General features: G+C 37.4%; 18 protein-coding genes across 31 annotated transcripts; 13 read left to right on the top strand and 5 right to left on the bottom strand.

Annotated features, from left to right (window-relative positions):
• The first annotated feature begins 6,060 nt into the window (after positions 1-6,060).
• On the top strand, positions 6,061-14,505 carry trpc6a (transient receptor potential cation channel, subfamily C, member 6a). Its single transcript, XM_067422780.1, has 12 exons — positions 6,061-6,897; positions 7,321-8,068; positions 10,757-10,936; positions 11,043-11,207; positions 11,536-11,752; positions 11,902-12,129; positions 12,212-12,476; positions 12,606-12,801; positions 13,112-13,312; positions 13,436-13,492; positions 13,577-13,652; positions 14,050-14,505. The coding sequence occupies exons 1-12, from the start codon at positions 6,755-6,757 to the stop codon at positions 14,196-14,198; spliced, it is 2,625 nt and encodes an 874-aa protein (XP_067278881.1). The 5' UTR covers positions 6,061-6,754; the 3' UTR covers positions 14,199-14,505.
• Positions 14,506-14,763: 258 nt separating this feature from the next.
• Positions 14,764-46,356, bottom strand: arhgap42a (Rho GTPase activating protein 42a). 2 transcript variants are annotated; one of them, XM_067422777.1, is made up of 25 exons: positions 45,975-46,356; positions 45,008-45,103; positions 42,550-42,611; positions 31,701-31,772; positions 29,721-29,822; positions 29,492-29,602; positions 29,103-29,207; positions 27,623-27,752; positions 27,268-27,368; positions 27,077-27,186; positions 26,876-26,935; positions 24,478-24,556; positions 23,757-23,796; positions 23,521-23,583; positions 22,762-22,836; positions 21,557-21,641; positions 21,413-21,471; positions 21,205-21,310; positions 20,919-21,078; positions 19,836-20,016; positions 19,369-19,764; positions 17,946-18,102; positions 17,775-17,834; positions 17,118-17,197; positions 14,764-16,935 (listed from the first exon to the last, which is right to left on the bottom strand). In XM_067422777.1, exons 1-25 carry the CDS (start codon positions 46,126-46,128, stop codon positions 16,847-16,849), a joined length of 2,733 nt encoding a protein of 910 aa, XP_067278878.1. In that variant the 5' UTR covers positions 46,129-46,356; the 3' UTR covers positions 14,764-16,846. The 2 variants fall into 2 exon arrangements, with proteins under 2 accessions (XP_067278878.1, XP_067278880.1); XM_067422779.1 differs by lacking the exon at positions 26,876-26,935 and having other exon boundaries at positions 45,975-46,355.
• Positions 46,357-47,739: 1,383 nt separating this feature from the next.
• fbxo40.2 (F-box protein 40, tandem duplicate 2) lies at positions 47,740-52,906 on the top strand. 4 transcript variants are annotated; one of them, XM_067424366.1, is made up of 5 exons: positions 47,740-47,824; positions 47,973-48,052; positions 48,259-48,298; positions 49,800-51,662; positions 52,355-52,906. In XM_067424366.1, the coding sequence occupies exons 3-5, from the start codon at positions 48,296-48,298 to the stop codon at positions 52,550-52,552; spliced, it is 2,064 nt and encodes a 687-aa protein (XP_067280467.1). In that variant the 5' UTR covers positions 47,740-47,824; positions 47,973-48,052; positions 48,259-48,295; the 3' UTR covers positions 52,553-52,906. The 4 variants fall into 4 exon arrangements, with proteins under 4 accessions (XP_067280467.1, XP_067280468.1, XP_067280471.1 ...); XM_067424367.1 differs by having other exon boundaries at positions 47,751-47,824; positions 47,906-48,052; XM_067424370.1 differs by having other exon boundaries at positions 47,751-47,824; positions 47,906-48,064.
• Positions 52,907-57,369: 4,463 nt separating this feature from the next.
• fbxo40.1 (F-box protein 40, tandem duplicate 1) lies at positions 57,370-63,092 on the top strand. Its single transcript, XM_067423652.1, has 3 exons — positions 57,370-57,406; positions 59,172-60,989; positions 62,783-63,092. The coding sequence occupies exons 1-3, from the start codon at positions 57,404-57,406 to the stop codon at positions 62,990-62,992; spliced, it is 2,031 nt and encodes a 676-aa protein (XP_067279753.1). The 5' UTR covers positions 57,370-57,403; the 3' UTR covers positions 62,993-63,092.
• Positions 63,093-63,780: 688 nt separating this feature from the next.
• c1qa (complement component 1, q subcomponent, A chain) lies at positions 63,781-65,034 on the top strand. Its single transcript, XM_067422902.1, has 3 exons — positions 63,781-63,859; positions 64,001-64,167; positions 64,296-65,034. Exons 2-3 carry the CDS (start codon positions 64,011-64,013, stop codon positions 64,892-64,894), a joined length of 756 nt encoding a protein of 251 aa, XP_067279003.1. The 5' UTR covers positions 63,781-63,859; positions 64,001-64,010; the 3' UTR covers positions 64,895-65,034.
• A 285-nt stretch (positions 65,035-65,319) lies between these two features.
• On the top strand, positions 65,320-66,907 carry c1qc (complement component 1, q subcomponent, C chain). Its single transcript, XM_067422904.1, has 2 exons — positions 65,320-65,561; positions 66,221-66,907. The coding sequence occupies exons 1-2, from the start codon at positions 65,393-65,395 to the stop codon at positions 66,784-66,786; spliced, it is 735 nt and encodes a 244-aa protein (XP_067279005.1). The 5' UTR covers positions 65,320-65,392; the 3' UTR covers positions 66,787-66,907.
• Positions 66,908-67,620: 713 nt separating this feature from the next.
• c1qb (complement component 1, q subcomponent, B chain) lies at positions 67,621-68,845 on the top strand. Its single transcript, XM_067423440.1, has 3 exons — positions 67,621-67,796; positions 67,914-68,091; positions 68,212-68,845. The coding sequence occupies exons 1-3, from the start codon at positions 67,632-67,634 to the stop codon at positions 68,748-68,750; spliced, it is 882 nt and encodes a 293-aa protein (XP_067279541.1). The 5' UTR covers positions 67,621-67,631; the 3' UTR covers positions 68,751-68,845.
• Positions 68,846-69,893: 1,048 nt separating this feature from the next.
• On the top strand, positions 69,894-72,385 carry si:dkeyp-69c1.9 (uncharacterized). Of its 3 annotated transcripts, none has more exons than XM_067424361.1 (5): positions 69,894-70,032; positions 70,668-70,843; positions 70,968-71,090; positions 71,934-72,156; positions 72,250-72,385. In XM_067424361.1, exons 1-5 carry the CDS (start codon positions 70,028-70,030, stop codon positions 72,359-72,361), a joined length of 639 nt encoding a protein of 212 aa, XP_067280462.1. In that variant the 5' UTR covers positions 69,894-70,027; the 3' UTR covers positions 72,362-72,385. The 3 variants fall into 3 exon arrangements, with proteins under 3 accessions (XP_067280462.1, XP_067280461.1, XP_067280460.1); XM_067424360.1 differs by having other exon boundaries at positions 69,902-70,032; positions 70,659-70,843; XM_067424359.1 differs by having other exon boundaries at positions 69,913-70,032; positions 70,647-70,843.
• Positions 72,386-74,416: 2,031 nt separating this feature from the next.
• On the bottom strand, positions 74,417-81,785 carry bud13 (BUD13 homolog). The gene is made up of 11 exons (XM_067423000.1): positions 81,604-81,785; positions 81,371-81,464; positions 81,104-81,185; positions 79,005-79,053; positions 78,648-78,928; positions 78,264-78,553; positions 77,282-77,390; positions 77,052-77,190; positions 76,766-76,956; positions 74,743-74,824; positions 74,417-74,645 (listed from the first exon to the last, which is right to left on the bottom strand). The coding sequence occupies exons 1-11, from the start codon at positions 81,744-81,746 to the stop codon at positions 74,552-74,554; spliced, it is 1,554 nt and encodes a 517-aa protein (XP_067279101.1). The 5' UTR covers positions 81,747-81,785; the 3' UTR covers positions 74,417-74,551.
• A 1,342-nt stretch (positions 81,786-83,127) lies between these two features.
• Positions 83,128-84,599, top strand: gig2d (grass carp reovirus (GCRV)-induced gene 2d). The gene is made up of 3 exons (XM_067422656.1): positions 83,128-83,142; positions 83,558-83,615; positions 83,751-84,599. Exon 3 carries the CDS (start codon positions 83,759-83,761, stop codon positions 84,215-84,217), a length of 459 nt encoding a protein of 152 aa, XP_067278757.1. The 5' UTR covers positions 83,128-83,142; positions 83,558-83,615; positions 83,751-83,758; the 3' UTR covers positions 84,218-84,599.
• A 1,329-nt stretch (positions 84,600-85,928) lies between these two features.
• gig2e (grass carp reovirus (GCRV)-induced gene 2e) lies at positions 85,929-100,743 on the top strand. Its single transcript, XM_067423080.1, is given in 6 exon segments — positions 85,929-87,285; positions 87,448-88,002; positions 88,005-88,284; positions 90,681-90,730; positions 91,454-91,876; positions 100,154-100,743. Coding segments are annotated over 5 exon segments (1,746 nt in total). The 5' UTR covers positions 85,929-87,285; positions 87,448-87,455; the 3' UTR covers positions 100,600-100,743.
• Positions 100,744-105,226: 4,483 nt separating this feature from the next.
• Positions 105,227-107,783, bottom strand: LOC137045786 (Gig2-like protein DreN). 3 transcript variants are annotated; one of them, XM_067422655.1, is made up of 2 exons: positions 107,202-107,783; positions 105,227-106,646 (listed from the first exon to the last, which is right to left on the bottom strand). In XM_067422655.1, exon 2 carries the CDS (start codon positions 106,584-106,586, stop codon positions 105,954-105,956), a length of 633 nt encoding a protein of 210 aa, XP_067278756.1. In that variant the 5' UTR covers positions 106,587-106,646; positions 107,202-107,783; the 3' UTR covers positions 105,227-105,953. The 3 variants fall into 3 exon arrangements, with proteins under 3 accessions (XP_067278756.1, XP_067278755.1, XP_067278754.1); XM_067422654.1 differs by lacking the exon at positions 107,202-107,783 and adding an exon at positions 106,887-107,191; XM_067422653.1 differs by lacking the exon at positions 107,202-107,783 and adding an exon at positions 106,950-107,190.
• A 515-nt stretch (positions 107,784-108,298) lies between these two features.
• Positions 108,299-111,371, bottom strand: LOC137046319 (thy-1 membrane glycoprotein-like). The gene is made up of 4 exons (XM_067423477.1): positions 111,227-111,371; positions 110,365-110,414; positions 108,551-108,883; positions 108,299-108,471 (listed from the first exon to the last, which is right to left on the bottom strand). Exons 1-4 carry the CDS (start codon positions 111,298-111,300, stop codon positions 108,380-108,382), a joined length of 549 nt encoding a protein of 182 aa, XP_067279578.1. The 5' UTR covers positions 111,301-111,371; the 3' UTR covers positions 108,299-108,379.
• Positions 111,372-113,963: 2,592 nt separating this feature from the next.
• nectin1a (nectin cell adhesion molecule 1a) lies at positions 113,964-150,679 on the top strand. 3 transcript variants are annotated; one of them, XM_067424222.1, is made up of 9 exons: positions 113,964-114,763; positions 134,016-134,387; positions 135,267-135,566; positions 139,078-139,195; positions 139,740-139,891; positions 148,787-148,934; positions 149,458-149,524; positions 149,979-150,202; positions 150,537-150,679. In XM_067424222.1, the coding sequence occupies exons 1-9, from the start codon at positions 114,715-114,717 to the stop codon at positions 150,652-150,654; spliced, it is 1,548 nt and encodes a 515-aa protein (XP_067280323.1). In that variant the 5' UTR covers positions 113,964-114,714; the 3' UTR covers positions 150,655-150,679. The 3 variants fall into 3 exon arrangements, with proteins under 3 accessions (XP_067280323.1, XP_067280324.1, XP_067280325.1); XM_067424224.1 differs by having other exon boundaries at positions 113,965-114,763; positions 149,979-150,672; XM_067424223.1 differs by lacking the exons at positions 148,787-148,934; positions 149,458-149,524; positions 149,979-150,202; positions 150,537-150,679 and adding an exon at positions 144,366-147,039.
• Positions 150,680-153,888: 3,209 nt separating this feature from the next.
• On the top strand, positions 153,889-159,036 carry LOC137046103 (V-set and immunoglobulin domain-containing protein 10-like 2). The gene is made up of 12 exons (XM_067423166.1): positions 153,889-154,020; positions 154,245-154,598; positions 155,020-155,298; positions 155,413-155,688; positions 156,407-156,664; positions 156,745-157,005; positions 157,075-157,365; positions 157,557-157,865; positions 158,393-158,515; positions 158,609-158,633; positions 158,714-158,811; positions 158,927-159,036. Exons 1-12 carry the CDS (start codon positions 153,951-153,953, stop codon positions 159,025-159,027), a joined length of 2,445 nt encoding a protein of 814 aa, XP_067279267.1. The 5' UTR covers positions 153,889-153,950; the 3' UTR covers positions 159,028-159,036.
• Positions 159,037-159,401: 365 nt separating this feature from the next.
• On the bottom strand, positions 159,402-163,538 carry chek1 (checkpoint kinase 1). Of its 3 annotated transcripts, none has more exons than XM_067423167.1 (13): positions 163,387-163,538; positions 163,057-163,129; positions 162,739-162,962; positions 162,538-162,602; positions 162,360-162,429; positions 161,643-161,831; positions 161,433-161,537; positions 161,232-161,327; positions 161,064-161,145; positions 160,762-160,927; positions 160,405-160,536; positions 160,184-160,285; positions 159,402-159,997 (listed from the first exon to the last, which is right to left on the bottom strand). In XM_067423167.1, exons 2-13 carry the CDS (start codon positions 163,119-163,121, stop codon positions 159,905-159,907), a joined length of 1,389 nt encoding a protein of 462 aa, XP_067279268.1. In that variant the 5' UTR covers positions 163,122-163,129; positions 163,387-163,538; the 3' UTR covers positions 159,402-159,904. The 3 variants fall into 3 exon arrangements, with proteins under 3 accessions (XP_067279268.1, XP_067279270.1, XP_067279269.1); XM_067423169.1 differs by having other exon boundaries at positions 161,064-161,142; XM_067423168.1 differs by having other exon boundaries at positions 163,403-163,538.
• Positions 163,539-164,091: 553 nt separating this feature from the next.
• On the top strand, positions 164,092-168,698 carry cfap53 (cilia and flagella associated protein 53). The gene is made up of 8 exons (XM_067423802.1): positions 164,092-164,259; positions 164,685-164,914; positions 165,027-165,200; positions 165,283-165,586; positions 167,007-167,225; positions 167,326-167,542; positions 167,806-167,908; positions 168,000-168,698. The coding sequence occupies exons 1-8, from the start codon at positions 164,197-164,199 to the stop codon at positions 168,241-168,243; spliced, it is 1,554 nt and encodes a 517-aa protein (XP_067279903.1). The 5' UTR covers positions 164,092-164,196; the 3' UTR covers positions 168,244-168,698.
• A 1,793-nt stretch (positions 168,699-170,491) lies between these two features.
• Positions 170,492-238,469, top strand: myo5b (myosin VB). Of its 2 annotated transcripts, XM_067422852.1 has the most exons (40): positions 170,492-170,952; positions 201,975-202,085; positions 203,365-203,536; positions 205,006-205,150; positions 206,870-207,026; positions 207,695-207,838; positions 207,924-208,005; positions 208,799-208,906; positions 209,021-209,130; positions 210,122-210,387; positions 210,758-210,839; positions 211,342-211,482; positions 212,253-212,375; positions 212,807-212,890; positions 214,760-214,900; positions 215,000-215,097; positions 215,958-216,044; positions 216,254-216,365; positions 217,296-217,507; positions 217,598-217,754; positions 217,844-218,083; positions 219,594-219,830; positions 221,949-222,033; positions 224,373-224,518; positions 224,592-224,711; positions 224,813-224,947; positions 225,496-225,564; positions 227,403-227,642; positions 228,226-228,311; positions 231,254-231,331; positions 231,519-231,717; positions 232,702-232,795; positions 232,879-233,010; positions 233,087-233,238; positions 234,288-234,377; positions 235,286-235,436; positions 235,520-235,814; positions 235,913-236,087; positions 236,172-236,252; positions 236,928-238,469. In XM_067422852.1, the coding sequence occupies exons 1-40, from the start codon at positions 170,926-170,928 to the stop codon at positions 237,078-237,080; spliced, it is 5,517 nt and encodes a 1,838-aa protein (XP_067278953.1). In that variant the 5' UTR covers positions 170,492-170,925; the 3' UTR covers positions 237,081-238,469. The 2 variants fall into 2 exon arrangements, with proteins under 2 accessions (XP_067278953.1, XP_067278954.1); XM_067422853.1 differs by lacking the exon at positions 231,254-231,331.
• Positions 238,470-244,966: the final 6,497 nt, after the last annotated feature.

The raw sequence follows: 244,966 nt of genomic DNA, 5'->3' as shown, positions 1-244,966 counted from the left end.
TATGTGACATGGTGTATTATCCTGCTGGAAGTAGCCATCAGAGGATGGGTACATGGTGGTCATAAAGGGATGGACATGGTCAGAAACAATACTCAGGTAGGCCATGGCATTTAAATGATTCCCAATTGGCACTAAGGCTGCTACCATCAAAGCATTTTTAGCCAGCTGAAAACGCTAGTCCCTCTGCTGAAAACGCCTCGCTGTGAGCGCTTGAGAGCGTTTTGGCAGGCAGCGTTTTTTTTTTCTTCAGTTGAGACTCTTTGCTTGTTATAATACAGAAAATCTGCGGAAGTGTTACTAATTTCACAGGTAGTTTGTTTCTGTATTGATTCTATATAAAATTGCAGATTCAATGTAAAGTATTTGCTCTGGCTCTTGTTTTAAATAATTTTGTTTCATATTATTGTTGTCATCTGTTGACGTTGTACAAGCAGAATGTGGCGGTTGGTCTGTGTTGTATTTGTGCCGCCCCTCCTCCACTGTGATTGGACGGCGGGGTGAAAAGTGACAGTGATGAGCTCATATATATATATATATATATATATATATATATATTTCCTATATATATATATATATATATATATATATATATATATATATATATTTCCTATATATATATATATATATATATATATATATATATATATATATATATATATATATATAGGAAAATAAGTATTTGAACACCCAGCTATTTTGCAAGTTCTCCCACTTGGAAATCATGGACGGGTCTGAAATTGTCATCATAGGTGCATGTCCACTGTGAAAGACATAATATAAAAAAAAATCCAGAAATCACTTTTTCAAATACATGTTTTAACTAGTTATTTGAATGATACAGCTCCAAATAAGTGTTTGAACACCTGAGAAAATCAATGTTAATATTTGGTACAGTACAGGGGCGTAGCCATCTTTTCAGAAATGAGGGGGACAGAAATGTCGTAATGACATTTTTTTTTTGGACCAATATAATTTATCGCATCTCTTGCTTTTAATTGGGCAAGATATCAAAAACACTGCTGAACAATAACCATTAATTAATATCTATAATGTTATTCTCCTATTTTTTATGCCAATTTTATGATTGGTTTATATACTACAAACACTTCTGCATTAAGACTTTACAGATTTTATGCAATGTAAAAAAAAAAAAGTATTCTAATGTAAACCATGCTGTTCTCTATGTGAAGATATAGTAAAGTGTAATTTATTCCTGTGATCAAAGCTGAATTTATCATCATTATTCCAGTCTTCAGTGTCACATGATCCTTCACTAATCATTCTCATATGAGGATCTGATGATCAACACACATTTATGATTATTATCATTTATGCTGCTCATGGTGATGCTTAATTTTTGTGGAAACCATCTAAACATTTGTGGTAAAATTAAAAAAAGAGCTAAATTAATACTTGTATTGGTCAGACATGCATTAAATTGATCACAAGTGATATTTTTAATATTACAAATTAGATAATAATTGATTTAATAAATGCAAATAAATGCTGTCCATTGAACTTTCTATTCAAAAAATTATATTCAAAAATTCTATAGAATCCTGAAAAAGAACATGTAGGCTATCATGGTTTCCACAACATTTTTAAGCAGCACAACTGTTTTTAACACAGATAATAATCATAAATGTTTCTTGATTATGAAATCCTCATATGAGAATAATTAGTGAAGGATCATGTGACACTGAAGACTGGAGTAATGATGATAAATACAGCTTTGATCACAGGAATAAATTACTATATATTCACATAGGAAAAAAACTGTTTTAATTTGTAATAATGTTTCAAAATATTACTTTTTTAACTATTTTTCATTACATAAATGCAGCCTTGGTGAGCAGAAGATACTAAACATTAATCACATGATAGCCTACTTTATTGTCAATAAGTAGCCTACATCGAGATGACTTGAAAAACACACATAAAGCATATATTGTCGCAATCGTCTGATTGTCGTCGTCACGTTTCATCTCTCATAACGATTGTTTTCCTTCAGCAGCGTGACTGGGTATTACGAATCCACTATTGGACTTTCTATGTGAGCGCCCTCCTTATATTAGGAATCGAAAAAAATTACAGGTCATGCATAGATTATTTTTTGTCTCTGAATTTAAATCTTGATGTATTCACATTGGTTTCTATGTAAATACACTTGCCCGTGACCTCAAGAAGCGCGCTATAAACCGAGGTTAGAGAAGGCTGTTTTTAGTGTCCCTGTTAACTTGGCCGTCGCCGCGCAGGGTAACGCCGGATCGAATCCCGCTCGGAGCGGGTCGACTAGGATCGGTGTGACCCAGTAAAAGTGCGGGGGACGAAAATACATTTTATTAAAAGTGAGGGGGACATGTCCCCCGCGTCCCCCGCGTAATCTACGCCCATGGTACAGTAGCCTTCGTAGGTTTGCACACACTGCAGGAGGGATTTTGGCCCACTCCTCCACACAGATCTTCTCTAGATTTCTGGCCTGTCGCTGAGAAACACGGAGTTTGAGCTCCCTCCGAAGATTCTCTATTGGGTTTAGGTCTGGAGACTGGGTAGGCAATGCCCGAACCTTGATATGATTCTTACAGAGCCACTCCTTGGTTATCCTGGCTGTGTGCTTCTGGTCATTGTCATGTAGAAAGACCCAGCCTCGATCAATCTTCAATGCTCTAACTGAGGCAGGGCTTGACATTAGGCATTTTTATGTGCTTGTCCTTCAGACAAGTAAATCCTTCATTTAGTTGTCCGAATAAAAAATTAGCTTGTCCGGAAAAAAGTTCGATATTTTTTTATTTTTTCGTCTGTGTGTGCGTTGTAAATATAATTTATTCTGAAGCAATATTCTCCCCAGTGTTCAATCAGCTTTAAACATTTTTTTAAATATATGCATATTTGTGATTTAAAAAAATGTATTGAATCATTTGAAATTTATGATATTTTTACCTTTTATAAAGGGAATTTTCCCCTTAATCTTATTAAATAAAGGCTATGCTTCAGTTTCATTTTATATTGTTAAAGGGGGGGTGAAATGCTGTTTCATGCATACTGAGCTTTTTACACCTTTAAAGACTTGGATTCCCATCCTAAACATAGACAAAGTTTCAAAAACTAATGTTGGACGTTTGATGGAGTATTTCTGTGTTAAAAATACTCCTTCCGGTTTCTCACAAGTTTCGGCGAGTTTTTTTCGAGTATGGGTCTACTTGACGTTAAATAGAGCGGAAGGTCCTTGTATGGGCTGTACGGGCTCTTCTCCCGGAAGGGTGCGCGCGCGCGTGACTAGAGGGAGAGAGAGGAAATGCACGCTGTAAACAGTCTCTCAGGTGCAGATCCAGTCGTCCGTGAACACTTATGTCGCGCCACGCTCCACTTTATTCCTATGGGTGACGTCGAGCGACTTCAACGCTTCAGCACAGCATTCCGGGAAGGCAGCGCTGCATTTGAACCGATTTGAACGCAGAAATGACGGGAAGCTTCAAGGCATCGCTTCAGTCGCGTCGCAAAGTGGATTTCCACGGTCACTGCTGTCACATGACTTCACCAAATCATACCAAAGAAGTGTGTTTTTGACAGAGCGGTCCTGCTTTGGAAGATGCCGGTGAGTAAATCAACTTCAAATGTCTTTGCTATTGGCTACCGTCGCATGAGTAAACATCAGTAAACGATACGATCGCGTGCTTCGTCATTCAAATGCGCTAACGGTTACTCCATTGTTGTTCTGTATAACGTTACACTATTCTGACTCTGACGTGCAAAACCGTTTTGCTTGCTACCTCTAAGGTCTAGTCACATACAATAGTCCATAAACCGAATCATGTCCTCATAAACTGCGCGTAAAGACACACAAAGGCCCCTAAATACAGTACATACCACAGAGACGGACATCCTGATGTTGCCATTTCTCCTGTTCAATTTATTTCAGCTTCAGATTTGATTGTGGATCATTATCTGTATTAGCTGAGATAGATGGGTTTCTCCACGCTTGAGGACGTCACCGCTTTGCGCGCTTGTCATTCTTTAGCTCCGCCCACACGATACGCCTCCAGGCGCTCGGTTTTTTCCGGAAAGACTCGGTACAGCCCATATTTCTTTTATAAATATGATAAAACTAAAGACTTTTCGGAGATATGAAGGATGCAATACTACTCTATAGGTACTCAAGATTGACATGAGATTGACTGAAACTGAGTGTTTCACCCCCCCTTTAAATTAAAATAAGACACTATAAGGGCTGTTACCAATCAAATAAAATAATTTACACTGAAAAATTACAACTGCATTAAATAATGTTTTGAGATTTGTAGTTTTGAACAGACAAATAACAAATGTTGGAAAGTATGTTTAAACATGAAACTAACCTCTAGTAGGTGGCAGCAGGTGGCCGTCTTAATGAGTGAGTCATTGAGTCGTTCATTCAAACGAGTCCTCACTGTATATATATATATATATATATATATATATATATATATATATATATATATATATATATATATATATATATATATATATATATACGAAACTCAGAACACATCTTCCCTTTTTAAGAATGATTTCAGTGCCGTTCTTTGTTATTTTCTCAAAGAAAAGCATAACTCCAAGTCTTCCAGATTCGCAGCCAAAGCCGATTCGAAAGACCGCCATTCGCCAGCTTATTTGTTTACAAGAACCATGCAACTCTGCCATCATTATGTTAAGCACCGCCCACTGACTCTAGTCTATACACGATTAGGCAGGCTAACCAGAGTTTTGTTTTTCCAGCTCACAAGTCTACTGAGAGTTGCTAGACGACACTCGGGGATGGTTAGATTTGCTGCCGCTAGGGTGCGTCTAGATTTCTAGGCTAGCAGTGTTTTGCTACAACAATTAAACACACCTGCAGGACAGTGGCCCTCCAGGACCAAATTTGGACACCTCTGCTCTAAAAAAATGTTGGGTTAAAAACAACCCAAGTTGGGTTGAAAATGGACAAACACAGCAATTGGGTTGCGTTAACCCAGTGGCCGGTTTAAATGTTTCCCAAACTGCAGGATAGTTTTATTTAATTCAACTATAGTGTTAAAAATTACTGTATTGCTATCTTAAAATTAACCCAGTATATGTTGGAAATTAGCATTTATGTATTAATATATTTAATAATCAAACATTATAAATAAGTTTAATTAATAATAATTAAATAACAAACATTTATTAAATCGCTTATTAATAGATGTTTTGATTATTATTGTTGCCTCTAGTAATTATGTCTAATTTTCAATTTCCAACTTATTTTGGGTTCCTTTTTAAGCCAGCCATATGGTAATTTTTAAACAATAATTGGGCTAAATAAAACTGTACAGCACATTGGGCAAAGTTTTAACCAAACCGTTGGGTTAAAACAACCCAATTGCTGGGTTTGTCCCATTTTCAACACAGCTTAGGTTGTTTTTAACCCATTTTAGGCCTATGTGCTGAGTACTAAAAAGCAGCCAATATCAGTAATATGTATGGTAATAATGGTAATAACTAGTTAATAGTGAGAATCAGACCCTAAACTAAAATAAATGTTACTGAAAATATTATCTAACATTAGCAAAGATTAATCAATACTGTAAAATAGTTTGTTCATTGTTAGTTAATGCAGTATAATAAAAAAAAGAAACCTAATGTAAAGCGTTACCAATATTTCATTTCTAGCATAGAAAATATCTACAAAATCGTATTGGAGTAAGCCTAGGTCTGATTGGCATTTAGTTAGCATGTCCTTGGATATAATACAAATTATGTCTAAAAATAGTCACTCTGATGGTCATCAGTATTAGGCCCTATCAACATGAGAATAGAAACAAGACGGTGGCTTCCCATGACCCACTGTGTGGGTTACCTTTTGACCCATCGGTTTGGCTCACGTACTCAGTTAGATTTTTGTGGGCAGTATACCGACCACTTCAGCACGTACACATTTAGTCTGTACAAACACACACACACACACACACACACACACACACACACACACACACACACACACACATAGATGTGAGACTGTGGGAGAAAGAATGCCAGAGAGAGGCAAAATAAAGAGAATCAAAAGTGTGATGTCGCCGCTAAATGTTGATGACGATTGGTCAGTCTGAAAATCCATTGAAGGCATTTCCCACAGTTTACAGAGAGCTGGATGTTCGTAATGAACACAGGATGTAGAGGTTTATTGGGAACGCTGAAATAGACCCAAAGGGATTCTACATCTGCACTCCGTCACTGAGTTTTGATTTTGGGAGCTGGAAGCAGATTTAATTCATGATTCCTAATACAAACTGAGAGGAATATACAGTAACAGTTATTTTGAAAGGTGAGGGATTTGCATATGGCATTTCTGCGATTTCTCATTTGATTCTACATACTGAAAATGTTACTAATCAAACAAATGAATGGATCCTGTTATCTGTCTAATGTTGAAATTAGGACTAAATGCTTTCACCTTCATTTAGTTTGACCAAATAAACCAAGCAAGCAAGAAAACATATATTTTTTAAGTTTTGTAAACCAGCATGAAGATTGTTACATTCTTCATTAATAGCCAATGTGTGGAAAACAACAGTTAGAATTCCACTGTGCTCTGTACTATCTCAAGAGTTTTAACGGGAACATAACAAAGGCTGTAGAGGATGGTGACTTGCCAGTGTGTAGCGCACTCAATCACTCACAGCTGGATGTTTGGATAACAGGATGTGTTAGCTTTGGTGTATTCACTTTTAAGACGTGAACTGCCTCAGTTGAAAGTATGAATCAAAGGAGACCTGTTCTGGAGGATAAAAACCAATCAAAGTATCACACGATTGAAAAGAGGAACAGAAGTAAAGACAATCTACTGATGAACGAAGACTTTGGTGAGGACTCTTTTGGCAGTTATGGACACTACCATGGGTGAGTTGGTCAAGGTTCTGTGTATAGTGAATGTTTAGTTGGCATTGCCTTCTGAGGTAACATGTAGTTTAATGTCATGAAGGAAACTCTCATCAAGTTTAATGTAATATTTGTGCGATGGTTTGCTCGTTTAAAATGTCAGTATTCATTAAACACGTACGTTCATCACAAACTAGTAGCACCAGTTTAAAAGTTTATCATGTAAGTCATTGGCATGAATGAAGGTAAATAACATGTTTAAGCACAGCTATGGCTAACAATGTTTGCAAATATTTGTATGAGTATACTAATGGCAGCCTAACACTGTAAACAGTATAGCCAACATACTTTTACATAGACCCAATGTGTGATTGAATGATATATTAATAAACAAAATACTAATATATACACACATTTTTGATAGCCTATGTTTTTTCATCGTAGAGAGAATCTGGCCCGACAGGCGCTACCCAAGAGCAGAAGGCAGGCGGTGCGAGGGGCAGCTTACATGTTCAATGCCCATCCAAACAGCCTAACGCCTGTGGAGGAACGTTTCCTTGATGCTGCCGAGTATGGAAACATACCTGTTGTGCGCAGAATGCTTGAGGAGATCCCCGAGCTGGATGTTAACTGTGTGGACTACATGGGTCAGAATGCATTGCAGTTGGCAGTGGCAAACGAACACTTAGAGGTGACAGAGCTACTGCTTAATAAAGACAATCTGTCGCGCATTGGGGATGCACTATTGTTAGCCATCAGCAAAGGTTACACCAGGATTGTCGAGGCCATTTTGAGCCACAAAGCTTTCGCCGACTACAACAGACTCACAGCGAGCCCCAGCCAGGCTCCGATGCACGATGACTTTTTTGCGTATGACGAAGATGGCACGCGCTTTTCTCATGACGTCACTCCAATCATTCTAGCATCTCACTGTCACGAATACGAGGTCGTGCACATTCTTTTGGGAAAGGGTGCTCGCATTGAGCAGCCACATGACTACTTTTGTGCCTGCGACACCTGCAATTACCATCAAAAGTACGATTCTTTTTCCCACTCCCGCTCGCGTATCAATGCCTACAGAGGATTGGCCAGTCCGGCGTACCTCTCTCTGTCCAATGAGGATCCTGTGCTGGCGGCTCTGGAGCTCAGCAATGAGCTCGCTTCCTTGGCCAATATTGAAAAAGAATTTAAGGTATAGCAATACAGTCCTATTGACACAACCAAAACTGTTCGTCATCTAAAGAGTTGGTTTCAAAAATGAAATATCCTGTGATTATTTACTCACCCTCATTTTGTTAACCAAAAATCGAACCTTTATGTAAAGTGAGCACATAGTATTCTGAAATCATACAAATTTGTGTGAGGAGCTCTTTTTTAAAAAAGAAGAAGAATGCCTGATTGTATGTGCACTTGTAGAGCCTACTTCAAATCTTAAAAGTATATTTTCTTAAAATAAAAATAAACCCTGTACATGAAGATAATTTAAAAATAAAGAAAAGGCCACTAAGAGTAATTAAAGAGAGTACACTTTCTTTAAAGTGCACGTTGTAATAATATCTATTTAAAAATTTTAAAGTAGCCTGCAATTTAAATAATTATGTTTTGATAATATTTGTCATGACTTTAAAGAAGTAAAGTTATTTTATGCGGGTGACTAACATACTAAAGTCAATGTAAAGTAGGCCTACTTAATTTTGACTTAACTGTAGTGTTATTTGGTATTACTCGATATTTACATCTATTTTAAATATACTAAATTGCAATTTCATCATTACAAATGTTCAATAACAAACATATTTAAAGACGTACAAGGTTCAATAGAAATGACATTAAACCATATTTTAGTTGACTATTAATTCTTGTCAGTACATTCAGCAGTACACTTTAACCATATTGCAAAGACAATATAAGTAATAATTCTAAAATTATATATAAAGATGTAATCAACTCTGCAAAAAAGCAGCCATTATTTTAGATAAATGCATTTAATATAAATGTAAACTATGATGCATTTTCATTGCAGTTAACATGCAGTTAAGTGTATGAAAATGATTCACATTTAAAGGGATAGTTCACCCAAAAATTAAAATTTGATGTTCATCTGCTTACCCCCAGTAGCCTGACAAGCCAGACCCACATCAAGATGTTTGGTCTGGAAACTCACCATTGACAGGGCTCAATCCGAGGGGCGGGATAAACGGTTATCTTTCAAAATCCCTCTGCACACCATAGGATAGCTCTACACCAACCAGAGCAACGAAGGTGAAACAGAGCTTTTTGATAGATTAAACATTCGCCGTATCCAGTCAGCAAAACCCCGAACACATCTTCCATTTTTAAGAATGACTTCAGTGCCGCTCTTTGTTCTTTTCTCAGAGAAAAGCTTAACTCCAAGTCTTCCAGAGTCACGGTCAAAGCTGATTCGAAAGACCGCCGTTCTCCAGTTTCTGTGTTTACTAGCACGCAAACGCAACTCGGCCGTCGTCATTATGGCCCCGCCCACCGACTCTATACACGATGTGATTGGCCCAGCAAGAGTTGGGCAATTACAGCTCAAAAGGGTATTGAGAGTTGCTAGACGACACTCGCGGGCAGATTAGATTTGCTGCCACTAGGGTGCGTCTAGATTTCTAGGCTATACCCCCAGGGCATCCAAGATCTAGGTGTGTTTGTTTCTTCAGTAGAACCCAAATGAAGATATTTAACTCCAACCGTTGCTCGTATAATGCATGTCAATGGGGTGTGTTTCTATGAGAGCCACTATAAGAGTAAAAAACACATAGACCTACGAATCCATATTAAACCCTGTGGCTTGTGGCTAAGCATTTATGTCTTAAGACACGAAATGATCGGTTTGTGTGAGAAACCCAACAGTATTTATATAATTTTTTACCTCAAATAATAACTATGTTAAACAGCCACGAGCGACCCATCAGTTCTGCTGGAGATGTTCTCAATGGGATACAAGCAGCAGACGTGATGTCAGACTCGTATCGTTTGCTATATAGTGTAATTTTACTTCATTCAGCGGAATTGACGGCACACTTGCGGTTGTTGGACATAGTGTTGTATTTGAGGTAAAAAATAAATAAAAAAATACTGTTCGGTTTTCGCAGAAACCGATCGTTTTGTGTCTTAAGATATCGAAGTGTTGCCACAAGCTGCTATGTTTAATATGCATTCGTATATCTATGTGTTTTTTACTCTCATAGTGGCTCTCATAGAAAAACATCCCTCAACATGCATTATACAAGCAACGGTTGGAGTTAAAAATCTTCATTTGTGTTCTACTGAAGAAACAAACACACCTACATCTTGGATGCCCTGGGGGGTAAGCAGATAAACATCAAATGTTCATTTTTGGGTGAACTATCCCTTTAAGTATATTCTTTTAAAATATTATTTCTTTAATAAGTACTCTTTTTGAAAGTATGGTAAAATGTACTGAAATTTAAGTCATTGTTAACTGAAAAAGTTAAATGTGGCAGCAGGTTTGATGACAGTGCGATGTGACCAATCAACATTGACAATTGTGTGTCACACGACCAATCACCATGCTGCGTCTTAGAATATCTAAAAGTACACATGAGATATGACAATTACAGTGGAGGGAAAGATAACCAATTAGATTTGTTCATCACATAAACATAGATTCATACGACTTGGAATGTAGAAAACAAGTTGTATGACTCCCTTTATGCTGTTTTTTTTTTGTCATTTTGTAGCTCAACGGTCATTAGCCTACATTCTTCAGCGTTTCTCTTTTTTGTTTTCCACAGAATATTTTCACAGAATTTTAATTTTGGATGAACTATTTCTTCGAAAATGTATTACATTTTCTTTATAATGATGTATCTTCATCTTCATGTATCTTCCTCAGAATGAATATAGGAAACTTTCTATGCAATGCAAAGACTTTGTTGTGGGGCTTCTGGACCTGTGTCGGAGCACAGAGGAAGTGGAAGCCATTTTAAATGGTGAAGAGGACGATACTTTAGAACTGCCTGGCCGACCAAGTCTCTTTCGCTTAAAACTTGCAATAAAGTATGAACTGAAAAAGGTAAATATATACATATACATTTTTTAAATAAAAAACACAGAATTTGTATAATCTGCATTCTAATTCTATCATAAACACTTCCTTTTAATGAATTTGTCCCAAACAGTTTGTTGCCCATCCTAACTGTCAGCAACAGCTCTTATCAATATGGTACGAAAACCTGCCCGGACTCAGGCAGCAGACCACAGCCATTAAGTTCCTAGTGGTTTTAGGGGTTGCAATGGGACTCCCCTTTCTTGCTATGGTGTATTGGGTGGCACCATGCAGCAAGGTAAGTTGTTTTAACAAAAAAAAGGTATTCTGGTTAAAAACCAGATGTATTGCATAGCAAACATACAGTGCATGTCTAAAGAATAAAGCAAAGGCTTGAATCATCCACTGAAATCTTTACTCAGTAAGATTAAGCCTGTTCCCATGGTTGTAAATTACAGCAGTGCTTAAAATATCCACCGTATCCTATGAGTCATAATATTGTTGATAAGCATATCAGGCTGATAAGCAGTAATGTACAAATATACAATATAGAAGAATGCTTTCATAGCACTTGAAGTATTTTGTTTATCACACCAAAGTCAGTAAAAAAATGCTCTTATCAACAGATGGGAAAGATCATGCGTGGTCCGTTTCTTAAGTTTGTGGCACATGCGGCCTCCTTCACTATTTTCCTTGGCCTTTTGGTCATGAACGCTGCAGATCGCTTTGATGGGACAAAGCTGCTTCCAAATATGACCATTCATGACTATCCGACGCAGCTGTTTCGTATGAAAACAACTCCCTTTACGTGGATGGAAATGCTCATCATTTTCTGGGTCATAGGTTTGTTTCAGACTGATTTTTAACTTGTCAAAAGTTACTACTCTACTGCAGTCTGTATTTAGAGAACAAAATGTACAGTTAATTTCCATGTTCTAGGACAAATGGCTTGTTGCAACATTCATTTCTATGTTTCTATGTCCTTCTCTCAGGGATGATTTGGGCAGAGTGTAAGGAGATCTGGTCCCAAGGTCCAAGAGAATACCTGCTTGAGCCTTGGAATTTGCTAGACTTTGGAATGTTGGCCATTTTTGTGGCATCCTTCATCTCAAGGATAATGGCTTTCTGGCATGCATCTGTAGCACAACGCTACGTCGATGAGCACTACACAGATTTAACCAATGTAACTTTGCCTTTTGAGGTGGGATACTTCCAGTTGGGTGAGTGACTGTCCTATCAAGTCAGGCAAAATTACAATGAAATACAACAAGCGATCTGCATAAATGATCTTTTTTATCCCAGCTCGGATCGACTGGCTCCCGTCTGATCCTCAGTTAGTTTCAGAGGGCTTGTATGCCATTGCAGTGGTCCTGAGCTTTTCTCGAATTGCGTACATCCTGCCGGCAAATGAGAGCTTTGGACCATTGCAGATATCTCTGGGACGAACTGTTAAGGACATCTTCAAGTTCATGGTTATCTTCATCCTAGTCTTTCTGGCTTTCATGATTGGGATGTTCAACCTCTACTCATATTATCGGGGAGCTAAACAGAATGAAGCTTTCACAACGTGAGTAAAAATAAGTATATCCACATATATTATATTATATATATTATATTTAAAAAGCATCTCTTGTGAAAAAAGGAAATGATCCTTAGTTTGGACTTCAATCAATACATGTCTTCTTTATTTTTGTAGTGTAGAAGAAAGCTTCAAAACACTGTTTTGGGCAATATTTGGCCTTTCTGAGGTCAAATCCGTGATCCTGAACAATGGACACAAGTTCATTGAGAACATTGGCTATGTTCTCTATGGAGTTTACAATGTCACAGTGGTCATCGTCCTACTCAACATGCTCATTGCCATGATCAACAGTTCCTTTCAGGAGATTGAGGTACTTTATGTCTTCTCAGTTATTTATTTTTAAGAGCTGCTGACATTATAAATCTTTGTGCGGCCGACCAAATGGGATCTGTAAATCTGCGTTTAAGACTATTTGCTGATGAAGCACTCCAGTGAAGAGGTTTTTGCATAATATGGAAAAAAAAACAACCTTATCTCTATTCTCTTCAGAATGGGATAATTATTTTGACTGCGTAGTTTTAATTGAATTAAACCATTTTCTTCTTACCTCTGCATATCTGAATAGATTAATTTTTCAATTTAAGCATTTCAAATTTTTGTTTTATCCTGGCGTCTTGCAGGATGATGCAGATGTGGAGTGGAAGTTTGCCCGGGCCAGACTCTGGTTCACCTACTTTGAGGAGGGCAGGACTCTCCCTGTGCCTTTTAACTTGGTTCCCAGTCCCAAGTCTGTTCTGGGTCTGGTGATGGGGACTAAGAGTCTCCTGCGGGAGCTTTTTGACAGACACAAAGCCATTATGAAGGGGTCTGAGCTCAGTGAGGTGAGACAAATCCCCTCTGATTCTGCATTAGAGTACGCAAATTAGTTAAGTCAATTTGTATCGTTCATTTACAATCACTAATCCATTTATGTTGCTCTTGTGATTTGTTGGGTCATAATTAAGTTGGGACAGAGCAAAACTTGCAGGGACAAGAACCTTCCTAGCTCCAGTCGATATCAGGCATGTTTACTTGTTGTTTTTTTATACACTGAACATTTATAATAGATCTGAATATGGTTCATATTTGCTCTTTGATCTTTACAGAAAATAATGAAGCGTCTTGTCAAACGATACATCATCAAAGCTCAAAATGACAAAGAATGTGATGAAGTCAATGAGGGTGAGTGTGTATTTAAGGTCTCATTAAAGGGATAGTTCACCCAAAAATCTTCATTTGTGTTCTACTGTAGAAACAAACACACCTTCATCTTGGATGCCCTGAGGGTAAGCAGATAAACATCAAATTTTCATTTTTGGGTGAACTTTTCGTTTAAAGAAATTATAAATTTTTTCATAACTTGTTACTTATGGTCACTATTAACTCATTAATAGCAAAAACAATGTATGCATCGCAATTAATGAATCGCTTTTGTGACCTAAAAAAAAAAGCAAAGGGGTCCGTAACAACATGAGTGTGAAGGAATAGTTTTTTTTTTTTGTGTGTGTGTGTGAAATAGGTTTGAAAATACTCATATGATTTATATATTTCATAATTCAGACTGAACACTGTGTTACAGGTGAACTAAAGGAGATTAAGCAGGACATTTCAAGCCTTCGCTATGAGCTGCTGGAAGAAAAGTCACACAACATGGAGGAGCTGGCAAAGCTTGTGAGGACACTTAAAAAAAATCTCTCTCAGGACTGCTTGATATTAAAGTCAAACTGAAGAAGTCAGACAACAGTGTCTTTTATTTAAACAGAAGCATATAATCAACTATTTATCAAGCAATACAGTTTTCTCAAGGACTATATGTGGTTTCACATGCTTCTCTGCCTTGGCCTGCTGGTTTAATAGCGCAAAGAAAAGCTATTGATTTTCCATGACTGTGAAGAAATGATTTTCTGTGTTTCTGTTTTGGTGATACATAATACATGTATCGTACATATGCATTTACTGTTAAGATGATTTCTGTTAGTAAGTACCCTTCAAACTAATTCACACACAGCAAAAAATACATTTAGTTAATTCTTCTTTACTCTGTTACATTATATATATATATATATATATATATATATATATATATATATATATATATATATATATATATATACATATACATTATATATATATATACATTATATATATATATATATATATATATATATATATATATATATATACAATTTTATATATATATATATATATATATATATATATATATAATTATATATATATACAATTATATATATATATATATATATGTAAATTAGTTTGTGTGTAATTTGTGTCTATAAAAAATGTTTCTGGAAATGACCTCGAATCGCAAATGTGATCATATATATCAACATAATTTTCCCTCAATTACATAGGCCTGGTTTCACAGATAGGGCTTAGTTCAGTTAGGACATTTAAGTACATTTTATAAAGGTGCCTTAGAAAAAGAAAAGAAAAAACACTACTGGTGTGAATTGATTTCTTTCAATTAAAACCGTTCAAACATGTCTTACATGCCTTGTCTGTGAAACCGCCCAGGAGATAAAGTTCTGTTCAAACGCAACATTTTATTTTATTTTTGTATGGGACAGCCCACTTTTTCAATCTCGTATCCCTTTTCTCAACAGGGACTCTTAATATAACTCTTTAAATCTTTATTTCTCCTTTTTGTGTAACAGGAATTACTGTTCAAAAGAGCATGAGAGGAACTCATGGACATTTACAGTATGCAAATGTTAAATATCTACAACAGTGTGTTTGTTTAATTACTGTATTGCTGTATACATGTTGTAATGTTAATAGCATTTCCATTCTGAATCATTTTGCTGGTGTCCCTTTGACTTTCAGATATTTGGACATTGTTGTTAAAGGTCCTTAAGATGATGATGTCAGATAGAAAAACCTCATATCCATCCAAAGTGCAGGAAAAATCCACTTTTTCAAGCCAATGATACCACAGGGGAAGTTTACTTACACACTTGGGGGAATTAGTCAGATTATTTAATAATGTGTAATATGTACTGTTCAGTACAAAGCCAAAGTGAAGTAATGTTTTAAAATTTTGAAATGTGGAATTTATCACTTTTCATGTTCTCTCAACAGTACACAGAATACAAAGCAGGCTTAAACTAAGAATGCCTTATAGATTTAAACGGAGGGGACAAAGACCGATGGATGGATTGAGACAGACAAGAACAGGTTGAAATGCAACAAAAGGAACAAGGAAAGTTTTCAGTAAATAAACAATTACATTTTATTAGTTAAACTGCTTTATGATAAAATCATCAAATATTAAATTACTTTGTGACTGATGTCAATATTCAGTATTATAATCTGTACAACAATTAATTTTTCCATTTAAACATATAGAAATGCTAAACCAGTGTAAAATAAAATACAGCAGAGCCATTAATTGGAGAAAAAAAAAATATTATTTTTTTGTGAACACACACTAACAAATTATGACAGACATGCTACAAAATTTAACACTGTCAGAAGTATTTTGTCTTTTTTGATTGTACTTCAAACAAAATCCACTATATTACACTCAAAAGTATAAGCTAAAATATTGAAAGAACACATTTTTGTTAAGCTGTTTTGCCAAATACCACAACCATTAGAGTATATTAGTATAAAAAAATAAAATAAGTATATAAGAAAAAATAATTGGCTCATAAAGTAAGTTCATTCATGATGTAATTTGTTGAAATTTGGAGGAAGGGGGTTAAGGACATGGAAATGTTCTTATTTAAAACAAACTATTCAAAGGTTTTCTATCTAACCTTTTGAAATTAAAATTTCAAATGAGTCAACTCATTGATTTCACCTAAAAGATTCAACAGTTACTGAAATGAAAGATGACCTGCATCTACCAAAAATGCTTGATATTTTGGTATCACTGAAAAGAAGGTCAATAAAACATAGTACTAACAATTTCACATACATCACATTAGGCAACACAGTATCTTCTGCTACTTAATTTGGTCGCTATTTAATGCATTCAGCACAGGTATAATTCTCCCTCTATATATTTCCTTCAGAGCCGTACCGCAACACTGATCAGAGTGTTATGAGCTCATGTCTACAGTTTAAAAATATTAGAGCTCATCAGCATTATGAGCTTCACATAAATACATAAATTTGTTTTAATACAGTCAACTGCATGTACCTAAAATCTACTGTACATTTAAGACAAATATGATATTTACATCCCAAATAAACATTATCAAATGCAATGGTTAATGATTTGGTTATAATACTATGCTATGCAAAAACGATTTACATACAGTAAGGCAGAAATCTACATATAAATGGTCCCTTTTTTGCAGAAATGAACACCATGGATACCATGGACTTTGCTTTTGCCTTTTCTGGCCCCATCAGAGGAACACCACATAATTCTCTGGGATGAGTCCAGTTTTGCCATTATATGTAGCTTGGAGCCAGCCAGGTTCCACTGAAGCATACACTGCATGGACGTTAAAACACACACACAATAAAAAGTTAAATGCAGCATGAGCGAGTGCACAACATTCTACACAGCCATTTATATTTCTGTTTCCTTATGAAAGTAAAGCAGAGGCTTATAGCTAGAACTGTATCCATAGCAACAGTACACAAAGTGCAGCTTTAAAGAGAGAGTACGGTTACCATTGGAGAAGAGCGCCCCCTGAGGAAAGCTGAGTTCATGACTGTGCTCCGCTTGACAGGAATACAAGGCTTTAGCATCTCTGTGAAAACACCAGAGGGAGTTAGAGACATGACTATAAAGTAAACTCCCTGACAACACTAACAACACTTAACATTTTGTAGTACAGACGATATAAAAAAATCAGTCACATCGTTATTATACATTACAAGGCATTTCACATTATTGCTGCGTAACAGTATTTTTTATCAAATAAATACAAAAACATTCAAACAATTCTTTAAGACCCCCAAACTTTTGCAAAGTAATGTATAAGGAAAAATGACAGGACAATGGCATAGAATAGACCTTAGAAATAACCTCATAAAATATAATAGAGTATAAATGATATCTGATTCTCTTAGTGCCTTGCAATTTAGCTGTTGTGACAATTTAACACACATTTGTGTAGATTTACCCCATTAAATCAGTGCAGCAGACCTGGAAATAACTAGTGCTGTTAAATTGATTAATCGTGATTCATTATATCTAACATACTTATATAAGTATATTTTAAAAATCTGCTTATATTTAATTTCAAATATATATATTTCAAAATAAATAACATTTTAACAATTTTATATATAAAACTTAATAATAAACGTAATCTGGCTCATTACCTTCCTATTGTGGGTTGGGAAATCACAGGACTCTCAAAGATTGCTGCACGGCAGGCCACACTGAGGGATAAAAGCATGGCAACATTTGATATAGTATTGATATCAACTGAGATTAGTGTAAAAACTGGTTTTACATTATGACAGAAAATCACAGAGAAGGTTTGTGCTTACATAGATCCCGGTCTCTGGTAGCCATTGCTGGCTGATGAGTCAGCTCTGTATCTCACGCTCTCTTTAGGAGGAAGATCAGGCAGATGGAGGGACTTGAGACTGTCTCTCTGACCGCGTGACACCAGGCTCTGGACGGAGCCGTGACAACTTCTGAAACCTGAGTGTTACCAAGAAACGGATGAGTGTGTGAATCAATGTCTTGGGAAAAGCATCCTTTATGTTCTTTCCTTTGTCTTATGTTTCAAATGCTTTCTGTAGCCGAATGCTGCAAGGGGGAACTAGAAAACTATGTTTATTTCCGTAGTCAAGGCCAAGACATTGAAAGAGAGTAAGGAGCAGGGTTTTATAGTTAACTAAAACTTTTTTCTTATTTAGGGCCAAACAGTTGCAAACTCATTTGGTGTAAAAAAAAAATGACTGTCAAGATTTACTAAAGACAAACAGAGAAGAGTAAGTGCTGTAAAGGTGTGAACAGGGATATTTTTGCAGCTGACCTTATTGCATATGTATTTGTAGGAGTTTCCCTTTCAGACGCAAGATTTATTGGAGGTTCATGCAAGGAAGGTGATTTACTAAGGTTTGCAGTGCACTAGTCAATTTAAAGGTATTTGCTGCCTGTTATTTACAGCCCCCCAAAAAAGCATATCTTAAACCAGACGTTTATTTGCGCTGCTCTTGGTAGATTGCGTTACTCATTATGAAAAATCATCTAGCTTGCATGTGTTTTTAATTTGTGTGTCATCAATAGATCAAGCAAATACATTTTCACTTCCATCTGCGCTTTTTTTTGGAAACGCTAATTTGCTAATTTTAGTAAATCTGGCTCATAGTTTAACTTGATGTACTAAAATAACTAAAACTGAAATAAAATGTAATACAAACTAAACAACAACTAATAAAAATGACAAAAAAGAAATAGAAAATTAAAACAAAAAAATTGAATAATAAAAACTATTCCACAACTACAAAAACTAAAATATCTATGATATTTAAATAAAACTTCTAGGGAGGAAGAGAAACTTTCATCAAGAAGTTATTTGCATTCTTGTGGTGAGAATAATGCATATTGTGGGATATTGAGAAGTGTACATGTTAACTTTACGATAATTTGTTAATTTGCTTGCCCAATTCATTTTAAAAGAGTTTGTTCGATAATAAATGAGCATGCATGACTGTACTGAATAAGTACTCTGTATTTTAGAACTAACCCTCTTAGCTCTCTCAGAGCTCGCTTAATTTTAATCACAGAGAGGCCCGACTTGATTTTACAGGTACATTTCCCCCACAAGCATTAAACTCGCAAAATTCTGCTGGATGTTGTTGTTTATTTGCAGATGCTGTTAGTGTTCTGTTAACCAGTTAGTGGATAATTTGCAGGATTTTGTGAATTCTCCTCCACAAAAGCAGCTACATTTTTTCTTACCCTCAGAAATGTGAAGTGAAGTGAGAGAAGAGCAGGTGGACAGACTGTGTCGTTCTTCCCTATGATCATCCAGTGTCTCTCCTAGGGTCCTCTGGAGGATTTCTGAAGCCGGAGAGCTTCGATCTCCAGGGCTTGTACTCAGTGCTTCCTCCCATTCTCCATCAGTCTTGTTGGCATCCTCTTTGGAGCTGGAATCGGGGCTGGCGGTGCAAGCAGGGCTTTTGGGCCCATTGGAGGATGGAGATGGAGTGGTCCAGCACAGACTTCCTGATGCCTTGTGTTTGGAACGTGATGGGGAGCCCGTCTTAGAGCAGCTGTTCTGCTCTGAAGAGTGCGAGGAGAGAGACTCCATACTGCCCATCGGAGTGCTACTTGGACTGCTGCTGAACGTGTCACCTGATGGAGAGAAGGGGTTAAATTGACTGCTCTAATAGATGGCCTAAATGCCTGTTTTTGGGGACACTCACTGTCAGCATCAGCCAGGCACAGGGTGGGATGGTACAAGCCTCTGGATTTACGGGACCCTGAGGACAGACAGATGGCTTTGCTGCGCCGGGCACTGGCACTGGCACTGGCACTGGCACGAGACTGAGTGTGAGGCTGAGGCTGAGGCAGGGGGACGTTAGGGTCTGGAGCTTGATGAAATATCTAAAAAAAAATAATAAAAAAATAAGAGTATTTTGATCTAACCAAATAACATCTGCATTAGATGAGCAAAACTATATCAAAACATGCAGGAGAAGTAGCGATGTACTGTACACAGTCTTTTATTCTCATCAAAGATGCATTTATTAGATAAAAAAATACAGTCTTTAAAACGAGAGTTTACTATTTTAGCATTTAAATTTATATTAAATTTATTTAAATAAAATGTAATTTATTCCTGTGATGGAAAAATATTTTTTTTTACTCCAGTCTTCAGTGTTACATGATCCTTCACAAATCATTCTAATATGTTGATTTGATGCTCAATAAATATCGCTTATTCTTATTAATGTGAAAAAAAGTTTAATATTGTTGTGTTTTTTTATTTGAAATCGGTTGTAAAATTATGAATGTCTTTACTGTCACTTTTATCACTTTAATGTGCCCTTGCTGAATAAAAGTAGTCACTGCTTTAAAAAAAAAAAAAATTCTTCTTCTTTTTTTAAATTGTTTTCATTATTATTTTTTACCTTTGCTGTAATCTAATGTAAAATAAAGTAAAAACAGTACTTATTTATTAACATTGTTGAATATAATCTTTATCAAACCTCAAAATGAATACCCATTTGTCCTTCCATACATTATATTTTTTTATTATTAAGCCTTTTATTTTGAGTTTATTCTGACAAAATATTATAGAATTGTTATATCGGATATTTACAGGTTATTGGCAGTAACATGAATTATTTAAATGCCAGAATTTTGTAAATATTGGTGCAACCTTGTGCAAAGCCCTTTGAGTGTAAACCTAGCAGTCAGATGATAAATTCTCATCTTTTTTAAACATTTTGTTCCTCTATCAGCATGCTGTCCATTTCAGGAGAAATGTTTGTTTAAACAGTCACCTTATCATAGTTTTCTATCAGGATCTCTACAACAATATTTTGAAATTTGATGTTCATCATGGCAGCAACTGTCTCTTCCTGAGAGCGCATGAGTGTGGGGCCAAAAATCACACCCAGGTTAGACACAGTCATCAGGTTCTTCTGACTATGTGTGGAAACCCTGTCAAAACAACAGAACATTTTTTTTTTTAAAACACCACGGTTAGCACCACCTTGTGGAATTTAAAGTGCCTCATGAACCAATAGACAGTTTCTTCTTCAATGTTCAAGAACTAGACCGACATACACATGTAGATGTTTTATCAGAATATCCAGCATCTCTTTATTCTTGTCGGGGAGCTTATGGACGAGGGCGTGAACAGCACAGACCCTGTAGTTCTGATCATCAGACTCTAAAAAAATAAAACAATCCAAAGGCATCTAATCATTAAATAAACAAGTCACAGATGGACATGATGAGGAGTTCACAAAGGAGAGAACATGCTAGAACTCACTGACTGCCATGATGAAGTCTTTGTGGAGTCTGTAGGTCATGAGAGGTTCTGCCAGACACCTGTAGGAAACATAATTACTTACCTCTTTTTCCTTGATTACAAGTCACTTTCAAAAAGTAAAGATTATGGTGACTATTTATAAACCTGAGGTAATTCTTCAGGCCACTGGTGATGGTCTTGTTATCCCAGGTGTCTGGGTCAAGGTCCATATCTGCAGGAGCTTTGGCGGCTGGAAGGGTCAAATTAACTCATGTTAAATGGAATTTGGCTTCTAAAACATCTGTTTAAGGTTACTGTAAATAGTGTATTTCTAACAATCTTTTTTTAAAACAATATTATAAAAATGGTATTATGTTAAAGTCTTCATGTATATTATAAAGGCTTCTCACAGCAGAGCAAATGGGTGGAGCCTATGCTCCTCCTCGCTAGACGTCCAGATGAGCAAATATAATTTGGACCTAATGAGTGAAGCTAGACTACCCAAACACTTCTAACCCTACCAAGCGGCAACCTCCCCCAGATTCTGTTGAAGCCAATACTGAAGTAACAAACTGCAATTAATCGACTTCCACTAGGGACAGGCTTCAGTAGGGAGCAGAATCTCATTGAGCTCCATATTAAAATTCCCAACTTTACAGCAGAAAAAAAATGTTTACAGCCTGGTAAAAATTGTGATTTTGGTCTATACTGCTAATTTTGCCCTTCATGACAACTGTGTGGGGGCGAGTTTTTGTTATAACTCATTCGTTTACATTACATAAAGCCTTAAAGGTCTGCATAATTAAGGGCGTGGTCACTTTGAGTGACAGGTGGATAGCTATTTATCTGCTGTCTGTTCTTTCCTATAGCTCAAACAGTAAAGCATGGCACTAGCAACGCCAAGATCATGAGTTTGATTCCCAGGGAAAGATAGAATTAACAAATTTTTTTAAAATGTGTACCTTGAATGCAATGAAAGTCGCTTTGGATAAAAGCGTCTGCCAAATGCATAAATGTAAATGTCTGTTAGTTATTATGTCAACTCAGCTCCGCCCACATCTTGCCTCTTTACCCATTTTCTGCTATCCGGTGTGACGCGCGCTGATAAGATGGCAACGCTATCTCGTCTCTATACTTTACGCTTCAGAACTGCTCTTCGGAATCCTATGGGTAATTTTACAGACACTACGTCCATATTTTTTTTTACAGTCTATGAACCCTACCCATAACTCTATCCCTCCACCCCATTAGATGTCCAGAGAGGTGGAGCTTCATGTCATTTGACTCTGCAGTGAGTACCACTTGAATTTATCAAGTTTCTGTGAGAGAAAAAAAGCATTCTGTACTACTGGATTTCTGGATTACTGTACCAAACACTGTGGTCATCAGTCGCTGGACTTTAGAGTTAACTCCACCTATTCTGTACAGCCCCATTGTGTTAATGCCTAGCAATAAAAGGGAAAAGACAATTGTTGCATTATAAGCCACTCAAAGCAATGAAAAAGTTTGCAAGTCAATATTCTGCAAGTTAATCAAATCAAAAACTGTAGTTAATTTAATAGCCAAATAAACTTATTAAGTTAAATAAATTATTTATCATTACTGATTTAACCTGATTACATTTAGTTGAAGCCATGAAAGTCATATTTTTGTTTAGACATTTAAAAGTTTGAGGTCAGATTAAAAAAAAAAAAAAATCGACAAGGTTGCATTTATTTGATAAAAAATACAGTAAAAACAGCAATATTGCACATTTTTATTACAGTTTATTTTTTCTATTTTAGTATATAATAATAATAATAATAATAATAAAAATTAATCAGCAATTACAGCAATTACTCTAGTGATATAGAAAATATAGTAATAGAAAAAATAGAAAATAAAAGAAATGCTGTTGTTTAAAATAGAACTGTTTTGTAACAATTTAAAAGTCTTTACTTTCAGTTTTGATCAATTTAATACATCCTTGCTGAACAAAAGCATTAATTTCTTTTAAAAAAGAAATTTTATGGGAAAAAAATGTGAACGTAGTGTAAGAACATAAACATAAATGTATATAATGCATATATTTGTAATGTAATATATGTAATGCAAAACTTAAATCAAGTGAAAAGGATGCATAGACTCACCTCTTGTTTCCACAAGCTCTATACATTTCCTTACAAAATTAAAGCCTGCTTCATTTAGGAATGCTGTGGACACAGAGTTTATAGGTTACATAAATATAAGGCCAATGCAGGGGAACTATTTTTATCTTATAATTTAACATGCATGTGGATGCAAGTTCAAATTGAACAAAGTCTATATTACAAACTGCCAAATGAACCCGTTCATCTCAAAATGACAAATTAAGAGATTAACTTACTTTCCTCTTTCTTGCTCAGAAGTGCTGGAAGGGTGTAAATCTAGAAGAAATCAGCATGTGTTTATAAAACACTAAATATAAAACACGATTTAAAGCATATACATTAATGCATTATACTGAATAATCCATAGCTCTTCACGGATATAAATTATAGGCAGAATATACAAAATACAATTTATAGTTTCGTACTTTAAACATACACCCACTAATAATCCTTTGTATATAGGAAATTCACAGACTCATCTAAATAATAGCAGTGCAACGAGGGTCAAATGAGTTGAAGCCAATCAACTACAGCTGACAGCATAAGAGTCAAAACAAAGAGTCATTAGTGAAGTGTAAATTCTCAGCTGTCATCTTTTTCCTGTCCATGTGTACACTATTCATTGCCTGGAGTTCAAAGAGCCTCTATAACAACAGTTACGTGTCCATAATGGGAAAAGGGAGTCAGTGATACATTGGGCTCAAGAAAAAAACAAAACCTCAGTAAAGTACAAAAATAATGAGTGTTTAAATGGGTTTTCTTGTCTGAAATTGGTCAGCCAAACAGATAATCCTGACTTAAATCATTGGTTGAACCGAGAATAAAAGACTGTTATCTTATCAGGGCTTGAAAAGCCTATCTTTACAATGAAGTTCTTGCACTATGAGCAGACATATGTTTATCAAACCGAGAGCAGAGTCTCATTTTGAGCAGTGTGGGCTGAACGGCTTCTCTTACCGGCTCTTTTCCATCCATGGCCTCCATCCACAGCCTTCTGTTGGATTCAGAGAGAGCCTGAAGGGTGATGATACCATGCCTGTGGGACAGATTGACGTTAACTCTCAGCTCCTGGTGTAAGGAGAGGGATTTTTCATAATTTATCGGCTTATTTATTATCTTTTTTTAATAAAGCTCTAAACATCATGCCTATGCACAATGAGAGGTTCCCATAGCAAAAATCATTTTTTTCTTCACATAAGAAATTATATTTTATCTGAGTTGTGAGGTTGCAGTCAGAATTAATTAAAACAAATTAATGAGCCGGGTACCACAAAATAAATCAAACACTTGTTTTTCTGTTGGCTTTATGCTGAAAGTCGCAGACGGAAAATAGGTTTCATTGCATCCACTTCTCAGAGAAAGTGTTAACAGCAGTATTAACTGGGGCCGACATCTATGAACTTTTAAGTCTGCTAACCTAGCTAGTTATTGTTATTTTATTAAGTTTAAATATATAAATGTGAATTAGAGGAAAAATATTTTTTTTTATAAATCAGTCTGCACAATTGCTCGCTCCTTTGAAGTTATCTTGAGTAAAACGGCTTAATATATAACAAAGCGCATGCAAAAGTCCTAAACCAGAAGTGAAGCAAACTGTTTTACAGTATACAGAAGTTTGTTGCCCATAAACTCCATTGTGTCATTCAGTCGTACATCGCTAAAAGTATAGTTTGAATCACAAACCATTCAAAATATTTTTTTAGGTTTGGTTTTGGTCAAAAAGACACAAAAATTCACTAGTTTGAAGTCTCAATCACTCAAAAACTTAACTGAATCCATCAGAGCGATTACTATATTAATATCTGATGGACTTTTTGAAGATGAACTTTTCTAAATTGAAATAAAACATAAATCAGTGAAATTAATGTTTTTTTTTGTAATTAATGATGTATTACAAAAACTAAAATATTACAAAAAAAAGACATTTTGTTTAGTATGTTTAAGGAACTGTTATATATCATTAAAAAGTAACTTAAGGTGTGTTCACACTTGGTTTACATTTGATTACCTGTTTTTTTGGCTTTCAGACCAAAAAATAAAATTATACATTTACTCCTGGTTTGCCTAGCATTTTCACTGACACTTATAACACTGAACCTAAATACAAAAAACACAAAACTACTTTTATGATGTATATTATGCAATGGACCTTATCGAACATCCAAAACAACACTGTGTGGCGGGCTAAATGCACTTATTGTACACCGATCAGGCATAACTGGAACTAAGATGTTAGCAGCAGATCCTTTAATCCTGTAAGGTGTAAGGTGGGGCCTCCATGGATGTGACTTTGTTGTTCAGCACATCCCACAGATGCTTAATTGGATTGAGATCTGGGGAATTTGGAGGACAAGTAAACACCGAAAACTCGTTGTTGTGCTCCTCAAAAAATTCCTGAAACATTTTTGCTTTGTGCCAGTGTACATTATCCTGCTGAAAGAGGCCACAGCCACCAGGGAATACCATTTCCATGAAAGGGTGTACACGGTCTGCAACAATGCTTAGGTAGGTGTAATGTGTCAAAGTAACATCCACATGATTGACAGGACCCACAGTTTCCCAGCAGAACATTGCCCAAAGCATCACATTGCCTCCGCCGGCTTGCCTTCTTCCCATAGTGCATCCTGGTGCAATGTTTTCCCCAGGTTAGCGATGCACAAATGTAAAAATTCCCCGGCCTTTCATGTGATGTAAAAAAATGTGATTCATCAGACCAGGCCACGTTCTTCCATTGCTCAGTGGTCCAGTTCTGATACTCACATGCTCACATGTCCACTTGGTGCTTTCGGTGGTGAACAGGGGTTAGCGTGGGCACCCTGACAGCAACTCTAACGATGCTCTGACCCAGTCATCCCTAGCCATCACAATTTGTCCCAAGTCAAACTCGCTCAAATCCTTACGCTTGCCTATTTTTCCTGCTTCTAAAACATCAAGTTTGAGGAAAAAATGTTCACTTGCTGCCTAATATGTCCCACCTACTAACAGGTGCTGTGATGAAGAGATAATCAGCATTATTCACTTCACCTGTCAGTGGTCATAATGTTATGCCTGACTGGAGTATGTGCTTATTTATGATGGTATTTTTACCTGAAAAGACATTTTCAGACCCCCTAAAATGTGGGTCTCAGTCTGCTTGTTTGGTGTGCACCAAGGTTCGGATGGCAGCATTCAAACTTATTTAAATGAGCTGCATTAAAAGAGCATTCGTATCAGGGTTTGTTTTAATCAAACCAAACCTTTAAAGTGTGAACACTCCCTTAAATATAGCACATATGGGGAAGGGAGCTCGTTTATATTAAAATATAAAATATATTATTAGAACACGGCAGCAGTTCAGGATAAAAGTGCAACGTACCGATGGGCTTTATAGAAACATTGCAGATAACTGAACAGAAGACTTTCACAGGGGGAACCTCTTCAGTTATGAGGGGAAAAAAGAAGAGATGAGTGAAGGAGAGAGTGTTGAAAATGACAGACTGAAGAGAGAGCATTTAACACAACACAATCTCCGGCAGCTCTCAAATTTCTCCTTTACTGTGACAAACTTTCCACACACCTTTCCACCACCTCAATGTCAAAGCAGAATCGCTTGTCAATAGAGTCAGTCCTCCGTCTGATGCAGGACTTCAGCTTAAACATCTCAGGGGGGCTCAAGATCAGTCCATTCTGTCAATAGAGGACAAAATAAATCTAAATAAAATGATGAGAAATTAAGCCAATAACATTTAAATAATAAACATTTAATACCTGTTTGCCTCCAGACTTGAATTCAGAGTTGCTCATTGTAAACATTTTGGTCCCTTTCTCATACGTGCAGTAATGTCTACTCCATGTGCACCCCAAGGGTCCTTCATCAGAAGACAGACAGACAGACAGGTTATGAATAGTGCACATAAATTATGTATTAGGTATTTATATAAACAATCTACTTGAAAATCAATATTCTACATGTTCACTGATGTTAAAAAGTTTGGAGTCAGTATGTTTATTATTACTTTTATTCAACAAGGCCACATTATATTGATCAAAAGTGACAGTAAATAACAAAAAACGTTATGTTTTCGAATGGCTCTTACATGGACATGCTCAGTTGGATACTCACGTTTTTCTTGCACATAGAGGAAGCCCTCCATGGTCCACTGTCCTGGAGCTTTAAAGTCCTGCTCTGCAGACCTTATCCTTCTCATCAAATTCTCCACTTCCTGTCTTGTGCTCTCAAAATTATTCCTTGTCTTCAGAGGGAACATTAAAACAACAATGTATTGGTTCATCACTGTAATCCAAAGTACAGTTCCTTCCATATGCAAATAAAAACGGGATAATTATATATATATACAATGTACAGTGGAGCAAAAACGTATTTAGTCAGCCACCAATTGTGGAAGTTCTCGCACTTAAAAAGATGAGAGGCCTGCAATTTTCATCTTAGGTACACTTCAACTTTGAGAGACAGAATGAGAAAAAAATCCAGAAAATCAAAGTCGGATTTTTAAAGAATTTATTAGCAAATTATGGTGGAAATGAAACATGGCTGGGTCTTTCAGCAAGTTCTCAATGATCCCAAACACACCGCATGGGCAACTAAGGAGTGGCTTCGTAAGAAGCATTTCAAGGTCCTGGAGTGGCCTAGCAAGTCTCCAGATCTCAACCCCTTAGAAAATCTTTGGAGGAAGTTGAAAATCTGTGTTGCCCAGCGACAGCCCCAAAACATCACTGTAGCAGGAGATCTGCATGGAGAAACATCACTCTAGAGGAGATCTGGATGGAGCAATGGGCCAAACTACCAGCAACAGTGTGTTAAAACCTTGTGGCGATTTACAGAAAAAATTTGACCTCTGTCATTGCCAACAAAGGGTATATGACAAAGTATTGAGATTAACTTGTGTTACTGACCAAATACTTATTTTTCCACCATAATTTGCAAATAAATTCTTTAAAAATCAGACAATGTGATTTTCTAGATTTTTTTTTCTCATTCTGTCTCTCATAGTTGAAGTGTACCTATGATGAAAATTACAGGCTTCTCTCATCTTGCAATAATAACAGTTTAAATTATTATATTTATTAAAAATATTAAATCCCTACCCCTCACCTTAATCACTGAACACTTTATTAATAAACACACTTTAGACACTTTCCATTGGTCTTAGTACACGATGTAACAATAGAAGAGTCAAGTTTTGAATAGGAAAATATTGAAAGTCTCTGATCATAATTTTTCAGCACAATGCGAATGGTCTAATCCAATTCAATGATGCATGCTAAATTATGCTAAAAGTGCTACCGGCAGATACAGAGATCGGCTGAATTGATTCAAACACGGTAAAACTCAACTGTTTAACTCTAAGGGACGTGGAAAAGTCCCTTAGTCCCTTAACTCTAAGGGACGTCAGTGGGTGGAGTTAGTGTAAATAGCCTCTGCCAACAATGCAGGCTATTTGAACCTAGTGTAAATAGAAACTATTATGTTTAACACTACACAATGGCCTTTATATAAACACAATGTGTATGCTTATGTAAAAGCACAGTTTGTTGGCTCATCATCAGATCGATATGTCAGGCCACGTCATCTGAAGTCTTACATTCTGGAGGTTGAACTGTAGCTGTTGCTTGTATGGTTCAAACTCGTGTGCCAGTTCGTAACCCTCATGGTAGAAAGTGAACAATCCCTGGAGGAAAGCCAGCAGCTGTGAAAAAGACAGAGGCGGTTTGAACAGTTGTATAAAAGCAACATCACACTTATAATCACACAGCTTTAACACATTTATAGGTTGATAGTTGTGCAGGATGTGACTTTCTGATAGACATGTGCTCCAAATCAAGAACACTGCTAATATTACAAGATGTGCAAATAGATTAAAAGCAGTGTAGCAATTTTCTAAGTAAGAGGAAGTCTAGTTCATATTTCTTATCTCCCCAAATAAACGTTTGTGCTCATAGTGCTGCAGAAATGGAAATAGGTGCATCTTACCGGCTCAACAAATTCAAATTTTTTCCTCTCTTGCACTTCTTGGATTTTGAAAACATATTCAAGGGAGGCATCATAGAAGACCTGTCTTTCCTTATTTATCTGGGTATCTGCCTATAAAAGAAATCATTTACAATCAAACCATTTGGTGTGGAAAAAGGAAATTGCTCAAAAATTGTTATAAACGGTGTACTCTAAATATTTTATAGCAATAAATGAACATTCAAGTTACCTCCTGCAAAAGGGACTCTTTCTTTCTGGATGACAAGCTTAAGTGCTTTTCCATTACCGTATAATATTTCTCTGTCTCCTTGTCAAATTTCTTCTTCCCTTCCTACAAAAAAATAAAATAATAGGTGACATGAGTTGGAATTTCCTGTACTGTAATTTTGGTGATGAATGGTCTTTGGAGAGATAAGATGTTATATAAAACGTTACATTTGTAAACAAACACCATGTAAAAGTCTCATGAAAACGCAAGGATAGTTATAATTTGTTTATTTTTATTCCATAGCTCAAAAACAATTCCTAAAAAATGTAATTACCAGTAGATGGCAGACTCATATTTGACATTTGAATCTACCAGCACAATATTCTGCTGAAAACCCTACAGATTTCCACCAAATTCAAATGGACATTATTTATTTTATTATACATTTACAATAAAAAAATGATATATGTTTATTTTACACATTATTTGTTTACTTTTATATATATTTAACTTGTATAATATATCTTTATATATTTTGTTTCATTTTATTTATTTGTATTTGTACAGCATTTTTAAGTAGAAATTATGAAGTTGAACAACTATTTATTGTGGATAATTTGACAATGTAATATGATCCAGCAAATACACTGAACGCGAAACTAAATAGCTCAACAACAGTGAATCAACAGCTCAGCTGAAAGGGAGTAAAGTGCCACTTCAGGACATGTATACACAGTAGTCACTAAGGTACCATCAGTGATGAGTGTGATAAATCTGATGACATGTAACCACAGATATAAAAAACAACAACAAACATTGTGTGGATTTTCAATTATATGGGACATCCTATGGCTCTAAATGAGGCTGAGTAAAGATGTTTACAGTAGACAAGACCCCCACTTCCTGTGTCCGCACTGACTGCATCAATTTACGTTGGACGGAGTGTTTATGCGCTGCAGACCTCTAGCAGTGAGAATCCTTTTCTTGAGACTGCAACTGAAACCAGTTTGAAGCTGTTTGTTTTTCCTGTTTGACATCAGCCCAACCTTTCCCATGACCCTCTAATGGACATGCCGTCTAAACCCCAGACTGGACTTGCCAAACAACAAACTGGAGGAATGTCATGTTTGAAATGCTTAGTCCAGTTTCTAGGCCCATCTGCTGGCTAGCAATGACATCACTCTCTCTAGGAATGTGTTTCTTTCTGTTTAACGGTTTTTAAAGACATGCAGGCACTTATCAGGGAAATATTATATCTGCATTAAAGAAACACTTCTGAAATTAATGTAGCAAAGGTGTAGCAAGGGTCTCAAACTTTTTTTCCTTTCCTTTTTAGCCTTGTTATACAGTATGCTTTAGAGCCCCTAAAGGGACACGGTTATAAGGGTAAAATAAAATACACACACATATATATATTTTCCCCATATCAACTTGTCAGCATTTTCCAATTCAGACTGAATATTTAGTTATATAAATTTGGAAACAGACTGTGGGTAAAAGTGTTTTGGATATGTCCAGGGGGTTGAACAGCCGGACTGCCATTCCCTTTGTCCTCCATCATGTCTCAATGTCTAAGTTAAGCGAGTTATTTTGCAACTCCCAAATAAGGCAAGGAGTGTTTTGGCTCTGGATCTTTGAGCTCAACAGGACCTCTCCAGCTCTTCTAATACGACTGGAGGGGTCACATTCACAGATCACCAGGGCTTCCATGCAGCGCAAGAACCTAATCTCCTAGAAAGAGTAAAGCTTTAACTAGAGTCTGGTTATAAACGTGCCCTCTAGCGCAGCACTCACAGGCCATTTCATGTTGGTCAATCTGGCATTACAGTATCTAGCTATAATTTTAGTGCTCTTGTCTTCAACAGGTGTTTGTAATTTCCCCCCTTCCCGCAGGGATTCGCGATCTATATTGACCGTATAGAATCCTGTCGCAGGCAGCCTAGGTAAAAATTACTTTCTGACATGAAAAGCATTAACTCACAATGGGGTCTAAGAACTTACTTTGGCTGCTCCAATCTGCTCTTTGCGAAACTTCTCCAGTGGTGTGATCAAGACATCATCAGCATTCTGTATCTAAATAAAAGAAAGAAAATATATAATCTTCAAATAGTTATGACATATGGCAAGCCAATACCAAGAATCATCCATCAAAAACCTTGAGGAAAATGTTTGCTCTACACACCCTTGAGAGGTCTAAAACAAGTCTTTCAATACATTTCTTAGTATGAAGATTAAAATAGGTAAAAAAGATGAGAATATTACAACACTGCATTAAAAAGTAGCTATAGGGATATTTAAACAAAAAGAGCAGATGGAAAGTGATATTGACACAAAACTTTTGATTAAATATTTTGATAAAAGAAAGGAAAAATTAAGAAAACACTTGCACTTATTTTTCTCTCTATGACATCTACTCAAAGCAAAGTAGAAAATCCACCAATTACAATTCACCCATTTTACAATCTCTACTGTAAAAACCACATTTAACAATGTGGTGCTCAATGTGTGAACTCATCGACATCAGTCCGTTTCTGCTAATAGTTAACAGCCAGCGAGCAGAGCATGAACAGTATCCAAGGGAATTACTTTTATTTACTGTAAAATAACGGCGCTATAATTAGTACCATTTTCATGTAGGCACTCCGATTGGAAAAACACACAATTACATACACTAGTTCCTTTTATACACTTTCCCAGGCACAGCACGGAGGACTTCATGTCTCGCTGGAGAATTGGTCAAAATAAGTTCCACATGCTTGCCTGCGCTCAGCCAGCGGCAGCGCTGACCATCCATCTCTACAGGCTCCTTCCACCCACACCAAAATTAATGGAATTTGCACTTACAAATAATAGGAATGTACAGACTCCCAAACGGCTCCAGATGTATGCTATAGGCTTTAAAAGGATATAAGAGACAACTTCATTTTTAAGACACGTGCATTTACTGTTAGGCTCATGGTGCACAGCTGAGTATTTCCCCTATTGTGTAAACCAACAGCATATTTATACTAAACTGCCGCTTAGTTTACAGTATATGTTATACATAAAATACTAAACTTTCATTTTAAACTATAATATTGTTATTGCAATGCACCAAGCAAGTCAATCAAGCTTGTCTAACACAAACATTTATGACAGGCTTATAAGCATTAGGTAGATGAGCTGCACGTGGGACAAATAAGAGTATCTCAGCATGAACACTCTTTATATTCATGTAGGATTTATATGGTTTTTACAAAAACGATATATATTTTTTTTTTATAAGGTGTGCGAGAAAACACTGGCCGCCTACAGAGAAGCCCGCAACAACACCAAGAGGGTTGCTCGTAGGTGCGCCAACGACTACTGGCTGAAGCTTTGCAGTGACATACAGACCTCTGCAGACTGTGGAAACACCCGTGCCATGTACGAGGGAATGAAGAAAGCACTTGGACCAAGTGTTATCAAGATCGCACCCCTCAAGTCCACCGCCGGCAACATCATCAAGGACCGTGGCGAGCAGATGGAGAGATGGGTTGAGCACTACGGGGAACTGTACTCTAGAGAAAATGTTGTCACTGTCACAGCCATGGAGAACACCACCCCATTGCCCACCATGGAAGAACTCGACTCGCCACCCACCATCGAAGAGCTCAGTAAGGCCATTGACTCGCTGTCCTGCGGGAAAGCACCAGGCAGTGACGGAATCCCACCAGAAGTTGTGAAGGCCCCAAAAGAGAGCTCCCTCATTCGACATCTCCATGAGCTTTTGCTACAGTGCTGGGAAGAGGGAATGATACCCCAAGACATGCGGGATGCGAGGATCGTCACGCTCTACAAGAATAAGGGCGACCGCAGTGACTGTAACAACTATCGTGGGATCTCTCTCCTCAGCACCGTGGGAAAAGCCTTCGCCAGGGTTGTCCTCAATCGCCTACAGGTACTCGCTGACCGTGTGTATCCCGAGTCACAGTGTGGGTTCCGGGCCAAGCGTTCAACCATCGACATGGTGTTCTCCCTCAAGCAGCTGCAGGAAAAGTGCCGCGAACAGCAACATCCCCTGTACCTTGCCTTCATCGACCTGACCAAGGCATTTGACTTGGTCAGCCGGTCTGGCCTCTTTGCCCTCCTCCATAAGATTGGATGCCCCCCCAAGCTTCTGAAGATTGTCGAGTCATTCCACGACAACATGTCTGGCACTGTTCAGTACGACGGAGCATCATCAGACCCCTTCCCAATCAAGAGCGGCGTGAAACAGGGGTGTGTCCTGGCCCCGACACTTTTCGGCATATTCTTCTCTCTGCTCCTGCGCTACGCATTCAGCGAGTCCGAAAATGGCATCTTCCTTCACACACGAACCGACGGGAACCTATTCAACCTTGCACGCCTCAGAGCGAAGACCAAGGTGCGCAAGGTCCTCATTCGGGAGATGCTCTTTGCAGATGACGCCGCCCTCACTGCTCACACGGAAGCCGCCCTTCAGCAACTCATCACTCTCTTCGCGGAGGCATGCACAGAGTTTGGCCTCACCATCAGCCTCAAGAAGACCAACATCATGGGTCAGGATGTGAGTACCACTCCCATAATTACCATCGGCGATCACACCCTGGAGGTGGTAGACAAGTTCACATACCTCGGCTCTACAATCTCCAGCAACCTATCGCTGGATGTCGAACTTAACGTGAGGATAGGCAAAGCAGCAACCACCATGGCCCGCCTAGGGAAGCGTGTGTGGGACAACCCCATGCTGACCATCAACACAAAGATGAAGGTGTACCAAGCGTGCGTGCTGAGCACCCTTCTGTACGGCAGCGAGGCTTGGAGCCTATACACGCACCAAGAACGAAGACTAAACGCTTTCCACATGCGCAACATCAGGCGACTCCTCGGCATCACCTGGCAGGATCGCGTCTCCAACGCAGACGCTTTGGCCCAGGCAGGCATGTTAAGTATGTTCGCCACCCTATCCAAGAGGCGCCTGCGCTGGCTCGGACACGTATGCAGAATGGCCGATGGCCGCATTCCAAAGGACATCCTCTATGGCGAGCTCGCCACCGGTACACGGCCAACCGGTCGACCCGCTCTGCGCTACAAGGATGTCTGTAAGAGGGATCTGAAGTCATGCAACATCAACCCAGCAGATCTCGAAACAGCAACTTCTGACCGCTCTAGCTGGCGTGCAAATGTTATAACTGGCGTCAAGCAGGCTGAGGAGAAGAGAGAGATCCAGCGCAAGGAAAGGAAGAGCCGCAAACAGCAAAGAACCAAGCCTACCACTGCTCCCCCCATAGTACCCACCACGGACTACACTTGCAGCAAGTGTGGCAGGAGCTGCAGCTCACGCATCGGCTTATTCAGCCACAGCCGGCGCTGTTGCTCCACAACTAACTAAATACTCAGGTGCAGACTCCATTGTCTCTAGAGACAGAAGGATGCCAACAACATTTTTTTATTGTTATAAAAGGCACAACATGCAATATTTCTGGATTAAAATATCCAAAAAACACTATACAACAATGTTATATTTCTTGTTGAATTGTGTGCTTACATTATCCCAAATGTTACCAATATTGTTTAAATCCCAAGAAATAAGCAAATTTTAACCAGGACACAGACTGTGTCTGTGCGTCAGCTATCAATAATGATATCATACTTGCATTATCCTCGATTTCTAATGTTTATGTTGGAAACACAAAATACACTAATATATTATGTGTTTTATTAGACAGCTGAGCAACTGTTTGGATACATTCATTAACAGAAAACTGATAATTATTATATACTTCAACACAGTTTGTCTTATTGTTTAAATCTCATTTTCTTGATTTACCGTGAGTAGCCTACCATGTTTTACCATGCCTAATATCGCTCTAGCTCACTGCTGTGTGCAACAAGTGTCTCATAGCCACCGAGTGAACACACAGCAGCATAAAAGCTCCACTGCTCTCGAGCCTTTTTTTTAAATATATATTAAAAACAACAACAACAACAACAGTAATTATAGATTATGCCTGCCAAATGGGATATTTCACCCAAAAATTTGAATTCTGTCATATAGGTATCATATAGGTATGAGTTACATTTCAAACAATAAGCCAATAATTGATACGCCTGTAGGCAAAAATTCTTTCTAGATCTGGTTGCGCACGTGTGTGCGTGCTCTCGCTCTTATATCGACCGATCGTGCGGGCCATGTAATACAGAAATAATATTCCAATCAATCGCGGGTGGATGAGAAATAAATCATTATGTTTCTTTGATAAAGACGTTCACGAGCCCTGTGGTTGATAGAATCATTGCAGTTGCCGCTTTCAAAATAATCTCTCCCTCATGTGAATTGACAGGGGGGCATAGATATGACAGAGGAGCTGAAGCTCATTAAATATGCAAATCTTATCCAATCCTAGCCGTGGGCGTTTACTTCCAAGTCTCCAGTGCGGTACGCCCATCAAAACCCAGCGTTCAGGTGAGAGCCTCAAAACCAGTGTAGAAAATAGCCTATTACTTATTAGTTATGGTGTTTTTGAATGTAAAAAACACATGAACGTCATCAGTTGACCTCAGACAACATAAAAAAATAAAAAAGGCAGTTCATGACACCTTTAACTATATATATTGTCGGATTACTTCATCAGGTTAGCTAGGTTTATATAGCAAGTCATGTTTATATGAAGTTATGCAGTATATGTACAGTATTATTTAGGATATATGTTTGTTTATTTTTATATGTTCATATGTCTATGTTTATGTACATATATTTTTACATGCAAAGCACCATGTTCCTGTGAGGCAAGACATGTCATTCCTTTATATGTCTCCACATATAGCGAAATGACAATAGAGCTCACTCGCCTTGAACTTGAACAATAAGCACTTAACTCATTAAAGCAAGGGGCCTTTCAGCACTTCAGATGCAGCAAAGTGCCGAGAACCCCACTGGGTGCAGACAGTCACTCTTTTTGCTCAAGAGTTTCTCCCGTCAAAACTTCCCATGGCCCTTTTTTGCCAGAGAGAAAACTTGTTTCTTACATCAGTCCGATCCATCATGTGGGAAAATGCCTCCCGGTTAAAGCGGAGCATGCTGGCAGTGCGCCTAAAATGAAAGTACCAGTGGATATGAGTCTGTTAATCTGGCAAAACAAAACGACAGAAGTTCAATAAAAAAAACTATAGTTGTGTTTACATAATGATTCACCGTTACGTGAGACACAGCCTCTGGACCTGACCGTCTCGCTACTATGCTCCAGTAACACAGAGCACTTCCCATCTGCACCCCTGTGGGAGGGCAAAGCATTTACTGGGAGTTATTCACCCCTTGGCTCTGTTATTGTATGTCTATGAATGAAAAGGCCCTCAGGGACTTTCTCAGCTTGACGGAGGTGTTTGTCATCCTGAGAGGCCCAGCGCAGGAGCCTGTGAGACTGAAGCGTAACACGGCCACGGTCTGCAGGAAGTAAAGAAACTGTAGGAGGCTGCTGGGTAATTCTTCCCCCGAGGCTCTTCACACAGCTCCGCTGACCCACTCTCTTTTCTCCAACAAACAATGGATGGGACTAAAACTGCAGCCTGAACGCAGACCGACTGGGGCTCTACAGGCAAATGTAACATATTTATAATCCTCTTGCGCAAATCAAGTGTTCCCATGTCAAAAATGAATAGCCTTTCTTGGGGTATTGATACATTTTGAATTGAATCCACTGTCAGGGTTATTTCTGTGATGCATGAATATGCTAGTGTTGTAATTAAGCAAGTACTTCCATAAAAAGGTTACATAACATTTTCAGAAATATGCTCTGCTGAAGCACAAAACTTTTTATTTTTTAATTATAACTTGATTATAAACAATGTAATATTAAGGGGACACGTAATAGGATGGATATAAAGAGCTAAAAATAGCCATATATTATAATATAAAATAGATTTCTGTAATTTTATCAAACCGGATGGACTATTGTAGAATAAATTAAACCAACTGAAAATGTTTTGCTGTTGTTTGACAACTGCCAAAGATTTCACTTCCTGGTAGATGATGTAATTAAAGGGGTGGTAAAACATGATTTCACTTTTCGAACTTTAGCTAGTGTGTAATATTGCTGTTTGAGCATAAACAACATCTGCAAAGTTACAACGCTCAAAATTTAAAGCAAAGGGAGATATTAAAAAATCTCTTTCCGGTAGGGAACTACAGCCTTTTCTCCAGACTCGCTGACATCAGCAGGTTCAATATTTACATAAACCCCTCCTCCAAGAATATTAAATAAGGGGGGGGGGGGGGGGGGGGGCGATGCCATTTTTTATTTCTGTGGAGAAAAGTAGGCTGGAGTGTGCTAGGCGGTTAGCGAATCAGAACACAGCTGGGCCAGCGAACCAGTCTGAATCCATTGCGTATTTTTGAGGGACTGGCTTCATGGCTACAATAAAAGTAAAATGTATGAAAAATAATGCATTTTTTTTTTAAACAAAGCATTAACACGTTACAGTGCACCCTACAAACACAATCAAGCCTTCGAAAGAATGCGTTTTACCACCCCTTTAATGAACTGGGTTTCTGGGTTAAAGGTGCACTGTGTACATTTTAGCGAAATCTAGAGGTAAGGTTGTGAATTGCATTCGCCCACCACTTCGCCCCTCCCTTTTGAAGCTACGGTGGCTAACACAGGACAAAGATGTCGTCTGAGAAAAAATCAGTTCTTCATCCCAAATAATATGAGATGCTCGAACCAAAGTAGTGAAATTATTTCAAATTCAGTCATATGTCATATGACTATCATATGTACTTCACATCATTGTGACATTGTGATTAAAGAAAACGATCCATTTACTTTACTTTTGCAGGCGGGACATGTCCCCACCTTTTATTATAGTAGTTGTAATGAAAGCATCATATAACTCATGTTCAATGTGTCGATACATTAAACTCAATGTACTGTTTAAATTTATTACTGGACATTGTATTTATTTCTGCAAATGTCATTGTAGATATCTGATATACATTATATTGCCAAAAGTATTGGGACACCCCTGCAAATCATTGAAATCAGGTGTTCCAATCACTTCCATGGCCAAATGTGTATAAAATAAATCACCTAGGCAAGCAGACTGCTTCTACAAATATTTGTAAACGAATGGGGCGCTCTCGGGAGCTCAGTGAATTCAAGCCTGCTACTGTGATACGTTGTCACCTGTGCAATAAGTCCAGTCGTGAAATTTCCTCACTACTAAATATTCCATGGTCAACTGTTAGTGGTATTATAACAAAGTGGAAGCAATTGGGAACAGCAGCAACTCAGCCACGAAGTGGTAGGCCATGTAAAAGATAAAAAAATAAAAATCACAGAGAAGGTCAGTGCACGCTGAGGAGCACAGTGTGCAGAAGTCACCAACTTTCTGCAGAGTCAATAGTTACAGACCTACAAACTTTGTGTGGCCTTCCGATTAGCTCAAGGACAGTGTGTAGACAGCTTCATGTAATGGGTTTCCATGGCCAAGCAGCTGCATCCAAGCCTTACAACACCAAGTGCAATGTAAAGCGTCAGATGCAGTGGTGTAAAGCATGCTGCCACTCGGCCGCAGTGGAGACGTGTTCTCTGGAGTGAAGAATCACACTTCTCTGTCTGGCAAGTCTAGGTCAGGAGAACAGTACTTGCCTAACTGCGTTGTATCAAGTGTAATTTTTTTTTTTTTTTTTTTTGAGAGGGATGGTCTGGCCCTGACCTCAACCCGATAGAACACCTTTGGGATGAATTAGAACGGAGACTGCGAGACCTTCTAATCCAACATGTATCTGACCTCACAAATACACTTCTAGAAGAATGGTCAAAAACTCCCATAAACACACTCCTAAACCTTGTTGAAATCTTTCCCAGAAGAGTTGACGTTGCTGTTATAGCTGCAAAGGGTCGGCCAACCTCATATTAAACACTACGAATTAAGAATGGGATGTCATTAAAGTTCATGTGCATGTAAAGGCAGGCGTCCCAAAACTTTTGGCAATAGTGTAGCATTGTATTGGCAACTCCACCAGGTCCACCCCTGGCCGCCCCCCACAGTTTCCTGTGGGTGGGACAGGCGGGAACTTTTTAAAACTAATTATACCACTGCATCTTTAAGATACAGAAATCATGAGAACATGAATATATAGAGCAGAAATGACTCACTAACATGACATATTGCGCAAGGGAGCACTACTTGGGTCTCTCACTAAGCAAGAAAACAATATTGTGATCTACAGACTGGAAAAGTAATCATCAAAAGGTATGAGCCAACACTGTGTCATGAGTGGATGACCTAAAGTTTGACCTCAGCGTTTTTATTAGACATTCAGACACAAGCCCAGAAGACACAATAGAGAAGCTTGTCTTCGTTACAATAGAGGCTGCTGTCCTACAGTCACACCATTTACAGCTAATAGCTTTGCATTTAGAAGACTTGAGTTTAAGATTTGGCCAGAAGTCAATCTGTCCAACAAAGTGATAATCAAATTAAAATCATGTTATATGAAAGAAAGAAAATTCACACGTACCACTTGAGCACTTGTCTGTTTTTACATTTCAAATATGGGAGATTACAGCTATCAATATATATATGAATTATGTACTATACCATTCAAAAGTTTGGAGTCAGTATTGTTTTAATACTTTTATTCATCAATGACGTGTTAAATAGATCAAAAGTTGGAGCAAAGACATGTTTAAATTTACAAAATATTTTTTTAATTAAATGCTGTTTTAATCTTTCTATTAATTTAATAAAATAAAACTCAACTAATATTTATCTAAAAAGACACACACACAGTTTTTAACATTGATAAGAAAGGCTTCTTGAGCATTAAATCAGCATTTTAGAATAATTTCTGAAGGATCATGTGACACTAGAATAATGGCTGCTGAAAATCACAGGAATAAATAGCATTTTGTAAACATTCAAATAAAAGTTATTTTCAATTGTAATAATATTACACAATAACAATAATTACACAATAACAATAATGACACAATCTGTTTCTACTGTATTTTTTATCAAATAAATGCAGCCTTGGTGAGCATAAGAAACCTTCAAAACCATAAAAAAATCTCACCCCATACCTTTGAATAACAGTGTCTTCAATCTATATTATCAAATATAAGAAACTTCAGTCAATGTATGGAAGTGTCTCATGAATCCCAAACAAAGCTTTATGTTAGTTAACATGTGGGTAGGGTCACCAGTGAAGCACAGAGGAGCATTGTTTGCCCGGTGAGGTCTTTCACTGCTGTACTATGACTAATGATCCACCAGCTGCATCAGTGAACGCCAGTAATATTCCTTGGCAGCACGTTGCCTTATGAATAATGCCCATAAAAGCACCTATTAGCAGCTGTAACTGATGGCAAAAGAGAGACTATGAGTGATATTTCATTGCCGTCTGCACTTGCTGATCTATGCCGTTTCCATTCCCTCCACGAAGGGTCATGACCAAGAGAAAGCATCTTTTGGTAGACGGTCTGTTTCTCATAACACTCAGACATGACTGCGGAAGCTCGCACACAGAAAAACTGACTCAGAATAGTGCACACTTATGGTGCTAAACCACTAGCCTAGAAGTGTGCTATGAAGCTTGAACCATGTGTGGACAATACCACATAAAAGGAACAATAAAGAGACAACCACTACAAAAGCAAACAATTACTATGGTTACTTCAATTTACGACTTCTGTAGTAAATTTGAAGTAAACCACATCATGTAGTGTGTTTACAGCCATCACTCCCAAAAGATATTACACCCAAATAACACCATACAAAACTGAAAATGACATCATTATTCACTCACCATTATATGATTTGGCTTCCTTTTAATGGAAAGTGATGCAAAATCAGACATTTTTCATTTTTATTCAAGGGTGCCTTAAATTGATTAAAAGCGACATTTATAATGTTACAAAAGATTTCTATTTCAAATAAATGCTGTTCTTTTGAACTTTCTATTCTTCAAAGAATCCCGAAAAATGCATCACGGTGTCCTTCAAAATATCAAAAGGTTAATTCACCCAAAAATGAAAAATCTGTCATTAATTACTCACCCTCATGTCGTTCATCTTTATAATACAAATTAAAATATTTTTGATGAAATCCGAGAGCTTTTTGACCCTTCCATAGACTGCAACACAATTTCAACTTTCAAGGCCCAGAAAGGTAGTAAAGACTTTTAAACAGTTAGTAAAAGATTGTAAGGTAGTAAAGGTAGTAAAGAATGTTAAAATAGTCCATGCGACTCCAGTGGTTCAACCTTAATTTTATGAAGCGTTGAATACTTTTTGTGCGCCATAAACAAACAAAACTAACTACTTTATTTATGTCTTCTCTAGCATGTCACTATGCTATTCACTTTGTTGGGCTAAGTACAACGTTTCCGGGTTTTGGGGCAAAACGCCGGCTCACTATCCCATGATCACATGCATGCGTTGTGGTGTTTACGTGAATCATGCAAGAGACTGGCACGGAAGAGAAGAGAATGTTGAATAAAGTCGTTATTTTCGGATTTCATCAAAAATATCTTACTTCATGTTACGAAGTTCTTATTGAATTTTGAACAACATGAGGGTGAGTAATTAATGACAGAATTTTCATTTTTGGGTGAACCCTTAAAACAACACAATGTTTTCAACATTGATAATAATAAAAATATTTCTTGAGCAAAATCAGTATAGAATGATTTCTGAGGGATAAATACATTTTTAAAATATATTTGATTAAAAAAAGTTATATAAAATAGTAATATTTCGCAAAATATTACTGTTTTTTCTTTATTTTTGATCAAATAAATGCAGCCTTGGAGGGTTAAAAAAAAATTGTACTGTCCCCAAACTTTATGAACAGAAACAAAGTGACTTACAAGTCGTCGTCTTTCCTCCTCCACTGTGTTCAGTAGCTGGGAGAATTCCTTGAATGACTGGGCTGTGATAAGAGAGAAGGAATTCCAATCATGAATGCATCGATCTGTATCTAATTACTAATTATCAGCACATCTGATTTTACCCTTTGAACTTTTGACATAAAGGAAATACAGAAAACCTGCACATAATATTAGCCAGGCAAAAAATACCATGGCCACCCACAACTGATCAATGCACAAAGGGGTATTCAAGAAACGGCAGACCACATGTTCAAGATGTAGAAATGTGAGAGGAACATAAAGCCTGTTTCCTGTATGAGTATGAAATGGTCAGTTGTAGAAAAAACTAAAATAAATAATTTCATAAGCCAAATTGCATGTTTTACAGTGATCCTTTATCCAGTGATCCAATATGCTTTGTTTTAATGTTTACAGGACACAATACTTGAAATATAATCCAGATGTGGGCTCAGCACCTAAGAAATGTGGGAGAAAATCTAAAATAAACCACGGTTGATATTATGTCACTACTAAAAGCACATGACGTTTCTGAGTATGTGCTTCTGTTTGTTTGTTTTTTTTAAACAAAGGACGCTTTGGCCACATCACTTCCTGTCCTGGGATATACAGCATTTTTCTGTCACGATAAGACAGGGTCCCACCTCACAATCCCCCTTGTCATTCTTCTGGGATTCTAACTCCCTTAGATATCCAATTAGGAACTCAGATAAGAACTACTTTCAACTTAAAATAGGAGCACACCCTCTGCCATTTAAAATTCGCGTCACAGCGAGACAAATCTGCTTTGATGCATAGCAGGAGAACCATAAATGCACTGAGATACACTTAAATGGCCTTGCCAGGCATCCATGAAACAATAACTATCTTGTTGAGATATTCATTTCACATTATAACAACCTCTACACTTTCTAGTATCTTGATTTGTTGCAAACAACAGTTTGAAGCTTAATATTTTTTTAATACTCTGTTTGACGATATATGAAATAGAAGTCTTTTTTTTAACATAGATACAATGGCTTTGCTGTCTTTTTTTTTTTTTTAACAATTTAATGTATCATTGCTGAATAAAAGTATTAATTTATTTTTTATTTTTAAGTTGGTCATCTTACTATCTCCAAACTTTTCTGTTCAATCCTGTCTCTCTAATAAATGGATGGGTTTTGTACATTGAGGATAACATAAATAATTATATACATCTTTACATTAAAATACCATTATTAAAAAGGCTTAATCTTCAAATTATCAGTCTCAGCCTTCTAAACATCTAACAATGTTATGACCAAAATGAAGAGCCAGAAAGGAACATTATGATTCCTTGAACTTTCTTGCAGACAGTTGTTTGGGTTTATGGTTTTCTAAATGCCAGGCAGCAATTGTCTCAGTCTGATAAGGAAGAACCATGACTGCTGTGTTTGACACTATAGAGCTGTGGTACTACAGCAGTGTTCTCAGCTTTATTAGACATCATTTGTTACTGTTAGCGGGTGACTGAGGACCACAGCTGCAAATAAAAAGCTTACAGAGGCATAAACATTTAAGATATTGTTTCACTACTTGCATCACTGTTTACAGCTTAAAGGGATCATTCACACACAAAAAATTATATTCTGTCATTATTTACGCATCATTACAAACCAGTTTTTCTTACTTTCTTCTGTGAAAAGAAAAAGGTTTTTAGTGAATAATGACTTAAATTTCAATCTTTTTCTCACACAAAAATGTTATATGGTTTCATAAGTCTTAGGGACTTATTTTTTTGAATATTCACTGTATAAATAATCTATTTTTGGGCTTGACTACCTCTGGTCACCATCCACTTTTATTGTATGAATGACTTAAATTTCTTCTGCGTTTGTTTTCAAATAAAGATTCAAACGGTCATGAATCAGCGGATTGATTCATGATTTGGATTGCGTGTCAAACTGCCAAACTGCTGAAGTCATGTGACATTGGCGATCCGAATCATGAATCAATAAGCTGATTCATGACCATTTTAATCTTTATTTGAGGTTTAAAAACAAACGTGGAAGAGATGACAATGCTGAATAAAGTCGTAGTTTTTGCTATTTTTGGTCCAAAATGTATTTTCGATGCAAGAGATTCTAATTAACTAACTGATGTCACATATGGACTACTTTGATGATGTTTTTATTCCCTTTCTGGACATGGACTGTATAGTGTGCATACACTTAAATACGCTGTCAGACTAAATCTAAAATATCTTAAACTGTGTTCCAAAGATGAACGGAGGTCTTACGGGTGTGGAACAACATTAAGGTGAGTCATTAATGGCATAAATTACATTTTTGGGTGAACTAACCCTTTAAGGTGAGTAATTGATGACAGAATTTTCATTGATGGACAGACCTTTTATAATTTAATAAATTAAATGATTATTCACATAATTTTGAATCTTGAACATTTGCTAGCTACTTACCAATGTTAATCTCGTCATCTGTCTCTGCGTCTCCAATGCATTCAAACTGGAAATCCTGCAGGGACTGGGAAAATTTCTGCACAGCTGCAGAAAGATCTGTCGAATAGACAATTATTTTATGGAGCTTCCTTATCATTTGAACATATTCACTTGATTTGTTCAGTCTAACAGGAAGGAGATGACATCACAAATACTTATTCATTCAGAGCATTTGTGCAAACTGCAAAGCAAGATTAAGGTCTTTTTAGGGAAACATTCACTGCCTTTTGTTTGGTACAAGAGCCCGAATGAGCCTTCTGCCAGATCGCTTTGAGGCAGAGAATAAAGAAGAAAGTTGTGAAAGAGAACATTGTTGAAAATAACAAGATATAACCAATGCTGACTGGACCTAAAGTTCAAAGACTAAAACTAGTATAAAGCCAATCCATCTAGAGGGAGGCGGGAGCCACTCATCTCCTTTCTGATATCATATCAGATCCCAGCTGAATAAACAAGCATTTGATGATGGCACACCAAGCCTGTATACTCCTTAAACCTGTTCAATATCATGGTTGGGTTATGTGTGAGAGTGACACTTGAAATTACACTTTATTAGCTCATTTATATAAAATCTTTAGACCTTTTACATTAGAAGATGAAGTTTCAAGTAGTTCGATGAAATGTCTAGGTATTCAAGGGGGCAAAAGGTCTGCTTCTTATGGAAGACTATATGAACTGCACTTTTTCAAGACAGTTCTCACCTGATTTAATGAAATAAATACAAGAAATACTTACAGTAAACAACAATTAGTTAACAACAAAAAAGAGTATTAACTTTCAACAAAAAATAAAAATAAAAATAAACTATAGGTAGGCTATGCATATGTTTTTTTTATGAAGATATATCCAATCCTGATATGTTTCACTGGGAAAACAAATTCGAGCGCGTCTCAATTACATTTAAAAAGACACACGACCTGTAACTTACTTTTAAGCGCGCTGATGAGCATATTTCCATCTTTGATTAGTTCCTTAATGAATTTATTAGTACGATCCAGCTCAATTTCGTGACATTTGAGTCGCTCTCTGAAGTCGGGACTGTCTAGAAAAGAATCACTGAATTCCAGCGCTGGGAGCCCCATTGTAAAAGTGCAGATGAATGAAAGAGTGAAACAAAACCCGACGAAGACCAGCAACCAGGAAAGCTTTAATCCTCGGGAAAGTCGATTTTTTAATAATGTAAACTTTCCACGGTTACGAGTCCCAAAACACCGTATCCCGAAACCCCACTTCCGGCATTTTGTTTCCCTGCTCAATCACTAGAGGTTCACTAGAGAGAGAAAGCGAGTGTAGCGGTGACTCCTACTGGTCTAATCCCGCTCACCTACAGTAAAACATGAGGACATGATTAGGCGACTGTGCTGTGTTTGGTATGGCTACTACACCCTCCTGAGGTGATTGTTGAAGTTGTTAAAAATATCTTGAAATCATCTTTCATTTAATAACATTCACACAAGTGTTTGATGTAGGATACGAAATGAAATGACAGGCACCAGAAAGTTTGAACAAAATAAGTATAGGCAATAATATTGGTAACTACGAGTCAACACACACAGACACACATGTTGGGTTTTCATGTTTTAGGGGGACATCCAGTCTACATGCCTATCCATCCTATCCTATGCTATCCTATCCCCTAAACCTTAAAACGTTCTGCTTTTTTTATTTAAAAAAAACCTTACTTGTTATGACGTAACAGGATATGATTTATAGGTCCCCATGAGTAAAACAGAATTTTCTGTATTTTGAAAATGTATGTTAAAAGTTTTCTGTAATTTTTATGGAAAGTCTGGGTAAACCCTGCCTGATCTACCTGAACCTGCAACTCGGTCTGGAAACTTGTACATTAATTTCTACTGCTTCTGTTTGTTACACTTTTGCAGGAACCAATCACAGACTGGCACAGATCCACCTGGCGCGCTACTGGCAGGTTTAACACGATGACCAATAGAGAAGCGATGGTCTGTTGATCATGCCTGGTGGTCTGATTGGTTGAAGTACTGTTCAATTGCGTACAGTCATTTGAATTATGATCGTTGATCACGCCTCTGTGCAGTAGAAAATACAGAGCAGACGACAAGGAAAGTCCCCATAAAACACAAAAGTGTGTGTGTGTGTGTGTGTGTGTGTGTGTGTGTGTTCCCTTATGTGGGCTAAATGTCCCCAAAATACCAGTAAATGCTGAACTTGTGGTGACATTTTTTACGTCCCCATGAGGAAACAAGCTTATAAATCATACAGAATTATGTTTTTTGAAAATTTAAAACTAAATTTTTCTGTGATGTTTAGGGGTGTGGTCTAGGTCGGAGGAAAGAATATAAGGCTGTACAGTACAAAAACAATTACGCCTATGAATGTCCCCATAATTATGAGTGTGTGTACAATAAACTCATACACATTTAGTTTTAAGCATCTATGGCATGCTATAAACATAAATATACTTTAGTACCCTTCACTCCTAGTACCCTAGTTCAGTGTTCTGTGTGGTCAGTGTGAATGTGGATGGATGTTCCTGAGCTTTCTGATAAAAACAAAGCAACTACATCAGAACGTCACACATGACAAAAACCTTATTAATGATAAATAAGGAAAGGGTGAGAATGGAGAACAACACAACATTTATTTTGTGTGCTGGTGGAGCCCAGTTCTAAACTAAAAGGAAAGACTGCCATCTGGTGACCTACTCATGAAACGTTAAACTATTAACAGGTTTAATCTCTCTCTGTTGATCTGTTCTGTCTGTTTACCCTTTGAAGGCAGTAAAGAGTTTTGATCATAGTAAGATAGACAGAAATTTATTTATTTTTATTTCATAATGTTTGTCATTTGTTCGTCAACTTTTCTACATTATCTCTACAGGTCATGTAACCTGCTACTGCCAGCCAAGAAGACTATTTTTAACATGACCCACCATCTTGTTCCTTAGAAATGTCTCTTGGAACAAGCCGGGGGAACTTCTTTAGACTTTCTCTAAACTTCTTTAGGCTTCAGACTTTGACCCTTTAGGTAAGTTGTCTGGTAAGTGGTTTTCAGTTTTTTCAGTTTTCAGTTTGGCAATTGTTGTTTTGCTGTCAGTGCTCTCTTACACTTAAGTATACGGCAAAGTCCTATAGGTTCTTTTAAAATGAAAATATGTTTCAGCACAAATATAAATGCATGAAGGTACATTTCATTTTAACAAATAAGATACTACTTTACTTTACTTTTTTCAGAAACTACTGTTGCTCATTGACGCTGATTTGGATCATAATGGTATGTTCATTTCATTTTCTCATCAGTGATATTTTGTGTGTGAAAGCATTATATAGCATCTGAGCCATGAATTACTGAATTGATCAGCATTATATATTAGGGTGCATGGAATGGATACTACAATGAATTATTAAAACTAACTGAGCAAAGAATGAGATTATATAATTTAATATAATAACTCAAGATTGGTATTTTGTGGCTTTAAGTCCACATAATTTATATTTGAGGCCCATACTATTGTACTCATAAAAGTGTACTCAAAATCAGATAGATCTAAATTCATACTTCCCTACTATACAGTAGACAAAAACCAGACAAAAGTAGTATTTCCGAAATCAAAGTACTCACAAAAGAGTAGGCAAAAAGTACCCAGGTGACCTACTTCTTCCGGTGAGATCCTGAAATGTGCATAATATGAATATGTGGGACACTTTATTATCTCATGAGGCCACAGGATAGGATTTGTGAATGGCAGTGATGCAACATTACTGGTATGTCACGTTATAATGACAACATAGCGAAATGTAGTACGTCCAGATTATTTTTATACACACATTCATACTATACAGGTCCTTCTCAAAAAATTAGCATATTGTGTTACAGTTCATTATTTTCCATAATGTAATGATAAAAATTAAACTTTCATATATTTTAGATTCATTGAACTCCAACTGAAATATTTCAGGTCTTTTACTGTTTTAATACTGATGATTTTGGCATACAGCTCATGAAAACCCCCAAAAACCCATGAAAATCTAAAAAAAATAGCATATCATGAAAAGGTTCTCTAAACGAGCTATTAACCTAATCATCTGAATCAACTAATTAACTCTAAACACCTGCAAAAGATTCCTGAGGCTTTGTAAAACTCCCAGCCTGGTTCATTACTCAAAACCGCAATCATGGGTAAGACTGCTGACCTGACTGCTGTCCAGAAGGCCATCATTGACACCCTCAAGTGAGAGGGTAAGACACAGAAAGAAATGTCTGAATGAATAGGCTGTTCCCAGAGTGCAGTCATTTCTGTAAAAGGATTCCCAACCAAGCATTGAGTGCATAACTGAACAGAATTTTTGAAGGTTGACTTTTTTTTATTAAAAACACTTTTCTTTTATTGGTCGGATGAAATATGCTAATTTTTTGAGATAAGAATTTTGGGTTTTCATGAGCTGTATGTCAAAATCATCAGTATTAAAACAATAAAAGACCTGAAATATTTCAGTTGGTGTGCAATGAATCTAAAATATATGAAAGTTTAATTTGTATCATTACATTATGGAAAATAATGAACTTTATCACAATATGCTTTTTTTTTAGAAGGATACAAGCCTATGACCTAGAAAACTATGAATCTAAACAAGACATGATAAAGAAAGTAAACATGACCGTGACACAATTTCCCCCCATCCTATTTTAATAGGAAATACATCAATATAGAATGAATACTGTGCTCGTCTTTCTGAGTCGTTTTGTTGTGCTTGTCTATTGTGTTTTCCCACAGAGCCACTATAGGAGATCTGGTCCAAGGTTGCACAGGCATTGTGAGACCTGTTACAGCCGCCGCTGTAAAGCCTCCATAGAGATCTCTGTGTCATGCATGGTCATCAACTGCCGCTTGCTCTGTGGGGCCTACTTCCACATGTGTAAAGAGGACGAGCACTCTCTGTTGTGTCCCAACGAGAAGGTACCCTGCATTAATGCTCACTATGGCTGCCCATTCACCATGCATCGCTCTCAGCTGGCCAAACACCTTGAGGTGTGTCCTGCGAGCGTCGTCTGCTGCTCGGTGGAGTGGAACCGCTGGCCTGTCGAGAACCCAGATGCACCGTTGCATACAAACCTTCTTAAAGAGCTCCATGAGCAGGAATCACTGGACCTTTCCATGGCACTGAGAGATCAGAAACATCTATGTGCCAGGTTGAAAATGAGGAACTGCTTTGTTGAGTTGATGGAGGAACAAGAAGAGGAACCTGCACCAATGGAGGAGGATGACAAGGAGGAAGCAGTAGGAAGAGAGTCTGTGTGTAATGGGATTCATGTCAATGGACATGGAGTTTCAGTTTTAGCAAACAAAGCATCTAAAGCTTGTGAGAAATATCTAAATGAAGATGTGGTCCCAAATGGTACCATTGACAAGGAGAAGTACAATCTGTTTGAAAAGATGTTTAGCATGGAAATGGGAGGTTGCAAGCAGGCAGAAGCGGAGGCCGAGGCTTCAAAAAAAGAAGAAAAGAAAGGAAAAAATATGCCTTCTCAAGGTTCTTCTGTGGAGCCTGAGAAAGACAATGTATCCCATATAGATATCTCCAAAACTGGATATGCACCTTGGCAGGATGGCGTCCTGGAGAGACTCGGGCAGGATGTGAAACCCAGAGAATTCAACATGTACATAGTGCATCACGGGCGCATGCTGATCTCCTTCGGTCAGATGGATGCTTGCACGCCCAGAGAGAGAGATTTTGTTTATGGGAGCCTGGAGCCAATACCAGTCCAAACTCTTCGTTCCTTTAAGGTTCCCAGTAGTTACAGAGAAAAACGCATTCAACATAGGGAATTCTGTCCAAGAGTATTGACTGAGCACAAGTGTGTCGACACGTCTGACCTTGATGTATCTGAAAAAAGTTGCCAGGAGATGGATGAGATGTTTGCAACCCTACTCTGTTCTGCAGAGGCTGAGGTAAGGGGCCACAAAATAAGCGCAGATGCGGCGACAGATGGACTTTACATTGATATTGGTACACAGACCTATAATTTTGCCACAGCTCCCTTCAAATACAATGCAACTCTGAGTGAAATTACAGCAGACAGAGATTTAAAACTTTACGTTGAGCTTGATACAGAAACGGTTACTCTCAGACACAACAAATCCACCTCAGCTTTCACGTTCATGTGTGGCCATTTCTTCCGGCGGGATGAGTTTGCCTCACATTTTAAGAACGTGCATTTGGATGTGCAATCCTGTCTGAGTGGCTGGTTTGAGCAGAGATGCCCTCTGGCCTACCTTGGTTGCACTTTCAGTCAGAGAAGATTACAGCCCACCACACACAGGGCCAAAGTCTCCTATAACCAAGACCTCAGTATTTTCACCCTCACACCTGAGGTTCCTACCCCTCTTATGAGTGATTTGCAGACCGTTGCACTAAAGGCACGCGTCAAATATGAAGATTCTCTTAGTAACCTTCCCTTTGAGGTGCTTCACCACATTGCTAGTTACCTGGATAGTTTCACCTTGTCCCAGCTAGCATTGGTCTCACGATTGTTCAGGGATATATGTGCCACGCTACTGCAGGAGAGAGGAATGGTGGCCTTTAAGTGGCGGAAGAAGTCATACTCTCATGGAGGAGCCCGCTGGAAACCTACCATAGTAAGGCTTTTCTGCATTTGTTTAGAACATAATTAATTGCTATTAAAAAATGATTACAAATATAAATATTTAAAACCCTGTATTTTTATAACTTATGACTTATAACCAGCCATAATAATGCATTTCAGCATTTGTTTATAATTAATTGTTATTTAAAATTTGTATATATATATATATATATATATATATATATATATATATATATATATATATATATATATATATATATATATATATGTTTGTATATTTGTACCTTGTTATGTTAAATTTAATTGCCATTTCATATATATATATATATATATATATATATATATATATATATATATATATATATATATATATATATATATATATATATATATATATATATATATAAGTATATATATATATATATGAAATGGCAATTAAATAAGCCAAGCCAATTGGTTAGTAGACCTACATTTTCTTTTTCTAAAAAAATAAAGAAAGAAAAAATATATATATTCTACCAATTCAAAATCTTTATAAAATGAAGGTAGGACTGATACAATTTGTATTCAAATCAGTAAAAGGAATAGAATTTAGGCCAATCAAAAATATTGACAGAAATTTTCATGTGACAGATTTCAAATGATCAGTTGAGCAGTTTCAAGTTCAAGGTAAAGATCTCTTATTGACTTTAACTCTATTCTCTCCCTCTAAATTTTTCTTAGGTCTGGGAGTTCAGTACTCTTTTCAGCAAAGTGGATAACTGGTGCGTCGGTAACGCACCATCAATGGCCGAGCACCTGAAACACTGTCCATTCTACCAAACGGAACTGAAAACTGAACCTTTTGCTCTGGCCAATGTGTTTGACAACAAAGGAAAGAAGAGGCATGGTTTGGTTTCTTTGTTTATGGGACGCAAATGATACTGTATTTTTTTGTATGACATTTGCTGTGTGGCTTAAATGTCAACTAGTGAAAATTATTTTGGGGTTTAAGCATATATCTACAATTTCATTTCCAGTAGGCCTATGTACATTTTTCCCGCCATTTTGAATTTAGTTGAAAACCTACTTTTGCAAACTAGTCCTAGGTTTTTTGCCCAATCAGAACCAATCCGGTACAGAAAGAGTCTGTGGAGTCTGAATATCAGTAGTTATTCAGAAAAAAGTTGAAATTTTGATCCACGGTCGTTATGGGGCATAAAAATTTACGTTCAGGGCAGAGCCAATTTTACTAAAATGGCTATAACTAAGGAAACTAAATAAAATAAAGATATAAAGATATAAAGATAAAGAATAAAGATAAAGATATCTTCACCAAACTCGGTACACATGTAGAAGAAAATTGTGACAATTGAACACTTGGTGGCGCTATAACATGAAGAAAAAACATAAAAAGAGCTATAACCACCTGAGATAGTCCAATTGACTTGAAAATTGGTATGAAGTGTCTCCAAGTGCCATGATGGTCTATAAGGACATTGACGTATCTCAAAAAACATGGCTGTCCTTGGCCAATGAAGTTGGAGCACCTATTAGACGAGGTTAACAGAGGCCAATCAGAACAAATTTTGAAATAAATTGGCCACTAGTTGGTGCTTAGGAGTTTTATGGCTCTGTAATCATGTGGTGTTTGACATATCCACATAATATGCATATCATTCATTATATGAATTATATGAAATTATATCACAATATGAGTACAGTGAGACCAAAAAATATATATTTTGGTTTTGTTTGCAATTTTAAACTAAGCAGCTTGTTAAAATATCTATATCCTAAACATAAATGTGTTTGTGTGTAAGCACATTGAAAGCAGCACTAGGTAGGTTTTGCACTAGGGATCCCCCTACTACTGTCTACCACTGTAAGTGTTAACGCTTCCTATTTACTTTGAATGAGTGACATCATCCGTTGCCAAACCGAATTGTGGGTTCTGTCATGTCGCTTCCCTTGCGTTTCAAGCGGCAGAAATTGAAGATTTCTCAACTTTTCAAGCGCCAGCGTAGGCGTCATCCAATCAGATCGTGTTAAACTCTGTCATCCTACATCAGGGGATGCACGCGTGCATTTGTTGACATGACAACCATGATAGCCCCGAACACTGCAGGAGGAGTTCACAAGCAGGTATTCTGCTTACATCGCGTGTGAAATGTCTTCATCCCAGGTACAGTGGAATATGTTTCAGCATGTCATATGAATATAATTTCATGGGTTTTATTTTTTTCAAACACCAAATGATTGCGATGCTCACGTTTACAAGCCAGCGTCATTTAGTAGCCTAGTATATTGCTTACCGTTTTACAGAATCTATATGATAATTCAATTCAATGTTTGAGTGGTAGGTAATAACCATATATCATCAATATTATAATATCAAGCTAGATGAATCAGCAAATTTGAAAAATCAATTTGCATTATAGCTTGAGGCAAGACAAATAAACAAATATCACAGCCATGTTAGGTATCCTAAAATATGATTTTGTACATCTTATGTATTTACTTGCAAGAATGTAGCCCCTACCAAACTTGTACATGCCAGGGTGGTGGTGGAAGTGACGTATATGCCATAAAGCAGTCGAATTTTGTAGTTCTTTTTGTTCTCGGGTTACTACCTGAAACCCGAAGTTTAAAAGTACGATTAAAAGCGATACTGACCTAGCCTGACAAGCCAGACCCACATCAAGATGTTTGGTCTGGAAACTCACCATTGACAGGGCTCAATCCGAGGGGCGGGATAAACGGTTGTCTTTCAAACTCCCTCTGCACAGCGTGCACGCAATTGGATAGCGCTACAACCAACCAGAGCAACAAAGGTGAAGCAGAGCTCGTTGACAGATTAAACTTTCGCCGTACTCAGTCGGCAAAACTCAGAACACATCTTCCCTTTTTAAGAATGACTTCAGTGCCCTTCTTTGTTCTTTTCTCAGAGAAAAGCTCAACTCCAAGTCTTCCAGAGTCGCGGTCATAGCTGATTTGAAAGACCGCCGTTCGCCAGTTTCTGTGTTTACTAGAAGCACGCGCACACGCAACTCGGCCGTCATTATATTAAGCCCCGCCCACCAACTCTATACACGATGTGATTGGCCCGACCAGAGTTTGGCTTTTACAGCTCAGAAGCTTGAGAGTTGCTAGACGACACTTGTGGCAAATTACATTTGCTGCGCCTAGGGTGCGTCTAGATTTCTAGGCTAATACAGACCCCGTCAGGCTATGGCTGAAGTGTCATTCAACTTATTATAAGTCGATGTATCCATCACAATAGTCTTGAAAATATATTATGAAAGTTGAAAAGTTACCTGGTGCTGTTTTAATTTAAAAAATAATATGACAATTTGTGCCTTACTTGTGGAGATTACTGTTGGAAGTGATCAATGAGTGATCATTCTGTTGCCGTATACTGTTTATAATATTCATTTTGTCATAAAACTCCCTATTATTGTTGTAGAATTCATATTTAGACATTATTAAATCACTATTAACATTTACAATCAAATTTTAAAATAATTTATTTCAAATATCTATATCTGCAATTAAATGTGTTTGCGTGTAAGCATGTTTAACGTGGATAATGTGCCTTGAAACAAAACACAGACCCTTTAGAAATGAGAGTGAGGTAACGAGTGGTTTTCTGCTGCCATCTACTGGTTAAAATAGTCATTTTGTCATTCTACTCAGTAGGTAATGTTCTATAATTCATATTTAGACATTATAATATCACTATTATAACATTTACAAATACATTTTGTAAAAATTCATCACTTATTTCCAATGAAGCATTGGTATTGACAATTATGCCAAATTATGAGTAATGTGAAACCTGAAGCAGACTTGCAGTAAACATTTAGTTACCCATCATATATTACCCATCATATAACTGCACATAAAAGCCTATAATTGTTTTTAAAATTATATTTTCCATATATGACTCAATTCGTTACATGCTTGCTAAATAAAACATAATGTATTTGTATGCATTTGTTTAAGGCCTTAAACTGCTTGAACCCTGATAAATGCTGCTTGCAGCTTTAACTATATTTATAATTCTTTCTTATTTAATTTTTTTCTTTACAAATTATACCATGAATGTAAAAATTGGTATAACAATAAACAATAATTTCAGGATGTTTAAGTAATTGTTAAGTTTTTGAACAGCAGAACAGTTTGTTTTGATTAGTGGCCTATAGAAATAATGCAGACTTGTGTTACTTTTTGGTTATTTATTAATCACTTTATATCTAGGTTTGAATAAAATTTTGGATCACAAACTTTCAGGTGTCAAAAGTACTTTTTATGTGTTTGATATCTTTGTAAAACTTCACCCAAGAATGAAAATTCTGTCATTATTTACTCACCCCCATGTTGTTCAAACCCCTTAAGTCTTTCATTCCTCTTCAGAACACAAATGAAGATCTTTTTGAAAATCTGAGAGCTTTCTGTCCCTCCATGGGCAGCTACGCAACTAACATTTTGACGCTATAAAAAGTTCATAAAGAGATCATAAAACAAATCCAAATTAATTGTGCTGTTTAGTCCAACTACTAACTTATCTGAAAGTATTTGATAAACGTATACTATATGCAGAGAGCATTTGCTCAATATCATCTATAATGTTTGACACAGTTGGCATTTACATCTCAACTCTTCATATCTCGTTGAATGTGAATAAAATGTAAATCGAATTGAATGCGAATCAGATTGAATGTGAATTTAATAAAATATGAATCATATTTAATTAAATGAATTGAATGCAAATCAAATTGAATGTGAATCAGATTGAATGTGAATTTAATCAAATATTGACCAAATTTAATTAAATGAATTGAATGCAAATCGAATTGAATGTGAATTGAATTAAAAGTGAATTGATCTGAATATAAATTGAATGTGGATTGAATGTGAATTAAATTAAATGTGAATCCAACTGAATGTGAATCAAATATTAATTGAATTGAATGTGAATTTAATTGAAATAACTGAATGTGAATTGAATGTAAATCGAATTAAATGTGAATCAAATATGAACTTAATGTAAACTGAACTGAATTTGAATCAATGTGGATTGAGTGTGAATTTAATTTAAATGAAATAACTGAATGTGAATTTAAATGAAATAACTGAATGTGAATTGACCGTGAATCATATATGAATTTAATTAAATGTGAATTGAATGTAAATTGAATTGAATGTGAATTGAATTAAAAGTGAATTGATCTGAATGTAAATTGAATGTGGATTGAATGTGAATCAAATTAAATGTGAATTAAATTAAATGTGAATTCAAATGAATGTGAATCAAATATGAATTAAAATTGAATGTGCATTTAATTTAAATACCTGAATGTGAATTGAATGTGAATTTAATTTAAATAACCGAATGTAAATTGAATTAAATGTGAATCAAATATTAACTGAATGTAAACTGAATTGAATGTGAATCAATGTGGATTGAATCTTAAGAATCTTAAGGCGCTGTGTCAATGTTTAAAACATTTAAAAACTTGACATATCGTCATCTAAATACGTGATAATTTAACAAGATGGAAATTTAAAAAATGATTAAAACGCAAAATGCGTTCTGCGAACTAGACTGAGTTTGGATACCTTGAAAACACCGGGTAAGGGTGCAGAACATGTAACTCGACTCTTGTGTGCCACAGAACAAGTCACACTGCTATGTAAAGTGTCTATTTTTAACTAATGGGCAGACACAGATATAGGCCCACTCAAACTTAAGTAAGCTGAACACCACTGTGGAGCTCACAGTAAAACACTATGGTAGGTCAACTTTTGTTTGCCTTTTTACCAAATGCAAGAAAAACATAGCAATCTAAATATGTAGTGCCTATATTGTTTGTGCAAGAAGCATTTAGGTTTTTAGCATTAGCTAAGAGTTATGGGCTATTTCTCAAAAACAGTTTTTAGCACATACAAAAAATGAACACATTTACGGTGTATAGGCCTACAACAGAGCTACAGACATACAAGAAAACTCCCATAGTGTTTGCAGAAAGATGTTTGTATTGAACATTGATGGACCAACATATTTTGTGTTAAAATAAACCATAAACATGGTTTGTTTTTGTTTAAAAATCTTACACGAATGAGGTGGCATGGGGAAAATGCAAATGTGTCATCTGGCATGGGGCAAAAGGCACACAATATTTTATTTATACAGATACTTCAGCTAAAACATTACGTTTTAATAAGTAAATACTTGGTAAAAACAAGGTTTGTACCATTTTCTGTTTATTTTGATAAACAAAGGATTATAAAATCATTCATTTTTGATTTGCTGTCAATAAAATATGTGAATATACAAATATATAATATCCCATAATAATTGAATATAGCTTCACAATAGTAACAATAAATATATTTTATTATATAATATGATTCATATACAAATCTATATATAGATTATTTTTATTTTATTTTTTATTTTTTATATGATGGTTTTATTCTAATAGTGGACACCCAACCTAATGTTAATTACCATCTGAATCTTACTATGGCTTTGTCTGAAACCTAGAAAATGCTGCCTTCAGAGGACACATTTTAAGGTAGGAAGGCATCAAGGCTGAATCTAATGTTGGCTTCACTTCCTTTGTCCTGAGATACCTTCATCTGACCGAGTACTGAAGGCAGCATACATGTATTCTTTGATATCCCACAATCCTGTGCGTTCCATTCTTTGGATGTTGAGCTGGAAAAAAAGATGGCATATGAAAGTTTTATTTTCTGGTCAGTTTGAGTATGTAAATGTACGTTATTGAGCAACATTTTCCATTTCTGATTGGATGTGACTAATGTAGTAATTAAGTTGTTTCGTTCTCAACAAAGCTCTCTCTATTTTGCTGTAGAACTGTTACAGTGCCTTAGAAGTCTGTCCGAAATTAGTTTTGTGAGGTGCATGCCTTCATGCACAAACGCTGTTACAAGTCATTGTCTGATAAGGCGGCGAGGCAACAAGTCAGCTGCCTAGGTTTTCAGACATAGACCCTGTCATGTCAACAAATAGAAAAGTCAGCCAGCTGTTTATTATCATGTTTATTAGTATGCCTTTTGCCCCAGTAACAGGTGTGTATAGGCTAATTTTACATATTCTTTCCATTATTGGAAAAACTGTTGTTTTAATTATCTTGAAAAAACCTGAAAATCATTACCAAGGCCTTTGTCTCAAAGTCTGTTCAGTCATTTTAATGATTCTCATTTATTCCTTAAATTTACAGCGTTTAAAAAAAAATCCAATATTGGATCAAATATTCTTGAATCACCTTTGCGCTACTGCCCGTGTTTGCATGAAGGATCAGCCAAATTTCCATGTGCATCTTAAAAAGTGGATGTTTTGGAAAGTGCTGCTGCAAGGTTTTGTGCCATCTAGTATTTAGAGGGAAATAAAATCAAAGTAAATTTACTTCTTAATCGTTTTACTTTTTTCAAACTTTTTTTGCAGTATTTACAGTTATGGTAAAACCACTTTCCAAACTTTCTATTCAGTCTAAAACACGGTAAAACACCATTCTTTTGCATTTCGTCACAGGGTAAACACAGGACCCAAACATCCAAGCTACATCGGCACTGTGAGAGTTGCCACAGCCGCCGCTGCAAGACGGCAGTTGAGATTTCTGTGTCATGTGCGATCATCAGTTGCCGTTTGCTGTGCGGCGCCGTGTTTCACCTGTGCAAGGAAGAAGAACACATGCTTTTGTGCCCCAATGAGAGGGTGCCTTGTCTCAATGTTGAATATGGCTGTCCATTCACAATGTGCCGCTCAAATCTAGCTAAGCACTTGACGGTGTGTCCTGCTAGCGTTGTCTCCTGCTCCATGGAGTGGAACAGATGGCCCATCGAAGAGTCTGAGACCCCTGAGTTCTATGAGAATGTTTTAAAGGAGAACTACACTCAGGAACCTCTGGATCTCTCGATGGCTTTGAGGGACCAGCAGCACCTCTTTCATTCTCTCAAAATGAAGACTATCTTCCCTGAACTTACTGAAAAGTTAGCTAATGAGCCTTCAGTTGCAGTGCCAGAGGGGGCTGTGGGAGGGGAACCATCCTCCAATAGAGTTGAGGAAGCTTTTGTGTCTTCAAGCACGGAAACTGAAGTAGGAGGTCTGACTCAGGAGGAACGAGAAGAACTGGCGAGGAATCCTAATGCGTTGAACCTCGAAGGCTATAATATTTGGGAAAGAATGTTTAGCATGGCATTGAGCGGCTGCAAGCAAACAATGAAAGTGTTGGGGGAAAATCCTGAACCCTCTCGTGGTAATGAAATAAAGCCGCAAGCAAACCCAAGCAGGCTAGAAGTCTTACAGGAAGAGCGGGAAATGCAGATTGACGGTCAAGATGCAGCTACTGACATCCCTCAATATAACCCATTTGAAATGGATGAGCATAAATTCCTCATTGCAACATCCCTGTTTGCATGTGACACAAGACCCCAAAAGAAACCCATTTACGAACATTTGGAGACCATGAAGATTAAAACAGTCCGCACTTTCCAAATCCCAACCAGCTTCAAAGCCAAACACAGTCGCATTCGAAACCCCTCGCATAACAAGAAGGTGAACACAAGCGTAGACACATCTGACTTAGGTGTTGAAATCGATGACATACCAAAATGGGATGAAGTTCAAGCTACTCTATTGTGCTCTTTAGAGAGGGAACTACGAGGGCATCTCATAGCTGAATCAGCGTGCACAGACGCCCTTCTTCTAGACGTTGGAACCCAGACATATGATTTCTACTCCGCACCTTTCAAAGCAGAGACCTCGCTGGCTGACATCACTGCTGACCGGGCTTTGAAACTTCATGTCCACATTCAGGCCGAGAGCGTCACCAGAAGGCACAACAAATCCAGCTCTGCGTTTACGTACCTATGCAACCACACATTCAGACGGGACGAGTATCCGTCACACTACAAGAATGTTCACTCTGACATCCAGAGTTGCGTCAGTGGATGGTTTGAACAGCGATGCCCTCTTGCCTACCTCGGCTGCACTTTTATTCAGAGAAGGTTTCAGCCCAGCTCTCACAGAGCCACGGTCTTCTATGACAAAGAGCTCAGCACCTTCTGCCTCAGACCAGAGGTTCCAGACACACTGTATGAAGGTGTAAAAACAGTGACCATGGAAAGAAAGCGTGCACGCAATACAGATGCTCTTAGCAGGCTTCCTTTTGAGGTTCTGGTCCACGTTGCTGGATATCTCGACAGCTTCACCCTGTCCCAGCTGGCTCTGGTGTCTCGTCTCATGAGGGAGGTATGCAGCACCTTGCTTCATGAGAGAGGGATGGTCTCATTGAAGTGGGAGAAGAAGGTCTACTCTCATGGTGGATGGTGCTGGAGAACCAGAAAAAGGGTGAGCTTCTACAGCAATTACAAATCTGATTAATAAAAAGTTGCAAACTTGTGTAGAGAATATCATAGAGTGGTGCAGGTATATGACGTCACATTGTAGGCCAACCAGAAGTTAGCATCACAGGTTCCCTCGATTAAAAACCCAACAGGATTTTTCCATAATCTTTTGGATTATCATAAAAAACAAGATACTTACTTGTGTAAAGATATTTACATGTTTTGTCCATCAAGATGATGAACACAAATTGTATTAATTTTGAAGCCTAAATGCAGTCCTCAGAAGTATTAAAGGTGGGTTATAACCAGACTACACTACAGTAGCTCGACTTTAACCATTACTAAGCTTCCAACAACTATTTCAGTTTATCTAAAAACATTTTCCTAGAAAGTTTGAGTTAGAATAGTTTAAAAAAGCACAATTATAAGCATAAAGAGGTTGTAAAAGCGGACTGAGCTCAGCGTGATGACATTTAATCTCCTCAATAGCCTCTGTAGTCCCCTTTGTTAGCCACTTGTTAGCAACCGTCTTTTTCAAGACACATAACATCTTTAAAAAAAAACAAAAAAACATGAGTGGTGTAAAACTGATGTGTTATGTCGTAAACTAAAATGTGTAAGTGTCTTGAGCTTATGTTCACCACAAACCTTATTTCAGCCATTTATACTAAATCCCATTTTTTTTTAAAAAACATTGAATTCAGGACGATGGAACCGGAATTTCTAAAATGCTAACTCACTTGGGTCAAATGGTATTGAGTGGTACGTTTCAATTAACCATTTGTGGAATAACACAATTGGATTTTTTTTTTAAATAATTAATTCAAATATTAGTACATAGTAGTTGAGGCCAACTAATATAAAGTGGGTCCATGCATTTTGTTATGACAGGCGCCTTTTATTTAACGGCACATTATGTAAGTGTCTCCACTGGAGGTTGCTTATTCAAAACAAAGGCGTAGTTTGATGACGAAGCTCAAAAGAAGCTCAAAAGAATCCGATGGGACTCAGCAGAAATAATATGCATGAAGGAGCTAATGTATTAAAGAAGTATTAACATTACTGTGGTATGAAGCAGGATGGAGTGTAATGAGGCCACTGGAGCGATTGAGTAATGAGAGATGAGCACGACACACAGCTTGAGAGCAGTGGAGCTTTTATTATGCCCCAGGCGACCGCTTTTTTTTCTTCCGGTCATGCGTATGTGGGGAAACGCAGCGTTGTTTTATCATATTAGATACATTTAAGTGTGTTGAAAGTTATGCTATACTACTCTGTGTGTTCACCCGTATGAGACACTTGTTGCACACGGTATGGTAAAACATAGTACTCGCGGTAAATCAAGAAAATGAGATTTAAACAATAAGACTGTGTTGAGCTATTTAACAATGATTAGTTTTCTGTTGATGAATGTATCCAAACAGTTGCTCGCCTGTCTAATAAGACACATAATATATTAAAGCTTTGGTGCTTTTTCCATGGTTTTTACAAAATAAAACTGTAAATCGTGAAGTATTATGTCATTGATGGACACGGTCCGTGTCCTGGTTAAAATTGCTTATTTCTCTGGATATAAACAATCTTGGAAACAAGTCAACAAAATAGATAACATTGTTCTAGTGGTTTTTAGATATTTTAATTCACAAATCTTACATATTGTGCAGATGTTCAGTGCATAAATCTGTCGAAACAACTCAGAATGATGGATCAGTTCACTTAGTTTGTTTATGTGCATGAAAAATTGTAAACAAGAATCTGACTTAATTTTACACTAATTGACTTTCAAAACGTCATCAGGTTTGGCAGTTTAGCAACCTGTTCTCCACTGTGGACAGCTGGTGCTTCGACAAATTGCCTCCAATTTCTGAACATCTAAAGGTTTGTCCATACTACCAGAGGGAGAGTAAGACGGCGCCTGTTCCTTTAACTGGTGTTCATGAGTGCCATGAGAAGGAAGCCAACAGGAATCTGAGTCTAGTCTCTATGTTTATAAATAATCTGTTGTAGAATCTGTATTACAACAAACAATGAATTAAATGCGGTGTTTGTGTGACTTATAAATGAAGTAATTTCTGTGCCACTTTATGCTATTATGTTTGTAATTTTATTTAGGTGCAATAATGAATAAAAAATATATTTAAAAAATCAGCTTTCTTATGGAATGCTTTTGTACTTTTTATTCTGGTTTCTGTAAAATGTATATTCTGTCCTTTCAGTCATGTCCACAACAAGTCATTTTGTTCCAAACATAAGAAGACATTTTGTAGAAAAAACTGTTTTGGTTACCATCAGACAAACTATCTTTTATGCTCCCCAAAATAATGAATGGCATTCCTTTTTGGAAACAATGTCAAATATTTGTTCCTCATAGGGAATTAGGGTAGGTTTGGATTTAAATAATAATTCAATTGTTTGTTGTTTGGTAATTTGATCATTGTTGACGGGGAAGATAAAAGGTTAAATCGGGTTAACATTACAGGAAGCTAAGAACAATAGCCTGCTTATGTTTTATATTTTAGATGGTTTCCTTGTGTGACTGAAGGGGTGATCATTATCTCAATTCAAATGATATTAATGCTGGTTGTTTTGCAGCAGCATGAGGATTTTTTTTATTTTATTTTATTTTTTAAGATTTTACGTAATGCAATAAATTCTTGACCTTTTGTTTTGAGGATAGGAAACAGGCTGATGGAGAATGGGGAAGAAAAAATGCATGTGTTCGCAATTTCAAGAGTTTTTTTTTTTTTTTTTGATATAGTTCAAAATTTGGAGAAATGAAACCTTACTTTTTTTTCTCAGCAGCAACTGTTTTTCCCTTTTCATTTTACTGCCTACAATCAGGAAAAGAAGTGTAAAATTTGCAGCGAGACACTGGTAAGGACCTGTCTAACTACTAAGCATTTTATGACTTCATAATCATAATTGTATCATTTAACATTGGCTTTTAGTTTATTTTATAATACATGACTTCAAAATGCCTGTGAAGTTGTAATCCTCATTTGTTATTAATCCTAGATGTTTTAGGATGCAGCTTTTGGCTTTGTTTGCTTTTCTTTGGGTGGGAGCGTTGCTTCCCTCTGCTTCCGGTCAGGATAACTGTGCGTTACATGGGAAAGATGGGGTAAAGGGAGTCAATGGTCGGGACGGATTGCCGGGAGCAAAGGGAGAGAAAGGAGTATCAGGTAAGAAGATAATGTACAATATGCATCCCATGTTCATGGTTAGTTGAAAATGACCAGTTAAAAATAGCATTCTTTACAATTGTTTAGTATGAAGGAAATGAAATGATAGTTTATGAATGTTCTCTCAGCATTGCAGGATAAGCTGAACAGTATCAACGTAGAGGAGCTCAAAGGAGAGATGGGCAGCAGAGGCCCCCCAGGAGAATTTGGTCTAAAGGGTTTCATTGGTGAACAGGGCCCAAATGGTCCCCCTGGTCCTAAGGGTCCTAGCGGATCCAGCGCAAGCATTGGTAACGTTGATGGCAACGCTGGCAGTCAGAAGCCAGCTTTCTCTGTGCTGCGAAACCGAACAGATTATGCTTCATATGGTCAACCTGTGACCTTTGATAGCGAATTTAGCAATGTCAATGATCATTTCAAACGGGACACTGGCTATTTCACTTGCAAGGTTCCGGGGGTGTATTACTTTGTGTTTCACGCATCGTCTGAAGGACGCTTATGTCTCAGACTTAAGAGTGACAGTCAATCTCCAGTCAGCCTAAGTTTCTGCGATTATAATCCACGATCACAATCCCTTGTTGTGTCAGGTGGGGTCGTACTCAAACTATCTAAAAATAATAAAGTATGGATTGAGCCTTTCACAGATGGTGGTGATAGAACTATGTCCAAAAGCATGTATGTAGTGTTCAATGGATTTTTAATCGATCACATCACAGAGCAGGCTTAATAGCCTAGCCTACGTTAAATGCATCACAAAGGATTATTGACTGACCGCAGTGTTTTACTGAAGTGATGTAAGCAACTTAAAAACATAAATGAAGCTATCTAATCTGCTTTGTTGTATTCATAAATAAAAAATAAATTTTTATTAAAATTTTTGTTTAAAAAATGCTTTGTTGTCTTTGATAATTGACTATATATTACCTTTCATTATATTTGTATTCTAAATTCTGAAATCTATTAAGAATTAGCCTATGTATTAAAAATGAAAGTCTGATGTAAAAAAAAAACCTCTAATTTGCAGTTTTTAGGAATATAATATATGAATAAGGTTTGAATTCAGTTTTGTGAAAGGTCTTTGGATGGGTGCAACTGCACGTGCAGTGCAAAAGAGGAACTGTAATTGTCATTTCATTGGCTTCTTGTGCAGGCTATATGTATAAGATTATAGAGCTCAGTCTTTCGAGACGTGTGGGTCTGGTTATCTCCTTGCGCCAGAGCAAACATGTTTGGCGGTCACATCATTTTCGGAACACTTTTAGCGGGTTCTCTCTGCCTCCATCTGGTCTCTACGGACACTTGTCCTGCTGGAGCAATGCCTGGTTTGCCAGGTATCCCTGGATTTCCTGGACGTGATGGAAGGGAGGGGGCGAAGGGAGAGAAAGGAGATCCTGGTAAGATTGACTCTTTATGGGGTTTTTTAATAAATAAATAAAAACATTCAGATTACTTTAGCAGACAAACACGCATAATAAACAAGATTAAGATATGCATTTAGTATACAATCACTAAATTGATTTAAAAGATAGATGAGATGAATATTGTGACTTAAATTTTCTTTTAACATGTAGCTTATTAATAACTTATTGTTTGAACTTCATTCAAATGCTGTTAAGGCCAACAAATGAAAACATAATCTCATTTATCATCACTGTATGCTACTGGTGTAGTCAATAAAGTCCAAAGTTTATTGGCATAATCAGGCATTTACAGTATAGGCCTATTTACAAAAAATATAGGCTACTTTAACAGTGGCCTAACACACAAAACAATAGTCTACATTACAATAAAATGGCCACTTAATAGGATACTAGCAAATCAAGTATAGCCTAATAATAATAATTATAAAAATATCAAATAAAAAAAATGATGTTCAGTGAATGGCGTGAAAAGACTGCTGGATGTGATAGATTTCCAATTACTCGAAGAGGTGGTTCTTTTAATGAAACAATCGCTGTCCAAATATACACTTTAAAAATGCTAACATGTGTCTTTAAGAGATTATGCTTGTGCTTCAAACATAATATTAAAACAAGGATGTGTGTCTTAACAGGGAAACCTCTCAAACCTGATGAAGCCATTAAAAAAGGAGAAAAAGGGGAACCTGGAATCAAAGGAATGCCTGGAAAGAGAGGTCTCCGTGGGGATTTCGGCATAAGGGGACCAGAAGGCCCCCCAGGAGAGCCAGGGGAACAAGGCACTTTTGACGTTTCCAAATCTCACCTGCTGTCTGCATTCAGTGTGTCCCGTTCCACAAGACATCCTCCTGACCCCAATGCAATAATACGCTTCACTAATATTATCACCAATGTCAATAACCATTTCAGTGCTGATGAGAGCAAATTTGTATGTAAAATTCCAGGCACTTATTATTTTGTGTTTCATGCATCGTGCAAAGAAAAAAGTCTGTGTGTAATTCTAATGCATGATGATAAGAAGCTAGCCAATTTCTGTGATCACATCCAAAAGAACAGCCAGCAGGTGAACTCTGGTGGACTGGCTGTTTATCTGAGAGAGAATGAGAAAGTCTGGCTGAAGACAGGTTACTATAATGGCCTGTATGCAGAAGGGAAGAAAGGGGACAGTGTTTTCTCAGGTTTCCTGATTCATGCCCACTGATTAATTGTTGCACTGTTTTAAACTATAACGCTGAACATTAAGACAAAAGGCTGTTTACTCATAAGAAAAATGCATTACGTCCTGAAATCTATGAAATACAATAAAATCACTACTCAGCAAATTGTTTGTCTTAAGTTTAATGAATACACATTATCACATTTGTATTAGATTTGACACGCTTAACCCAAGACCTTAGCAAATCAATACTGACAAAATACAATTATTCTATCATTTTTAACTTTGAATTTATCAGCATCATTACACAATCTTTAGTCTCACATGATCCTTTGGAAATCATTCTTTTAGTCGTTTCTTAATGTTGTTCTTAACAGTTGGTTGATATTGTTGATATTAATCCAGCTTAATTAGTTTGAGTTTGTCTGGCATCATTTTAAAAGAAGCCCACAATCCTTCCCACACTCTTAAAAATAAAGGTTCTTAAATGGTTCTTTGGAGTGGTGTGTGGTTTCATGAAGAAACTTTACTATCCAAAGAACCTTTCCATTGCACAAAAGGTTCTTTGTTGTGCAAAAAGGTTCTTTAGACTATAAAATGGTTAGAAAAAATGGCTCTTTAAAGAACCTTTCACAAAATGATTCTTTGGGGAACCAAAAATGGTTCTTCTATGGCATCACTGTGAAACCCCATTTTTTGGGGGTGGGGTGGTTCTTCCTGGCACCTTTATTTTTATTTAGGATGCACCCTGAATGTTTTGATCTGTAAACGTTCTAATTTCTCACCATCATTTCCAATTTCTCAGAAAAAGGATATGAAACTTGCAAATATTTGCAAAATAAAATGTCCATAATAATGAAAAAAGTAATCCACGCTTTATCGAGATTCTGATGAATATGTGTTTTGTCACTTCCCTTTATTGTGCAACACTGATCTTCTCCTCTGAAACTGGGAAATCAAACCAGAGCTACAGTACATGCAGAAGAAAAACATTTAATGTAACACTCTTCTTAGCCCTCATCTGTATTTCCAACACTTTCTTGGAAGAGAAAATGGTAAGATAAAACTCTTCTTGTTGGGATAAATCTGTGCTTTGCTTCTGTTTGCAAACTGAATTTTCCAATAAGGTTTAAACTATGCTGTTCATATAGGTTTTCTTTATTTTAAAACAGGCGTTTATCTTCATGTCTGCACATGTATTGCCGCAACTTACAATTTTGTTGTTGCTGGTGGGTTCCTCTGTGTCCGATACATGTGATGGGAACAGGGGTTTCCCTGGAAGACCCGGTATTCCAGGAGTTACTGGTAGCGATGGGAAGGATGGCCCAAAAGGAGAAAAAGGAGATCCAGGTGTAGTAATAGTGCTTTATTTCTATGTGGAAAAACTGCTCATTTATTTTGCTTGACTGTCCTAAATATAGGCTAAAAATCCAATAAATGAAAAAAATCTGGTTGTGTTCATGTTTGCAGGTGATGATGCAGTGCCGATGATTGGGCCAAAAGGGGATCCTGGAATTCCTGGACTCCCGGGCCGGCCTGGTCAGAAGGGGGATGTGGGACTACAAGGTCTGCCGGGGAAAATAGGGCCAAAAGGAGAGAAGGGAGTTTTTGCAGGGGTAGTTTCTCCAAACCAGAATTCAATTTTCTCTTACAAAAAATCTCCTAGTGTACAGAAAATGACTACAGACTCAGTAATTGTCTTTGACATCCCTCTGATCTCAGGGGATGTGGATAAAGAGGGTTTCACTGTGAAAATAACTGGCATGTATTACATCACCTACCACATATCATCCAGCCAGTTTGCCTGCCTAAAAATTCATGTAGGGGAGAAAGAGAAAATCAAGTTCTGTGATTCACATGGTATGGTAATGGTCACTGCAGGATCTGTGGTACTGCCATTGGCAAAGGATGAACTAGTGTTTATAAAGGCCACTCCAGGAAGCTCGATCTCAAGTAAAGATGTTGACTGCACTTTTACAGCCTTCTTGCTTTTCCCACAAAATGGATAAAACTATTTTAACAGCCGCATTCTTACTCTTCCTCAAATCATAATTTGTAACCATTGCTTATCCAATGTTACTTTTGATTAAAAATATAAACTATATTGTTGTTTCTTGATTTATTTTACTGCAAAATATAATTGCATTATATTATGATTAATTGATTTTCTTGGCAGAAAAGAATTTAAGAAAGAATTTTGGAAAGAATTTTGGGGTCAGTATGCAATAAATCAATGCTTATATCCAGCTAGGAGGCATTTAATGTATGCCAAAAAGTAAAGACATTTATAATATTAGAAATATGTATTTAAAAAAAGATTTGAACCTTCTATTCATCAAAGAACCCTGAAAAAAATGATCACGTGTTCACTAACAATGTGACATTTAAAAAAATAATAATAATAAGGATAAGAAGAAATCTTGAAAAACGAATCAACCTAAAGATTTTCTGACGGATCACGTGACACTGAAACCTGGAGTAATGATGCTGAAATTCAGCTTTGCCATCACATGAATATTATTATCAAAATTATTCCATAATATATTCAAACGGAAAACTTCTTTAAAATTGTAACAATCTTCCACTGTTTTACTGAAGCCAGACCCACATCAAGATTTGCTGCCGCTAGGGTGCGTCTAGATTTCTAGGCTACTGTTTTACTTTATTTTGATCAAATTACATGCAGCCTTCTTTCAAAATGGCTTATATGTTTTTTATATAACCTCCCGCATGGCATCGGTAAAAAAATATGTATTTTATATAACGCATAAAAATATATTTTATATATAATATATTTTAAATTAACTATACTCAGCTAACAATTTTGAGTTTCCAGAATGTTCTGAGGAATCTTAGGTCAAGGTTATTTAAAATAATACAGAAAAATACAATTTCTAGAACATTCTGTGATTGGATCCCAAGGAAATAATCAAACCAAACAAAAACATCAGGGGAACCATCTATCAAGAAATTGAGCAGTTTGTAAGCATTTGCTGACACAGAAACCAATTATTTTAAAAGGATTCAGGTTTGATTAAACTAAGTCTCCTGCTGAGCACAAGCACAGCGTCACGTCAGTCTGCGGTATTTATTGCAGAACGCTCATTGTTCTTGAGCTGAGTCCATCACCCTTCAGCTTTCGAAAGAATAGAGCACCCATGGCAACAAGCGCTAACTGAATGTAACAGCACTGTCCGAACATGCAACTGTGCTGCAAGAATGTGACAAAAACAGAAGCTACTAAACTGCTCAGAAATCAAATTTATGCAAAGAAAACGTGTCATGCATGAGGTGAGTTTCAAATCACTACTTTTAATTGTAAGAGAAGTTAGAGAACAAGGTAAAATCATTTTAAACTTCCAAATGTATTTAAATAACTCAGACAATAACTCTCTCTCTCTCTCTCTCTCTCTCTCTCTCTCTCTCTCTCTCTCTCTCTCTCTCTCTCTATATATATATATATATATATATATAGATAGATAGATAGATAGATAGATTATTTTAAACTGTGTTGTAATATTTTCTTATATTTTCTTTATTATTACCATTAATTATTATCATTTATGTTCATCTGTATTATTATGTTATTCGCTTTGGCAATATTATATTTTTACATTCAATAAAGCAATCTTGAATTGAATTGAATTGAATTAAATTGAATTAAATTGAGAGAGAGAGAGAGAGAGAGAGAGAGAGAGAGAGAGAGAGAGAGAGAGAGAGAGAGCATTCAATGTTTTCAATGTTTTTGAGAAAAGTCAGATCTGTAGACATAAAGTTTCTTATTAGCAAATATGAATAATTTAAAGGAGTCTCAAATAATTTAAAGCATGATTCAAATATATGAAACAAATGTATTAATTTATTTAAAACAACAACAAAGTAGTTTATTTTTTATTTTTTACAAGTTACATTTTCAGTCTCAATAGTAGGCCTAACTCAAAGATGACCACTCATGAGAAGACAACCGGCAACCAGCAGAGACTTCTTAGAATCCCGCTTGGTCGTCCGCATAGAACAGATTTATTGCTCCTCAAAAATAGTCAAATGGTGTCGAAACACCCACAAGCCTTTCCAATGCTGGGAGAACTTCCTTCTTTGGCAGGTAACAAATGGAACAATAATTTATTTTTTTCAATCAGGAAACGGAACATCGCATTCACATTCAGATGTTTAAACAAGCTAGTGTCACTTATAAGATGACAAATGATGTTAAATCTTCTCTTCAGGCTTGCTGCTCTACCCTGGTAAGCGGGAAAAGATGGTAACCACAACAGAAAGTGAATTTGGACCCAAAACATGTCCAAAGGTAGAGCCAAAGAAGAGCCTACAGTGCAACCTAACTCTATATGGTATGAAAATCATATAAATAATCAATTAAGTATTTATTAGAAAAGCTAAAAAAAAAAAAACATCTATTGTAAACATATCCAACCTATTTTGGAGATATGAGCCAAATATTATTTTACACAATGCGTTTCTTGACTTATTTCACTGAAATGAAGTTCATTATTAAACAACTGATTTGTTTGGCAGAACAAATTATAGGGCTGGAAAAATATAGAGAAATATAAAAAGTTTGCAGACAACAACAACAAAAAAAAACTATTTATTTGTGGTTGGTTGATTAATTAAATTAATTAATGAATGACCCAATTTATTATTGATTTATTAATTTAATTAATTTCCCAATTTATGTTACAAAAAGTTATTAATTTAATTAATATCTCAATTTATGTTACAAAAAGTTATTAATTTAATTAATATACCAATTTATGTTACTAAAATACTTTAAATCCTTTATTTAGGCATATTCCTAATATTTATATATTATATATTTCTAATTTTCAAAAGATTTCTCTTCCAAATAAATGCTGTTCTTTTGACTTTTTATTTTATTTCCTGGGGTGAAAACGTATCCGTTTAAAAAAAAGTAACAGCACCTTTCCACACTGATCAAAATAAACATTTCTTGAGCAGCAATTCAGCAGCATAGAATGATTTCTGAAGGATCGTGACACTGTAGACTTAAATGCAAATTTTAAAATATTTCAAGACCCAGTTTTGCATAATCATTGCATTTCTGGAAGATATTTAATTAGTATTGATTAGAAAATATATAAAACATCTATTGTAAACTTACCTATGAAACATATTTTGTAGCTCTATACATTATTATTGCTACATAATTGCAGGGGACAGGAGCTTCAGCACAACAAACAGGGAGGATTTCCCTTCTTACAACCTAGATGGCGCTCCAGTTGCGTGGCAGGGTAAAGTCCCAGCAAGAGACAACAAGAGTGGCCAAGCACAGAGATGTTCTCTTTACCAACAGGATTTTCCTGCCCCAAAGACAATCTATAGGAGAAATCAGGTCGTACCTCGTCCAGACAACCTGGCGATCAACACTTCAATGAGGCAAGTGTACAACAACCACTGAACTTATATTCTGTTTATTGTAAAAGTTGTAAATATTGCAAAAGTAATCAAAAATAAATCTATTTTCTATAGAGCTGAATACAGAACAGTTCAGCAAGAGGCTTTCCCAGGCTGGGATGTTTCTATGGACGCCCGTCCAGCTCCTGCCCGACTCAAAAGAACAGATGAAGGCCAAAGAGAATAATAATGGTGCATTTATACACAGTATGCACACTAGAGCTGCAACTAACGATTATTTTTTCTGTCGACTAATCTAACGATTATTTTTTCGATTAGTCGACTAATCTAACGATTAATGCATACGTTACACTAGAGGTGTAACAGTACAGACTGCTCACAGTTCGCTTTGTATCACGGTTTTAGGTTCATGTTTCAGTACAGTTCGGTATTTGCTATGTTCAGGGGAAAAAGGACTACTGTCAAATGAAAATAAAGAAAATAAGAACAGATAACTTAAATAGAAGCAGCAGCACAAATAAATACTATTGAGCAAAGATGAGAACAAAATAAACAATGTTTTTCAGGTTTTTCAGGTAGGTCTAACATTAGTTTTTAGGTAGAGAAATGGAATGAAGTAATCAAAAGTAAAATAACCACACGTTTAACTGTTTAAAATAAAAAAAAATAATCCTTATTAAACTTACAAAAGCTATTCAGTCAGGAGCAGAGTGATGTCTTTATCTTTTGTTTGACATTAGACAGCAGTGAAGGCTACTGCCCCTTTAAGACCCACGGATAGTCGTTGTATTTTCTGTATAAAGTTCACTTAAGGCATAGAGTAGGCTATGACATTTTGACATACTTTTTGAGAGTTTGTCCGTTTAAGCACAGGATTTGAAAGATAACTCAATATTTGCGCGCTTTGGGACGAGTGCACACAAAGACAGATCTTCTCATTCGAGTCTCCTGGCTACACGGGTGATGACGGTGAAAATGACTGATCATATTCGGACATACAGCAGCACTCGCATGCGTTTTATAAAGTTTACAAAGAGAGACCGTTTTGCCCACGTTTTTCTTTTATTATCGCTGTTGTAGTGTATACCTGAGGAGTCAGCACGTGTATCCATCGACAGAAACATGCATACAGCATTATTTTCAAGTTACAACCCATATTAAAGATGCGTCATCAGGTGTGAGATGATGACCCGCGGTGTAAGTGCGTCCCCGCAACTTTTGCTCGGGATCCCGGTTGGGAAACACTGGTCTGTATTGATTGACACCGCGCTGGTTTGTTTAGAATTATATGAGCGCCGTGACCGCGCGCTGCCGCGTGATGAAGGCGTGTCGCAACTCTGTTATTCAACTGTTCTGGTTTTAAAAGCTATGTCATACTAAATGCGCCAAAATGCAATAAAACTTGTTTTACGGTCGAATGCAACGCGCGTGTGTGTGTGTGAGTGAGTAAGAGACGCGCAAAAGGGCGGAGAGAGAACTTAAGGAAACGCAGCTAAACGAATATGCGTGCGTCTTTTAAATAGCGTAAAAATGAATGAATGACGAATGTGGCGGCCGTTATTGATTATGTGGCAGTCCGCCACAAATTAGTCTATGTGTGGGAAACACTGTTTGGCTCTGTTTAAAGTATTCCCATACTTTTGATATTCGCGGTCTAGGTTTTTGTGATAGAACCAGGAGCAGAAGCCAACATTACGCAAGATGAACGTCTGACACGACGCGTCGACGCATTTCACGAGCGTCGACGTATTTCCGTAGTCGACGTCATCGATGACGTCGACGCGTCGTTGCAGCACTAATGCACACAGACAAAAATGATAACTTTAAATAATGAATTTGCATTATTCAGCCTATATATATATATGCTGATATATATATATATATATATATAGGCTGAATAATGCATATATACACACACACACACACACACACACACAGTAGAGAACATTGAATTGGATGTATTAAATTAAATTAAGTGACAGTAAAGAGACTTATAATGTTATAAAAAATGTCTTTCAAATACATGTTTTTTTCATTATTCATTATTTTCATTCATATTAAGAATGTTCTATTCATTTACATTCAAATAAAATAAATTAAAAATTAATTAATTAATTAAAAAAATTTTTTAGCAAAAACTGCATTTATTTATTTTTTATTTTTAAAGTTTTAGATATAATTAATGTGGCCTGCATCTATAGCCTGTCTCTAAATTTGTTATTTAAATTTGTTGTTAATTAATACATTTTTTGCTTTAAAATGACCGACAACGTAAAACAGATTTATTAAAAAAGTAGCATTTAATAAGGAAAGTGTGTTTTTTGTACACAGTAGGGCTGATAACTGCACACAAAATGTCTTGCTTTTTGATCAAAAGTCCTGGTTTATGATGGCACATCTGGCTCTCTGTCGACATCTACATGTCTTCCACACTCCACTTGTACGCCATCTCTTGGACAGCTTTCTTATCTGCCATCCTAGAGTACCGCTTCTGCTCAAAACCGTTGGACCTAAAGAATCATAGGAAAAGTCCATTAAACCATTGTCTTAGGTTAACGTTGGGATGCTACGAGTTTAAGGTGAAATTTATCCATCTAAACCTCTTACCTGTCAACTCCATCCCAGCGATACCCTGGCATAAGGTTAAAGCGATTCGGAGGTGGGGGCGGACCTTTGTAACGAGGTTTTTCTGGTGAAAACAGGCAAATGTAAATGATTACGATTACTATTGTGATCTGACTGGGCTGGTTTTCAGATAAATCTCTGTAGTTTATACTCTTAGAGAAATGATAAACTAAAAACAAAACAAAAACACAAAAGTAATTGCAATTAGGGGTGTACCGATACACCAATGCCACGGTTCGGTTCATATCATGGTTTTGGAGGAACGATTCGGTTCGGTTCGGTTCGCTGTGGAAGCAAGGTTCATGGGCACCATTAATAATATCACTAGATTCACTTTCAACTTAATAACAACAACCCTAACTTATTAAATTGATCTTTATTAACTGGCTTCACGTTTTCTTTAGAACAGAAACACATCAATTATATGAATAATACTGATGAATAAAAAGGTAAAGCTATTAAATAGCAGTTTCTGTTAATACAATAAATTAGCCACCACACTAATCTAAAATAAAGTGCCAATTTGGGGTTATGGAAACAAACGTTACCATGGCAAATATGAAACATGAAAACTGCCCCTGGTCATCAGAATGAACATCATACCAGCATGCAAGTGCTGTATTGGTACTTTACATTTATTGAATGACTTAAGAATTGACAACATAATGTTGCATGCTCATATTCTACGTCCCAATTCGCCTACTTATACTACGTCCTAAAAGTATGTACTCTTTTTGTGAATAAAAAGTATTTACTTTTTTGAGTGTGAAGCAGAAAAGTATGCAAGCTTCGGGACTTACTATTTCGCCATCTTTAACGGACTCTGATGCTTACGTGCATCCCGTCACCGTTTATCTGCCCTGTCAATCATCGTCAGATTCGTCACAGTTCAAATCCTCCATATTCAGTTTCATTTCTTACTGTATCGGAGAGAAATGTAGCCGCACGTTGATCTGCCATTTGTGGGTCTTTAATGCAGAGACTCTCCTCGTGGTTGCAGTTTAAATATAATGATGCATTTAAAAGTTAATGGCCAAACGTGTCATTACAAAAGTTCACAATGCTGCTGCAGGTGAAATATAATGTGCATAACACTGAATAAATATATTTTTTGTCAGGTACTTTTTGTAAATATTGATAGTTGGTCACTCAAACCCCTTTATCTAAACTTCTCTACTTAACCGCCGGACTCGAACATCCGCCATGTTTGTAGTTTTTAATGCTTTTTATTCGCGTTTGTAGTTCTAATCGAATCCCCGTCCACCTCGCAGTGGGTTGTGGGCAATATCAGCCATTGGAGTGCCCATCGATTCATACTTCGAATTCGGACCGGAAATAGTAAACCATCCGGGAATCTTTGGAATACTCTTTTCAACATACTATGATTTGGGACATACTAATTCTATTTTCGAATACTATTTAGTATGGATAGTATGCGAATTGGGACGCAGGGATAGTTTCTCTTGCACTTTATATACAGTGTGCGCTACGAGCACAGTGTAACGGCTGACATGACAGGAAAGTGGTTTTTTGAGGTTTGAGAGATTTTTTATTTCGTAAAAAGCTATGAAAATCATGATTTTGCTGGGACTCCAAGGTAGCATTTTGCCTACCTGACTAAATGGGGAAACTGGCTCTTTGTCCTTCCACTATGCACTTGAGCGATCACCCAAGTCATGTGACAGGCACTTAGAAGACAAAAGTTAGTGTATATTTAATAAATAATATTATTATTATAATTATTCTTATTAAAAATACAGCTCTTAGTTGTTAAAAGTGTACCAATTACTATTTAAACAAATATCAAGGAAGAAAAAAATATTTTGTTGCACAAGGTGAAGTGAGAGCTGGGCCGGGGGCATGTTTGGTTGGTCATGAGAGTATCACGGTTCGTATCGTGAGTGGTGTATTGCAGTTTTTCGGTTCGGTTTGAATATTGTTACACCCTTAATAGCAATCATTAACAACAGGGATCACTAGCAGCAATTTGGACATTATTCCTCACCATTGATTCCTTTTAATTTAGCATTCTTGTCTTTCTTCTTGCGAAGCATAGCTGCCATCGGGTCTCCGTCTCTTTCTTGCTCCCTCAGCATGCGATCGAGGTCTTCATCGTCGATGTGTCTCGCTAGCGGCTTCTGAGCCTCCCGCATGGCATCGGTTAAGTTCTGCTGCTGCATTTCACCCTGAGCAAGCCTGAAAAAAGACAGAGCAGATGTCAAAGCGGAAATGAGCAAAAAGTCACACACTGAAAAAATAACTACATTTGAACACCACTAAATAGACCTCACCCTTTTCCCCATTGTGCATATTTCTCATCCTTCTCTGCCTTTTCTCCAGCTTTCCTGCTAAGCTCGTCTCTCTCCAACTTCAGGTTACGTATCTTACCCGACTTGTCTCGAAAAGTCGTCTCCGCATTTCTGGAAGCCTCTGAGAGAACAAAAAACATTAATGTTCAAGTGTTAAGATAATAAAACAATACTTTCTAATACACAACATTATCAATGGCTTTTCATTAAACCTTCAAGAGGCTGGTTGCGTTTTTCCTTTCTGCGAATTTCTTCTTGTTCTTTCCTCAAAATGTCGACAGACACAAGCCCTGCAGCTCCTCCAGAGAGCATTCGAGGGGCCTAAAAGCAAGAACAGTAAAAGTCTCAACATAAGGACCCATACTACAATACTTCAATCCAAAAGAAAAAGAAAAGTATTGTGTATATTTGCTTATTTAATCCACAAATTGGGTGTTTCTTAAAGGCACAGCCACAACAACAAAAAAACATTTTATTTTAAAAGGTCAGTTTCTTGAGCAATAAATCATCATATTAGAATGATTCGTAAAGGATCATGTGACACTGAAGACTGGAGTATTGATGCTCAAAATTCAGCTTTTCTATCACAGGAATAGAAGACATTTTAAAATATATTCAAATAGAAAACAGTTATTTTATATTTTAATAATATTTCACAATATTACAGCTTTTTTTGTATTTCTAATAACACAAATTCAGCCTTGGTGAGCAGAAGAGACTTCTTTAAAAACATACAAAAATCTTACAGATCTAAAACTTTTGATTTTTTTTTTTCCTTTACGAAATTGTTTAATGCAACATTCTATATGTATATAGGTGTATTTGGGTTGTTTTAAATGTTTTAAAAAATATTTAAAATATCAGAGTTGTTTGTGGTGGGGTAAATTAAACGCGATATGCGGTGACGTCACAATCGCGTTGCATTGTGGTATATGAAGCTGCCTGAAGTGTACATATAAAGTAGACTCGCTCTCTCTGTCAAAATCGAGGGAGCAAGGGTCTGTCCATATTAAACTTTGTCCACTTCATGAAGTGGAACACACTTCAAAATGGCGGCAGGCATTCCCCCGAGGGGAAGTGCTTAGAGAAGTTTGCAAGTGCGTGTCTAATAGTGGAGTGGAACGCAGCACAGGAACTGAGTTTTGCACCCCCACATTAATATAAAGAACCCTCCAATATGAACCCCAAACTTACCGCAGGTCCATCAGGAGAGCGTGTCCTCCGTGGAGGAGACAGGTCTGCGTCTGATTCGCGTCCTCCCTGAGGCTTCTTCCTGGGAGGAGAGAGATCTGAATCTGAACCTCTTCCACCCAGGCCTCTCTTTCGGGGTGGAGACAGACCAGAATCCGAGCCCCGTTGTCCGTGAGGACGTCTGCGAGGAGGCGACTGATCGGAGTCTGAGCCTTTGCCTGTCCGGGCTCGTCTCCTGGGCGGCGAAAGGTCCCCTGAAGCAGCAGCTTTTGCCTTTTTTCTGTGTGGGGAATCTGAAGATATTCATTTTAAGTTATAAAAGCCAAATAATTTTGATGATATTTATTGTGCAAATGTTGTTTCTGATTAGTGGATGGATTTTCATACCTTTATCATGCTTCCGTTGAGTTCTGGACGGTGAGCTTTTTTGGCTCTTTCTTGGAGGTGAAGGTGACGAGGAGTCATGCCATCTGTTTTTGTTGTCGGTTCTGTCTCTCTGAGGTGAAAGGTCTGGCGAATCAAGACGACCTCTTCTCAGAGGTGAGAGATCCGGCGAGTCGTGCCGAGTCCTCTTGGGCGAGAGGTCAGGGGAATCGTGCCGCACCCTCGGTATAGAAGAACTCTCCGGGGAATCATGTCGCACTCCACGACCTCTGTCAGTGTCCGAGCTAAACAAAGCAACATTACTTATACTCTCAATGCAGTAATGATCTTAATAAGAGCAAAAGGAGAAAGGACAGTTACCTTCTTTCTAAGGTGGAGTCCTGAGTTTCTTGGAGATCTTGCTCTGTTGCTAAGACACGAATTAGAAGGATTAGGGCTGGACGATATATATATATCAAAATGACACAAATGTACATATCACGATACGCATATCGCAACAGCGTATAAATCAAAAATATTTAATCGTGATTAATCGCATATTGTCATGAGTTAACTCACGATTAAGCGCAATTTAATCACACATTTTTATCAGTTCTAAATGTACCTTAAATTAATGTTTGTAAGTTTTTAATACTCTAATCAACACGAGTAGGAATATAGTGCGGCCCCTTTAAGAGCTGGAATATAGTGTGGCCCCTTTAAAGAGATGTGCGTTTTACTATTGAACTACTGGTATTTTTTGTGTGTGCCCACTGAACTGTGCCGCGATTCACATGGACAGTGTGAGGAACGCAGACTCAGAAGCGCTCTTGTTCAGAAAAGTAACCAGCGTATTCATTTGAGCCGATTGTAATGTATTTAATTCAATAAAACACATGTAACTGGTGATGGTGGTGTTAATGATTTACCTCGGATATGAGCGAGAGCGAGCTTGCAGTGCATCGTGCTCGGACTGCAGAGAATGTGTGAAAAAAGACCTGAAGTCTAATAAAAGTTAAACAGAAAATATGGTAGCGTATGTAGGCTATAACACTTGTTTCAGAGTAAAGTTATTGTTAACCCTTTTCTTTCCCTATTAATGTTTGCTGCTGCATCATTTACGTCTATGTTTGATCTCAATTTCTCCAACTACGGGCCATGTATCAAATAGAAAATGCGCACTGCGTTAATAAAATTAGTGTGGTTAAAATGAATTTGCGCTAACGCGTTATTAACGCATTAATTTTGACAGCCCTAATTAAAAAGTATTAAAATTACTTGTTTTATAAATGTTTTATATATTTACGTTATTTTATTTTTGTATGCATTGTCTCTTTCAGGTTTTTTGAAGAGACACTGCCCCTCTTTCCTCCTTCTTGACAACCTACATTTAGAATAATAGCTTTGATTAATGATAAAAAAGGTTTAAAAATCGCGCTTGTTTGGATTGCTTTTCCTGCCATGGCTCGAGCCACAGGCTGTCACTGAATGACCCATCTGGTTCGCGATTATAGATACAAACTTATTGTATTTTACATTTACAATGAGCATAATTACAACAAAAATAAAAAAGGACACAGCGTTCCAAATGATGAACAGTCAAGCAAAACATGCCACCCATAGCAGCGCGATATGGCAACGACATTTCAGACTGACAGATACAAGATAAACAGGACTTTTCCGCCATGTGTTACTTTTTTGTACACGAATATTGATTATAATTCAAATTCTGTTTTATTGGCCACAATATTAATGATTAATGATTGTCGAGAGGAGCACTATTGATTTTTTTTGTGCGCAAAAAGGGCAGAGGCTCGAAGTCGAACCTCCAAAGCCCTCCCCTCTGCAGTGCACTTGCCTGGTGTGCGTAAAGCCTTGTTTAGCCTTGTAACGTTACGTGTCCATGGTCCTGTCAGAAAATGCGGCGAAATCTCCGACACGGCGTTAATAGGCTAAATTGACAGGGTCGGTCGGGTTACGGCAAACAAGAATATTTTTAAGGATGGCCCCACCCCAACTTTCAGGTGTTTTTGGTTAAGGTTTAGGTTGATATTACTATATATTACCAAGTTGTACAAAAAGTTTTTCAAATATTGTCATTTTTTTGTTTTGTTTACATTGATATTAAAATTACATTGCCAGACTTGTGACATTACTTTTTATGTACTGCTTAAATACTGCTGCTTTTTATGTTAGTTGTAGTGATGCTTTCTTTTCCCAGAAAGAATGTGAAACATAAACATACAGTTATATAATTTTCAGTTTTTAAATACTTTAAAATATTATTTAAATTGATTTTACACACTTAAAGCAATATCATCTCATATCAGAGAAATCTGATTTCTCAATGTTAACTGGTCTCTGAATTTTTTTCTGAGCTATAAATTACTAAGTTTAGGGTCAGACGTCAGAACGAGTTTTAAAAATGCAGCCATGACTAATTAAATTGTACAAAAACTCATAAAGTATTAATGTCTTACCGCCCAAAACTTTCCACTTGCTGGTTTGAAATACCTCGAGCATTTTAATCTCATCTGGGCGTTCATCTATCACGTCTGCAATCTAAAAAAAGAAGAAGGATTTTGACCAAGACATTTAACACTGCTGCTGAGTTATACATGCAATCCATGTTCCATAGTACTTTTCTGATAGTGATGATCACTAAAGACCAGACTACAATATAGGGTTTATGATGGCTATGAAGGTGTTAATAAGACTTCACATAGATAAAACGTCCTATTACACACCACAGGCGCCTCATCGTCGTCTTCTTCTTTATTTTCTTCTTCGTTATTAGCAGCAAGTTGCCTCCAGTCAATGTCATCATCCACAATTTTCATCCTGTAGTTTATAATGAAAATTTAGCTGCTTGAGCACTATGACCAATGATTAGAAATCGAATTGCTGTGTATGCAGCAAACTCTGTAAGCATGTCATTATGTGTAGCGATTACATTGAGCTAAAATCTAAACATATTTACCCTCTCCCCGTGGGTTTCGGCCGTTTCTTCTTAACCTTCTTTTCTTTAGACTTTTTACCAGCTTCATCATTTGATAAATACCGTTTAAGGTAATCTGCCTTGGTGAACGCAGAACCTTTGCTAATGCCTGTGGATGTCGCCATCTTGTTTATGTATTACGTCACTGAACGGACGCTGCTAAGGGACAAAAATCACAACGAAATCATTTTGGAATAAAATAAAATTCTGTGACAGAATAGAAATAAGTCTGGCTTCTTCGATAAAAATCCTTGTTGTTGAAGTTGAAAGTTGTTGTTGAAGCTTCTTCACTGGCGTATTAGGCCTACTTAAAATAACAGGCTATAATATAGCTACTTTAGTTCACTTAGAATTCCAAGCACTGCAAAACCGAATAAGTTGGCAAAACGTTGAAAAAAATTGATGCAATCGGTTACAAAAAATGTTCTGTGTTAAGAAATAGTTTAAGCAGAACTTGCATATTTTTATTTTGTACTCCTACATTTTAATTGTTTTTAACTTTAAATATTTGAGAAAGCTAATTCATACATTTAAATGTAAAAAAAAATGTTACACAATGCTGTGGTCGCATTATCATAGCACTTTCTGAATGAGGACAGCAATATAATACATTTAACATAGGCTATCTGTTCTCAAACTAAGCTCATGCTCCACTCATCACCCTAATTTGAATCCCCTCCAAAAAAAGAAGAAAAAAAGAGGGGAAAAAACATATTTAACACTTAATTTTAGCATAGTAAAGCATTCCAGGGAAATAGCAATCCCAGCCCGGTTTCAGATAAATTTAAGTTTGTCTAAATTAAAAGAAAACAAGTTCATAAAACTCAAAACAATGAAACAAAACTGTCCATTTTATGAACTCAAAAGAAAACGAAAGTTCTAAATACTCATAAAAGTTAATTTGTTCAAACTAATTTGTTTAATTTGAGTTGGCTCAATTATTTTGAGCGATAGGGGTTACCGTTACAGTGACCCTCTCATAGAATATTTTGTTTATTGTCTGTTTACATTTTTGAGAGACTTTTAAACAACTTTAATTGCAAACCATTTTAAAAACAATCTTCAATCAATTAATTAGCCATCACAAAACATGAAATAAAATTACAAACACCCATAAACTTTTTTATGAACGTTATCATACATAGATTTGTAAATTACCATCACAGTCAACATTGCAAGTAGTTATTTATAGCCCACTTAAACTCTTCAATATTCTCATTCTGTCTATTCTTAACAGTGAATTCATCAAACCCTCATAAACCAGTATCACATCAGTTTGCCCCACACCACCTATTTTACTTTTACTGGACAGCCAAACAGCTAACTTTGTTTGAAAACTTCCCCTAAAGTCTGACACCATCCACCAAGAATTTCAAAAAGAGGATTTCCTACTATAGAAAATAAATAAAAAAATGGTTTCCTGTTGATCACAGAAAGGAGAGAGAGAGAGAGAGAGAGAGAGAGAGAGAGAGAGAGAGAGAGAGAGAGAGAGAGAAAGAGAGAGAGAATCACAGGTCACAGGTATTTTTTATATATATATATATATCTTTGAACTTTTATTTTTATATTTTAATACTTTTATATCGCACTTGCTATTCAATTGGGATTGTTTTGTTTGGGATTGTATTGGGTCTGACTCTAAAAAACAAACAAACAAAAAACAGCCTCTGAATTGTGAATTAAAAGATTTTTTAAGAGCAGCTGTTCTCTTTATGATCGTAAAGCTATAGTTAACTGTACAACTAATACTGTGAAAGTGATTTTAAAGATGCCAGTAAGATGATGACGATAAGAGGCATGAAGAAACTGTGAACTGTGAAATTCTAAACAAGATTTTGACTTGAATATATTCTGCTGCTCTCTGGCAGCTGTTTCTGATTATAAAGTTTTTATAAGAAACGAAACTTAAAGTTTGGGGGTTTCCAACTTGTTGAAGGTGTGGCTTTCAGATGTTCTAGCAGCTTTGAACACAGCCTGAATTTGTCATCCAAGAGGTAAGCATCATATTTCTTTCATCTTTACAACAAAAGCTATTTCGGATTTCAAAATTAAAACCTCAAAATTAAAACCTGCAGCACCTCTTGCTCTTTATACAACAGCAGATGAACCGTTGTGTTTGGTTTCTCTAGATTTAAACATGTGGGCAGAAAATGACTTGTATCCAGGTGTGCCGTGTCTCGAAAGCTACACGGAGCCTGCAAATGGTAAAATATACCTCATGTATCATGGGACCTCTCGATATGCTGCACAACAGATCATGTGCTTTGGCTTTCAGCCATCTAAAGATGGAATGCTAGGACGTGGTGTCTACCTCAGCCGAGATCTTAACAAGGCCAGTAGATACCCGCTTCATCTGTGTGAACGTGAAAGGGCTGTTATAAGAGTGCAGGTCAATGTTGGGAGAGTAAAGAAGATTGATTATCAAGGTCATCCGATGCAGAAAACCTGGCATGATCATGGGTATGACACTGCCTGGTGCCCTCCAAACTGTGGGATGGTGCCAAGTGGTCTTGAGGAAGACTGTGTTTGGGATCCAAGACGAATCACAGTCATTGATGTGATTTACCCAAATGTGCAATGTGGTCATTACTGTTAATTTTTTTTATAAATAAATAAAAATATTTAAAAAAAACATTAAATAGATGGAAATGCAAATGTACTGCAAATGTAACCTTTTTCATGTTTTTTAAGAATAAAAATGTCTTGTCAAATGCATTCAGAATTCCAACTTCTTATGTAGTTATACGTTATCTTTTTGAATATTTTGCATACTGCACTTAAATGCAAGTGTTCAAATGCAAGGCTAAAATCCAAAAGTCAAGGTTGTTACTGAAGAACAGAGGTGGTAAAAGTACTCAAAAATTATACTCGAGTGAAAGTACTAAATAAAAAAATACTACAGTAAAAGTAGAAAGTCCTCCATTCAAACATCACTTGAGTAAAAGTACAAAAGTATCAGATTTAAAACGTACTCAAGTACCAAAAGTAAAAAGTAAATATTCTAATTAACTGTAAATATCAATAAGCAGATAAAATCTTTTGGGACTCATATGCAATGCTTTAATTGAACAAATGATAAGATTAGATATGCAATTAAGAATTTGTTAGATTTGCAATTAATAGGAGACAATGAAGCACCTTAAGGCAGTATAGGGGTTACACTTAAAATAGACATATTCCATAACATTAGCTCCATAAAACAGATGAGGAGCAAGATAATATTACCTAATTCAATATTAATTCAAAAGCCATAACCACAATGACATATTACATAACAATTAGTTAATAGCATGTGCCTCAACAAGTCATAATATAATTTTGCCAATTGTTATGATTAATGATGAATTAAACACAACTGAGAGTCGGAATGCACGGCTTTGAATACATCAATTTACATTATTAGTTAATGTAATGTGTTATTAGGGAATTAATGATGTCACATTTAATTAATAGCAATTCATATATTACTTAATCTATTAATCATAGAGAATGTTCATTAGTTGCTGATGCAGTAATCATTAATAAATGGTTTAGTTCTTCATTAGTAATACATTAACTCATGATTATCTGTGCATTAGTTAGGCATGAATTATAATAGTGCACTTGTATTGTAAAATGTTACCCATGTTTTCAAAGTAAATTGTGTGCCGCAAAATAAAAAGTTGGGGAAACACTGAGCTAACGTTAGTGTGGCAAACCTGACTTGTCAGCTTTTCCAAGTCTATACCCGACTGGATCATCCATGACCGACCAGACCAGTTTGGAAATCAAGTGTAATAAATACTTAATACTTGGAGCAGGCATGGGGAAATGTATTGGAGTAAAAAGTAATTTTTGCCTTTAATATTGTAGTGGAGTAAGAGTAAAAGTAGATGCAAATAAAATATACTCAAGTAAAGTACAGATCCCCGAAAAAAATACTTAAGTAAAGTATCAAAGTATTTTTACTTGATTACTTACCACCCCTGCTGAAGAAATGACTGTGAAATATCATTAGTTCAGTTGACGTGGTTTAAAAAGGTAAGAACAATCTGATAATTTGATTCATATGCTTTTTATTCAAAACAAGGATTGTGGTCCATAGCCAATTTCAGCTCCTCATTTTGAGACACTGACACATGTCTATTCTATTTATGTCTAATCTAGTTATGTCATTAACATTTCTTGTTTAACTTAAAATAAAATAAAATAAATAATTGAATGTGTTTATCTTATCTGTTAAAATTATATAAAAATATTTATAGGAATATTTATTGTTCATTGAACTGATTAAATGTTTGGGGGTTCCAGTCCTGTAAATCAGAAATTAAAATGTAATGTACAGGAAAATTGTGTAAAATAGATTGATATAGATTGTGTTCTTATTCTCATTGCAATATTAATTAAACGTAATCTTAAATAAATCAATAACAATATAAATATGTAATATTATGAATTCAAATCATTCAGCAATTCAAGTGTTAAGCTGAGATCAATGCAGTTCCTGTTTGTTTAACAAGGCAAGGCAAGTTTATTTATATAGCACATTTCATACACAATGGCAATTCAAAGTGCTTTACATAGAAAGGAATTAAAATAGGGATAAAAAAATGCATAAGAAAAAGAATACAATGTAAAGAGAATTAAAAATAATAGAATGATGATAACCAAAGAAAAAACATTAACAGTTCCTGTAAGTTTGATAGTTTGGATGTTGGCAATAACAAAACACGTAACATGGCAAGAGCAAACATATTTTATATCCTTTAATATTATAAAGATTAAATCAAACAATCAATCAAATGCGTACCACATACACATTACAAATTTTACAGTGTTGTTGCAATCCATAATATCTTACTACGAGGAAAAGAAACTGAAACTCAAAGGAACACTTACCGTTATGGGACACACCCTGAAAATGTGCCATTTACATGCAGCAAACAATCAGCATTAGAAGCAACATCAGAGGTAAGCCACCACTTTGTCTTTGTGTTTCGGTCATTAAGCCTAAAAAAATATCCCAGAATAACCACTGAAATTATTTTATACTGTAATAGCTAGTGTTATCTAAAATGTCATCTTGGTTTTTATGAAATGAAAAAATATTTTAGTCAATATCACTGTATAATTCTGAAAGTTCTTTTTTCATGCCATGATATTCTGTCCATTTATTCCAGTTGATTCTCTTCTATTTCCTGAAATAAGATTTGTGCCTGCTAATTTGTATCATTTTGCCTGCCTCAGAATTGTTTGCATTCTATTGAATTTTACTTTTAATATGCATCGCCTGACTGTTCTGTCCACGCTTGAGTCATACAAACCTGCACAACCTGTACCTGTACTTTGAACATTACAGGATGTTCAATAACAATAACATTATCAGATCATCTGAAGACTGATAATGTTGACATACTCTTTACATGATGACAAATGTTACATTTCAGTGTTTAGTGTTTTTCATACCGGCACTAAGAAAATGTGTAAATAAATGTATGTGTTTATATTTCATAGTATAAATAAATCTGCAGAGTCAAATGAACTGTAAATATGTCATCAGAGAAACAAACAAACAAAAAACTGTACACTGTACTCATGTGCTTCTGTCTTTCTGCCTTTCCAGCTTATTGTTTTAAGGTGTGTCCAAGACGACTGATCTCTGCTCAGACTGAATTGGTTATAGAGGTAAGTAACATATACTTTTTAAGTTGAATTATTAGACAAATGTTCTAATGTAAAATGTACAATGGACATGTATTTTTGTCCTTATCGACTTCAGGCCCTCTTTCTGCTATTCTCTATCCAAACATGAAAACTGTCGATTGATTATTATCTTTTTGTCTTTAGGCTTAAACATGGCTGAGAGTGACTTGTGTCCAGGTGTGCCGTGTCTCCAAAGCAGTACAGAGCCTGTGAATGGTCAAATATATCGAATGTATCATGGTACTACTGAAAGAGCAGCAGAACAGATCAAAGTCTCTGGCTTTCAGCCATCTAAAGATGGAATGCTGGGACCTGGTGTCTACCTCAGCCGAGATCTTAACAAGGCCAGCAGATACCCGCTTGAAAAGCCACATGAGAGAGTTGTTATTAGAGTGAAGGTTAATGTTGGGAGAGTGAAGAAGATTGACCATCAAGGTCACCCACTGCAGAAAACCTGGCATGGTCATGGGTATGACACTGCCTGGTGCCCTCCAAACAGTGGGATGGTGACAAGTGGTCTTGAAGAAGACTGTGTTTGGGATCCGACGCGAATCACTATTATTGACGTGATTCCACCAAGCCTTCAAAACTCTATTCAAGCTGATCCAGTTGAGGGCAAACACTACACAATGTTTTATGGCACATCTAAGGAGGATGCAGAAAAGTTCAAGGCTCATGGTGTTTGTCAGTCTAAGGGCATACTGGACGTGGAGTCTACCTCAGCCGAGATGTAGAAAAGGCCTTCAATGTCCCTACGCATTTACCTCTGCATCAGAGAAGTGTTCTGAGAGTGAAGGTTAATGTTGGAAAAGTGAAAAAGATTGATTATCAAGGTCATCCGATGCAGAAAACCTGGCATGATCATGGGTATGACACTGCCTGGTGCCCTCCGAACTGTGGGATGGTGCCAAGTGGTCTTGAGAAAGACTGTGTTTGGGATCCAAGACGAATCACAGTCATTGATGTAATTCGTCCAAAGGAGTAGGCTATGTGAGGTTTGTTAGCTGAGCAATGTAAATCCTAACATGTTTTATCCTAAAATATTGAGAATTTGATCATTATACAGTGCTCTGACCATGCCTTACCACATTTTCTGATGCTGAAGACAAATATGCCTATACTTTAAACCATGGGCGTAGATTACGCGGGGGACGGGGGGGACGTGTCCCCCTCTCTTTTAATAAAATGTATTTTCGTCCCCCGCACTTTTACTGGGTCTCACCGATCCTAGTCGACCCGCTCCGAGCGGGATTCGAACCGGTGTTACTCTGTGTGGGGGCGGACAAGTTAACAGAGACGCTAACGACAGCCTTCTCTAAACTCGGTTGATAGCGCGCTTCTTGAGGTCACGGGCAAGTGTATTTACATAGAAACCAATGTGAATACATCAAGATTTAAATTCAGAGACAAAAAATTATCTATGCATGACCTGTAATTTTTTCCGAATCTTAATATGAGGAGTGCGCTCTCACAGAAAGTCCAAAAGTGGGTTCGTAATACCCTGTCAAGCTGGAGCTGCAGCTGAAGGAGAACAATCGTTATGAGTGATGAAACGTGACGACGACAATCAGACGAGTGCGACAATATATGCTTTATGTGTGTTTTTTAAGTCATCTCAATGTAGCCTATTTATTGACAATAAAGTATCATGAATAATGCAGCTTTTTTAATGTTTAGTATTCTGCTCACCACGGCTGCATTTATGTAATCGAAAATAGTTAAAACAGTAATATTTTGAACATTATTACAAATTAAAACCGCTTTTTTTCCCTATGTGAATATATAGTAATTTATTCCTGTGATCAAAGCTGAATTTATCATCATTACTCCAGTCTTCAGTGTCACATGATCCGTCACTAATCATTCTCATATGAGGATTTCATAATCAAGAAACATTTATGATTATTATCTGTGTTGAAAACAGTTCCCAAAATGTTGTGGAAACCATGATAGCCTACATGTTATTTTTCAGGATTCTTTAATGAATAGAAAGTTCAATGGACAGCATTTATTTGCATTTATTAAATAAATTATCTAATTTGTAATATTAAAAATATCACTTGTGATCAATTTAATGCATGTCTGATCAATAAAAGTATTAATTTCTCTCTTTTAATTTTACCACAAATGTTTAGAAAATTAAGCATCACCATGGGCAGCACAACTGATAATAATCCTAAATGTGTGTTGATCATCAGATCCTCATATGGGAATGATTAGTGAAGGATCACTGAAGACTGGAGTAATGATGATAAATTCAGCTTTGATCACAGGAATAAATTACATTTTACTATATATTCACATAGAGAACAGATGAGTTACATCAGAATATATATATATATTTTTACATTGCATAAAATCTATGGAGTCTTAATGCAGAAGTGTTTGTAGTATATAAACCAATCATAAAATTGGCACACAAAAAAAAGGAGAATAGGAGAATAATATTATAGATATTAATTATTGGTTATTGATCAGCAGTGTATTTGATATCTTGCCCAATTAAAAGCAAGAGATGCGATAAATTATATTGGTCCAAAAAAAAAAAAAAATGGTATTACGACATTTCTGTCCCCCTCACTTCTGAAAAGATGGCTACGCCCCTGCTTTAAACCCATTTTAGTTGCTTTTAAGATTTGTCATAAGCTATTGGCCTACATTCATTTTTAATTTTGACACTACTTGTTTATTCACTGCTAAAAACAAACATCCATAGAATAAGTTGAGTAATGTTTTATTTTTTTGTATTTGATTTAAATAATATTGATTTTAGAAGTGTATGCTTTAGCCTATTGTAGTTATATTTCTGAAGCAATGTAAAATCAAAATGAAAAATGTTGGTAAAAAGTAGGCTATGTTAATATATAAATCAAGATATAATAAAGAAATACATAGAAAAAAACAATGGTGTTATTTCCTTAATAATGTTGATTCACATGTCTCTTACCTGTAAATTGTGACTTTATGAATAATTATAAAATCAATTAATTTATATTGGACTAAAAGAAAAACAAACACAGAAAGGGAAGGTTACCTGTCCAGTTCAGAAGTCCACCAACAGGACACTAAACCATAGACTGTATAAAATTAGACTGTATTTTATTAAACAGTAGGCCTAGGCCCACAAAGTATTGGATGAAAATATAACTTGAAACATTTGTGTATTTGAGAAATATTGCATTTATTTAACTTCAGCTGTGATAAAGTTTGCAAACACAGCACAAGCGTCACTGCGGGAGGCAGAAAGTGTCCGACTTCACGTCTCCGTCTGCAGCTCCTCCCCGCCTGCACTCGGCTAATCTCGCCGAACGCATGCACCCAGCCGCAGCCGATGTCGAACACACCTAAAACATCTTGATGTGGGTCTGGCTTGTCAGGCTACTGATTGGCTGCAGTGGAGTGGTGAAGTCGCTTGATAGTGATGATTGTCAGCGTGGATGGCCAATGGCGATTCACTAGGAAAAGTGAAAGTAACGGCGGAAAAACACATGCAACAGCCAGAATCTGATTTTCATATTCATAAATATTTTCCTAAAGTTTGATAGCTTATGTTTAAATCCACAAATATTCACGCAGCGAATAACATTTAAAAGCGCCAGCACCATCACTATTTTCGCACGTGTAGCCTATGTTTCATAATGATCTAAGACGGAAGATTTGATTGTTTGAGAAAATCCCACATGATGTAAATATCCCGAAGGTTTTAATTAATTCTGACCGTATCAGCCGCTTGGTGACAGCACCCCGTGCGTTTAAAGTGAGTTCCTTTATCCATTTTTACTTTTATAAAGTGCTACCGTTTGAAAAGTACTAGGTTTGGTACCCTTGTGTATGCTCTGAACTAGCTACACTGTGAGACTATTGCAATGTCTACGTGCTAAACGTTTGCTAAAGTAGCCTACCCTTTATTTTTAAAAGAGGGCCGGCATTTCCCTGGAGCAAAAAGTTTGTAATTGAGTTTGAATTGGAGGATTGGTGGTAAGTTAAAAAAAAAATCTAGATTTACATTCACATAACAATATCTATAATGTATAGGTTCTTTTCAAAATAATTTATTTTCTTTTATAAACTTGATCCAGTGATCCAGTTTAAGTCTTATTTGTTTCTATGCATATTCTGAAGATATTGACGCTATTTGTAATTTGTCCAGGTGCAAACATGTGGGATGGAAATGGTTCAAACTTCCTCCAAGGCAACACAGCTCCAAGATCAGGTCAAGTCTACACAATGTATCATGGCACATCCATAGAGGCTGCAAAGAAAATTAAAAAAGATGGATTTCGTCAGTCTGATAATGGCATGCTGGGACGTGGTGTCTACCTCAGCAGAGCTCTAGAGAAGGCCTGCAGGTATCCTCTGAATCTGTCTGCATACCAGAGAGTGGTTCTGAAAGTGAAGGTCAATGTTGGGAAAGTGAAGAAGATTGACCGCCAAGGCCATCCACTCCAGAATACCTGGCATGAACAGGGGTATGACACTGCCTGGTGCCCCCCAAAATGTGGCATGGTGCCAAGCGGCCTTGAAGAAGACTGTGTTTGGGACCCACAGCGGATTCGGATCATTGAAATGATCTGCCCTTTTTTAGAAAAGGTTTTACCCTGTCTATTCTTTTTGTTGCTGATCCTAATTGAAATACTGACATAAACTTTGCTGGATGAAATTATAGAAATATCTAGCCAAAGTGTTTTTTTTTTTATTCTGCAAAGAATAATAATGCGTTATCACTTTTGTTTTGGTGTATCTTCTGTTAACGCTGTATGATCAGGAGATTTGCATTTATTTGCTTGTTTACAGAAATGATTGTCTGCAGGCACTCTGCATTTAGGGATGCATGAGAATACAATCTTTTTCTTTTCCTTAAAGGCAAAACTTTTTTGAATATTCTGCAAAGAACAATGAGCAGATCTGTTGTTCTTTTCTCATAGAACCAACCCATTTTAAGTCTTTTTTTTCAGATGGTGTTGACTTAGAATTGGAAAAACATACAAAATAATTCCTTGACAAATCAACTTTTTTTCTCTGAAAGCATTGTGTGATCTTTAGCATGATTGTTAAAAATGACCCTTGAGACGTAATGTAAAAATGCTACACTATATTTGCTACACTTTTGTTCCAAAAACAGAGGTAACTTTCAGGATATGTATAGAGCGCATATGGTTTCTGAAGGATCATGTGACACTAGAGTAATGATGCAGCGCATCTTATCCAGTAGTCCCGCCCACCGACGCGGTGATCGGCTTGTGCAAGCTATCCAACGACAATAAACATGCCGAGGAAGATAGCAAGAGATTGCGCTATTCCTGGTTGTGGGAGAACACAGTTGCTGCATAAGCTTCCTTCGGATCCTAATATTAGGAATGTGTGATTGAATGTTATTTTTAATGAAGTTCCATCTCACGTGCGGAAGACAGTGGTGTTCACTTCATTTCAATGCGGGATCGTTTGTAAACAAATCTCCTGTCGATGCTGGATTTGGATACGACAGGAATGGTGCAACACACTTATGTGAGTAAATAGTATTGCATTGTTCCCTTTCGAGAGAGGTTCCTCGTATTACGTATGGGAAAAACTCCTTTTCTCGAGAATGTGAAGCAAAACTTTTAATAAAGGTATCTATGTAAAGCGCAGTGAGCTGCACGGCCATAGCCCAGCGCGAGGAGCGCTCTGATTGGCCGGGCTGCGGCAACTGCAGGAACCTATGGTGAGGCGGCTGAGAGGAACGAACCAATGGGGGGCGTTCCAGAAGCCCGCCGAAAAAGGTGCTTATATTTGCATACAGGAGGCTATATAAGACCCTAATTCGCCATAGGTGTCAGATTTTATCTCCTTCAGCGATACCTTCGCTGGTCTCCGGAAGAAGCACCGCCGTTGAAAAGGCACCAGCGGAACCTGCAGCTGAGGACGACGGACTCCCTCTCCGCCTTCTCTGCCGTTCCAGCTACGCCATCCGGCGTTATATATCCTTTAAACTGTGTCTATGTTGAGTGTTATATGTGTTTGTGTGTGTGTTGCCGCTGCAACGCCACTTCTAGAGCTTACAGGCTTGTTCTACTCGAGGACTCTCTCGTTCCGCCGCGTCGTTAAGCGCCGCGGAAAGACGGAGCTCTTCTCACTCTCCCTCTGCTCTCGTCCCGTCGCGCTGAATAGCGCCGCGGAAAGAGAGAATGTTAGAGGACATGAGCACACTCAAGCCGAAGCTCTCTTCACTCTGCCGCCGCCGCGGCTCTTCTTCCGCCGCTGCCGCAGAGTTGTCCTCACTCTTCTCTCATTCCGTCGCGCTACAGCCGCGGACAGAGAATACTAGAGTGAATAGGCGAACTCGAGCCGAAGCTCTCGTCACTATACCGTCGCGCTGAGGAGGCGCCGCGGACAGACGGAGTTTTTCCTCAGTCTTCCTCTTCTCTCGTCCTGTCGCTCTATCGCCGCGGACAGAGAATACTAGAGTGAATAAACAAACTCGAGCCGAAGCTCTCGCCGTGCTAGAAGCGCCGCGGACAGAGTTTTACCTCACGCTTCCAATTCTCTCGTCCTGTCGCTCTATCGCCGCGGACAGAGAATACTAGAGTGAATAAACAAACTCGAGCCGAAGCTCTCGCCGTGCTAGAAGCGCCGCGGACAGAGTTTTACCTCACGCTTCCAATTCTCTCGTCCTGTCGCTCTATCGCCGCGGACAGAGAATACTAGAGTGAATAAACAAACTCGAGCCGAAGCTCTCGCCGTGCTAGAAGCGCCGCGGACAGAGTTTTACCTCACGCTTCCAATTCTCTCGTCCTGTCGCTCTATCGCCGCGGACAGAGAATACTAGAGTGAATAAACAAACTCGAGCCGAAGCTCTCGCCGTGCTAGAAGCGCCGCGGACAGAGTTTTACCTCACGCTTCCAATTCTCTCGTCCTGTCGCTCTATCGCCGCGGACAGAGAATACTAGAGTGAATAAACAAACTCGAGCCGAAGCTCTCGCCGTGCTAGAAGCGCCGCGGACAGAGTTTTACCTCACGCTTCCAATTCTCTCGTCCTGTCGCTCTATCGCCGCGGACAGAGAATACTAGAGTGAATAAACAAACTCGAGCTGAAGCTCTCGCCGTGCTAGAAGCGCCGCGGACAGAGTTTTACCTCACGCTTCCAATTCTCTCGTCCTGTCGCTCTATCGCCGCGGACAGAGAATACTAGAGTGAATAAACAAACTCGAGCCGAAGCTCTCGCCGTGCTAGAAGCGCCGCGGACAGAGTTTTACCTCACGCTTCCAATTCTCTCGTCCTGTCGCTCTATCGCCGCGGACAGAGAATACTAGAGTGAATAACGTTAAACAAACTCGAGCCGAAGCTCTCGCCGTGCTAGAAGCGCCGCGGACAGAGTTTTACCTCACGCTTCCAATTCTCTCGTCCTGTCGCTCTATCGCCGCGGACAGAGAATACTAGAGTGAATAAACAAACTCGAGCCGAAGCTCTCGCCGTGCTCATTCTACCGCCGCCGTGCTGAAGCGCTGCGGACAGAGAATACTAGAGTAAGTTTGACGAGCGAGCTCGGGCTGTTGGGTATGTCAAGAACAATGTCGCTGCAGCGCGCGCTTACTGCCAAGGAAGTTGTAATGGCTGCCTTGTCATGATAGCGCGCGCCCCTTCCACAGCGCGTTGCTGACTAGAGCGCGGCTTACGTCATAGCACGCGCTCACTGTCAGAGCATAAGGGCGTCGGAAAATGGCTGCCAAGCTAAGCCCTTTTTTCACTCTATCACTTCCAGTCCCCTTTATTCAGGCGACTGGAAAGGTTTTTACACTGTAGACAAAGTGTCCACTACACAGTGTGCACCCCTACATAAGCACTGTTAATTCAGCCTCACAAAATCACAAATAAATCCCGCCGCGGCCGGATTACACCATATAAAGTCAACTAGCCTGTGGTCAAACACGCTTGTCTGCATGCGCGCTTTCAGTCTAGACTAGAGCATAACGGCATTGTGGAATGGCTCACATACCACCCGCACTTCCTTACATTCTCCCAGTTCCCTTAAGTTAAGTGACTGGAGATGAAATATTGCAGTCAACTAGCCTGTGTTAAACACGCTCGTCTGCACACTATGCTGTGTGCGTTTACCCCTGTGGATTTGCTCACTGGTTTGCACCGTGGGTATTCTACGTAGGTTGTGCGCCACTGCACATTGTTTACACTACACACAAAAGAGCTTTCTATGTAGGAAATGTGCCCACTTTACAGTCTGCACTCCTGCACCCAAGCACTTTTCACAAAGTTCACTCTCGCACACACAATATAAATGTGAGGCGTGCGCCCACTGCAAAGCCTGCACCGCCAAAACTAACACTATCCCCACAGTGTTACAAGCAGTGTTACAGCACAAGCAACCCGGCTAACAGGCCCCTATTACTAAGCGGCCAGCCCCCGAATCTAATTCAACCCCTGGCTTTACGAGCCCAGGCCTGGCAGGCCATTCCTGGTATATAATATTGGGTGTTGAACATATAAAACGAGGTTCTCGCTACAGTTTTGCTCGCAGACCCCGCGATTCAAGCCGTGGTCGAGCCCTCTGTAAGAAGCAGTGTCAGTCACGTGCTTCTCGCTGAGGCATTGAGACTGTTAAAGGAGAGAGCGGCGAAAACAGTACACCCGACGCTAGCGAGTCAGGTTTTTACTGTCGCTAATTCCTCATGCCGAAAATGGGTGGCGGTCTCAGGCCCATTTTCCAGGCATCTGAACAAAGCACTTATGACACGCTCGTTTCAAGGTGCTGACGGTGAAACAAATCCTCGCGCACATTCGCCCCGGGGATTGGGTTTTCTCAATAGATCTGAAAAACGCATACTTCACGTTACGATAACCCCCCCACCCCCACTACAGGCCATTCTTGAGATTCGCCTTCGAGGGGCAGGCTTATCAGTACAGTCATTGTCATAGACTCAAGACTTACGGCATAAGAACCGTGCATGGCTAAGCATCTCCTTTTATGGGCAGAGCACAATCTGAGCTCCCTAAGGGCGGCTTACGTGCCAGGTATTCTGAATCAGGGTCCGGACATGTTATCCAGAGGACCCATGTCCCCAGGGGGATGGTCCCTTTACCCGCAAACAATTCAGCTCGCACAGCACACGCTGCCCAATATTTTTTCTGCAAACGCAGGGATGCCCTGGCCCATGTTGGCCCAGACTCCCTCTATATGTTCCCTCCGATCGCGATCCAGCTGCAGCCTGTGCTTTTTAATAGCCCCACTTTGGAAGAACCGCACATGGTTCTCCATACTGTTTCAGCTGTCAGACACAGCCCCATGCCTATTCTGCCAATGAAAGGGAAGGTCTGGCATCCCAATCCCGAGCTGTGGGCCCTCCACGTATGGCCCATCAACGGTATCCGGGAACCTCTCTGACAAGTTATGAACACTATTTCGGAAGCTAGAGCCCCTGCTATCTGGCAGCTCTGCTTTGAAGTGGTCAGTGGTTTTCTAACCAATGTGCTACGCGAAACATCGACGCACACTCATGCGAACTGGCGGAACCGCTCGCTTTCTCCAAGAGCTAATGGATGCGGGTCGTCCCCCCCTCCATACTCGGGGTGTGTGTCTCCGCCATAGCAGCTAGCCACGCTCCGATCGCGGCACATTCACTAGGGAAAAGTGATCTTATTGTGTGTTTTCTTAAAGGGGCCAGGAGATTCAGCCCGCCTTGCCCCTACCTCGGTCCCTATTTGGGACCTCGCCATGGTTTTGGAGGCCGTGAAGGGTTCCCCCTCCTAACCACTTCAGAACACGAGCTTGAAGCACATATCACTCAAAACCGTTTTTCTGCTGGCTGTGGCCTCGGTTAACCGAGTGGGTGGCTTACCTGCACTCTCCGTGAGCCCTTCCTGTCTTGAGTTTGGGTCCAGCAACTTCAAGGTTGTGCTCAAACCGAGGCATGGTTTTATGCTGAAAGTGCTATCAACCCCTTCAGTATGCAGGTCTTTGCACTGCTTAACCCGCGTCTCAGAGAGAATAAGACGCAAACCTATTCTGCCCAGTCAGAGCATTGAGATTGTATCTAGAGCGCTCCGCCCCCTTCAGGCAGTCGGATCAGCTCTTCATTGCTTCGGTGGCCGCACTAAAGTTTGTGCCGTCATGAAACAGTCTCTCACACTGGATAGTGGATGCAGTCCCACTAGCATATAGGTCCAGGACCTAACCTGTCCTACAGGCATTTAAGCCCACTCCTCTAGAGGCATGGCCTCATCTTGGGCTTGGTCGTGTGACATTTCTTTGGAAGATATCTGTGCGGCGGCAGGCTGGGCCTCTCCGTCCACTTTTATCAGATTCTACAAGTTGGAGGTTCCAGCTCTACAAGCAGGGCTTCTCTCCATCTAGGCTCTATCTTGACCCTGGCAAACAGATTGCCTTACATTTTGGCCTGTACACATTAGTCCTTAAGCACTATTCATTCATCATAAGATCCGACTATGTCCGATCAGCTGTTCAAACGAACCGACTCTTCCGGTTCTTCATTCCCCTTATAAGCCGCCTCTGTCGGTGTCTCGGGGGTTTATAACATGTGCTTTGGGTATACTGGGTCAGTCAGCACACACGGCGCTTTACATTGTGTTCCCATACGTAATACGAGGAACCTCTCTCGAAAGGGAACGTACTCGGTTACTTTCGTAACCTCGGTTCCCTGAGAGAGAGGAACGAGTATTACGTTCCGTGCCGTGTTTATGCTTCTCAGGTATCGCTTCAGTCGATCTTAAAACCTGACACCTATGGCGAATTAGGGTCTTATATAGCCTCCTGTATGCAAATATAAGCACCTTTTTCGGCGGGCTTCTGGAACGCCCCCCATTGGTTCGTTCCTCTCAGCCGCCTCACCATAGGTTCCTGCAGTTGCCGCAGCCCGGCCAATCAGAGCGCTCCTCGCGCTGGGCTATGGCCGTGCAGCTCACTGCGCTTTACATAGATACCTTTATTAAAAGTTTTGCTTCACATTCTCGAGAAAAGGAGTTTTTCCCATACGTAATACTCGTTCCTCTCTCTCAGGGAACCGAGGTTACGAAAGTAACCGAGTACGTTATAGATCGTTTTGCTTATGTGTACGTGTCTAACGGAGCATACCTCAGCCCGCTGGACTCGTACACATATGGACCAGGGCTCACAAATCCCGGCAGGCTGATGAATCTCATAAAATTCCGTTCTTGATCTGTGTTGTTGTCTTGAGTCTTGTGTGTGTGTGTGTGTGTGTGTGTTTGTGTTTGTGTGTGTGTGTGTGTGGCCTGTTAATCCCTACGTTATGGGGACAAAATGTCCCCACAAAGATATCCTTGTCCTTGTGGGGACATTTTTAGGTCCCCTTGAGGAAAACATCTTATAAATCACACAGAAGGAGTTTTTTTTTTTTGAGAAAGTAAAAATGCAGAATGTTTAGGATGTACAGTTTGTACAGTATGAAATCCATTACGCCTATGGAAAGTCCCCATAAAACATGGAAATACGACGGGCTATGTGTAATATAAAAATAATAGTCCAATCAATCACGGGGGGATGAGAAATAAATCATTGTGTTTGTTTGATAAAGACGTTTACAAGCCCTGTAATTGAGAAAATCATTTCGGTTGCCACTTCTCCCTCAATCTCTCCCCTCCCTCATATGAACTGACAGGGGAGCTTAATGACAAAAGCTATGACAAAGGCCTTTTGAAATGCAGAAAACTGTCCGTTATTAATTTAGGATTGTTTTTAAATATCCTAATATAATGTTTATAGTGTTAAAAAAAATGATACACCTAAATTAAATGTGGTTATATTATTTAATAATCTGGCACATGCTGATATGAAATAAAATAAAATACAGTATGTCTTCATCCATATACTATCACACCATCCATCTTTTTGTTTATACCTCATATTATTCTATTGACATGCAAATATTTATATTCTCAGAACAAAAAGTCTTAGCAGTAAATTGAGAGAGTGTAAAGAAAGTTCTACAGAGTTTCAACAGTGTTAACCAGTTGTTGATCCAAAACATGTTGGATAAACTAGTTTCTTATTGTCACCCTCCACTGTGTGCTTGAAATATCCTGTAAAATGTATGGTAATTACTGGTCTGGAGAGCGCTTCTAATTTTGGAACAGTGATATTCATCTTTTTCGCATTCATTTTTCGTGTTGGACCTCAAATAAAAAGTAAATATTTAAAAAAATATCTCGATAGCATAGCATCTGGCACCTATTATTTAAAATCATGTGTTCCTGAGATCATTTAAGCACATCATATCAGTTGTACTTATTGTTTGTTAACATGCACTGTTCAGACATCTGCGACAACATGTAAATAATTTCTCAGGTAAAGCATTTACAGGAAAACAGTCCACAGAGAAAATGAAACTTAGCTTTGTTTAAAATGAAAGAAATGTGTTTGATCAATCAAGTTTTACTTCATTTTACTTCTACATATAAATCGATGCATTATATTTATTATGTATTTATGTATTTTATTTATATTATTTTATTTTATTTTATTAAATAGGCTAGAGAACAGTGCAGTTCCTAATTGTATTGTTTGATAAAGGTCACATCATAACCTGTTTACCCAGAAATTCAATAGATAATGTGTTTTTACAATTCTTAAGTTTACCAAGATGAAGGAAAACTGAAACTTATAAACCTGAACTGAACGTTGACATCATGGACACACCCAGAAAGATGTGCCATTTATATAGCTACCTGCATTCAGAAGGAATTGATCATTGTTAGAAGCGACATAAGAGGTAAGGCACCACTTTGTCTTTGTGAAAAATTATTTTGGTCATTATGTTTTATTACATTTTTTAAGTTTTGATTTGTTTAGGTACAAGCATGTGGGCTGAAGATGACTTGGGTCCAGGTGCTCCACCATGTCTTGAGAGTTTAATACCACCAGCTGAGGGAAAAGTCTACCGAATGTACCATGGCACATCAAGGGAGGCTGCTGAAAAAATCAAAACCTATGGCTTCAGACCATCTGCTAATGGCATGCTTGGGCCTGGCGTCTACCTCAGCCGAGATCTACAGAAGGCCTCCAGATACCCTCTGGAATTACATGAGAGCCAGAGAGTGGTTCTGAGAGTGAAGGTCAATGTTGGGAAAGTAATAAAGATTGCCCATCAAGATCATCCACTGCAGAAAACCTGGCATAAACCACCGCATGGGTATGACACTGCCTGGTGCCCTCCAAAGTGTGGGATGGTGCCAAGTGGTCTTGAGGAAGACTGTGTTTGGGATCCAAGACGAATCACAGTCATTGGTGAAATACGTCCAAAACAGCAAGGAGCACATCGTTTTTTTCAATGAGTTTTATTAAGTGTGCTTTTCCATAAAGTTTGGTATTAGCAGTTCTGAAAAATGTGTATTGTACTGCAAATCCTGACCCTGTTGCTGGGTATGAATAAATTACACTTCTTGCACAAATCTGAGTTATGCGGTTTTTTTATTATGTTTATAGTAAACAAATAAATATAGATTAAAAAAAAGATATATAAGAATATAAACTGACATGTAAAAATCTGACAAATGTCAGGCTCTTTTTATTCCCAGAAGAAATGCAAGCCAATATTCACTGAAAAAAAGGTGTGTTGGATTTACATGATTTAAAGGTGCAGTTTTTCGTGTGTTTTTGAAGCTTTGATTGTGTTTACAGTGTGCAATATAACATGAGTTCATGTTTCGCGTGTAAAAAAAAACACTAGCCAGACAAGCCAGACCCACATCAAGATGTTTGGTCTGGAAACTCACCATTGACAGCTCAATCCGAGGGGCAACTCCCTCTGCACCCGATAGGATAGCGCTACCACCAACCAGAGCAACGAAGGTGAAACAGAGCTTGTTGAAAGATTAAACATTCGCCGTATCCGGTCGGCTAAACTCTGAACACATCTTCCCTTTAAGAATGACTTCAGTGCCGTTCTTTGTTCTTTTCTCAGAGAAAAGCTTAACTCCAAGTCTTCCAGAGTCGCGGTCAAAGCTGATTCGAAAGACCGCCTTTCGCCAGTTTCTGTGTTTACTAGAAGCACGCAGACACAACTCGGCCGTCGTCATTATGGCCCCGCCCACCGACTCTATACACGATGTGATTGGCCTGGCAAGAGTTTGCCGTTTACAGCTCAGAAGGGTATTGAGAGTTGCTAGATGACACTCGCAGGCAGATTATATTTGCTGCCGTTAGGGTGCGTCTAGATTTCTAGGCTAAAAAACACAGTATTTTTCACACAATTTACTTAGGCTATCTGTATACTGCTGTTTTCTCTGTCCTAAAAACGGCCTGATGATTCAAAGAAGTCCTGGCTGCAGCCTATAGCACGATGACATACTGGATCAGATCCAACACGTACTGGACGCGCACGCGCGGTGGTTTCATTCACAATTCGATGACGTCATATACGCAGTAGAGTTTTGGGGACATCATTGAATGCACAGGAGAGTTTTGTTGAATAGATAAATACTCAAACCCGCTCGCGCAAAAATAATGATTAATAAAATGCTCATGCCATCAGGACACACGTTTTGCATTTTCCCTTGAATGTGTAGGCTACTGGTATTTTAAAGTTCTTTACAGATCGTGTTGCATTGTACCAATTTTACAGGTATTATTTATGCTCTAACAGCAACATTATACACTAACTAAAGTTTTTAAAGATGGGATCGCGAAGAACAGGACCTTTAATCATGTACATCGGTTACACATGAATCAGTTAAGTTAAACAAACACAATTTGTTCACATAACTTCAACATCATAGAATGAAGGAATTTTTAAGCAACCCAATTGAGTAGTCTCAAAATAATTTTAATATAATTCCCTAACAACAGTAGTATATCACAAGCTTATTTTGTTTTAGTGGTCACTTGACTGATTTATAGACTGTACTAACTAGCTTTCAAGTCATATGTATGAAATGTTCTTTAACCCTTTGGGTTTCTTCATTTATGGGTCACACTCAGGACCTTCGGGTCAAAAATGACCCGAAGGGCCTAATTAAGGAGTAAAATCAATGAAAAATATATTTTTCAACTATCTTTTTTCTTTTCTTTTTTGGTGTTTTCAGATAATTTTATGATTTATAATTAATATTTATTAAATAATTATGACCCATTTTTTTCCCATTGAAAATAATAGATTTTTTAAAAAAAAATTATTAAAGCTGTATTTAATTTTAGAGTCAAGCCTAGGACTCATTACAACATTTTTTTTTTAAATTTTATTGGTGCCATCTGGTGGACACTGCAGGTCCTGAGTGTGACATTTTTTTTACGACCACTTAGACTTTTCAAATCCTGTCCCCAGTTTTTTGGGGTGTTCATATACCAAGTACCAATAAAGTCACCAAGTTTCAGACAATTCCGATTAAGCTATGATTTTTTAAAAATATGATTATAAAACGCTTCAGGTCATTTTTGACCTGAAGTTTCCCACCCTCTGGGGATTAAGCTAAAAAAAATTGTAAAAAAAATGAAAAATATTTTTGACAGGGACTGCAGGAGGCTGCACAAGCTCTGATGACGACACAGCTGATCCACGATCGGCCGATTCACCGTATGACGTATGATCACGTGCGTTTCGTGTTTATTCTAAAAGCTCATGTCACGCTAATGCTCACAAATCATTTATTTATAACAATAAAACCTCTTTTCATGTAGTCGCGATGTTATATTGTCATGTTTATCAAACTAAAACTGATAAAAACCGTTGACACCACTTCATTGATAGTGTAGGTTTATTATGTTGGATGAAAATATAATTTGAAACATCTGTGTATTTGAGAAATATTGCATTTATTTAACTTCAGCTGTGATAAAGTTTGCAAACGCAGTGCAAGCGTCACCACGGGAGGTAGAAAGTGTCCGACTTCACGTCTCCGTTTGCAGCTCCTCCCCGCCTGCTCTCGGCTAATCTCATGCATCCAGCCGCAGAAATGGACGGAGCGATCTCATTGCTTTCTACGGCATTAAGTGATGTCAGTATAGGAGCACTCACTTCCTGATGGCTGAGCGAACTGCGCAGGCTCAGACTGAGCTTGACGACGTAGATGTGACGTGAGCCTCCTGTCTGACAGCTGTAGGTCTTCTAGTAGTTGTGGAAAGTGAAAGCTGAATCACGTTGTTTAAATATTTTCTCCCGTTGCTTTTGGCTCACTATGGGTTTCTCCCTATTCTTCCCCCTTGACTTTATCAGACTTTATGTCTCCACGTCCCCCCAACTGTCTCATAGACAGTAAAAGATTGCCTGCGAGCGTCTCCTCAGGTCTATACGGTAATTTCTCAACTGTGCGACAGAGTCGCGTTGGTTATGACGCAATAGTTAGCCTATTTTTACAAAAACAGCTTCTACGGGGCAATAGTGTAAGATACAAGGTAACGGAGCCTTTTATGCATTGTCGTGTTTCTTTAGAAATAAACAATGGACAAATGGAGTCTTTAAACGTCTCAGATGTAAAGTTATTCACTGTCAAAGTGACTCAAAAATGAATGGGAGTCAATGGGATGCTAACAGCAGGTGATGGCTTGGTTAGCAATGGCAGCCCCTAGGGGTGGAACGCTTTCCGAGCGCTAGATTACCCCCTTGTGTCGAACACACCTAAATCCTGTCCCCCTGTGAAATCGTGTCCGCTGGTAGCGGTTTTAAATGCCTGATCAAAAGTTATACATGGTTCTGGACAATCAATTGTTTTAAAATAACTAAATAATAAACTATGAATTCATTGCCATACTAAGTACACACGCAAAACATTTATTTGAAATATAATCCGGTGTGAATGCACAACAGCACACGGCTCCCGCTCTGCTGCTGCCCTGCCAAGGCAGAAGGCACTGCTTGCTAGCAAACTGTAGGCTATAGTAACTAATAGTACTCACGATTGAGCGGCAAACTGATGCGAATGTGCTCTAGTTATGAGCCTCAGTGCGTCATCGACAGTAGGGGCAAGGCCAGGCTCAGTGGCTACAGTGCGTCATCGACAGTAAGGGCGGGGCCAGGCTTAGTGGCTACAGTGTGTCATCGACAGTAGGGGCGGCGCCAGGCTTAGTGGCTACAGTGCGTCATCGACAGTAAGGGCGGGGCCAGGCTTAGTGGCTATATTGCGTCATCGACAGTAGGGGCAAGGCCAGGCTCAGTGGCTACAGTGCGTCATCGACAGTAAGGGCGGGGCCAGGATTAGTGGCTACAGTGCGTCATCGACAGTAGGGGCAAGGCCAGGCTCAGTGGCTACAGTAAGTCATCGACAGTAAGGGCGGGGCCAGGCTCAGTGGCTACAGTGTGTCATCGACAGTAGGGGCGGCGCCAGGCTTAGTGGCTACAGTGCGTCATCGACAGTAGGGGCAAGGCCAGGCTCAGTGGCTACAGTAAGTCATCGACAGTAAGGGCGGGGCCAGGATTAGTGGCTACAGTGCGTCATCGACAGTAGGGGCGGGGCCAGGCTTAGTGGTTACAGTGTGTCATCGACAGTAGGGGCAAGGCCAGGCTCAGTGGCTACAGTGCGTCATCGACAGTAAGGGCGGGGCCAGGTTCAGAGGCGCCAGTGCATCATCGACAGTAGGGGCGAGGCCAGGCTCAGTGGCTACAGTGCGTCATCGAGCCACCGGAGCACAGTAATGGTGAAAAACTGTTTAACGGTTTAACTCCACAATTTAGGAGTTCACAGTCTTTGCAATGTGTTAAAGCAATACATTTCTAACATTTATGTGTTTAGAATTTTTTCATAGAATTGCCTTTACAGGGACTTAAAGCGCTTCAGGACGTTTTTGACCCGAAGAACCCCAGTTGACATGTGCTGTCTCAGTTCACAGCCTAAGCAATCATCGCTCCGTTCTTCTCCATGGTAACCCAGTATAATTTAATTGGTTCTAATTATTCCAACATAAACACTATTAAACAATATAAAGTCTCCCCCTTATCTAATTTTGCTCCAAAAACACATAAAATAACACTCAAGTTCAACAATTTTACTCTTCTCGTCAAACCCCAAGCAATGCATGCTGGCAACTACAGTTTCAGCAAAAATCATGTTCGAGTACTTGATCGGTTCACATTTACCCCAAATAATGTAATCTAGATTGCACATTTAAGATAATTACATTCATCGAAAGCAAATAAATCACGTTTAGAAGAGAAACACAATTTTGCTGCGTAGATCGCATATAATAAGATTACATAAATTGGAGAGTTTGTTTTCCTTTTTTTTCAGTGTTGGCTATATGTAAAATGGTATTCCATTTCCAATCCCATCCTAACCTGTTATCTATGAAGCTCTTACTAAGAGCTTGTTTATAGTAAATGGTGATGCTGGGCAGGTGCATGTTTTATACAATAGTTTACATTGCAAACACATAATTTAAAAAAATATATTAATGAAAGGCTATACAAATTGTGTTTGATGTGTTTGCAATGTAAACAGATGTTTGCTTTTCTCCCAGGTTTTTCAGTGGAAAATTGGTCAATGTGCCGATTTCATAGACATGAATAATGAATAGGAAGTACATGTATTTATTGTTATGTATACTATTAAGTGCTCATAGATTACTCCAAAATATTACACAACAAATTAGTTAACAACCTTACAATTTGATGTGCAAGTGCCTTTAACAAAGCTCCATTTCACTTTTCAGATTATATTAAATTAAAATCATCAATCTAAATTGGAGTACTCAGGAACGGTTACTTCCCTTTCCTTCGGCAAACATGATTCTTCATGAAGGGGCATATGGATGCTTTGCACGACCAGCATTTCTCCACTGTATGTTGATCCTGTGTTTGCATTCCACAGCCTTTACACGGCTTCAGATCTTTCCCCTGCGGGTCCTGCGATTGATTTTTTTGTTTTATAAGGCTCTCCAGAGAACTCTTAGCACTAGAGTCTGTGCAGTGGGCTATCCCAGTCACAGTAAGTCTCTTTGGGTCAAAAACACAGTCCTCCTCAAGTCCATAAACAGCGGCAGGTAACCAGGCCGTATCATATCCATTCTGATGCCACGAGGTCATCAAGTTCAGGGATTGACTGTCAATCCTCTTCACTTTACCCACTCTTACTCGTAACTTTAACACAACTCTGTCATTGGGAGCACATGCTGGGTAACCCATTGCTTTGTTAATGTCCCTACTACAGTAGACTCCAGGACCCAGAGTTCCTCCAGCAGAGGGCCGAAACCCTGTTGATATAATAGCTGGTGCATTGGTTTTGTGTGTCCCATGGTACATAGTGTAGCCATGGCTCTTTTTGGGTTCTTGACCTGGTTTAAGGTGCTTTGATTTATCACAGCAAGCCTCCCATCCACTGAATTCCACTGGCATTTTGGCACTTAGTATGAGATAGCAATGATCTTTAGAGGTTCCTTTTTGAGACTGCAGTTCCTACACAAAACAATCAAAATTGTAAAATGTTAAAATAACCCTTCAAAAAATGTCCAGTTAGACAAGATAGTGAGTATTACTTTTAAGAGTCTGTATATTTTCTTATTAAAAAATAAAGGTTTTGCTGAGATTTCACTTGATTAGCAATGTATCCCCATCTGTTTATTTAGCAGCAACAATAAGATTCATAATGCACAGCACCGTGGAGGACTATAGGCCTATTGGTAGAAACAAACACACCTAAGACCATATTTACCACGTGTCAGCCGCTGCTAAAATGACAACAAAAGGCAATTTACCAACCTTGTTTTACGCTTTGCGTAGCCTATATTAAAAAAGAGAATTCCACATCCACTTCCTTATCTGATGCACGAACACATGTTTTCACTTTCATTTCATGAACAGTCTCCACCCATGATTCAAATTATATCATGATTCATGCATGCTAAAATATTTAAAATGTGAGGTAAATGATTTGTTGGGAATGCATGCCAAATGACCCAACTGCTGTCCCTCAACAAAAATTATGAAATAAACTAATACAAGTCTACTTACTGAGATATACGTCTAGTAAACGCTGTGCATAGCCAATCAGAAAGTTTTTGGATCCGCCCTTTTGCCTGTCAATCATTTTGCGCACTCGCAGTCATTATGGAAAACCAGAAGTTAAATGAAAACAACTTGGAGAGATTTTCATTAATTTGAACGGTGTAGAAAGAAGAAAATAAAGTAACCAAAAAGCGACGGGAGTGAAAAGGAAACAGGAGAGTATCCTAAAGCTTTTCATAGAGAGTTTCATCTTGCTTTAAACATCAAGCTGATCGTATTGCTGCGTGCTTCATATGTAAAAAATGTTTATATAAATATAACAATGCTATAATTAGGTGCCAAAAATATATTTATTTTGTAAGCAAGTAGCAGTTTTTTTTCTGGAGAAGAACCGCCCACTTCGAGATCAAGATCTGATGGACATTCAAGTGACGAACCACAATTCGGCTAATCGAGTTCTTAGTAGAATTACGATAAAGAATCATTCTCAATGTCTTGAATTGTTAAGTTATTTCCAGTTAGCACCGTTTGGCTATTTATTAACATCTTGGCATTAGTAGGCTAATAAAGGACACGACTTTTATTCTATATTTTATTGTTTTATTTCATGAATGAAGCGAGGGTGCTATAACAACTGTGACAGAATTACATCTCAAAACAAACTGAACAAATAAAAATGACACCCTATTTAAAGCGTTTTCTTTCACACAAACATTAAGCAATGTAGCCTAAGAGCACTGAGAGGAAAATATGCTGGCATATAAAAAAAAAACAACAAAAAAACATAATTAAGCCAAAAATGATGGGGGTTATTTTTTTTATTCTGCACACTAATGAACTGTAGGCCTATGCTGCATTATTGAACGTACCAACACTATATTGTAACATTTACTTTTCTAAGCAGCAGTAAATTGCTTGATAACATTCAACAATGCTGACACCCTTTAATTGTCAAGAACCCTAAAATCCTAAAGTAGTAAAGTAGCCTAATAAAGCATAAAGTAAATAATCAAGGCAGCAACCGGTACTTTAAAGTAAAGACAGAACATGTAAATTGAAAATAGTTATAGTAAATAGTTTAAAAAATACTCAAATTTTCAGAGAAATCTACAGAAATACTTTATTTAGAGTCTGAAAATACAATGCTGTTGTAAACCCTGTAACTGACTTCTTTAAAGGGCTTCCTATAGATGTAAAATGCACAGAGGAACCAGGAGACTGAGCCAAGGGTAACCCAGCAGAAACACACTGATGGCAGAGCAGGGCTGGATGCTATCTAGAAGGCAAAGACAAGTTCAGGTTTAGGCATAGAAAATATTGTTTTATATAGAAGAAATGTATCTCAGTTGTTGTACCTAATTCAACAAATAGAGTCTTCTGGATCTTGGTTACTTTACAAATAAAAGTTGTATTCTCAGTGATGGTGAAGCTCATCATGGTCAGCCTGAATCCATATGGTTCAAGCTCTGTCACAAATGTGTTGTGCCTGAACTTAGGTTCAGGCATGATTCCAGATATGTTTGTGCTTATGATGGCTTCCTTTTGGCTTTTGGACATGGAGAACTCATAGTCTGTGTGGTAATTGGGTTTAGGCTCCAGAAGGCAGTCCACTCGGAGGTCATTATCTTCCTCTTGGCATACTGTAATTACACTCTCCTCATCCTGACACAATACTGGGCTCATCAACACTGGAGATGAGAAATCATGAGGCCCGTTATTTAGATATTTTCCATATATGCATAATTGTTTGTAAAAACAAATTGCAAACGAGTACAACAGTATATTCATTTAAATGAATAGTTCTCTGAAGGTTATTTTCCATTTAACAAAATCGAGTCTGTAAACCTAAAGCTAAAAAGGTTTTTTATTTTTTAAAGAAAGAAAAAACAATGTAAAGTAGGCCTATATATTATCAGTCCGATCAGGCATAACATTATGACATAATATTATATTGGTCCCCCTTTTGCTGCCACAACAGCCCTGACACGTTGAGGCATGGACTCCACTAGACCCCTGAAGATGTGCTGTAGTATCTGGCACCAAGATGTTAGCAGCAGATATCCTTTAAGAAAGTCCTGTAAGTTGCGAGGTGGGGCTTCCACGGATCGGACTTGCTTGTTCAGCACATCCCAGAGATGCTCCATTGGATTGAGATCTGTGGAATTGGGAGGCCAAGTCAACACCTCAAATCATTGTTCCTCAAACCATTCCTGAACCATTTTTGCTTTGTGGCAGGGCACATTATCCTGCTGAAAGAGGACACAGCCACCAGGCTATGGTATGGTCTGCAACAATGCTTAGGTAGGTGAAATGTGTCAAAGTAACATCCACATTAATGGCAGGGCAGGACCCACGGTTTCCCAGCAGAATATTGCCCAAAGCATCACACTGCCACAGCTGGGTTGCCTTCTTCCCTGGTGCCCTTCTTTTCCTGGTCCTGGTGCCATGTGTTCCACAGGTAAGCACCGGCCGGCCATCCACGTGATGTAAAAGAAAATGTAATTCATCAGACCAGGCCACCTTCTTCCATTGCTCCGTGGTCCATTTCTGATGTTCACGTGCCCACTGTTGGCACTTTCTGCGGTTAAAGGGGGTCAGCATGGGCACTCTGATAGGTCTGCGGCTATGCAGCCCCATATGCAACAAACTGCAATGCCCTGACACCTTTCTATCAGAACCAGCATTAACTTCTTGAGCAATTTGAGCTCGTCTGTTTGATCGGACCACACAGTCAAGCCTTTGCTCCCCACGTGCATTAATGAGCCTTGGCCACCCACGAACCACAGCAGACCAGGAACACCCCACAAGAGCTGCAGTTTTAAATATGCTCTGACCCAGTCGTCTACCCATCACAGTTTGGCCGCTTGTCAAGCTCGCTCAAATCCTGCTTCTATCACATCAACTTTGAGGACAAAATTTTAAGTTGCGGCCTAATATATCCACTAATAGGTGCCGTGATGAAGAGATTCTCAATGTTCTTCACCTCACCAGACATAATGTTATGGTTGATCGATGTTTTTGGCAAATTAACAAATGATTAGTTTAAATTAAAGTTTAAATTAAAGAAATGAGAGCATTTGAATATAACATTAAATTATGAGAATAAGAAATATTTTAATTGTTTCATATAAAAAGCAATATAAGGAAAACATCTTTATAATCTTCTTACCTCCCAGAAGAAGAATCCACCCAAAGTTAAGTGTGTTCATTACAAAAGCTCTAGGTAGAATAGAGGAGAAAGGAGAGTCATATAACAATTTAATATCCCAGAATCAATACATCTGAACACACACACACACACACACACACACACACACACACACACACACACACACACACACACACACACACAGCTGTTACATAAATAAATAAATACATTCTAAAGTGTGTTTTCCAAGAGTGGAGGTCTTAATAACTTTCCTCTGAAAAGGGCTGATGATTAACAGTTAGCTTTGAGATGACCGTCTGTAGTGGAATCTAGACTGAAATCTTGAAAAAAAGGAAAGCACACAATGCATTTTTAAATGTTTACTTTTGTCAGCCATGTGGACCATCCATGAACCTGTGCTCTTCAGAGAACAACAATAGTGCTGTAGCTCCACCTAACTGCCTTACACAGCACTTCACCCAAAAACATGAAGCACTGCACTGCAGTGGACTGCAGCAGCCCCTCCCATCTGTGCCACACCAATGCAATGTTTTAGACCAAAAACATACAAAACCTTATGAGATCTGTCTATTTCTATGTCCATGAAATCTGTTCACCAACCCAAAGCAAAATACCCTGATGAGAATCATTAAGTCCTTTGACGGCCTTGATGAGCCCAATGTCATTATTTAATGCAAGATAAACAGTGCAGTGCAATACAGCACAGAGTTTGGTATACGCTTGTCTGACAGGATATACCTTATTTTTCATATCATAAAAGCTGATCTCTGTGTAATCCTCAATCACAAGACAAATCTTATTAGGAAATCCTAATTATTTAGTTGTCTGAGCAAGCATGACATCATAGTTTCCAGACATTTACCTTTGACCTTTTGGTTGTGCTGTTTTAATCCTAGTCTGTGATGCTTTGGCAGGTGACCCTTTCCGGTGGTTCATAAAGCTTTAGCCCTGTGGAGAGTGGAGGAGTAGAAGGAGAGAGGACTTGAGAGAGGAGAGGAGGAAAATGGTTTGTCTCCCCCTTTTGAAAGAACAAGAAAATGCTTTCTTTATTCACTAACATTTTACCAAATTGTTATCAACAATAATGCAAGTATATCAAACAAATACTGAAACATTTTGTAATTACACTACTATTTAAAAGTTGAAATGGTTTAAAAATAATAAAAAAGTATCTTCTACTTCTCAAGGCTGCAATCATTCACTCTCAGAAAAAAAGGGTACAGTGCTTGTCACTGGGGCGGTACCCTAAGGCAGGGGTTTTCAAACTGGGGTCCGGGGACCCCCAGAAGATTCTAAGGGGGCCCCAGAAAATTTTAGAGAAATAAAAGACAAGGCAAAAATGGATAAAGTCGACCGCATATAATACCTTTTTTGAATTGTAATTCAAAATAGTATATACAGAATTGTATATGTTTGCTTTGTATCTTTCTGTTGTAAGGCAGTATTCTTAACGCAATATGTAATCTGCTTACATACATTTATTGTGAAAGATTTTTATGCAAAAAAATTTCTTCTTCAGGTTTATACATAATACAATAATTATACACTCTAAAAAATGCTGGGTTAAAAACAACCCAAGTTGGGTTGAAACTGCACCGACCCAACAATTGGGTTGTTTTAACCCAATGGTTGAGTTGTTTTAACCCAGTGGTTGGGTTAAATGTTGCTTAAGACAACCCAATTGCTGGGTAAGAACAACTCAACCATTGGGTTAAAACAACCCAATTGTTGGGTCGGTGCAGTTTCAACCCAACTTGGGTTGTTTTTAACCCAGCATTTTTTAGAGTGTAGCATATTTATTACGATTGGAAACAATAATTTGCATTTATAATGTCACACAATTTATCTAACAGTTTAAATGTTTCTTCATAAAAATATATGGATTTTTGGAAGGGGGTCCCTCATAAAAGATTTATTGTATTTGGGGGTCCTTGGGATCATAAAGTTTGAAAACCCCTGCCTTAAGGTACAAAAGTGAAAAGGTACATCTTTGTACCTTACTCACCCCTAAATGGTACATATTAGTACCTTAAAAGGTACATATCAGTACTTTAAGAGTGCAAATGAGTACCTTAAAGGAACATAGTAGTACCTGAAAGGTACATATTAGTACCTTTTCAGTTTTGTACCTTATAGGGTACCGCCCCAGTGACAGAAATGTACCTTTTTTCTGACAGTGTTGGATCAAAAATAAAGTAAAAACAGTCCTTTTCTGAAAAAAACTGTTTTATATTTTGATATATTTTGATTTGTAACTTAATATTAATTGAAAACATCAAAATAAAAGTTCTTGTGCTTTTTATAAAGACTTTATTTTGCATTATTAATCGAAGTAAAGACACCAGTTGATCCCTGTCAATCATTTGGTTCTTTTGCAGTTTATTTTCAGTAAACACTGTTGGTGTGCCATAGTGTATGCGTGTGTCTTGCTTTTTGCATTTAAATTAGAGGACAAATTAGCATGAAAAAGGCTTTTATCGTCATTTTCTAAGACGAATGCAGGTATATGCAGTACTGCAAAGATTTCAGTCAATCAGAAGAAGACTGATGCACCTCAGACAAACGCTGTTTCTAGACAGGTGAATATCACACACGACAGTGTTTATTGTTGCTTTACTTTCCATGGGGATGAATGCTTTTTTTCCCCAAAGAGAGTGACAGTGACATCTCCAGTGTTTCATTAAGTGACAAGGTATGCTTTTTGAAAAGCACTGACAGCTCATCGCTGAAGTTGAGAATTAATTCCACTGCTTTATTTTGAATTGTTAATTTGCCTCGGCTGATAACAATGCTGGTGGATTGTAAGGAGGATGTTTTACATTTGAAAGGATTTCAAAATAAGCCATGACAACCTGCCCTTCACATCAAATGAGGAGATTAATTCAGCGGTACCTTACAAATGTTGCTCATTAATTTTTTTTCAGCTTGCGTCCCTACAAATTAAATGAAAATGGCATTGCCAATTTAATGACCAAAATTAGAAACAATAACAGAAAAGAAAATAAATTTGAAGGAAAAAAATGACATTATATCTCTAATATTCTAAGCAATGTTTTCATCGTTGTTATAAAAACAAACAAATGTGGTACAAGGTATAAAAAAAACATCCATTTAACAACAATTACTCAATTTATGACTTTTTGTTGCAAAAATATTTTTATTATTTTATCTGTAATTTTAACAAGCTAGATCAGCACTTCTGCTTGAAAACACAGCATGAATTTGGCTATCCAGGGGCCCACAGATATTTGCATTAATGTAACAAATATACCGTAGTCCTATATTATAGAATGGATTATTTTTCTTTTTTCTTTTATTTAATATTTGGTGTTATAAAACTATCATTTTTATAAAATTTTAATTGTTATAAAATTTGGTGTTATATTATAATAAAAAACTATATCACTGGATACATTACATTAGCACATAAAGATAAATCTATTTTCCTTAGTGTTTGAGCATTGAACACTGCAATGCAGTTCTGAAAAGTGCATGTTCATTAATGAACACTAGAGGGAGCTGTAAGACCATTTACCTTTGACACGCGCCCGTAAACTAAATCCCTTTCACGTGTATCGTAAAATAATCCGCAAATAAGACTTTGCACGATATTACGTATTATAGCTGATCAATAATAGACAATACTGTTGAAACCGACGAACTATTCACAAGTAGCCTAACTACTTCGGTTTTCTTGTATGCCTGCACTGCACAGTTGAACTCCGCCTGGAATTGTGATCCATTAATCGTATTGTCCTTAATCACCGGACGAATCAGACGAGAGCCACGAGTTGAGCGCAACTTTGAATTATGTGCTGGTCTGCGTCAATTGACGTTTCCTAAACATACTTTAACTGGTACCACGTTGTTCTGTTAGGTAAAGTTAATACGGCTAGTTTCCGCGGGAGAGAGGATGCTTTTAGAGACTTTTGGCAAAGGCGGATGGATGAGGATAATCACCCCAGAACGATAGAGCACCAGCGAGCGTCTAGGCAGCAAGTGGACAGAGACCTCAGGTTTATGTTGATACGGTCGTCCATTCTTCTTTAATCTCACTGCTTCGCGCTGTAAGCTGATTTATGTTCGATCCGCTGCCCACGCGCGCAGTTCAAAGTGCGTCTCGAGGCGTAATTGTTTTACAGAATTGAAGGGTTCGGGTCAGCGCGCGGTGCCCGTCCGAACTGGCTGACAAGTTCAAATTAACAATTGGACATCTGAACATCTTCAGTTTTCCTCTTATAACTCAATAAATGGGTAACCTGGATAATTGTTCTCTTAGGGATTGTGCTCTCTCTTAATCTTGTACCGCATCACTCGTTTTGAATTGATTTCATCTTTAACAAGACCGTGATGTTTTTGAATTTGGTTTTTCCACTGATGTCCACCCTTTTGATAAGAGGTAAGATAGACTTCCCGTATCGTACATGTCTCTTTCTTATTGTTCTTTATGTTCTACAAGATCTCTCTGTAACAGTTTATCTAGTAGGCCTAGCTAGTCTTGAAGCAGCTATGTATTTTAAAAACGCATTCATTTATTATTATTCGGAATAATAATATGTTAAATAACTGTTATTAATACAAAAAATTTACTTTGTATTACAGTGTATTACATGTAGGCCTATTACATGTAGGCTATTGCAGTGAGTGCTAGAGACGCATAGTGTAGGCTACTTTATCATAGAAGCGATATTATAGAATCCATATAGAAAAGTTTGACATGGTTAAAAACAAAACATTGTTTAAACTGATAATTGGCCGTCTTTAATATTGCATTGTTTAGTCTGACCAATACCAGCAAGTTTTAATGTGTCTGATATCAATATCCATTTTTTTCATTGTTTTCTTTCTGCTTTTTGTCACAAGCTTGTGAACACCATTGTTTCCCGCAGAACACCCAATGTGTGCTGTAATGTTGTTGTTGTTTTCTATTCATGAATTTATGAAAATTGAGCATATCAGTAAAACATATCATTCAGTAATTTTTCATAGAGAACAGCCTGAAGAGTCAAAAGGTAGCTCTTAAAAGTTCAGAAATATTTCACACTGTACAACTGTCTTTAAGCTTGTAGACCTGAAATGCTATTATAATTCAAAGGCCTGTTTGAGCATGAACTGCCACAATTATACATTCATTCTGGCACTAAACATGCTTTGTTGTATTGAACTGGATTAACCAATGTATGTAGCAGCATTAGAATCACTGCTTGTGATGTAACAGCCAAGGTCTGCAGAGTCTGCTTTTGTACAAACACATGGGCTGATGAAATTTCCTAGATGCTAGTACACTTAAGAAACATCTGGTCGATTGTGATTGTTTTTTTCATGAAAAAGAAGGCAATCCGATAAATCAACAGTTCAAGCAGTCACGTGCATATATATATATATATATATATATATATATATATATATATATATATATATATATATATATATATATATATTAAAAAATATATATAATTTTTATATATATATATATATATATATATATATATATATATATATAAAATATATGAAAGTATCATTTTTATCATTACATTATGGAAAATAATGAACTTTTATCACATATGCTATCAAAGAAATAGCATATGTGATAAAAGTTCATTATTTTCCATAATGTAATGATAAAAATTATACTTTCATATATTTTAGATTCATTGCACACCAACTTGTATATTTCAGGCCTTTTATTGTTTTAATATTGATGATTTTGGCATACAGCTCATGAAAACCCAAAATTCCTATCTCAAAAAATTAGCATATCATGAAAAGGTTCTCTAAACGAGCTATTAACCTAATCATCTGAATCAACTAATTAACTCTAAACACCTGCAAAAGATTCCTGAGGCTTTTAAATCTCCCAGCCTGGTTCATTACTCAAAACCGCAATCATGGGTAAGACTACCGACCCGACCCTGTCCAGAAGGCCATCATTGACACCCTCAAGCGAGAGGGTAAGACAGAAAGAAATTTCCGAACGAATAGGGTGTTCCCAGAGTGCTGTATCAAGGCACCTCAGTGGGAAGTCTGTGGGAAGGAAAAAGTGTGGCAAAAAACGCTGCACAATGAGAAGAGGTGACCGGACCCTGAGGAAGATTGTGGAGAAGGACCGATTCCAGACCTTGGGGGACCCGCGGAAGCAGTGGACTGAGTCTGGAGTAGAAACATCCAGAGCCACCGTGCACAGGCGTGTGCAGGAAATGGGCTACAGGTGCCGCATTCTCTAGGTCAAGCCCCTTTTGGCCTACAGAGAAGCAGCACTGGACTGTTGCTCAGTGGTCCAATGTACTTTTTTCGGATGAAAGCAAATTTTGCATGTCATTCGGAAATCAAGGTGCCAGAGTCTGGAGGAAGACTGGGGAGAAGGAAATGCCAAAATGCCTGAAGTCCAGTGTCAAGTACCCACAGTCAGTGATGGTCTGGGGTGCCATGTCAGCTGCTGGTGTTGGTCCACTGTGTTTTATCAAGGGCAGGGTCAATGCAGCGAGCTATCAGGAGATTTTGGAGCACTTCATGCTTCCATCTGCTGAAAAGCTTTATGGAGATGAAGATTTGGTTTTTCAGCACGACCTGGCACCTGCTCACAGTGCCAAAACCACTGGTAAATGGTTTACTGACCATGGTATTACTGTGCTCAATTGGCCTTCCAACTCTCCTGACCTGAACCCCATGTAGAATCTGTGGGATATTGTGAAGAGGAAGTTGAGAGACGCAAGACCCAACACTCTGGATGAGCTTAAGGCCGCTATCGAAGCATCCTGGGCCTCCATAACAGTGCCAGCAGTGGCACAGGCTGATCGCCTCCATGCCACGCCGCATTGAAGCAGTCATTTCTGCAAAAGGATTCCCGACCAAGTATTGAGTGCATAACTGAACATAATTATTTGAAGGTTGACTTTTTTTGTATTAAAAACACTTTTCTTTTATTGGTCGGATGAAATATGCTAATTTTTTGAGATAGGAATTTTGGGTTTTCATGAGCTGTATGCCAAAATTATCAGTGTTAAAACAATAAAAGACCTGAAATATTTCAGTTGATGTGCAATGAATCTAAAATATATGAAAGTTTAATTTGTATCATTACATTATGGAAAATAATGAACTTTTATCACATATGCTATTTTTTTGAGAAGGACATTGTTTTGAGAAGGACATTATTTGTATATATATATATATATATATATATATATATATATATATATATATATATATATACAAACAATCCCATAGAAAAAATGGATATTTAGAAAAAAAGTTACCTGGTTGCTTTAAAATTTTGAGTTCATTGAAATTAAAATTTTGAGTTAATACAGTGAACATTTTTTGAGATTCGACAACCTTTATTAAAATATTATTAAAAGATTCTGTAAGCATATTGGGTAATTGTGTGTGTTTTATTTCTGATTACGCAGTGAAACATGCCAAATAGTGCTATTTTCATGATTTATCAATTTTTTTATGCTGTTCAGATACAATAATATTTTGAGTTTCTATTTATTAAACAAATTTCCTTCATTGTATCAACTCAAATGTTTAATTGCAATAAACTCAAAATTTTAAGGCAACCAGGTTACTTACTTTTTTAAGTTAAACCAACAAAAAACAAAAAATTTTTACAGTGTTTCGATTATATATCAAATGATTAAACAGAGAAAATGTATAATTTTAAGGGGAAAATAAGTTGATTTTAAATTTCATGGCAACAGCACATCTCCATGTTGGGGCAATGCCATGTTTACCACTGTGTGGCATCACCTCTTCTTTTTTATAACAGTCTGCAAACGTCTGAAGTTGCTCAAGTTTAGGAATAGGAATGTTGTCCCATTCCTGTCTAATACAGGCTTCTAGTTGCTCAAATGTCTTATGTCTTCTTTGTCGGATCTTCCTCTTTATGCGCCAAATGTTTTCTATGGGTGAAAGATCTGGACTGCACGCTGGCCATTTCAGTAACCGGATCCTTCTTCTACGCAGCCATGATGTTGTAATTGATGCAGTAGGTGGTCTGGCATTGTCATGTTGGAAAATTTAAGGTCTTCCCTGAAAGAGATGATATCTGGATGGGAGCATATGTTGTTCTAGAACTTAGATATACCATTCTGCATTTATGGTGCCTTTCCAGATTTGTAAGCTGCCCATGCCACATGCACTCATGCAATCCAATACCATCAGAGATGCAGGCTTTTTAATTGAGTATTGATAACAACTTGGGTTTTCTTTGTCCTCTTTAGTCTGGATGGCATGGCGTCCCAGTTTTCCAAAAAGAACTTCAAATTTTGATTCATCTGATCACAGAACAGTTTTACACTTTGCCACAGTCCATTTTAAATTAGCTTTGGCCCAGAGAAAACACATGCACTTCTGGATCATTTTCAGATATGGCTTTGTTTTTGACCTACAGAGTTTTACCCAGCAACGGCGAATGGCACGTTGGATTGTGTTCACCGACAATATTTTCTGGAAGTATTCCTGAGCCCATGTTGTGATTTCCATTACAGTAGCATTCCTGTATGTGATGCAGTGCCGTCTAAGGGCCTGAAAATCACAGGCGTCAGTATGGTTGTCTGGCCTTGACCCTTGCACAGAGATTGTTCCAGACTCTCTGAACCTTTGGATGATATTATGCACTGTAGATGATGATAATGTCAAACTCTGCAAGTTTTCTCTGAGAAAATCCTTTCTGATATTCCTCCACTATTTTTTGCCGAAGTATTGGGGGAATTGGTGATCCTCTGCCCATCTTGAATTCTTAGAGACACTGCCACTCTGAGAGGCTCTTTTTATACCCAATCATGTTGCCAATTGACCTAATATCAGCTATTCCTTACATGTACATGTAACTTTTCCGGCCTCTTATACCTGTCTCAGATGTTTTAGAATGTGTAGCTATCATGAAATCCAAAATAAGCCAATATTTGGCATGATATTTCAAAATGTCTCACTTTCAACCATTAGATATGTTATATTGTGAATAAAATATAAGTTAAAATGATTGCATTCCTTTTTTATTCACAATTTGTACAGTGTTCAGTGTAAATATATATAAAACTAGCACATTTGGTCACGGATAATAAACTATTAAAAGGTTAGTTCACCCAAAAATCGGCATAATTTACTCACCCATCACGTCATTCCTAACCCCTAAGTCTTTCGTTCATCTTCTGAACACAAATTAAGATATTTTAATTGAAAGTCCATGCAACTACAACTCTGACGACATAACATCAGGGTTTATATGTGAATAAAAACCTAAATTAAATCTGTTCATAGACACAGTTGCATAGACTGTCAATGGAGGGACAGAAATCTCTCAGATTTCATTAAAATATATTCATTTGTGTGCAGAAGATGAACAAAAATCATATGGATTTGGAACGACTTGAGGGTGAGTAAATGTAAATGTATGACGGTGAACCAACGCTTTAACAGTTTGTTATTAAAGTGTTGTGCTATTTTTTTTGTGCTAGTTTGTACCAAATGCTAGTTTTGCAGGGATGGTATACAAAAAAATATATAAAGTTGCTTGACATTTGTCAGATTTGAATCCAACAAGTTATGCATAATATTATATTTCTACACTTTGTGTAATATTGTACAGCTGAGTTGAGCCACAGTTTTAGTTGTACAGGCTTAGTTGGATTGCTGATGTCTCTTTTTCCTTAAAATAGAAAATCACTCAGGGTGAAACTCAAGTATGATTTCTGAACTGTTGTCAGTAAAAAACTGATAGATAGAAGCTCAGTTAAAGAAACAGCAGGATGTTAGCAGCTGGTGAACCTAATTAGCATTAACAAAAATCTCAGTTTGCTTCTATAATGATTTACAACATCAGAATTTCGCAAATGTGGAGAGTCAAGATACTGTTGATTCAGTTTTGATTACTTGTCACTTTTCTTGTCACTTACTTCTTTTAGCACTTGAGAAATTGTTCTTCTGCTTGACAATTGACTTGATGTGTGTATCATCAGGACTCACTTTCGTATGAAAAATTAAATGTAATATAAATGTGAAATGTCATGTAGAAAGTTCTGAGGAACTTTTGAATAACAAAAAGAGAAGTTACATATTTTAAATCCATGTGAAATATGAATGCATTCCTCCATTTGCAGCTCTAATTAGAAGGAATAATTGAAGAACATTGTATATGTGTGGCCTATCTGGTGTTAAGCGTTGTCTGGTCCTGCTGTGGCTGATTCTGACCCACTTTCCCCCCTTACTATGAGCTCTTTAACTGCCACTGAGCACGCTCCCACCATCTGTTATCCCCTGGCCCGTTGCCATGGCAATACTGGGAGTCTTTTCTAAACGTGCGATGCAGTAGCCAGTGGATAATGTTGTAAAGGGCTGAACTCTGGCAACAGGTAATTTCACTAAAACCGAGGCGTTGGCATTAGCATTAGCATAAGATATCTCAGTGCATGCGACGCAACCCACTGAGCTTGAGTAATGATGAGCTGTGACTGAGTTGAGGGACTAATCATTAAAATTATTCAACTGTATCAACTCACCAGTCGAAAATCAGTACCATGGAGTCAAATTCATAGTAAATGCATATTAAATAAATCTGGATTAATAGTGTTCTGTAGTGGTGAGGATTTTGATTAATCTCAGTGACTTTTGAATCCATTCACCAAAAAGATTTGTTCAGAGTTATTCACTGATTCATTTAGGTCATCATTCTGTTATGACAAATTAGAGGGTTTTTAATGTATCTTCGCATCATTTAGCCTTAGTCTTGGCGTCCTCTATTTAAATTTGTGTGTCTGTAAAGCTACAAAATAACTCCAGAAAGAGTGCATAAACATCCCACAAGTGTTTTTTTGTTGTTTTTGTTGGTTTAGTACTTTGACTTAAACTTGCATAAGATAAGAAAAAAGACTAATAAGTAAGGGAAAATGTACATCCAGCCAGTTGTTATCGCAGAATAACCTACCCCCGACAGAGTGATCAAGAAGCTTATTACACGACTTGCCACATAAATAAATAATTAGACCCAAAATATTGACTTGAGTTTAAATATTTCGTTAGTACAGTGGCTGAGAGGGCTCAACATGCTGCAACTGAAGAAAACACATCCAAAAAGAAAAAAAAACGCCAGCAAATTAAGCAAACATCTTCATCAGTTTTACAACAACGTGCTGCAAAAGTTCACAACACAACCAACTACAGAAACGCGCTGCAAAACCAGGCCCAGCAATCTCAAGCTCCCCTCTGCGATGATCTGAACGACAATGATGATGATGATCATTTATTATTAGGCTACTTTTATAATTAAATGAAAGAACTTGTATGTAAGAAATGCATTTCAATTAATCATAAAATGGCCCTGATATGTCATTATGGTACATTAAGAAATCATGTTCATTTCAAATACTTCTATCACTGACAACAGTAGTCCGGGCAGGATATTGTCATTTAAAAGTTGTTGTTGCAGGCCTCAACTGATGTTGATGTTGACATGTTGTGTTTTGGCCTAAAGCTTAAAATGACGTTTCGGAACTAGCAAAAGAGCCGTTGGATGTAGGGCTGGTCGATTCCGAAATTTTTGGAATCGATTCCGATTCCAATTCCTGTTTCCGGAATCGACGGAGTCGATTCCAAGAATCGATTCCCCACTGTTGTTTTCGATTCCTTTTCGATTCTTCTTTTTTTAACAAAATCGATGGTGAACCTAGTTCCGGAGTGACCGCAGGATACAATGATGTAGAAAGTATCCTTCTCCGAAACTTTATTTGTAAAATGATGATGCGTTTCCATAACTTTGATGAATTTTAAATGATGGATTCTCCTGAAATGGCCCATATAGCCCAGAAGTAAATGCGATTTAGCCTAATAAATCAAAAGGATAGCACATTATTCATGGATGTGCATTTATTGCATGTTTAAAACTACATGAAATGTCTAAAATGCATGTGCACAGTTAAGTTAAATAACTACATTCAAATAAGTGCTTGCACAGAATGTACGAGGTAAAATAACCACAATATTAAAGAAAAAAAATTATATAAGAGTGCGCAGTTTATTTGTCAATCAGATGCGTGAGCAAGTTGCGTTCATTACTATAGCAACATAGACTCGGTCATTAAGCTGTACTAGGCGCATTTTCTTTCTGTTATCAATGGATTAATGAAAATAAAAGAAAATAGAAAATTAAAATAAGACCCTCACATCTGCATCTGTAAGCAGCGCTCAAAACCTACCGTTGTGGATAACAGAACCATTTCACAATTTAAAATTATGGAGTTTTTGTGTGCAAAATGTAGCAAACTTGTCCAGGATGCAGCATCACAGAAGGAAACAATGACAATAAACACTATTAAACTAAGTGAAGGAAAGGTATAGTAATAATCAGCGATATGCGTTCTCATGGCTCGATTTGAACGTTTCATACCATAAAAATAAGTAGTTAGAATTACGTTCTAGTGACGTCATCACACAATGGCGCAAAAAAAACGCTGAATTGCTTTATTTTTAACTCGTAATTTGAAACTAAGTGTTCAAAAGAACCTTTTGCAAAAAATAAATAGACTTCCAATCATTATTAGAAGCGAGAGACAAGTGAATAAAGAGGAGTCGATTCCCCGAGATGGAATCGATTCCAAACGTTGGAATCGACTCTCGATTCCCAACGCCGTGGAATCGAGGAATCGATTCTTTTTGGAATCGATTCCCAGCCCTAGTTGGATGAGACGCGGAAGAAATAGTTCTACTCACGATAGCGATTTAAGTACAAAAGCCGGACAAATCCCTTTAAATATAATATCGGATCGATGTCTTGAGGTTTGGTAACCATAGTAAGCCGAATAATACTACAAATACAGGACATTGATAATGCAAAATAATGAACACCCGAGGTGTAACGGCCAGTCCGCTTCGCGTCGTGATCGCATCACCACCTCGGGGGTGCATCATTTTTCTAATAATTCAACGGCCTGTCCTCAGTTATTCCTTTCATTTTCAGCTCTCATCATTTTTAGCTTCACGTTCTGCAGTGAATAATTGACTGGGATTTCAGACTTCTTTACCAGCATAACTAAAGTTTGCACAGTTGCTTGTGTGACATCCATAAGCAAGCATTTGCAATTGTGACGTGACATTTGTCTTTATCAACAATTGCTCGCAAAATGATGAACAACAATTCACAGTGCAAGTCATATCCTGTGATAATAAAATAAAGTAAATTATTGAAATTATTATTTATTATTTAATAATAATTTATTCATAATATAATATATTTTCGTGCAAGCCCCCTGGGAATTGTAAAAAAATTGTAATAATAGTTTGTGGTTGTTATCGGAGAATAACATACCGCTGGATTCTGTGATTGACCAATCAGAATCAAGTATTCCACAGAACCGTGTAATAGCCAATAATGTGCTTATGTCATTTTAATTGTGCATGGGTTCGTGATGTTTGAGTTTTTGTTCATTTGTTTGTGAATGAGATGTTCCAGTTTGTTCACGATCAAAATAGTCCTGCTTCGAATCAGACTCAAAGCTCAAACCCGCTCAGTGAATTACGTATTTTTTCAGTAGGTGATATCATTGCATGCCACAAAAGCGTTTTTTTTTTTTTACAGAGAGAGACCCTAGTGAGTCAAAAAAATTGTAATTTCATACTAAACAAGACTAGAGTTCATCTGTCACCATGCTATTACTTGTTTTTTAACATTTATTTTTTCCTATGTTCTAATCATCATGTTCTCTTGCTCTTCTTGATTTCCACAAGGCTAAAAAAATAGATCAATGCCTTTGTGTAAGCAACACATTAATCTTGTCTCCTCTGGCTGTCATCCTCTGTAGGTCTGAATTGACAGAGCGTACACAAATCCAACATTTTCTCTTAAAAAAGCCAGCCGATAGAGATATATCAAACTTAAGTGTGGCAGAGCAGTGTCATTGCATGTAATGGTAGGTCCACTGGTGAAAGTTGATAACCCTGCCTGATGGTATTATTCAAAGAGAGGGCTCTCACGGCTTACTGGCACATCATATTATGTATGATAGCTTGCTTAAGGCAGCATACTGCTGTAGTGCTCAGCTTTGGTTAGCATCAGCCAGTATTCAAGCTGAAGTATGTAATATTTGCACCACTAAAGTCACCAAACAGAAATGCGGAAATAATGACGAACAATGCACAGTGTTGTCATTATATAGTCCTGCTTTTAAACTCATGGCATTGGATGAGCACAGAGCAAAAGTGGGCAATCAGCCTAGTTTAACTATTGTTGTCTCAGCATATCAGGCTGGATTAGAGAAATGATTTTAACATTGAATTCAAAATATGAATGACATCAAGCGAATATTAGAAGATGACTTTGCTAAACTTGCAGACATTACAGTATATTTTCAAACAAAGGGATGCAAAAAGTATTTGTGTATGTAAAGAAGTGATTATCACAGAGTTTCTTAGTAAAACTTTAAATTGACAGCTGCACCTATCTCATGTTGAGTTTGAGGAGACAAAACCATGACTTGTCTTCAAACAGACTCAATGTTGTTTTTCTGCTATTGCAATGCCTTGTTGGTGTATTAAAGCGATTCGCAGCGCTTTTGCAGATATCGCCAGCTTTGCCTGTCTGCTTTTAGATTAACAGCCTAGTGCTTAGAGAGAGAGAAATTGTGATGAGTATCATGATGGACAGCTCTCAGGGAAAACAGCAGTGCAGTGATGCTTCTGTGTTTCTGATGGTACTGTTAAAATAATGGCACATTCACAAGAAGTTAGGCAGCACAAGCTATTTTAGTCTTCATGAGCAGTTCACAGATTTGGCTTGAACTTTTTGTTAGAGTAAAGAATAATGTAAAAATCTTCCTTTATCTATGCTTGGTTTTAAGTCATTGCTTTCCATATTTCATTAGTATCAGACCTGGGAGATCATTACCATGATTCTATTGAAAGAACAGAATTAATTTCACCCCCCTAAAAACCTATGATAATGCCATCGCTAAACTTGTGAAATGTTGAAGTGTGTATTATTATCATAAATCAGCTTGAACATTACTATGGAAATAGACAGGGCTTGGCTTTAAAGATAAAGAGGGATCTGCTCGCGCATGCATGAATCTAACCCAAGTAATGAAGCAGAACAAGGACATTTGACATCCTTGTGTAGGAGTGTTGGGCAAAAGCAATTGACTTGCATATGACCAGGCTTCTTTTTTTTTTTTTTTTTTGGATTTAAGCAAATACATCCTGAGTCATAAGGGTGGAACTAGTGTAGATGAATTTACAGTTAAAGACACAGACCAGATATGATGAATGAAGACCCGGAGCCAGAGGTATAAGTATAACATTTTAGTGAATGGTTTGCAGTTTCATCAGCAGAAGCCAGCTTCAAGTCACATAAGGAGATTGTAGGCCGCGCTGTGTGTACATACATTTTACACCACAATTACACTTTTTTCCATGGTCTAAGTAATTACTACAGTTTAAATGATTTTCATTGGCTAAGAGAAAATGGATAATCACAGTCCATTTCCACACAGAGACATATCTCCAACGATCATGCTTGCTGATGCATGGACCCGGGTTTAGGCAGGTTTGTGACCTTCCAGGTCGTGAATAGGCGGGAACAGATCCAAAGTATAATGCCAGTTGTCCACCATTACTGATTTGTAACAAAAAATAATAGCGCACATACACAGATACACAGCTTCTTCAAGGTTGGAGTTGGTCGAGCTCTAACTCTAACTAGAGGTACAGACAATATTCACCATTATTCTCTAGTGATGGAAGATGAACAGTACAAATTAAAGCTTATAAATATTAAATAAGTTCAAACATAATTCAAATTCAAAAATAAATATAAATAAAAACAACTAACTTGAAGAAGTCATTCAAATAATGTATTTATGTAAAAGGATAAATAATGATTAATACCTTGATTATAATCACTCAAAAGATATACAAGAATCCACCCCCTTCACTAGAAACTAAATGTTTGGTCACTTGTCATAAGGTTGTAAAATTATTAGAAGAGGCTGTGTAATTCATCATAGCTTTATTGCACAAAATAATAATGGCTGCCTAAATCAGGCCTCGTTTTACTTAATAGTGTTTTTGGTGTTGAAACTGTGGTGTGGCAAACTATTCTCTTTATCGTAGGCAGATTGTGTTGGCTCTTTGCTCATCTATTTACAAGCATGTGATTTTAATGGTAAGGTTTTTGATAATTAGACATTGTGTGGACTTTTGTAGTTCAGAACAGAGTTTGTTGCATATAGATAAGATTGAAGAAACATTGTTCATTCTGTTCAAAAAATGATTGGAAATGTTCATCAGTCTTCTGCATCACTAGGTGATGGATGCACTGTAGCTCTCTTTCCTCAAAGCTTTTAATCAGCTCAGAGACCAGAGCTCATCAGTTCACCAGCAAAGTGAGAGGAAATAAGGTCACATGTTTGTGATATTTACTCCCCAGAGCAGCCATGTTTGATCGACAGGTGTGCTTGTAAAAAATATACTATATTGCACTAACGTTGTGTGGATATACTTGCATTAGAAAACAGAAAATTAGTCAAGACGTTAAACATAGCAGATCCATTTTATCTTATCTTTACCCATTTTAAAGTTAACAATAAATGCACAATTAGTGTCTAAGTATGTAGTACACTTTTATGGGTCTTGTGCATTCTTTTAAATTGGAAAATGGAAATCCTGGAAAACAGTGTTCATACAGGTTTGAAATGACATGAGGGTGAGGTGAACTAATCCTTTAATATTATAAGAGGCGAAGCTGTGGAACTCTGTTTGCTTTTTATTATGCAACAAATGTCTGAACAAATTTCTGAGCTGACAGTGCATGCTGTGTGGAAATGTCTGTGTCTTTTCCGATTGACTCACGAATGCAGTGAAGGGACTGGACAGCTGAACAGCAGTTTGGACTGTGTTCTTGGTCCCCTTTGTTGACGGAGGGCTTTCATTTCTTATTAGCCTTTGTGCTCAGTGTCATGACAGCTGACTTATGAGGCACAGTCCCCATCAGTGTGTTGGGTCATCATGTGCAGATGACATATCCTGTTTTAGGTTCTGTCACAGGTTTATGTTCTTATGAAAAAAAGTTGAAATTTGGTGCACGCTTAAAAATAAAGGTTCTTTGATGGTTCTACGAAGAACCTTGAACATCATTCTTTCTCCTTTTATAGAGGCAAAAGGTTATTTAGAAATGTTCTTTACACTAAGAAAAGAAGATACTTGGAACTGTTGGAACTTTTCACTGAAAGGCTTTCTGGAGAACCCACAATGTTTGTTATATGGCATTGCTGTGAAAATCCCCTTTTATGGAACCTTAATTTTAAGAGTGTACTTCTATTTAAACCGACTTTTGTGGTTACTTTTTGTGTATTTTTACCAAATCACCTGGTGAATATATAGTCTGATAATGTAAAATATCTTTGTTTTAGTAAGTAATTAGGGGCCAAAAATCAAAGGTGCGAAGCCCCTCTTGAAATCGTTAGCGTTCCTATTATTATTCTGCTTCTTCTTCTTTTTCTTCTGCCATTGAAGTCTATGGCAGCCCATAGAACTGCTTGCGGGAAAAATATAAAATTTGGTACACTGATAGAGGTCAGTTAAAATAGTAACCACACCAAATTTGGAGTCTCTAAATCATTCCCCTTTAGTGCCACCAACTGTCCAAAGTTTGACTCAAGTTTAATAACTTTTGAATAATTTCCTCTGATTCCTTGGCTCAAGCCGATTTTATTGCACGCTATGACGTCATTTCCCATTCTGTAACTTCTCCCGTCATTTTTAATTAACGATTAAACCAACTTTTTTTAACTGCTCTTAGGCTGTTGGTCCGATTTACATGAAAATTGAACCAGATGATCTTCACACCATTGCTTACAAAAAGTTATGGAATTCAGGTGGATTTGTCAAATCGTTTTTGATAAACGCGCAAACAAATGATTATGTAGCAGTTGCAAAAACATACTAAAGGCTATATCTCCGCAAAGCTTTATCGTATTCAAACCAAACTTGGTATCTCATCACAAGCATGATCTGAGGCAACATCATGATTTCATCCCCACGATTCCCTGAAGTAGCCTGAGAAGTTTCGAAACAGCGCCACCTAGTGGATAATATGTTTTTTTTAAATGCTTATAACTTTGGTTGACATTTTTTGATGGGAGTTTTTGATGGGAGTCTCCTAAATCCTTGCCTCCTAAATATGGTTTGTGCAGTATTGTAATTAAGCGCTTATAAAACATTAGCAGATATCTTCGAAACCGCTAGTCCGATCGAGACGAAACCAGCGTCAGAAGTTCGGAAACATAGGTCGATAGATAAATGTTACAGCCCAAATGTTAAAATATTCATAGTAAGAGGGAATAAAATCCAATCAAAGTCATGTGTCAGTAATTTCATTGTCAGTATGTTTTTATTTCATATAAATATCTATAACTCCAAAACAAAATTAGATATTTTCACCAAAATTCACACACACATCTATGGGCTCACTCTGGGGACAAACAAAAATTGGTATGATTGTGCCTTTTGGTGGCGCTATAACTAAACAAAACATGAAATTGAAACATGATGTATTAACATTTTTCAACATTTTTGCTTAAAATTGTCTCCAAATGTCTTTACTCATTTCTGCAGTTGGTATGTTGCTATCTTCCTTGTTTGCGTTGGTTGTGCTATGCCCTGGTAAAATGGCTGCTTGTAGCTATATTTAATATTGTTGTTGATAATTTACGTCACCTTTTTTCTGTGTAACACAAACTGAAAAAATTAGAAATGTTAAAGTGAGTGAGGACTGGAGCTTTCGGGTCAAAGCATCAAAAATGATGAATAATGCTTTATTTCTGAGTATTCTGAAGCTATATAGTAATTTTATGTAAACAACTAAGCAATGTTATCCAAATTTAAGTTGAATCTTTTCACTGAATCAGTTAAATCAATTCACAAAACGAAATGATTTGAATGATTTGTTCACGAATCAGACTGATTGTGTTCTTGAGTTCATCTCACTGATTCAGTCAGTGCTATAGTCATATCAGTAACTTGCTCGAACTTGTGAAAAATGACTCAGAATGAAGTATATAAATCTCAAAAACTGAACGTGCTTTAAAATAATGATTGCTTACTTTGCATAGAAGGTGAAGGGTGTGTGGGTGGCTTTAGTTGGATATTCTGGTATCTCTACAGTAAAATACAGGTCCTTCTCAAAAAATTAGCATATGTGAGAAAAGTTCATTATTTTCCATAATGTAATTATGGAAACTAAAATATTTCAGGTGTTTTATTGTTTTAATACTGATGATTTTGGCATACAGCTCATGAAAACCACAAATCTCAAAAAATTTGCATATCATGAAAAGGTTCTCTAAACGAGTAATTAACCTAATCATCTGAATCAACTAATTAACTCTAAACACCTGCAAAAGATTCCTGAGGCTTTGTAAAACTCCCAGCCTGGTTCATTACTCAAAACCGCAATCATGGGTAAGACTGCTGTCCAGAAGGCCATCATTGACACCCTCAAGCAAGAGGGTAAGACACAGAACGTATGCAGAGGCGTGTGCAGGAAATGGGCTACAGTTGCCGCATTCCCCAGGTCAAGCTACTTTTGGGCTACAGAGAAGCAGCACTGGACTGTTGCTCAGTGGTCCAATGTACTTTTTTCGGATGAAAGCAAATTTTGCATGTCATTCGGAAATCAAGGTGCCAGAGTCTGGAGGAAAACTGGATGAAAAATGCAAAATGCCTGAAGTCCAGTGTCAAGTACCCACAGTCAGTGATGGTCTGGGGTGCCATGTCAGCTGCTGGTGTTGGTCCACTGTGTTTTGTCAAGGGCAGGGTCAATGCAGCGAGCTATCAGGAGATTTTGGAGCACTTCATGCTTCCATCTGCTGAAAAGCTTTATGGAGATGAAGATTTTGTTTTTCAGCACGACCTGGCACCTGCTCACAGTGCCAAAACCACTGGTAAATGGTTTACTGACCATGGTATTACTGTGCTCAATTGGCCTGCCAACTCTCCTGACCTGAACCCCATAGAGAATCTGTGGGATATTGTGAAGAGCAAGTTGAGAGACGCAAGACCCAACATTTTGGATGAGCTTAAGGCCGCTATCGAAGCATCCTGGGCCTCCATAACAGTGCCAGCAGTGCCACAGGCTGATTGCCTCCATGCCACGCCGCATTGAAGCAGTCATTTCTGCAAAAGGATTCCCGACCAAGTATTGAGTGCATAACTGAACATAATTATTTGAAGGTTGACTTTTTTTGTATTAAAAACACTTTTCTTTTATTGGTCGGATGAAATATGCTAATTTTTTTAGATTTTTGGGTTTTCATGAGCTGTATGCCAAAATCATCAGTATTAAAACAATAAAAGACCTGAAATATTTCAGTTGATGTGCAATGAATCTTAAATATATGAAAGTTTATTTTTTATCATTACATTATGGAAAATAATGTACCTATTTATCATATATGCTAATTTTTTGAGAAGGACCTATATTTTCAAGATTTTTTATCACTCCTTTTTTTTTAATCTTTTGTCAAATCAACTTAATCAAGCCACCTTAATTTATATAACGCTTTTTACAATGCCGATTGTTTTAAAGCAGCTTCACAGTGTTTAACAGGAAAATAATGCAACAGAATTTGATTCAGCCGCTATGGACAAAACCATGATTATCATATAGTGTCAATGCGGGCAGATATTTAGTGTCTCCAACTAAGAAAGACAAAGGCGACAGTGGCAAGGAAGTAAAACTCCGTGACAGAATGGAGAAAAAAACCTTGGAAAAAAACAGGCTCAGCCGGGGTGCCAGTTCTCCTCTGGCCAGTTTACGAGTAACTTAGATGATAAATGTGGTTCAGATAACATAATACTTTCAGTTTTTATTTATTAAACCTCTATTTATCTTTAAAACCTCTAAATCTCTTTATTTCATTACTTTTAAGCCAACCACTTAGCTTACTTTTTTAAGTTAAACCAACGATTGGGTATCCATGCAGTTTAATGCAACATCATGCATTGCGCATCTCTATCATGCAGGTGGAAGCGACGCTGAACTTCAATATCCTGAGTGCTGTAATCTGCTGCTGTCGCTAACCTCCTCTAACCTGTCGTGCAGCAGCCTCCCATTCAGCAGGGCTTTGCTGTGTTTGTGTAGGCTCTCATGAGCAGCCCTAAAGCCTGGGAATGCCAGTCTGCTCCCCCACTGTCTACTCTAATCCATGGCCGACTTTCTGCCTGCCACTGACTCGCATTTATTTTTTTCGTCGTTGTTGTTGTTGTTGTTGATGATTTTAAAGCTTACCCTATCTATAGTGACCGAAGACTTAAGGAGTGCATTTAACATTATTAAATTTGTGTCGTGGAAGGATTTTTTGAAATGCATATCTGATTTTGCTAAATCATTTTATTAATATCCCATTTGGATCTGAATGTTTTTCATAGATGCATTTTACTCTGGGTGCTTTGGATTGTACCATGATCATCATAGTTTAACTTGGGTCATATGAACTGGCTTTGTGCACCTTTAAGTTCCTTCATACTTCATTTAAATTTATTTAAATACATTTTTTCTCTCTTTTTATTTTTATTTTTTTACCAATTTTTGTTTCTTTTTATGCTTTTTATTTCAGTTGTATTTATCATTTATGTTTAATATGTTTTATAGGCTCCATCTGTAACAACAGTTTTATAAAAACATATTGTCTATTTTGGCCTTAATTATTATGAACTTTAAAATGAACCACCAAGTAATTAATTGGTTTTAGCCGATAAAAAATAGCTTGTCTTTTGAATGCCATAAACTCTTTTTGTAATTACTTGAAACACACAAATACCACAACTGGCATATCTGAACCTCCCTGCCACAGAAAGGACTAGAATTTTCCGCACAAAAAAGGGGGAAAAAAGGTTGTTTATAGTTATGTAAGGGACTTTGCCTCAATACGCAGCCTTATATTGGAGAGGGATTGTCTCCTTTTTTTAAGTGGTTTAACACTAGGAATCCTCTGGCTATGTGGAGGCTGGGGATTGGAGTATCACGCACATGTCCCGCAGGTAAACACAAGCTGTGTTTACAGACACCCTTTAGCTGGGGCGGGTGAAGTACCTCTCTATAGCCGTGGTTCTTAAACCCTCCTATTTTTAGACAACTAGATTTAAGCCCAGTCGCAAAGAGCTGCTGCACCTTATTTATGCTCTACAGGCCCAGTGTAAAGAGACTTGCCTCCATCTTTCAGTTCTCTCAACCTTTCATTACCCTTTGTCCTCCACATGCTATAGTATTGATGGATAGAGAAGTCTTTTTAGGTCAGTAAGCTGAATGTACCCATTAGTGAAGTTACTGAGCTAATTGCCCCAGCATTGAAAGCACAGTACACATATTTACAGGATATCTCATGACTGAGTAAGCAATGTCTACCCTACTAGTAGTTTATAAAAATTTTTACAGGTTTTGATATCGCCCCGCACTTAAAACCCCGCACTTTTAATAAAGTGTGTTTTCATCCCCCGCACTTTTACTGGGTCTTCCCGATCCTAGTCGACCCGCTCCGAGCGGGATTCGAACCGGCGTTACTTGCTCAAGGGCGGGCAAGTTAACAGGGTCGCTAAAGACAGCTTTCTCTACCTCGGTTGATCACGCGCTTCTTGAGGTCACGGGCAAGTGTATTTAATAGAAACCAATGTGAATACATCAAGATTTAAATTCAGAGACAAAAAATTATCTTTGCATGAACTTTGTCACGCTGGAGCTGCAGCTGAAGATTGCGACAATATGCTGTTATTTCAAGCCATCTCAATGTAAGCTATTTATTGACAATAAAGTAGGCCTATATCATATGAATAATGCAGTGCTAACTGACAGATTTTAAATGTTTTTCTTCTGCTCACCAAAGCTGCATTTATTTAATCAAAAATACAGTTAAAACAGTAATAATGTAAGATACCATTACACATGAAAACATCCTTTTTCTATGTGAATATAGTAAAGTGTAATTTATTCCTGTGATCAAAGCTGAATTTATCATCATTACTCCAGTCTTCAGTGTCACATGATCCTTCAGAAATCATTCTCATATGAGGATTTCATAATCAAGAAACATTTTTGATTATTATCGGTGTTGAAAACAGTTGTGCTGCTTAAACTTGTGGAAACCATGATACATTTTATTTTTCAGGATTCTTTGAGAAAGTTCAATGGACAGCATTTATTAAATAAATTCTTATCTTTTGTAATATTAAAAATATCACTTGTGATCAATTTAATGTAGCCTATGTCTGATCAATAAAAGTATTAATTTCTCTCTTTTTTAATTTTACCACAAATGTTTGAATGGTATGGTGGTTTCCACAAAATGAAGCAGCACCATGAGCAGCAAAACTGTTTTCAACACTGTAATAATCATAAATGTTTGTTGAGCATCAAATCCTAATATGAGAACGATTAGTGACACTGAAGACTGGAGTGATGATGATAAATTCAGCTTTGATCACAGAAATAAATGATACTTTTCTATATATTCACGTAGCGAACAGATGATGTCCATCAGAATAATATCCCCCCCCCCCCTACTCTGAGGAGTTTGCAGGTCTGTCTTTGTATGTTCTTTATTTGATCTACATGTTCATCCACGAAAGATGACTAATGAAACCCTGACTGTTAATCTTTCCATTCCCAGGTGTTCGTGGTCAGATGGTCCAGATGGATAGCAGTAAGTCAGGATTTGTGGGCTCACAGGTAGAGCTACGCTGTCAGTTTGTCAACAGCAACCCACCTGTAAAAATCTCCCAGGTCACCTGGCAGAAGCTGGTCAATGGGACTAAACAGAACGTGGCCATCGCCAATCCAACCCTGGGCGTGTCGGTTCTCAACCCCTTTAAAGAGCGCGTGCGCTTCAAGAACCCCGCCATCCGCCAGCGCACGCCTTCCCTGGAGGACACCACCATAGTCTTCAACAAACTAAAACTGTTGGATGAATCCACCTACATCTGCGAGTACACAACCTTCCCAGCTGGCAACAGGGAGAACATGGTTAATCTTACTGTTTATGGTATGTAATGCCAATATCCTCTTAATACCAACTGTACAGCAATCTTTCCATTATACATTTATTTTTGTGACTGTACACTGTAAAAAAAGTCCATAAAATAGGGCACAATTTACTGTATAAATATGAAGGTATTTTCTGTATTGTTTACAGGTGTTTTACCTGTATTTCGAATTAAGCATTAGATTGTGTTTTAAGCACTAACGGACATTTCCGTAAAATTCCTGGATAATGTCCTGACAGAAAATTACCAATACATTTTACGTTTTTATTTTTTACAGTTTATTATGTATGTACAAATATGACTCCAAATGAGATTAATTGAAGCCAAATAACTTGCAAATAGAGACTCACAAATTTGTTTAAGGTCTTTCAGATTCAGACAGTTTAAGAGATATAAGATATGAGTTACATAAAACCAGTTAAACCTTTGGTGATTTAGCTTTAGTGATTAATTGAAAACTCACAATCATCAGATTACTCTTAACCTGAGCAGTGTAAAAGTACTTACTGCTGTAGCAGTTATGACTAGCTGCTGTCACTGTGGTGTGCACCAAGGTTGTGCTGCAGTGGATTTTGCTGGATTTTTGTAGCGCTCACATCACATTAACTGAGATTTATTTTTTTGGTTTAAGATTAGTAAAAACATTTGATTTCACAGAAGAATAATTTCTGTGCATATTGCATAATTTTCCAAGTTGATGGGACCTTTGTCTATACTAAGTTTTCCATGAAAACTGATTATTATATAGAGCATTGTAGTTCTTGATGAATAACACAATGTATTAACAGAAAAGCTTGCAAAGCATAATGTGGGACAGAATATTACAGTAATCCAGGGGTCTTCTGCCTGTGTTGTAAGCCTCTGTATTTGTCTTGCAGTTCGCCCTATGATCCAGATGAGTCTGTCCACACCCTCCATAGTGGCAGGATCCAAAGATCTCAAGATGACTGTGGCCACATGTGTTTCTGCCAATGGGAAGCCACCCAGTGTGATCACATGGGAAACTGATTTAGATGGAGAATTTAACACCCAGGAGATAAGCAACCCCGACGGGACGGTCACTGTGCGCAGTGATTACTTGGTGGTTCCTAGTCGAGAAATACACCAACAGCTGCTCACCTGCATCTCCACATATAATGACGAACAGTTCACAGACAGCGTCACGCTCAACATTCAGTGTAAGAAACCATGCTATACACTACGGTTCAAAAGTTTGGCTTTTCGTTTTTGGAAAAAAAATGAATACTTCATTAGCAGGGATTCAATAAATGAATCAAAAGTCACTGAAGACTGCTTTGTTACAAAAAAACTAAACACAAAACTATTTTAAATAACTGTTTTTTTAAACTTAACACTGCTTAAAAAAATCATGACAAAAATGTTTTACAGTTTCCACAAAAATATTAAACAGCACATTGATGATTGAAAAGGACTAAATCAGTTTTCTGATTTTCAAATCAAATTAGGATTTCTGAAGGGTCATATTTTCAACAAATTATAATAGATTGTCTGGATATAATAGAATAGACTTGATATATGTATGAATATGTATTCAAAAATACATCATGTCGTCTCAATTAGAACATTTTCAATTAGAAAGTCTTTGTTGCTGTTTAAGGGGTCATAACACATACAATTTCTACCAATCTCATGTTAATCTTGAGTACCTAATAGTGTAGTGTTGCATCCTTCATATCTCTGAATAGTATTTAGTTTTATCAGATTTATAAAAGACAGAAACACTAGCCACGTTTACATGCACACTTTTTCATCATTCCGATTAAAATAATTCTGATTGAAAGATTCAGTGGACTGTTTACATGAGACGTTATCTAAACCGATCTGGGGTTTACATGTGCTGACTCTCCATGGCAATCATCACAGAGCAGTTTGTCTGCCGCTTCAGAAATGTTGACGCTGTCCTCTCCAGCTGGAATGTGTTCACGGATGCCATAGCAACTCTCACCGGCCACCAGGACTTATACGGTTTTATAAAAGCTATTTACAGTGCCTTGCGAAAGTATTCGGCCCCCTTGAACTTTGCGACCTTTTGCCACATTTCAGGCTTCAAACATAAAGATATAAAACTGTAATTTTTGTGAAGAATCAACAACAAGTGGGACACAATCATGAAGTGGAACGAAATTTATTGGATATTTCAAACTTTTTTAACAAATCAAAAACTGAAAAATTGGGCGTGCAAAATTATTCGCCCCCCTTAAGTTAATACTTTGTAGCGCCACCTTTTGCTGCGATTACAGCTGTAAGTCGCATGGGGTATGTCTCTATCAGTTTTGCACATCGAGAGACTGAAATGTTTGCCCATTCCTCCTTCCAGAACAGCTTGAGCTCAGTGAGGTTGGATGGAGAGCGTTTGTGAACAGCAGTTTTCAGTTCTTTCCACAGATTCTCGATTGGATCAGGTCTGAACTTTGACTTGGCCATTCTAACACCTGGATATGTTTATTTTTGAACCATTCCATTGTAGATTTTTATGTTTTGGATCATTGTCTTGTTGGAAGACAAATCTCCGTCCCAGTCTCAGGTCTTTTGCAGACTCCATCAGGTTTTCTTCCAGAATGGTCCTGTATTTGGCTCCATCCATCTTCCCATCAATTTTAACCATCTTCCCTGTCCCTGCTGAAGAAAAGCAGGCCCAAACCATGATGCTGCCACCACCATGTTTGACGTGGGGATGGTGTGTTCAGGGTGATGAGCTGTGTTGCTTTTATGCCAAACAAAACTTTTGCATTGTTGCCAAAAAGTTCAATTTTGGTTTCATCTGACCAGAGCACCTTCTTCCACATGTTTGGTGTGTCTCCCAGGTGGCTTGTGGCAAACTTTAAAGGACACTTTTTATGGATATCTTTAAGAAATGGCTTTCTTCTTGCCACTCTTCCATAAAGGCCAGATTTGTGCAGTATACGACTGATTGTTGCCCTATGGACAGAGTCTCCCACCTCAGCTGTAGATCTCTGCAGTTCATCCAGAGTGATCATGGGCCTCTTGGCTGCATCTCTGATCAGTCTTCTTCTATGAGCTGAAAGTTTAGAGGGACGGCCAGGTCTTGGTAGATTTGCAGTGGTCTGATACTCCTTCCATTTCAATATTATCGCTTGCACAGAGCTCCTTGGGATGATTAAAGCTTGGGAAATCTTTTTGTATCCAAATCCAGCTTTAAACTTCTCCACAACAGTATCTCGGACCTGCCTGGTTTGTTCCTTGTTCTTCGTGATGCTCTCTGCGCTTTAAACAGACCTCTGAGACTATCACAGGGCAGGTGCATTTATACGGAGACTTGATTCCACACAGGTGGATTCTATTTCTCATCATTAGTCATTTAGGTCAACATTGGATCATTCAGCGATCCTCACTAAACTTCTGGAGAGAGTTTGCTGCACTGAAAGTAAAGAGGCCGAATAATTTTGCACGCCCAATTTTTCAGTTTTTGATTTGTTAAAAAAGTTTGAAATATCCAATAAATTTCATTCCACTTCATGATTGTGTCCCACTTGTTGATTCTTCACAAAAAATTACAGTTTTATATCTTTATGTTTGAAGCCTGAAATGTGGCAAAAGGTGGCAAAGTTCAAGGGGGCCGAATACTTTCACAAGGCGCTGTATTTGTTATAAAGTGCAATCATCTCAGAAAAAATGTATTATTCTGTCAGGCGCAGTTGAAGTAAAAAGTGCCTGGGACAAACGCTGTCAAGATGAGAGGATGTAGCCTGGCTATGTCTGTGTCATTATGCCAATATTATCTTCATAACTTCTTACGAAATAACAAGTTTACCCCTCAGAAAAATTAAAATTAAAATTTCCTCTCAACATTATAGCCTGCGTGTGAATGCGGTGCGCGGTCACTGGTGTAGGCGCACGCTGTGTATCACGTCATATGAGGACACACACTGAAAATAATTGGGTCAGGTCATTTACATGGATACATTTTTCATTTCATCGGTTCATGAAAAGGTTTATCCCACCCCTCTCAAACCGACTACAATTTCATTCAGTTTGAGCATTTTTATTCCGATTCAGGTGTTTATATGGAGCATTTTCATTCGGATTGTACTTTTAAACCGATTACAGTGCTCCATGTAAACATACCTGCTGTGTTAATTCTGTCCGAAAACAGCCAGACTCGTGGAGGCGTGCAGTGGGCGGAGCTAAAGGGTCACAAGTACACACACACACACACACACACACACGCTGTTCTGCTCCGTTGCTGCTCCGGAAAAACAAACTGCATCCACTGTTTCCTTAAGGCTGGGCTATTTGGAAAGCTAGTTATCAAAGAAAACAGTTATCTTTCCCTCACAAATAAAAACACACTTCTTTAGTGGCATTGTCGATTTTGTGGTCTAAAAACAAAATGACAAATCTTTCTCGAGCAAGTGCAGCACTAAAGCTCGAAGCTCGTTGATGGCCGTGCTCTTGCTCTCTCTTTATGACGTCATACAGGGCCATACTAAAAATAAAAAAAACTTTACAAAACTTGTTAGAATCCTGAAGCAGTATATTTTGCACAGAAATACTCCCATCAAACATCCAACTCATTTTTAATTTCTTTTTATTTTAGCCATGTTTAGCATGAAAATCCAACTCTTTAACAGTAGTCAGAATGCATTTATGTACATACATATATACAAAAAATATACATTTATGTTGTATTTTGCTCCTTGTCTACAGATGAACCAGAGGTGTTAATAGATGGCTTCGATGGAAACTGGTATTTAAACAGAGAAAACGTTCAGCTCACCTGCTTGGCCGACGCCAACCCATCCATCTCTTTGTTTCAGTGGAGATAGTAAGTAAATAACATGCCTTCGAATTTTGTGCTAATTTATCATTTATCATTATAAAAATATATTGAATGATGGTCTAAGATGGCAAAATGATGGCAAAATATACCGTTGTCCAAAATGACAACATTTTATTTTAAGGAATGTTCTGGGTTCAGTAAGTTTGTCGGTTACCACAGAAAATAATTTAAACTCAGGTGTGCATTGCACTTACAGTTGATGTCTATAGGCCAAGGGCATTCCATGTAAAATGAATCTCATATTTTTTGCACTTTAAGCACTTATTTTGATTCAGTCTTGTGGTTACATTTTCTGGCTTTACTTGTGTTTTTGTACCATTTATTTTGGTACGATGCCTTGCCCCACACAATGTCATTGTAAGTGCATTACTATAAACACACACAAAAAATGTTTTGTCAGTTAAAAGTTTAATAGAAATGCAATTAAACTTATTCCAGAACATTCCTCTAAGATATTAAAAAAGTAGTTTTTTGCATCTTAGGATCAGTGAAATCTCACGCACATCCTGATGAGCATTTCTCTCTCTAGCTTGAATGGAACGATGCCGAGTACAGCCGAAATGCGTGATGATGTGCTGATCTTCAAAGGTCCTGTAACCTATGACATCGCGGGCACATACCTCTGCGACGCCACCAACAGCATTGGGACAGGCTCAGCATCCGTGGAGGTCATTGTCACAGGTACATTGTTTACACGTCCGTCTGGACCGAATGCTTGGCTGCTTTTGTGCATGTGAATATGCATGTGAATCTTGAATATACTTGTGAATCTTTACAGTCTTACTCACGACTGCCTCTGAAACATCACTTAATAAGCCTCATCATGCCATTGTTGTGTCAGTAAACTCTGTGGATGCTCACTGCCTGAAAGTTCTTTGGCCTTGAGCTGTGTTTGTTTTTATTCACTTGCTTGCTGGTGCAGCACTTTGCATGTGGCTGCAAGTTGTCTGCATGTGGCTCCTGAATGAACTGTGGTCTTTGAGGATCTCCTGAATCACATTTTCCTTTTGGCATGCTGTTAACATAAGGTGTGGTCTATAGAAACGTTGAATAGAAACATTTACTTGTGTGTTCATGTATGTGTTGTTCTTCCGGCCTGCTGCATGTTTCGGTCTCTTTGGTGTAGTGACGGCACCTGGGATTGTACAAAGAAAAGAAAAGTCTTCCCCATCCCTACTCCCTTCTTCTATCCATGTTACTTTTTTAAAGACCTTGTGAAATCAAAAAAGGAGCTTTGTGGTTTTGTGGTCTTACAGTAAGTGGACTCCTAAAAGTTACATTTTTACGCTATACTGTTCAAAAGTTAATTGAATATGGGTGAATACGATTATTATGGATGCAATAAATTAATAAAAATTGACAAGGACATTTATATTGTTACAAAAGTTTTATATTTCAAGTAAATGCTTTCAAATGCATTATATACCGTGTCTACAAAAATATTACACAGCACACCTGTTTTCAACATTGATAATAATAAGAAATGTTTCTTTCTTAAACAGCAAATCAGCATATTAGAATTTGTGAAGAATCATGTGACACTGAAGACTGGAGTAATGATGCTGAAAATTCAGCTTAGCCATCACAGGTTATACATTTTAAACATATTTTAATTAAAACAGTTATTTAATTTTTTTAATAAAATTTCTCAATATTACTATTTTTATTTGAAATAAATGCAGCTTTAGGTCCTGATTAAATGCACAGCACTGCCTTTTTTTGTTTGACATTGTTCTTTACTTGGAAAACACTAGTGGTCAAAAGTGACCGGACCCCTGAAATGTAACTTCTTTTTAGTTTAATAATATTTTTCCTTTTTTTATTTAGCATTTTGAGAGGGTTTTGTGGTACTATTTAATATTTATTTATTAATTTAAAAAAATCTAATATAGTATAGACCTTTAAAATTAATTTATTTGAAGGCAAATTAGCACCATCTGTTGAGAGTATAGAAAGAAAACAAGTAACATCCTGGTGTAACCACTAGTTGCCTGTATAACTCTCTATAGAGCAGCTTTGGTATGACTAGTTGTTTTAAGACATAATAAGGCTAGGGGTGAGCGCAAGGGGGTAATCTAGCACTCGGAAAGCGTTCCACCCCTAGGGGCTGCCATTGCTAACCAAGCCATCACCTGCTGTTAGCATCCCATTGACTCCCATTCATTTTGAGTCACTTTGACAGTGAATAACTTTACATCTGAGACGTTTAAAGACTCCATTTGTTCATTGTTTATTTCTAAAGAAACACGACAGTGCATAAAAGGCTCCGTTACCTTGTATCTTACACTATCGCCCCGTAGAAGCTGTTTTTGTAAAAATAGGCTAAGGATTGCGTCATAACCAACGCGACTCTGTCGCACAGTTGAGAAATTACCGTATAGACAGAAGGAGACGCTCAGAAGCAACTTTTTACTGTCTATGAGGCAGTCGGGGGGACGTGGAGACAAAGTCTGATAAAGTCAAGGGAGAAGAATGGGGAGAAGCCCATAGTGAGCCAAAAGCAGCGGGAGAAAATATTTAAACAACGTGATTCAGATTTTATTTTCCACAACTACTAGAAGATCTACTGTCAGACAGGTTGCTCACGTCACATCTACGTCGTCAAGCTCAGTCTGAGCCTGCGCAGTTCGCTCAGCCATCAGGAAGTGAGAGCCTCTGATTGGCCTCATTTTTCCGCCGTTGAAGTCAATGGGATAGCTCTGTCCATTTCTTTTACTTTCTATGGGAAAGCGGCACAACCTAACATGGGGTTGGTTGTAATGGTTTAACACTTTTCACACATGCCAGGATGAAGAAACATAGTGTATTTACTAGTTGCCATATCAACACTATATAAAGAAAAATATGTTTGTAAGATACCACTGAACTTTTATTTAACCATAGCAAAAGTAAATGTCTTACCTGCGTTCATTTTTCGTCTCTGTTTTTTATGTTTATTTAAAATAAAATCTGATATTATTTTAATCTTATATCTGTTATTTAAGAGTTGAGCTAGTTCTTTAAAGCTGATCTAACCAGCAGGAGACACGAGCCGTGGTTAAATCCCAGTTGTGCCGGTTGGGCATGTTGTAACACTGCGTTACATTGTGCCCTTATTAGAAATATACTAGAATATTATATACTTTTATGAATCCTATTGAGAAACCATGAGAAAGATGTGAATAAAGACTGTGAGTCAATGTTTAGAAATTATTATTATTTTTTTTTTTTAACTATGCTCTCCCCTACATATTTTTTTTATGGGGAAGATTTAAATATTCAAAAAATCTCTAGACTACTGTTAGGGGTTAACAGTTTATGACCCAAGACCAGTATTTAAAAATGAAGACCAAGAGTCAGGAGTGCAATTAATTAAAAGAAAAATTTACTGAAGAATAGTTTGCAGTTTCATCAGCAGAAGTCAGCTTCAAGTCTCATAAGGATTTGTAGGCCGCGCTACCTCTCTTCCCGTTTCATATCCCCGCCCATCGTACATACAATTGTCCCAACAGTTGTACTGTTTTCATGGTCAATCCACGTCATTAATGCAAGGTGGATTATTCTGATTGTTTCAGAGAAAATGAACAGTCATGGTGAATTTCCACACATTGTCATTTAATCAGATGCACGTGTCCACAAATCACTTGTTGACGCTTTTACCCTGGAATTAGGCACGTAGTGACCTTCAAAATCTGGAGCAGGCGCCAGCTTTCCTAGAACAACAAGTCCACCCATCTCTTGTGGATGCCTGTAGTTCACCTCAACACTGATCTGTAACACAGAATATTGCGCACATAGACAGATAAACAGTCTCTCCAAGGTTGGAGCTGATTAAGCTCCAGTTCAACCTAAAATATACTGATAACATGTGCTTGCTCTCAGTGAAAGATACAGACAAAAGTACAGGCAATGTTCATCTTTACTCTTCAGTGTTTTAGATAAAGGAAATATAAAATGAATAAAATCTAATAAATTAAATGAAAGACAAAGCCATATTTCATATCTGGATGCCGGGCTAAGTCAGCACAATGTTACTACACTCCTGGCATGTTAGGGGTGTGATACCTCCAAAATCCAAACACACCTTATTGCTATCAGGTGTTTAGTGAAACGTCACACATCTCTAGCCCAGACCCTCAGTCACTCCTTAGAGACCAAATACACACTTTAGAAAACAAGAAAAAATCATAACTGGAAAGAATCATTAAAAATCATATTAATAAAGGAGGATAAATATTGATTAAGGCTTTTATTATTCATTTAATTTGGATTTATACAGTATATTGAAGTGTCAGTGGATTTCAGAAACCCCGCTTTCACTACTTTTTGTCAAGTTTTAGATTTTTTTGTGATTTTTTAAATTATTTTTTTACCTCAATTTTTTTTTTTCAAATAAAGATTTGAAGTGTTAGTTTATGCATTATGATTACAGTCGACCCTGAACATTGTGTTACAAAGAGATCGCAAGGAAGAATTTTGTTACCAAATTTTTAATTTCAAATTTAATTCATTCAGGCACGACATCATGGCAGTGAGCTTTTTCTGCATTATTACTGAATTAATGAAGTGATTTCACATACTCTCAAGCTCTATTACAGACACAGTGGTTCATAAGTGTGTAAATGTGTCTATTTTTTCCAACCACTTAGCCTGTTTGAATCATGCCCTCAAATGTTTTTTGTCATAAGTGTTAATTTAAGTGTCATAAAATTCGCCAAGTTTCATACCATTTCGATGAAGCTGTGATTTTTTAACAATTCAAAACATAAAATTCTCTGGTCAGAAATGGCTGAAGAAGTGTTTTTTTATGTTGCTAGGCAACCGCCAAATCAGCTGTGCTGTCACTACCTCTCAAATAAAAAATTTATTTAAAAATAAACTAATATTACTAATATTTAAAAATTGCGCTCTGTCTCATTGGGGCCTTAGTGAGCACAAGAGACTTTAAAAAAAAAAAAAAATACCTTTTTATTCAAACTTTTGAACAGTAGTGTAACTACTAAGTAAGTCTATAACCTGTTCAAAGTAAAGGTACAAGCCCTTTGATATGTTCAACTTCCTGTTTCAACAGGAAATACATCAACACATGTACAAAACACAAGGTCTTTAACAACCCCATATTGTTATGCTATTTGAAAGTGATCAATATGACTCCAATATGACTTTCCTTACCCAGAATTCCCTAGCTTCCCACACGAGGTGTCTCAGGAGCAGCAGCAAGCTGGTGTTGTCATTGGGGGAGCTGTTGTTTGTGGGACAGTGCTGTTGGCTGCCATTACACTCCTGGTAGTGTTTTTCTATCGTCGGAGATGCACATTTAAAGGAAATTACAGTACGAAGAAACAAATCCTTGGAAATGGCTACAGCAAGGCTGGGAGCGTGCCGCCACACCTCTCGCTACCTCACAGTCTTACCTTCTCTGAAGAATCAGGTGAAGAGAAGAAGCTGGAACTCTACAGAGACTCCAGTGTCTTAGGAGGAAGCGCTGAGGGGTTTCCCAACTGCCATGACAGCAGGATGAAGGCCTACTGCACAGGACTGATCGAGGACCATGAGAGATGCGGATGTAATGAGCAGACTTATTTTTACGAGTATGGATCTGAGGTGGAGGTCTCAGTGGACATGGTTCCTCAGATGGACGGCTCTGTCATCTCTAAAGAAGAGTGGTATGTGTAGAAATCAAAACGTTCTTCTTCTCAGCGTGGCCCTTTTTTGCTATCGTCACGTTCTTTGCCATCTCCTTCCTATTGAAGAAGGCTCTGGGATCCAAACTGACGTTGGATTAGATTCACCTAGACAACATTGTTGGCATGAAAATCCAAAATGATGATGGATATTTGGAGATGACCAATGATTGGCCATGTCAATTACTTTACATGACATCATTTCTCAGTTTCAAAGCCTTGCAAGCTGTTTATGGCAGCCATCATTATTATGCATAGTTATTTGCATTTTTTCAAATTTGCATAATGTATAATTGTGCTGGCTCTTGAAATAGTCAGTTTTATATAAATTCTAAATCAGCATCACAATCATAGACTAGGTTTCCCCCGACACCTCCAATATTATCCTCAGGTGACTCCCCATTCTGACTACGTCGGTAACCCCTGATTCCCAAGAATAGCTACTTTGACTAAATTGGGAAAACCAGATGCCTAAGAATAATATTATGACTGCACAAGATGCCTAAGACAATTGCTATACTGATGGCATTAAATGCCTAAGAATTATAGCTACATCAACCCTGGATACCTAAAAGCCCCACTGAGTCAGACGACATCTCGCCTCCAGTGAATACGATCACTTGGGAATAAGGTCTTTAGTCTTCCGCTAACCTATTGCACAGCAGTAACCAGACAGACTCCAGACAATTCCTTTGAATATGCTTCAATCGTGGCCAAGAGAATCTCAGACCAATTTCAGAGAGAATCGTTAGACAAAAAAAGAGTACAACTGATTATAGAATAAGTGCATGGCAAAGGTGACATGATTCATTACATATTGTTTCTCTAATATGGTTTGTTCTTCACATTTGGATTCCTTGCTTCAGCTGGTTGCTCAAGTCATGAGGTTAAATATATTTTCAGACAGTTGTCTAGTTTTGTTTCCTTTTTTTATATTCAGACATACTATTTTTGGCCTAACTGTTGGAGACATTTAGTATTTAAATGTTAATCCCGCAAGAAAAAGAAATGTTAGTTATTATGATTATTTAAAAATGTTAATGCGTATAGAGTATTGTGCAGTTAGCTTGGCAACAGGCTAATTTTCAAGCTCTATTGAAATAAATTGTGAGATGCGTTCTCCTGCGCACAGCACTATTTTTGTAACCCACCGTGTTTCTGACTATTTAGACATCCCAAAACGGTCACTTTCCATGACATTTAGGATGTTAAATCATTAGTTTTTGTAACAGTGCTGTTAGCTTAGCAACATGCTAACTTCAAACCATGTTAACATCAATTGAGTTGAGTTCTCCTGTGCAGAGCTTCTACCAAGGTACGTGTCCCAAATTAGTTATTTTCAATTATGTTTACGATGCTGACTCACTAGGTTTTGTAACAGAGCTAATGTCACTAACATAGACTAGGCATTTGTCAGTACAGTACTTTAAAATGGATGTCAAGTTTGGATGAGTATAGATATGTCTTGACGGTGCCAATTGTTTTGAGAAAGCTGTTTAGCCTTGGTAGGCCTCTCTGTTCACTCAAGGGCAGGTTAAACTGTAACCTATAAACTGTGAAATTCTTGCACTGTGGATATAATTTTATGCATGATTCTTGGAAACTTTGCCTTGTTTTGTCAGATGTTGTGTTTTTGTTATTGAACAGAATAGTGTCTTTCTGGCTGCTATAATCACAGGTTTAATATCTCTGCACTGTCAAAATACCACATATTTAGAATAAGAGCAATCAAATAAACTAAGCAATGAAATAAACTGGCTGTAGCTCTCAAGAGCCAGCGATTCACTGCATGTCTCTGTTGCTGCAAACTACAATATAAGGCCTGCTTATGAAAATGTAATGTTCATGTTGTTATTTGAAATTATTTGAGATGATAGAAAAATACATTCTACTATACTGTGTAAGTGGGTTGAATCGCTTTATTAACAATTATTTAATTTTTATGCTGAGGAACAAACTGCTTGAATGTTACATTTGCTTTTGGTGTTGTTCAGCTAATGGACTTTTACTAGGATGTGCTGTAAAATATGTGTTATGAAGTTTATTATGCCACCAAGACAAACATTTTCAGATCTACAGTGTTTGTTTTTGCTGTTCTTGTTATTTGTATTTATTGTTAATAAGTCTTGTGAATTCTTGGTTTAAATAAATACAACTGTATATCAAGTCAGTTCATTTTTCAAATAAATTTTAGTCTTCTATGTTTGATTATGATTATGAATAATATTTGGCTAGGAATCAATAAATGAAGAAATTCCACTTTCCAAGAAGAGCCATTTAAGTGTGTTTGGGGCCATCTGGTCTGGACGTTCTTTGCGGTTTGAGTTTCTTCTTTGAGGTTGGGTATAGGTCTGTTTCAAGTGGAAACATTATTCCATTAGCATCTCTTTTACAGCCATTAGAGCACCCCAGGACTAATCCCCTTTTTACTAGTTGGTATTGACATCATTGTTGTTTTATGTACACAATGACCTAAGTGAAAGCTCACATGAATGCCTTCCATGGCAGCCCCGTTTGTTATTATGAGTTTGCACAAAAGAAGGGCATGTAAGCTAATGTGAGCCGGATGTGTGGGGTTTTTTCTCATCAACACAAAACAATAGGACTTGAGCCGAACAATAGAGCTATTCTCGTTAATGTTAGAGCAGAAACATGTTTCAGAGGCATGTCCCGTTTGAGTACTTAAGTACTATCCCATTATTTAAAAAGTCAGTGACAGTGATTATGTGTTACGTAGTGTATACACTAATCAGGCATAACATTATGTCCTTATATTCAGTTGGTCCCCTTTTTGCTGCCAAAACAGCCCTGACCCTTTGAGGCATGGACTCCACTAAACCACTGAAGGTGTGCTGAGGTATCTGGGACCAAGATGTTAGCAGCAGATCCTTTAAGTCCTGCAAGTTGCGAGTAGGGACCTCCATGGTTAGGACTTTATTGTTCAGCACATCCGCTCAAGATCCGCTCACACAGATGCTTGATTGGACTGAGATCTGGGCAATTTGGAGGCAAAGTCAACACCTCAAACCATTCCTGGACCATTTTTGCTTTGTGGCAGGGTGCATTATCCTGCTGAAAGAGGCCACAACCACCAGGAAATACTGTTTCCATGAAAGAGTGTACATGGTCTGCAACAAAGCTTAGGTAGGTGGCACGTGTTAAAGTAACATCCACATGGATTGCTATGTATTCCCCAGGTAAGCAACGCATAAGCACCGGGCCACCCATGTGACACCTTCTTAAATTGCTCCGTGGTCCAGTTCTGATGCTAGTTCTGATGCTCACTGTTGCCGCATTCGGAGGTGGACAAGGGTCAGCATGAGCTTTGACTGGTCTGCGGCTATGCAGCCCCATACACAACAAACTGCAATGCGCTGTTTATTCTGACACTTTTCTATCAGAACCAGCCACTTCTTGAGCAATTTGAGCTACAGTAGCTCGCCTGTTTGATCGGACAACACGGGCCAGCCAAAACACCCCACGTGTATCAATGAGCCATGGTCACCTATGACCCTGTCCCCAGTTCACCACTGTTCCTTCCTCGGACCACTTTTGATAGATACGGACCACTGCAGACCAGGAACACCCCACAAGAGCTGCAGTTTTGAAGATGCTCTGTCATCTAGCCACCACAATTTGGCCCTTGTTAAACTTGCTCAAATCCTTAAAGGGTTACTTCAGCAATTAGCATATGGCTTTCTATCTGTAGAAACCCTGGAGTGTATTTGAATGATCGTGCTTTGAGGACAAAATGTTCACTTGCTGCCTAATATATCTCACCCACTAACAGGTACCGTGATAAAGAGATAATCAGCGTTATTCACATCACCTGTCAGTGGTCATAATGTTATGCCTGATCTGTGTATAATGGTTGAATTAGCAAGGAGTTGGCCAATATTTATTTTTCCTGCAGAGAAACCCCAGTCACTGAGCGCTGCAGAGAGGGTGATGGGTGTCCTTGGATGGGTGATTGGACTGGGCATTATCTTCTGTATAGCTGGCATAATATATTTGGTCAACAAACAGCAGCGGCACAAACACACAGGGTCAGACAATGATTCGTAAGTACTCAACTCAAAATGCTACATTTGTAAGGATACCTGTTCCAAACTTCCAGACTGTACATTGAAGCCTGTGTAATTATTTTCTTAACCCAGTTATATATGTATACCTCTGTGGTAGTATTACTGGGTAAAATATATTTACCCAGCTAAATTGTACATCTTTGTGTGCTGTACATAATTGTACATGCATATTATGTAAACACAAACTTTTATTTTGCTATTAATTACAATTATTTTTTCCCCAACACTCTCTATATATAATATAATATATATATTTTTTATATTATATATATATATTTTTTTCATTATCATTATTATATCGTAATATATATATACACTCATACATTCATACATATATACACTCTTTCACCTTATTAGAAAATTAATTATGCCTAAGCAAAACATTTTTATATTACTGAATTATAGCTAAAGAAAATTATAGGTAAAGAGCAGAGCCTCCAGTTGTTTGATGGAATTGTTTTGGTTAAAACCCTCTATATCTTTCTCTCTATTATTGCAGGAATAGTTCTTCCCCTGCCCACAAAAAGCATTCTTCGTCTAAAAAGAAGGCAGCTGATGACTTCCAGGTAAGAGAGCACTCAGTAAAGCCACAGAAACAGCAGTACTCAGTCCATTTTATCAGATGAAAAGAAGCACTAATGCACCATGGTCTGACTACCGACCTGAATAGAGGTACTGAGGCTTTAATGATAAACCTGAATTGCCTTTGGCCTCAGCTTTAGTGAGTTGAGAGCGACTCCTACTGGAGAAGAGAACAAACATGCTGTTACTTTCTCCCTGCTGAGTCCTAATACCTCTCACAAGAGGCGTATGCTTTAGCAGTAACTCTATATAACTTCCTTGAACTTTGCCACTTTTTAAACATTTATGTTTTCTGATTTGGACAAAAATGGTCCAGGTTTGAGTGTGTCAGCACCTACATGCGTAATATCAGGGTGACGGTGTCAGCGTTCTCATTAAATATACACAGCGCTCATTCTCTCTTTCTCTCTATCTGACCTTGTATCTTTGTTCCCACAGAGCCCTGGGAGGTTCTACGATGAGCTCCCAAACACGGCAGACTACGTGAGTTACCGTTTGGCGTGTAACAAAGAGGATTATTTGGAGCAGCACTCTCCTCCCATTCAACCTCCACTGACCTTCCTGCCCCAACACCCCTACACTCAGCACAGCAACCAGACCGCCGTATTCACATACCCCACACCCCCCGGCCCAATCTCCTCATACACCTTCCCGAAAGAGCAGTACGTATGAATACATAAGCGACCTCTCTCTCTCTCTCTCTCTCTCTCTCTCTCTCTCTCTCTCTCTCTCTCTCTCTCTCTCTCTCTCTCTCTCTCTCTCTCTCTCTCTCTCTCTCTCTCTTTATTCAGCTGCTCTGGCCATTGTGTACTTTTTTGTATTGTGTTCTTTCTGGAAACTTAAAAAAAAAGTACTCTCTAAGCAAAATTGGATTTGCATGCGTATTTTCAATTGTAATAATAATATTGCTTAGATTTAATCTACAAATCATTACAGATGAAAGCATTACAGTAGATTCTGATTATATGTACACAATAAATTCTCATTGTCATAAAGTAGGTCGGTGGTCTGTGCACCCCATTCACAACAGGCCCATATTGTTTATTGTATCCTGTGCAGTCATGCATTACTCTATTGTCTTATGTCATTTGGGATTTTCACTGTATTTGTTTAATTTCTGAACAGGTTTTAGTTCTACGTAGCTAAATTTGACAGTGTTTAAATTAATATATATATTTTTACAAATTTATATATATATATATAAAAAAAAATATATATATATATATATATATATATATATATAAAAATTTGTAAAAAAAAAAAAAATATATATATATATATAAAAAATTGTAAAAAAAATAAATATATATATATATATATATATATATATATATATATATATAAATTTGTAAAAATATATATATTTATTTAAACACTGTCAAATTTAGCTAGGTATTTCTAATAAACATCATATTTATTATTTTCAATCCTAATTATTATTTTTAATAATTTTATATTAAAATGGGTCTTTTTGCAGCTTTCGTGATAGTATAACTAAAGACAATCAGATGATCTATGACCTAAACTTTACAAAATAATCATTATTCTTCTTTTTTTCATCTTTAAATGTTATATTCTGTGTGTATATATATATATATATATATATATATATATATATATATATATATATATATATATATATATAAACACTGCCCGCCATTAAAAAAAATGCTGTTTGGATTTAAATAGGCACATCCTTAAGAGTCAATGATTGGATAACTATTGCAGTCCATGTTTCTAGCATGATATTATGTTTGGCAACAGTTCTTCTTACCCTAATAGCTAATAGTTCTTTCTACCCTAATAGAGTGTTTCATTTCTTAAACAACCATGTAGGAAGAAGCATTATTGCCATATTCCAGGATGACAATGTCAAGATTCATCAGGCTCAAACTGTGAAAGGAGGGTTGAGAGGGAGCATGAAGGATCATTTTCACACATGCATTGGCATAATGGAAATAACATCACAGCATTATTTTCATCAAGAGGTGCATTCATTTTTGGTCAATATCCTGCATTGACAATGCAAGACTCAAGCTCTCTGTCAAGTCTCCTCCAGCACATCCCAAAGACTTTCAATGAATTTAAGGTCCGGACTCAGAGGTGCCAATTCATGTGAAAATGATCCTTAATGCTCCCTTCCAACCATTCTTTCAGAATTTGAGCCTGATAAATCTTGACATTGTCATCATCGAATTGTTGCCAAACATATAACATGCTAGAAACATAAAAATTAAATCATTGCCTCTTAAGAAGTTGTTTATTTACAAACACTGTCTGTGTGTGTGTGTGTGTGCGTGTGTGCGTGTTTGTGTGTGATAGTTTTTTTTTACATGCACACCAGCATATTCCATGAAGTATTTATGTAGAACTGTGAATCTCTTTGGTCATTTGTCTTTTATTAACGTGTACATTATGCTTTGTCACATTCATGCACAATGGTATATGAAAAGTTATTTCATCCACTGCAGTTTTACTGACTGTATAAAGAGTATTTATATAGTGTATGGGCATGACGCAGTGTGCAGAAATGTGATGCATTATGTATTTGTGTCTTGTTATAGTGACCAGCTTTGAATAAGTTAATGATGTAAATATATGTTTTAACCACTTGTGATTTTTTTCTTTCTTTTCTACTAATAAAAATACAAACATTGGATTCAATATAAATTTTGTTTGGTTTTAGTATGACTGATTATATCTGAAAAAGTTGAATATTTTCTTGCTTTTTACCAGGAAATGATGACGCAATGCATTGAGTGATGAGTAAATGATTGTGATGATTACACAAGGTTTATAATAATAATCTGATTAAACCTATTTATAGATTCCATTTAATATATACATATGACATACTGTATGCCATCTGGCATGAACATGACAGATCACAGCTGGTTTTGTCTGGTTACAGAACTGATTTGCACTAATTACATAACTCAGATTATGAACATTTGCATGAGAGTGTCAGTTTTGGAGCAGCTGTAAACCAGCTGTCTCTCTTGTGTTCAGATCAATGGTACTTGTATCAGAACCTCAGTGTAACCTGAGTGTAACCTCAGTGGTTACAAAAAAAGTATATTTGACACTATTGAGTTTTTTTTAATGTATTGCATAACGAAATATAATTATTCAGAATTGTTATGTAATATTTAGATATCATAATTTTCATTGACATCTGTGTATTTGGGTTGTGCTCTCTGTCCGGGTGTGTTTGTCCACTTTACATGGAAGCGTAACATGAGAAACTCATGAATGAATGTAGGGAGTCACTCTGTTTCCTTTGCTTGGTGGAGCTGTCATGGATGGAAACACACACACACACACACACACACACACACACACACACACACACACACACACACACACACACACACACACGTCTGGTTCACTATCTTTGTGGGGACACTCCATAGACGTAATGGTTTTTATACCGTACAAACCGTATTTTATATCCCCCTACACTGCCCATGCCCCTAAACCTACCCATCATAGGAAACATTCTGCATTTTTACTTTATAAAAAAAACTCATCCTGTATGATTTGTAAGCCTTTTGAAAAGTGGGGACTGCTGGCTGCTCCCCACAATGTAGGTTATCTCAGGTTTTACTACCCTTATGGGGACATCGGGTCCCCACAATGTAATATAAACAAGGACACACACACACACACACTATAATTCTGACCTCAAACCTTGTAGGGAGGGGATGAGCTTATAAGAGCAGGGATCTGTGATTAAAGTGCATCTCCTCAGGCTGTGAACCCAGCAACCAGCCCTGAAATCCAAATTATTATTTTTATTTTTTTATTGCACATTAGACATGGCCTACCTTTATATGCAGCTTGCATTAAATCACTTCTGTAGTTAGACATGGACAGCGGGGATGGGTAAAGTGAAATCCAAAATTATGGGGGAAAAAGATGTATTTTGGTGAAAATGTATTCATAATCTAAAATGGATGAATTGATGCTCTTAGGCATATGCAATATTAGCAATTTAAATTATTATTATTATTTATATAAGAGAATAAATCATTGTGTTGGAACTCAGCATGTATCAGAGGTTTTTTCTTTCTAACTGTGGGTGATGGAATGCAAGAACGGCCATCCATACCACCACCCTCAATAATAGATGAGACACAGCTATCATTGTGTCATCCTAAACCTTTCTACTCCAGTCTGCTGTATTCCTGTACATGGAGGGGAAGGTCTGTGAATTATTCAAGCCAAATCAGTTTAGATAGACTCAGTTGCCTCTTTCTCTCATTGAGCTTGTGGACTTGCGGCTGTAATCATAAGCTCGGAGAGGACACATATTATATTAATTGGATATTTCTCTTTTTTCTTTTTTGGAGACAACGGTTGTGCTTTTTTACGTATTAGTTAAGGCATTGGGCATGAGATCATGGGACCATGGTTCATAGAGTTTTAGGGGTGCCTTATATCTGTCTGACTGTTATATTTATTCCACTCATCCTTCAAGGTAAGAAAATCAACCATTTTCAATATTTTTTAATATTCTGTTTCAATGTCAACTAATACTTTCAAACATACATTTGTCCGCTGCTCCATTTGTTTAGGAGCATTTTCTTGGTCAGACTTGTTCAGAATTAGTTTGTGTTTTTACCCTTATAATATATTAATAATATATATGATAAAATCTTGCATCACTACAACCTTTAAAAAAAAATGTGTGTGTTCTCCTAGGCGTTGAGATCTTGGACCCGGGGCAAGTGGTATACCATGAGACCAAAACCGATGGCGTGGTGGGACGTGGAGTGATCTTGGAGTGTGGCCCCACTTTACCTGATGTCTACATCTGGGGCTTCACCCAACCGGGCACAGACACCATCCGTGCTGTGGTGTACAACTTTGGGAAGGGTCCAAAAATACAGAAATTAGCCAGTGACTTGGGTAATCTGACAGTAATAAGCAACAGCGCCTCTCTGTCCATTGAGAAGCTTCTTCTGGCTGCGGAAGGAGTGTATACCTGCCAGGCACTGTATGATACCCCGGATGGAGCCAGGCTGTATTACTACTATGTATTTCTGCATGTTCTAGGTCAGTAGTAATCACAGGTTATCTAAGTACTGATCTGAACAATGGTTGACCAAGTTCAAGATTAATTTAGATTGCTCTTGGAATTTAGAGTGGTGCAGGAACCCTACGTTAAAATCATGTTACTTTAGTGCCCCAAAGTGTTCTTAACTAGTATAGACATAAATTGTTGTTATATTGTTAATACCAAGGAATTTTGACTAAAGAAGTCTTGTGATTAAGCTGGTTAAGTATAACTTTGACATTATTAGCATGGATAGTTTGTTACCATGTACGTAATTAATAAATTAATACATTTAAAGGTCAAATAAAATAACATTCACTTGTTTATTATCTAGGTTGTGCTAGTAATTTTATTATATTTTACAGCCACTCTTTCATGATCTATCAGTAATGAGGTTCCATTTTGTAATGACTTTAACAGTGCCAGTTACCAACCCTTACATTGTGATGAGTGAATCTTCGCCAGTGGAGGGCACGTCAATGTTCATGCGCTGTGGCCTGGAGAATGGCACAGGGCCGATTAATTACATATGGGAACAGGAGAGCCGGGAAGGCCAGATCACCACTATGGCCAAGATCCATGACTACAACCGATTCAATGTCACTGAGGTCAACCGCAATCACACTGGATGGTACCGGTGTATTGCCAGCAACCAGGTCAACCAGCAGCGCAGTGACCGAGTCTGGCTCGACATCATTTGTAAGAGACTCCAAAGTACTCTTTGAAATAAACAACACAATTTGATGCATCATATAATTTTTGGTGTGTGATATGAAGAGAAACTCAAAAATAATCTGCTATGTCTCTTTCTAGTTGGTCCAGACCAGCCTCAGATCAATGTCACCCCTTACTCAGTGACAGAGCGAGGTTATTCCGCCCTGGAAAAAGAGACGGTTTCCCTCCTGTGTCAAGCTTCTTCTAATCCCCCCAGTCAGTATGTCTGGTTCTACAACAACACCCAGATGTACACAGGCCCACAGTACACCATCACCAAGGTTCTACGCATGCACACGGGCCACTATGCATGCCTGGCTCAGAACACTTACCTCAACACCCGCTCCAGGAAAACCATCACCCTCACCGTCTACTGTGAGTGCTCCCACAAACCCCTGCCTGGATTCTGGTGGCCATCTTTGCTGTTTCTTCCACCTGTCCTGATAGAGTTCTACAGCTTCTTTAAGTTTGCTTCTGAGATTTCTTACCTCTGCTTCCTCTTACATCTTCTTCATTACACAAACCTGCTCACACGAACATACAGACAGTTACGTAAACAAAGGTGTCAGGATTCCAGAGTGGCTGATTGTGGACGGGCATCTGGAGGAGGTGAAGGACATTTCTGAGAGCTGAAGGTATACAGCAGGTGTGATTGTTTCTGTGCTATGACAAGTCGAGAAAGGCCAAAAGGCCTTATTTTGTTTTGTCATAACACCTCAATCCCCCCTTCATGCCTTGTACATCTTGAATGTACATCTATTCTTGACTGACCAGGGTCCACATAGATACTGTATACTATCTAGCAACGCCTTCTCATAATAAGTTTGGCTCAGTTGAAACAGGAATGATAAAGGCAATTCCTAATCGGTGATGTTTTATGCAAATATCAATCCAATATTTCATTACTCTTGAACCTTCTAGAAGTTGACTACCCCTTACTTCTATCTAGATAAATAGTAGACATCTAATCCAACTTCTTCATTCGGCTCGAATTCAGGAGCACTTCTCTGCCTCTATCAGTTTCCAAAATTGGCCCAAATTACCCCGGATCCATTTCACTGCCCTGTGTTACACAATGGTTTTGTTCCCACAGATCCTCCAGATGGCGCTCCAACGTGCTCGATCCTACCAGTAAACAATTACACTGACCTGGCCCTCCGCTGTACCTGGGAGGGTGGTCTCCCTGCGGCCACTTTGAAATGGAGCCCTTATGTGTTTGGAGACCAGAGCGAGGGGCTCACAAACATCACCAAGATTCAGAAAGGTGAAGAGACTGCAAACAACACGGTATTCATCTGTCAAGGCACACACATCGCATCAAACGAAATCAAGAGCTGCAATGCCAGAACTTGTAAGTATAAAACTAAGAGCACCTAGTACGTTGATGAAGGAAAGGTCAGGAAATTATTTTATACATATTCTTGATCCTAGGGATGCCCTCCGGGGAGCCAAAGTGCTCTGCGTATGCAACTCGGAACAATGAATACCTAATGCTGTCCTGCTCCTGGGAAGGTGGGTTCCCCCGAGCCCTGGTGTGGTGGGCCTCCAGCTCAGGGGACACGCAAGGCACGTCTGAGGAGAATGCCAACATCCTGGTTCTGCGATCAAGCGCTATGTACAGTGGCAAGGCCTTTATATGCCATGCAAAACATCCATTGACTATGGGGACCAAACAGTGTACTTTAAAGCTAGGTAAGAAAGAGTCAATCATTATTTGCAAGAATTGAATTCCATTTAGTTATCCTTTCTTACTGTTTTCAGAGGCACCAGTCCTAGTGACCCAGCGCAGTATGATGACCGTCTATGAGGGTAGTGATGTCCAGCTCACTTGTATCTTGAGTAGAAACTACCCTGTTACCGAGATCACCTGGTACAACAACCTAAAACAGCATGTGAATGAGATTCCTAAGAAGTACGTCCTGGAGCGGGCTGCTGCATGGACCAACTTGACCGTGCGGGAAACGGACAGCTATACAGACAGTGGCCAGTACTGGTGTTCGGCTACCAATGCTGTTGGAGGGGCAGAGATTCCCATTATGCTGATGGTGAAGAGTAAGCAAACCTTTAAATATTGTACATTATACTTAATACACAGTATTTACAATACACTGATAAACTACACAAGTACATATGCACATGGAAGGATACTACTGTATCGATCTCAACTCCTGTAGCTCATTAATTGGTTGTTACATATAAATTAATTTCTAACTTCTAACTTTCTTTCCATCTTCCTATTTTAGGGTATCCAATGCCCCCAAATATAAGCATCAGTAAGATCATTTACAACAGTCGCCAACTGACAGATGTTGACCTGGAGTGGAAGCTCCAGACGGATGGTGACCTCACCGGGTTCTTTATAGAACGCCAGAGGCTCCCTGAACCTGTGAAGAAAAGAAACGGTGATCTTCCCTGGCAGAAACTGGTAGATCTGGAGGCTGATTCCCGGAGCTACCAAATCAACAATCTGGATCCCACAGGAACCTATGCATTTCGTATTACTGCCATCAACCATCGCACCATTGGAATCCCTTCAGAGATAAAGATCCCAGGTGAGAACACTTACAAGGTACATTGAAAATATTATCATTATGCACATATAAACATGAACCCCAAAAAAGCATTTTGAGCACTTTTTTTTGTTTTTGTTTTTTGCAAAGCGTTTTTGTTGGGATTTTTAACGCTATCACTGCTGAAAATCTAATGCTGTTGTTTTTTGTTTTGTTGTCCATTCAGGTGAAATGCACACTTGACCACTTCCATACCCACACATCTCTATCCTTCTATCCCTTTCCTCTTACATGATCTGCCTGCTAACTTACCCTTTGACCTTTCCTGACATTACTTTTATCTATTAACCTCATTGTCTGATAACTTACCTCTAAAAAAAAAATGTATGATCATATATGCTAATGATGCTAAAATGACTAGTTAACCTAAGTAAATGTTTAAGCTTATTCCCAAAAAACAGAAATATATATTACAATGTAAGAGCTCTTATAAGCCTCCGATTGCCACGGTACACTATGCAATTGTGATACTAATATTGTGAAGCTGATATAGGTATGCTGTCTTCCAGCCGAACCTCCCTTCAATGCCTACCCAGCTGTGATCGGGGCAGCCATCGGGGGCATGATCATAGCCACAATAATCACTGTACTGCTCTTCTTGTATGTGGTACGGAACCGCAACAATAACCCACGTGAGTTACACATCTTTAATATTATTAAGAAATCCACATTTTTCAATTAACATTAGCATGGTTGTACGCTAATATAACTTTCACACTTCACAGGGCTTCATGACTTGATATTTGGAAGGTATGTTTTTATAAGTGACATTCTACAGTTATGCAAATGCTCTTTACCATTTCTTAACTACTACTATTTGTGTATTTCAGGCAGAATAGTCAGTCTAGAGAGAACATTAACTTCCCTGAGGATGAGGTTCCTGGAACAGCAGAGAATGGGAGTGATACAGGACAACCAAGCCCACCGAGTACAGGTAGCACATGCCTTTGACACATTCATTCAACTTGTAAAAAAAAAAAAAGACCATTACAACCATTTTTGTTCACTTCAGCAATGAAAAAAAAAAATTTATTCTCTTACAGCGGCATCAATGGCACTGCCAAGGCCAACCGCAACACCTACAAACCTTCCCCCTGGCGAGGAGCCAGTCAACGTAACTATTACTGTCATGGCCTCAAGCTAAAGACAAGGCTGATCATAACCATTTTTGTTACCATAAATGTACTACTGGGAACCAAGAACACATTCTCTTCATCAACAGAAGTAAACTAAGGCGTTTTGTGTTGAATTAAATTTTATAAAATCAACTTGCAAGTGTCTCCCATTTAGATAACAGCTGTAAGATATTAGCAATCTAACATGGTTTTGGTATGACTAAAATACAAGCAAATTTTGTTAAATAACTGCAGGATTGTTCTATTTTTATTCTACATTTACCACTTGCTTTTGAGGACAAAACACATTTTCAGCAATCATACACCAGTACAGAGATTGAATGCATTCACCTTTAATGTGTCTATTTACAATGAACTAAATTTTAACTGCTTCTGAATCACATTGTTTGAGGTAAACCATTTATTTAGGTGAACATCAATTTGATATTTTTGAATGAATTGTCTTTCTAAGCAAAATGCACTTATTTCTGAACACAGCATTTAATAAAATGAAGGCGGAACATGACTAGAACTTCATTTGATTCTTACAATGAACTGTATAAGCAGGTTTCACCATGGTCATTTTACTTTGTAAACTTTTTTACTAAGCCAAACAGCATTATTAATGATATATTTATTTAAAATTTGGTTTTCAAGTTTAGTTTCAGAAATCAACCCCTCTTCTTAACGGAACACAAATTAACAGATTAACTAAAGTCGACAGTTTCTCTTCACTCCTTTACTCACTGACAAGAGAAAAATACATACAACTACAAACATACAAATCTAAACACGTTTAACAATCATAAAACAACTTAGTTTGTGTGTGTGTGTGTGTGTGTGTGTGTGTGTGTGTGTGTGTGTGTGTGTGTATGCAGACTGCATGTTAAAATGGGGACACGCACATCAATTCAAAGGCAAAACCTTTTGGTTACTAATAATGTCAGACAGCTTCAGTTTCAGTTTCAGGAATATTCTCTTGAATTCCAAACCGTCACCCTAGAATACAAGAGAATAATTGAGAACACAGAGCTTTACTATTCAAACCAATAATATTATTTAAAAAATATTTTTCTTTACTCAGATTATTGATATTAGTTTTAGTTGACAAACCAGTTACTTTAGAATCATCATAGTGAGGTACATGAAATAAGCCATAAATGAATATCCACGGATTTTTCTTACCTTTGACAGACGGAAATCTACTAAAATGCGTTCCTCCATTTCCAGGAAGTGCACTATGAAGATCAGCTTATTATTGCGGCGATCCATTGTGGACACTGTCGCCTATAAATAGAATATTGGACAAAAACAAGAAGATCAGTGCATTATATTGTTCAATATCTAGTGCTAAAGTATTTATAAAAAAACCTCTAATGTAACAACTGATTGTCGTATGTGGTGACCTGATTGGTGCAGCTCTGTTTCCATGTGTGACCCATAGCAATGCAGGCATCACGGAGAGCGATGCAAGACGGCTCTGCCTTTACCGTAGTAAAGAACCGCGTCATCCTTCTCACCAACCGCTGCCATGGGTTCTGCAAAAATACATTTATTTATTTTATTTTATTAGTATGCATTAAATAAATGGGTAAAAAAATGACCCATAACAAATTAGGCGATATATTACAATATGAGTGACATAAAATTGAAGCACTACTTTAGAATAAGAACAAACATTTCTGACAGAAATAACAGACTACTTGCACAAAAACGGTAAGCAAGCATCCTATCATTTTTAGTAATTTTATAGAATAGGTTACCTGGCTGGCACCTGGTGTGCCAAGCAGTTGACTGCCCAGCAACATGTGGTCAGGACAGGTAGGCTGTGAAAAGCTGACACTGACATCAGTGTGTACTGTAACTTCCTTCTCCTCCCACAATCCCTGCGGCTCAGGCTGAGAGCTGGAGATCTGTGCTCTGTCATCACTGAGGAAATACAGGTAGTGATGGATGTGTTCCTTAGAATATAATATACTATAGCATATACTAGTGAACACAGTTTCTCTTAATACTAAACTGTCATTCAGCAGCTATTTGTATTAATTTGTCATACAATACCGACCTATTTTTTCGCCTCAGCTGTGAGAGCTCCGAGTCAGTCCGATGCATCTTGGTTACTGGCAGGTCACTCTGTCGTTTTACTGCTGTGATCAAAAATTCAGATCCAAAAGAATCACAGATTTTCTTGAAAGACTCAAAGAGTTACTGAGGTGATGCTTGAAAGCAGTACCTGATTTGAAACTTCTGCTAAACCAACAATGTTTCTTAATTTCAGGAATGGTTAACCTGTCCTCTGGATTGTGCAGTAATATCTTGGATAGCAGACCTGACAAAGAAAATAAAACACAGATTTGAGCATTTTAGGTGATCTGAGTGGTTGCTTTCTGGCCCAAATAATACTGGATTAAATAAATAAGGCTAAGAGGCTTACTCAGGGGCACAGCATCAATTTTCTTCCACGGTGTGAGGTAGATCTTCTTCTCCAGCCAATCTAAATATTCCTGACAATTTTCACTTGGCTGGTCCCATGGTAACTCTAAGGGAAAATGCAGTTTATGCTAAAATCTCGACATTAAGGTGCTCTCTCTGAATGACAGAATACATGCTGAATGACAGCTATCTCTGAATACTGTTGTCCTACCTCCAGCTAACATTGCCGTGAGCACAATGCCACAAGCCCAAGTGTCCGCAGGTTGAGCGTGGAACGCCGATCGTGACATCAGCTCGGGGGCAACATAGGGTAGAGTGCCACACAAACGGGCCAGCGGCCGCTCTCGGCCACGGTGGCGGAACATGGTAGCCAGTCCGAAATCAGAGATCTTCAGATTATCTGAGTGAAAATATAGATTGTAATAAAATGTTGGAATATGTTATATATATATAACATAGTTAGATTATCTTAGACGTTGGGAGTTTATCACACTGAGCATCTACAATAGCGCCAATGTAAAGAAAACCAGGCTAATTACAGAGATGGATGGCAGAGAGAATAGATACTCGCTTTGCATTTTCAGTGCATTATTCATAAACCGTGTGTGCACTCTTGATACACTGTATTTTGCGGTATACACATTGCATTTAAGCACAGACAAATTTCAGTACATTTACATTCTTTTCACACACATTTAGTATAATAAATTTGCTTTGTCATGTGTATTTTGTTGTGTTTAGTAATTATTATTTTTAATTTATCAATTGATAGCCCTAAAATATTTGTTTGCTACTGTTTATTATTTTTATGCTTTCATGTTTTTTTGTCACAGCTACTACCACGGTTATGTATATTAAAGTGACTGGAGTATTGTATTACTAGAATCTGATTTATAATGAGATTTGTCACAACACCCTTTAGATGTACCTTTATCATCAAGAAGAATATTCTCAGGCTTTATGTCACGGTGCGTAATCCCAATGCTATGAAGATATTCCTGTAAGTGAGAGAGATCTAATTTCACTACAAGGCAGCTATGGAGTGAAAACTGATGACAAAACAACCCAGAGTCATAGACAACGTTTTAAAATAATCCAAAACTTACCACACCAGCTATTAACTGCTGAAAAAAACGGTGTGCCTCCTTTTCTGGCATCCCAACATCAGGTTCTATCAGAAGGGAAGTCAAATGACATCAAGTAAAATCTTCAATGTTCCATCATCACAAACATTCAGACCCCATCAAATCTACATTACAGGACAAAGAAACTGATCCCAAAAACAAAAACCCTTTTCCAAATCTCACCAATTCGGTCAAAGAGCTCTCCTCCGCTACAGTACTCCAGGAAGATGTACTGTGTCGTCCCCTCACTCCTGTGCCCAAAGAAACGTACAATGTTGGGGTGTGAGAGCATCTTGCATACGCAAACCTCCTTCTTCACATTCTCGATACAATCCTTGGCTTTTGCCATGTCCACAACTTTCACCGCCACGGCCTCTTCTGTCTTCTTGTTCACCAGCAGTCGCACCCTACAATAATTTGAAGTAACTGTACATTAATACATTTCAAAACTTCAACTGATAGATCAGGATGGCACTAGTAAAAAGTACACTGGCCACTTACTCTCCATACGCCCCCTCTCCAAGGGTTTGTACCACATCCCAGTCTTTAACAAAAGGCACGGACATGATCTGATCTGTGGACACAGATCACGATATTCTTAAGAACTAAAAGCAAAATCAGTTTTTCTCTACACAGTTAGTAATAAGCAGACCTTGGGAGAAAAAGGACACAGATTATATTCGTTTTAAGTAAATGAACATAGTGACATAACGTCACATGCTAAATATGACTAACGTTAGGCAAGCAACTGTAAACAACAGTAACACGTCAACTCCGATAATCATGGACTGTCCGATGTCACTTTTATGCTACTTTGTCATATAAACATACCTTGCGACTCACGTACATCAATGTTAAAGCTGTCCCATGTGAAGCAGGTTGTTTATCTGTTCTGTTGGTATATTCACACAGATAAGTTATAAGTCAACGCTGCACGTCAGACCAAACTTTGGCGCGTTCTGGAGACGTGATATCACCGGAAGTGCGTGGATGGAAGATATTTCAAACTAAAAGCTCAGAGCGCCTAAAGTCAGGAACTTATCTTAGGAACTTAGGAAAAATAGAGGGTTCTTTATAGATCAGCGATGGGGACCTTTTCATATCAAACATTTTGTTGTATTTTATTGTGTTTCTTGTTTTTGTCATTGCAATTGTATTCTAAAAAGTGATTATGTTATGTCATGTAACTGTCACCATCAGTTACAAAACCCTAATACTAGCAGTAACGTTAGATATACAAACTAATGAATGTGAGAAATACTGTTTTACGTGCATTTTTAGATGGATTTTTTTAAATAATATTTCTCTATCGTTTGGTTTTAACCATAGACTGTAAAACCATAGAAATGTGTACGTATACACACACACACACACACACACACACACACACACACACACACACACACACACCACAGTTTTAAGATTATTTAAGTTTTTGTAATATTACATTTAATTTGGGCATTTGAAGGTATTTTAGGATCATCTTATCAACATCACAAACATGACTCGTCTCGGAGGCTGTAGCTTGCCGTTGTTATGGCAACATCAATTCAGTTCCGTAAACACAACTAGACAGTTGGAGGGTCATTTTTCAAGCTTGCTAACGTTAGAGTCTGAGAAAGTTAAGTTAAAAAAATTGCCATGTTGACAGCCCACCGACGAAGGACACGGGAAATTACTGGACCTGCACATTCAGTGGCATTGGTGAGTTATTAGTTATGTTGGCTTGACAAAATCAACACAAACGCACGCACGCACGCATGCACACACACACACATATATACTATTTATGATGATGATAATTATGAGATAAAATCCCATAGACTTACATCTGGAAAGTTGAAATGTGCCAATTGGAGTCTCAAACGCCTACGTTATCGGTCTTTCCGTCTAAGTTCAAGTCTGTGTTTCAAACTTTTTACTCTACTTTCCTATTGTCTCTTTTATAATATTTTGAGGCGCATTAATGAAACATAGAAGGTGAACTTGTTTTACTGTGTTAATGTACAGCTTATAAGTACAGTATGTTTTACAGTATATTTCTCTTTTGGAAGACAGCAGATTTGATGAACATATTATTTTTTTAAAAATGTCAGTGTTAATATTCAACTCATATATGTACATTTCAGAGAGCAAGACATCCTTTATCCAAAGACATAGACGGTCTCTTTCTGAGGAGAAGGAAACAGGAGGCGATACAGAATGAGGTGCTGGATTTTACCAAGGATCAAGGCTCCTGTGATGTGAAAATGCGATGGGAAAGAAACACTCAGCGCAGGATAGTGTCATCCACTATTAGTAGACATCTACAGGAAGCAAGAGAACAGTACCAGATAGGCATTGATGAAAAGAGGGAAAGGTTTAATTGCAATAACCTCATAAACTATTAAGAAATAAGCTTTCACTGTAATGTAATAACTTTGTGGCTTGGTAACTTTGTGTAGTGTAATAACTTTGTGGCTTTTTGACAGGCTTCGTGAGCTGCTTGAGTCAGAAGAGCAGGAACTCTTCAGGGAGATGGAGGCAAAAAAGGAGACAGTGTTTGAGAGGCAGGCTAAGATGCTTGAAAGAGCCACGACTCTACGAGAGAGAAGAGAAAGCGAGAGACAGAGGCTTGTTGCTGATAAACTCGATCAACTCTTCAGGTAGAAGGTCATATCATTAGTAGCTGGGCCATCTTGAACTTTGATCCAAAACTATAAGATGTTCCATCTTCCTGTGTTTTAGAGAGCAGAGCGAGGAGCTGCGCACCGTGCAGATGAAGCGCAGACAGGATGAGGTCTGCACTGAACGTGAATCTCAGATCCGTACTAAGGAGGAAGTGCGACAGATGCAACAAGAAGAAGACAGACTGTTCGCTCAGATGTGGGAGAGCGACAGGCTGGCTAAAGAGGAGCGTCATAACCAGGAGGTTCAACGTCAGAAAGAGAACAACCTCCAGCAGAAGACATTCCTGCAGGCACAGATGGAAACAGCTGAGCAGCAGAGAATCCGGGCAAAGAAACTGAAGCAAGAGGAGGCCCAGTTACTGGTACTGATCATTCAATCCAATGAATCAATCAAATCAAGTTGGAATTATTGTTAGGGATGCTAAATATGTCAGTACGTTATTGGTTATTGGCCAATATTACTAATTTCCTCTATTTTTATATTTAGATGACCTTAAAGGGATAGTTCACCCAAAAATGAAAATTCTGTCATCATTTACTCACTCTCAAATGGTTCCAAACCTGAATGAATTTTGTTATTTTAAAAAATGTGGCTAACTAAGCAGTTGCTGTTCCCCATTGACTTATATAGTTTGGAGGGGAGGGGGGGGGGGGGGGGATACTATAAAAGTCAACGGGGACCAGAAACTGTTTGGTTACCCACATTCTTAAAAATATCAAAGAAATTCATACAGATTTGGAACAACCTGCGGGTGAGTAAATGATGACTACTAAATGGTGAACTATCCCTTTATCGCTCACTTAGATAAAATGAATTTAATTTTATAATTTAATAAATAATATATTAAATAAGTATTCATTATACACTTTTTATTTTTTGTTTCTTTAAACACTAAATTACATTAAAAACAATAAAACAATTAATACCATTGTTAAATGTAATCTTTTGCAAATCTCAAAACAAATTGTTATGGGTTAACAATTTATGACCAGTAGTAAAAAAAAAAATAAAGCATGTAAACAATTGTACATACAATTGTCCCAACATTTATACTGTTTTCAAGGTCTAGCCACGTCATTACTGCAAGATGGATTATTCTGATTGGCTCAGAGAAAATGATGCACAGTCATGGTACATTTCCACACATTGTCAGTTTATCTGATGCACGTCTCCATAAACATGTCACTTGTTGACACTTTCACCCCGAAATTAGGCCTGTATTGACCTTCGAGGTCTGGAGCAGGCGCCAGCTTGCCCAGAACAACAAGTTCAATCATCTCTTAGGATGCCCATTGTGCACTGATCTGTAACACAGAATATTGCGTACATACACAGATAAACAGTCTCTCCAAGGTTGGAGCTGATTAAGCTCCAGTTCTAACCTAAAACATACTGATAACATGTGCTTGCTCTCAGTGAAAGGTACAGACAATAGTACAGGCAATATTCATTGCAGTTTAAAGAAATGTAAAATATAATAAATTAAATGAAAGACAAATCCATATTTCATATTTCGAAGCCAGGCTAAGTGAGCAAACACTGTTACTGCACTCCTGGCATGTTAGGGGTGTGTGATACCTCCAAAATCTAAACACAAGACACCTTGTTGCTATCAAGTGTTTGGTGACACATCACACATCTCTACGCCAGACCCTGATTTTAATTTTGAGCATTTTCCCTCCTGTTTATTTTGGCAAAATGTTATTTTATTTTAAAATCCAGCATAACATTTGTACAGGAAAAGCTGAATCATTGGCTCTTGTGAATACTGTGTCCCTCAGAGAGACCAGAGGGAGATGCTTCGCCTGGAGGCAGAGAGAGGGCACAGACAGAAGCTCCAAGACCAGGAGAAACGACGTAAGCAGCTGGACCTTTCACTTCGGCTGAAGATGAAGCGCCTGACACGAGATCGACAGGATGAGCTAGCTCTGGATATGAGTATCCTGGAGCAGCTTCTGAGTGAAGAGAGAGATGAAAAGCAGGAAGAGGTCCTCAAAAAGGTTAGACTTAAGTTCACAGTGTTGCCAACAAAGGTTTTGGTCTTCACTTAAAGGAGTAGTTCACCTAAATCTGAAAATATGAAATGTTCTTAATGAATAGTTGGAGCGTAAAGAGGAGCAGCACAGGTACCGAGAGTATCTAGCTGAGCAGCTGAAAGAGCAGAAACGACAAGAAGATGAGACGGAGCAACTGTTTGAATCTGAGCTCCAGCAGGCCTGGGCCCGCAGGGAGGCACAGTGGCGTCTGGAAAAAGCAGCGAGAGACCGACTCATGAAGGATGTCATGGACACTCGCCGGTTGCAGATCCAGGAGAAGTGTAAGGAAAATGCTTTCAGATCAGGCATTTTAAATAGATATATATCACCACCCGTCAAAATTTTGGAATCAGTAAGGACACATTAAAATTGATCAAAATATGACTGTTTTTACTGTATTACTGATGACATAAATGCAGTCTTGGTGTCATTTTCAAAAAATATGTATCATAAAAAATCTATTTACATTTAATTTATTATATATAAATGTATTAATAAACATTTTAATTAAATGTTTTTTTATTTTATTTTTTATTTACTTTAGTGAACGAAAACCTGCAGAAACAGGCTGAGACTTTCAAAGAGAGAGAGGAGCTTGACCGAATCATTCAAGAGAACAAATTGCTGGATGAGGAAGAAAAGACTCAGTAGGTTCCTTTCTTTAAAAGCTGTTTAACTTAATCATACTTATACCAAAACATACAAAAATGATTAATATTTTGTTTCACAAATGTCCAGTTTAAGGGAGGCAACTCAGGAGTATCAGGCTGATTTACTGGCTCAGATGTTGCATCGCCAGCGCATTCATGAAGCAGAACAAGCTGAGAAAGAACATGAGTTCCAGAAGGGTCTAATGTACCAGGAGCAGTACAATAAGAAGATTCAGGACATTCTTTCCAGGCCCATATCCGGCACCACAGCAGTTCATCCCTTCAGGAGACGAGAGCGCAGCACCTCCAGCTTTGGTGGACAGTTGGCATAAATGCAACCAGTTAAATTCATAACATTAGTAACATTCTTAACATTGGAATATGATATTCTGAAAATAGTATAAGAAGAAAATAGATTAAAAAGGAACTTTCAGCAAAGACTGGAAGCTACACGCTCTTTTCTGAATAACTTTATACTGCGTCTGATCAGATTGTGATCATTATCCCATGTCAAAGTTTGTATTCAGACATAAATACAAGTCTGACTGGATTAGCTTGTTTTGAAGTAGATATTTGCATGTTAAAAGATCATTACAAGATTTCAAGAAAGCCAATTATTTCAATTAATAGAATGTGAAGAGTGTCCTCTTTTTGCAAATTAAAGAATTAGACTAGAAGACTTCCTTACTTACACCGCCTCTAACAGCAACCATCTAATTAAAAACAATGAGACACTGTTCACAGTTGCTATGAAACATGCACAGTACATAATACCAGGAGAGGTCAAAATGTTAAGGTTTAAAAATGATACAGTTAACACTGCAGAGTATTTCCATAATGATTTGGCAACAGGGTTTTAGACCAATAAGCTATTGGGCTAAATGATTAGTAGGTGAGTGAGTGGGTGGTTAACTTTTGACACTGCAGATTCCACGAGAGCTTGTGTATGGTAAAGAAGTTTGTCAACGCCCAATACCTTACCTAGGAGTGCTATGGGTGTGGAGCAATTGGTCTGATGTCATTTCTGTCATTGCTTGGCTGTTCAGACAGGTTTAACTTTTACCCAAGCCAGTTTCGAACCTTACAAAATTCTCAGATACAGCAAAGTACACTTTAAAGCATGAGGAATATACAATATCGGAATAATTCAGAGCTCTGATGATAATTCTGTCTGGATATTGGCACAATTTTTAAGAGAAGAAGATGCGTGAATATGAGCTTTATGTCAAGGTAAGTCAGGCACAGCTACTCTATAATTTTAGATTTCCTTATCACATTAATAATACAGCAGATACAGAGATTTACAGGTTACAGCTTTATATATATATATATATATATATATATATATATATATATATATATATATATATATATATATATATATATATATATATATACATTTAAGGACCATAGGAACCATAGCTCACCTCTTTGTTTGTTTTTTTGTTTTGTTTTTTGTCCTTTTTCAGGCTGCTTAGGCTAAATTTATGTTCCACCCTGTACTTTACACATGGCTTGTGTTCACTCTGCGCCTTGCAGATAAGAGTAGAGAAGCTGCCGTGATGCTCAGCTTTGTGTATTTGATTAATGATGCAGACACTGAGCAAACACATTCTAGGCAGAAAATGTATATATAAATATATAGAGAGTTAAACTTAACATTGTGTGATCACTGAAATGGGCCATATTATTGTCATCAGAGCAGTGTTATCTTGGTGCAATATGTGTATTCAGAAGCTATATTGTATTTTAAATAGTATCTATGTTAGTGCTGTGGGTTTTAAGGGTCTATCTGGAATCATAAATGTTTTTAAAGTAACAATAATTTCAGGAAGTTGTCATTTATTCAAGCTAAAACACTTAGAATTTAGTTATGTATGCGGGATAATGATGTAATTTTTGGGTCTGGAAATAGCAAGTCATTCAAAAAACAAAAAATGCAATTCAGACAATGGTTTGAATACACATTTTATAAGGATAAACATGTTTCTGAAATCAAATTCATTTTAAAAGCAAAAACATATGGTGTAACTGTTCAAGAAAGGTCTTAAAACTCGTAAAAAAATATAAATGTTGGCATAATCTTTATGATTATTGTTTATTTTATAAAACTCAAGTGAAGCTATTTCATATTTTAAATTTACATGTAGTCAATTAGCAGATGTTTTTATAAAAAGTGACTAGTACCCTGTGTGTCGGTAAGTTTTAAGATATTTCAAAAGTTTTCAAAATGTTCCCCATTTGGACACCATTATTTGCCATTCCCATCTCATTTGCAGCTATATGAGGCAAGAGCTTGTAGCTTTGCATTTCTCATTTGGTGTTTAGAACTTATTTAAATGTATACATGACTTATACAAAGTTAAACGCTTATATCTTGACAAAATGTTCTCGTAATATGTCCTAATTCTTGACAGACTTTGAGTCTATACACACGTACAATCCTGATGTTTACAATCGTAACATTTTTATTTCCGTCAACGTGATTTTGACTGCAGTTCAATAATTGACCAGAGGGTGTCGCTGTAGACACGCCGAATTGTGCCATTGATCCATGATCCTCTGCCACTGCGGTCATGTCAGTCAGCCCGATCGAGAGTCCATGGAGACGGAAAGAAGGGAGGGCAGTAACTTCACTCCTGCATTTTTGCCAATTACACATTTTTCTGTCATTTAACTGTCACATTTTTCTGTCATTATTAAAAGTCTGCGATAAGTCTTAGTCATCGCTTATTTTCATTTGTTTTTTTTTATGCGGAGGATGAAAGGCGCTTTTCTAACTCAACTTCAATTATGGGGACAGACACCTGCCGTGATCAGGCGCAGCTAACGCGCTAACATTAGCCATCAGAGGGAGTTCAAAAGTACAAACCAGCACAACATGGAGTGGTGACAGGACGCAAGAAGGCTGGATTATAAAACTTGATGGGAATATCATCATATTCAAACGGAAATATTACATCTTGTGTGTGCTGATGTGACTAGTTTAGGTGGGTGCTGCTGTATTTGGGATCATGTCTGTGACTGAACTCTACTCTAAGGTGAGTTGTTGGAATAGTTTTTAAGTTTTATTCCATCATTAAATAGATCGATGAGCAGTTAAATTTAATATGTCACAGATGGACAACAATATAATGTAATTTACTGTGTAAGATAATAAACGACGCCAATGCCTTCATCAGTCTTTGGATAGACTTAAATCTTCATTTCATGTAACGTTAGCATGACTAGCTTGAACTCGTTTATTTTAATCTAAAAAAAAACTCACAATATGTAATCTGATGCCATTTACTTCTGCATAACTGCTTTTAACTTCCTATAAAACACAGAGAAGTATCGTGGACAGGTGTGTTCCTGTTGGTTTCGGTCAAAGTAGTTTCGGCATTGGCGATGCGGCCAAACCTACTGAGCTGCCTATCTAGACAGCACCTTTGTGCGCGTTCAAATGCGGCTTTGACGTCAAACGGTGCTGTCTGCGAAGGGAGTCAATGGGTATTGAAACACAGCCATGTGTTCATGTCAAGCTCTTCCTCTTATTCTTTAGTGTTTCATATGACCTTACAATTATTAATTTACGCGTATCTATCAATACCAGCATAATCAATACTGGGGGAAATCAGTAATTGCTGTTAATTGGATATTGCTCTTTGAGAAAGGATCTTGGAAATTAATTATTTTATTAGTGTAGATTATGTAATGAACTATTTGAGATTAATATGTGACAATTGTTTGGTGAAGGTGTCCCATTGAATTCTCCATTTGGATAATTCAAATCTGTTATTTATTGTGCTTGTTTGAATGTTAATATGGTTGGTTGTTAATATGACAATTGTAGATTTATTTTCAGGGTTACTATAATTATGGAAATATTAGGGAAATTTTATCATGTAAATATGTACAGTTTTAGTAGTAAATCCTTTTCTAAGATATTTTCATCGTATAGAAATTGGAATATGTTTTGATTATTAATAATTATTTATCAAACTGGAAAGTCATGGGAATTCAGCAGAAATTCATGGTTTGTAATTCCACAGATATAACAAATTGATATGTTTATTATTTCACTGCATTTCACTGCACTGAAGGAATGCAAATATGATATTACAAATTAGGAAAGACCTTGGTGTATATTTTTATCATCACATATTAATGCAGCAGGTGACTCAGTCTTTCCAAGTTGTTTGGGCCTGTATGCAAAATGAATACAGTTTTTTTCCTTCTGTCCTCTGGATTGGGTGAACCGTTCACTTCATCCAAATTCTCATTGTGTCATCACGATAAGGGTGGATATATTACACCTTATTTTGGCCTTTGTTCTTATCAGATATTGAATCGATATCCTAAGAATATTCCATTGTTTTCAGGTAGCTTGTGTGCTTATCTTAATGACCATACAAATGACCAAACTAGTGACGTCATCCACCCTGCCCATGTGTATCACTGCTTACACTAACATGAATAGACAGGCATTTTAACGGGTACATAACACAGTTTCTGCCAATCTCATATTAATCTTGAGTACCTATAGATTGCATCCTTCATCTCTAAAAAGTCTTTAGTGTGATCATATTTTTAAAGGACAGATACACTAACTGTACTGATTCTTTCCAAAAAACAGCCAAACTCGTGGAGGCATGCAGTGGGTGGAGCTAAAGAGTCATGATCACACACACTCACACACCTATGAAATGACGACACACACACACACACACACACAATACATCATGGCATTATCCCAGGGTAACTTTAGATTCACTATATGTTTGTGTTGTTTACATTTATATGCCCTTACGTGCCGATTGCCACCAAAACACTTTTTTTTTAATGCAAAAAAAGGCATTTGATGCAGTTTCACTCAGCCTGCGGTTTCTCGTGACCGAGAACAAACAAATAGGGCTGGATTCAAATTTCAAGAATCGATTCGATTCCAATTCTCAAGATCTTGAATCGATTATCCTTATTCGATCCGATCCGATCTTTGAGATTTAGATAAGTGTTTTTAAAGAAAGCATATTTTCCAGCTGTTACCTGAATATTACAGGACTGTAGTTATGCAACATATTGATACTATTATTACAGACATTCAACTGCAAATTAATGGAGTGGTTGTAAAGAACAATCCCCCTTTCCAGAGTGCTCTAGTCAGTGAACGCACACTGTGGAGAGGGCGCGTGCTGTCATGACAAGGCAGCCATTACAACTTCCTTGGCAGTAAGCGCGCACTGCAGTGAGAACGGCTGTTCTCAAAATATCCAGCAGCCCGAGTTCACTCGTCTACCTTACTCTAGTATTCTCTGTCCGTTACGGTAACAAGAGAAGAGGAAGAGTGAGGAAAACTCGGTCTGTCCGCGGCACTTCTTCAGCACGGCCGCGGCGGTAAAGTGACGAGAGCTTCGGCTTGAGTTTGTTTCCCTACTCTAGTATTCTCTGTCCGCGGCGGTTCTGGAGTTTTCAAAGCTGCCATTTTCATTGTTTTAATGTCCTTCCACCTCGCGCGCATGCATGAATTCACTGACGCGGCAAATTAAAATTCACGGGGAAAATGTAGGCCTATTATTAAATCGATCCTCTGAGTTACGGATCGATCTTTAGAAATTAATATGAAAATCGATTCAGAATTGGTGAATCGATTTTTTTTCAACACAGCCCTACAAAAAAACACACTTTCTAAACACCATTGCTGCTCCAGAAAAAACAAATTGCATCCACTGTTTCCTTAACACTATAGGTTCTTTGGGAAGCTGAACAAAGTTATCTTTCTCTCATAACCAACAACACACTTGTTTAGTGGCATTGGCGCTGCTGACGGCTTCTGTAACCCGAACGAAACACGTTGATGGGCGTGCTCTTGCTCTCGCTCTGGTTGATGTGAGCACATGCTCTTCCCGGGAGAAGAGCCCATACAAGTAATTCCGCTCTATGACATCATACAGGGCCATACTCTAAACATACTCATACAGGGTAAACTCATGCACAGAAATACTCCATCATATGTCCAACTATAATTTTGAAAAATATATTTTGGCCATATTTTGGCCCCCTTAAACTGGAGCCCCCTCCCCCATCCGTATTAATTTAGTAATCTACTTTTTTATAATCTGACTGTATGCAAGGCCAGGGAGAAACTTGACCATCTGTTTTCATCATTCGTCATCTTTTTCTTCGACCAACTTGCTAATATTAAAGAGGCTGTGTATGATATTATCATATCTTATGGTGTTAAATATCTCATGAAATAAGTTGTATTTCTTTTAGTCAACTGTTATAATACTAGTGTACTTCTAAAATTAAAAAAATGAACTTTTTGCAGATAGATACACACATTTAAATTCTGCATTAAACAGAAATGTTATTTTCTTTTCTTTCCTATTGTGATGTATATCCAAGTGAAATGGTTTCTCGAGTTTTGATTTCATGGTGGCTTTAAAATGTGTTTCTCTACTGGGAAAATGGACCAAATATATTGATGGCTCATCCTGTACTGACTAATAACAAAAGTGCAATCTCTGATGTTTCCAAGTAATACCATACAAAATCCCAAACACTTGTTGCTCCCTGCTTTGAAATTTACTAGTCTTTTATTAGAGCTTTGTCTCTTTGTTTGGTTATTGTCTCAGAGAGGGGATTAGTTTGGGGCACAAAGCACCCCTGCCTAAGTTTCAACCCCCCTCAGTTGAGGGTATTGTTGAATTGACCCCCAACACAACCTAGATTTAATGGGGCTAATGTCTCTTTTTGTCCATCCCAAAATGACTCTCTTGTGAGTCTTTTCTTCTGTGCTTTTTCAACAAAAACACCCCTTTTCTTTTTTGTTGTCTGTTCTTTTTTGGTGTAATTCATGGTTGTCTCTGCATCTCCTTGATTAAACCATGTGCTACAGTACGTCACTATTGAGGTCTCTCAGTGCCTCTAGGCAGGTAAACAAGTCGTGTGCAGGTCCAGGGGGAATGTACCGTTGGGCTGGATGTGCAATCACACTCCCTCCACTCGTGGCTTGGCTAATGCCACCGCTAAGGTAACTGATGCAGAAACGAGAGTCTCTTTGATGACTGGGGAGAAAAAAATTGAGAGAAGCAGTTAAGATGTTTTATTGTAATGTTCATGCACCCTTTTATTTAAGGAAACGATGGACCTCTGTAAGTGCCTGCATAACTTGTCATCTAAATTATGGCATGTTTGAAAGATGTGGCTTATGACCAATTCTTCTTTAACATCCCTTTAATAGCTCCATCAGCACAGCTCAAAGTAATATGATTAACCCAGAGATTATGGGTATAGTAGGCTACAAACAAGGCTGGGTGATTGCTTAAAGGGATAGTTCACACACAAATAAAACATATGTAATTATTTACTGAACCTTATGTCATTCTACTACCACTGTGATGCTTCAAAAAAGTTAAGAGATCATAAAATGAATCAATGTGAATCAGGCATTTGTTCGCATTATATAATGAACAGATTTAATTTAGGATTTTATTCACATACACACAACAAATGCTGGGTTGTTCCAAACCCTTGTTTGGGTTAAATTTGGACAAACCCAACCCAAACATGCATGGTTGAAACAAACCAGCATTTTTTAGACATTGATCAGCGAAGATAAACAGAAGCTCAGCCATACTTGCTTGTTGTTTGAGAACAAACCTTATTGGTTCTTGCAGAAAGCACAAACATGCGTAACACAGGCACCTCATTGGTTTCCGTTCATAAAGAAAGCATGCTTGAGCTTCCATTTGCCACAACTGATGTGTGCCTTGATGAATGTTTATGCCTATTTTCACACTGTCAATTTTTGGGATTGACATCTGCATTTACTTACATGAGTGGGTCTCTGTCCTGTTCACACAACAGCTTACAGTAGCATCTCGAATACAGTCTGTATGAATGTGCAACAGGAGTCAAGCCTGTATTCTGTTACCAGTAGCGACAGTAAACAAAGTAATATCAAATTTGGTGATGTGCATAAAACTGAAAAGTCTTATCCGTTTTGACACGACAAAGTCCAATTGAGCCGCACGTTTATCAGTCAGATCTTAATTAACCGACAGAAGCATCATTGTAAACGCGAGGCTTTTTAATCGTTGCACTCAATCGTCGCTTCGCTTGTGTATATCATAGCTCATATCTCAATTCCTGAAAGAAAGCGAAACCTCTAACTCTGTCACACTGTCCAGTTTTTTTTTTGTTCTTAATTTGAGGATTGAAAACAAACTGGGAAGAGAATGCTGAATAAAGTCGTGATTTTTGGACCAAAATGTATTTTTGATGCTTCAAGAGATTCTAATTAACTAACTGATGTCACATATGGACTACTTTGATGATGTTTTTATTCCTTTTCTGGACATGGACAATATAGTGTGCGTACACTTGGATATGCTCTCAGACTATATCTTAAACTGTGTTCCGAAGATGATATGATCGGAGGTTTTACAGGTGTGGAAGGACATTAGGGTGAGTCATTAATGACATCAATTTAATTGTTGGGTGAACTAACCCTTTAAAGTCCTCATGAAATCAAGATCTTATTTACTTTGTTAGCACATATTACAGGTCTTAGGGTGAACAATTATTCTGTGCAAGTTAATACACAGAAAAAAATAGTTTGCCGCCGTAATCTTTAATTAAAATCTGAAAATGTACTTCCGGTCTGGTAATGCCGTTCCTTCTCAGATGACAGCAGTTTGACAGCTTGCGGTTTAAAATGCGTAACCACTCCCCTCTACTGTTCGTCTGTTATGAGCGGGAGGTGGAGAGGAGGAGCGCTGAGGTCAAACCCTGCCCTCTGTTCAAAATTCCGTTTCACTTGGAAATACGTCACAGCACTGAAGAAAACTCACTTGCTACTTCTGGTTCACTGGGACTTGAAATTGTTTCAAAGATTAAAAAAAAGTCTTATGGGTTTGGAACAAATAAAGGCGAGTAAATGATGACAGAATTTTCATTTTTGGGTGAACTAATCCTTTAAAAATTGCGGCTTAAATAAAAAAGAATGTTTATGTATTTAGTTTTTGTTTTGGGCTTTTGACAGTATTGTTAGGGGTTAGCAGTTTATGACCCACGACCAGTAGTGAAAAATGAAGACGAAGAGTCAGGCGTGCAATTAATGAAAGAGAAATTCACTGAAGAATAGTTTGCAGTTTCATCAGCAGAAGCCAGCTTCAAGTCTCACAAGGAGTTTGTAGGCCGCGCTCCCTCTCTCACTGCCTCGTTGTAATGTCATACATTTAATTGTTTCTACAGTTATACTGTTTTCAAAGTCTGTCCACGTTTACTACTAGGTGGATGATTCTGATTGGCTCAGAGAACATGAACATTCATGGTACATTTCCATAGTCTGATTAAAACCAGACTATTCTCAGTAGTAACTGAGTTATGGTCTGGCAAAGCTTAATAGACAAATCATTTCCAAAGGGGCGTTACCAAGGGACGATGACGTATGCAGAGCGACCTATGAGAGTGATGGAGAATCATCTGAGACCATAATTTTCTGTTTATGATTTCGTTTAAGATGTTGCAATGGCTTCTGAAGACTTTTGCCATTGTTGTAAAATAAATCTGATAATAGCTGGTGTCCACTGGCACACGGCAATATTTTAGCAAAATTTGGAAAACCTAATGGCATTTCAGACCGACTGAAACGTCTCGGATTGCCGGTTGAACAGAAACCATCAAGCTCAGATTGCATTTGCCCCTGATGTAAGGCATTTGTATTGCCATTAGAACGTGAATTGCAATACTTTGAAAATAAAATAATGTTGAGGAGTCTTTGGAAATTTGTGACTCACAAACTTTATTCATATTCAGTCATTTCAGTGTTTAGACCTCACCGTTTCTGATTGGTTCCGCGATTTCAATGGATTGGAAATGGGTTTGAATGTGGTCTTTGCCAGACTACTTGCAGAGCAAATCTAAATTTGCCAGGAGTTTTCTGGGTTTTCCCAGGCTAACATTTCCACACATTGTCAGTTAATCTGATTCACATGTCCATAGATCACATGTTGAAGCTTTCACCCTGGAATTAGGCCCGTAGTGACCTTCCAGGTCTGGAACAATTCCACCCCATCTTTTAGGATGTCCATAATCCACCTCCAGCACTAATCTGTAACACAGAATATTGCGCACCTACAGATACACAGTCTCGCCAAGGTTGGAGCTGATTAAGCTCCAGTTCTAACTAGAATGTTCCCGAAAACATACTGATAACGTACTTTCTCTCAGTGAGGGTACAGACAATTGTACAGGCAAAATTCATCTTGAGTCTTTAATGTTTCAGTAAAAAAAAATGAAATATAGAATTAAAAAAATAGAATAAATTAAATGAAAGACTATTGATTAAGTAAAATAATAACTGAAAATAATCATCATTATAATTTAGGAAGATAAATATTGATTAAGGCTTTGATTATGAATTTAATTCGAATATATTTTATATATATATATATATATATATATATATATATATATATATATATATATATATATATATAATATATATATATATATATATATACATACATACATACATACAGGTGTATTGAAGCGGCAGTGGATTTCAGAATCCCCCTGTTAGTATGCAATTTTTTTTATTGGATACATTTTTTTAAAAAAAACTATTATTTGAACCAATAAGACATTGTTGCAAATAATTTTTAAACCAAATAGTAAAATTTAAACATAATTCATTAAATGAACAAACCAATTTTAAATAATTTTATTTAAATGCACGTTTATAACAATACATAGTAGACAGTATTTTTATAATAAATATAAATGTGAACATTTATTAATATTATTTTGTTGTAAATTAACAAATTATATTAAATGCATTGTAAATATGCATTATCTCAAATATAATGCAATATATTTCACAATGCAATATAGCCTCCCAGTTTCATTAGGAAATGGGAATTGTATACAGTATTGGGAAATTAGGGAATTTTTTTCAGTGCTCCTGCTCTCCTCCTCCTGGCACTTCATCGGTTTAGCTCAAAGTCTCACAGGGCAGCTCGCCTGTTAACCACTGCTACCAAGCCTCACTCTTTGTACATCACACTCAGGTAGCGGTGTCAGATTTCACAGTGATTCAGGCAACTGGCCAGTCATTCCTGGATAGTGGTCTTGACAAAGATCACAGGTGACAAAGGAAAAAAAGTGTGATGTGTTCCCCAGGAAACACCTGATCTTTCCCTCTAGGATTTTTGTCAGTGTGCTGATAGTGATCAGGGTGTGGCTAGCAGGGACACAGAGCTTTGTACTAAACGTTTACCCTGTAGCCTAAAGGGAAAGTGTGCTGAAACTGGTGAAACCTGAGACTTCCTGACATTTAATCTTTGACCTGCAGAAAATATACTAGGGGTGTAAGAATATTTATATCATATTTACAGCTGTTATTCATTTATGTGAATAAGTGTTATTATAGCTTCCCTTCAAGTAATCTGCATGTCGACAAGTCAACATGACATCAAAATTGATCATATTTAAAGGGTTAATTCACTCAAAAATGGAATTTCTGTTATTAATTAATTATTCTCCCTCATGATGTTCCAAAACCATAAGACCTTTGATAATTTTTGGGAACACATTTTTGTACATTTTTGATGAAATATGAGAACTTTCTAATAGACAGCAATACGAAGGTAGGTAGTAAAGAGATTATTAAAATAGTCTGTGTGGCTCCAGTGGTTCAACCTTAATGTTGTAAAGCGATGAGAATACTTTTCGTGTGCAAATAAAATAACGACTTTATTTATGACTTCTCTTCCCTGTCACGCTCTTGCACTATTCACGTTGTTGGGCTACTCACAAAGTACAACACTTCCGTTTTTTACAGCAGAACACGGGCTCACTATTGGCTGAGCTCCACATGCATGTGTTGTGTAGTGCTTATGTGAATCCTTTAGGAGAATGGCAAGGAAGAGAAGTGATTGTTGAATGAAGTCGTTATTTTTGTTTGTTGTTTGTGCACAAAAAGTATTCTCGTCGCTTCATAACATTAAGGTTGAACTTAACATCAACTACTCAATGTCAAAATCCAACCGTTTGAGTTGCCGCAAACACTCACAGCTCAGTTAAACAGCTGACGTGGATGCAGGTCTTTTTGTTATTTAGCTCAGAGAAGCCATGAAAAACCAGTCATGCCGGTCTCACCCCTGTTTCTCACCAGCTCCCTCCCACCACAACAGCTTTATCTGTGGCCTTCATTACGGTGTCCTTCAAGCCCAACAGATCAGGCTCTCGTCTTGTAAATAACCCTGACAAACTTGTAGCTGATTGTATCGACTCGGTGTCCCGACTGTCTACTGAGAAGTTCCATCTCATTAAAGTTGCTGGAAATGCATTGGAACAATTAGCAGAGCAGTCAGGCTCACACAATGATAGGATATTGCTCAGGTGCGGAATGTCACGCATGCTAAATGCTAGGATTTTCGTTTCTGGTTAATCGTTTCCCTTCTTGGCCTTTGTTAGAGATTCCGTCACTGCTTCTTCATGCAGTATCAGCTTTTATGGTTCAAAGATCGCACCTGTTTTAACTGATAGATTTGTCAGTTTAAGCTTAGTCATGCATGCTGAATTTGTGTTCTGAAAATGAGAATTCTAAAATTATAGTGAATGATATGGAGTTTAAAATCCAAAGAATTGTCCCTCTATTAGATATACAAAATTGCCACAGTTCGTTTTTTCTCGGTTGTTAAGGCTTTGACATGTGGCATCTAATGATGTCTTTCATCAGATGTGCCACTCATGGTTTTTAAAGGGATTGTTCACGTAAAAATTGTAGTTATATTTAGTACAGTGTTTCCCAAACAGGGGTTCGTGGAGGAACTGGAGGGGATTTGATAGTTTGGAGTTAATAGTTATTAATAGCTAATAATTATATCAAATGTAAAATTAAAATAAATAATTGGGGTTGCACAAGAATTGCACAAGTATGTTTTCTGTGGTGCACTTATATTGTTAGTATGATTTTCGATGGTTTCATTTTCCAAGCCAGATTTTCTAGAAGCGAAATGCTCAGTCAGCTGGTGTTGATTTTAAAGGTTCTTTTGTGTCTGGGTGCTTTTTAAAAATGGGACATGTTCAGCACTGGGGCACTAAGAGACATTAATTAGTCAAAATGAATTAATAGAGTATGAAAGGAGACAGTGTTACACCCCACCCAAGAATAGAGGTTGGACCAAATAGACTCTTTTGTTTAGCTGAACCACTCCTGATCCTATAGTGCAGTTGTTTATGTTGTCATTAAGTAATGAAGCATTTTATCATTTACCAAATTCATTGATGTAGAATTAGGCCTCAGTTTATTCCAGTTACACTTTATTTTAATGTGTCCTTGTTACAGTGTAATTTTACATTTAAGTACAGAGTAATATTAATAAATTACAAGTACTTACTATGGGGTTAGGATTTGGGGACCAGCTTTATTCATCTTATTATTACTTCATTTTTTAGTTTTAAAAGTTAATTTTTTGGTTTTAAATGTTTTAAGAGGATTCTACAGGGCTCACATTATATGGCCAGACAGCCAGTGTTATGATTATAAATAAATATAACTAACCAGTTACTGAAAAAAGTGTAATTAAATTAGTTACTTATAAAAATAGTAATGATTACAAAAGGGGGTTCCATCCGTTTTCGGTAAAAAGCTACAATATGTTGAATAATGAATGAATATTTAGTAAAGCAATACTATTCTGAAAATAGAAAAGTAATCCAAAAGTAATCAGTTATATTACTTTAATAAAGTAATTGGAAAGTATTATCATTTTTAAATAGGTTAACTTGTAATTTGCAACCTATTACATTTCCAGAGTAACCATCCCAACATTGCCGACAGCAAACATCTGGTCACATTGTAAAGATTTAAAATAAAAAACCTATTCACAACAAGTAACATCTGGTCATATTGTAAAGATGTAAAATAAAAAACCTATTCACAACAAGTAACATCTGGTCATATTGTAAAGATTTAAAATAAAAAACCTATTCACAACAAGTAACATCTGGTCATATTGTAAAGGTTTTTATATATATATATATATATATATATATATATATATATATATATATATATATATATATATATATATATATATATATATATATATATATATATATATATATATATATATATATATATATATATATTAGGGCCGCGACTCGATTAAAAAAATTAATCTAATTAATTAGAGGCTTTGTAATTAATTAATCGCATTTTAATTGCATATAAATATTTGACCTGAGAACAATGAGAAGTAATTTTTCACATGTATTTTTAGTATACCATTGAATAATGACTGAATACATAAGCTTAATCAACAAAATATTGTTTATTTATTTCAGTCCAGCAGACCAGTGCATGTTTGCCAGTTTAGCAAAAGCATTTTTGTGATATTTGAGGCTCGATGTGCTGCGGTGATACGCAAATTCCTTGTTGTATAGCTTGCACACAACCATGCTCTTGACGACGCTTCCATTCTTTCGTTTTTTAAAACAAAATTTCCCATCCACGGGGCCAAGCAAAGCAGTCTCATCAGCTTCTTCGTTCCATAGCTTCGTTCATGTTCACATGGTTCGTTGTTGTCGTGACTCCGGAGCGCTAGTTGGTGTTCCAGTATAATTGGTCCGTCGAAACTCATTCATTGAAAAACGTTCCGCGGTGCAAAAATAAGTGTGGTAAATTATTATTATTATTTTTTTTTTTGCGTAATTAATTAACGCGTTAAAGTCACGTAATTAATTAATCTTAATTAACGCGTTAAAGTCCCGGCCCTAATATATATATATATATATATATATATATATATATATATATATATATATATATATATATATATATATATATATATATATATATATATAAATTGACAACAGGTAGCATCTGGTCAGAGACATTGTGCATCAACGCATTGTGTTCCTATATCAGATGTAGGTGGCTTCAGGTTGAGTTGTGATTTTAAAGTGTAGTTGTGGTCAGAGACTGATGGATTATCCTTAACTATTATGTACTAAAATTTAAATTAGTCATTTGATACAAGGCACTTATTGTGTACATACATGTTTTTACATTGTGCTTACATTAAAAAAATCACCTGCATGTAATTACATCTGTAAGGAATTTCTGAAGTTACATTTATAATTGTTGACCCTTCCCTTACACCCAGTGATGGGAATAACGGTGTTATAGAGAAACGACGTTACTAACGGCGTTCATTTGTTCAGTAACGAGTAATCAAACAAATGACTGTTTCCCCGGTTACAACGGCGTTACCGTTAATGAGAATAAAATGCGGCGTTACTAATTGAGCTCACTGAAACGGTTTTCATCCGAACAGGCACGCTTCTCTGTCAGCGGACCTGTGTGTGTGTGTGTGTGTTTGTGTGTGTGTTTGTGTTTGTGTGTGAGAGAGTGTTTGTGTGTGAGAGAGAGTATGTGCGTGCGTGCGCACGTGTTGGGACACGCACGCGACCAGCGATCAGGAGTCAGAGCGATATCATGTCCAATGACTTCAAAGGTAGCTTTCGCAAACTGGAAGTATAACCACTACTTTTACCTCGTTGAAGTAAAAGTAAGTAAAAGGTAAGAATAATTATGTAACGTGCAACTTAGGCCCAGAAAGAGTCTCTCCACGTCGGTGAATACAATTGATAACGTGAGCTCCACTACCAAAGGAGGAGACAGAGCCACGACATTAAAGACACCAAAACTAGGCTTTTCTCCACCGCAAACTCTTTTCTGTTTAACACTGTGAAGCTGCTTTGAAACAATCTAATTGTAAAAGCGCTATATAAATAAAGTTGATTGATTGATTGTCGGCAGTCGAGTTGGCTTCTTTCTGGGCAATCATTGCGAAAATCCCTGTGAGAAAGAGAGTGGGTTATCCCGCCATAAACAAGACTTGAGAGCACTTGTTAAACTGTTTACTTTTGTGAGGAAGTAAATACTTCAAGCAGGCTACAATTAGCCTGACAAGCCAGACCCACATCAAGATGTTTGGTCTGGAAGCTCACCATTGACAGCTCAATCCGAGGGGCGGGATAAACGGTTGTCTTTCAAACTCCCTCTGCACGGCATGCACGCGATAGGATAGCGCTACAACCAACCAGAGCAATGAAGGTGAAACAGAGCTTGTTGATAGATTAAACATTCGCCGTATCCGGTCAGCAAAACCCTGAACACATCTTCCCTTTTTAAGAATGACTTCAGTGCCGTTCTTTTCTCAGAGAAAAGCTTAACTCCAAGTCTTCCAGAGTCGTGGTCAAAGCTGATTTGAAAGACTGCCGTTCTCCAGTTTCTGTGTTTACTAGAAGAACACAAACGCAACTTGGCCATCATCATTATGGCCCCGCCCACCGACTCTATACATGATGTGATTGGCCCGGCAAGAGTTAGGGGATTACAGCTCAGAAGTGTATTGAGAGTTGCTAGACGACACTCGCGGGCAGATTAAATTTGCTGCCGCTAGGGTGCGTCTAGAGTTCTAGGCTAGGCTACAGTATGTCTACCAGTTGTGTGACAGTTTTAGAATTTTAATGTGCACTACAAAGAGTCTATGTAAATTAGGCTAATATATTTTTTATTATTATTATTTTCTATTTTGGTAGACTTTTCTTAAGGAGCATAATTTATTTAAGATTTATGTGATGGCCAGTTGGGGTCTGTGCAATAACTATTACAGTTCTAAACAATCTATTTTGTTTTATTGTTCCACAATATTTCTGATATTTACAATAATTGAATTTGATATGTGTCTCTCACATTGTCCCACAGCAACATTAAAATTGTGTAGATTAGTGTACAATGTTTTATAATAATTATTTATTCTATTTAGTATCCATTTCATTCATTTAACATTTAATATTGGGGGCATCAAAGTTATTTTACATATTTGAACATTTAAAAAAAGTTACAAACACTTGTCTGTTCTACTCATTTCAACTGACTTAATAAAAATTCAAAAAACATTTTTTACAGTAACACAAATAGTTACTTTCCCTGGTAACGAGTTACGTTTATTATAGAGTTATTCAGTTACTAACTCAGTTACTTTTTGGAACAAGTAGTGAGTAACTATAACTAATTACTTTTTAAAGTAACTTTCCCAACACTGCTTACACTACCGTTAAACTGAACCATACCACCACACATCTCCCTAACTTTACCCACATCCCACCTCAATATCAGCCAAAGGGTTTTGCAATACAATATGAACACAATAAGTACATTGTAGTTATTTTTTGATATAAGTACATAGTCATTAAGGCCACCTAATATAAAGTGGGACCGGATTTATTCGGTTTAAGGTTAGCTTTAATGTAATTATGCATAATTTACTGTTACTGTAACTGTAGTAAGTAAAATAAAGTGTTACCGTTTATTCCATGTGATTGTCACATTATACCATTTTCTAGCATCGCTAACAGCAATCAATTTTTCATCTGAAACCACAAAGTAGTGAGAGTCAATATTTTTCACAGGTTGAGGTTAGGTATTAACCTTTATAGGCCTATATTATATTATAAATATAATTCTACATCCTGCCCAATGTTGTATTTACAAATAGAAGGCTTTGAAAACAGTGAATGTATCTGTACAAAAAAGGAAATGTTACATTCTAAAGCATAAAAGAAATGTTTGACAGCTGTTTTATTATTTTGCTTATAAGTCTACACTACACTATGTGCATGTCTGTAACTGTTGTTACTTGCTTGACAACATAGAAAAACACCCAGGCTTCCTGTTACGATACTCCGCTGAGGCTGTCAAGGTAGACTCCCAAGTTTTGTCATCAGTGAATAATTTACAAACCAAATAAGTGGATGGTCTCGCTCAGCGCTATTTGCATGTGGTCTACTCTACTGAAACACTTCTATATTAGGGCAACTATGGACCTATTTGAGGTCAAAGCATCATGCTTCAGTTAGGGCTGGACAATAATTCAATATCAATATATATCGCGATATAATTTTTTTCAATAACGGTGATATGATTTTTAAACACATTTCCGATATTTCGATATGACTGACGTTCAGGGCGCATGCCATCAGAAAGAGCAGAACACGATTGGCTTCTTGCGTGATGACGTACACCACGGACACGCAGTCAGTGCTCAGCAGTAGTAGGCTGATAGATCCAACGCGGCACGTTTTAGCTACAAAGAGAGTTTCCCTGACCGCAACACAAATGTGACTGAACGAGCTTCCACAAGTAAGGAGAAATAAATAGTTGATAAGAGAAGAAAGACTAACTTTCTTTAGTGGCGTGGAAGTGGTTCGTCTATCTAAAGCACTATTCGCACGGGATTAGTATTATCTAGGGACCTCTGTGATTTAGAAATGACTCCCCCACATCTGAGTTTTGCGTGGCGCATTCGCACGGGATAAGCAAAGCCTGTGATTTTACTCGAATTTACTGACTTCTCCCGGATATGATGTCAAGTCTTCGTTATAGATAGCTGTATGAAATCATAAACAGGCATCGATATCGTTTTGATTATTTTACAGTTGCCTAATAAATAAATATAATTTCGTTCAGTCGGCAGGAATCAGATTTAATTTATCACGAGGAGAAGACAATATACGGCGGAAGATTCAGTTTCAAAACTAAATGTAAAAGCGCCTATTTAAACAAGATTGTCATTGTACTATACTGTTCTGTTATGTTTTTCATTCAGAACAGTATTGATGTTAATGTTAAACACACCATTCAATCAGATTACTCTCAAATTGATACTCATTCTAAAGTGAAAGTATAATCCGCGTGGGCGCGGCTGCACGGGAATGACTGAACGGTGCGCATTATGAATGCAGACTTTATTCTTCGTGAAAGATAAAGACATAAATGCTCACAGGAAGAAAAAAAGCTTGCAAAAAGTATATACAATCCGCCTAATCCTGGCCAAATCACAGAGATGTCGATTCGCACGGGACTATGTTATCACAGGACCTCGGTGTTCGGCGAAATATGGGTCATTTGCGGGGGAGTTTTTACTTTACAAATTACAGACATGGCCGATTCGCACGGGATTAAGAATCATTACAAATCACCAGAGGTCCCCAGATAATACGAATCCCGTGCGAATGGGGCTGATATTAAACTTCAGGTTTCAGTGTGCTGCAAAATGTGCCGGAGAGGTGCCGAACACGGGTGTAACAATCGACATAGATGCATCAATCTAATGTCTAACAATACGATGCCAAGCGTTAAAAATAATCCATGTAGACTATTTATGTTAGAGGCAAGTGGCACATTTGTTTTAATACTTTCCACATTTGCACACAATGACATGTATTAACACCAACGCGTTCATTCTTGTTTAAATTACCTTTCAAAGCTTGTGAAAGACGGTCAGACATGGCTTCACGAAAATGTATCATTTGCTCCTGTTAAAGCCTTGCAAAAAGCAGCGTGCACTCATCTCAAACAGAGCACAAATAGGCCACTGAATTGAGTCTTCTTTTATTTATTTTTTGTGCATCAGTAGATAAAGGTCTTTAGTTTTGCATAAAAGGAGAATATAGCGCTATGAATCGTTCTTCACTGAAATTTAAAACTTAAAAGAAAATGCTCAATAAACTGCGTCTGCGAAGTGAGAGTCTTATGTTTATTTGAAGGTGATTTCACATTTCTTGTTCGTATAAAGGCTAAATACAAATAAAAGGTGAACATTAATTTATTTGTACCGTTTTTATTTCTAAAATATTATATAGTTTTATAGGAGGAGGTTTCATAGACTTGGCAAATTCATTTTTCAGAAGTTTGTAGGTACAGACATCCTTTGTGGCAGTTCTTGGTAGTTTTTCTAAAGCTTTTATATAGTTCATATCGATATCGAAATTATATCGTATCGACCAAAATTAAGAAATATATCGTGATATAAATTTTGGCCATATCGTCCAGCCCTAGCTTCAGTTCATTTCGCTTTCTGTACACACACCCATCTCTTAAGTTTTTGTGTGTACCTAAAGCCTTTAAAAGGTTCACCCAGAAATGTTTATTTAGTCCTCATTTTGTTACAAACCTGTATGATGTCCAAGCTACTTTTTAATAGATTGAAAGTGAATGGTGATCATGATTTTCAAGGCAAGATTTTCAGTGAATAACACACAATTCTGGCTATCCTATGCAGTCTTTGAAGAGGAAACAATGAAAAGTGCCGGTACACACCAAAGGGAGGCCAGTGTGATACTTTGCCTAAAAACCTGAAGGGCAAAACTATGCCTTTTGTTTGCTAGGACATATGCTCCATCGTGAGGTTTATTTATTTGTTTGTTGGTTTGTTTATTTATTTTAGCAAATTGTTCCACATATGCAAAGTTGATTCATAACAAATGCAATAAAGTAGCCTATTCTAAGCCTCAGACATCACGCCCACAGACTGTTGGCAGAATGTCTGATGCATATGGGACACTTTTCTCGAAATACTTCAGGAGTTTTGAAGTCATCATCCGATTGGTTGAACTCTACCGGATGTCTGCGAGACGTGTGTTGCATTATTTAATGGTCTCCCCGGAAACAAATGCTGTGACGCCAAACCCACTTGTGGAAGAAGAATGCAGCCGTTTACAAATGTGACAATAGCCCTATTCGGCTTGGATTAGTTTAACATAGGGCTAATGTGTGCTTACTTAAGTCAACTAAGCGCTGGATTTTCAAAAGTATGTGAAGTTCGTGGCTCCATTGTTGCAGTAAACTTGACAACATTCCTGTATTAATGATTTATAGATGTGCGCCAGAAGTCTGTTGCAGAGACAAAGACTTTACATTTTCACACCCCTAAACAGGACGTGGAACAAAATGGACTGTGATTGGTTGCATTACATGTCAGTCAAACATCCACGTGGGTGGTCCTTGACCAATGAAAGCTGTGATGGAGTCCAGACCTTCTGCCGTCAGTCCGAAGGTCTGGCTACGCAAAACTAGCCTATAGTGAACACTCACTTGTTTAGAAAGTGTCATGGGAAGTCAACTGTCTTTACTTAAAATTTTCTTTGACTGAACATGTTCATTTCCTGTCATCTTTCGGAATATTTTAAAGCCAGGTTTTTTCCTAATATCTGTCATTATTAGCAGAACTCATTTTACACATGGGACAAATCTATTGTTTAGTCAGTAATTCTAGAAGGTTGCTATTCACTTTAATTGTATTAAAGAAATGGCATAAAAAGTTTTGTTTCATGGAAGAGAAACACTTTGAGTTTGGAATAACATAAGATCATTTTTTTTGGTGAAACTGTCTTTTAATATTTGAAGTCTGTTAACTCAGGAGAGATTCCCAACTGCGTTTCCTTCAGCTTGCCTTGTAGCTAATAATAATAATCAGCAGAGGAAATGCAAAACTTATGAAATGATCTTGAATCACACTTGCCCCAAATTCCTCGTTCTTACTTACGCAGAGTTCCTGAATGTCAGCGGTGTGTGTGTTTTTGACTGTTATTGAATAGACAGGTTTTTAGGCTTCTTCTATTGAACACGTTCATATTACAGTTAAAACAGGTTTATTTTGATCTGCACGATTGCTCATTTAACAAACCCAGCAATCTTATGATTTAAATTTTATCGGTAGTTTCCAGGCTTTAGATAAATTCCAATTACAAATCACAATCCTAAACAACAGACAATTCTTCATTATTTAGGTCCTGTTCAGTTTTCTAGAGAATAGAATTAATAGAATAAATAGAATTTAGATTTTTATGAAGGCTACTATACTCGTACTGTACTTTAGCACCAGTGGCAGTTTCTGATAAGATTAAAAACCATATTTCAGTGTATTTGTGCATCTTTTGTGCATACTCATCTGTGAGAGAGGGCATACATGAAACCATCATTGCTAAATATATATATAATATAAAAATCCACATTATACTTACCAATGCTGCATTTATTTGATCAAAATACAGTAAAGAAAAAAACTGTAATATTATAAAAAAATAATACATATAAAAATAATATTTTTATAGAAAATGTAATCCATTCTGAATTGTTCAACAGAATGTTTTATTTTAAAAACTATTATTATTATTTATATTTTATATATATATATATATATATATATATATATATATATATATATATATATATATATATATATATTAACTGTAAAAAAATTGGTTGGTTTTTGTTGGTTTAACTTAAAAAAGTAAGTAACCTGGTTGCCTTAATTTTGAGTTTATTGAAATTAAAAATTTGAGTTGATACAATGAAGGAAATTTGTTTAATAAATAGAAACTTAATATTTTGATCAATCATGAAAATAGAAAATGTTTCACTGCATCATCAGAAATAAAAACACACAATTACCCAAAATGCTTACAAAATCTTTTAATAATATTTGAATAAAGGTTATCGAATCTCAAAAAATGTTCATTGTATTAACTCAAAATTCTAATTTCAATAAACTCAAAATTTTAAGGCAACCAGGTAACTTTTTTTCTAAATAAATTCTAAATTCTAAATAAAAATTTTTACAGTGTACACACACATTTATCCTTGCTGTATTTTTTTAAATAATAAAAAAGTCATACAGACCACAAACTTTTAGCAAGTATAGTATATATTGTATATACAGTATAGTATATATTGTATATTGGTAAAATTGAAAAATAACTTGAACTAATGCTACTCCATGTTATAAATGCCTCTTTTTTTGAAGAAAAGCTACTTGTTTTACAAAATAAATGTCACTATTTTAAATTATGTAATGTGTGACAAATTAAGAGGATGAGAAAATCATTATTTACATGTTTTTGTCCTGTAAATTGCGCCCTAATTTATAAATACCACTGTCTAGCAATAGCAGGTAGCAAATTGTGACTTATTTGTTGCTAATATTGGACCTATGAGTCCTGTCTTGCTTGTTTTCCACTCCATGAAAATTATGCAGAGGGCTCAATTAAAAAGTTTCAAATTAGTCAGTGCTATCAGCTCTTGTTATCATCAAGCTTCTTGCGTCTCTTAAGCCTTATTTTGTGCTGTAGCTGTGAACAGTCGGAACGCTACACCGAATCATTAAAAGAAACACTGATGTAACAGACTGCAAATCCAGACAGGACCCCTGCTGTTCGATCGAAATATCTCTGTTTCCGCTGTGTCTCTATGAATCTTTGCTCTTAGTTTTCCTTTTTGATTCCACCTGAGGCGCAGCACAGACTGTCTGAGTTCAGTACGTCCCGTCATTTCACTTAGCTCGGTTAAAGTATGTCCTCATTGTGTCAGATCAGATCAGATGAGGCCAAACTCTAAAGCTGGGTGTAGCTGTGATTTTTTTTAATACTTTTTGATGTCGGATTGTACGATATGATCCCAGTGAGATCTTCCATTAATTTTTGCTTCTTATTTTTAGTTAAATAGGCATTTGATCAGGCTGCAGGTGTGACCTGTAGAAGTTTAGCCCTGACAGTTATCATATTTTTGTTTAAAGCAGGTGTGACATATACTGTTCAATATACACTCGTGTCACGATTGGATATATATCACGATACTGAACTCACGATACGATATATATCCCGATATTTTAAACCAAGAGGTTTTTTTTTTTAGTTTTTTATTATTATTATATAGTATTATTATTATTATTATTATTATTATTATTATTATTATTATTATTATTATTATTATTATTAGGACCCACATATATTCCCCCATTACATCATTATACATTATATTTAACATATAGTCGTTTAATATAATAATGTCATTGAAACTCTGTAAACTTTTAATTTTTTCCCCCTCACGCATTACTCACGCTTTCAATACAGGGTCAGGCAGCATCTGTCACGGTGCCTATATAGTACCCTGCCTCTCCCGCTATTAATGCACTATATAAGAATTAAACCATCTAAAATGCTTTGAACAATCATACTACTAAAAGTCCTCATGAAGTCAAAATTGACGCTATTTATTTTGTTAGCATATATTAAAGGTCTTGGGGTGAACAATTAATCTGTGCACAATCTGAAAAGTAATTTCCAGTCTGGAAACGTCGTTCCTTCTCAGATGACAGCAGTTTGACGGCTTGCGGTTTAAAATGCGTAACCACTCCCCTCTACTGTTCGTCTGTTATGAGCGGGAGGTGGAGAGGAGGAGCGCTGAGGTCAAACCCTGCCCTCTGTTCAATATTCCATTTCACTTGGAAATGCGTCACAGCACTGAAGAAAACTCACTTGCTACTTCCGGTTCACTGGGACTTTAAATGTTGTTTTCGCTTTGACTTTGAGATTGCCGTTCCAACAGTGCATGCGCTTTCAGATGATCAATGCATATCTCTTAATCACTCTGCCTCTAACTAGGGTTGAAATCACTGTTGTCAGCTGGGACTGCTGTGATATGGAGCGACTTCTATGGAGAAGACCGTGCAAAGTTCAGCCTTTGAGTTAAGAGGCGTACCCGGACAGAGGTGTCCCTTCACAGTTATAGATTTCATAGTTTTCACGTGATGTTATTTTTACCAGGTTTGTACTAAAGTAGTAAGTCAGTTATTAAAATCAAGCAGGTGAGCCTGGAATATAAACGCAACACGCAATTTCTCGTTCAGCGTTTTTTTCCCATAGAGAACCAACATAGTGCACTGTGTTCATGTTGCTCTTATGCTCTCCTGCATATAGTATGCATCCTCAATACGGTCTACACTGAATTTCATCTTTTCATATGAGGTACTTTAAGTGTTTTACATGTTAGACATTTTAGAATAGGCTATCCCTTTATTTTTAGTCATTGAAATACTGCAGCAGATGCTGTATATGGATGACAACTGCACAAAACTTAGGGGCCTGTGCTGCAGTTCTGTGGATGTTTTTCCCTCCAGGAATCCACACCAGTCATGTTACTGAAACTAATAAACTATTATAGTCAAACTATTAATGTGTGTGTGTGTGTGTGTGTGTGTGTGTGTGTGTGTGTGTGTGTGTGTGTGTGTGTGTGTGTGTGTGTGTGTGTGTGTGTATATATTATATACTGTAAAAAAAAAAAAAAATCTAGTGCTTTGAAGTAATTATTATTTAGTAACTAGTACCACAGATTTTATATGTTCACTCATATTTCATTCTAGAAATTGTTACCTGAATTAATATTTTTAAATTATTGCTCAATTCTTTTTAAATTTAATTGAATTAATAATTTTTTGTTGGTTCAAACTTGACTTCTACTTTAAAATGTATGTTTACTCAACCAGTTTTATAATTAGTTCAGCTTTTAATTAGGGGTTTCATTTTTAAATTGTTTTAATCATTACTAGAAATTGTTGTTGAACTAGTTCCAAAATGTTATAGCGAGGATTAAAAAAACAAGTGAAAACACGTTGTATCATCTGCATTTATAACATTTGTCATACAAACAATACATCTTCATTACAAAAAATTAATTTCAAATTTCTTTAAAATAATAAAAAAATGACCAAAGCCCTTGTAACTTTTCTTTAATACACCTTTAATGTCTTTAATGCACCTTTAGTTTTGAAACTACACACACTGTCAAAGTAGATACAGTGGAGTGTTCTTGCTACTTGCCAGTGTTTCAGCTGGTAAGGGATAGTTCACCCAAAAATGAAAATTGTCATCATTAACTCACCATCATGTTGTTCCAAACCTGTATGAGTTTCTTTGTTCTGCTGAACACAAAAGAAGATATTTGGAAGAATGTTTGTAGCGAAGCAGATAGAGCAACCATTCACTACCATAGTATTTTTTCTTCCCTACCATGGTAGTGAATGGTTGCTCTATCTGCTTTTTATGTTTAAGTGAATGCTAGTATAAGTGACATTCACACCCCTATATGAACGATGTCAAAAGTTAGATTTTGAATGTTTGGTATTTTTTTAAAGGGCACCCATTATGTAAAATTCACTTTTATAAGGTGTCTGAACATAAATGTGTGTTGGCAGTGTTTGTACACAACCACCTTATAATGGTAAAAATCCACTCACTCCTTTTTTTAATCCCCATAAATCATAAGCGGTGTCTCCGGACAAGCCATTTCCAGATTCCTGCAGTGTGACATCGCACTGCAGAGGCCCCGCCCACACGTGTTTAATGGACACTGACATACTAGCACAGACCCCTCCCTCAGAGAGCTGTAGCTGAGCTGTTCACAGCCTGCCATGTTTATCTCCGCCAGAGCATTAACAGCAGCATTCAAGTAAGAAATGTGTTCTTATTAAAGCTACTAAAGTTCAGTCAGTCAAGTGTAAGTGAATTTCTGTTTATCCTATGGTGTTTGATTCATTGTAACAGAAGATATAGCAGCAAGTACTGTATAAAATTGCTTTCACTTAGGGCTGGGCGATATGGCCCCAAAAAATTATCACAATATAATTTTCCATCATGTGAACTTTGTGTGTTTCTGACTTAACCTTGTGAGCATTTCACAGTTTAATCGCAATAACGCATGCAAGAGAACTAGTCTAGTTTAATAGACAACTCACGGATGCACTGACATCCAGCTCTGTGCGCATGCGACAGGAGCGTGTGTGTGTGTTTAAACTGAGAGCGATAAGGCTTTAAAAACGCATGCAGTTAATATTTCATGATGATGAAGAACTGCAATGTCACATGAACGTGTCTGCGATAGAGATGATCATTAAAACAAACAGATATCATCTTTCAGTTTTCATTCATGTTCACTGCTGTGAATGAGCTGTGAACTAGATGCATAGGCTCCGCCCTCTCGGGTGGGGAGCAGCAGCTCATTTGCATTAAAGGAGCCACACACAGAACACCTAATTTTTCTTCAACCCCAAAATTGCCATTTTCCAAAGGGCATATTAAATGATCTGTTAGGAATTTTGATCTGAAACTTCACCTTATATTAGACTTATATTACATATTGTAAAAAGGGGCGTAATAGGTGCCCTTTAAGAAGGTGATGATAGGATGCAACCAATCACTTAATAGATCCATAATATATTTGTACCATATAGTTTTTATTACACTTTATTTTTAAATCTGTATCAGTTGATATTGGATATTTATTTACCCATGCTTATTTAAAACCTTCACTTAAAGTTAATCTTTAAAAACAGTTAATCATTTAATAACAAAGATGAATGTAATTATCTAATCTCAAAATGAGCATCTATTTTTTTTTTTCATGCTTATATTTTTTGATAAATATTGTTGAATGTTGTTTGTAAATAAAATGTTGTTCACCATTGAACAAAAAAAAACTGTCTTCTGTTCCATAGAAGTAAGAAAGTCATAGTTTGGAAGGCCTCAAGGAAGAATGGTGACAGATTTACATTTTTGGGTGAACTATATATGACAGTTATATGATATTAATACCTGACATTCAATTTTTCGATTCCAGCTAGAACACTGAGGACTTTACAGCAGTGTTTGACTGGTTGCTGCTTAGTTTGAGAGCACGATTTATTAGTTAAGAATTTGTTAAGGCTGATCTGCAAACTGGTGGATTTAACTGAATGTTTTCTAATAAACTTGCGGCTCTTTTGGTGGCTTATACCCACTGAGTTTCTTTTGTGGATTTTTTTGAAGGTCGAGAGCCGTATTCTTTACACACTCAAACTCACACAGATTGCCAGCGGAAGCCGACTTCTTACTGCCTTCAGGAGTGATAACAGCTCTCTTGTATTACATACTCTAAGCCTTCAACTTGCTTTCTGTTTATCACCAACACAAACATTGAGACATTGTGCATCACTAGGAGCAGAAGATACAATGGTTTATCATTTAGTGGTATCTTAGTTTTCTTTGATTCATGAATCTCTGTTTCTTTCTTTCTTTATAGGTAGGGTAGGCACTTGACCACTTTTTGTTGTACTGGTTGAAACTCTCTTCACATTCTGATAGCAATCAATAATAGAAGTGGTTTAAATATTAAAACATGTACATGTATTTTCTGTGGAAGTCTCAGAACCGAAAAATGTTCATCCAACATTGCATTCTGTCTGACCATGTTCTGTCCTGCCTGAAACATTTATTTCCACAACCTTCTATGCACACCTTGGCAATAGAATCTCAATTGACTAGTACATTTTTTAGTTTAGTCTCCAGACTAATATACTTTATTATATTATACTTATTAATATACACTTATTACATTTTTTTCTTAAATCAGCATCTGTACAAGTATGGCAATTCCATTCCAGTGTATGTTGATATTAGTATTTAAAAGTATTTAAAAAATATTTAAAGTATTTAAAAAAAATTGTGGTCATCACTATTCTCTTGCAGTAGGACCAGGTGGATGGCAAAAACAATGCTAGTAGTACCTCAAAAGTAATTGTAATCAAAAAATAACTATTGACCATGCCAAAAAAGTTTGAAAGGAAAGTTTTAAGTGAGGAAAAGAAGGTTTCAATTCTGGCTTTACTGGCAGAGGGAAACAGTAAGCGTCGGATTGCTTCCATCCATTTTCCAAAATTTCAAAGACGGTGGTTCATAAGAGCAAGGTCGAGCAGCAGACATTGGGGACAACAAAGCTACAGAGCAGCAGAGTGCGAAAATGACTCTCCACTGACTGGAATGACCGCTAACTCATTTGAATGTCACTTAACAACCATAGGATGACATCAAGTGACCTATAAAAAGAATGGCAAAAGGCAGCTGGGGTGAAGTGCACGGCGAGGACAGTTCGAAACTGAAGTCGTGCAAAGCTAGAAAAAAGCCCTTCGTCAATGAGAAGCAAAGAAGTGCCAGGCTGAGGTTTGCAAGAGACCATAAGGATTGGACTGTAGAGGACTGGAGTAAGGTCATCTTCTCTGATGAGTCCAATTTTCAGCTTTGTCCAACATCTGGTCGTCTAATGGTTAGATGGAGGCCAGCAAGCCACAGTGTCTCGCACCCACTGTGAAATTTGGTGGAGGATCGGTGACGATCTGGGGGTGCTTCAGCAAAGCTGGAATCGGGCAAATTTGTCTTTGTGAAGGACGCATGAATCAAACCATGTACAAGGTTGTCCTGGAAGAAAACTTGCTTCCTTCTGCTCTGACAATGTTCCTCAACTCTGAGGACTGTTTTTTTTTCTTCAGCAGGACAATGCTCTATGCCACACAGCCATGTCAATCAATGTGTGGATGGAGGACCACCAGATCAAGACCCGGTCATGGCCAGCCCAATCTCCAGACCTGAACCCCATTGAAAACCTCTGGAATGTGATCAAGAGGAAGATGGATGGTCAAAAGCCATCAAACAAATCCGAGCTGTGTGAATTTTTGCACCAAGAGTGACATAAAGGCACCCAAACTCAACGTGAAAGACTGGTGGAGAGCATGCCAAGACGCATGAAAGCTGTGATTCAAAATCAGGGTTATTCCACCAAATATTGATTTCTGAAAACATTAGTATTGTGAATAAAATGTGAAAAATAAATATAAACGTATTTTCTTTCAGTATTGGAGGTCTGACAACACTGCATCTTTTTTGTTTTTTTGGCCCGTTGTTGCTTTCGGCAAATAAATGCTCTGTATTACAATTTTTTTATTTTATTTGGAATTTGCAAAAAATGTTGTCAGTAGTTTATAGAACAAAACGTTTACATTAGTTTCGCCCACTACTGGAAAAAAAGGCATATCTTCTGCTTGTTCTTAAAAGCTGAATAATTCTAAATTAACTCTGGTATCTTGACAGGAAAATTCAACAATGAATATTGCTAACATGTAGCGCATCAATTCTGCGTGGCATGTATAGGGCTCTTACATTTTATTCAATATTCGAATATGCATTCGAACATGATTTAAAATATCCTTAATCGGACTATAAATAAACTATCCGGTTTTTAAAGTGCCATGTAGCGTATTTTTTACAGTCTATAGGTGCGTTTACATGGAGCACTGTAATCGTTTTAAAAGTCCAATCCACATGAAAATGCATCATATAAACACCTCAATCAGAATAAACATGCCCAAACCAAATGAAATTGTAATCGGTTTGAGAGCGGTGGGATACACCTTTTAAAGAACCAAATGAAAAATTTCACCATGTAAACAACCTGACCCGATTACTCTTGAGTGTGGGTCCTTATGTGACCTGATACAGCGCGCCTCCACAGCTGAAGAGTGAGTGCCACGCTCGCACCAGGCTGTTACCAAGAGAGGAAACTTCATTTTTCTGAGGGGTAAACTTTTTCGTAAGAAGTTATGAAGAAAATGTTGGAATAATGACACAGACACAGCCTGGATTTATTTAAAAGAATTTATTTTTTCTGAGATGATTTTTACACTTTACAACAAATAAATAGCTTTTATAAAACCGTGTATGTCCTGACGCCCGTTGAGAGTTGCCATGGCAACCGTGAATACATTCCAGCTTGAGAGGACAGCGTCAACGTTTCTGATGCGGCAGACAAACTGTGCGCATGTCACACAAAGATTCCGATTGAAAGTCAGCACATGTAAACCCCAGATCGGATTAGATAACGTCTCATGTAAACAGTCCACTGAATCTTTCAATATGTGTGTATATAAACGGCTTATGAATAGACAGTTTGTTTTTTATTTATTGTTTGCCATCTCATCCAATAGAGGGCGCTCCAAACATATTGTAGCGTAGGTGCTCGTAGATTTATTTGAATAAATTTGAATACATTGCTTAATATTTGATATCCGTTCAAATGAGATTTTTCTCAAAAATGACAGCCCTAGTGGCATGTAAAGGCTACAACATACTTAGCAAGAACAGAGAAAAAAAATCTCGTTCCCAGAGCTCCCAGAGTTAGCTCCCAGAGTTAACAAAATTACATCAATTTGTTCTCGCAGCCCTGGTTTGGGAGTTGTCGCAGATTGTTCTGGACACATCGTCTGAGCAGAACTTTTTTCTTAAGGGTGTCCGATAGAGGTCGACCGATAGTGGATTTTACCGATAGCTAGGTTGGACCACGCTTGCCGATTAAAATTATAATAACCGATTAATCGACCGATAGTTTTTAAAAAGCTACTAGATTTAAAAAAAAATAATAATAGTAATAGTAGTAATAATAATAATAATAAATTAATCATATTTACTTATGCAATTCTAAATTGCATATGTAAATATGAATATATTAAAATGACAAGTACTAACAGGAAAAAAATCTACAGAAAATAACTAAAACGTTAAAATATTACAAATAAATATTTCTTTAGCTATAACCTAGAAACATGTAAGTGAATGTCAGGTAACAGACTGCAAGTCCCATTTGTTAACAAGGATTTATTCGCTTATTTAGCTAGCTTACACGAATGTTATGCAATATACATTTTACACTCTGTAATAATAGTTGAGCAATACAATTGTATCTTGATCATTCATGTTAGTTCAAAGTGCATAAAAAGGTTAACAGATAAAACTAACAATGAATAATACTTCTAAGGCATTTATTAACCTTACTTAATGTTACAAATGGAATATTGGATATAATGGATTACTGTATTATATTAAGTGTTATCTCGTATAAATCCAAACAGTTTGCTTTTTTAGAACACTTGACGGTTTTCTTATCAAAATAAAAAAATATGTATTGAAATCAAATGCGTTTCTGATGTGTTTATATTTCTGTCGGATGCATGACCATACAGTTTGGTTTCTTACATCACCTAGTAAGTTACATTGCTTTAAATGCTTGAGGTAAATGTTACTGCTAATGTTAGCGTTCTCTCAGCCTCGACGACAAAGTAAAGTACATACTGCTGTTCTTTCGCTGCTAAAGCATCTAGTCACCAAAAAAAAACTTTATAATGATTTGGCAACATGTACAGAAGTGTTCTGTATTCATACCGTTTCCCTTTCGCTGTTTTAAACGCGCGTCAGATGCGTGTCAGCGCGCTCTGTGCAGCGTGTGCTGTGAAGCAAGCAGCCTCACGTGTCCGTGTTAATGTAAACAGTGATAGTTTTTCATTTGGCCTCTAGAGGCCGCTCTCGCGCTATATAATGCCAGCAGACCCTTCTCAGAGCTCTCGTAGACTACTGTGTAATGACAGCAGCCTTCTCAGCCGCTCCCGCAATGGACGCAAACCGGAAAAACTATCGGTATTGATTTTTGACGATAACCGATTGTTCCACCAATCAGCTATCGGTGCCGATTAATCTGCAAATCCGTTGAATCGGTCGACCTCTAGTGTCCGAGAATTATGCTGTGATTTGTCATACATTTAAAGAGGACGGGGTTAATGCAGAGAAACGCAGATGTTCGGCACCTGCTTTTCTCGTATAGTATGGAATGTACTGGCAAGAACGAACTTTGTTCTTGTTCTTGCCACCTTGAGAAAACGGAACAAATTTCTTTGTTCTTGCAGAGTATGCTCCAAGACTAGTTTACAGTATGTTGTCAGATGAGCTGAAAAACTCACACACGCTCAGTCAGTGTTCAGCAAGTGAAAATATATCTATGCTAAACTCTATTCTTAGCCTCTAACACACACACTGGCGAGCAAAATCTAATAACTTATTAGCCAATAGCTAATGATAGATATTACGTCACCCAGAGTGAACATTTACTCATTGTAGAGGGTTGTTCTATTACCTCCAACTTTTTTGAGACCTCGCAGACATCACACATCAACAGTTTGTTCTGTAAGGCTATGCAAAATTGTAGACAGACAGTCACAGAGTGCCACACAGAAGCTGCATTTTACAGTTCCTCCTGAACCAGAAAAAACAAGCTTATGTTGCGTTCATGCCATGTCTTAACCATAATTTCAAGATGGCAACTCATGACATTCTACCCAGAGCCGTTCATGTCCTCAAATTCGTATTTATGCATTTCTATGTCAACACTATCCACGACAGAATGAATCTGCAGCGGTCAGGTGGTACAACTAGAGTTTTGTAAGTTTAGATGGACTGTTTACGTTATTGTTATTGTAATGTTATGTGCTTTGAGCCATGAGATAATTTAACACCGTTTCTCAGCTCATGGTGCTTTGTCTTTCGAAGGAGGTGTGGCTTTCGAGACGCTCTGAAGGGAGGGCGGGATCTTATGCCTTTAAAGCTAGCTTGCGATTGCAAGCGTGTCTAAAATTGCCTACACTACCTTTGCCTACACTACCTTATCTTGGTTAAAAAATTGCCTACACTACCTTATCTTGGTTAAACCTCAAGGCTACTGAATGAGAATCCATCTCTATTAGTCCTCTGCTAGGTTCTGCAGAGCTCTTTCTGGGTCATGGATCATGATGGACAAATAGTTGTCCAGCAGCTACTAATCTACTAACTCTAAGGCTATGTGATGGTATAATAATTCTTGAAATTTCAAACATAAGGTTTTTTACACTGCTTTTAACTCTGGGTTTAAAAAAAGCCCTGCATCGGCACTTTAGAGGTGTTAACCCAGCATTGCGGTGCTAATATTGTGCCGTGTGAAACGATGCTGCTGTGATGAAATGTTACGGTTAGATGCTTAGCAATGGACACCCAGTTGCGTAACTTGTATAAACGTGCTTTGGATAGATATGGAAACAGTCCACATTGTATAAATGTGAAGTGAAGATTAATATGAAGATGCGCTATGCTAAAACCTTTATGTAAGCCTACGGTGTGCGCCATTCGTCCAATCAAGGACACTGACACTGCAAATATGCAAATAGGGATGTTAGCCCCAGGTATAGGAAGGTACAGTTTGAAACGTCAGTTTATGAATACCCAGGATTAATTGATAACCCTGGGTAAATTATAAGCAGTGCCAAACGTGAAGCAAGATAATAACCCAGGATAACAATTTAGTCTCATTTTTCAGGGTAGTCAACCCTAAACACGTACTTTCCATTTGAGTAATCTTCCGCTCTAAATAACATGGTGCTGCATTTTATTTGAAGGATATGGCAAATTGTACAGAGTCTGCATACACCCTACTGCAGTTCAATTTATCTCTGAACTCTTCAGCCTGTACTGCTGATGCTCCAATTATACACAGAATCTGCTGATAAAAGCACTGGAGCTCTTCTGTATTCAGCTTTATTCAGTTTTGTCTGTTCCTCGATGAGAAGATGAATGACTGCTTGTATTGGTGTCCTCATGAATAAGTGAAACAATGATTGTGGTTATTTTTATTATGCTGTGTTTTGTTTGATATGTGTTGATTGAACTTATGGCCAAATGGTAGTGGTTTCTTTTTACTAAAACATATTTTTGTGTGTTTTAGTACACCCGGGTCTGGATCCCTGACCCAGATGAGGTCTGGAAGTCGGCCGAAATCATCAAGGATTATAAGGAGGGGGACTCAGTGCTTCACCTCAAATTGGAAGATGAATCGGTGAGCATACACCATCCCCTTCTTTTACCTAATCAGATATTTATCCTGTAATGAGATTTTTATTAAAGAGTCTAGTGTTCACACTGCACCTAAATCTAATTTGCTTTCCAAACCCGATATTCACGACTTAATGTACAGATCTGTTATTATTCTCACACTTCCTTTATTGATCCCAGAGGGGAAATTAAGGTGTTATGGCAGTAAACAGAATTAAACAATACAATCCATAGCCAAAATAACAATTAAATAAAATAAAATAATATTAAATAAAAATATTTATCATTACAGAGTGCCATGCAATGACCTTATTAGCATAGTTAACACACACACACATGTTGCGTCCTCCTTAACCGTCAACCAAATCACCAATCTTATATATTTAAGGGGTACATAACACACACTTGGTAAATGTACACTCACTTTTGAAGAATACATTTGTTTTATTGGGATGAAGTTATTTGTCATCTTATCAACTGTAATTGTGTAAAAATGTATATAGATAATTTTCACACAATGCACATTAAAATTGTGTTTATTTCAGCCTTTGTTTAAATCATTTTACTAAAGTTTTTAAAGCAAAGATATTTTTTAATGGATTTTCAATGTATGAAATTTAGTCACATAGCATAACATTAAAGGAATTTGAAAATTTAAACTTCATATTACAAAAAGTAAATTGCACATAGTTGACGAAATTGGTGGAAAAAACATTTTATAAAAATCTTCAACTACAAACAAACCAAAAACTCATTGAGTCGCACCTTAACAAAGAAAAAATCATATATATTTGGGCAAAGCCTGAGAGTTTATTCAGGTAAAATTGGATTGAGTAGTGATTTTAGGCAGGCTGAATCATGGTGGGTTTAAAAGCTGTCATGACACAGCAGTTGTGAACTAAACCAGATCATAATCTAGATCTTAATGTTTCCTGCATTAGATTTGGTTTCACTGCACTGAGGAAAGTGTGTTGTATGAATCATTGATCATGTTTTGGTGTGTAAGATGTGCAGGCCCTTTGAGGGGACGTTGTACGCTATATTCTCAAGTGTATTATCAAAAAACAATGTTGGGGAAACCTGAATAAACCAGTAGATGAAATAAAGATCAGCATGACTTATTGAAGCTCTTGTGCCTGCAATGCATTACAAACACACTTTCAGTCTGCCAAAAGATACTTTTGACTCTTACGGCTTTCAAAATTATTTCACATTGTGGTTTGAATCCAATCCATGTCTAATCTACTGTTTCTGCTTAATGGCATTGCTGTCTCTATTCCTAGCCGTTAGAATATTCAATTGGTCCCAAAGACAATCCTCTTCCATTTCTTCGGAATCCTGATATTCTGGTAGGAGAGAATGACCTCACTGCTCTCAGCTACCTCCACGAGCCCGCTGTGCTCCACAACCTCAAGGTCCGCTTCCTCGAGTCCAATCACATCTACACCTACTGTGGTAAGTTGTGTTTGCATGTGTTTTGAAGAAAACGTTTCTGATGAGCGGATGGATGGATGGATGGATGGATGGATGGATGGATGGATGGATGGATGGATGGATGGATGGATGGATGGATGGATGGATGGATGGATGGATGGATGGATGGATGGATGGATGGATGGATGACGGAAGTTATTAGATGGGTGGACAGCAGAACTTTTATTCCTCAATTTATATATAAATTATTTTATACACAGTGGTAATTGAGAGAGAAAATAATAGTAGAGACCAATCAAATAACATAAATTATAATGAATAGATTATAAAATTAATAAAACTAAATGTATTTAATTAAATGTAATATCAATTTTAATATAATTACATGCAAACCAATAAATACAGAATAAAACAAATAAAAGAAAACAATAAATAACAGTTAAAAATGTATTGAAATGAAATTAAAGGAAAGAATGATACATTACTCGTCTCATTTAATCATATAATTTAAAAAAATGTAAATAAAAACATTTCTAGCGTTTTATAGATTTTATAATGACCATACGCCATCCTTTTCTCTATATTTTGGCATCCCTCATTTTTTAATTATTATTAAAATAATTAGATTATTAAGAATATAATTACCTTTAAGTGACTTCAAATTACATGTTTAAAAACCAAACTCCTTCAGTTGTTGTTCTCAGGTATTTTGAATGTTGAATGTGTGACTGTTTACCTCAACTTTGATTTGTAGGGGACCTTTAAATGTTGTAATTTGGTATCCAAGGTCAACCGGCTTAACTGGAGAGTAGCAAAGACAGCGTCTCCGTTTGGTCTACACTCATCACGTTTAGTGTTTCTATTAGTTACTCTGTCCCTATGACAACATGGCCATGTTAATAGGTTGTGAAATTTTGGGATTGCATTTTATTTGTGGGTGTGTTAATGAAATGTTGTTCTGGAGAATAAGATATATTATGTAACGTACGTTGAATCCAAACTCTGGATGACGTGTCCTGTCAGACAATCAAGAAGAGTGTATCTGCTGTTTTATACACCAACAGATATTTGTGGTCTAGTCTAAAGACTGCCCAGCTCTTGTTTGTCCTGTTTTATTGTTGGTTCTGTCTGTTGAGCTTTGTAATGACTGAATGATTCCCATCATCGTCTCTGTCAGGTCACAACAATGCCCATTGACTCATAATTGTTCTTTGATGTTTTATGTCTTTTCTCTTCCTTTTCACTTTCACAGACGTGTGTCTGTTTTGTGTTCCCTCTTTAGACTGACACACCATGGTGACACCATTAACGTCATTTTGCTTCCTGCGACATCATACGATTATTGATGTCACCTGATATTTATAATCATGAAGAAATATTTGAACATTTATCTGTATCATCATGATTTTGTCTGATTTAAATGATGCGATTCTGCATATTAACTGTTATGCACAGTTGTAGGTATAAACCTGGTGTAAATCTCTCCTCAGGGATTGTTCTGGTGGCCATTAACCCGTACGAGCAACTACAGATCTATGGAGAAGAAGTCATCAATGCATACAGCGGCCAGAACATGGGGGACATGGACCCTCATATATTTGCTGTGGCAGAGGAAGCGTACAAACAAATGGCCAGGTCTGTGCTTAAGCATTTCTTAAGAAAAGTTTAATACGTTTTTTGCACCAAATAAAGGATGAAGCTGTTGGTTAAGCTCTATTGTTTTGTAATAAAGAGCTCAGGTTTCAGAGCAGTGATTTTCCACTGGCTGTAAACAGGAAATGACGGCATGCTCTTTGAAAGCTGTGAGTAATCTGAAATTTACACTTGACTTAATAATGGATCAAGTGGGCAGATAATCACAGTGCACGCAGCATCATTATTCCAACCTTTGTATTTACATGTGTTTTTTCTGTTGCTTAAAACAAAAGACAAAGCCATTTGCACATCAGGTTTAAGCTTGAGCTAAACATCCCACGCTGAGACATCATGACTTCTTAATGACTTGTGTTATGCTGAAGTCCCAAAATAAGCTCAGGCGAAGGAGGGAAACCAGGTCTAGTGCATATAGACTTTTATTAGAGCGACTGGTGTGGCTTTGGAGATGTCAGAGTAAGAGGAGAATGTTAACTGCAGTCATGACAAAATGTCTCCAGCTGACAAAATGTGACTGTAAAGCATACACTTTCCTTTATGTTAAAAACATAATACATCATCACAACCAGTGTCCTCTTATTTTAGTCATTAGGTCCAAACCCACCCTGTGCTTCCTTTTTTTTTTTTTGCTATGCGTTGCAAAATGTCGCTGATCCATGCAGCTTGAGATAACTTTATAAAACATTTAATCATATCATTTAAATATGTATGATTTTATTAAATTGTAAAATATTTAGAGAGAGTATATGAATATATACATATATATTATATATATATATATATATATATATATATATATATATATATATTTATATATATATACTCAATATGTATATTTAAATTTTGAAAATAAAATTTCGTAGTTTTAATGTGTTTTTTGTTGTTGTTGTTTTAAGATTTATTTATACTTAATTTTTTTTTATATTCAAAGTAATTACATATGATGACAAATTAAGCTAAATTAATTTAAATCAAACTTTCATTAATTTTTTATTAAAAATTGTGTTGTGCTGTCAAAATAAATGTTATATATTATTCTGATTATCTCATATTTTGGGACCAGTAAAAATATCACAATTTCCAGGGCCTGTTGTACCCTTCATTTTGACTTTATTTTATAAGAGCTTACATATGTACTACTGTACACCCAAAGCGCTTTACACTCACATCAGGGGTCTCAACCACCACCAGTGTGCAGCATTCACTTGAATGATGCGACGGCAGCCACAGTACAACGGCGCCAATGCGTTCACCACACACCAGCGATAGGTGGAGAGGGGAGAGGGTGATAGAGCCAATTCAATGGATGGGGATTATTAGGAGGCCAAGATTGGTAATCATGGAAATGGAGGGAATGTGGCCAGGACACCGGGTTACACCACAACTCTTTATGAGAAGATTTTTAATGACCACAGTCAGTCAGGACCTCGGTTTAACGTCTCATCCGAAGGACGGTGCTTGTTACAGTACAGCGTCCCCATCACTATATTGGGGTGTTAGGACCCACACACACCACAGGTTGAGCACCCCCTGCTGGCCTCACTAACACCTCTTCCAGCAGTTAACTAGTTTTGGTGGGAAATCAGTGGGAAACCAGCCTTGGGCTACAAAGTGATATGGCTGCTGGTGCAATCACGCATATCATCTCAGATATTCATATGGATGCTGTTTCAGTATGTAAACCTGAACTTTTTCCTGCAGAGATGAGAAGAACCAGTCGATAATCGTGAGTGGTGAATCTGGAGCCGGCAAAACAGTTTCTGCAAAGTATGCCATGCGCTTTTTTGCCACAGTGGGAGGTTCAGCAAATGACACCAGCATCGAAGAGAAAGTACTGGCCTCCAGCCCCATCATGGAGGTATGCTTTGACTCTCCTGTATTAGAAAAACCTCCCAGATCACTACATAATGACAGTGAGTTGAGAACCACTTAATTCACAGATGCATTACTAGAATAATTAGTGTTAAATCTAATAAACTTGCGCCACCAAATACTTCCAAAGTGTGCAGCGGCTGTAAAGGTGCCCTCACTTCTCTCATCACTCCATCTCATCGTGGCACTGACACACTTGGGCTGCGAAATTAAGCTCAAGAATCGGCAGGCCTGTTTGAACAGATAAGAGCAGAGCTGGCTTGTGTGCCCTTCAAGAAGATAATCTGTGTCCAAAGAGAGTGGCCAATTCTCAGAGTCAATTTACTGATATCATTACAGTGGAAATGAGCACTGGTGATAGCAAGATCTCTTAGGTTGCAAACCTAGAGATAGTAATATTACAGGTGACTCATAACATCCCAGCACAAACAAATAATCTGAGAATCACAGTAATTACTCTTTCTAAATGATGCTGCAAACCGGATTTTAGGCTTGCCTCCTCAAACATGTAACACCCTCTGTTATGAAACTCTCTCCACCCTTATTATGTTCTATTATGGATCAGTCATTGTTTGATAGCCTCCTGTTTCAGATTATACCAACCAAAGAGTGAATCAACCATAATTAACACTCTTTTTTCAACCTTCTGTGCAGGCCATTGGGAATGCAAAAACCACCCGCAATGACAACAGCAGCCGCTTTGGGAAATACATCGAGATTGGCTTTGATAAGAGATATCACATCATCGGTGCCAACATGCGAACATATCTGCTTGAGAAGTCCAGAGTAGTATTTCAGGTGCGTCTCACACCGAAAGGAGGCTTTAAGATTTAAATGTAGCCCCTTGTGCTTTCCCATGTTCTGAACGTTTATGTTTTTGCAGGCTGAGGAAGAGAGGAACTACCACATTTTCTATCAGCTCTGTGCTTCATCCTCTCTGCCAGAGTTTAAAGATCTTGCTTTGAGTAAGTGTCCCAGTAAACTAGTTTGGTTACTTCCTGTGGTGGTATATACAGTTTGATGGCAGAAATCTTAAAAATGTGTTCCTTGTGGCACCAGATATCTTCCTGTGAGACATGATACAACTGTCAAAATATTTTAATTTGGAATTTTTAAAGTTTCTCTCATTAAATAATCAAATGTAAATCAGATTTAATTAAATGTAATATATTTAAGATAATATATAAAATATTATTAGGTTGAATTTCTATTGATTATATTTTGATACCATTGTTAGGAAATGAAATTACTCCTACCATAATACAATACCATTCAAAAGTTTGAGCTCTGTATCATTTTTTTTTAATGTTTTGTGCTCAAAAATACAATAAAAACAGTAATATTGTAAAATGTTACGTTACAATATAAAAAGTTCTATTTGAAAATTAAATGTAACTTATCCCTGTGATGGCAAAGCTGAATTTTAGGGTCTCAGTGTCTAATATGATGATTTGCTCAAGAAACATTTCTTATTATTATCAATGTTGTTTTGTGGTAATAGTTTTTTGGACACTGTGATATTTTTTAGATATTTTAAGTACAAAAAGTTAAAAATAACAGCATTTATTAACATTATACATGTCTATTTGATCAATTAAATGCATCCTCACTAAATATTAATTAATTAAAAAAATCTTACTGACCCCAAGCTTTTGAATTGGTATGATTTTTTTATTTATTTATCCTAAAGCCCACAGCCACCGCTCACAGTCTTTAAGTTTTGCTCATTCAAATTGTCCATTCACCCTCATGTTTTAGCCAGCGCAGAAGAATTTACCTTCACGTCTCTCGGTGAGAACATTTTCATTGAGGGCGTGAATGATGCTGAGGACCTTGTGAAGACGAGAGAAGCTCTTTCAATGCTTGGTGAGAACTACGGCAATAAACATGATTATAAACAAGATTTTGCAACGTTACACCAAAGCCATACTGATTGTTAATCGTAAATATATATTTATGGTGGCATTGTGTGTTTTGCAGGTGTGAAAGATGTCCATCAAATGAGCATCTTTAAGGTGATCGCCTCCATCTTGCACCTGGGGAACGTGGGGATTGTGTCAGAGAGAGATGGAGAATCCTGCCATATCAACGTAAGTGTGCGACAAATAGTGTGTCTTACTGTATGTTACTTGGATAACACTTTAGATAACATCACTCTGAAGGGTCTTATTCTGCGATAACACCTGGCTGGGTGTACATTATCCTGGTTATTACACGGCTACATGTCTCAAATAAATTAGACACTAAATATATATGTATTTTCTTGAGTTTAAATATTTTTTTAGCTCTTACGCAACGTGTCCGCGAAGAAAAACAGTTCCAAACTGCTGTAAACCTTTATCTATTGCTGAAGATTTGTTTTTACCATATATGTTGAAATGAATGTTGAAAGGGTTAGTTCACCCAAAAATGAAAATTGTCCCATGATGTACTCACCCTCAAGTCATCATAGGTGTATTATATGACATTCTTCTTTCAGACGAATACAATCAGTTATTAAAAAGTCCTGGCTAATGTAAATCCAAGCAGTAGTTTTAGTTGTTTTTGAAGTCCATAAAAAATGCAGCTGTCCGTCAAATAATGTGCTCCACAAGGCTCTGATGGGTTAATAGTGGCTTTCTGATTCGAATTGATGTGTTGGTGTAAGAACAAATATCCATATTTAAAACTAAGAGCAAACCCTTGAAGTCGATTTTTACAGCCACCTTGAGATGGCGCCAGGCAGTCAACGACAGCGTTAAACATATAAGTAGTACTGGTCAAGATAACTCGCAGTACCCGGATGAGCGGTGTGTTATTCATTTTTGATGGTTGTTATCTGGGAATAACATACCGCTGGAATGCGCGATTAAACAATCAGAATCAAGTATTCCACAGTGCTGTGTAATAACTTAACAACTACCTTATTAACTATTGATAAGCAGTAATTATGAGTTTACTGAGGCAAAAGTTGTAGTTAAATTAGTTAATAGTGAGAATTGGACCTTAATCTGAAGTGTGACTGTTTTAGCATATAAGCATTAAACAGATGACTCTTCTTTGCTTGCCTTAACAATCGCAATCTCTTTTTTTCACCTGCAGAGGGATGACACTAATCTGCATCATTTCTGTCGGCTGCTCGGTATAGAACAGGAGCAGATGGAGCACTGGCTGTGCCGCAGGAAGCTGGTCACCACTGCTGAGACCTACGTGAAGAACATGCCGCATGCCCAGGCGGCCAATGCCAGAGACGCCCTGGCCAAGCACATTTACGCCCATCTCTTTGACTGGATTGTGGAGCACATCAATAAGGCCTTGCATACATCGACTAAACAGCACTCCTTCATTGGGGTGCTGGATATTTACGGGTAATGCTTGCTGATTATGAGAGGCCATTCTTGTAAGGATTTGGAGAACTTAGCTTCCTGGGTTCTTATATACAGAATGGTAGAGTAATACGTCTCTGTGGGCCACAGGAAGCCGTCTTTCATGTTTTGACCTTCCCTTAGCAGAAACCTCATTGAGTTTTTAGAGTCAGCATTTGCTTATAAGCCTTTCTGGCCATGGGACTAATTACTTCCTTAAAGTAGGGAACTTATTGATCAGCACTAGAGTAAATAAGCAGAGAAGTGCCAAGCTATAGGATGCAGAGGGAAATACAGAAGGTGTTAAGTTTGTTTTCAGGGAAAACTGGATGCTTTTAACAGACACCGCTAACACGTCTTCATCTCTCAACAGATTTGAAACATTTGAGATCAACAGCTTTGAGCAGTTCTGTATTAACTATGCCAATGAGAAACTACAGCAACAGTTTAACTCGGTCAGTAATAGAGATCCATGTTTATTGCCATCTGAGTCACTTCTGTTATGCTATACATTTAGATATATGGTATCTTATATCTCTTAATATACTGGATAAATATTGTAATTATAATAAAATATAGTCTCATTATATTATTTTAAATAATATATTATTTGTTAAATAATAATAAACATCTTTTTTTCAATTGTAAACAGTAAATTAAAGAGTTTATATATTATATTAATATATTAATTATATTATTAAATGTATAAAAATATAAGGGTTTCTTTTCAAAATGCTTTCAATATCACTTTTTTCACAATTGCATTTAGAATTATATAGATTGTACAGTATAAAATACTTCATTCAGTAACAACAAAAGCACATTCATTTCAAATTCCACATTAAAAGCATAACAGATCCATGTTTTTGTGACTCTTGGCTGTATTTAATTTAAGTATAAATGCATTTCAATTATTTAATGCATTTTTCTAATACATATACATCATATATCATGCAGCATGTGTTTAAACTGGAGCAAGAAGAGTATATGAAGGAGCAGATCCCCTGGACACTTATTGATTTCTATGATAACCAGCCGTGCATTGACCTCATTGAAGCCAAGCTTGGTATCCTGGACCTTCTTGATGAGGAGTGTAAGGTGAGCCCGAGCAGAGGGAAAACAGTTGATAAAAAAAAATTTGAGAGGTGTGCAATCCCGCGGCATTCGATGCAACAGAGTGCGGCGTGGGACAAGTTTTGAGTTGCTGAGTGCGGATGCGGGAGGGAAGATACTGATATGTACACAGGAGTGGGAGAACGAAACGAGTCTTGTCGGCTCCCTGCAAAATATAATGATCTAATAATATTGCGCAGAAATCTGTAACTGGAGATCTTGTGTGTGTGTGTGTGTGTGTGTGTGTGTGTGTGTGTGTGTGTGTGTGTGTGTGTGTGTGTGTGTGTGTGTGTGTGTGTGTGTGTGTGTGTGTGTGTGTGTGTGTGTGTGTGTGTGTGTGTGTGTGTGTGTGTGTGTGTGTGTGTGTGTGTGTGTGTGTGTGTGTGTGTGTGTGTGTGTGTGTGAATCTAACCTGACTGGAATTGAACAATTAGCTTAGAGCTCTTCCAATGGGCTTTTGCGGGCAGGAACGGGACATAACGTGACCGTTTCGAGCAGGATAAAATCTAACCTATTTATGAGGAAAACAGGTGGGAGCGTTAGATAATCTTGCAGGAGGAGATGGAAAACTCCATCCCGCACAGATCTCTAGAACAGCACATCTCATTTAGTTTTAAACACCCCAGCTCTTTGAAGTTCTTGAGTATGAGTCGGAGCAGCTTCAAAAGGGTGAACATGCTATTTCTGCTACAGGTAACCCAAATAATATTTTCAGTTCACTAGTTCAAAGTATTTTTCTTTTCTGCGTCTGACAGGTTCCCAAAGGAACGGATCAAAACTGGGCTCAGAAGTTGTACAGCAAGCATTCAAGTAGCGGACATTTCGAAAAGCCTAGGATGTCCAACAGGTCTTTCATTGTGGTCCACTTTGCAGATAAGGTGGGTTCAGTTTATATTATGGAGTTTAGTGTTATAGGGCTCGGGATGCTACGATATTACGACTTATTGAAACTCTTAGAAATAAACCAGGCTTTCATGCTTTAAATTGTAAACCCAGTTGATTTTTTATCTTTTAACAGAACATTTTGATTGGCAAGATGACAGATCAGAAATTGAACTTGACTTGAAATTGACGTGACATGCATACTTTTTGTGGAAATTAGCTATTTGTTTTTGGCACGGCTGGGTTTTTAGGGCAAATCTGCTCATTGAAGCCCCAAATGATTGTGTTAATAATGCACGAAGAATGCAACAAAAATGGCTGATTCTTCTTCATGCCAGATTTGGGTCACAAAAATTATGTAGCAAGTTATTTTGATTGTGATTCTGATGTATGAGTTAAACTTGTGGCATTATGTCACCACTGGCAGGTTGAATATCAGTGTGACGGCTTCCTGGAGAAGAACAGAGACACTGTTTATGAGGAGCAGATAAACATCCTCAAGGCCAGTAAGGTGAGCAATGGGTATTTTTGGTAAGGTTTTTTTTTTTTTTTTTTAATTCCAAAGCAATAAAAAAAGGTTGAAAGGTTAAAAATTATAATTTCAACCAATATAGTTAATTAATAATAAATGGTCATTTTCATGAACTAAATATAATGAATATGAATATAATTACCTTTAACATCACAGATTAAAAAATGATTTGGCAATTTATCATTAATTCAAGGCAATACCCTCAGTATATCTTGCTCAGCTCATTTATTTTATGCCTCCCTGTCCAGCCGAGCTTCTGTTTATACTTCACTCTTCCTCAAGTTTGCATGATTGAAATCACACCTTAGATCATGTTTTGCTCTCTGACCTATATAAGCAGTTAATTGACTTAAAGTTTTCAGGCAAACAGGCCTGACCTTGTCCACACCTACCAGCCAGATCCATCTTAACTGAGATTTAATAAGATACCCATTGTCTTTGTCAATACTGATCTCTCTTTCACTCCCATAATGTTTTGTCCTGAGGTTTCTTGGCAACCGAATTTTCTGGAATCTGAGTTAAGTTCATTTGCAGACAGCAGAACATCAGCATCTACAAGTTAAAGCTCTTCCCTGCGGGACTGTGTTGAAATGCTGTCGCGTGTAATATGAAACTTTCACTAGGACCCTTTTAAAAGAAGTGTCCCTGTGAAAGAAGTGCAATTTAAACATCAGTTTGTCTCGAGGGATAACAGTTTTCAACACTGCTGTCTGAAGTTTGCCAAGTTTGCCAGTGATGTTCTTTTCAAGAAATCAGCCATGTTCAGCGAGGCATTTCTTTCACAGACATGCAGGGTCCCCACTGTGATTTTAAAAAGTCATGGGGTTTCACAGATAAAATATACTTTTGCGTATTAATTAGGTTGTACACAAATAATTAATCATGATCTTTTACTGTTTTAATAAATAGTCTTTGTGATGTCTATAACTTCATTCATACATCTACCACTGATCAGCCAAGTAGGAATCGTTGGGTAGTGGTAAAGTGGAAATTAAGTTTAGAATTTTGAGTTTTTTTATAATATAATTTGAGGTTCTAATTATATATTAAAGTGCATTTTTACTTTACTTGATAAAAAAATAAAATATTTTATATATATATATATATATATATATATATATATATATATATATATATTATATTATATATTTCACTGGTGACATGTCCTTATTAAAAATAAGTTACTGATTTAAAGCCACCAATGAAATCAATTTCAGTGTAAAATTGTGATGGATTTAAAATCAGTATATTGAGACACATTTTTACTTTAACTTCTAAAACATTATTTGTGATGTCCCTTTACTTTTTACAACTCTGTTACTTGTATAAGGAGTCAGGATGCAACTCGGGACACCATTGCTACAGGCAACGTTAATTTGTATTTACTCTTTGCGTCTCTGTTTATCAGTGTGTTAACCTAGAGTGTCAGACTTCCAGTGATGGCAGTTTAATGCTATCATCCTTATTCTGTCTTAGAGTGCTGAAACTTGGCAGGATCACTGCATTAGCGATGCATTGAAACGCACTGTGTACCTGCCTTGCGGTGGATGCTCAGGGAGTGGATTTTAAAGGACTTCTAAAAGTGCTTTGAAGTGCTGCTGGAGTTGAATACAAATTTTACACTAGTCTAGCTAGATTTTTTTTTGAAAAAGAGAGTTCTTATTCCTCAGTCTTATATAAGATGTAATGTCCCTGGAAATGTATTTTACAGTTTAACAGTCAATATTTCTTCATATGACACTTACATAATCAAATATAACCAAATGTATTAATATTCTTATCTTCTTGTATTGTGTCTCTACAAAATATATTTTCTTTGTTAACCTAAAATCCCTTCGTTTTGTACAGTTCCAGCTGGTTGCAGATCTCTTCACAGATGGTAAAGATGCTGCCCCTCCCTCAGGCAAAACCTCCAGGATCAATGTCCGGCCCGCCAAACCTGCTCTTAAAGGCCACAACCGTGAGCACAGGAAAAGCGTGGGCACCCAGGTAAGGCCGGTTTTTGATCCATATTGGTGCTTAATGGTGGATCCACTGAAGCGCTGTTTATTACTAAGATGAGGTGATAAACAATTCTTTTCCTTGCAGTTCAGGAACTCTCTACATCTTCTGATGGAAACGTTGAACGCTACCACCCCTCATTATGTGCGCTGCATTAAGCCCAATGATTTTAAAGAAGCCTTTGTGTAAGTTTGGTCTCTTTGTCTCAGTGTTATTCATCTATTAGAACTTATCTAGTTTATCTTGGCTATAAATAGAGAGGTATAGCAAATTAATTTAAGCTGCCAGAGAACATTAGAGTCATGCTGCTACGGAGACATTTGATTGACCTCAATTGCATCAAAGCTCCTCTTAGAGTTAGCCGATCAGGTTATATAAAATATAATTAGAGCTAATTATCTCAGATCAAAATCAGCTGAAGTGCTTCCCATTTGCAAAATCCTTGCTGAATTATCACTTATTTTTCCTTGAAGTGTTGAAATTAATGAACCTGACAGCATTGACCGGTCTGTTCCAAATACTATGATAAAAACAAATGTTTCGCCCAAATTCAGATCTTGCAAAATAAGAATAATACGATGATAAACATTATAAGATACACTTTACTATATACATCTACAATCTATCATATTGAATTTATTTATTTCCTTAACTTTTCTTGTAAAGTTCACAATTCTCAGAAAGGGTAGGGTCTTGTTTGGCTCTGTTTGTGTCTTCTGCAAATTCTTAAGCACAAAGGATGCCCTTCAAGGATGTTAAATTGAGAGGGTTTTGTCAGTCACATGCTCTTAAGGTTGTGAACACACAGTCACAGAGTTCTGAGTCAGACAGCCTCAAGTCCCCGAGTGGACTGCAGCCTCCCAATGCCTCTCTCACGGGAGATGTGCTCTATGCTCAAGAGAAAGATCCGGTAGGTTTAGATAACGCCCCGAATCTCCTGTGGTCTGACATTATATATCCATTTTATATCCAGAAAAAAATGTCCAGATCATTTGGTTTTCATAGAGATCCCTCGCTCCTTTGGCTGATTTCTTGCTTTCTCTAGATTTGATTCTAGAAGAGCTGTTCAGCAACTGCGAGCATGTGGAGTTCTCGAGACCATCCGCATCAGTGCCGCCGGCTATCCATCCAGGTAACGGATCCACAGATTCCTTTTTTAGTGCTACAGGTCCCCTTTCTTCGGCTTCTAAGTTCCTTTTTTCCATCTGTCTGTCGTCTATTTATGAACCTCATGTTCTCCCTAAAATAGTTGAATAATAATTTTTAATAGTGATTATGGAAATCAAACTGATTATGTGTATTTAGTGTCATTTCCTCATCCCATCTGATGTCGTTTATTAGGTGGACCTATCCAGATTTCTTCAGCAGATACCGGGTGCTCATGACAAAGAAGGACCTGACCATTGGGGATAAGAAGCAAGTCTGTAAGAACCTGCTGGAGATTTTGATCAAGGTAAGACTAACTTAGCTAAAAACTAGATGTAAGTTGTACGCATAGTGCTTGCTCTCATGCTGGTATTGTGGTAATACCATGTTTGTCTGGACAATTACAGTTTTTTTAAAGCTCATTAATACCATTGTATTATCATCTAATACCATTGCTATATAATGTTATTACCTGGTTACCGTTTAAGAAAGCAGATAAGCTCAGAACATATTCCTATATAAGGAATGAACCATTTTCATAAATGCATTCTAACAAAAGTTTGGGTTAGTTTTTTTGAGCAACTCAAAAAAAAAAAGTATAAAAAATTATAATTTTATTCAGCAAGGATGCTTTAAATTTATCAAAGGTGACCATAAAGTTTTGTAATATTACAAATTATTTCAGTTTGAAATAAATTCTGTTCTTTTGATGTTTCTATTCATCAAAGAATTATGAAAAAATGAATAAATATTTATGGTTTTAACAAAAATATTAAGCAATGTTTGCAATGTTGATAATAAAAAAGAAATGTTTTTATTAATAATCAAACCAGAATGATTTCTGAACTGAAGAGTAATGGCTGCAGAAAATTCAACCTTGCCTTAGCAAGAATAAATAAAATTTTAAAGTTTATAAAAAAATTGTTATTTTAAGTTGTTATAATATTTCACAATATTATTGTTTTTACTGTATCATAAATGCAGTCTCTGTGAGCATAAGAGACTTTCAAAAACATTTAAACAAATATATATTATTTTTAAATGATTATATCAATGAATTTTATTTTTAACCTGACGGTTTAACACCTAGTGCTTATTCTTGTACAAAAGAGCATTTTGTGCTCATGGAGAGTCGTTTTCATCATGACAAATATTTTATTAGTGCTTATTCAATGATATTTATCCTTAATAAACCTATTAATTGTGACTCTTCTTTTTAATTTAAATTCTTCTTCAGGATCCCGATAAGTTTCAATTTGGAAAGACAAAGATTTTCTTCAGGGCAGGGCAGGTGGCCTATCTGGAGAAGCTGAGAGCCGATAAGTTCCGCTATGCCTGCATTAAGATCCAGAAGACCGTGCGAGGATGGCTGCAGAGAATTCGGTACCGCAAGATCCGCAAATCTGCCATCACTCTGCAGAGATACGGCCGAGGTTACTTGGCACGCAGGTGAGTGCTTGAGTAAACGGCTCTTAGGTTAAACTTCACTGGCACGGTTTTCGCTTTGCAAACAACTTATTTTCTTTCGCTGTCTCTTAGACATGCAGAGATGCTTCGCCTGACCCGAGCAACACTTATTTGTCAGAAGCAGTACCGTATGGTACAAGTTAGACGGGAGTTTTTGAGGACCCGTCGGGCTGTGATCACCATACAAGCGTTCGCCCGTGGCATGTTTGTACGCAGGTTATATCAGGAGGTACAGCACTGCATTTTATCTTATGTTTCACTCTCTCCATGCTGTTTCTTTAAAGCACAGTTTTAAGTTGCATTTTCTATCTTTTGCAGTTCCTGCTCCATCACAAAGCCATGATCATACAGAAGACCGTCCGTGGTTGGCTTGTGAGGAAGAAGTATCTCCATGCTCGATACGCTGCCATTGTCATCCAGTGTTTCTACCGTCGCGTACGTGCCAAGCGTCAGCTCAAACAGCTCAAGATAGAGGCCCGTTCGGCCGAACACTTTAAAAACCTCAATGTCGGAATGGAGAACAAGATTGTGCAGCTCCAGAAGAAGATGGATAACCAGGTACAGGAAGATAATAGGATGCATACATCAAAACCGAGTCACCAAAACCCAATAGTATCCAGCTGCAGCCCCGCAGAACACCAGTTTCAGAACACCATCCACAGAACCGGAAGTAAGGGGCGGGGTTTAAACAGTCATAGTATCCATATGTACATTTCTTTTGTCAAATATAAGTGGTTTTCATATGGATTTTGATTGGATTGATGTCTACAATATTTAACAACAATACTCTTAAATAAAGTCACTTTTCTGTTCATATAATATGCATGTCATGATGTACAATGATCAACATTTAAAAACATAGCCTATTGATGCTTAATATCAATGAATACAAAGACAGTAGTTTATTCTTCATGATAACAGGCTAAAACTCAGTCAAAAACTTTTTGTAGAACATGTTGTAAAGTGTTTCCCATTTGACTATAGATTTATTAGTATTATTTCATTCACATTCATGTTGTTACAAATAATACTGACAGAAAATAGCGAGATTTAATGTAATAATAAATATGAGATTTAATGTTAATGGACATAAACCCTGTAGTTATGTCAATAATACTACAAAAAATGTTTATTATTTAAAAAAATATATCACGCCTAATACATTCGTAACATGATATAAAGTGTTTCCCATTTGACTCTATATTCAATCGTATTATTTCGATTGAAATAATAGACAGAGAATGTGACATTTCTATTTTTCAAATGTCAAATAAAAATAACCATTTAATGTGAAATGTGTTTCTCTGAAAGAAAACAAATAGGACATTATATTAAATATTTATAAAATGATAGGTTTAAAATTAAATTAAACGGCACATAATAAAAAATAAAAACATGCCAAAAAAGTGATCTTAAAACTCAAAGACTTGTGACTCTTGAGCCCATATCTTGGCATTTCTGCAGAAATACTTGAAAAGATTAAAGTGTAAACAAAGTTAAACCTAAATGAATATTTTTTTATTAATTAATAATTATTTAATATTAAGACGAATAATATATTTTGACAAATGCAAAAAAGCTTTAATGATAAAATGTGAGATACTTGATAAGATAAGTGTTTTAATCCCTGAAAACAAAATTAATGTTTTATTAATTGATAATTTTTTAATATTAAGACAAATAATATCTTTTGACAAATGCAAAAAATGATAAAATGTAATGATTTAATGATAAAACGTGAAAGACGTAAACAGATTCAATATTCACCACCACATCATGACAGTAATATCACACACAACTCAACATATTCTTCATGCTTCTGTTCACATCTCACTGGCTTAAATGCATGTTTCTCTTGTTCAAGGATATGAATTGAAAAGTAACTTTATGTAAAAGTATTATTGTCAAATATTGTAGGAAAATCCATATGAAAACAATGTGTATGGGTTGCGTTGCTCACTTCCGGTTCTGTGGATGGGGTTCTGAAGCTGGTGTGCTGCAGGGCTGCAGCTGGATATATCTCCCAAAACCAACTGACATGATGTTAAGCATCTCCTTTTCTTTACAGTCAATAGAGTATAAAACTCAGAAAGAACAGCTGGCTGTTGCTAACACTGCTCTGGGATCAGAGGTCAGTAAGCTCCAGAAAGAGCTGGAGACCCTTCGCAGTCGGCAGGCTGCTGGCACTCCGGTGGCATCACTGCAGGAAGAGCTTGAGAAGTTGAGGGCGGAGCTCCAGGAAGCCCACGCCCAGAGGAAGCAGATAGAGGAGGAGTTCGGCAACGAGAAGCAAGGGCTCGAACAGGTGAGAAAGGATGCACAGATACCTAGTCGATGTTTACTGCCATTTTTAGTTGTGGGTGTACATTTGTCTCCAGTATTTTTTCATGTTTCTTTATGTTTCATTTAAGTTGTCCTTGGGGTAAAAGGTTGAATGTTACAAAAATAGCTCAATACATTTACCATTTCAATTGTCACATAAAAATGACAGGCTTTCATAACAGGGCAGCTGTTACACAACTAATGTCTGTCATCCACAAGCAAATTTAATAATGCATGGACATTGTTTAAGAGCTCTGACCTAGCTCATAAAAGATCTTTTGAAATGAAATAATCAGCTAGTATGTGTTTAATGTGACTTAATGTGATCATCTCCCTCTTGTTTTGATAGACAGAGAATAAAATAGGATAAAGTCAATTCTATAAATTACGGTATAATATAAATTACAGTAATTAAAATTAAAATAAATTATTGTAAAGATTAAAAAGATTTAAAGATTTAAAATATCTATGCTATAGTGATGCGCTCAATTCATTACGTTTATTTTATTCATCAATGTATTTTTTGATGCAAACACACACGCACACACACCTACTATTTATGATGATTATGAGACCAAATTTTCTAAAATGAATGGGACCTGGTCCAACTTCATATACACACACGCGCACACACACACACACACACACGCACACACATATATATATATATATATATATAGAGAGAGAGAGAGAGAGAGAGAGAGAGAGAGAGAGAGAGAGAGATATGATTTATATATAATTTTGGGGTAATAAGATTTTTAATGTCTCTTAAAGTCTCCCATGTTCGCCACAGCTGTGAAAATGTAATTTGGTGAAATTCTAATTTAATATATTTTAAAATGTCATTTATTCCTGTGATGGCAAACCTGTAGCCTGACGTGGTCATACTCAATTCTAGTCAGAATATGAGTCTGAAACTGCTCTATTGGGTTGTGATTATGGGGCGTGTTTCAACCGAACTAGGAAAGACATCAATTGGATAGACCTACAACCAATCAGAGCAACGAAGCGATGCATTGTCAAATGTCAACAGAGCTCAACTGCACTGTGTTGCCAAGACCCCTCGGGTTGTTTTCTATGTCCGTGGGATGAAGCGACAATGTGATTTGTAGACCCATGAGTGCACACATTTTACCCCCCAAACGCCATTTTTCCCCCGAGAAGCTATTGTTAAGGGATAGTAGTTGGCGGGTTTTGTTGTAAAAACTTGGGAACCCTGTCTGCAGGCACGCTGAAATCAGGCTGGAATACACAATCTTTGCCGGTGTTGTAAAAAAAATGAAATAATTTAATGATACACAGAGTACTTACCCAACATGATCATCATTTCTGAGAGAGGTTGTGAAGGTGAATGCAGACACAAACAAGCTCTCCGTTTAGGATTCAAAAAAATATAATCCGTGTAATCTTTGATGACGTGCATGATTACGTTACTGTTAATCATCTGTCCGTCATCGTCTAAAGCCCGCCCTGATGATTTCATTGGTCCGAACAGTTTCTATTCGGGGATAATTACTCCTCTATGGAGCAATGCCAGACCGAACTGCCCGACCTAAAAAAAATTGTGGGCGGGGCTAAGTTCGGCTGGCATCCAGGCTAGCAAACCTGAATTTTAAGCATCATTATTCCAGTCTTCAGATATTATCTAATCCTTCAGAAATCATTCTAATATGATGATTTGCTCCTCAAGAAACATCATTATTATCACTGTTGAAAAGGTTGCTGCTTACATAAAAAATAAAAAAAATAAAAAAATTATTTACTGTTACTTTTGATCTTTGCTGAATAAAAGTAAAAATGAGCTTTTTAATCAAATTAAAAATACTGACCCCGGTAAGTATATGCCCAAAATGGGAAATATCAAATTAGTAAGACATTCTAATATAATGATTTATTTTATTTCCGCTTTTCACTGAAATTGTTGTGCTGATAATATAATTTTGATTTGGGATTTTTTTTAATACTTAATCAAAAAAACAATTCTCAAACTTTTCAACCCCACTTTATTTCATTCAGATTGGCTTTCTTATGGTTAAACTTGCTTGTTTATCTGATGGTTTGAACTGAAAGGGTGGTGTGTCTTTTCTCTCTTTTTTTGTAGAGGGTAGAGGAGCTGAAGAAAGAGAACACTCTTTTGAAGAAGGAGAAAGAAGAGATGAACCGCAAAATACAGACCTCCACTCAGGGTAAGTTTCACGCTTCACAGAGTCACACACACTCAAAGCATCTGGAGGAAGAAGTATGAGGAGTGAGAGGATGTGTGACTTGCCTGGAGGGCTGGGCTGGTTTTGTTTGACACACAAGAGAGTCTGTGTGCAGAAGTGGGACGAGAGAGACAGAAAATGCATTGGATTTCAGAGGAGAAATGTGACTCTGCTTCTTTACCTGCACAACTAAAAGCTGACCATTGTGTCAAGCTGGTTCACATGTGAGAATGCTATTTGAAACCCGAGGTTTGGTCTCAATACGCTTTTTAGTTGTTAAATGTCGCTTTTACGGATTTGTTTCTTAGTTTTGTTCTGCTATCCATGCCGTTGTTCAGAGTGCTATTATGAATGTAGTTATTGTTTATCAGTTTGTTTTCTTAGTATTTTTCAGTAGGAAGCAGAATTTCTTTTATCTTTTGACTTATTGTTTCTCTTTGGCCTATAAAAAGGCTGTTATTCCATTGAGGTTAAAAGTGACTGCTATTTACTCATTCTCATGTCATTCCAAGTGACTTTGTTTCTTCTACCGAACACAAAAAAATGTTTTGAGGAATGTTTCCAACATATTGTCCTTACAATGTCTATGGAGTCCAGTCAGTTTAGTTTCGGACCCCATTAACATTCACTGTATTGACAAAAACAGTTGAAAAATTCTTCAAAATAATTTATTTTGTGTTCCACAGAAGAAATAAAGACAGGTTTGGAACGACTTAAGGGTGATTTCAAAAGTGTGTGTGTGTGTGTGTGTGTGTGTGTGTGTGTGTGTGTGTGTGTGTGTGTGTGTGTGTGTGTGTGTGTGTGTGTGTGTGTGTGTGTGTGTGTGTGTGTGTGGTGTGTGTGTGTGTGGTGTGTGTGTGTGTGTGTGTGTGTGTGTGTGTGTGTGTGTGTGTGTGTGTGTGTGTGTGTGTGTGTGTGTGTGTGTGTGTGTGTGTGAGAGAGAGAGAGAAATATCCCTTTAAAGATAAGTTTGAGTGAATAGAACAGTTAAAGCTGGAGGCACTATCATGCTTTTGTGTGGTAAATATGATTCAATTAGATAACCAAACAGTATAACAGTTAAATAAAACCAAAGGAAATTGGGGGAACATTTAAACATTTTTGGGAATATAGAAGTCTTAAATGTTGGACCTTCTTTATCTAATATATCTGATATGGAGCTTTAAATTATAGGGTCAAAGAAGACAATGTCACAAATTTATTATACCACTTATCTCCTTAAATTGAAATGGCATGTTAAATGGATGGCTGCTTCATCAAATCACTATCGGCTGATACATCTGATAGCTTTCTCAGAAACAGTCTTCAAAGGATTTAAATAGAGGCTTTTATTCAGTATACAATTTTGAGTACAGTTACGTAGAATCAGATGCATGACTCGGTTATAGGTTTCGGTTATAATATGCATTATGAATGAGTACGAGAGAAGGTGCTTGTTTTATTTCTATTGAGATTACAGAATGAAGAACATATTGTAACCTACACATGGCAGCTCAAAGGTCTTCCATCAGAGTAATAAAGATCTTTTATTGATCAATCAAACCGAAGATCAATAAAAGGTATATCATCATCATCAGTATTATATTGCATAATATTCAGGTGAAATGGGTTACACAAAACCTGTAGTGTGAATGTAAAATGTTGGGCCCTATCAAACACCAGGTGCAATATGACAGCAGTATTTTTTTTGCTATTTAAAGAGTGTGTTAGTAAAATGCGCCTATAGGCGGGTTCACTCGTACACTCTGCTTATTACACACACAGGGACACGCAGCAGCACACAAACATTTTAAAATATTAAAAATAGAACTATTAAAATGTAAAAGATTATTATTGTGTATATAAATATAAAGCATGCTTACATGTCATAATGGATAGTCATTGCATGTATCAGAATTAGCCTACTTATTTGCAGTAATGACGAGTTATTATATGCAGTTTATGAGACTTTGATTGGTTTATGTCACGTTACGCCTAAATCAAACCCATGATTTATTAAGAGAATAGGGGCAACCCTTTAAAACCACACGCCGGGCACACGGTCTGTAAACACTAGTAAAATTGGATTGCGCCGTGCTCTTCAGACCATGTGCTTAGAACATTAAAATAGGGGCTCAGAGACCTCCATCTAAAATGGACCAAAAGATGTTGAATTTTTTAATACCTTGAGATACTGTATAAAGACCTAGATTATGAGAAAGATGTGTTGTTCATACATAATACAAAAATACTCAAGCTTGTGAAAGTTGATACACAAGTGAATAGGAAAAGCATGTCATTGTGTAACTCCTGTGTGTGAATGCCTGTGTTGTGTCTCTCAGGTCAGGGAGGCGATGCATCTCAAAAAGAGAGCCGTCTGCAGGTGGAACTGGACGAGGAGAGGCAACGATATCAGAACCTGGTGAAAGAATATTCAAGACTGGAGCAGAGATACGAAAACCTGCAGGAAGACATGTCCTCCATGAAGGTAATGGTTGGACACATAACTTCTGGATCTTTGTTTTTGTTGTTGTTCTTAACATGGGTTTTACACACTCCAGTTCCATCCCGGCCACCGGAGGATCCCCTCTAACCAGAGCAGTCTGGGCTCGGACTCCAACTACCCCTCCATCAGTATGTCAGAGGCAGGAGACACTGATGACACCATCCAGCAGGTGGAGGTAAAGCTATTTGGCTGAATCAGACAACAGACAACGGCAGGCTTTGAAAAGGGTGTAAAGGTACTTCAGGATGAGCATTAATAGGATTTGTCTTCCTGCAGGAGATGGGCATAGAGAAGGCCGCCATGGACCTCAGCGTTTTCATGAAATTACAGAAGCGTGTACGAGAGCTGGAGCAGGAAAGAAAGAGGCTGCAGACCAATCTTGAAAAAGTAGAGGAACTAAGTCAACGCAAGGCATGTTTATTTGTAATGTCCACTTTCATTCTCATTTCATTTGCCTATAAAACAAAAAAACAAAAATAAAACCGAACATTTTTGTTTTGTTTACATTTTTAAAATAAAACCTAAAATGAAATAATGTACAAAATGAAATAATTAATAATATGAATAACAAAAAATTTCGCGATATATTTTAAGACAAAAAAGTACAGTCTCAAGCTGTGACTTAAACAAAAGTCCATTGGCTTAAACTGTAAATATGTCAACACGGTCTAATCAATTGATTGGGTCTTTAAGTAGTGAATGTATACATTCATCAAAAATAATGTTCATACTTTTCTCTTCATTCTCTTATGATGTTTGTAGCTACAGGTCTTTGTGTTGTTAAGCAGTCATTCAGGTTAACATTTCCCACTTTTTGGTCATGGATTACAACATAGCAGACCGGTCATAAACTCTGCTTATCTTTTCTGATGGTCCCTGAGCTGTACTTGCAACAGCATGGTCCTCTGCTTTATCAGTCAGCTTGTGTTTACAATTTTTTTCTTTCTTTTATCTAACAGGGTAGTGAGCCCAGGAGCCCCACGTCAGAGGAGGATATAAACGCAGACCTGGCCTACAACAGTCTGAAGGTAAGAGTGTAATGGTCACGCTGCTCTGCCTCTGGTCAAATGTCTGTCTTGGTACTATTCATTGATTTGTTCTGCACTGGGGCCACTCTGCTGCTGCTGCTGGTCACGCTGCCTGTTAAACTTTGGGTGAGTGGGACGATACAGAGAGTTAAGACTAGGATGATTTTAAAGAACTGAATTGTGCCAGGATGGCATATGGGATTATGTTTTATGTTCATAAAGCAAATGAATTCTTCATTTTGTTTATTAAATATTTCAATTTTCGAACAAACATTGAGAAATGCCTTTGTATAAACGTTGAATTTGAATGAAACATTGAATGAAAACCAGGCTGTGTGGAATAGACAGGATATTCAAATACAGTCTGTTAGATACAGTTTATTCCTCAATAGACACTCTTTTGATCAGATATTGAGAAGTTATTCAACACTTTGTTTGGTTAACTCTTTGAACAGCCATGGGGCAAAGGGTTCGAAATTACTTTTTCAATGTTCTGTCTAACTTTGTCCGGCCAGAAAATTATAAGCGTGATGTAATTAATTAAGAAGGTAAAGTTCTTATCTCCAAGTTGTAAAGACAATACAACATATAATGTAAGACTAAATAGAGATAGCAAAACATTATCAAAGTAGTAAGTTAAAAGTTGAATGTATATGGAAGTAATATTAAGATTTTTTTTTATATATTTCCATTTAAATAACAGATTTATATTTATATATAATTTATATAACTATAATAGCTGTGATTTATTTTTATATATATATATATATATATATATATATATATATATATATATATATATATATATATATATATATATATATATATATATATATAAATTAAACTATCTGAAATAAAATATGTCATAAAAATAACAAATTAAAAAACTTAAGGGTAGTTTATTATTTTATATAGACATATTTACTACTAAAATTATACAAAACTATAATAGTATCTGAATAATACTAAAATAGCACTGGTATTCCAATATACACGTATATAAAAACACTCTTGGACTAGTCATGGAGCTACAAACAAATTTTGCTCCTTTGTGTGCCAGTTTTTTTTTGTTTTTTTTTGTTATCAGATATAATTTTCTGAAAAAACATGATTTCCTGCGTCTTTCCTGAATATATAGTACTATACATCTATCATTCATAGCTTAGTTTTCATTGCCATAAAATTAAATATGGTGTCTAGTAAGAGCAAGGTCTGTAGCTTTTAGCTAATCACCCTTATGCAATTGTGATCTTCCTTGGACACCTCATAAGCCCTTGACACTTTTCATATCGGCCAACAGTTATTTATCTGAGCACAAGGGCGTGTTGAAACCCCAACAGCAGGCTCAATTGAACAGCTTTAAAAGGTCTAACTCTAACCAAAGAACAAAGTACAAGAATGGAGCCAGACGTTGATCTGGTGGCTCTGCAGCTGAGCTCAAGTGGATCTCGAGGCAGTAGAATTATGTAACGGATTTGTTTGTTTTCTTAAAGCGCCCCAAAATTGCACTATGAGCTTATGTAATAATTGCTGATGGTTCTTGTTCTGCAGTGCTCAAACACTCTTTGCGTCTGATCAAAGCTTTAGCTACAGGCGTTCGATTAACTTGGATAAATGTACTGCAGTCAGCAATGCTTGATTTTTGAGCATTCTCAAAAACTCTCTCTCTGTTTCAGAGTTTTTCTCTTACACAAACACATACATTCTGGCTTATTTACAACTTTTTGCCTCAGGTCACTTTTGATAGATTTTAATAAAAATCAATCTTTTAAGTGGTACAAAATACAGACCTTTCACCTTCTTTCAGACTCTATTCATAAAATGTGTTCTGCTTACAGCGGCAAGAGCTCGAAACGGAGAATAAGAAGCTGAAGAATGACCTGAACGAGTTGAGGAAAGCGGTGGCCGACAGGGCCTCCGAGAACAACTCGTCCAATGAGCTTCAAGAGGGATATAACCTGCTGCTCAATCAGCTCAAAGCGGCCAATGAGGAGCTGGATGTGCGCAAAGAGGAGGTCCTTATGCTCAAGACCCAAATTGTGAACTCCGTGAAACAGTCAGAGAACATAAACCATATTGTGAGTCTGAAAACATTACCCGCACATCAGTCACCATACGCATGTTATAAATTTGACCTTTGAGGGCTTCTAATCCATTTTTTACAGCTGTTATCTTCAAAATCTCCAAATAAAGCTATGTTAGTCCATCATTGTCATATAAGAATTTCAAATCCATTAGCATCCCATCAGTCTCTAGTGGAGGAACCTTAATGGAAAACTTCTTAATCTTCTATAAAAGCAGTCAGATGTGTAGATTTTGAATGGGATAGGATGGCATATAATGGTTTTTGATGGAAATCAGAGTAAATTAAATTCAACGGATGTTGAGTGTAATAGTGATAGTTTGTCTGAGCTTTACAAAACCTGCACTGCTAGTGAAAGTGACTTTATATATCCACCTGCCTGTGTGAATCTGCTGAGGTGGGCGAATCAGAGTCAGTATTGATTACTCTCAGAAAGAAAGCTCTTTTTCTTGCTCTCACTGTTATTTTTGTCCCACACAGATACATTTTTCATGTCCATAAGATTGAGTTGCTGAAATGTAGCAACTATAAACATTCACTTGTTGTTCCCTATTGACATCTTTGTTTCATCACAACAGAATTCCAATGATGTATCAGAATGGACCAACAACAAGAAGCCCGCGGACGCCGTGGAGGACATTGTGGATGTGCCTGGTTCAAAGAAGTAAGGCAGTCCATTCTGCATAATGAAAAGCGACACCAGCTCTTCTCCACATACTCATTTGTTTTAGTTTTTTCAATGAAGATGGAATTCAGTGGTACTGATTCACAAGATCTCTGAAATATTTCTGTCACATTTATAGATCACCATTGGCTCATGTTGAGACGATGGAGATAACTTACCGGCCATAAGTATTTTTTTGCCATAAAACTTTATCTAGCAAAATAGTTGTTAATTTTATTTAAAAATTATATTGTTATATTTTGTTTCACTACAGCACCAAGTCTAATGATCTAACAATTTCAGATAACCAAGCAATTATTTAGTGACTAAAACAATTATTTCTTTGTAGAAATTATACATTAGTGGGCAAAAGTGATGTCCAGAGAGGATATTTGTTTTTAATGACCCTACAAGTTCAATCAAACCATCAAAATATGAGGACATTTTTAAAATATTTTTTAAATATTTTAGGAAGGAAAGAACAAAACAAACTTGATTATGGTATTTCTTGCAACAAAACGCAAAAACTAGTATAAAAAAAAACTACAATTAAAATGATCAGTTGTTAATATTTAGTTGGTTCTCTCTTTTTGCATGTTATCAATAACTCCAAGCACAACTATGCAATATGCTTACAACATCTATTAAAAAAAATAATAATGTGATGAATAAAAGATGAAGATATCGATATTTCTAGGCTGGATATCACTTTTAAACCATGTAAAGTTGGGAAAAAAAGGGCACCATTTTTATCCTTTCCACCAACTTCTGAACCTCACACATAGAATTGATGAATATTATTGGCAGACATCAAATTATACCCCCTATGCTGCCTTCAAAAACCAACCTGTTGAAGAAAGGATGCGACTTAGACATTGAATCTGGATGTGTGATTTTTCATCTTTCAAATGCAGCAATGGATTTAAAAAAAGAAATTCACCTTTATTTAACAAGGATGCATTAAATTGCTCAAAAGTGCCAGTAAAGACATTTTATAATGTTCAATTTCAAACAAATGCTGTTCATCAAAGAATCCTGAAAAGTATCAGTTTCCACAAAAATATTAAGCAGTGTAACTGTTTTTAACATTGATAATAAGAAATCAAATCAGCATATTAGAATGATTTCTAAAGGATCATATGATGCTGAAGACTGGAGTAATGATGCTGAAAATTCAGCTTTGCAATCACAGGGAAGATTTACATTTTAAAATATATTCACATTAAAAACAGTTAATAAAACAGGTCATAATTTTCATTAAATAAATAAATCCTTTGTTTAAAAAAAAGACAGATCAGCGAGGGTCACCATATTAGTCACAGTTAAACAAAATAGTATGTTGTAAGTCCTTAAGTTACTGGCATGGCCAGTCAATTTTTCTCCCATTTGGCACTTACTGTGGGTTAATATTTGGACTCTATGTAGAAGTGTTCAAAAAAAAGTGCCTTAGTACAGTCTATTTAAATTTTCATCTCTGGCTCTTTTTTTTTAATCATTTGTCTCTGACCAGTGCACCCTTAAAGGACAACTCCGGTGAGAAATGAACCTAGGGGTAATTAACAGATGGTTACAGAGTAGATCGTTCTCTGGGATGCGTTTTCATGGAACTCGAATGTAAAGAGTTTTATCTTTAAAAACAGATTAGCTTATAACACTAGTCTATGGGGCACAGAGTAGTAGTGAAATTAAATCGCTAGTTAATACCACTAACAAGGCTAAAAAATAGCCTCACACTAACACAGTAGCATAATGAGGGTCCCAACATGCAAACCGAAGCATTGAGAACTTTGTAAGAGTACAAACAGTTTAATAAGAAGACAGTTTATAGACATAGTGCATTACACGTTCACGGACAGGCGCCATCTTGGAAAACAGTCTCGACTCATCGAGCCACGAGCGCTCTGCTAAGTGATGAACTGTGACTTGGAATCTCATATGGTCCGTTGTTTCCGGAAGAAAACACTGAACACAACAGAGAAAATAAATAAATAAATAAAAAACTGTCCATGTTATTACATTTCACAAACTTAATTCCTATCGACCAGCTCACTTAGAACAGCGCTCGTAGATTGATTCATCGAGACTGTTTTCCAAGATGGTGCCTGTCCGTGAACGCGTAAAGCACTATGTTTACAACGTATCTTCTTATTAAACTGTTTGTACTCTTACAAAGTTCTCAATGCTTCGGTTTGCATGTAGGGACCCTCATTATGCTGCCGTGTTAGTGTGAGGCTATTTTGAGCCTTGTTAGTGGTATTAACTAGCGATTTAATTTTACCACCCTGTCTCTACCCTGTGCCCCATAGACAAGCATTATAAGCTAATCTGTTTTTAAAGATAAAACTGTTTACATTCGATTTTCAAGAAAACGCATCCCAGAGAACGATCTACTCTGTAACCATCTGTTAATTACCCCTAGGTTCATTTCTCACCGGAGTTGTCCTTTAAACCTGAACCTGAATTTTGTCCAGTATTCATCCAAGCTGCTCTGAATTTATGACACTTTTTAAAGTGGTCCTCAGAGAGTGACAGATGCTGGATGAGGTTCTGATTACCTGTGAAAGAATGCTTTCATTCTTTGCGGTCTCAGGACTGGTCAAACACAGTCTGATTTCACATTCATGCATTTTTCCTACCTTTCTCTATTTCACATTTCCTGAGATTGCCACATCTACTTATAAATATTGCTTGGGCAGGCAGCTCACCTAAAATGCTTAAACATGCCCGAGAAATACCCAAGTCATAAAGCTACGTGACCGCTTTACTTAGAGATAATTCAGATGTGCCCTCATGCTTGACGTCTACACAGACTAATCTAACCTGCCATGCCTTGCTTTGCTAAACTAACGGGCCCTGCCATCTTGTCATTCTTCTCTTTTGCCTTTCTCTCCTCTCTGCTGCCGCTTCTCTGTCTCTTTGGCTCTCCGTTACTCGAACGCCAGTAAATCACAAGACTGGGGTTATTTGAATGAAGATGGGGAGCTTGGTCTGGCATACCAGGGTCTAAAGCAAGTTGCCAGGTTGTGCTTTAATTTTCTTTGATTTCCCTCCAGGTTTAACTGACTTTCTGTTTCAAGGCCAATGTTTTTCAATCATTAAAGAACCATTTAGCATAAATTGATTTTTGGTCACTTTTGATAAATGTTGGAGTGTATGTACACGGTTTACACCCACTTACCATGGTATGGCTTGTTTGTATGTGTTCAGGCTGCTGGAGGCCCAGCTGCAGACGCAGTCTCGACAGCACAAGGATGAGTTAGAAGCTCTCCACACGCAGATCGAACTGCTGAAGGACAATCTGGAGAAGAAGCAGGACATGCTCAACCACTTCTCCACGCTTTCTCCTGAAGCTCTGGTGGAGTTCAGCGTGCAGCAGGAGATCACACGCCTCACCAACGAAAACCTGGTGAGGGCTTTTTTGTGTGCGAAAACTGCGAAAATCAGTTTTGCAATTAGTATCATCATCTTTTTTCCATTAAATTATCTAGATAACAAGATCCTGAAAACAAAACCTTAAAATTGTATACATTTTGTTTCCAGACAATATATTTTGACATGAGATACATTATTCATACCGTATTGCTAATTGATGGTGTTGTTTTAGGCATAACTCTCTGAGTTGTTTTGAAAATGGGGTGAGAAAAAAATAACAAGAAAACCTCTAAAATGTGTTAATTTACACAATGAATGTTGCTTCTGAAAAATGTTAAAATTATCCCAATTTTTTTTTATTAATTTAAATAAATTAGGGCTATGCAATATGGGCAATATCAATTTTGAAAAAAATATTTCCATACACATACTTGTGTGTATAATTTTTTTTGGAAACCGGCTTTATTGCCATTCGCAAATGCCTGTATTATCGTTGTTTGTGTGGTTTGTTTGTTTTTACATGGTGCTAATAGTTAAAGTTCAACTTTTTAAAAATGCACCTCTAGACCAGCGTCTCGTGTTTCAACCTCAAAATTGCGTTCTGTGTGTAAAAATTTTGCCGCAGTGAAAGTTTGACTGTGGCATTTTGTTTTTGACTTATTACCTGCCACTGATGCATCATCTGTCCATTTTTTGGTCCTTGTCCTGAATTCACCTTCCCGGTTTCTGTGCATTCATCCATGGCGTAATGGTAAACAGACTGTTCTGCTCTTGCTAGATTAAGGTGTGCTGCATTCAGATTGCACAGTTCACGTGTCCTTCTTTTGAGCACTCAATGTCTTAAATGTAGACGAATGCTTTTCCAGGCGTGTCCATACCGTAGCGAGATGAAGAAGAAAAAAGAAAAATAATAACTTTTTTAATGAGTTCTCAAACTGTTACCCCACTAGTTCTAAAAGGGCAGTAAAGTATCTAACACAATATTGACTCAAAATGACGTTTATGATTTGTCCTCCAGGATCTAAAGGAACTTGTTGAGAAGTTGGAGAAGAACGAGAAGAAGCTGAAGAAGCAGTTGAGGATCTATATGAAGAAAGTGCAAGAGCTTGAAGGTTAAATGTTTATCTTTGGTCTGTGCGTTTAACATTATCTTTTAGTAGAGCCTTGTGCTGATGTGCTGTTATTCTTTGTATAGTTTCTCAGGCCACTAGGAGCAGACCAGAGCTGACTCGTCAGGTCACCGTACAAAGGAGAGAAAAGGACTTTGAAGGCATGCTGGAGTTCTACAAAGAAGATGAGGCCTTGCTGGTCAAGACGTTAATTACAGGTTTGTGGGTTGCAAAGCAGGCAAGTTTGAATATAACGCTTCTATAGTGTAATTAATACACAGGTCTTTTCTTTAGACATGAAGCCCAATGCCGTGTCAGCCACTGTCCCCTGCCTCCCCGCCTATATCCTTTTCATGTGCATCCGTCATGCCGACTACATCAACGACGACCAGAAAGTTCATTCGCTCCTTACTGCATCCATCAATGCCATTAAAAAGGTCCTGAAGGTATGTATATTGTATAAAAATCACATCAACAGTATTCAACACACTTCCATTGTAACAAACTTGGCTTGCAATTTTAGTAAACCAGCAGTCCCTTGAAAGTTCAGGGAACTCAAAAGGCATGAATGAATTAGGGGAAAACTTTATCAGTTCTTGAAAGCAGACAGAGATGGGCATAAGCAGGGAACACATCAGTCAAATCAGAAAAATGAACACTTATTGGAGAGTCCATGATTAATTAGTCCATGCGTCAGAAGTATTGTCCATATGCGTGAGTCCTTAGTCCTTGGGCCCCAAAAAATGTATCAAAATGTTCAGGAAAAATTTTAATAATCCACCAAACGTAGCAAAAATAAAAAAGAATCCAAGAACAAATCCTTGAACCTCGATGGGTAATTAATCCATAAACGACTTCAAGGGAGCAGACTAAAAATCACCAATCTGTTTGGTCCAAACAGGATCACCTAACATCCATGCTCCCCTGCCAAAACCTGGCTTGGCCATTTCTACTACAGAAGGCCTTCATGTTCCAAGGGCCCTCCTGTCAAAATAAAAGTCCATTTTGTTAACCACAGGATGTTTCTACACCAAGCATAAAAGTCCCACATACAAAAGACAGAGACCTTCCAATTGAATCATACCTATACATTTTTTTCAGTATTTCATTCTCCTTCCCATTTGTGTAATAAAGTATGGGCATACCTTATATAGCAGCGTCACACCATTACTGTCTAAAGGTTTGGGGTCAGTTAGACTTTTTAAAAGAACTGAATACTTTAAATTAAGTGAGGGTGCATTCAATTGATCAAAAGTGACACAATATTAGTATTCAAATAAATGCAGTCTTAGTGAGCATAAGATCATTTTTTCCCCAAAAAATCATAAAGTCTTGCCTTGCAAGAATTGACACAAAAAAAAAAAAAGTAAAAGTCACTTTGGATAAAAGCGTCTGCCAAATGCATAAATGTAAATGTACCCCAAACTTTGAAATGGTAGTGTATAACCACATAATGATAGGTTGTCCATCATCCCTGTTTTTATTCATTCTCCAGAAAAACAACGATGACTTTGAGATGACCTCCTTCTGGCTGGCAAATACCAGTCGACTCCTGCACTGTCTGAAGCAGTACAGCGGGGACGAGGTGAGATGTCATAGTTTTTATACATTCGCTTTCAAGCAATGCACCAAACCTTTGGTAGCCGAAAATGGCATTTTCTGTTTTTGCCTGAAAGAGAAAAACATCCCTCAGTGTTAAGCGCTCAGGTTTCACTCTCGCTCTAGTTGTGTGACGCTCTGCTCAATATTCCGCTATATGCATGTGCACTTTGCTCAGTTGCTAATGGCCCAATGCGACTGCCCCACTCATGTACCACTCATGCTCATAGGAAAAGCTCAAATAATGTAGCGACAGGAAATTTCTATGTAGTAGTATACTTGTTTCTGTTAGCAGTAGCCCTACTGTGATCTAACATGGTGTGATATAACCATGCTGAGCCATGCTGGTAAAATGGCACTACTTTTCGTTTATTGAACTGCTCCGCGCTACGCTCTGCTCACATGCTCTGATAACAATAGCTTTGTAGGACTATACATTTATTTGGATAATTGATCAAAAATAAAGATTTAAATTTGATCATGTTCCATAGAACTGAATAAAGAAAATTAATAATAATATAAATATTTTTCTGTCCAATTTTAGTGTGTAAATAAAAGTTATTAAAAGTTTTTTTATTATTATTCAGTATCATTTAAAATTATTGAATTTAATTTAAAAAAAACTGATTAAAAATAATAAATAAATAAAAACATTTTTAAAAGCAGTTTAATTTTTCGGCTGTGCATCCAGAATTTTCATTAAGGTGCATTCCTAGATATTTTGTCTCGTTTGATGAAGATTTCACAAGTAAATAAGAGAGCTAACTTTGTTTACCACATTTTAACATGTAAAACCACAGGTCTGCCATTAAGTACAGATAATGCATCAAAAGTCTGGTTTTAAAGACCCAGTCTAGATCTATGGTATGATTTTGCTGTTGCTTCCTGTCATAGGCGTTTATGACGCAGAACACTCCCAAGCAGAACGAGCACTGCCTGAAGAACTTTGACCTTGCTGAGTATCGACAGGTTCTGAGTGACCTTTCCATCCAGATCTATCAGCAGCTCATCAGAGTGGCAGAGGGCATGATGCAACCCATGATTGGTGGGTACATAGAGAAACCTTAAAAATTGAAATGATTCGCAGATTCTAGTAGTAGTAAGTAAGTATGTTTTTGTGTTTGGTAGTATCTGCCATGCTTGAGAGCGAGAGCATCCCCAGCCTGGCCGGAGTGAAGCCCATGGGCTACAGGAACCGCTCCTCTAGTTTGGACTGTGAGAGTGGAGGTCCGGCGGGCTACACACTGCAGGCTCTGATCAGGCAGCTGGGACAGTTTTACACCATCATGGCGGACCATGGCCTGGACCCTGAGATCGGCCAGCAGGTGGTTCGCCAACTCTTCTACTCCATCAATGCAGTGACCCTCAACAACCTGCTGTTGCGCAAAGACGTCTGCTCCTGGAGTACCGGCATGCAGCTCAGGTACACATCTGATGCTTTCAGGCCAATCCGTGGCCTAGTAATATCTCCAGGGACGCCTAATGAGTGTAACGACCATCTCGGCCTCGGTATCATTTCAGGTACAACATCAGTCAGTTGGAGGAATGGGTGAGAGGTAAGAATCTGCACCATGGTGGAACTATAGCCACCATGGAACCTGTTATCCAGGCCGCCCAGCTGTTGCAGGTGAAGAAGAAGACCTCCCAAGACGCAGAGGCCATTTGTTCACTCTGTACTTCCCTAAGCTTACAGCAGGTAGACCTTTAACATTCATGTAACATTTTATTAATTTATATTTTTTATTTTCATTGTCTAAATCTTGCATTTATTTCTCCTCAGATTGTAAAGATTCTGAACTTGTACACGCCACTCAATGAGTTTGAGGAACGAGTCACTGTGTCCTTCATTAGAGACATACAGGTTAATCTATGTACACACACTATAGACATCCACTTGCTAGGGTGTACTGACATTTTTAGTAAAAAATCAGTCAATTTCCTAATACTAATTTTAAAACCACATCAAAAATAATATGCTACTGAACACATTCCTACTTTATATTTATATTTAATGTATATAATATATAAATTATAGAAATATTATTTTAAAAACTTTAATTTAATTTTTAATTTAATAAAAAAAAAAAAAAAATTAGTGTTTTAATACATTTTAAAATTTGATGTGATGGTAAAGCTGAATTTTCAGCAGCCATTACTTCAGTCTCACATGATGCTGCAGTGCTTAAACATTTCTCATTATTATCAATGTAGAAAACAATTTGCTGCTCATTATTTGTGTAGAAACCACAATACTGTGGCATTTTGTTAGTTCTATTTATGCTACAATCTAATGTCTAATATCGAGATCATATATTTTATACATATAACTATTTATTAATTTTCTGCAGCCTGTTACATTAATACCTCTCCAAGACAGGCTTTTTTTTTAACAAAAGTGCATTTGATCATTCATCAGAATCTATTTCTCTTTTTTTCACATACAATCATTCAAAACTTTTAATATATTATGTTTCTATAATTTATTATTAACTTCTTAATGAGCATGTCTAATAAATATTCTTATTTCCCTCCGCAGAATCGCCTCCAAGATCGGATAGAAAACAACCAACTGCTGGTGGACACAAAGTACACCTTCCCTGTACTCTTCCCCTACACTCCTTCAGCACTCACTCTGGAAGCCATACACATCCCTGCCTCCCTCAGCCTGGACTTCCTCACACGGGTCTGACATCTCAATCTCTCCGTCTCACCCTGAGCTCCTTTCAGACCTGCGGCCTGCAGAAACGAGAGTGGGCCACGTCGCAGATCTGCTAACCCACAAACTAACAACGCCCAAACGTGTGGGATTTACAGTATCGGCATTTAACAAGACTTACAGTCTCCCTGACCGACTAACTGTGGTGTCGAGATGCGGTTTCAGTGAGCCTGAATGATCAGTGGTGTAAATAAGCTGTCTGCCTTTTGACTTTCCTTCTATAACATTCAACCAGTTGTTTTTTTTCTGGGCTTCCGATTAATACAAGCAAGACTGTTGTTTGAAGAAAGTTAAAACACTATATTTGGATTGGGATGTGTTTGTCTTTGACTAATTCTTGCGATAAATTAAGTTTTAATCTAAATGAAAGTAAGAGGGTTTTGGGCTTCTGACATGAAACTAATGCAAGATGTTTCTCTGCACTCATGTATCTGTATTAGTATGCACTGATTTCTTTGTGTTTATAATGGAAAAGTGTCTTATTTCCCTTTCTTGTGCTGGAGCACAGTCTCATCTTAGAAACATGGGCTCCCACTGAAGCAACACCTCCATCTTATTTTTTTCTCTCTAGGAGAACATTTAAAATCAGCTGCCAAGATTCATCCCCTCAACCTCTTGCAGAAAGAAGCAGGAAATCTGCATTGCAGTGGCTGTTGCCAGTGACCAATCTGGATCAGTCTGTGAACAGGGTCTTTTAAAGCTTTTTCCTTCTCCTCATGTGTTGAAGAATCAGTTGCAGAAACTTGGAGCCCTGAATCGGTCACAGGGCCAACGAGCGGTGCTGATAATGGAAGTGACATTGACAAGTTGAAATATGTGGAGCAGAGAGGGCGAGGATGAGGACATTGAGAGGAGTTTGAGCTGGGATATTTAATATTTTATCAAAATAAATATTTGTGATTGTTGTTTGTTGGTGGGATCTAGAATGTGCTGGAGGGCATGTGCAAGTATGATGAAGAAACACTCAAGGGCGTCATATAAACTGGGATGTACAGAAAAGACATTGTCAAAACTACCTGGTTACTTTATGAAAGCAATTATCACAATGAACTTGATACATTTGCACAGCTCTGTAAATGATAATGTGCAATCATATAGCAATAACCATTCACTGTTTACTTTAAAAAATAAGAAAAAAAATTTTTATACATTCTCTTAAATTTTGCCAACAGAATGGGCTGTTCTATAAGAATAGTGCATCATGTCAATGCAGGATACTGTACTTTGTTTCAAAGTGATCATCTTTTAGCTTTAGGTTTCAACATTTATACACAAAAGTCAAATTATGTATTAATTTTCATGTATCACTTTCTGGATGTAATTTTCTGGATTGAAATAGTTCTTTCAATGCCAATAAAGTAAGGACTGTACATTTTTGTATATTCTTGTATTATTAAGTAAATATTGGCTATTATTTACTAATCATAAATATCACATTGATTATCATTGCTTTTCATGGAACTGTCCTTTAGTTGTTGTTTTTTAAGATTGTCTATTTTTTACTGCCCTCTAACGTCGTTACTTGTTACTTTTCTGGAGCACAAGTTGAGTCAGAATAGAGCTCTGCAGAATTACGTTTTTATAATAATTCCTTTTATTTTATCAGTATGCATTTGCTGTGGCAATAATGTACATATTTTAGATATAATTTTTCTTAACTTTTTTTCAGTGACACTGCTAAAGTAAGTACAGTAGTTCACTATTTCACACTATGCTATGAATGCTATTTTCTAGCACGGAACTCACACATTAAATGTCACACCACTGCTGTCGCATTAACCACAAGTTTATTCAGGCTTCATTGTATGCTTCAAAACATCACACTCCTTGATTTAATTTTAGCTTTAATACAACGCGCGCATGAACACATGCAGTTTAGATCATCATTTATAACTAATACGATTTCTACATATAAAAAAACATACAAAATCGTGTGAATATAGGCACGGGACTCACGGCTAAATAAGTTGTTAGCCAGGGCAACTCAGCGTTCAGCGTTTTCTCACGCGACTTAATTTTCTCGCTAAGGAGGACACTGATAACACAGAGAGCATGCTTTTTTGGTATAAAAAATTATGCTGCCTTCCAGGCAACCCACTGTATTCTTCCAACCTTCTACCCGTGAAAGTGCACTGGAACGGCCGTTAAACCCGTGACTCACCCGTGAACTGCTACTACATCAATGTACTCCCAGTTACCAGTTCTGACATCACATAGCCCGCAAAACAGCAATGGCAGCCCCTACGGGGGTGTATTCCAGAAAGCAGGTATGTGACATACCTGGATATGTTTAAGAGTAAGTTACAACTAAAATAAAAGGTATAACAGCTTCTCTTGCTTTATGAGCCATTTTTCTCTCCACCGTTTCCCTCAAATAAGCAAAGTAAACACCTTTTGGGATAGAAATTATTGTAAATGAGCATAAGGTCCACCATGCTTTGTTTACATCTAGCTACCGCAATCCCTGGCACTCAGGCAGTTTGGTGTGACTTTACCTGGAACCGGACGCTACAAAGTCGTGAGTTGTGGTTTGAAGTCGCTGGTTGTTTGAACTTACTGCCCCTTCCAGTTACACCACCACTTCAAGTTCACTTCAAGTAACCCTACAACGAAAATTGTCACATTAAACTAACATTTACAGTTCTTTTTTTAACTGACATTATCAAAGAATAATAAATTTGTAACAAATGTAGCTATGAGCTCTTTGTTAATGTTAATGCATTAACTAAAATGAACTACTGGTGAGAATTGAATTGATAGCCCGCCTTGGCCTATTGTTCTGTATAATTATTTTGCACTTTAATCTGTTTGAAACTTTTGTTTACTTTATATATTTTTGTGCATTTTGTATATTTTTGTGCATTTGTTTTTTAATGTATTTAAATGTTTACTTATTTCTGTCATAAGAAAATGTTATTAAACCTGTTATAATATGACAACTTTTTTGCAATATACCATATACCGTTAGCCTGACAAGCCAGACCCACATCAAGATGTTTGGTCTGGAAACTCACATAGACAGTAAAAGAAATGGACAGAGCTATCCCATTGACTTTAACGGCGGAAAATGAGGCCAATCAGAGGCACTCACTTCCTGATGGCTGAGCGAACTGTGCAGGCTCAGACTGAGCTTGACGACGTAGATGTGACGTAAGCAACCTGTCTGACTGTAGGTCTTCTAGTCGTTGTGGAAAGTGAAATCTGAATCACGTTGTTTAAATGTTTTCTCCCGTTGCTTTTGGCTCACTATCAGCTTCTCTCCATTCTTCTCCCTTGACTTTATCGGACTTTATGTTTCCACGTCCCCCCAACTGCCTCATAGACAGTAATAGATTGTATCTGAGCGTCTCCTCATGTCTATACGGTAATTTCTCAACTGTGCGACTCTGAGAGTCGCGTTGGTTATGACGCAATCTTTAGCCTGTTTTTACAAAAACAGCTTCTATGGGGCGATACAAGATACAAGGTAATGGAGCCTTTTATGCATTGTCGTGTTTCTTTATAAATAAACAATGAACAAATGTAGTCTTTAAACGCCTCAGATGTAAAGTTATTCACTGTCAAAGTGACTCAAAAATGAATGGGAGTCAATGGGATGCTAACAGCAGGTGATGGCTTGGTTAGCAATGGCCGCCCCTATGGGTGGAACGCTTTCCGAGTGCTAGATTACCCCCTTGGGAAACTCACCATTGAAAGGGCTTAATCCGAGGGGCGGGATAAATGGTTGTCTTTCAAACTCCCTCTGCACGCGATAGGATAGCGCTACAACCAACCAGAGCAACGAAGGTGAAGCGGAGCTAGTTGAAGCAAGTAAACATGTGAAGATTAAACTTTCGCCGTATCCGGTCGGCAGAACTCTGAACACATCTTCCCTTTTTATGAATGACTTCAGTGCCGTTCTTTGTTCTTTTCTCTGAGAAAAGCTTAACTCCAAGTCTTCCAAAACAGTCAAAGCTGATTCGAAAGCTTCTGTGTTTACCGCTTTTTCAGAAGCCACAGAAGAGAGGTGCAATAAGTTCATCCTTTTTTAGGAACAAAGTAGACAACATCCACTTGCTTCTATCTAGCACCTCCGCTCTGCCTGTCTCGACTGTTGATCCACAGCCAGGGACCTTCCAACATCTCTGCTGCTTCTCCATCATCACACATCTCGAGGTTGAGGACATCATCAGAAAAATGAAACCATCCACCTGTGCACTGGATCCTTTTCCTACAGCCTTGGTAAAATCTAACCTCTGTGTCTTAAGTCCATATATAACCAAGATTATTAATAATTCCCTCCAGGCTGGCCTTGTTCCTTCATCTCTAAAAACTGCTATCATTAGACCACTTCTAAAAAAAACCTATTTTAGACCTAGATGTTATTGACAACTACAGGCCCATCTCTAACCTCCCATACCTCTCTAAGGTGCTGGAAAAAGTTGTTGCTGCACAGCTTCAGGTCCATTTGGAGCATAACCATCTTTATGAGAAATTTCAGTCTGGTTTCCGCTCAGGACACAGCACAGAAACAGCTTTGGTCAGGGTCACAAACGATCTATTGATGACGGCAGATGCTGGTTCCCCATCCCTTCTCATCCTGCTGGACTTAACTGCAGCTTTCGATACAGTTGACCATAACATCCTCCTTCAACTTTTACATTCCACCATCGGTGTCTCGGACTCGGTCCACAACTGGTTTTCTTCTTATCTCACTGGGAGAACTGAATATGTTGCATTAGGAGAAGCTACATCCCTGTCACACAATGTCACCTGCGGTGTCCCTCAAGGCTCTGTGCTCGGTCCCACCCTGTTCATACTCTACATGCTCCCCCTTGGCCGTCTCATCAGCCGGCATGGGATTTCTTTTCACTGCTATGCCGATGACACTCAACTTTACTTAAGGACAAGTTCATCTCCCTCTGCTGACCTCACACCATCCACTTTGATCACTTGCCTGGATGAGATAAAGGCGTGGATGAAGCAAAACTTTCTGCAGCTAAACAGCTCCAAGACTGAAGCTATCCTAGTCGGCACTCCACTTCAGGTCCAGAAGTCCGTTATCACCAGCATTGCTTTCTCTGATCAGGTCATTCCACTTTCCACTTCAGTCACCAATCTGGGGGTCAGAATGGAATCACAGCTTACTTTTGAAGCTTACATCAATCACCTGTGCAAGACCTCCTTCTTCCACCTCAGAAACATTGCCAAACTTCGTCCCATTCTAACACTGGCACATGCGAAGAAGCTTGTCCACGCCTTTATCTTCTCCAGGCTGGACTACTGCAATGCGCTCCTTACCGGCATCCCTAGCAAAAATCTCCAGAGGCTGCAGTGTATTCAGAACAGTGCTGCTAGGATCCTCATGAGGGTGCGCAAATACGACCATACCCCCCCCCCCCCCCATTCTAAAATCACTCCACTGGCTTCCTGTGTCGTTCAGGATCGAGTACAAGATCTCTCTCCTTACGCACCAGTGCATCCATGGTGATGCTCCCTCCTATCTCAAGGAACTCCTCACCACACAAACAGCCACTCGTAACCTCGTAACCGCTCTGTTTCTCTGTTTTGTCTTAAAACTCCCTCGACCAATCTGCGTACTATGGGAGATCGCAGCCCCCAGTCTGCGGAATGCTCTCCCTGACCACCTGCAGACTCCACAGACTATAGATGCTTTTAAGCGTCGTCTTAAAACCCACCTTTTTAGCAGAGCTTTTAATTGACTTGTTACTTCTTTATTTTATTTTTTTCAGTTTTATTTATTTTATTTGATTCATTTACTTATTTATTTATTGTGGTTGATTGTTTTTAATTCTGTAGCACTTTGATATTTTGTTTAATATAAAATTTATTATAAATAAAATGTATTATTATTATTATTATTATTATTATTATTATTATTATTATTATTATTATTATTATTACCGGTGTTTACTAGTAGCACGCAAGCTTAACTCGGCCGTCATTATGTTAAGCCCGCCCACTGACTCTATACACGATGTGATTGGCCTGACCAGAGTTTTTTTTTTTTAAAGCTCAGAAATGTATTGAGAGTAGCTCGACGATACTCGCGGCAGATAAGATTTGCTGCCACTAGTGTGCGTCTAGATTTCTAGGCTACCAGTGGTCGACTTTTGGAAGATAATGTCCTTTAACCTCTCTAGGCTGTTTAAGATTAGATTGCCCTGCATGCCTGTTACACTCATTTTGAATGATCTTTCAAAGTTTGACATTGGATAAGAGAAGAGCATTGCTGGCTGGACTTACGGCTGCAAAAAAACTAACTGCCACACGTTTGAAATTTTCACATATACTCTCCTTTCGAGCCATGGGTTTTAACATATATGGATATTGTTTACTTGGAGTTGTCGACAGCTAGAGTCCACAAGAGTCAGCAATAGAGGCTTATCATTCACTGCTAGCCACTCTTCGTGGACTTCAGATTTAGTTTGTAACTGAGATTGGGAGATCTGAATCCAGGGTGTGGGTGGGTTATACCTGGGGTTTTATTTTCTATTTTAAGTATTATTATTATTTTTTTCTTATTATATCTTATTCTTATATTATGTTAATTTATTCATATGCTTCATTATATATGCTTATGTATAGGCATATATGTGAATATATGTGTGTGTGTGTGTGTGTGTGTGTGTGTGTGTGTACATGTTTTTCTAGCCTGGTGAGGACTTCAAACTGAATGCACACAGACTCATGGGGACTCGTGTCACCGTGGGGACCTAAATTGAGGTCCCCATGGGTACAAAAGCTTATAAATCATACATAATGAGTTCTATTGAAAATGTAAAAATGTAGAATGTTTCCTGTGATGGGTAGGTTTAGGGGCAGGGGCAGTGTAGGGGGATAGAATATATGGTTTGTATGGTATAAAAACCATTACGTCTATGGCAAGTCCCCACAAAGATAGCACACCAGACTGTGTGTGTGTGTGTGTGTGTGTGTGTGTGTGTGTGTGTGTGTGTGTGTGTGTGTGTGTGTGTGTGTGTGTGTGTGTGTGTGTGTGTATGTGTGTGTGTGTGTGTGCGTGTGCGTGTGTACATATATTTATCTATACTCATTTTGTGGGGATTGTATATACCTGTATGTATTGTTTTTCTAAAAGAATAAAAAATAAATTAAAAATTTGATCACAAAAAAAAAGCACTCAATACTTAGTTGGGGCTCCTTTTGCATGAATTACAATGCGGCGTGGCATGGAGTCGATCAGTCTGTGGCACTGCTCCGGTGTTATGAGAGCCCAGGTTGCTCTGATAGAGGCCTTCAGCTCTTCTGCATTGTTACAATACCCCATAGAAGGGTCATGTAAATTTGCTGACCAATTAATAACAGGGATACCATGGTCCTTAAACCAGGTACTGGTTGCTTTGGCACTGTGTGCAGATGCCAAGTCCTGTTGGAAAATGAAATCTGCATCTCCATAAAGTTGGTCAGCAGCAGGAAACATGAAATGCTCTAAAACTTCCTGGTATACGGCTGCCTTGAACTTGGACCTCAGAAAACACAGTGAACGAACACCAGCACATGAGATGACATGGCACCCCAAACAATGCCTCTCCTCTCTTCTCTTCCTTCAGACTCTGGGACCCTAATTTCCAAAGTAAATGCAACATTTACTTTCATCAGAGAACATAACTTTAGACCACTCCGCAGCAGTCCAGTCCATATTGTGCCTTTAGCTCAGGCGATATGCTTCTGATGCTGTCTGTTGTTCAAGAGTGGCTTGATACAAGGAATGTGACAGCTGAAACCCCTGTCTTGCATACGTCTGTGCGTAGTGGTTCTTGAAGCACTGACTCCAACTCCAGTCAACTCTTTGTGAATCTTGCCCACATTTTTGAATGGGTTTTCTTTCACAATCCTCT

Source organism: Pseudorasbora parva, chromosome 18 (assembly GCF_024679245.1).
Source record: "Pseudorasbora parva isolate DD20220531a chromosome 18, ASM2467924v1, whole genome shotgun sequence".
Taxonomy (NCBI): Eukaryota; Metazoa; Chordata; class Actinopteri; order Cypriniformes; family Gobionidae; genus Pseudorasbora; species Pseudorasbora parva.
The sequence above is the reverse complement of the archived record's forward strand: the minus strand, read 5'-3'. Positions and strand labels throughout refer to the sequence as shown.

Excerpts from the sequence above, each read along its gene's own strand:
- LOC137045786 (XM_067422655.1), bottom strand. The coding sequence starts at position 106,586 with ATGCCAGTGGAATTCAGTGGATGGGAGGCTTGCTGTGATAAATCAAAG.
- bud13 (XM_067423000.1), bottom strand. The coding sequence starts at position 81,746 with ATGGCGACATCCACAGGCATTAGCAAAGGTTCTGCGTTCACCAAGGCA. Across the intron at positions 81,465-81,603 it reads CCGAAACCCACGGGGAGAGG|GATGAAAATTGTGGATGATG; the intron begins GTAAATATGTTT and ends TATAAACTACAG. Across the intron at positions 74,825-76,765 it reads TAAATTAAAAGGAATCAATG|AAAAACCTCGTTACAAAGGT; the intron begins GTGAGGAATAAT and ends TGTTTTCACCAG.
- arhgap42a (XM_067422777.1), bottom strand. The coding sequence starts at position 46,128 with ATGGGGCTCCCAGCGCTGGAATTCAGTGATTCTTTTCTAGACAGTCCC. Across the intron at positions 29,208-29,491 it reads AATTTGAATTTGTTGAGCCG|CTGCTGGCTTTCCTCCAGGG; the intron begins GTAAGATGCACC and ends TCTTTTTCACAG. Across the intron at positions 16,936-17,117 it reads GGGGGCGCTCTTCTCCAATG|TGTATGCTTCAGTGGAACCT; the intron begins GTAACCGTACTC and ends ACGTCCATGCAG.
- c1qa (XM_067422902.1), top strand. The coding sequence starts at position 64,011 with ATGCAGCTTTTGGCTTTGTTTGCTTTTCTTTGGGTGGGAGCGTTGCTT. Across the intron at positions 64,168-64,295 it reads GGGAGAGAAAGGAGTATCAG|CATTGCAGGATAAGCTGAAC; the intron begins GTAAGAAGATAA and ends ATGTTCTCTCAG.
- nectin1a (XM_067424222.1), top strand. The coding sequence starts at position 114,715 with ATGTTTTTGAATTTGGTTTTTCCACTGATGTCCACCCTTTTGATAAGA. Across the intron at positions 134,388-135,266 it reads GGTTAATCTTACTGTTTATG|TTCGCCCTATGATCCAGATG; the intron begins GTATGTAATGCC and ends TTTGTCTTGCAG. Across the intron at positions 139,892-148,786 it reads CGTGGAGGTCATTGTCACAG|AGAAACCCCAGTCACTGAGC; the intron begins GTACATTGTTTA and ends TTTTTCCTGCAG.
- c1qc (XM_067422904.1), top strand. The coding sequence starts at position 65,393 with ATGTTTGGCGGTCACATCATTTTCGGAACACTTTTAGCGGGTTCTCTC. Across the intron at positions 65,562-66,220 it reads GGGAGAGAAAGGAGATCCTG|GGAAACCTCTCAAACCTGAT; the intron begins GTAAGATTGACT and ends GTGTCTTAACAG.
- chek1 (XM_067423167.1), bottom strand. The coding sequence starts at position 163,121 with ATGTCCGTGCCTTTTGTTAAAGACTGGGATGTGGTACAAACCCTTGGA. Across the intron at positions 162,963-163,056 it reads GGAGAGGGGGCGTATGGAGA|GGTGCGACTGCTGGTGAACA; the intron begins GTAAGTGGCCAG and ends AAATTATTGTAG. Across the intron at positions 161,538-161,642 it reads CACGGCAATGTTAGCTGGAG|AGTTACCATGGGACCAGCCA; the intron begins GTAGGACAACAG and ends ATTTTCCCTTAG.
- si:dkeyp-69c1.9 (XM_067424359.1), top strand. Across the intron at positions 71,091-71,933 it reads GTGCAACCTAACTCTATATG|GGGACAGGAGCTTCAGCACA; the intron begins GTATGAAAATCA and ends ACATAATTGCAG. Across the intron at positions 72,157-72,249 it reads GCGATCAACACTTCAATGAG|AGCTGAATACAGAACAGTTC; the intron begins GCAAGTGTACAA and ends TATTTTCTATAG.
- LOC137046103 (XM_067423166.1), top strand. The coding sequence starts at position 153,951 with ATGGTTCATAGAGTTTTAGGGGTGCCTTATATCTGTCTGACTGTTATA. Across the intron at positions 154,021-154,244 it reads TATTCCACTCATCCTTCAAG|GCGTTGAGATCTTGGACCCG; the intron begins GTAAGAAAATCA and ends GTGTTCTCCTAG. Across the intron at positions 158,634-158,713 it reads CATGACTTGATATTTGGAAG|GCAGAATAGTCAGTCTAGAG; the intron begins GTATGTTTTTAT and ends TGTGTATTTCAG.
- fbxo40.2 (XM_067424366.1), top strand. Across the intron at positions 51,663-52,354 it reads CCCGCTGGAAACCTACCATA|GTCTGGGAGTTCAGTACTCT; the intron begins GTAAGGCTTTTC and ends AATTTTTCTTAG.
- c1qb (XM_067423440.1), top strand. The coding sequence starts at position 67,632 with ATGAATATGTGTTTTGTCACTTCCCTTTATTGTGCAACACTGATCTTC. Across the intron at positions 67,797-67,913 it reads CTTTCTTGGAAGAGAAAATG|GCGTTTATCTTCATGTCTGC; the intron begins GTAAGATAAAAC and ends ATTTTAAAACAG. Across the intron at positions 68,092-68,211 it reads AGGAGAAAAAGGAGATCCAG|GTGATGATGCAGTGCCGATG; the intron begins GTGTAGTAATAG and ends TCATGTTTGCAG.
- fbxo40.1 (XM_067423652.1), top strand. Across the intron at positions 60,990-62,782 it reads GCTGGAGAACCAGAAAAAGG|GTTTGGCAGTTTAGCAACCT; the intron begins GTGAGCTTCTAC and ends AAACGTCATCAG.
- gig2d (XM_067422656.1), top strand. The coding sequence starts at position 83,759 with ATGTGGGCAGAAAATGACTTGTATCCAGGTGTGCCGTGTCTCGAAAGC.
- cfap53 (XM_067423802.1), top strand. The coding sequence starts at position 164,197 with ATGTTGACAGCCCACCGACGAAGGACACGGGAAATTACTGGACCTGCA. Across the intron at positions 167,543-167,805 it reads GTTGCAGATCCAGGAGAAGT|TGAACGAAAACCTGCAGAAA; the intron begins GTAAGGAAAATG and ends TATTTACTTTAG. Across the intron at positions 167,909-167,999 it reads GATGAGGAAGAAAAGACTCA|TTTAAGGGAGGCAACTCAGG; the intron begins GTAGGTTCCTTT and ends ACAAATGTCCAG.
- LOC137046319 (XM_067423477.1), bottom strand. The coding sequence starts at position 111,300 with ATGAACCACCGGAAAGGGTCACCTGCCAAAGCATCACAGACTAGGATT. Across the intron at positions 110,415-111,226 it reads GCACAACCAAAAGGTCAAAG|AGCTTTTGTAATGAACACAC; the intron begins GTAAATGTCTGG and ends TATTCTACCTAG. Across the intron at positions 108,472-108,550 it reads GACTCTATTTGTTGAATTAG|ATAGCATCCAGCCCTGCTCT; the intron begins GTACAACAACTG and ends TTTGCCTTCTAG.
- myo5b (XM_067422852.1), top strand. The coding sequence starts at position 170,926 with ATGTCTGTGACTGAACTCTACTCTAAG. Across the intron at positions 215,098-215,957 it reads GATTTTAAAGAAGCCTTTGT|ATTTGATTCTAGAAGAGCTG; the intron begins GTAAGTTTGGTC and ends TGCTTTCTCTAG. Across the intron at positions 216,045-216,253 it reads GCCGCCGGCTATCCATCCAG|GTGGACCTATCCAGATTTCT; the intron begins GTAACGGATCCA and ends GTCGTTTATTAG.
- trpc6a (XM_067422780.1), top strand. The coding sequence starts at position 6,755 with ATGAATCAAAGGAGACCTGTTCTGGAGGATAAAAACCAATCAAAGTAT. Across the intron at positions 12,130-12,211 it reads GGTGGGATACTTCCAGTTGG|CTCGGATCGACTGGCTCCCG; the intron begins GTGAGTGACTGT and ends TTTTTATCCCAG. Across the intron at positions 13,313-13,435 it reads AGGGGTCTGAGCTCAGTGAG|TTGGGACAGAGCAAAACTTG; the intron begins GTGAGACAAATC and ends GTCATAATTAAG.